The following is a 238,100-nucleotide window of genomic DNA, read 5'->3' as shown; positions in this document are numbered from 1 at the left end:
TCTCTATTAAGACAATTAAAGACCTTGTGTTTTTTTAAAAATTGATACGTTTCTATTTTTAGGGGAGATCACTGGTGGCCCATATTTAGGATTTTGGGCTTTCACTGCAGTGGCCCTGGTTCAACCCCTGGTTGGGGATGTGAGACCCCACAAGCTGTATGGTATGGAAAAAAAAAAAGATTTATTAGCTAGTACTTTTGAGATTATTAACTAGTACTTAAAATTGAAAATAATACATGGACATGATTTTTAAAAATTCAAATCAATACAAAAGGATATATAAAAATCTCAGGACTTCCCTAATGGTCCAGTGGTTCAGAATCCGGAGGCCTGGCATGCTGCGGTTCATGGGGTCACAGTCAGACACGACTGGGTGACTGAACTGAAATGAACTGAACTGAACTGAACTGCCAACGCAGGGAACCATGGGTTAGGTCCCTGGTCGGGGAACTAAGATCCTGCAAGCTGTGAGGTATGACAAAAATAAATACATACATTCAGCTGCAAGTAAGAGAAACTCCTGTTCAAACTAGTTTCATTAATAATTATATCTGACCAAATAGGAACTGGGTTTTGGAGTTGGCTGATTTAGTCATTGGAAATGGGGCAGAGACCTCTGTTCTTCTCCCTTAATCCAGCAGCTACCCCTCTTCCAACTTCTTCCCTCTCCCCTGGCAATGCTGATGCCCCGTTGGCACATTTTATTCTCTTTCTTGTTGTGAACACACAAATGAGAAATATTGTTTATGCCATTTCAAGTTGACTTTGTGATTAAAAACTATGTGCCACCTGTCATTTTCACTTTTTCAAAGAATTTCATTTGTACTACAGAAAGAAAAGGATCAGACATATTGAAATGTGCACATACCAGATATTACATATTGGAGACTATGGCTGCATTAACTTGTACCACCCGGTCAGAAATTTTTTATAGGCTGCCTGCCATGTCTGTGCATTTAAATGTGCTTGTTTTTAATGCATCATTGTTTAGGAAGGTCAGAGCTCTGTCCTGGCCTTTCAAAATTCAGGCCTGCCCATTCTTGTGCAGTTGTACAAAGGACTATACCTACATCTCTACAGTACATGCCCACCAGATTTGGTCACATATTCTAGTCTTGATAGAATGGTCAATTATGCAATAATGAGTGGAGGAATAACAAATTCAAAAGATCGAACATTTCTTGCTAATCCCCTTTCAGGTTTTTGGAATATATTTAACTGGAGAGTATCCTGAGATTGCAAGATGTTTTAAAGTTTTTAAATGTGTTATTATTTAGCTGTACCAGACAGGATTTTTCTCAAGAGTATGTAACCAAAATAAAGGAGTAAATGGACTATTGAGATCTGACAAAGACTGCAAACGTCACCCATAACTCCCAATTTCACATCTGTATCAAAATAGCTTCATTTTACCACTCACTATTTTTATGAGCCGTTGTTACAAATTAAAACTTTAACATCAGTTCAATTCAGTTCAGTCACTCAGTTGTGTACGACTGTTTGCGACACCATGGACTGCAGCATGCCAGGCCTCCCTGTCCATCACCAACTCCTGGAGTTTACTCAAACTCGTGTCCATTGAGTCGGTGATGTCATCCAACCACCTCATCCTCTGTTGTCCCCTTCTCCCGCCTTCAATCTTTCTCAGCATCACGGTCTTTTCAAATGAGTCAGCTCTTCGCATCAGGTGGCCAAAGTATTGGAGTTTCAGCTTCAACATCAGTCCTTCCAATGAACAACCAAGGACTGATCTTTAGGATGGACTGGTTGGATCTCCTTGCAGCCCAAGGGACTCTCAAGTCTTCTCCAACACCACAGTTCAAAAGCATCAATTCTTCGGCATTGAGCTTTCTTTATAGTCCAACTCGCACAATCATACATGACTACTGCGGACCTTAGTCGGCAAAGTAATGTCTCTGCTTTTTAATACACTGTCTAGGTTGGTCATAACTTTTCTTCCAAGGAGTAAGCGTCTTTTTATTTCATGGCTGCAGGCACCATCTGCAGTGATTTTGGAGCCCCTCAAAACTTTTATACTTACGCTAATAAAATGCCATTTTAATTATTTTACACTGGGATAACAAAAATTTCACTTGACAAAATAACTCTTCTGTTAAGATAGTTCATTATCACTTGCCTACCCTGGGCAATTGTTAACAGCAGATTATGTTACAAAATCAGAGTCTGAAAATTAATCCATTTTTTTTCCCTGTGAAATCCCATAGACAGAGGAGCCTGGTAGGCTACAGTCCATTGGGTTGCAAAGAGTTGGACATGACTGAACACACACAACATAAGGAAAGTGATTCAAAATATATATGGCTCCCCTGAGTTAAATTAAAATGTAATTTTCAAAGTTATACACTATAAAAAAAATTAGTTCACGTATTTAAAACTTCAAAACAGAAATGGCTATCCAACTTACATATTTTACCATATTGCCATCTAAATACATCCCTAGTGAGATGTGGTAGAAAAACAGGATTTAGAGTCAAAGGATGAATTTGAGTTCTACTAGTTAGGAAAGAAATTCCTCACTCAGATCATTACTATGATAGAACACAGTCATCTCACCAGAGTGATGTAAGTTGAATAAAAGGAATAAGTGGACAGTGCATGTGATGTAGCAAATTTTATAAAATCAGAGTTAATATTTTATTATTAGGTTATATTTCCCCATCTTGGACAAAATCATGGTCTTGGTTTCATATAAGTCCTAAACAAGTAATCAATGTAGAACTATGTTGTAGGTCTAAAACAGTTGTTATCTATATGAAGGGTCTACACTGAAATTCTTAAGCCTTTCTAAATTATTCCAGTGATGTTTTTGCTAAACAGACATAACCTCAAGTCTATACTGTTTCATCACAGTATGTCATTTTCCAGAAATGAAAGGTGACAATGATATACAGAGGCTCAAAAGACTTTCTTAAAGTTTTTAATGTATTATTTAAATTAATGATAAACTCTTACAAAGACATTTTATGATTATATCATAACAAGCAATTGTTTACTGGGACAAAGAAGATATCCTAAAAGATGAATGAATTATTATAGTTAAATATGCATAGCTTATTGACATTTTTATTAAAACAAAAAAATTAGGATATATGCACTGAATTCTAGGCATTACACCATGACTTCTGTTAACAACTGGAGTGAAACTTCCGAAACTATTATGATCTTGAATGTCTTGTTAAATGTTATAGGGCTTTTGTTTTTCTTTTAGCCACTAGATTTTTCAGGAAAAATTCACCTATTTAGGAAAAATAAAAATATATTAGTATCAATTTAAGGTATAGATTTCAGAATAATTATACTTCCATGTTTCCCTTTAAAGACGACTTCTGTATTTATTGGTGTTTCCTTCTTCTCAATTCTCAATGGCAATAATTTTCTAACCCCACAGATCCCCCACATCTTTGGCTCTTTCCTCAACCATAATGATCATTATCCTTAAAAGACCTTTTCTATCACCACAATATCTACCATTTTTCTTTCAAGTAACTCAACATATTATAAAGGGTGACCCTATCGTATCTAAGGTGCATTATTCTACTTTATGTACATTTATTCTACTTTATGTGCAGTATCTACTCCTCAGCACTGATAAAGTATTGCTGTTGGTTGGCACAGTTATTTCAGAGAGCAATTCGGCTACATTATTAGCCTACATTTGATATTTATAAAACAGAGACCTTGCTGCAGTTGAGCAAATTCATTTGATGGAATCTCTTTAGCTTATTCCCCTCTAGGGAAGCAAGAGCTCTTCACTTATAATGGGCTTGCATTCTCTCCGCACTCTTAAGATGTGCCTGTGCACTAAATTAGCTACTTGGAGGAGGGCATTTCACTTTTCAGGTCTTAAGGTACCGCTTAGTCTCTGGCTGTTACACCACGGCTCAGTGCTTAACGCCAGAGCTCAGTACTCCAGGCCCAACATTATGCGGAGTCTTAATGTTGTTGTCTAGTCACTTAGTTGTGTCTGATTCTTTTGTGACCCCATGGACTGTAGCTCACCAGATTCCTCTGTCCATGGGATTTCCTAGGCAAGAATACTGGAGTGGGCTGCCATTTCCTTCTCCAGGGGATCTTCTGAGTAGAATGCAATGACTGTGATGTGTACATAATCACCAAGAATCCCAAGGCTCATAACCTAGCCAAGTAATGGAGAGAATAATCCCTGCTGTCCCAGGCTTTATCTAAATCTGATAAGAACAGAACCGTATTATCATGTCCTAATCCATCTGAATCTAAGGCTTTGTTCTTTTACTGGTAATTTTAAAGGAATTTAAAAGTTTATAATTCACTTACTTGTAAAAGTGAGAAATTTGCCTTACCAAAAAACAAAACAAAACAAAAAAACAACAAAAACTCCTTTCAAATGATATTATTCTACTTTAACCACCCTGGAAGCTGCTATTGGTCCTATCCTTTATATATATTTTTAGCTTGCCAGCAGCACTGCTTGAAGAAGAATAATTTATAATTATTTCCAAAGTTCCCACAGTCTGTCAATCAGCGTCTGATCAAATTCTTGGGTTTTATAACCAAGATAAGCTGTTGCTAATTCATCAAAAAAGTCTTCAATTTCTTCACAGAACACACTAAATAATTAAATTAGTAAATTTTTTAAATTTACTAGTTTAAACATATCTAGGATTAGACTTCAACGTATAACAGTCATTAAAAAGATTATTAATGTATAACAGTTTGGATATATCAAAAAAATAACTAGCTGTTTATTCTTGTAATGGCCATTACCACATGACTTTCTCTCTTAAAAAGGCTTTTATTGTCACAAGTCAGCTCAAGCTATTTATCAAAATAAGAGCTGAAATTACAAAGGTAAAAAATCATATTGCAGCTAAATAAATATTGTATCATATTACACTAAAATTATGGACTAAACAGAAGCATGAACTTACCTGCTTTGTATGAAGAACGCACCAGGGGGCCACTTGCAGTATAATGAAATCCAAGTTCATTTCCTACTTTTTCCCAGTATTTGAACTTTTCAGGAGTAACGTATTCTTCAACCTAGATTTAAAGAATTCTAGATTCTAGAATTTTCCGAAATCATTTTAGTTCTATATGTAAATCTACTTGTTGGCTACTTGGTCAGAACATAATGGTAGTGAATTACAGTGAAGGGGAAACATCAATTTTGTATTACACTAGCTATTCCAATGAGGTCGATAAGAGTCAGACACGACTGAGCGACTTCACTTTCACTTTTCACTTTCATGGATTGGAGAGGGAAATGGCAACCCACTCCAGTATTCTTGCCTGGAGAATCCCAGGGACAGGGGAGCCTGGTGGGCTGCCGTCTATGGGGTTGCACAGAGTCGGAAACGACTGAAGCGACTTAGCAGCAGCAGCTATTCCAAAAGAGAAAGGATCAGTCATGCCTGTAAGATCGATCCCTAAGGATAAGACTGTGTTACTTATCTTGTATCTTCTGCTCAGCACTGTGTCTGGCACATGGACAAGTGCCAGAAAGTTTTACTCAAAAAAAGTTTTCTGAATGAATGAATAAATGTCTGATATAGAAATAGGGAGACTGGCTTTTCTTTCTTACTTCACCTCTGGCTCTCATATAATTCTAAAACAAATCACAAGACTGGTAGGAGTGATATGAATGTACTTCCCAACTCAAAAGTTTTTTTCCTATAGGTCACTTTCGTAAGACAATATTGAGGGCAGCAAATAAGTGCCAGAATAGCCGCTTTATGCAGATAATAAAATGGAACGGGAACTCAGAAATATACATGGAACATTACACTAAAAAGCAGCTTCTGAATTTTACCTATAGAAAATAAAGATTTAATTCAAACTGCCAAGAAACATTTGGCAACCTATGGTAGTTGTACCTTAAGGTGGCGCTTTGTTGGCTGCATATATTGTCCTAAAGTCAAACAGTCCACATCTGCCTCACGAAGAGCTATAGGAAGAAAAGCACACATTACATGAGCAGATTTTTTTTTTACAGTGCTATCTGTATGCATTGCTGTAAAGAGTAGCTTTTAATTATTATTTGAACTTATTACTCTTCGAACCAATAGATAACTGCAAGTTCGCCAAGGGCCTTCAGGTAAAATAAAAGCTTTTATATTTTAAAATTTAAGAAGCTCAAGAATTGCAAAGCAAACAGATTTAATAGACTAAAAGTCAAAAGCACACCATGCTATGTAACAATGCTGTAAGTAAGCACTTTCTCAAAGGCCTGGATTCATCTTAGTCATCTTTGAGCTGTCAGTGGTTGACAGAGCTCCTGGTACCTGGCTAGCACTCAAAAATTGTCTTGACTGGACAAGAAAAGCAGACAAAATCATGTTTTTAGTTGATGAAAGGGTAAGGAATAAAATGGAATGCAAATTCCACATTCTAAGCATCCTGTACATCATTCCATAAAGTTTTAAGAAAACATTCTTCCTTTCCTTTCTATGCTGCTGTTTATAACCACATCCTAAATTTTTGTTCTCACTAGCACTTTCACTGAGACTATGGAGAAAGCATACCAGGTCTTCCAAAGTGGGATTCCTGCTATCACTCAAGTTAAATGGAAAAGAGTTTTCATTTTTCAATTTCTTTACCTTTCATCGTGGCATATACTTGGTCATCATTCTCACCTAAACCCAACATAATAGATGTTTTAGAAATAACATCAGGTCGAACCTCCTTGGCATGTTTTAGTACGCGTAGAGACTGGTCAAAATTGGCCCGGGGATCACGAACTTTCCTTGAAAACAGCAGAGCTGTTGTCAGCAAGAATAACCACAAACTCAACTAAGTACATAATTATGCAAGCAAGCTGAAACACCAGGAAGGTACATTCTGGACATCACGCTGCATCATATGGGTCAATGGCAGCATTTGTGCACAAATGTCTAACTGTTACTTTGGGAAAGAAAATAAGGCTTCACTAGGCCCCCAGTTCTGTTGACTTTTCAGGCCTTTCAAGCCTGGGGCAGGGAAAATGAGAACAGAAGTCATGAATGAAGTAATTCAGTTTATGAATTACTTATTGAGAAACCAGGATTCTTCAGCCGGAGAATGAGTGGTTATAAGGGTAACTGAGAGAAGGGGGAAACATGGAAGAAAATTTCGATACTGAACAAAGAAAAAACTGTTTAACCTGAACCATTTCAGAGGACTGAAACTTCTATGTTCATTTCTTTTCTAAAGACTAAGCTGCCCTCTGCTGGTAACTCACAGCATTGACATTTCTTAGGTTTAAAAAAAAAAAAAAGCACTATTCTGGAATTTTCACTGGAAAGGATAATGTTTTTTAAATGAAAACAGAGAAACTGGCACCCACTGGTGGTGGGATCATAAGATATGACAAGGCTGGAACAGGCTGTGTGCTTGACTTCAACAGGGGACAAACCACCAAGTTTTAAATGGATAAAGGCCCAAAGGACACAGTTGCTGACGTTAAATTGCATTGATTTGAACTCTAATGTACCTTTATTCTGTGTAACTGATCTGTTGTTATGGTTGCTATTTTTAATCAGAGACCAGTTCACACAGGAGGAGAGGGAACAAATTTATGAATTTAAAAGTAACCACAATACTGATAATAAGGAAAATACTTTTTGAAAGTATTTATCCACTGAATTTAAATTATGCTCCCTAATACAGTTATGATTTAGTAGAAATGCTGGTTGTTGTTTATCATACTTCTGACACAGAATAACGTGTAGAACCTAATAAAATCACTACCAAATGCTTTACTAAAATAATGAAAATGAATGTATAATCTTGCCTGAAATTTTTTATTTTTCTGAAATACGAATAGTTATTGATACAGAATAACAATCTATAATTATTCTTAACTACTAAAATTACTAGGAAGAGTAAGAAAGCACAGTACCTACTTTTTTAAAAGAGACTTAAAATACATCTGAATGATACCATTTTTTTTCAGCATCACTTACTGTATATATTATTGTCAAATGCATTGTTATATGTCCTTTTTTAGAACTACAATCAATTGCTCTTTTGTAATATGTTTCTTTTTGAAAATTGTTCTTTGGGAAAAAAACCCAGCTCATCAGCACTTGCAATACTTTACCAAAAAAAGGAAAGAAAAAAAGATGCTAGTTATGTTTGTATGCGTATACCAAAACATATACACACATGCATAAATATGTAAGTATATAGACACTGAGATGTAAGTAACTGATATTACCAGGTGGAAATATGGATGATGTCTACACTCTTTTTGTTGTCTATATTTTCTAATATTTCTGTACTAGACATATATATATTTTTTAAAAAACACAGTTTTGTTTAAAGAGAGTTCACTTTATAAAATTACAATCTTCTCCCCTGAAAGAAAGTATAGCAGATTTGACCCTCCAAACTTCCCAACATTACTCCATACATGAAATCACCTCTGTAATTCTGGAACTGTTTCTACATTATGTGCGTATACATCTAATCCTGACAGGGCAACTTTCTCTATCGCTTTAAGATCTCCTCGGAAATCAGGGGTGAGACATTCCACAAGAATTTTTGGATTCCTATAGTGAAAAAGAGATAGGTATCACACTGAGGAAAAGAATTGACGAAACTTGCTCAAAATAGAAATCATCAGTATGCATTCAGCATCAGTTTCAGCACAGTAAGCTTCAGAATCTTGCCAAGAACAGCACCAACAGACAAATGCTTATATATGAACTGTTAAATGAAAACAGTGACAACCTAGAACATCAGATAATATATACACTGTGGTTAAAACACATCTGCTTGCAAATAATGATCAGAATAAATTTTGGGATGACATAAACTTTTAAACTTTATTAAAAGGTGTTTGAAGAAATTAAAATATTAAATATTAAATAAAAAATAACATATTTTTATGAAAGTAAATTGGGGTACCTCTTATGTGAATATAAAGTGATTGCCTTAATTTTGATTTCTTTTAAAATTCATGAATAATGCCCTCCTCTTGGTAAAATATTTCACAAGTGTTCTGGGCTTTAAAACCTGTCTTCTGAGTTGCTGAGTCATGAGCTTTGCTTAAATGAAATACAAGCTAAACATTTATCTATTTATACTATGCATTCAAGCATTAAAGTATGAACTAGGTAATAGAGCTGTTCCCTTTGATAAGCAGTAGAAATGACTGAGAAACTAATAGACTTTTTCACAAACCAAATTGCAACTTTTTTTTTTGGAGTTGTTTTATGAGAGAACAGATGTAGAAAGCACCACATTGTACCCTCTCTTGGATTCAAGAGATGTTGAAAGAACACATCCTATAGCTCACTGTTTAATTGCAAGGAGGGACGCACTGGTAGTTTGTGAAATCAGTTTTATGGGTGGAACAGCAAACTTTTTTTAAATGAACTATTAAAAAAACAAATAGAAAATATTGGGGGAATCAGGGCAAAAACATTTACTGAGTGTGCTAGGTGCCAGACTAGTTCTGAGCTATAGGAAATAAGCATAAACTCCTTTTTAAAGGCTTTTAAAATAAAATTTACATATTAATAAAATGTGAATTATGGGTAAAATCCCCAGGGCATGTCAATATCAATAAAATTTATATTATGATTACATATTTTAACAATGTGGGCGTTTATCTCATCCTAACTTCTCCTAGATGATGATTTATTCAATTCAGTCCTGGGAAGACTTTAATTTCCAGCAGATTATAAAACGAGTTTTTATAACCCCCTGCAAAAGGTTAGTAACCACTGCTTTAAGCTAACCTTAAAAAAACCTTAAATAAACCGAATTTAATATGGGTCAACAAAAGTTCCTAAATTACACAAGTAAATGCAAAAACAAGTACCTTTCCTTTAAGTAAGATACAGTCTTTGCAAAGTGCTCAGCTCCTCCATCAGGCATATCTGGAATCAAGAGAATCCACTGCTTAAGATGACATCACAGCTTAATAAGTCAATTTAAGAAGAGGTAATGATGTCTCACTAACCATCTCGATCCACAGACGTCAGGACAACATAATCCAGACCCCACTCTGCAATTGCCTTTGCAGTATTGTAGGGCTCACTGGCATCCAGTGGAGGTGGATTTCTTGCAGTCTTAACAGAACAAAATCTACAACCTCTTGTACATGTGTCACCCATCAACTAGAATAGAGATGTTACAGTTTAAATCAAATAAATGAATGACTTTGAAAAATATACTCGTAAGGGAATAAAACTGCAAGGAATGAACAAATTTTGACCCTGTTCATATGAAATTTGAAACATTCAAAGCTAAACAATATAGTTAAGGAGTACAAATATATATGGTAAAACAAGAAAGAAAAGGAAACAATAAACTCAGAATAAGGAGTAGTGTTAAGGGAAAAAGAAAGGGGATGGGATCAAGAAGGGATGAAAAACTAATGTTCTGTTTTCAAACTGGAGGTATCAGGGTATCTGCGTATTGGTAGTCTTTATAACTTACACATAGGTTATAAAAATTCTTTTATATCTACTTAATTTTAACAAAAATGATGTTAAACAAAATGTTCAATTAACCTATCAATATGCAGATCTCTGTGGAAGTTAAACAGAAGGCATAGCTCCCTCCTGTTAAACAGATGAAACAGAAACACACATAGAAAGTTAGTAACGGGATTCCCGCTGTTTCTCCAGGACACTGCTTCTGCTGCCATGGGCCACTACCATGCTCTACCCCTCGCCAAGCACAGCCACTGTGGATGTTTTGGAGCCACTGGAGTTTCAAAGCCTTACGCTAAAAAAAAAAAAAAAAAACACCAAAAAAGCCCTATGCTAGGGGTTTTGATTTGAGGCAGAAAGCAATTCTTTCCCTTTATGTTTAACTCATTCAGAAGGAACTCACTGCAGTGGTAATTAGGCCCACCATCTCACAGAATGTTACTGAAACAATGAAACCTCCAAGGAGCCACTAGGCACCAATAGTGATCATGGAGAGCAGGCAAGGGATAAAACCAAAGATTTCCATCAGGGAGTATTCAGAATAACTCCTTCTTTCAAGAATTGATGTTGCATAGAGGGAAAGTTATGACCAATCTAGATAGCATATTCAAAAGCAGAGACATTACTTTGCCAAGAAAGGTCCGTCTAGTCAAGGCTATGGTTTTTCCAGTGGTCATGTATAGATGTGAAAGTTGGACGGTGAAGAAAGCTGAGTGCCGAAGAATTGATGCTTTTGAACTGTGGTGTTGGAGAAGACTCTTGAGAGTCCCTTGGACTGCAAGGAGATCCAACCAGTCTATTCTGAAGGAGATCAGTCCTGGGATTTCTTTGGAAGAAATGATGCTAAAGCTGGAACTCCAGTACTTTGGCCACCTCATGCGAAGAGTTGACTCATTGGAAAAGATTTTGATGCTGGGAGGGATTGGGGGCAGGAGAAGGGGACGACAGAGGATGAAATGGCTGGATGGCATCACAGACTCGATGGACGTGAGTCTGAGTGAACTCCGGGAGTTGGTGATGAACAGGGAGGCCTGGCGTGCTGTGATTCATGGGGTCACAAAGAGTCGGACATGATTGAGCGACTGAACTGAACTGAACTGAACTTAGAAAAGCTCTCTGAGCCAAAGCAATCTTGAGAAAGACTAGAACTGGAGGAATCAACCTGCCTGACTTCAGGCTCTACTACAAAGCCACAGTCATCAAGACAGTACGGTACTGGCACAAAGACAGAAATATAGATCAATGGAACAAAATAGAAAGCCCAGAGATAAATCCACACACCTATGGACACCTTATCTTCGACAAAGGAGGCAAGAATATACAATGGATAGTGGTGCTGGGAAAACTGTCAACCACTTGTAGAAGAATGAAATTAGAACACTTTCTAACACCATACACAAAAATAAACTCAAAATGGATTAAAGATCTAAACGTAAGACCAGAAACTATACAACTCCTAGAGAACATAGGCAAAACACTCTGACATAAACCACAGCAGGATCCTCTATGACCCACTTCCCAGAATACTGGAAATAAAAGCAAAAATAAACAAATGGGATCTAACTAAAATTAAAAAGCTTCTGCACAACAAAGGAAACTATAAGCAAGGTGAAAAGACAGCCTTCGGAATGGGAGAAAATAATAGCAAATGAAGCAACTGACAAACAACTAATCTCAAAAGTATACAACCAACTCATGCAGCTCAATTCCAGAAAAATAAACGACCCAATCTAAATATGGGCCAAAGAACTAAATAGACATTTCTCCAAAGAAGACATACAGATGGCTAACAAACACATGAAAAGATGTTCAACATCACTCATTATCAGAGAAATGCAAATCAAGACCACAATGAGGTACCACTTCACACCAGTCAGAATGGCTGTGATCCAAAAGTTTACAAGCAATAAATGCTGGAGAGAGTGTGGAGAAAAGGGAACCCTCCTACACTGTTGGTGGGAATGCAAACTAGTACAGCCACTATGGAGAACAGTGTGGAGAGTCCTTAAAAAACTGGAAATAGAACTGCCTTATGACCCAGCAATCCGACTGCTGGGTATACACACAGAGGAAACCAGAACTGAAAGACACGTGTACCCCAGTGTTCATCACAGCATTGTTTATAATAGCCAGGACATGGAAGCAACCTAGATGTCCATCAGCAAATGAATGGATAAGAAAGCTGTGGTACATTAACACAATGGAGTACAAAGAATACATCTGAATCAGTTCTAATGAGGTGGATAAAACTGGAGCCTATTATACAGAGTGAAGTAAGCCAGAAAGAAAAACACCAATACAGTATACTAACACATATATATGGAATTTAGAAAGATGGTAACGATAGCCCTGTATGCAAGACAGCAAAAGAGACACAGATGTATAGAACAGTCTTTTGGACTCTGTGGGAGAGGGAAAGGGTGGGATGATTTGGGAGAATGGCATTGAAACATGTATAATATCATGTAAGAAATGAATTGCCAGTCTAGGTTCGATGCAAGATATAGGATGCTTGGGGCTGGTGCACTGGGATGACCCAGAGAGATGGTGTGGGGAGGGATGTGGGAGGGGGGTTCAGGACTGGGAACTCATGTACACCCGTGGCAGATCCATGTTGATGTATGGCAAAACCAATACAGTATTGTAAATTAAAATAAAGTAAAATTAAAAAAAAAAAGCAGCTACTTAAAAAGAAAAAGAAAAAGCTCTCTGGATGGCTCTGTATTATTCTAGAAGGAGCTCTATCTCACACGAATTTCCAGATTCTCATGTAAATAGTCTCTTGCTGGTATAACTCATTTATCAGACATTCCCCAGACAACTATAACTTTAAGTTAGACATAATTTAGATTTAACCCAATATTTCAATCTCTTTGTATGAATAAATACGGTAGACTGCATTGTGAATTCCATTTCTTACTCTATCATATTAAGATTGTACATTTTACCCACTGCCATGTTACTTGCAGGGCCCACCTTCTGAGGGAGGAACTTAGACCTCTATTCCCATTGATGTCTGGCTTGGCCATGTGACTTATTTTAGCCAACAGAATGACAGCAGGCATGACCAAGCATAAGCCTCAAATGAGCATGGATGCTTGGCTTGCCCTCTTGTGCTCCTTCCATCCTCTGTGATAAGAATATCCTTGGTGAGCAGCTGGTCCAAGAATAAAGCTCTGCAGAGGAGACCTAAGTCCAACCTACTTCCTGGAGTCCAGTTTAGCACACTCAAGATCAGAGGATCATGGGCTAACTGAAAGGCCCATGAGAGGGAAATATAAATTAATAGAAGAGGTAGTTCAAGGTAGCATGTAATTAATTATTATATTCTATCAGGTAGATGGAAGAATCAATAACAGACTCATTCAGAGAAAGGTGAGATTGTAACAAGCTAGATTATTCCGTCAAGTTTCGCCCCCACCACAAACTCATATGTAACAAAAAATATCATTTTTTTTTTGAGACTCAAAATGAACATTTGTAGGAAAAAGACATAAAACATTTCCTTTCGGTTTCTAGACTAAAACTCTGGAATTTGAGGGTGGCCTTACCATGATTGTGGCTGTGGCGGTAGCATGTTCTCCACCTCCCCAACACTCTCCAATATTGGGACATCGAGCTTCCTCACACACCTATGAGTAAAAGAGAACTGAATACAATCAGGTTGAAAATATCTACCAACTGAGAAATTAGTCATCAGGCATTTTATACTATCCATTTTTTATACAGTATGTTAACAAATTCACTATTTGGAAATGCTGTTAAACTGCCAAACTACACAGATATTAGGATTCTATTTTTAAATTAAAAACTATGAATGTATATGTTTTATATGTACAAATAAAAAAGTCTACAAGGGTATATGTTGAATACTTAAAGTGGTATAACAAACATTTGAGATTTCATATAGTATGTTTCACATTTAATATATCCTTTCCAACAAGCATGTACTTAATTTGTAATACAAGACAAACAAAAACTCTCATTCCCTGAATGGCAGAAAAAAAATTTTTGGTTTGTACTATTAAATAAGTGGCTAAGAAATACAATTACTTTTTGCTTCTTTTGCAGGGAAAATAACTTTTAAATCTATTTCCATTACTGAGAGTAACGTGAAAATGTCTTTACTTTCCTTGCTATTTTCAATATGTATTTTATTAATTTTCAAGTTATATATGCATAGAAAAATTATGTCTTCTGGTAAAGAGGGATACTTAACCCTTAACAGTAAGTAACAAAACTTACTGTGTGAAGATTTAAATTCCGCAAAGTGTTTTTCAGCTTATTGTAATTCTTCCCCATAGGAATCTCTGTCTTTAGCCATGGAGGTAGTCTTAACCTGCGGAAAGCCAAAATAACTATATGCTAACAAGTATGTTCCCAAATAAGCACACCGCTTTGAAGTTACTTTGATCTATTAAGATGACCAACTGGGAATCTCCCCCCTGTAATCCTGGAATGATTCTTTTAATTTCTGCCACAGGAGATAACAGAATCAAAGTTCAGTTCAGTTCAGTTCAGTCGTTCAGTCATGTCCGACTCTTTGCGACCCCATGATCGCAGCACGCCAGGCCTCCCTGTCCATCACCAACTCCCGGAGTTCACTCAGACTCGCATCCATCAAGTCAGTGATGCCATCCAGCCATCTCATCCTCTGTCGTCCCCTTCTCCTCCTGACCCCAATCCCTCCCAGCATCAGAGTCTTTTCCAATGAGTCAACTCTTCGCATGAGGTGGCCAAAGTACTGGAGTTCCAGCTTTAGCATCATTCCTTCCAGAGAAATCCCAGGGCTGATCTCCTTCAGAGTGGACTGGTTGGATCTCCTTGCAGTCCAAGGGACTCTCAAGAGTCTTCTCCAACACCACAGTTCAAAAGCATCAATTCTTCAGCGCTCAGCCTTCTTCACAGTCCAACTCTCACATCCATACATGACCACTGGAAAAACCATAGCCTTGACTAGACGGACCTTTCTTGGCAAAGTAATGTCTCTGCTTTTGAATATGCTATCTAGATTGGTCATAACTTTTCTTACAAGGAATAAGCGTCTTTTAATCTCATGGCTGCAGTCACCATCTGCAGTGATTTTGGAGCCCCCCAAAATAAAGTCTGACACTGTTTCCACTGTTTCCCATCTATTTCCCATGAAGTGACGGGACCAGATGCCATGATCTTCGTTTTCTGAATGTTGAGCTTTAAGCCAACTTTTTCACTCTCCTCTTTTACTTTCATCAAGAGGCTTTTTAGTTCCTCTTCACTTTCTGCCATAAGGGTGGTGTCATCTGCATACCTGAGGTTATTGATATTTCTCCCGGCAATCTTGATTCCAGCTTGTGCTTCTTCCAGTCCAGCGTTTCTCATGATGTACTCTGCATCGAAGTTAAATAAGCAAGGTGACAATATACAGCCTTGACGTACTCCTTTTCCTATTTGGAACCAGTCTGTTGTTCCATGTCCAGTTCTAACTGTTGCTTCCTGGCCTGCATACAGATTTCTCAAGAGGCAGGTCAGGTGGTCTGGTATTCCCATCTCTTTCAGATTTTTCCACAGTTTATTGTGTTCCACACAGTCAAAGGCTTTGGCATAGTCAATAAAGCAGAAATAGATGTTTTCTGGAACTCTCTTGCTTTTTCCATGATCCAGCGGATGTTGGCAATTTGATCTCTGGTTCCTCTGCCTTTCCTAAAACCAGCTTGAACATCAGGAAGTTCACGGTTCACGTATTACTGAAGCCTGGCTTGGAGAATTTTGAGCATTACTTTACTAGCATGTGAGATGAGTGCAATTGTGCGGTAGTTTGAGCATTCTTTGGCATTGCCTTTCTTTGGGACTGGAATGAAAACCGACCTTTTCCAGTCCTGTGGCCACTGCTGAGTTTTCCAAATTTGTTGGCATATTGAGTGCAGCACTTTCACAGCATCATCTTTCAGGATTTGAAATAGCTCAACTGGAATTCCATCACCTCCACTAGCTTTGTTTGTAGTGATGCTTTCTAAGGCCCACTTGACTTCACATTCCAAGATGTCTGGCTCTAGATGAGTGATCACACCATCGTGATTATCCGGGTTTTGAAGATCTTTTTTATACAGTCTTTCTGTGTATTCTTGCCATCTCTTCTTAATATCTTCTGCTTCTGTTAGGTCCATACCATTTCTGTCCTTTATCAAGCTCATCTTTGCATGAAATGTTCCCTTGGTATCAACTTAGATTTGCTCAAACCACTTTAGAAAACACGCATAACTGTGTCTATCAGGGCACTTTGCTCATGTCTTTGTTTTGCAAAGGCACAGAGTAATACCATCTTTAAAAAAAAAAAGGAGCTTTTGAAACATCTCATTCCCTAATGAATAATACTTACAAAAAGTTCTGTATTTGTTCAGATTAAGAAGAGACCCCACAGGTGAACTTTCTGTTCTTTGATTTTGATAGGTGTTAAATGGAAAAAAATGCAAAATTTGGAGTAAAGGCTACATATCCTCAGGTTTCCCTTGTCTTCCACCCACTTGTAGTCTAGAAGTTGCTGGGTAAAGTATCTCCCCAAACAATTTGTGCTCTGCACCAAATTCTCTTACAATTCTTTTAAACTAAGGCATGCTATCCGTGCTAGGAGAAACAAGTTAGATCATCAGCACCCAGTAACAATGAAAACCTTATCGAAGTGTAACAGACTAATATCAAGGTGACAATCTTTGCTCTCTAAAGACACTTGTTGCTGGATGGACAAAGGGAGATGGTGGTGTAGGATGGCTAAGTCCTAGCAAGGCCCTCAGAGGACAGACAGAAAAGAAAATTTCACCTATTTGCCTTTTCTATGTTAGTTATCAGTTGTTTCTAATGATTTTTAGCTAAATTTAACAAGCTGATTAAAAATGTATTTCAGGGTTTGGTTATATCTGAAAATGATGCACTATGAAGAAATGGGATGTTAAAATTACCCCAAATTTTCAATTACCTTTCTCCTTTCTGGCGTTTTAAATTTCCTTTATATTCATCCCAGGTACTCTTGTCAGCCAGATCACCAGATATAAATTCTTGAAGGTCTGGTCCACTCTGTAAAAATTCCTTTTTTTCATCTGGCAGGGAACTTACTTCTCTGACAGGGCTGCATAAATATCTTCCAAATACCTAAACAAAGGGTTCATTATGACATTTATTTAGTTTTCTGTTTAGTCACTAAGTCGTGTCTGACTCTTTTGCAACCCCATGGACTATAGTCCACCAGGCTCCTCTGTCCATGGGATTTCCCAGGCAAAAATTTATTTAGAAGAGTTAGTAATAACTTAGTTTTAACCTATTTAAATAGCTAAAAGGAAGAGTAAGCCAGAGAACTGATTCAGATATGATGTTAAACTGTTTACAAGCTCTGTGTTGAATAAGGTTAAGGAGGACCCAAAGGGAACAAAACAAACCTAAAGAAGAATAGGAATTAACTACTTCTGTCTAGATTTAAAATAGATTTGGAAACTTCTGGAACTGGCTAACAAAACATGCCACACTTTATCCGTATCAGGACTAAAAGTCAGTCATTCAAGTTTAAACTGCAATAATAGGAGAAGATGCTACAGATTTGAATTTTCTATTCCTGACGAGTCAAGGACGTTTAAATAAAATCTGAAGTAAATTATCTCTGCCTTGGGCTTTGGATAAACACATGTGTTAAAACTTAGAGGTTTAAGGTTTAACTCTGCTGATTTCAGAGAACTTTAAGTAGGGAAACCAAACTTACTATTCCAATTTTCTACGTTATATTGTGTTTGATCAAGGAAGTCACTCAACACATATTTGTTGACCAAAAGAAGCCGTCAGCTTATGGATTTGAACACACACATGGACAAGACAGCCAAAACACTATAAAACTCAAAGAGTTAAAAAAAAAAAAAAAGTGTGCCTATTAAGATGCTGCACAATTGCTACTGTTCTCGCCCAGGTCTCCCGCTCAAGCTTACAACACAGATTTGGGCTCTAATTGCCCAAACCGGTGTCTAGTACAAATCACTGACATGCAAGAAAAAAAAAAAAAAAGACCTCTCAGCGTCAGCCAGAGATACCTACAAACAAATCACTACCAGAGACTTAACTTCCTTGGGGTGTCTGAAGAATTAGACGAGATACCACACGAAAAAGGTTTAGAAGAAAACCTGGCTAGAAGTAAACATTCAGTAAATGCTGGCATTATTGGGCGCTCTAAAGGGATGGGAGCCCTCTACCCTACGCCCGCACCCTGCTCCCCCAGCCGCTCACCCGGGGGCCCACGGTGCGGACCGCGCCCCCGCAGCGTAGAGACATCTCGCTCTTTCTTTCCTAGGAAGGACGAATAATCAGTAATTCCAGGGAAAAGAGAAAAGGACAAACCGTCGCCAGATTTATGACAAGATGAACCACCCTGAACCTGTGGAACTCGCGCAGCTCCGCGATTGGCTGCTTTAGTCTAGCGGCGTCGCGCACTGATGACCCCACACGCAGACCTATACGGACTATAAGAGCGTGATGACGAAAGACGCTCTCTCTTTGCCGCATCTACTGCGAGGTGAGGTGGTTTCTGTAATCGGTGGGGTTTGGGAATCTGAAGCCATCGGCCCTGGGAAGGCCAGCGGCGCGGTTGTGGCCCTCGGGAACTCTATCGTGGTTGTCTCCCCACACAGTGACCGCCGTATGAATTTGGTTGCGCTGGAAATCGAGCCCTGTACTGGGCTTTCAGGCCTACCCCAGCTCCTCAGCCTTGCCGGGATGGCGCCGGCTTGACAGGACACCCGGGGGTGCGCTGAGCGGAGAGTTCGCCAGCTGGGCTTACAACATGCGCCTGCGAGCTGCTCCTTCCAAACAGGGCGCAGCGGGGACCGCTCTCGGTTCGGGTCCTCCCGTAGTCTTGCCGGGGCGGTCTCCGGTAGGGTGGAGCTCCGTCCGGTGGAGCTTGGTCATTAGCGGCCTTCTTCTTACCCTAGGTGCTTGTGTTTCAGAATGAAGACCATTCTCAGCAATCAGACTGTCGACATCCCAGAAAATGGTACGAGACTTGGTGTTTGCGTTTTTCTTACGTCTTTACTACATGCTCTATACCTTGTTCCGAGGCCTCACGAGTACGTTCTCTCCTAGTCGACATTAACTTGAAGGGACGGACAGTTATTGTGAAGGGCCCCAGAGGCACCCTGCGGAGGGACTTCAATCACATCAATGTAGAACTCAGTCTCCTTGGAAAGAAAAAGAAGAGGGTGAGTTTTTTGTTCGTTTTGGACACAGTTGCTTGTTTGGAAGGTTGTGATTTAAGAGTAACAAGATGGGTTGCTTTTCAAATTACGAAATTGAGATTCTGTGTTTTAGCTTCAAATTGGGCGTCTAGAATTATAGCTAGTTTCAGTGTTGTTGTTGCTTTAACAAAATTGGAAGATCAAATTCTGAACAAAGTAGATTAGAAAAACTTCCAGACCAGGGTGCAGCGGGGTAGTAATGATTCGTAATACTGTTACAAGTTTGTTTTTTTTTTCCCCTGATTGTTTTGTAAAAATCTTAGGGACGCAGCAGTGGGTCTTAAACCTGATAATTTTCCAGGATTGACGTTTAATGCAGCTTGTACCATACTTTTGTTTCTGGGTTGTCGTTCCTTTGTGAAATAGTGTACCTATAATGCATAGTAATAAAAATACTTTGAGGTGGTGTGGTTTGTTTGTTTGTTTGTTTGTTTGTTTTTTGGCAAGTCATACTTTTTAATTAGGGCAGGTACTACAATTTACAGTGATTGCTGTGAATAAATGGACTTCTTTCTAAGCCTACTTATTTCTGGAAAGAGTTTTCTAAAGTTTTTTTGTTCTGTTACAGCTCCGTGTTGACAAATGGTGGGGAAACAGAAAGGAACTGGCCACTGTTCGCACAATCTGTAGTCACGTACAGAACATGATCAAGGGTGTTACACTGGTAAGCAGATTCCTCAGACTACTTTGTCTTGGAAGGGGGAGGTTTCTCAGCTGTACTTCATGTATGCAACATATATGTTTGCTGCAGAGAATAGATTATGCATGAAATTTAGTGGCGTACTTGAGCTCTAGTGCTTGGGAAGAGGTAATGTTGGCAGATGTGTCCAATAGGCATTCCTGGGTCTTGGGATTAAGTGATACATATGTGTGTGTGTGTGTATGTGTGTGTAAAGACCAGGTAGTCTTTGATAGTCTGCTGATTTTTTTTTTTTTTTCCTACACAAATTAAGTCTCATTTTCAAGGTGCATGCTTATAGAAAAGTGGCACATGGGGTAGACTTTGGTTTCTTGTTTGATGCCTGTCACTACTACTCTTGCGGGGATAGAAAAAGGTGGATCGAATTTCTGAACTCCATGTCCATTTCCTTAAAAACATACCAGGGTAGGTTCCTTGAGTGTGGGTGCCTTTGTATCCTTAATTCTTGCTATCTGGTGTACCTTAGTAATTCAGTATGTTAGCCCCGGTGCCCAAGATGAAGGGCTTTGGGGTTCTTTATGAGAAACTTGTGTTGTTTACTGTGGGCGTGGTGGTTAAATCACTGTGGTCTCCGACTCTTTCGCAACCCTGTGAACTGTAGTCCACTACGCTCCTCTGTCCATGGGATTTCCCAGGCAGAAATACTGTAGTAGTTTGCGATTTTCCTTCCCAACCAGGGATCAAAGCCATGTTTCCTGCACTGGCAGGTGATTTCTTTACCACTGAGCCACCTGGAAAGGCATAGGCGGTAGTGAAACACTTTTCGTTAAGGTGTGCACTGCAGTCCGGCAAAGAGACAACAGAAACCGATGATTCTGTATACAGTTGTGTGGTGTGGGTGATTTTATAAAGCCTTGACATGAGTATGTGAGAACAGTTTTCAGTTTCCTTTGTCATGGAGGAGGAAGTTTTCCTCTAAAGTCTCTAGAGATTTGGTCATCCTTTTCTAGGTGCAAAGAGGGAGACAACCCTGACAAATATGTAAATATTCCTTACAAAGGGGCAGTTCCTACTTGGTTTTCAGAGAAAAACTGGGTATCCTGTTCAAATTTCTCAGCGTTACTGATAGTTTCTTTATTTAAATCTAGGGCTTCCGTTACAAGATGAGGTCGGTGTATGCCCACTTCCCCATCAACGTTGTTATTCAGGAGAATGGGTCTCTTGTGGAAATCCGAAATTTTTTGGGTGAAAAATACATACGCAGGGTTCGAATGAGGCCAGGTATGGTTCATAAGTTTTTTTTTTCTGCTTGTGAAGGCTTAAATATATTTTGGGTTAGTTATAACTAAGGCTAGATTATTTCAGACTTACCCAGTACAATTAAAGTAGAAGTGCACTTAAAATAGTTTTTCTCTGATACATAATTGATGCGTCTAACACTGAAGCAGATTTTAAAACTTAGTGCTCTTTGATTCTGCTTTTTTTTTTTTTCTATTGCATTGAGGGGGAGTGGAAGGTCTTGCACAAAGCTTGTGAGATCTTACTTCCCCACTAGGTATCAACCTGCATTGGCATCATGGAGGCTTTAACCACTGGATCAGCAGGGAAGTCCCCAAAAATGAGCTTTGAAGAATACCAAACGTATACAATGGAAATAAGAAATAAGATTGGATACAAAGCTTATTTATTTATCTGGCTGAGTCTTAGTTTTTGCTTATTTAGCTATGGGATTCTTAGTCACAACATTCAAACTCTTTAATTTGCAGCATGTGGGAACTAGTTTCCTGACCAGGGATTGAATCCAGTCCACCTGCATTGACAGCCCAGAGTGTTAGCTACTGGCCCACCAGGAAGTCCCAGGAATACAAAATTTGCCCAGATAATTCAGATTCTATTACAAAACAGATAGTTTCATTTGGTGTGTGGAATTTTAAATCAAGTAAATTGCTCCCTAATTTAAACATCTTAAGTATTCTACAATTCTTATTTTTTATCTTGACACTATTCAAATGCCCTCTTATATTTTAGGGGTTGCCTGTTCAGTATCTCAAGCCCAGAAAGATGAGTTGATTCTTGAAGGAAATGACATTGAACTTGTGTCAAATTCAGGTTTGTATGTTTACTGTGCATAATTAATGCCTATAAAGTCTTGTCTATCTAAATCCTGGAGTTGAATACCTGGTATTTGTTCATTTGGTGAGGGTTTTTTTAAATTTTGGGAATCTTAATTAAAAGCTATTAAGTACAGCATGTGATGAAATACTTGTCTTGAGTTTGGCTGATAATTGCCTTATCTTTTTCACCCTTATAGCTGCTTTGATTCAGCAAGCCACCACAGTTAAAAACAAGGATATCAGAAAATTTTTGGATGGTATCTATGTATCTGAAAAAGGAACAGTTCAGCAGGCTGATGAATAAGATCTCAGGTGGGATTTTGTAATACCTGTATAATTTTATTGCTTTAGTTGGGTCTAATTAATAAACTGTAGTTGTAGCAAAGGCAGAAAGTATGTTTTACATGATTGGGAATAAAACTTTTCTGGGTAAGAATATTGATGGAGAATTAGACTGTTTCTTTTCTTTTTTACAGTGGTCCTGCTGCAGAAACAACAAGATGGTTGTTTGGAATCAGATGGTTCTATGGACTCAGTTGTGATCCTTTAAAGAGACAATAAAAACTCTTGATTTGAGGTTTTTTCCTACTGATTTGTTATTTCAAAGTATTTGGCCAGTAAACAGTTAAGTAAATTCTAATTTGTTAATAATAACAGAAGGAATAGGAGTGGTTGATTTTGTTGTTGTTTTTAGCAAGACTTAATGGCAGAAGGGGCTTGAAGGAATACCAAGGACATTTCAGGCAAGAGGAATACGGTTATCGTGGGAAGAACTTTAGGAGATGCCCTGAAGGTATCTAATTTTACAGTGGCATAGATTTGAAGATTTGTGAGGCAAATGCCTGAGTCACAGTAACTGAAAAGGCAGCTGAGAAGTGAAACTTGTCTTAGTAAGAATTAAAAGATGGAGTTAATTTATATTTATGATAAACATCGTTGCCGTAGTCTAAGGTTCTCTCAGACCCAAATTTCAGCCACTTCTGTATCTTAGTCTGTGATAGCTTTAAAAAAACTTAAGAAACGTTCCATGTGTCATACTTCAGATACACTACTAAACAATACTGTGTTTTAACTCAGTAGGGTTGCCCCTAAACCTGCAGTCCTCCCCTATCTGATTTGTTAAAAACTGTAACTGTGTAATTTCTCAGGCAATACATTTAACTTTGTCTTACCTACTGTGTGTAGTCCATCAATAAAATCTGTGGGCTTACTAAGATCTTGGTTTAAATAAATGAAATTAATTTTCTATTCAGTTAATCATTGGTTTGATGATAACAGTTAAATTTTTAAGAAATGGGTGAAATTGTAAATACAGATTTTGCTTTTAATTATTTTGAGATGAGGTTTGGGGTAGGTGTTGGATGGGTAAGTTGTCTTCCTTTGAGTGACAGGTTAGCAGTCAGATATTTTCAGTGAAGCCTGTTGAGCTCATTCCTCATGTCCATCCTAGCATACCCTGCTCCAGTTTTTGTCCATAATGTTTATAATGTAAGATTAATAGTTTACTTTGTTGGGTATTGATTATATACTCTTTTCCTGCTAAGAGTTTTAACGTTCATGGAGGGGGGTGTGACCTTGTCTACCCTGGGATATTCCAAGTTCTAGAACAGTGTCTGGCATATAGCTGTTTGCTGAGTAATTGGTTCCCAAATTGCCAGGGAGATTCAGGTTGTGGAGATTGACTAATAGTAATGGGCCTCAAAAGATGTTTTTAAGGTATTGACAGAATTTTAAAATTGAATTTGAGGGTTGAAATTTCCAAGTGGCAGTGTTGCAGAGGGATAAAGGTGTTATTGCAGAGTGTCGGTATATAGGCAGTGGTAGCAGCAATGGGAGTATGTAACACCAGAAGTGAAGCGTGGAGACTTTAAAGGGTAACTGTTGGCAGTCTGGTTGTAGCTGAGGAGTTACTTCAATTTAATAACTTAGATGTGGTAAAGGAACGTGTAGCAGCTTCTCCCCAGGGAAGCTGTCCGTGTTTTCTGTTACCACAGATGAGCATGTAAGTGCATCCTCAGTTTTGAGGTGTATCAGTCTACATTTTCTAATGAGAAAACATACTTGGGAGTAAATTGCCCATTTGGCACACAGTTTCGGCGGATGGAGGGAGGGGGTGTTGGCAGAACCCAGTTAAAACACCATTCACATTCCACAGTCCTTAAGTTGAATATAAATAATCAGCATAACCCAGTTTATTTGGAATGAATTACATTGAGAATTAAAACATCCAGTCATAATTTACTGACCTCAATTTCCAGAGGCTCTTTAAACACCGTAATTGCGATACTTCCATATATATCAGACTTAGTGGTGAAAGGGTTGTTAAACTGAACGTGGAGAATGCAATAATATACAAAGTAAACTACATTTTAAGATGTTCAAGTTTTGAAAGGTAAAAGATCTGTCAAAAGCTGCCAACAGTTCCTGACTCTTTATGGTTTTATTTTTTAATTAAATAAACATGTATTTGGTAATGCAGGATCTGTGTTGTGGCAAAGGCTCTTTAGATGTGGTATGTGGGTTCTAGTTCCCTGACCAGGGATTGAACCCAGACCCCCTGCTTTGGGGCATGGAATCTTAACCACTGGTCCATCAGGACAATCCCCATTTATTATTTTAAAATGAATTTAAGAAAAACCTGAAAGGTATAACTGAGAATGAGCTAGATTAAAATATGTACCTAGGGACTCATGGAGCTTCCCTGGTGGCTCAGATGGTAAAGCGTCTGCCTGCGGTGCAGGAGACCCGGGTTCGATCCCTGGGTTGGGACGATCCCCTGGAGAAGGAAATGGCAACCCACTCCAGTACTCTTGCCTGGAAAATTCCATGGACTGAGGAGCCTGGTAGGCTACAGTCCATGGGATCGCAAAGAGTCGGACTCGACTGAGTGACTTCAGTTTTCAGGGACTCATGTATGATGATGGCTTAAAGACTAGTAAAATTCCCAGGTGGCAAAAAAGGACAGCATTGAATTAGGGACTTTACTATTGATACCTTCTCTTCCCTGGTGGCTCAGATGGTAAAGCATCTGCAATGCAGGAGACTCCGTGAGATCCCCTGGAGAGAAGGGAAGGGCAACCCACTAGTATTCTTGCCTGGAGAACCCCATGGATGGACCATAGAGTTGCAAAGAGTGACTAACAGTTTTCACTTTGTGGCAAGGTGACAAGTTTAAAAGATACATTAAGCACTAAATGTAAAGACTTACAAACAATACAAGATAATCAAAACAGGACAGGAAAGCAAACATCTTAATTCCAAGTCTGTTTTTAGGACTGACTATGGATTTCTTTTTCAAAACCTTGGATGTTGATGAGTTGCTCAACTGATACTCTAGGATTAAAAAACTAGTTACTATAATCATGTATAGCCTCAAGCCTGATAATCAGATGAAAGTTGCTCAGTCGTGTCCGATATTTGTGACCCTTTGGACTGTAGGTCTCCAGGCCAGAATACTGGAGTGGGTAGCTGTCCCCTTCTCCAGTGGTTCTCAGAGAAATATAAAAAATCCTTGGAAAACAAAAGCTGCTAAGGTTGGAGGAAGGATGCAGTTGGAACAAGGAGACAAAAGCATCTAAAATTTTACTATCTGAATTGGCCAGCCAGAAAGAATATTGATGTCTTAACCACTTTTGCATTTGTTTGAATTGACCAATTGTGTTATTTTTATCTTTGAAACTTAATGCTGTTATCAATTAGTATCTCAGTTATGCAGGAAGTAAGCTTTCCTTTGACTCTGGAAGTCAGACTTCCAGAGGAGTAGACAATAGTTAAATATTGACTCACCTAAGGAAAGAATGGGTATAAATGGGTTTAGATTCAGGTTTTCTTCCAACATTTAGAATACAGTGAGTGAATGTTAAGAACAGAATTCAAAAAAGTCAAACTGCAAATTCTGTTTTAAGAATTTACTTAATCCTAGCTTCAAAGGTTGCAATGTAAGAATAGTTTACTCAGGCCACCAGTACTCTGAATTGTGTCCACAGTTGGGAGGTGCCTTCTACACCTTGAGAGGTCCATATGTGCTTGTGTTAGATCAGTGAAGGACTTCAGGGTCGAGAACAAGTCTCATGGGATAAATGGTAACTTGATAACGATAATATAAAAAAATCATATCTTAGAATGTTTGCTGCATCTGTCACCTAAGATTCAGGTGAGGAATAATACCAATTTGAAGGAAGTTGCTGTACTGTGAGGTTGAATGACCTCTGTCTTCACAGGCAGTTGGATCTAGTTGAATTTAATCTTTGTCCTCTGATGTTTACATGAGTTACTAGAAATTAAATGTTACTTTTTAAAAAGTCATCTGATAAAAGAGCTCATAAAATGAGATGTTTTATAAATGCTCAATTTTAATTTCTGTTGACAAAAGCTGAGGGATTGATGTGCTTCAGAGTTTATAATTGGCTATAGACAAATGATACTTAACCCTATTTTTTTCCATTTGAGAACCACCCTGACCAAAGGGGAAAGCACCTAAAAAGTGACAGAATTTTATCACTGACAATCTCCATGTGGAATCTTAACAGAGTTGTACTTTCAAAACAATTTCTTTTATCATAAGTAGCTACTGGTATGAATAGAGGAAAACTAGAGAATAATGATAGGAAACAGCTCATCAAACACCATGAGACAACATATCAGATAATCTTCATAGGCTTACTGTCGAGGGAAACCTTTACCTTAGATCCAAGAACTGAATTCACTGATGTCAACACCTTTTAAGGGAAAATTTGAACCATACAATGGAGACCAAGATTGTCATTACCTTGGCTATCACTAAATTCTCAAGTTGTCCTTTTTCTACGATATAGGTGTATCTTCTGTAAGTTACCAGTATATGGAACTGGAGTGAATTTTTAAACTTTTCCATCCTGCAGACAGAAATAAGATCAGCTTAGCTAAAAACTCTTTTGTGACCTTTCTTTAACGGTATGTGCTGTGAGTTCTTTGCTTTCCAAATTTTTCTTCTCTTTCGCTTATGAAAAATAGTAATTGATAACAGTAGAACCAGAGTGGAGAAGAAACAACATCCAAAGAATATCAGCGGTTTCTTCTGCACAAGAAGTAAGCAGACAATACATTCTGTGTTTCTTTGAGCCTGACTGCATCTAGGACTACTGTTCTCAGAAAGGAAGCCATTGTTGCTGATCAGTTTGTTGTAAAACTGGATTGAGGATTTAGCTTTGAAATCGGGTGTGAAGAATCCAAATCTGGGTCTAGATTTTTCTTCAGTCAGTTTGAATACATAATAGCCTTTGATTTTGATTTTATCAATCAGGTATGCTGAAAAATACCAAAAATAAACATTATTAATCACATGTGAACTATTAGATATCCTTGAGAATTTAGTTTTCATTGAAAACAGTCTAAAACTCATGCTCATAAAACATTTTCATTAAAGGTTTTTTGACATTCTTTTATCAAATTTTTAAAGATTGAATTAAAACATATCTATAATCATACCAAAACACCCGCAGGAAACTCAGACTTAAGAACTGTAGCCATAAAGGTCAAAGGACTTAACTGTCAACTTGTTCACAGTGTTAACAGAAAAATTTTGCTTATTTACCTTGATTCCGGAGCTCAGACGTGAGATAACGGCCCAATAACTGCACTTAGTTTCCCCAGCCACTCACTCTGGCTCGCCTACTCAATTCTTTTATACCTTCTGTCAACAAACTTACAGCACCTCCTCTGTTGGAATCATCTTTGACTACTCTCATACACACATCCAATCCTGTTGACTACCTTCAAAACACATCCAGAACCTATCCACTTCTCACTATCTCCACTCTTAATTGGAGAAGGAAATGGCATCTCACTCCAGGACTCTTGCCTGGAAAATTCCATGGATGGAGGAACCTCGTAGGCTACAGTCCATGGGGTCCGCAAAGAGTCGGACTCGACTGAGCGACTTCACTTTCACCACTCTTAATTAACTTGACCCAGTCCACCATTATCCTTACCCAGACCAGTGCAATTCTCCCTATATCAATTCTTGCTCCTTTAGAGTGTTGTTCACAAAAGAGCAGCAATTCTTTTGGTGTGGGTTGGATCTTGTTAACCTGTTTAAAACCTAGAACCTTCCTATCCCTGAGAGTAAGCTACAAGTTTTTACGACGGCCTTTTTCTAAGCCCATAATAGACTATCATTAATGAGCCTGTTCCCCCTCATTCTTTGGTTCATATTACCTGGGAATGTCATATATTTCAAGGGAAATGGCCCTCGAACCTCACCTTTCAAAGCCTCCTGAATGTATTTCTCTAAGTAGTATTTTCGGAGCTCATCATTTTCCAGAGACTGGTCATCGATGCCACTGGCCGTGATGTAAACATCCATGTCTCCATAGTTCCTCCGGATCCACTTCAGCACCCTGCGCTCTCCCCAGGGCATCACGGCCAGGCGGGTGGGGGAGCTCAGGCAGGTGATGTCCTGCAGAAACTGGATGTCCCTGTCTGTGTCGTAGGTGCTGCCGTTCTGGCGCTCGTGCATCACGAACCTGGTGGTGAAGTGGTTCAGGGCGTAGAAGTCCGCAGTGCCCTTGACCAGCCTCCTCTCCTCCTCAGTAAACTGAGGCAGCGTGGAGCGTGCGAGCCCTTGCCTATTCTTGAAGGCGACGTACTCTCTCATGGCCAGTGGGTAGTCCCCCGTCTTGAAAAGGGGTTCTGCAAACCAGGCGATTTGGAACTGGAGGAAGCGTTCGGCCGCCTTCCAGTGCGAGTCCGCGTAGGGATTGGCGGGCTCGGCCCAATCCGAGTGCAGAGACAGCGACAGGGCCCCGCGCTGCACAGGCCTGTACTGCCGGTCGTAGAGGTGCCAGGCCAGGGCGTGGGCAATCAGCAGGTGGTGGGCTGCCCAGTAGGTGTCGTTACTAGACTGCTCGTAGATGTCACTCAGTCGGTTAGGCTCGTTGATAGTGATCCAGAGCTTCACCAGGTCCCCCAGCTCCCGGAAGCACAGGTCGGCGTAGTCCTGGAAGGCCTCGGCCGTGGACCGGTTCAGCCACCCTCCGCTGTGCAGCAGAGGCCCAGGGAGGCCTAGGTGGGTGTGGGTCGGATAGTACAGCGTGACCATTGAGGAGATGTTGAGCTTCAGCCCCTCGCTGACCACACACCTGTAGTACCTCAAAGCCTGTCTGTTAGCCATGGACAGGTTGCCAGTGGGAAGGATTGAGGGCCAGTCCAGAGCAAACCGATAGTGGGTCACTTTCATTCTTGCTAACATCTCAAGCTGTCTTTTGATGCTGACAAAATCCGTGCATTGAGCTGGCCTTGTTTTCAGCCTCACTCCTTCCACTCGATGCAACAGTCTGTTGCCCGTCACATTCCACACATACAGATGAGGATCGCTGAACTGTGGGGAGGAAGCCACCGCCTCAGGCTGTGAAAGCAAGCACATACAGGCAGGCAGAATCTTAGCATGCATCCTCTAAGAGAAGTGTGTGTTAGTCACTCAGTCATGTCCAACTCTTTTGCAACCCCATGGACTGTAGCCCCCAGGGCTGGAAGTGAGTTGCTATTTCCTCCTCCAGGGGCTCTTTCTGACCCAGGAATGGAACCTGGGTCTCCTCTATTGCATTCGGATTCTTTACTATCTGAGCCACTTCAGACCTTCAGACCAGAAAGGAAGAGCCTGATCTTATTTTGCCTCTCGCAATAGAGAAAATAAATGATGCACATGTCCTTCAGAACAACCTATGTCTTCCTGCTTTTTTCCTGTGGATGTCAGCAAAAAAGGCCTGATGGATTATCCTCCCTCCAGGCCCTTGAAATTTACCAGGGAGACAGGAAAATGTAGAGAAAGAACCACACCTAGGGCTTGGCTTGCAAAACAATTTGTCTTTCAGAAAACAGGATGTTTTCCAGTTCCTGGGTCCTAAAAACCAGGTAATATGGGGTTGGGAGTGGGGGTGTGTGTGGGGGCGGTTCTCATGTAATTCTGTTCAAATGCATCAGGAAATTGGCTTGGTTCTCAGTTAAAAGGAACCACAAAAGATGGACCTTCCAAACCTGTCACAAATTAAAGGCAAATTAGCATTCCAGTTGTGGAGGATTTCACTGAGATTAGCATTCGGGGTTAGAGGGGGCTGGTGGACCCCAGCCACAGTTCCTAAAATAGGCCAGTGGGAAGGATCAGGAAATGACCCCTTGTGTTTGCTTAATGCGGCTAACACATTCCAGTTGAAAAATCCAAGTGATGTCACACGTCCATCATTCAGTTCTCCCCTTCCCATGTGCCTGTGAGAACACAGCATTTATTCCTCCAAAGGGAGGATTCTAAACACGCTCCTTATATAAGGTAATGAAGTGTGAAAGAAGAGAACCCTAAAATAATCCCTAGAATCTCTTGAATCCATTCTCTGCCCCTCCACTAAGCAGAGAGCCCTGGACTCCTGCTCTGGTTCTGTCCCTTTAAAAGCCAGGCTTGACAACTCTGTTTAGTGACAGAGCAATCTCACCCACCTCACAGGTGTACTGTGAGAAGTCTGTGACTCTGGGCAATTGCTCTGTCAACTCTAAAGCACTCTACAAACATAAGGTACTTATGACTTGGGTTTAGTTCTCCCTGCAATTATCGCCTGTTAGGCCCTTGAGTCTAAATTAAAACAGAAAAGGGCTTAAGAAAAACAAGTTCAAGATTAATAAGAAAAAGTGAAAGTTCTGTTCTTGTTTTAATGTGCTTTTTCTTCCCATGACTGAATTTAACTGCACCTGGAAATCAATGGTAATTAGCCTTTGGTAAATATTTTCCCTCTAATTGTTTTCTCATGTGTCATCTTTCATAGTCTAATTATAAAATCATATCATTGCCCACTTGCCATCTGCCAACTAGCTATCTAGAACATTAAACGGAGAGAACATTGATCATGTGAGCATGAAGCTAAATCTGTATATAATTATTTGAGTAAAATCCTTAGCCTAGATAGCCAGTTTCAGTGTTTTGAAACCTCAGAGCATCATGGTATTGAAAGGGTATTTATTTACAAAGGGCAATCTTACAGTAAGGTAAGGTACAATGAAATGAAAATCTGTTTTACTTTTTAAAATCTCCAGAAAGCATTAGTCTTAGCAACTGTGTGATTAATCTGCTAAGAGAAATAGTTAAAGTATTGCACTCTGACCTCAGCCCCAGCTCCCAGAGCTTGGTTCTAAAGTTCTTTCTTCCACTAATAGGATCCTGGACTCCTTGGAAAAATGGCTGTTTTCAGGTCTGGTTCAGGAAAGGAATGAGGGGATCCTGGTGAATATTGCACCAGAAAAATAAGAACATACTTAAAAACTGGAAAGGAAATGTCAAAAAGACATAAAAACAGCTTGAAAGAGTCCCATATGCCAAATTTGAGATAATTTGAGCATCAAAAGTTCCAGTGAATCAGTGACAACAATGAATTATAACTGAGTTAATTCACTCATTAAACAATGTGTTTAATTCACTTAATAAATACAGAAGAAATAATCTAATTAGAAATTAGCCATTTTGCAATCTACAAAGTAAAAACTAATTCAGGCAAGGTTCATAAATCAATGTTAAGAGCATTGGTTGAATGCTGTTGAGAAATAGGATATTTATACAGTCTTAAAATATCACCATCAGATTAATTCTTAATTACAAATGGAAAAGGACCTTTCAGTTAAGAGATCTAGCAAATGCCACATCAAGAAATCTGGTGACTGCTACTTCAACTAGTGTCTCCAGTAATGAAAGAAACTGACTTTATGTGCCTCCTATGGGCTGGAAGAAGCACAAGCTGGAATCAAGATTGCCGGGAGAAATATCAATAGCCTCAGATATGCAGATGACACCACCCTTATGGCAGAAAGTGAAGAAGAACTAAAGAGCCTCTTGATGAAAGTGAAAGAGGAGAGTGGAAAAGTTGGCTTAAAGCTCAACATTCAGAAAACTAAGATCATGGCATCTAGTCCCATCATTTCATGGCAAATAGATGGGGAAACAGTGGAAACAGTGTCAGACTTTAATTTTCTGGACTCCAGAATAACTGCAGATGGTGATTGCAGCCATGAAATTAAAAGACGCTTACTCCTTGGAAGGAACGTTATAACCAACCTAGATAGCATATTAAAAACCAGAGACATTACTTTGTCAACAAAGGTCCGTCTAGTCAAGGCTATGGTTTTTCCAGTGGTCATGTATGGATGTGAGAGTTGGACTATAAAGAAAGCTGAGCGCCCAAGAATTGATGCTTTTGAACTGTGCTGTTGGAGAAGACTCTTGAGAGTCCCTTGGACTGCGAGGAGATCCAGCTAGTCCATTCTAAAGGAAATCAGTCCCGGGTGTTCATTGGTAGGACTGATTTTGAAGCTGCAACACCAATACTTTGGCCACCTGATGCGAAGAGCTGAATCATTTGAAAAGACCCTGATGCTGGGAAAGATTGAGGGCAGGAGAAGGGGACGACAGAGGATGAGATGGTTGGATGGCATCACTGACTCAATGGACATGGGTTTGGGTGGACTCCAGGAGGTGGAGATGGACAGGGAGGCCTGGCGTGCTGCAATTCATGGAGTTGCAGAGTCGGACATGACTGAGCAACTAAACTGAACTGAATATGATGTATTGGAAAATACACAACAGCATCTATGTAGTATTATTTCTAGAAACACTTAACTGAATCTAATAAAGAAACAGAAATCCATGCTTGTAGACATTTTACAAGCAACTGGGATGTCCCTGGTGGCTCAGTGGTTAAGATTTCACCTTCCAACGCAGGAGGTGTGGGTTGAGGAGCTAAGATCCCACATGCCTCCTGGTCAAAAAAAAAAAAAAAAAAACATAAAGCAGAAGCAATATTGTAACAAATATGATAAAAATTAAAAAAAGAAAAAGTCCCACATTCTACAAAGCAACTGGCCTGAACTCTTCAAAACTATCAATACCATGAGATTAGGGGGATTTCTCTCAATTAAAGAAGCTAAAGATACACATAAGGCCCAGATGCTGGGGAAGGCATAGTAGTATTTTTTAAATGTTATTTTCATTTTGTAGTCTTCCTATAGAGCCCATCTACTCTTGCCTGCCCATCATCTATTCATACAACCTTTGGCTGAGTTTTCAAAAAGCATCCAAATTTTTCTTGGTAAAGCATTTATCCTCATTCCTTAAGTGCAAGTGAAGCTGACTCCTCAGTGGGCTCCAGGTGTGAGCAAGAAGCCCAGGTCTGATTGATCACAGCATTGCTTTCCCCTGACCAAGTGATCAGCTCTTGGTCCTCAGAGCGGACTGACAGTCATAGTGTCAGTTACTGGAGAGCAGATGGGTGTTCACATGAAGCAGGAACTTGCAGGTTGGGTTATGTACAAACTGGAACTCCTGTCTCTCCTGGGGCCTGTTGTTGCTGGTTCTAGACTTTGCAAAACATAAACCTACTTGAAGTGGTAGGGAAAAGATGCCTGTGCCATGTGGAAGAGGAGAGACATACTGGGTAAGTACGTGCCTCTCCGGGGGTCACAAACTGAAGGTGAGTCACTGTGTTTATATCACTCCCTATATCTTTCTTCCTTTTATCACTCCTGGGCCTTTCCTAAAGTTTTGTTTAAATACTGATAGGGGTTGAGATTCATAACTCACGGTTTCGGCCCTTTTGTCTAGTTGTATCCCTTGCACATCTTGTTTTTCCATAAGCTTCTAGAATACAAGTACTATGAGGTCTCATAGCATAATGGTCAGAGACAGACAAATCAGGGTAGGTTGGACAAGTTATGTAACCTTTCTAAGCTTCGATTTCTTTGCCTATAATATGAACGTTTTGTGATTAAGTATACTGAATGCACATACATTCAGAAGTTAAGTGCTTGGAACATAGTAGGAGCTTCAAAAATAGTTTCAGAAAAATTATTTCAGAAAGAGCATCGTGCATCTGAGAACTTGAAAATAGCTTGCTACAGTTGTGCCACTATTTGTTACCTTAGGCAAGTCACTTTCTAGTATTAATTGACAGGCCTTACCTTCCTTAGCTATAAAATGAAAGATTTGGTATAGGCTCACCTGGGTCTAAAAGTTGACCTTTTTCATACACTACGCACTGAGCACTTACTGTGTATCTGAAACTGCTCTAGTAAGGCATCTAGCAGGCAGTAAAGCCTCAAACCTCTCCACCGTCTCGCAGAGAAAGTTTGCATTCTAGTAGGAGAAACAGGTGATCAGTAAGGAAAATGTGTAAAGCGGTTACCAGAGGATAGCAGTGAGGAAAATGAGATACTGATTGAAGGGTACAAACTTCCAGTTATAAGATGAACATGTTCTGGGGGTCTATTATACAGGATGGTGACTATAGCTAATAATATTGTATTGTATACTTGAAAGTTGCTAAGAAGATCTTAAATTTTCTTACCATAAAAAAAAGATCTTAAATTTTCTTGCCTGTGATGGTATGGAAGTGATAGCTAATGCCATAGTGGCAATGTTTTTGCAATGAAAAATGTATCAAATCAACACATTGTACACCTCAAACTTACACGATGTTGTATGTCAATTATATCTCGATAAAGCTGGAGAAAAAAGGAAAATGTGTAAAACATAGTATGGTAGATGTGATGAATGCTATATAAGAAAATAAAGCAGGAAGGGAGAATAAGCAGTGATAGTGATGAAGTTATGCTGTTTAGAGTAGAGGGAAGCCTTATTGAGAGGTTGACATTTGAGTTACATTTGAGGAAGGTGAAGAATGAGGCAAGTCAGGAGGCCCCATTGGGGTATAAAGACCTCATAAGGCAAATGACCCAAATTTATCATAAATCACTTAAATGAAGGGCCACTAGTAATTTGCTTCTGGCAAAACAAAAATCTAGGGAATTCCCTGGTGGTCCAGTGGCTAAGACTCCATGCTTTCATTGCCGAGGGTGTGGGTTCAATCCTTGGTCCGGAAACAGATTCTACATGCTACATGGTGCAGCCAACAAATTAAAAGAAAAAAACTGTAAAATTTGTTTCCTGTAATTTTGATACTACTGACAAATGGCTGTCACAAAAATGACTGGAAGATCTCTCTAGACTATATGCAACTTGAGGGCAGTATGAAAAGCTCTCAGTAAGCATGAATTCTTCCCTTCCTCTCTGTTCTTTCCCCAATGTCCCTTATAACCCCCAAGTAATCATGGTATTTGATATTATCTGACAGCTGTTTCTTAGATGTCATTGAGTAAAATGAAAGGGAATACTGTGTATTATTTGGAGTTGGTGATGGACAGGGAGGCCTGGCGTGCTGCATTTCATGGGGTCGCAAAGAGTCGGACACGACTGAGCGACTGAACTGAACTGATAGTTAAATTTGTGGAGCTTCCTAGGTGGCGCTAGTGGTAAACAGCTTGCCTGCCAATACAGGAGACAAAAGAGATGCATGTTTGATCCCTGGATCAGGGAAGAACCCCTGGAGGAGGGCATGGCAACCCACTGCAGTATTCTTGCCTGGAAAATTGCATGGACAGAGCGTGGTGGACTACAGTCCATAGGGGAGCAAAGGGTCAGACACAACTTCGTGACTTAGCATGCATGCATAGTTAGTTTGAAAGTAGCCACTTACCTTAAGGACAGATTCAGTGACACCCCAGGAGAAATCACAGGGAAACTGACCCTGCACATCTGGTGTGGACTCTTTCACAGTGAAACCATTTTCTTGAATGATCTGTTTATAGTAATGTGCTGAAGACTTGGGCTTTCTTTCTTTTTGTTTACTATTAAAATCCACATAAAATAATCCTCGGCGAGTGGTGTAAGCATCCTGCCATTCAAAGCCATCCAGGAGGGACCAGGCTGTGTAACCAAACACTTGTATTTCATCAAACTTGATTGCTGTACAGAAAGACAAAAGCAGATGTTCAGAGGCCTAAACACTCTGGTTCATGTTTAGGGCTTCACAAATGACATGCCAGGGGCAGCATATTGTGAAACCAACCTTTTGCCTAATTTTCAGGCCCATTATATCAACTAGGAATTTTATTTTATTTATTTTTTTGAATTTTATTTTTATATTTGAAAACGGGCAGTTATTTTCAACTAGAATGGTCTTCCCAAGTGAACAACACAGTTTAAAATATTCCTTGTCAGGGAACTAAGATCCCGCGTGGGGCACCACGTGGCCAAAAAATAAATACATAAAATAAAAATAAAATATTCATGAGACTTAACTTAGTGTGCAAATCTGTGTCAGAGTGCATGGTAATTTCCAGAACCCTTTGGGACCAATGCAGATGCCAGCTTTGACCAAGAGTTTCTCATTTCAAGCTTGGGTGGTTTCCCATTTTTGGACAAACTGTCTTTTATGAAACAATCCTCAGGGACTGAGACATCAGCTTTGAGAATGAACATATGTGAATGCAGATTTAAGGAGGAGACAGAAGCACAGTGATGTAAGAGAACAAGAATGACTGGGCCCAGGGGCAAGAGGGGAGAGGGCTTGCTCTATTGTGCTCCTGGGCGGGGCTCTTGGGCAGGTTTCTCGACCTCAGTTTTCTCATTAGTAAAAACAGAGGATTGAAAAAGATGAGCTTTCAGAAATTTTCTAGCTCTAAATTTAACAACATTTAGGAATTAGATAAAAATTAAATATGCAATAAAAACAACAATGGTTCAATCAAAACATGAACCTTTGTTCTTAAAAGCTTTCATTTTCTCACGGAAATGTCTCCTTTCTGCACTTTGGGGGTTTTATCACAGAATTTCTTTTCCTAAAAGGGAGAATTGATGTCAAGAGATTCTAATGAGATAAATGTTTCAACAGGCCCTGGGTCTTGTGCTTTAGTGTCATAGGGCCCTGTGAAAGGAGGAATGGTAATGCCTAGGGAGTGATACCACCTCTGCCCAGGCGCTATGGGCAGAGTTCTCTGCTCTGGAGGCCCCCATGTGCACGAGCCCTGGGGCTGGGCCTGGCACAGCTCTGTTCCATGCGATCCTCCTGCAGGTTAGAACACTAGTGTCTTGCTCTCCCTGGGGACCTTCCCTGAACACTCTCTACAGAACCGGGGATTTTTTTCTCAAAGTTTGTGACTTTTGTTTTGGCCACTCCATGCAGTTTGCCATGATCTTAATTCCCTGACCAGGGATCGAATCCATGCTTTGGCAGTGAAAGCACGAAGTCCAAACCACTGAATCCCCAGGACATTCCCTTCAAGCTTGTGACTTCTAAAGAGAGCTATAGAGTTGTAGAAAGAGCCACCGAGAATTCCTTTATATGGGAGAGAAATGGAGCCCAACTCTGTAGGGGACAGAACCATCATAATCAAAGCTCGTCTTCTGCTCCATTATTTCTTTCTTTTTTTTTTTTTTTTCCAAAGAAAGCTCCATTATTTCAATCAGCCACCTGCAGATGTCACTCCCTGAGTAATGGAAAAGGAATGAGAGGATGAGCAGGGCTTAGAGAAATATCCAGGAACAATAGAAATTGTTCAGCTTAGCCATTCACGGCTCATTCCCGGTATTCAGACTTTTCATCATCGAGTCATGTAATAGAGTAAAAGGACCACAATCAAGAAAAGCTTTCAGCATCTTAAAACTGTTGAACTTTGGACATGTCTCCTTTAGCACTGGTGGCTCACATGGTAAAAAATCTGCCTGCAATACAAGAGATCCAGGTTCAATCCCTTGGTCAGGAAGATCCCCTGGAGAAGGGAATGGCAACCCACTCCAGTACTCTTTCCTGGAGAATTCCATGGACAGAGGAGCCTGGTGGGTTACAGACCATGGGGTTGCACAGAGTTGGACACAACTGAGCGACTAACACTTTCTTTTCATTTTCCTTTAGTATTATGTTCTTTTTGAAGGAATGAAGCAGCACCTTGTTGAAAATTAGGATGTATCTACAACCTAAAATTATTCTGCTTTCAAACTCATTTATAAAGGACATGAAACTGAAAAAAAAGGGGACATGAGAGTAACATAAAATTCTGTCATCACTGCACAATAGAAAAGTCCAACAATACCAGCAACCTAGTCAAAGGTGACCTTAAATATCCTATAGCAAAAGTATTCAAAACAGTTTTTTTTTAATTGAGCTAATGTACGACCAACCTTGAAGAACCTGGTTGAGGAAGTTCTTCATCATGTAGATGGCTGTGGTATCCTCTGTTTTTACGTGACTGTCCATGAACCAGCCATTCTCAGTAATCAAGATTCGGGGATTGCCATATTCCAGTTTAATCCAGTTTAGCACATCTCTTAAATTGAGTGACACGTTTTGTCCCAGTTTAGCCATAGTGTTGGGGGGCTTGAAATTGTTGGGTCCAAAGGAAAAGGCAAAGAAGTCAGCTGTGCCCCTCACCTCATTCTTCTCTGCTTCAGAGAAACGAGGTAGAATGGAGAGCAACTGCTTTCTCATCACTTCTGGATAGTCGCCATCCCTGTGGATAGGGTTGGCAAACCACCCGAGCACGGAAACCATGGATTGCTGGCACTTGAGTATATCCATTGTATTTTCTGATCTGTTTGGTTCAATCCAATGGGATCCCAATGTGATTGACAGCTGACCCTTCTGATGTGGGCGGAAATTTCTGTTGTAGTTATGCCAAACTTTCGAATGAGCCTAGTAATAAGAAAATATTGTTAATCTTTATTGCTGTTACTCACAAGGTTGTGACTTGGCTGGTAGAAGGTATTTTCATGGATAAATTAATGAATTGCTGGGTGATGGAGGGGAAAGCTGCCAGAGAACTCTGATAACTACGGAGTCTGCACTCTGTTCACTTCCTCCGCGCTTCCAACTTAAAGGCTCCCCTGTAAGATCACCGAGGGGCAGGCAGAGAGCCCTTGTCCAAGCTCCATCTTACTTTTTCTCTCTCTGTCTCCCTTCCAGGCCTTCTTGGGGCTGCATGCAGGTGAGATACTATGTAGATTACAGGGTTTTTTCCCCTCTACATAAAAAGACTTGGAGCAGTGATCTTTCACTCTTCTACAGAATCTTTTGGCACTAAGTTAGAAATGCAGGATAACACAGCCTTTAAATTCTGTAAATGGATAATAACAGAGCTCACCTCTTATTGTAAGATTTGAATGAATTAATGTACTTTAGGAGAGTACCTGGCACAGAGTAACCTCTATATGAGCCTTAGCTATTATTACTGTTATTACAAAAGGGTGGCAGGCATGGTACAAAACAGAAAACCAGTGGAAATAGTATAGGATTTGGGGTCAGCACACTTGGGCTTCAAGTTGAAGTACAAGCTACAGTGGCCTTTGACAAGTCACTTAAACTTTCTGAAATCTCTTAGTATCTTCAGCTGTAAAATGAAGTTACAAATAATAATCCCCTTTGTAAACTTGTTTTCAGATGCAGGGCTAATGTATATATTGATTACGTAGCATAGAATAGAGCATCCAGGAGCTACTGCCTAAAGATGGATGTTATTATTGGTCCCCCTAGAGTTTACATTTCCAGTTGAGCTCACTTAAAACAGAGCCTCATGATTTGTCTCTAATCTATTTAATAGGTACTTACTGAGGGCTGACTCAATGAATGCCTGTCTTGCCTTGCCTTGAGAAGCTGAAATAAATAGCACAGGAACCTGCTCTCAGAAGCCAATGATCTCAATGGGAAAATAAGACTAAAATGTGTGAAAGAGAAATATATAGCACCACATAAAATAAAACAGTAAATTAAGCCAGTAAAGAACCATGAGGTGTGTCAGAAGGAGAACCAAAGGTTAAGGATTCCAATTAGCGGCTCTAGGCCAGTTAAAGGCTTCCGTGGTGGTTGAAACAGTAAAGAATCCACCTGCAATGTGGGATATCTGGGTTCGATCCCTAGGAAGATCCCCTAGAAGAGGGCATGGCACCCATTCCAGTATTCTTGCCTGGAGAACTCCATGCACAGAGGAGACTGGTGGGCTATAGTCCATGGGATTGCAAAGGGTCGGACACAACTGAAGCGACTAAGCACACACACAGGCAGATTAATGCCCAAGGTCTCTTTCCTGTCCTGGGAAGCCAGAACTTCCTGGGGAAATGAACACATTTTCAATAGGCTTCCCATATTTTTCTACATTTGCTTCTTTTTGTTCCCCTCTCTACAAGGATGGTGTTTTAAAAAAATTAATGCACATTTAATGTGCGTTATGTAGTCTATCGTACATCCTTATGTAGTCTATTCTCCTTTCCTCTTCTCAGCACCTGACTTGCTTGCCTCTTCTTGTCTCTTCCTAAATCTGCCAATTTCTCCTCTATTTGGGTGCTTCTAGAACAAGAGCACAAACCCTTACTGCTTCTAACCCACAAAGTCAGCTTTCAATCTGTTCCTTTGCTTTTTTTTTTTTTTTTCCTTTTGCTCACTGGAGATGTTTTATTATACTGGGTTGAATTATCCAGAAGTGCCTTTTTGTAGGTCAAAAATAATAAAATATGAACAACGATTCAATCCTAATAGATCCTGTGGACATTAAAAATGCTCCATAAAATCTTGTTAGGGTGGGGAGAGAGAAACATAAATGTAAGGGGTGAGGATTTCAAAACTGATGTCTCCTTGCTTTATGCAAGAAGAGCTAAATTAAGCAATTTCATGAAAGATTTTCTGAAGAAGGAGATGCCTCCAGCTATTACCTCTATCTACCTGTTCTTACTCAGTTTTCATTGGAAGATTCTGGGAGCACTGAGCAAGCATCCCAATGTTCCTAAAGATCCTTAAAGAATATTCTTCTCACAAAAGTTTTCAGGCTGTAACCTCCTCCCCTGCCTCCAACCTGAGGTTGCAGTTTCTGGAAGGACTTTCAGTACTGCCTGGGACAGACTCTATCTGAAGTGGTCTCAGCTGCTCCAGACTTTTCTGGGGCTGGAATCACAGCGGGTCTTAACTGCATTTTTCCTGATTTGAAACAAAAGCAGTTGTGCATTGCTAGAATTCAAAGGGAGGCATTCTTTGCTTATTCTAATCCATCACTTAATCCCTTGGTAGCCTCAGTGCTTTCATCCATAAAAGCCCCAGTGATCAGTAGTACGCCTCCTGTGGGTGGGTGTGCACCTCTGATATGTAAACTGAAAAGCATTAAACACATGTAAGATTCTGAGCCATAAACTAGCCGCCTGGCAAATATGATGTCATCAGACACTAAAGGGAAAGTGAGTTGAAATTTGTATAATGTATTAAACCAGTCCCAACAGCAATTAATCAGCTCTAATAGGAAAAAACAAGGGAGAATTTTCTTTGAAATAAATATTCTACTGCATATTTCAGTGATTAAACGAAAGATGATGTAAGTTGTGATAAAACAGACATGTATCTTTGCAGTAGTTTTCCAAGCAAGTTTTCTGGAAAAATAGATCTCTCCATATATCTAGATACACATGCTGTATTCACATTTTGTTATGCCCCAAGGTGACCTTGGTGTTTCACAGTGTCTCTTTCACCTTTGCTGCTATTTGCAGAGGCTATCAAGGTATCTAGGGTTATCTTTGCTCTGGGCTGAAGAGAGCCTCTCCATTCTCATGTGGAGAATGTGGGGGAGGTTCTTTGTGCAGTATTTATAGTTATAACTTGATCCTGTTTGCCAAGTAACCAGGTAAAAAGTATCGCTCCAAAAGAGTGAGTTTGACATAACTCTCAATGACACTGGAATATCTATGCGCGTGCTTTGGTTCAACGCTCAGAAAGGAGGTCTGCTGGGGAAACTGGACCACAGTTGGTGGGGGGAGTGCAACCTGGGCCCTGCAACCTTGCACAACCGTCATTCTGTGATTTTCCAAGGTTACCCTCTTTCTTGTACAAGGCCATCTACCTTTGGAATGATTGATTTAAGGGAGCTTCAACCTTTGTTCTTTAGATTCAGTAGCTTAAAGGAGAAGTCTGCTTTTTCTTTTTGAGGCAGATAGCAGGCAGAGACAGCCAGGGGCCCAATATCTCATTCTGCTCCCTCCTCTAATCTAACATAGAAGTTCTCTGATGCCACTGGAAGTCCAGACGCATGATAGGAAGCAAATAAGATAGCTGGACAACTTTAGAAACAAAGATGAAGAAGGGGTTAGGGTCAGGATGATGGAAAGGACACAAATGCAAGGCAGTGCTTTGGATGGCATGTATTGAAGAAACCTGGTACATCACACGTATCTGTATTTAAGGAATGCCCAATCATTGGTCAAAAATTAAATTTTCAAATCTGTGCACAGTTTTAGTCACATTTTGGCTGAAATATTTGCATGTGAACTTTAAACTTGTTTATTGTTAAAGCTATTTAATAAAGTATTAGCACCATTAAAGCAAATTTACTTTAAAACTCCACAGAGCACATTGTTTCCATATTTCTGTTTCCCTCCCAGCTTTTCAAAATATATTTCTCAGCTAAAGTCACTCTAACATTTTCCATGTTATTTTTAGTTTTCATAATAACCTTAACAGTATGAGTTGGATGAAATATGATTTCCTTAGTCATCTCCCTCTTTTGATAAAAATTAGCTTGTCTTTCCTTTCCTGTCTCCTTTCCTCCTCCCTCTCTTTTCTCTCCGTTCCTTCTTCCCTCCGTCACACCCTTTCCTCCTTCCTTTCTGCCATAAATAATGTAATGACTCTCTTTGGTCATATAGCTTTTAATTTGTTTGAATTATTTCCTTTTTTTTAAAAAATAAAAACCCAGGAATGAGCTATCTGTTTTTTGAAATGCCTTTACATATTTCCAAATTGCTTTGCATACATTTTGTCCTTCCGTGTGGCTGTTTTTCAACCATCTACTTGGAATCATTGATTGCTCTTTAGGGGGATAACTGGCAGTCAGGAATGCTATATAAGTGCTGCTCACCTACGTGGTACCACGGGGGGCAGGACCTGGATCTTGAGAGCAGGACGCCTAGGCTTTGGCACTGGCCCTGCTACTAACCAACTTTAAGGTCTTGTGTAAGTAATTTCCCTCCTAGAGGCAGTCAGGTCCCTCCTTCATCATACTAAGCTAAAAATAGACATTCCAGAGAATTACTGTGAAGATGGAACAGGTAATATACTTAAAGACCTATGAAAACCACAGAAACCTAAATTTAAAGTACTTTAAAGGAGGAAGCTGAAAATTAATTAACTTGCTGTGGAGAACAGCTTTGGGAAGTTGTATGGGCATACTAGTGTTCGCAGATGGCGCTCCCTGAACTCTCAAGGCTCCTGGCCTACAGTTTTGCCCTCATTTATTTTTGTTGCTGCTGACTGAGTTTATTCATTGTCCATTTGGGCTAGAATTAATTTCCGTTTGATTCATTTTTTCATTTACCTAGCATTTAAAAAAATTTTTTTTAATTTTTACCCAGCACTTCTTTATATTAAGTATCAAGTTTTCTATTAGTTACAATCCTGCTCTTCTAAATTATTTAATATTCATTCACTCCGCATTATTTATTGGGTGCTTAAGATGTGTCAACTTTATAGTTCATTGCTAAAAAGATTATATGACTATTATTTCTTTGAAATATATTATGTGAAAAAAATATATTATGTGATTGTTATTTTCTTATTATTTTTTGGACAATCTTGAAACTCTCTTGGAAACAATATCTTACGCTCATTATTCTTAGGAGAGAATTTAAATATTAACAAAAGTTATTACTTTTCATAAAGAAGATATTTACCCATTTTATTTCTAATGGTTTGAATTCATGTTTTGTATGGTTGGAGTAACACAGATCATGTTAAAATTCATTATTTTCCTCCTATTTTCTTTTCAATCATGATATCTTCAACTTATTCTTACAAATCATTGATTGTTATCAATTTGCATAGTGTCAGGATTTCCCCATAGAAGTCATGTAAAAACTAATATATTTGTTCCTGCAAAAAAAGGTCCTATTATTGTCATAGAATTCTAATTTCAATTATAATATTACTAGATTAAACTAATGCCTGAGCCAGAATCTAAGCAACACAAAGAAGAAAAGGTTTAGAATAAAGGCAATAATCTATTAAGTGAAGCATCTGTAGGTTTCTCCAGATATTAGGCGGGCACTTAGAAGAAATCAATATCAGTAAATTGGTACCTTATTGAAGTTCAGATTACTTGCTCAAGGAGAATATATGCATGCCAACTTTGCAGAAGGTGGAATGACATTTTAAGTTTTCTGTTATTATTAAATTGACAATAGTGATCCTGTTAGTAATATGTTCAGGCAAAAAGACTGTATCTCCAAGTATAACTGAAGCCAAAATGGCCTGGGTTGGAGACTTGAAGCCTTTCCTCAGAATTTAGAAATAAAAAGTTAAAGATAGTCAATATAGAAACCACTCTGAAAATTACAAATAATGTAATTATTACGAAAGTAAAAAGAAGACCTACCACTTTGGGGCTTGCCACAAAGGCAGACTGGCTGGAAACCTAAGGAACCTGAAACTTCAGGGCTCCTCACTGGCCTGAGTCCCCATGAGATGTCCTGGGTGGGGTGGGGAGCCAGACAGTAATTGGAAACGTTTCTAATTAAGTATTTCTGATAAATTCCTTGAAGAGACCTCAGAAAATAAGGAATCTGAATCTCTAAGACTACAATTACTACAGTAATTTGTTGTAATATTTTTCTCATTCTAAATAGATGTTTACTTTTGTACCAACACTTGTGTTTATGACTTTGTTTTGCTTTTTTTCTCCTTTATGTAAATTTCAGGCCCAGGCAACGTAGATCCACTCTTGGCCTACAGGGTTCTTAACTGTATCTATTTTGTTCACAGTTTTACAAACAGATGCTCAGGGGAGAGCCTGGCATAGAATACTTGTTGACTGAATGCCCACTATGGATCAGCTAGTTTGCTGGTGACCTGAGATACGTTGTTGATAATACAACCTCTGCAGAGCAGCTTTTATTTTTCCCATTTTAGAGAAGAAACTGAAGTTAAAGAGACTGAATAGTGATGGAGCCAGGACGTGAACCCAGGCCTCTCTGAACACTATACTAAACTATCCAGTTTTCTCTATGTCCCACCAGTTCTAAATTTTGAATCGTGGGGAAAGGCCATTTGACATGAACTACGACAGACTGTTTTAAAATTACATTTTCTTTCTGCTGCACTTGGTTATTAAAAGAACTAAATAGTCTTAGAAAGAGGGTCTCACTCTTGCCTGTTAAGAATAAAATATCTATATACGGGTCTGAAATTTAGGATCATGTAGAAAGTTCATGGAGGACCTACCAGCAAATTTGGGATTTTCAGAAAACCATGTTGTTGTCCAAGTGCCTAGTACAGCATGTGACATTTATGTGTAATTCCCCTCTTTCCTAGAACTGGCAATGTTGACATTGGATATTGTTCTCACTGCTGTCAGAGGCTAAATGAATCCCTTAGGAACCATTTTTACACTTGACTGTCTTGACTGAAGATGGTGATCTGTACACCATTGTCAATGTTAGACTGAAAGGGCAGGGGTGCTTTGGTTGCATAGCACTTAGCACAGCATCATCTTTGCACAAGTCTTAATTAAATAGTTCCTTAAAGGTGAGTGACTTTCATGATAAAATAGAAAAGTGTTTAAATTGCAGAAGCATAAAATTTATAATATAAACAGTAGTAAAAATAAACTTGTATCTAGTGCTAAACATACTGAGCTTTTCAATACACTGTCTAGGTTTGCCATAGTTTTCCTACATCACTTTGCTAACAAAGGTCCGTCTAGTCAAAGCTATGGTTTTTCCAGTAGTCATGTATGGATATGAGAGTTGGACCATAAAGAAGGCTGAGCACTAAAGAACTGATGCTTTTGGTAGTGCTGGAGAAGGCGCTTGAGAGTCCAGGGGACAGCAAGGAGATCAAACCAGTCAATCCTAAAGGAAATCAATCCCAAATATTCATTGGAAGGACTGATACTGAAGCTCCAATACTCTGGCCACCTGATGAGAAGAGCCAAATCATTGGAAGACTCTGATGCTGGGAAAGATTGAGGGCAGGAGGAGAAGAGGGCGATAGAGGATGAGATGGTTGGATGACATTATTGACTCAATGGACATGAGTTTGACCAAACTCTGTGAGATAGTGAAGGACAGGGAAGCCTGGCGTGCTGCAGTCCATGGAGTTGCAAAGAGTGGACACAACTTTGTGACTGAATAACAGACATTTGTGGTTCAGTCAATAAAGATACTAAACACTATTCTAACTACTTTCCATGTCCTATCTCATTACAGTCCTCATTTAAATCTCGAGAGGTAGGTACTATTATTATTCCCATTTTATAAGAGAGCAAGGGAAGAGAGGTTAGGTGGTTTGTTCATAAGTTAAGTTAAGCTGAGGCTGTATTGCTCCAAGTTTTGTGTTCTTACCTGCTAATTAGAGGTAGAAGATGGACTTTAGAGATCATTCGGTCTAATTCTTTAAAACTCTTTGTTACAGAAAAGATGCTGAAGCACGAGAAATAAGTAACTTGCCCAACATCTCAGTTAGTGCAAAGCTAGAATTAGAGCTAAATCCTTCAACCTCTAGGTCACTGTCATTTCTGGACATGATGCACATTAAACTATGTGCTTTCAAAACAGACATTTATATTTTAGACTCAAAGGTGATTGAACAGGCTGTGTAAATGCAAGGAGTATGTAACAGACATGGCACAAAAACGAGGGGCAGTACACTGAGAAAGACATGTGACAGGGGGTGCCAGGAACACTTTAAGAGGACTTCCCTTGCGGCTAGGCAGTAAAGAATTCACCCTCAATGCGAGAGAAGCAGATTTGATCCCTGGGTTGGGAAGATCCCCTGGAGAAGGAAATGGCAACCCACTCCAGTATTCAGGCCTGGAGAATTCCATGGACAGAGGAGCCTGATAGGCTATATTAGTCCATGGGGTCACAAAGAGTCAGACACAACTGAATGACTTTCACTTTCACTTTTCATCCAGTCTTACCAGCTGGGACATCATCTCAGTCCCCAAACAGAAAGTTCATCAGCGTTACCTCCTGTTCTGCTTAATTATTTTTTTGCCCTGAAAGAAATTATACACAACAGTAAAAGCAAGTTTAGAAAAATCATTTTTACTTCTTGCTTTCCTTCAACCCATGGCTATTATTTTATCCTTTTCTTCACACTGCATTCATTATGGTGATTAATTGCTTAAATTCAAGTCTATAAACACTTATTTAACAAAACAAGGCAGCTCTGCACAGTGACAGTATTGTAGCCAATTAAATTTATCCAAAGTGTGATCGTTGCTAATTGAAAACTTTTCCCAATATCCTGCTTAAAAACAAAACAACAAAAATGCACATATACAAATACAAAGAGAAAACAAATACAAGCCACTTTAGTACGCATTTAGAAAAAATATTAACAAGATAGCTCCTGCCTTCAGGTGACCTATGACCTCTAGTAGGAGAGAGAAGTACAGAAAGAAGTAGAAGAAAAATTAGTTAGAAATGATAACAAAATCTTAATGTAATAATATGATTCAAAGTTTTAAAGAATGTCTATATGTGTAGGCTTATATATAGAGAGAAATATATTTTGACATTGAACAAGCTGCTAGCATTATTAGTTCTGAGGTATGGATTTAGGGAGTAAGAAAAGAGAAGACTGTTCATTTTTAACTTTATGTCTTTCTGTATTGTTTAAATGTTTTGTAATAAAAATGCATTATTTTGAAATTTTAAGAAGTCAAGAGAATAGGTTGAAACATGTTTCCTGTCAGTGAATTTAATTGCTCTGTGCTATCACTTTTCACTTTCTCTGAAGTTTCAAAAGTCTCAAATTTAAAAAAAAGTGACTTAAATAAAAAGTTCTGTTCTTTTGGATTTCATTCTATATTAAAGAATGTTTAGTTTTTTTTTCACTCCAGAATAACACGTTCATATTTAAAGGTAAAACAAGGAAGCATACAATAACATGTGATTACCATGTAAAATGAACTGATAACAGTAAACCCAACCCTTTATTTAAGACTCAGTCACAGAATCTCGGGTCAAGCTATGATGCTATAGAGAATCAATGAATGGACTCCTCCAAAATACTAAAGGATCCTGGTTTTCACCAGCCTCAAGGCTCCCTCAATTTTTAGGTAGTACTATTAGATCACCCAGGAAGTCAATTTCATTACTTCTGTGATTCACTATTTATTGATTAGTAAGTTAGAAGGTTCTAGTCTATTCTCAGTGTCCCTCTGCTTTTCAGCAACAGAATCGCTGTTAATGTTCAATAATTTTAATTACTCCTTTTCTTTTAATATAAACTATTTTCTAATATGAGTTTTCTCAGTAAGATTTTTTGCATGCAATTAAATGACATATGTGTTATATTATAAACTAGTACATGTTTCCCTCAGTTCATAGTTTCATTGTATTCACTGTTTCCATTAGTTACAATATTTTTGATCTCCAGTTGGGCCTAATTTTCCATGTATGAGAGTGTTCACATCAAATCAAGCTGTTTAAATACGATCCCAATGTTATTCTCTGAACATTTATAATTACATTTATTTAAACCTGTTAATCATTCACTGAAGTATAAGTTTTTCTACTTAATGATTAGAAAAGGTAAACACTGGTCTCTTGAAGGTTTTAAAATACCAACTGTCCTCTACAAATAGTTTTTTTACTAGACTGTTCTGTCAAACAATGGTATTCTGGTTACTGAAACTCTTTGGCAATTCTTATCCAAAAGCTGTTTTAACCTTGTATTCAAATTTGATTAGAAACATTGATAAGAATACTATTTTTAACTTGCTTGATCACTATTTCCTGTATCTTGTTAGATGTGTCTTAGGTCCTAATAAAGATGAGTTGGGATTATGATATAGGTACTATGGCATTCCCTGGTGGCCTAGTAGTTAGGATTCTGGGTTTTCACTGCCATGGCAAGGGTTCAATCCCTGTTGGGAAACTGAAATCCTGCAAGCTGCTCAGTGAGGCAAAAAATATATATATATTATATATATATATACACACACATATTTGTGTGCATATAATGTTATATATATACCATGCATTAGCTAATTAAATGAATAATTATGTTAACATTTTTAAACTTTAGATGATATTGCCAAAGGCACACATATATGAGTAAACAGCACTTTAATGGGACATTAAAGTTTTGACAAGTAAAAATGAAAATCATGGGACAAATATTGAACCTCATGATTAACGCATGAGTTAGGGATAAACTGTTCATAGATTTTGTGGACAAATAAAACACATAGCTAGATTGTTTTGGTCTTTAAATAGGCAAAGTGAAGTCAAATATCTATCAAGTCTGCATCAACACAAGTGGCTGCCATGAGGTTGTAGGCTGTAAATTGGTCTTTTTTGCTGAGGCTAGGTAGCTGATTCACGTCAGCTAACTTGCTAACTTGTATTCAGACTGATGAAATTTAAATTTTGGATCTGACACTTATTGTGAGTTAAAAAAAAAGACATTTGTATAGTTGTGTAATCTCACAATTATACAAAATACAAATTTCTGTGGGTTTCAGTTTCATCAACTATAAAATGCCTATAAGAATACCTACCTGGCAGGGTTGATATAAAAATTAAATGAGATAACATATGAAAAGTGGGGAAGGAAATGGCAACCTAGTAGTTTCTGACACAATAATAGGTGTGCAATAAAATAGTTTTATCATAATAGCTATTAAGAATAGTATAATAGAACATAAAAAAAGTTATCTGTAATAATTGTGTCAAGTGCCCACTTTAAGAATTAAAACCAGTTTCTGTCCTTTATCCCATTTCTGTATTATTTTTCCTTTGTTTTGTTTTTGGTGTTAGAAGGGAAGTGGTGGAAAGTAGCAAGTTAGTTTTTTTTTAATGTTCTCATGGACAGATAAGCTTGGGCAAGTTTTTTAGCTAGCAGATTTAACAAAAATTAATTTTGATATATTGTTGTCTTGCAATCCAACTTTAACAAGGGAGCTTTTAAAAATTCCTTTTTTTTTCCTATGGAGAAAACCATTTCAGATGATCCTTGGAGGTTTTGCTTCTCTGTAACCAACACAAGCTAAAAAGTATTCCTGCTAGAAACTCCATTTTGAAATATTATGCTTAGTTTTCAAAATATTCGTGGGAGGTTGGGCTGAAGAGGTTTAAAAATGACACTTAATCTATTTAAATGTGTCTATGAAACAGGGCAGCCTTCTTGTTCAAGAAAACAGTTGCAGCCGTCTGTTGCCAAAGAAGGCTTAGCTATAAATCATGTGAATGGTGGCTTTTTCACAGCTGTTTCTGCAGTTTTGGCACTAAATTTTGGTTAGGAATTTTGACAGAACCCTTAAGAAGCGTACTATATAAAGATGACTGTTTTCTTTTCTTTTCAAAATACAAAATAATCTCTTTACTTTCTTACTTTATGTATTCTTTGCTTTTATTTTTATTTATTTTATTTTTTGCTTTTAATTGTGAAAATTGTCATAACACGTAAAGGTAGAAAGGATAGTATAATGACCCCTGAAAACACATCACTCAGTTTTAAGAGCTGTCAACATTCTGCACCTTGTTTTGAGATGGGCTTTCAATGTAAACTTTTTAACAGAAGCAGGTATACACAATGAATTTGCATGTTCTGAAAAGACAGTATGTTTATGCCAGTATCTGGTTTAGTGTGTGTGTGTGCGTCTGAAGCCACTTTTATTCAATTACAATTTTAAATCCTTTCTGGGGCAAAGTAGATTTTCCTTAAATAGGAAATAATCAATTGAATTATTTATTGAGTATCTAATACATATGCAGCCTTGTGTGACCTTCTCTGAGGGAATGACGCCAATAAATGCCAAGACAGAGTTCCTCAAAGAGGTGGAAAAATAGGGCATAAATCAAGTCGTATTCTAGGCTCAGGAACAAACTGGTGAGGCCTTGACCTCGAGTAGAGTTTCCCAACGTATCTTGTCCTGAAAGCCTCTTTCACAGTATTAAGCAATCTCTTGAGCCCCTGAGGAATTTAAAGATATCATTTCATCATTCGTGTGTGGTATGCAAGCAAGTGTTGATCTATATTTTCTTTTATGTAATTCTATTTCATTAAAGATTGTACTGAAAAGTTTATTTCAAATAAATTTAAAATATTCAGAAAATAAAATATGAATATTTAAAATACTCATACATAAAGATAAATATTGGCATTTTCCCATTTAATAATGAATAGGTTTATGTTACTAAAATTATTTTAACTACATAAGAAAATGTATTTTGTGACATATTTTTAAATGACACACTGTGTTTGGTATTAGGACTGAAAAAGTAAAAAGTGAAAGTGAAGTGACTCGTGACCGATTCTTTGCGACCCTGTGGACTGTAGCCTGCCAGGCTCCTCCATCTGTAGGATTTTCCAGGCAAGAATACTGGAGTGGGTTGCCATTTTCTTCTCCAGGGGATCTTCCCGACCCATGGATCAAACTCAGGTCTCCTGCATTGCAGGCAAAGTCTTCACCCTCTGAGCCGCAGGGAATCCCACTGAATATATACTCAAATACAGAATAAAATGTACATATTCATTATGGTTTTCCAAGGCTGGTACATTTATATCTTTTTGTATGGAATGTGATATTGGGCATAACAAAGATGAACATTTTTTTATTTTAAATGTCACATATTTAAGGATATTAGAAAACACTGGTCTTTCATATATAATAGTATATAAGATTTCCTTTCAAAATAAACTTTTTTTTCACTTTCTTTTTTTCTGGCCAATCATCTTTTGGGATTTCAGTTACCCAACCAGGGATTGAACCCCGGGCCATGGCAGTGAAAACACCAAATCCTAACCATTAGACCCCCCGGAGACTCCCCTCAAAATAAACATTTTTAAAGAAAAAATAATTAATAATGCATGTGGTACTTGGGTATACAAACGAGCCTGCAAAAAGCCACCATGAAGTAATGCTTTGTGAAACACAAAGTTATGGCATCAAAAATGGATAAATATTAATATATTTATAATATTGCTTCTATAACATTTTGTCTGAATTCTTGAATTTTACTCTTAAAAAAAGAATAAGTGTGCAAAAAGTAAGTTTATTGTTTTGTTCATAAATAAGTCTATAAGAGAAATGGGTTGGGGCAATTCTTTCAAGTATTTTACAAATAACACAGAACTAGTAGGAACAGTCTTTATTCCCACTGTGTGAAAAGCCAAACTAGATACAATCATCAATGTTACTTTCTCATTTAATATTTTTTAAAGCGTCATTTGTTATCGAAAAACATCCTGATATGCTATAAATTAGGGTCTGTGTATGGGACTTAACAAGTCTGGTGAAAATCTCCTTGAGGTGATTTTGTAAAACTGAGACAATTGTATGTCCCTCATATTGATTGCATTTCAAAGTTACTGTTCTTTATGGTTCATATCTTTAACCAGTTGACAATTTATAGCTTTAAATCAGTTGTTTTCAAGGGAGAGAAGGGGGGGAAATTGTGTATCTCCCCTCAACTCCAGGGGACATTTGGTAATGTCTGGAGACAATTTTGGTTGTAACCCTGGGGACAAACATGCCACTGTCATCTAGGGGATAGAGGCCAGGAATGCTTCTAAACTTCCTGCAAAGCACAGGACAGATCATGGAGGAAGAATTATTTGGCCCAATATGTCAACAGCACCCAGGTTAAGAAATCCTGGTACTGTGTAAACAGTACACATCTATGATGGATAATAACTTAAACCCATGAAATGATCAGAACTATCATAGAAGCTGGCAGTATTTAGTTGTGTAATAAACTGAAGGAGTTACCATCTTATGAGCAACCTCATATCCCCCACCTCCCTGTATGTTTACTCAGAGGCTCTCAAATATTTCATTTTAAGGTGGGAGAAGGGAATAAAATTCATATATTTAAATTATTTTGCATATTTGTTGATTTACAGATAGAATAAAAACATATACCATTACTGCCTTTATTAACATGAAAACTTGGCGCTTTGCTGCTCTGAGGCATGCGTGCATAGGCCAAACAGGCTAGAATCTCGTCTCTGGGATTTTAAAACCTGATTTTGGGACAGAGAACTCTTTCCTCTACAAAGGAGAGTACAGGGCAAACCCACAAGAAGAAATGAACAAGAGAGACTAAGATAAAGGGCTTGTGAGGGTGTCCTAGTTACTGGGTCCATTCATCCCTGTGATTTGGTTACAGGAAATTGCTCATTTTTGCTGAAGTCAACTTGAGTTAGGTTTCTATCTCTTGCAACCAAGAATCCTAACATAAAACATACTACTGAATAAATATAAGCAATATTTCAAGAATTAGCTAGAATGCAATGAAATACGAATTTTGAACCTGTGGTTGATTCTTCGATTACAAGGTATAAGATAGAAATCCCAAACCATTCATTCCACAGTATTAATACCTGTTGCTGCTGCTGCTAAGTCGCTTCAGTCGTGTCTGACTCTGTGCGACCCCATAGACAGCAGCCCACCAGGCTCCCCCGTCCCTGGGATTCTCCAGGCAAGAACACTGGAGTAGGTTGCCATTTCCTTCTCCAATGCATGAAAGGGAAAAGTGAAAGTGAAGTCACTCAGTCGTATCCGACTCTTAGCGACCCCATGGACTGCAGCCAACCAGACTCCTCCATCCATGGGATTTTCCAGGCAAGAGTATTGGAGTGGGTTGCCATTGCCTTCTCCATATTAATACCTAGCATGTACCTAATATTCTGTATTAGGTGCTGGAAACGTAAAACACATCAGTCTCTCCTTGCAAAGAACTCTCAGGCTAGTTGAGGGAGATGGAAAAATACCACATGAAAGGAGTGCTATGATAGAAGCAAACATGTCTTATTACGGGAGCCCTCAGGAGGGCACTAACTCTGATGAGTTGAGAACTTAGCAGTGGAGACTGCCGAAGTTGAGTCTTGGAGGACATTGGATGGATAAAGCAGGGAGTTAGAAGGGCATTCTAGCTGGATAGAGCGCTGGTAGACTTAGCACGCACACACAGAGGCTGCGTGGAGAGGAGTAAGTGAAGTCGCTCAGTCATGTCCGACTCTTTGCGACCCTATGGACTGTAGCCCACCAGGCTCCTCCATCCATGGAATTTTCCAGGCAAGAGTACTGGAGTGGGTTGTCATTTCCTTCTCGGTGGAGAGGAATGGTAGCGTAAAATTAAGACCCTCTTGGGCTTCCAGGGTGGCTCAGACAGTGAAGGATCTGCCTGTGATAGGAGAGACCTTAGTTCCATCCCTGGGTCAGGAAGATCCCCTGAAGAAGGGAACGGCTACCCACTCCAGTATTTTTGTCTGGAGAATCCCATGGACAAAGGAGCCTGGTGAGCTTCAGTTCATGGGGTCACAAAGAGTCGGCCACGACTGAGCGAGTTTCCCTTTCACAAAGCACTCCTAGTAGTGCATTATTATGGAGTGTAGAGTACTAGGGGTTAGCGTCACTGATGGGGACAGGAGTGTGGCCAGGAGGGAGGAAATGCAGGCTGGGGCTGTGTCTTAAAGATCTTGTGAAAACTTGGGACTTCATTCCTAAAACTTTGGAAAGCCACTAATGGATTTTATGCAAAGGAGTGACATGATGCTTGGTAGAAATGTCATTGTATAAACAGAGATGATAATAGGTACCTGGGAAGGTTGTAAAAATCATAGAAAATATTTAAAGCTATGATTACAGTGCTTAGAGATGGTCAAGGCCGAAGAATGCACCCTCTTTCTGTCCAAATGTTGTTAAAAACTCAGAGTGGAGGATCTATTAGTAGGTATCAGACTTAGCTTGCTCTAAGGTAATCCCCAGATATTCAATAAAATGAAATCTAGATTCCAGGTCAGTCTCAGGACTAGCTAGACCATTCAGGTTTCCTGCAAACCAGAACATTTAAGACGGAGATGGTGCTTTCAACATCATCCTGGAACTAGAAAGGCTACAAAGAGCCACTGTGAAATCTTTTCAGTATCTGAGGACTGGAGAATAAAGTGGTCTATAAATGACTTATGAATTTAGTTTTATATTAGTTTTTTTTTTAACTCAATAAATGTTCTTGGACAAAAAACTAAGCCTAAAGAAATGCTTCTTCTGGGTCACAAGTTGGCATAATAAGGGAGAAATATTTCGTTGCAACATGAAATATCAAATGAATCTTTTCTATGTTAAAGGAAGGCGAGAGAGGGGGTAAATAAGAAAATCTAGTTCACCCTGGGCTGCCAAACTATTGCGAGATTTTTCTCTGGTGCTATAAGTCATTGGGTTATGCAGTAGATTTCACTTTCTGACTGATTGCAAGAGACCCCTCATGTTACTTATGTAGGTCAGTGATTTAGAAACTTAAAGGGATAAAAGTAATTATTTGGAAAATAATTAAAATGTAATCCTTTTATTTTAAACAATAAAATTTATCTTACTATCTAATTTTGTGTTACAGACAGAGTTTATTTCAAATTAGAGGAAAATGAAAAATATCTGAAAATATAGCTTTGATAGAATAAGTTTGGAAACATTATCTATTTGTTAATTAAAACTTTTTTTCTGTGTGTTTTTATCAGATAGTTTTTAGGGCTTTAAATTAACCACTGAAACATATTCTTCATGATAATTCTAATTGTTAACATTTTTCCAGGTAGGTGACCAAAAACTTTTTAACAATTTAGAATATTTTTATTTATAAAAAGGTTAAATAAGCATATATGCACACGTGTATATTTGCATAGAAAGCTTTATAAAGACTATATGAGATACTACTAACAGTAGTTTCCTTGAGTTTGGGATTATCAGGTGCAGAGGGAGGGATAAATTTAACTTTTTCACTTTATATCTCAATTTATATGAGCATGTATTATTTTAATAATTTAAAGAACTAAATAAAAGGAATATTTTTCTAAAATATATATGCATAATCTTCATAGTTAATAGCTGTATGCTTTCTCCCCTTTGAGGTCTATTTGCCAAATCACAGTATACCCATACATTAATATTTGTTCTGTATACAAGTACAGTCAAAGGTACATAAATGACCTTGAGATTGTAGTGCAATATGTTAACTGAACTGCAAGGGCAGGTGTGACTGAGACATAGTGCAATGTACATGTACAATGATCCAAAAAGTTCAAAAAGGAAAGAAGGGTTAACAGGTATTTTTGTATGTGAAAATTTAGACATGGAGTAATTTTATGTTCCTATACATTTTTCTGTTTCTATATATTTAACATTTGATTATTAAAACATCAAATTACTTCTCCTAGCACATTATGAAACCCTACTAGTAAAGCTTTTTTCATTTTCAAAATGTAGCAGGTGTCCAGAGTAATTTATTTTTTCCACGTAAACTATTTAGATTAAAAAGTGAAGCCTGATTCTAGATATTACCCTCAATATAAGACAAAACGTGAAAATTCCTGAAAGATTGCTCTTTTAAAAATATTCTTAATATAGATATTCTGTGTTTAATAATATTGTAATTTATAAATTCCATGGTCACAACAGCTCATTTTACTCTGTAACCTTAGGCAACTTATTTAATCTCACTAAGCTTCAGTTTCCTCATCTTTAAAATGGGGATAATAAAGGACCTAGTTCATAAGGTTATTATGAGGATTAAATATGATAATACATATAATATGCTTAATGTCATTTGTGGTAAATAATAAGCTCTCAAAAAATATTAGCTATTATTTTGCTTACATTTCACTATTCTTTTAATCATTTTAGCATTTCCCAACAAAAACTCTAGGTTTTGAAATATACTCCTTTAAAACACTTAGTAGAGCATTTTCTTTCCAGTTGTTATATTACTAGTTTAATTTTAACTCCTAGAGCAAATAGTCTCATCTTTTCTGCCATGTAACACAAAATCAACTGGAATACATTTATTTCAATTCTTGCATTTAATATGTATTATCAATTAGCTAACATTTATCTACCTCATTATTGCTAAATATCACTAAGAATAGCAATATCAACAACAAATACATGTTTGAAATGGTTATGCCTTAACATTAAGTTCTGAATTGGTTGCATATGGTCAGAAAAAGGGTTTCAACAATTAAATTTATGAAGGACTGGCTTTCCACAGAATGAAAGTAAACTCATATTCTCACTTTCTGATGTATAGCTGTAGATTTAAAAATAGTTAATTTAAAAAGTGTAATATTTAAGGAAAATAATTGTGTTAATACAGTAATAAAACATGCACTACCTTAAGTATGAAATCTGAGGATAGAACTTGTGAGTTAGACTACAATTAGTTGAGCTAATTTCAGCAAAAAGTTATTTAAATGAAACATACATTTTCATACAGTTTCTTTTAAACTCCTGCTCTTTATATTCTGAAAGTATACTATGAAGTCAGCTGTACAGTACCTTGATCAGGTTGTGTCCCACGGTGTAGACAGCTGCTAAATTTCCCTTCTCTCCAGGAGCATGGATACCAGTCCCATACCCATGCCAAGCGACTAGATATGGGTTGTGAATTGTAATCCAATATTTGACACGGTCCCCAAATGTCTGGAAACAGTATGTGGCATAGTCATTGAAGAAATCTATTATGGTTTCATTTTTCCACCCCCCATATTTTTCCTGGAGAGCCAAAGGCAAATCCCAATGATATAAAGTAACTATAGGTTCAATGTTTCTAAGTACCAGAGCATTGAGAAGAGTATTGTAATACTGGAGACCTTTCACGTTGACAGCTGATACTATTCCACCTGGGAAAAGCCTTGGCCAGGAAATTGAAAATTGATAGAAAGAAACGCCTATAAAATCCAGGGCTGATAGGTCCTTTTCCAGAAAAATGTAACTGTCACTGGAACTATTCGTGGTGTTGACATTTTTAAGGTGTGATTGGATGAAGTGATCCCATATAGAAGGTCCTTTTCCGTCTGCCTTCCAATTTCCTTCCACTTGAAATGCTCCAGTCCCAACGCCCCAGAAAAAGTTTTTAGGAAAAGTGTCATAGAGAAACAGCTGACTTTCATTTACCGGACTGAAATTAGGATTTTTAGACCATATAGTTCTTCCGTCTCCAGAGAATCCAGTAACAGCTCGTAGGAGAATAAACGCTGACAGGATGACAGATCTTGGCAGTCCCCCGCTGGACATTGTTTTCCTATAGCGTATGTTTCTTTCATCGGTGCTGAAGAAAATCCATTCATTCCCTGGAGATCATGCTGCACAGCCTGGCTTCATTTGCCACTAACTGCTTGACTGTCTTATCAACGCTTCAGTATAAAAGCTTGTGATTGTAAAGCTCTGTCAATGATTAGCTTGAACTGTGAGACTTAGGATGGGTCAGGGAGAGCAACGTAATTTGAGGGAGGTGGCTCTATTGCACTCACCAGCATGTTGCCTTCTCTCTTATTATTGGAAAAATTATATGGAAATGCATCAATGACAAATAGTTCAAATGTATAACTTATATATAAATAAGGAAGGAAATGCCATAGTTTCTTTGTCGACTTTCATAGTGATGAAAATCTTTTCTGGATGTTTTGGACATTATTGAGTAAAGAGTATACCTTTTCTATTTTTGTAGGCTTTGAGTGGTAATTTTATGTTTCACATATCAGAAAAAGCAATTTTATGGACAAATAAACAGCATTCCTATATGCCAATAATAAAGAATTAGAAAACATAAGATATTATACATGCATGAAAATTATAACACATTTAAGAATAATCTTATTAACTACTGTTTATTTTAAGAACATTTAAAAAATGTATTTATAAATTAAAAAATGAAGGAAGAAATATACAGCACTTTCTGGGTGGAAACACTGAATAATTTCCAACTTAATTTATACATTTAATGCACTTTTAACCAAAGTCCTCTGATCCCAAGTTTTAGTTCAACAAAATTATTGTGGAAATTCACTTAAAGAATAAATACACAATAATTGCAAAAAAAAAAACCCACTGAAAAAGAAAATAGTGATGCTGTGTACTGCCTGTAGATATGAAAACATAAAGAAAAATTTAAGGAGCATTGTCTGGAATAAGAATAAATAGAAATAAGTATTGTACAGAACCTATAGCCTCCAAGTGACCTTGGTTATTTGGTCATTAATTAAAATTTTAAAAATTTGAAGCATCACATACTAGTGAGAGGCAGAACGGTTAATGGTTTGGCCTCTACAGTTAGACTGCCTGAGTTTAACGGTTGTGTGGCTGAGGACAAGTTTTTCAGCTTCCTGCACCTCAGTTTCTTTTCATGTACAATAAGGCATAATAATAGTATCAGCTACCTGAATTATTGTGAGATAATACATGTAAAGCACTTTGAATAGACACTGACACATAGTAAGTGCTCAATGAACATCATTCTTATTTCTATGTGAAAAGTGATGATTATTCAAAAATTGGTGCAAGGATTTAGCATAGAAGACACTAAGTTCTGGCTCCTGCCTACATGTTTACCTTCATTTCTCAACCATTAACCACACGATCTGAACCACACGCAACCGTCTTCTCTGCAGCTATAACAGCCTTTAATGAGCTCTGCACACACCCATTGCCCCTACCCCTGTGCCTTGGTCTGTGTGCTCTCTGCATAGATGTGCTCTCCCCACCTCAGTTAGCTCTGGTCTACCCGTTCTGCAAAACTTCAGTACGTCTTCTGGAAAGCCTTTCTGACTCCCCCATTGATTTTATTTTTAAAAATTATTTTGTTTATTAATTTGTTTTTGGCTGTGCTGGGTCTTTGCTGTTGCTAGGGCTTTTCTCTAGTAGAGGCGAGCAGGGACTGCCCTCCAGTTGCAGCGCACAGGCTTCTCACTGGAGTAGCTTCTTTTGGTGTGGAGCACAGGCTGTCCAGTGCACAGGCTTCAGTAGCTGTGGCGCACAGGCTTATTTGCTCTGCGGCATGTGGGATCTTCCTAGATCAGGGATTGAATCTGTACCCACCTGCATTGGCAGGTGGACTCGTCACCTCCTTATTTTATTTATTTTTAAATTTAGATTTTAAGAAGGTTTTAGTTTATTGGCCCTCTCCTGAAAAAAATCTTCAGTCACTGCAGGTAAAATCACTCCATCTGCAGAACCTACTCCACCTGTTGTCCAGGCTCCAGCTTGCTTTTTGCCAGTGTCACCATTGGCCTTACAGTCCCAGCTTCATTCTGTGCTTGCATTCCTTTGGCTGTTTTCTTGAGGTTTGCTTCTTTTCATACAGGCCACATCTTGCAAGTCTGTGTCTGGGTTCATTTTTGGGGATGTAATCTAAAGAATTGTAAATCAATTGCCTTGTCACCATAAAATTGGTTCTTAATCCAAATACCAAGATGACATCTGGTGTGGTTTTATACATTTTAGCTAGTTTTTCCTGACTTTCTGTCTTAGGCACTGCTGTGTCCCCAGGGCGAAGGACATTTGTTTCTACTGAGGCAGCAGTTTGGTCATGAACTTCCTGGTCCAGATGGTTACAGTGACATTCATGATGGAGGTTGATCCTCAGGCAGGTCAGGAGGAAAAATAGCCACTCTGATTTGATTTAAATGAATATTCTCTGTGTTCCCATGGCAGCCCATGTTTTCACTGTTACGACACTTAACATACACTACATTTATCTGTATCTTTTGTTTGACTGTAATCTCTGTCTTAAAAACAAGAGCATTACTGTTTGGTTCCCTATTGAATATCCAGGGCCTAAACTTGTGTTGAATGAAGGAATGTAGCAATGATATACTATGCATACCTCTATCACTGCATTTATCATATAATCCCAGAACTGTTTGTCTCTCTTACTAGACTGTAAGAATATCTCTTATTTAAATTTTTATCTTATCAGAGTAAATGCTTAATCATTGTCTGTTAAATGAATGGAGTTGATGCAATTAGTTCCCTATTTTAAAATTAAAATTTCCTAGGTCTAGTGAGACAAAATTGACATATAGGGCTTCCCATATGACGCAGTGGTAAAGAACCCACCTGCCAATGGAAGAGATGCAGGAGATGCAGGTTTGATCCCTGGATGGGGAAGATCCCCTGGAGGAGGAAATGGCAACCCACTCCAGTGTTCTTGCCTGGGAAATTCCATGGACAGAGGAGCCTGGTGGGATACAGTTCAAAGTGCTGCAAAGAGTCAGGTATGAGTGAGCAACTGAGCACATATGCACACAATTGATATATAACATTGTTTTAGTTTAAGGTGTACAAATAATGATTTGATATATATATATTATGAAATGATCACTAAAATTTTTTAAATGTAATAATTCAGAACCTCATAAATATATTTATTTCAAAAATATACAGCCACAGAAATTTAAGATGGTAAATTTTATGTTATGTGTATTCTACCACAATAAAAAATATGTATACATAGGGAATTTCCTGGTAGTCCAGTGGTTAGGACTCTGCACTTTCATTGCTGAGGGCTCAGGTTCAATCCTTGGTTGTGGAACTAAGATCCCATGAGCCACATGGTGCCACAGAAATCTAGAAGGAAACAGAAGTAAAAATGAAATTATATAAATATATGGTTTATAGGATGATATATATATTTGAGCATACATAATTTGTAATTAAAATATTTGAAAAAATAAAAAATTGAAAAGCTAATAACAAACTTGAAAAATGAGCAAATCTAGAAAGGTAATGGCCAACTTTTTATTATATAAGTAATTCATTGCAAATGAATAAGAAAAATAAATAAATGGGTAAACTACATGAGTAAAAAATGTATGAGAGGAAACTGTAACTGTGTAGCTAATGAAAACATTTTAATGACTGGTAATTAAAAGCACTTACAAAAATTACTATACAAATTATCAAAAATATATGTAAGTAACAAAAATCAACATTAATGAGATTGTAAGACATTGCTGATCAGAATATAAATTTGTACAATACTCATGGAAAACAATTTTTAATATATTGTGAATCTTAGATTTTATTCTATCTTTTAATCCAGTGATCTCTGATGTATAATAAATTAATTAAAAATATATAAAGTGCTGTGTGTGCAAATATTTTTGTAGCAGCATTATTTATGACAGAGGGAAATTAGAAATAATTTAAAGATTCATTCATAGGGGAATAATTACCTAAAGCATGAAATGTCCATTTGATGAAATGTTTATTATTAACATTTTCAAAGAATATGTAGTAACATTAAAATATTAAAGATAAAAAAAACTGAAAAAAATTCAGATAATAAAATGAATAATCAGTATGATTATAATGATGTAATAAAAGCTATAACCAATACTTAGAATTATAAGAAAATACCCACATTTTTGGCTTCCCTGGTTCGTTGGTCATAAATCTGCCTGCAGTGCAGGAGACATGGGTTTGATCTTTGGATCAGAAAGATCTTCTAAAGAAGGAAATGGCAACCCATTCTGGTATTCTTGCCTGGGAAATCCCATGGACAGAGAAGTGTGGTGGGTTGTAGTCCACGGGGTCGCAAGAGTCGGACATGACTTAGCAACTAAACAACAATAGCAACAACCACCCACATTTTTTACCATATTGCATTCGGTAATATATCATATCATACCATTTCTTGGTATTTCCCCAAATGAATTAAAAATTTATGTCCACACAAAAACATGCATATAAATGTTTATAGAAGCTTTATCCATAATTGCCCAAAATTGAAAGCAATGCCATTCAATAGGTGAATGGTAAACAAAGCTGTGGTAAATGGAATATTATTCAGTGATAGGAAATGAGCTATCAAGCCAGGAAAAGACATAGAGGAGCCTTAAATACACATTACTAAGTGAAAGGAATGAATCTGAAATGGCTACATACTGTATGATTCAAACTATATGATAAGCTGTAAAAAGACTATTGGTTGCCAGGTACTGGGGAGAGGAAAGCATGAATAGGTGAGGGGATTTTTAGGGCAGTGAAATAAATATTCTGGAGGCTCCTGTAATGTTGAGCCCATTAATCAAAACCTATAGAATTTACAACATAAACAGTGAATCTTACTATAGACTATAAACTTTAGTTAGTAATAATATATCAATATTAGGTTATCAATTAAAATAAATATACCACACTAAAGCAAGATGTTAAATATGGGGAAAATGTCGGGGAAAGGAGTGAAGGAATTTATGGAAACTTTGTAACTATAATTGCTCACGAAAAAGTATTAATTAAAAAATAGTTTGTTGACAAAGACTAGGTTTTGAAATGTATACTGAGCATTTTTTAAGTTAATTTGTTAAATTAACTATAGTTGATTTACAATATTGTGTTAGTTTTAGGTGTACAACTTCAGATTCTTTTCATTACAGATTATTAGACTATATTGAATATAGTTTCCTGTGCTAAAATGTAAATCTTTGTTGTTTATCTACTTTATATATAGTGGTATACAGTGATGTGTGTCCCACCCCTGTTCACTTTGGTAACCATAGGTTTGTTTTCTACGTCTCTGAGTCTGTTTCCGTTTTGTAAATAAGCTTGTTGCGTCATATTTTAGATTCTACAAATAAGTGATAGCATACGGTATGATGATCTCTAGATCCTCTTGTGTTCCTGCAAATGGTAATATTTCATTCCTTTTCATGGCAGAGTAATATTCCACTATATTACTCATTCAATTCAGTTCAGTCGCTCAGTCATGCCAACTCTTTGTGGCCCCACTGACTGCAGCACATCAGGCTTCCCTGTCCATCACCAGCTCCCAGAGCTTGCTCAAACTCATGTCTATTGAATCAGTGATGCCATCCAACCATCTCATCCTCTATCATTCCCTTCTTCTCCTGCCTTCAATCTTTCCCAGCATCAAGATCTTTTCCAATGAGTCAGTTCTTCATATCAGGTGGCCAAAGTATTGGAGCTTCAGCATCAGTCCTTCTGAAGAATATTCAGGACTGATTTTCTGTAGGATGGACTGGTTTGATCTCCTTGCAGTCCAAGGGACTCTCAAGAGTCTTCTCTAACACCACAGTTCAAAAGCATCAGTTCTTTGGTGCTCAGCTTACTTTATGGTCCAACTCTCACATCCATACATGACAACTGGAAAAAAGACTAGACTAGACGGACCTTAGTCGGCAAAGTAATGTCTTTGCCTTTTAATATGCTGTCTAGGTTGGTCATAGCTTTTCTTCCAAGGAGTAAGCGTCTTTTAATTTCATGGCTGCAGTCACAAACTGAAGTGATTTTGGAGCTCAAGAAAATAAAGTCTTTCACTGTTTCCATTTTCCCCCCATCTATTTGCCATGAAGTGATGGGACTGGATGCCATGATCTTTGTTTTTTGAATGTTGAATTTTAAGCCAGCTTTTTCACTCTCCTCTTTCACTTTCATATTACTTATATATATATATGTATATATATATATATATATATATATATACACACACACACACACACCCCACATCTTTTTTGTCCATTTATACATTTATCTGTTGATGGGCACTTAGGTTGCTTCCATGTCTTGGCATTTTTAAAGAATAAAAGGGAAAAATAGATGAATAAATTTTATGATGACAATGACTCAATACTGAATCAAAAATTTCCAAATATTTACAAAAATAGATTATGAATTTATGAAGTATTTCTCATGGCTTAGTGAATCAAGACTAGGAGCTTCTTTTTTTGTAAACAACTATCAAATATTTTTTGAATATTTTGCTCGTAAAAGGATCCATCTTAGGTGCTAGGAGAGGACTATATACATCCCTGCCCTCAAAGAGTTTACAGTTTAGTCAAGGAAAAAAAGAATAAAAAACATAAAATGTCTAAGAATTTAGATAGTGTCTGCCAAGTACCAGGTGAGTGGGGCAGATCTATACACTCTAGGAATTCTACATTCAAAGCACCACTTCATAATGCTTTGTACAAATGACAGAATTTTATAGTTGAATGGGTCTTTAGAGATCTGGATCAACCCTTTATTTGATAGATGAGGGCTTTGAGACCAAGATATTAGAAGCCAGAATTCATCATTTAATCATTCATCTATTTTCATTCAACAAATCTTTATTGAGTATCTCCTATGGTCAAGCATTTTGTTGGAGGTTGGAATTTAAAACTGAAGATGTCACAGTTTTCACTGATTCAGTTCACAGATTCAAATCTTATAGAAGCACATCTGTGCTCACTCAGTTGTGTCTGACTCTTTGCAGTCCCATGGACTATAGCCCACCAGGCTCCTCTGTCCATGGAGTTTTCCAGGCAAGAATACTTGAATGGTGTGCCACTTCCTACTCCAAGGGATCATCCCAACCCGGGGATGGAATCCACATGTCTTGCATCTCCTGCATCGGCAGCTGGCTTCTTCACCACTAGCGCCATCTGGGAAGCATTGAAGCACATAGGAGTCGTATATAATCCAGCATTGTGAGTCTGTGTGTGTGTGTACATGTGTGTGTATGTAAGTGGAAGGCTGAGTGGAGATGCCTGAAAACTCTTACTTTTTTCTTAAAAAATGAAGAATGAATGACAAGATTTAGCCAGAAGGAGGAGGGGAGGAGGGAGAAGAGCTATCCCATGTAGATGGAGGAGCATATTTAAAGTCCCAGGAATGGAAACGTTTGGCAAGTCGTTTAGGACCCCCGGGTCCTAAGAGTTAGAGGGAAATGGCAAGAAATGATTTGCAGAGATTGGCAGGGACCAGGTAATGAAGAAGTTCATGACCCATGTTGCTGGAATTTGGCCTTTACCTTGAGAGAAATAGGCAGCCATTGAAAATATTTTAAGCAAGTATGTAAGGTAGGGTAATACTGTATAGACAGACCCAGAAATACAAAGTTAAGGCCCACACAGAAGGTCATCTGCCACACATTTGTCTGAAGAAGGAGTTCCAAGTTGTCAGGTGGCTCTTTACAGTGATTCAGAGATCCAGACTGCTTATGCGTATGGTCAGTTGCCCCTAAGGCCTCGCGGGGGCCTCACCTACTGCACTCAGTTGGTGAAAGTGGAAACCTGACAAGCTTTGGCCTGGAAGTGATGTATACAGTTTCTAATACATTGCAGTGGAGAAAACTAGTCCTGTGGCCACTTCTAGAGGCAGGGTGAACTGGGCAATATTCTCTGGTGCTCTTGCATGCTCAGTCACGTCCGACTCTTTGTGACCCCATGCACTGTAGCCCGCCAGGCTCCTCTGTCCATGGAATTTTCCAGACAAGAGTCCTGGAGTGGGTTGTCATTTCCTACTTCAGGGTATCTTCCCAACCCAGAACCGAACCTGCGTCTCTTTCATCTCCAGTATTGGCAGGCAGATTCTTCACCTCTCCACCACTTCTGTCCCGACTCTACTCTCTACTCAATGCTGTGGATGGGAGAGCACACGTTTTGGTATTTAGCCAGCATCCTCTGCCACAGGGAGGGCCCTGATCAGATCTTCACTCTAGGAGAATCAGTCTGGCAGGGAGTGGGTAATACTAGAGGCATGGAGATTGGTTAAAAGGCTCGTCTGTTAATCTGAAAAATGATCTGGCTTGAACAAAACATAGTATGTAGCAGGGTAAGATGGAGAGAAAGAGATGAGTTAAAGAACTAGTTAGAAGATAATACCAACAGGCTTTGATAATCAACTGGATATTGAGACAGAGTTTAGAAGAGAAAGGAGCCAGTGGTGACCCAGGTTTCTGACTTGGGCAACTGGTTAAAAGTGAGAACACAGGATTTTGAAGAGAAGATAGTATTCTTAACATTTTGAGTTTGAGGTATGAGATATCTGGTGTCCAGTTAGCTATTTGAGACTAAAGTTTGAGGAAAGATCTTTTTCTGAAAGTATAAATGTGGGCCCTATCAGTGCGTAAACAGTGGTTGAAACTTTAGAAATAAATGGAGATGTATCACACAAGAAGTGAAAAAGTAGTTTTTTGCAAATCTTTAAAACATTTTTATTGTGATAAAATATACATGGAATTTACCATGTAACTGTTTTTAGGTGTACAGTTCAGTGGCATTAAGTACAGTCATATTGTTGTGCCACCATCACCATCCATCTCCAGACGTCTTTCATCTCCCCAAACTGAAACTCTGTACCCATTAAACAATGACTCCTCATTTCCCCCTTTCCTCAGCCCCTAGCAATCACCAATCTACTTTCTGCATCTATATGAATTTGACTTCTCCAGGTATTTCATATAAATAAAATAATACAATACTTATTCTTTTGTGTTTGACTTATTTCATTTAGCATTGTATTTTCATAATGGTTCATCCATTTGTAGCATGTGTCGGAACTTAATTCCCTTCTGAAAGTGAAAGTGAAAGTCGCTCAGTTGTGTCCAACTCTTTGTGATCCCATAGGCTGTCCATGAAATTCTCCAGGCCAGAATACCGGAGTGGGTAGCCTTTCCCTTCTCCAGGGGATCTTCCCAACCCAGGGATTCAACCCAGGTCTCCTGCATTGCAGGCAGATTCTTTACCAACTGAGCCACAAAGGAAGCCCAAGAACACAGGAGTGGGTAGCCTACCCCTTCTCCAGGGGATCTTCCCAACCCAGGAATCGAACCAAGGTCTCCCGCACTGCAGGCAGATTCTTTACCAACTGAGCTATCAGGGAAGAGGTCAAATAATATTCCATTGCATGGCTATATCACATTTTATCCATTCATTTATTGATGAACATTGGGTTGTTTCTACCTTTTGGCTGTTGTGAATAATGCTACTATGAACAGCATTATTCCCCTGGTGGCCCAGTGCCTAAGACTCTGGGCTCCCAATGCTGGGGGCCTGGGTTCAATTCCTGGTTGGGGAACTGAATTCCACATGCCACAGCAAATAATTTGCATGCTGTAACCAAAAAGATCCCGTATGCTGCAACTAAGACCCAGCAAGCTAAATAAATGGATATTTAAAATAAATAAATAAATTTATTAGAGTCCCTGCTTTCAATTCTTTGGACTATACACACAAAAGGAGAACTGCTGGATCACATGGCCCTTCTATGTTAAATTTTTTGAGGGATTTCCATACTGTTTGCCACAGTCTCAATTTTTGCTGCACATCAAACTCACCTCTTAAGTTTTAAAAAATACATGTGCTCAAGTCTCCATCCCCTGGAGACTGATTCAGTATATCTGAATAGACACCTGACTTCTGTTTCTTTTTAGAATTCATATTCTTTAAGATACTAGAAACAAATTAATAAGGTTGGTTTTAAAAGAGAATAAAAGAATATGGAGCAAAAAGTTGAAGTCCTCACTTAATATTTGGAGTGTATCCTTACACACACACATACACACACACATACACACACGAGCCTGGCAAGCTACAGTCCATAGGGTCACAAAGAGTCAGACACAACCGAAGTGGCTTAGCATGCATGCATGCTAATTATATATAAAGCATTAAATCCCTTGCCGGATATATATGTTGCAAATACTTTCTCCCAACAATTTCTCTCTTAACTCTTTTAAAAAACAGCTTTATTGAGATATAATCTCCATACCATGCAATCATCCACTAAAGATATACAGTTCTATAGTTTTTAGGGTATTCAGAGTTGGGCAACCATCTCCACAATCAATTTCAGAATATTACTGAACTCTGCTTTAATATATTTACATGTGAAAATGGTTTTCACTTTCTGTAATCAAATTATTAATTTCCTTTTGGGTTTCTGGGCTAGGGAAGCAGTCCCCAGTCCAAAATTATAAAGGTATTCTCATATATTTTTAGTACTTTTGTAATTTTGCTTTTCATGTATGATTTTCTTAAAATTAATTTTTATTTTTATAAACGGACTCATTTGAAAAAACCGTGATGCTGGGAAAGATTGAAGGAGGAGAAGGGGATGACAGAAGATGAGATGGTTGGATGGCATCATTGACTCAATGGACATAAGTTTGAGTAAACTCTGGGAGTTGGTGAAAGGGAGGCCTGGCATGCTGCAGTCCCTGGGGTCGCAAAGAGTCGGATATGACTGAGCGACTGAACTGAACTACTCCCCTGTCCCCTCCCCTACTTTCAACTCTGTAGCTGTTCTTCTAGAATTTGTATATTACCACATTTGAACCTTGCATAATAGTCAGGTATGGTTGTTATCCTTCAGTTCATTAATTTTAGACTATTGATACCCTTCCACAGTAGATAAAGATTTTGGTTTCTTATGTCACCATTTTTTGTTGGTTAAAAATTTTTACTTTTTTGGTAAAATTGATACATTACATTATTTTTTACACAAATATTATTCATTGCTGAGTATTGTAGTATACTATGATTATGTTCTCTCTCTTCCTTTTTGTTTTTATTACAGTTTAATAATTGCTTTGCTTTTCACTTGCTTAGTTGTCTGTAGCTATCGTCAAATTCCCACACCTACCAATAGCTCTTGGTTCCGAGGTCGATCTCTATTATTAGTTTCAATCCTTTTTCTCAGATTACTCCTCCCGAAGACCTTTGTTCCCCTCCATCTACTGATGCTCTGGGCCTGTTCCTTTCTGCCTATTTGTCATTTTGGGACTTCTCTTTGCTGACAACTTAGGAATTCCTTTACCTTTTCATGGTTTCAATTCCATTATATGAATCTCGTTCTTTCATTTTTCCTGGTTTATTCCCTCCTGTCCTGGAGTGAATGCCCCAGTAGCTTTGCTCAGAGGGCACAGTGATGACAGCCCGTGATCTGCCTGTCTCCTGCATGACAACTGCTACAGTCCAGACTGCACGCCCTCTCACTACACCTGGGGCACAGCTGCCACCTGGGGGCTCCTCGCTCTCTCTTTTCCAGTGCAAATGGTAGGATGCCATCAGTTGAGACACAGGTTTATGAGGGAAGATCAGGAGTTTAGTTTTGGACAGATTAACTTTGATATATCTATTAGTGGAGATGTGAAGTTGGAAAATGGATATAGAAGTCTGAAGTTTATAGGAAAATTCAGCAGCTGATAGAAAATTGGAAATGTCAGTATTCATGTAGTATGTTAGGCTATGAGATTGGATAAAATTACCAGGCAGTGAGCACAGAGCAAGCCCTAGAGCAATCAAATATTAAAAGGAAAGGAAAATTAGGAGCAATGAACATAAGAATCTGAGGAGTGGCTGTTGAGGAAGAAAGAAAACCAGGAGACCAGATGTCCTTGAAACCAAGTAAAGGAAGTGTTTCATTAAGAAATTATTCTCATGAAGAAATGCTTTGCTGAAATCATAGAGATTTAAGATATAAGGTTATCGATAATTTATTAATTATATTCCCAAGTTTTTTTTAAAACAGAGGATGCTTCTTAAAAATGTTATTAAGCTTCATAGCCATGTTACCTGGACATGTATACAAATACTTGGACATAAATACAAATTTTCTGATTTCTTTGCTGTGACTATTTCTTTCATCCCAAGTCTAAAGACATCTCAGACTTAACATATTCAAAAAACAAAGTCTTGCTTCCTATCTTCGACAGTCCTGTGTGTTTCATGGTACAACTATCCACTTTAGGGTCTTCTTTTTTTAATAGAAAAAAGTTATAGGAAAGTGGCTAAAAGAGTACAGAGAGTTCACACACATCTTTCATTCAGTTCTGCTTCATGTTAACTTACATAATCACTTGCAATGATCAAAATGGGGATACTATGCTATGCTACTATTTACTAAACTACATATCTTATTAAAATTTAACCTATTTCCTCCTAATCTCCTTTTTGTCCATTATTCCACATTGCATTTATTTACTGTGTAATTTTAGTCCTCTCCAATCTGTGACAGTTTCTCCATCTTTCTTTGTTTTTCATGACCTTGAAAGACTGTTGCTGAATCCTGGTTAGTTAATTTATAGAAGGTCTTTCAGTTTTGGTCTGTCTGATATTTTCTCATGATCAGATTTAGATTATGCGCACAAGTAGAAGAAGGTTAAAGAGGTGAAATTCAACTTTTGTAATGGGTTTCAACATATGGTAATGTTCAGTCCAGTTCAGTTCAGTTCAGTCACTCAGTTGTGTCCGACTCTTTGCGACCCCATGAATCGCAGCACGCCAGGCCTCCCTGTCCATCACCAACTCCCGGAGTTCACTCAGACTCACGTCCATTGAGCCAGTGATGCCATCCAGCCATCTCATCCTCTGTTGTCCCCTTCTCCTCCTGTCCCCCATCCCTCCCAGCATCAGAGTCTTTTCCAATGAGTCAACTCTTCGCATGAGGTGGCCAAAGTACTGGAGCTTCAGCTTTAGCATCATTCCTTCCAAAGAAATCCCAGGGCTGATCTCCTTCAGAATGGACTGGTTGGATCTCCTTGCAGTCCAAGGGACTCTCAAGAGTCTTCTCCAACACCACAGTTCAAAAGCATCAATTTTTCGGCACTCAGCGTTCTTCACAGTCCAACTCTCACATCCATACATGACCATAGGAAAAACCATAGCCTTGATTAGACAGACCTTAGTCGGCAAAGTAATGTCTCTGCTTTAGGTTTTGAAAATAATATTTTTTAGATCAAGCTAAACATCTCAAAAATGTCTAGGAAATCCCAGGTGTTAGAGATATGCTATGTAGTGTTAATTCAGAGCTAATGATAATATTTATGTAAAGATCAAACCAGGTGTAATATTTAGAAACATAGAGTACAAACCACTTGACTTTCTCTTAAAGCAAAGTTAACTCTATAGGAACTAGCAGTTTAAATAGATATCTTAAAATTATTGTTAATATTCTTTCTGTGGCAATGAATCAGACTTCATCTGACTAAGATTTTGCTGTATATTTTACGAAAGATGTAAATTTATTGGAATTCCTTTTTCATGTGTCTTTTCTATTCAGCTTGTGTTCATTTACAAGATATTTTTCACCCTCTAGTATACACTACTCTGTATAAACAGTGAGTACATTCAATTCTACTTAAACTGCACATTGAGACTTCCCTGGAAGTTCAAAAATATTTTCATTGCAAACTTTGTTGAAATATGCACAACAATTCTGGGTGTATCTTATCATAGAAACTCAGATTCTCAAGAGTCTTAAACTTCTATAATATCCAAGTATGTGATCATTCTTTAGTGTGCATGTGGGCATGCTAAGTCACTTCAGTCGTGTCTGACTGTTTGCAACACTAGGATCGTAGCTCACCAGGCTTCTCTGTCCATAGAGGTTCTCCAGGCAAGAATACTGGAGTGGGTTCCATGCCCTCCTCCAGGGGATCTTCCCAACCCAGGGACTGAACCTGCATCTCTTAAGTTTCCTGCATTAGTAGGCAGGTTCTTTACCAGTAGCACCACCTGGGAACCCCTATATCTGGTAATTTCCTTTATTTGTTGTATGATTATTATATATCCTCACATTATTCCCATGAAACAACAAAAGTTCTAGAACTACTTTGATTTGTAGGACTTGGAGAATGAAAGGCTATCTTAATTGTAAAATCTACTCTCACTACAAAATATGGTTCACATTCCCGTTGTTCTGTCTATAAACAACTTTAACATTGCCAATGCATATTTTATTTTTTTTTTTTTTGCCCCACGTGGCATGCAGGATCTTAGTTCCCCCACTAGGGATCAAACCGGTGCCTGCTACAGTGAAAGCACGGAGTCTTAACAACTGGACCTCCAGGGAAGTCCTGCAGATGAATATTTTAGGGATTTAATTCATAATTTGAGATACATTTTATTTATATAATCAAATATATATGCCAGAAGTAAAATTATATGCTTTTTGTTAAATTTACTATTTTAAATGCAACTTTCTGCTAACGTAAGGGAAGATATTGATTTATTAATGGAACAAACTTTTTTTATTATTTGTAAGATATTATCAGGCAAGTTTATATAAATTTGGATTACTCAAGCATAATCACATTAAGAAGATATCATCCAAGAATTAAGATAAATGACCTAGTTACTACCTAATTTCCTAAGTTAGAATATGTCCACTTTAATGGTGACAGATTATGACTTAATGATTATGTTCATAAATGGATTATAAGGTCAACATCACCGATCTGGATCTCTGCAGGCATCACAAACCTAGAAAAGGACAAGCTGCCTATCGGACGGCTTTCTACAAGGAAAATGTTCCAATAAATCCTAGCAAAGCAGGACGTGCTAATGTTTATCCAGAGGGCAGAAAGTCACATTTGTTGTTGCACAGTGAAAACTCGATTGATTTCTGCTGACTTATAAATGTCTAAGTGAAAGACAATGTAACTATTGTGCTTTTGAAAAGCATTTCTGAGTGACTCTAAAGGTTATATCTTATTACATAGATGATTTAACTAAGACACAGACATTAACACTAATTTAGATTGCCTTTGCAATTGTTTTTCACTTATGTATGGCAGTAGATAGTAAGATTATAAAGGTTAACCAAAATTCAAGTTATGCACTTCCTAACTAATACATAGCTTTTGATTCATTTTCAAGAGGGCAATGGAGGTTTCCCAGGTGGTGGCAGTGGTAAAGAATCTTCCTGCCAATGGAGGAGGCATAGGAGGTGTGGACATAGAAGGCTCAAGAGACACAGGTTCGATCCTTGGGTCAGGAAGATCCCCTGGAGTAGGAAGTGGCAACCTGCTCCAGTATTCTTGCCTGGAAAATTCCATCAACAGTGGAGCCTGGCAGGCTCCAGTCCACGGAGTCACAAAGAGTCAGACATGACCGAGTATTCACATACATTATGGAAAGAGAGCCAATTTTTATTCTCATAATCCAAACTATTCACAGATTTAGAAATATATTAACAGAGATGTTACTGTCAATATTCTTACTTTTGAAGTAAAGAGTTCTCCATGGAATGTCAGCAATTCTTCTACAGGTGATATATCCCTAAATGGAAGAGGGAAAGAGAGCCCTACCTTTCACAAAACTGACTTTCTCTACAAAGCTTTCCTTGAAGCTTTTTCTTTTAAGAACTAAGACAAGGCCAGTCAGTATCAGATGATCACATCCAATATATAATATATCCCTTAAAATGGGTCTTCTCTGTGATATGTCTCAAACCATTATTAAAAGCAAAGAATTTTTAAAAAATATTTTAGGCTTCTAGATAGATACCCCTAATTCTGGAAACTGCAGCATTGATCTAATTGCTATATTATCTGTTACTGGTGTTATTCTACCAGTTAATTATTAGTCTTATTTATTCATCAGCTAGTTTTAGAAACATTTATACTAAGAAGAGCTCAACTAAGGAAAGCATGACCAAGGAAAACATGAGGAAATAGTTTTGGTGAAAATACCTTCAAGAAAACATTAGCCAATCTGTGTTGGCTAATGTTTTACATCAGTGATAAATGACTTTTCTGGGCCTCTCTAGAAAAACTGTCTAAAAATCACTAGCCCTAGTTCGTTGTATACTTTTTTGCGCACTCTCAGTTTCCTGGAGATGCATTATTATAGTCTTTCAGTTAATAGTGAGAGATGGGAGTAGTTATGACCTATTGTCATTTTATTTTCATTGTTGAAGAAAGACCACATAGAGATGGAAGGTGCACACAGGCTGGCCTTTTGCTTGGAAAAAATTCAAACTATTATAGAATAGTGCCCTGTAAGGGTTAAAATCCAGATGCAGCTATCATGGAGAAGTAAACTTAACAGGGAACTCTGCTGCTCTCCTATAGACACATTTTAAAAAAATCACATTTGATCATCTTTTTAGCACTTTTCAGATTTCTCTACCATGCAAAACAAATGTATATCATATTTTGCCACAAAACACTTAGCAATTTCTTTTTTTGGTCATAAAATACAAAGGTGGCTCAGTTGGTAAAGAATACACCTGCCGTGCAGGAGATCCAGGCTCAATTCCTGGATGGGGAAGGAAATGGCAACCCAGTTCAGTATTCTTGCCTGGGAAATCCCATGGACAGAGGAGCCTGGTGGGTTATAGTCTGCGCAGTGGCAAAGAGCTGGACACGTCTTAGCAACTAAACCACCAACCAAGAATAATAGGATCGTAGCACTCTTTAGGCTTCAAATCTTATGATTTCTTTATAGCACTTACCCATATCTAAAAGTACAGATTTTATTTTTGTCTACTTATTTTTATCATTTCCTCAAAAATAGACTTCAGAAAAGCTGGGACTGTCTGTCTTGTTTGCTATGGTTTCCCAGCATGTACATAAAATGTGCTGACACACAGTAGATGCTCAATAAATATTTGTTGAATGATGCATCAGTAAAAAAAGCACCACAGTGGAGAAAATAAGCCTGAGTATTTTGTTCCTGCTTATTTTTTGGTTATCTTTTGGTTTCTTTAAAACATTGCTGTTCTGGTTATCTATTATTTTACAACAAACTACCCTAAACTTAGTACCCTAAAAGAACAATCATTTTATTATGCTCACATTACTGTTGGTCAGAGAATTTAAGCAAGACTTGACTAGGTGGTTTTTCTGCTCCACATAGTGTTGATGGGGTCATTTAGTGGAATTCCACCAGCAGCTGGTATGGTGTGTTGAAGATGGTTTCACTGATAAGCCTGTTAGCTGGTGGAGACGGTTGTAAGCCTGGACTCAACTGGCCCTCCTCCTGCTTTACATGGTGGCTCAAAGTTCCAACAGAGCAAGATGGGAGCTGCTGGTCCTCTAAAAGCTTTATTAGGAAGCTTTACTTGGAACCGTCATAGCATCATTTCCACTATATTCTTTGGTCAAATCTGTCACAGGCCAGTCCATGTTTGGGGAGGAGCATTAAATATATATAGCCATTTCAAATCTGGTACATTTCTGAGATAGGATAGTTCCAAGTAAATGTTCCTAAAGAAAACAATCCAACAAATTCAGTTCAGTATCTTTCTAGTAGTTAGTCTTTTGATTTAAATCTTGCCTAAGTTCAAGGAGGGCTTCCCTGGTGGCTCAGACGGTAAACTGTCTGCCCGCAATGCGGGAGACCCGGGTTTGATCCCTGGGTCGGGAAGATGCCCTGGAGAAGGCAATGGCAATCCACTCTGGCACTCTTGCCTGGAAAATCCCATGGACAGAGGAGCCTGATAGGCTACAGTCCATGGGGTTGCAAAGAGTCAGACACGACTGAGCAACTTCACTCACTTCACTTTAAGTTCAAGGAAGGCTTCAAAATACTAAAAAAGAAATGCAAAAGTTTAAACTTGTATAATGTAAAAGATATGTAAATGTTTTAATATATATCTTATTTGCTTGGGCCTCTCTGGTCGCTCGGCTGGTAAAGAATCTGCCTGCAATGCAAGAGACCTGGGTTTGATCCCCGGGAGAAGGGAACAGCTACCCACTCCAGTATTCTGGCTTGGAGAATTCCATGGACTGTATGTCCATGGAATCACAAAGAGTCAGACATGACTGAGCGGCTTTCACTTATTTGCTTATTTACAACACAATGAACACTATAAATTGGTTTAGGTTCTCTGAAGTTACACGCAAAATCTTTTGTGATGTGTCTGCCATGTACATTTTTCTGGGGAGTAGTTTTTTTTATTGATTTCTCAACAGATTTGATTCCCTTCCTCCCCAATCAAGTATTTCCCTAAGCAAAACTGTGGAGTAGGTATGTTCATTTTTGGAACTATCTCTCTTGATATCACCTAGCTTTGTATAATATAATAATAGCTGATTTAAAAAAATTATTCACTTATCCAGGAAAAGTTTCATAATAACCCTATGAAGAACACAGAACTATTATCATTGTTTAACAGTTGAGGAAACTGAGGCATAGCGACTTGCCCATGGTTACACAATTAGCATGTGGCAGGGCTAGGAATCCTGGCATATTGGCATCAGAGGGTCCAATGCACTGAGGCCCTGTTCATGAGAGTAGTTTACTCCTTTGTAAATTGTGGATGATAATAGTAGCCAGTGTCACTGTAGGTATCAGATGAGTTAAAGTGGGATAGTCCATAGCTGCTTGCCTGGCACATATTATGCTGTGCAGTTAATAAATAGGAGCTCTCTGTGCTTGCATGCTCAGCTGCTTAAGTCCTGTCTGACTCTTTGTGACCCTGTAGACTATAGCCCTCCAAGCTTTTCTGTCCATGAGGATTCCCAGGCAAGAATACTGGAGGGGATTGCCATGCTCTCCTCCAGGGGGTCTTCCTGACCCAGGGATTGAACCCAAGTCTCTTATGTCTCCTGCATTGGCAGGCAGGTTCTTTACCACTAGCCCCATCTTGGCTCAGAGGTTAAAGCATCTGCCTGCAATGCGGGAGACCCGGGTTCAATCCCTGGGTCGGGAAGATCCCCTGGAGAAGGAAATGGCAATCCACTCCAGTATTCTTGCCTGGAGAATCTCATGGATGGAGAAGCCTAGTAGGTTACAGTCCACCAGTCGCAAAGAGTTGGACACTACTGAGCGACTTCACCACCCACCTTAACCTCTGTTTCATTCCTGAAGGCTTTGCTATCTTTCATTGCAGAGATACTGGGTGTGATAAAATGCAAGGTGGAACAAGGGGTGGGTGAGGGTGGATAAGGATTTGAAAGTCTAGGGCCAAACCTGGAGATACTGCTCTTCCCATTAAACTACTTAAGGTCTCAAGTTTTCTCTTAAAATTGTATGCAAATGTCACATTCTATTCTAAAATGCCATTGCTTATCTATTAATATAAAACTTGTTTACTCCAAAGCTTTTGGGATCATCGTTTTTCTAGGGAGATGTACCTCATTTATGCCTTGGCTTCCAACACAGTTCTTTGACATACTCAGCAGCAGCTGAGGTAGGTTTGGGAATTTGGAGGCCTAGATTCCCAATTAGGGCCCCTAGCTTGTTTGGGATCCACTCCAGTGTTCTTGCCTGGAGAATCCCAGGGACGGGGAAGCCTGGTGGGCTGCTGTCTACGGGGGTGGCAGAGAGTCGGACATGACTGAAGCGACTTAGCAGCAGTAGCAGCTTGTTTGGGCGTTATATTATTCATTTATAAAATGGAGTGGGTGGTAATGACTATTTTATCAAAATCTTTTTTGTTCTGGAATTATACAGTATAAAATTGTCCTAAAAGTGTTTTCAAACTGTGGGTCTCCACTTAAAAGTAGGCGAACAAAACCAACTGGATTGGTCAAACATTTAAAAGATCAGGGGAAATACTGTTTGGTGAAATTTTAATTTCGGAATAGATGTTAAAATGTAATTTGTGAAACATACACCCAAAATGTTTGCCTTACTGCGGCTGGTAATAGAAACATTTTTTAAAAAATATAAACATTTTAAAGCCACTAAGAAGGGCAATGAAACCTCCAAACGTGCTCGCCCTCGGAGGACATCCATCTCGAGACCTCCCCAATTGAGGGCCTCTACCAAAAGTCGAAGGCGCAAAACAAGGCTCGGGCCACGGTCCCGCCACTCCTTGCGACGCCAGCGTCCAGGCTGTCTCAAGGGCCGCACCTGGGCTCACGTAGCGCCTCCCGCCTCCCGCCGGGACCCAAAGGAAGCTGCGCGCCTCCTGACGTCATCACCGGGCGCCGCTGCCTCGACCTCCTTCCACTTCGCGGGAGAAGTTGTTGGCGCGAATGGATCCCGAGTCCCGGTAACGGATCCCCCAGCCGGCCGGGCCTGCTTGCTCGCGCGTTCATCCGTGGGCTGCAATGGTGAGCACCTGGGAAAGGCTTTGCGGCTGGGGGGCTGGGGAGAGTTCGCAGGCAGGGCGTGGACCTGGCTCTCCTGGCATGGAAGGTCTGGGAGGACCGGGATGCGTGGCTCCGGAAGGGAACGAAGGCACGAAAGGGGCTACAAGCTGGGCTCCGGGCTCACAGCTTTCCTTCCACTGCGGGCTTCAGCTTTCGGCCGCAGCCAGCGCGCAGCGCTCTTGGTGCTGCGCGGCAGCTTCACGTTTTCCCACTGTTGGGGGAAGGGAGGAAGGAAAGGAGTAATGAGGTGATTTGGGGGGCTCAGGAGTAAAGTTGCTTTTCCTGTTAAGTGTTGCTTCCAACCTCGGTTTGAGTCCTGCCGAACGCGTTGATTTCAAGCTTTGAGTGTCAGAGAAGAAGAGTCGAACAAACTTCATTTCTGATGAACAAGTTTCAGGCCTTCAACTTTCGTCTTTAACAGCACCGCGAAATACTCTCATGAATAAGTTTCTCAGCCTTCAGTTTTCGTACTTTCCTCATTAGCAGCTCCGCGAAGTGCTCATCAGCCGTTTTGCGATCGAGGGCACGGGGAGGATGTTTTATTTTGTTCAGATGAGTTCATAGAAATTAAAGGGATAATACGGTTTACAGGAGAGAGGGCAAACCTGGGAGGAGCAGCTGTAGTGCATTTGACAGCTGTCATCACTTGTCACCTGATATTAAAAATAATCTTAAACAAACCCTCAGTGCCTAATCTGCATAAACCATATAAAGAGTGAAATAATTATGCAGCCGTCAAAACAAAACATTCATGCTAGAATGGCAGTAGATACTAGTGTGTGTTTGAAATATTTTAATGTAAAGGACAGTTTATTGTGCTGCATTAAGCTGGAGTCTACTTAATAATCAGACATTTTTTTCAGTCATTTTATTTTCAATCAGCATATTTGTCACAGTGTCCACATTCTGGGCTGTGTGTGTGTAATTTTATGCCAGATTGGGAAACCTTACAGCCCTTTGTGTTTCTTCTCAGAGAAGGATGAAATAATGATAACAGCATAATAGCCAGCTTGTAGCAAGTATTTTTTTTTTTTTTTGGAAGGTAGCAAGTATCTTCAGGTGGCTATGTGGGCTGTTTGTATTACATGTCTTTTCTGATTTAAACCTCACAGCAATCCAGTTTTAAAGATGGTAAAGGGGGCCTTTAGAGTTTAAAACACTTTGTGATGTAACTAATAAATGGTTGAACTAGAATTAAAACCTAGGTTTTTCAGACCACCACATTATGCCACCCCCCTAAAATGACTGTAATTAGTAATTACATTTTGGACTTAAGGCACTGCATAGTAATTGTGGAAAATTCTTAAGACTTGGAGTCTTGAAGGTAAGAGTGAGGCGATGTTTTGGTATTGCTCTGCCATTTAATGATGAAGTGGTTTTTGAACAAGTAAATAGCCTAATTTTAACCTTCTTAAATTATGTTTCCTTAACTGTAGAAAGGGAGAAATATAGCTGCCTTGAGTGATTGTCTTGAAGGTTAAACAAAATAATAAATGTAAAGCTTCTGTTCTGGTCCCTGGCTTGTGGTAGGAAACATACAACTACACAACTAATGATCTCTATTTCTCAGGAAGGATTGTGTGGAACGTTAAAGAGTTTAAGGGGCATCAGAGATACCTTTGATGTTGTCAGTTATGGAGAACGATAGCTTATGTAGTCAACTTTTGATCATTCAGGTACTTTACATAATTGGTTCTTCTTAGTACTCCTGTTCAGGGTGCAGATGAAAAATAAAGCCCTTCTCAAAAAGAGTGAGAGTCAAAGGGATCGGTTTTGCTGTTTGTAAAGGGAAAAGATTCTATAAAGAACATAGCAAGTTTGGATTTTATTGGTGTTTAGTTCTCTCTTTAGTACAAAAAAGAGCAGATCCTAGACCAAAATTCTGTTCAACCTATGTTTATTAGACACCTGCACATAAGTTATATGGTATAGTAGTTTGTGACTTTTGTTTGGCTCTCAGCTGTCCCTTTGATAATGTGGTGAATGGTATGCAAGTTTGCTGCCCACAGAAATATGTAAGGACATACATACACCACTTAAGGGGATTCACATATCTTCTGAGGCCCTTCGATAGATGTAAGGTTAGCAACTCTTGCCCTGGGAGCTGCATCTTTTTCTTAAATCTTTTCCAATTAAAAGTTATCAAAGGTGTAAAATATTGTGTATCTACAAAATGGAATACTGTGCAACCATCAAAAAGAGAAATCTGTGTGCCCTGATACGGAACAGTTGCCAAAATAATTAAGTGAAGAAAGATACAGACAGTATGTAAAATATGCTGCCAGTTTATTGTAGAAAAGGAGAGAAAAGAATATATACATATTTGCTTGAAGATGGGAAGGCTACACAAGGCACTGATAACATCTGTTGCCTTCAAAGATTGGGAAATGTGTGTCTGAGAGGCAGGGTAGGAGGGAGACATTTTACCGTTTTGAATTTTTGAACCATGTGAATATAATGTCTATTAAAGGAATTGAAAATAAATAGAATAAAAAGTAGCCATGTAAGTGATTTGGATTGCTGCTGCTGCTGCTAAGTCGCTTCAGTCGTGTCCGACTCTGTGCAACCCCATAGACGGCAGCCCACCAGGCTCCTCTGCCCATGGGATTTTCCAGGCAAGAGTACTGGAGTGGGGTGCCATTGCCTTCTCCTCGATTGCTATGAGGACTTAATTATTTGCTTAAAACATTAATGAAACTTGAGAGATGCCATTTAAAAAAACGTGCCCTGGTGGCTCAGAGGTTAAAGCGTCTGCCTGCAATGTGGGAGACCTGGGTTTGATCCCTAGGTCGGGAAGATCCCCTGGAGAAGGAAATGGCAACCCACTGCAGTATTCTTGCCTGGAGAATCCCATGGACGGAGGAGCCTGGAGGGCTACAGTCCACCGGGTCGCAAAGAGTCCACACGACTTCACTTTCACTTTCAACATATTTAATTCATTGACTGCCATAGTTATTTATTGAAAATATGCAGAAGTTTGAATTAAACAGGCATGAGACTTGAGGGATGAGAGAGAGGTCAGAATGCATCTAAGCTGCTGCTTTGCCACATTCTAGGGGAGACCTTTCACACTGAAGTTTACTGCATGAATGCTTCCCTGGAGCAATGTTGTCACCGTTTTGTATTAATAATATAACTTTTGCCATTTGTACTAGTACTTGACCTATAAGACTCTTATTTCCTTTCCAGGCTCATCTGTCTGTTCTTTGAGTGTGTTAAGCTAGTTCTGTCTCAGCTTTTATTTTTGTTATTTTCTCTCCTTGGGATACTCTTCCTCCTCTTGGAATACTCTGCCTTTTTCTCACTCATTCAAGTGTCAGTCATCACTTCCTCAGAGCTTTCCGCGTCATATCTAAGAAACCCATTACCTAATCCAGGGTCATGCTTCTGTTGTCTTCTGACAGTTTTATAATTTTAGCTCTTAACATTTAGGACTTTGATCCATTTTGAGTTAATTTTTGTATATGGTGTGAAGTAGGGGGCCCAAGGTTTTTTTTTTGCATGCGGGTCTCCAGTTGTTTCTGCACCACTTGCAAAGTATTCTTTTCCCACTGAATTGTCTTGGCTCCCTTGTCAAAAATCAGTTTACCATAAGTGTGAAGGTTTCTTTCTGGACACTGAATTCTATTCCATCGATCTGTGTGTCTTCCCTAAAGCCAGTAATGCACTTATTTTATTACTGTAGCTTTGTGGTACATTTTTACATTGGGAGGTGTAAGTCCTTCAACTTAGACCTTTTTCAAGATTGTTTTGCTTGTTCTGGATCCCTTGAATTTCTAAAATATGAATTTTAGAATCAGCAAAGAAGCCAGCTAGGATTTTGTTAGGGATTGTATTGAATCTGTAAATCAATTTGGAAAGTATTGCCATCCTAACAACATAATATCTTCTGATCCATGATATCGGCTACCTTTTCATTTGTTTGTGTCTTCTTTAATTTCTAAATAATATTTTATAGTTTTCAGAGTATGGATTTAACACTTTTGTTAAATTTATTTGTAAGTATTTGGTTCTTATTGATGATGCTATTTTGTTCTTATTAATGATGTTATAGATGGAATTGTTAATTTCATTTCTGGTTTGTTCTTTTGAAAAGTAGAGAAATACAGTTGGTTTTAATATATTGATCTTGTATCATGCAACCTTGTAGAACTCATTTAAGTTAGTTCTAACAGTTTTTCATTTTAGTAAATTCCTTAGGATTTTCTTTATTTAAGATCATTTCAGCTGCAAATAAAAATAATCTTACTTCTTTCTGCCCAATCTTGTATGCCTTTTATAATTTAGCTTTGCCTAATGGCTTTGTTTTTTTTTAAAAACCAGAGTGTTGAATAAGAGTGGTGAGAATGGATCTCTCTCCTAAACTTAGGGCATTACATTCCAACAGCTTACCTGTCGTTTTTAAAGTATAAGCTTTTAATATAATTTAAAATTATTAAATTTCATTTGTCTATTCTGTGCTGCTGTTAATATACACTTTTAGTCAGATATATCATTTTGCATTTAACTGTTTTTCAGGCTAAAGATTTTTGCATTTGGATAGATTTTGTGAAGTGTGTTGGTGATAATCAGTTTCTGCTTGTGGATTTGGTGGATGAATTAAACATAGTAATCAAAAATATTTGTATTTCTTTACTTTCAAATTCATGGGAAATAGATGGGGAAACAGTGGAAACAGTGTCAGACTTTATTTTTTTGGGCTCCAAAATCACTGCGGATGGTGCCTGCAGCCATGAAATGAAAAGATGCTTACTCCTTGGAAGAAAAGTTATGACCAACCTAGATAGCATATTCAAAAGCAGAGACATTACTTTTCCAATAAAGATCTGTCTAGTCAAAGGTATGGTTTTTCCAGTGGTCATGTATGGATGTGAGAGTTGGACTGTGAAGAAAGCTGAGCACTGAAGAATTGATGCTTTTGAACTGTGGTGTTGGAGAAGACTTGAGAGTCCCTTGGACTGCAAGGAGATCCAACCAGTCCATTCTGAAGGAGATCAGCCCTGGGATTTCCTTGGAGGGAATGATGCTGAAGCTGAAACTCCAGTACTTTGGTCACCTCATGCGAAGAGTTGACTCATTGGAAAAGACTCTGACAGTGGGAAGGATTGGGGGCAGGAGGAGAAGGGGATGACAGGATGAGATGGCTGGATGGCATCACTGACTCGATGGACGCGAGTCTGAGTGAACTCCGGGAGTTGGTGATGGACAGGGAGGCCTAGCGTGCTGCGACTCATGGGGTCGCAATGAGTCGGACACGACTGAGCAACTGAACTGACTGATTTTCAAATTAGAGAAGTAAAGCCAACCCCACAGAGCACTGCAGTGCTTATTTTGCATAAAATCCTGTACTCTTCAAAGTGAGTGAACACAGTGGTATGATACGGTTTCTCTTTGCATTTTTGGTAGGCAGATATAGCTTGTTTGCTCGTTGAGCCCATGTACAGTGGAAAAGTTACTAGCTGTTTGGTTATACTTCAAAGTAAATATGTATCAGCTTTTGTACTTTGATCTTTTAAAGTTAAAAGGTCATTAGGATAGCTTCCTTTGTGCAGGTTTAGGAGTATTTATTGCAAAGGTTTTTTTTCCCCACCTCTAACTCTACTAATAGATTTGTAATTAGCAGATTTGGAAACTTCTAAAAAATTAATAATTTTTTTTTTGAGTGCTGGTCTGGTACTTTGTCTTGACTTATGTCAGTTCAGGTCAGTTGCTCAGTCGTGTCTGATTCTTTGTGACGCCATGAACCGCACCATGCCAGGCCTCCCTGTCCATCACCAACTCCCGGAGTCCACCCAAACCCATGTCCATTGAGTCGATGAAGCCATCCAACCATCTTATCCTCTGTTGTCCCCTTCTCCTCCTGCCCTCAATCTTTCAGGGTCTTTTCCAGTGAGTCAGCTCTTTGCATCAGGTGGCCAAAGAATTGGAGTTTCAGCTTCAACATCAGTCCTTCCAATGAACACCCAGGACTGAATTCCTTTAGGATGGACTGGTTGGATCTCCTTGCAGTCCAAGGGGCTCTCAAGAGTCTTCTCCAACACCACAGTTCAAAAGCATCAATTCTTCGGTGCTCAGCTTTCTTCACAGTCCAGCTCTCACATCCATACATGACCACTGGAAAAACCATAGCCTTGACTAGATGGACCTTTGTTGACAAAGTAATGTCTTTGCTTTTAATATGCTATCTAGATTGGTCATAACTTTCCTTCCAGTGTAAATGTATATTAAAATTGCATTTGGGCTGCCTGATAGGTGATGCTTTTCTTTGATAGTGTTGTAGAATTGTTAGTTACACCTTAGGGTAGGAGAGTGCAACAGATCTTTCCCTTTTGCTTACATTTATGTGACTCAGCTGGTGAAAAATCTGCCTGCAATGTGGGCGACCTGGGTTCCATCCCTGAATTGGGAAGATCCCCTGGAGAAGGGAAAGGCTACCCACTCCAGTATTCTGGCCTGGAGAATTCCAAGGGGTCACAAAGAGTCAGACACGACTGAACAACTTTCACTTCACTTCAAGAACGTCTTATATTTTAAAACTTTTACTAGAAAATGTCTTGTTGGCATTTTCAGTTTTTTCATCTATGAATTAAAGAATGTTATAGACTTTGTTATGTGGATTAAATTCGTTTTTTAAAGTGTTTAAATCATTGTCTGGCACAGAGTAAGTCCTATTTAAGGGTTTGTTAAAAAAGTAAATAGGGACTTTCTTGGCGGTCCAGTGGTTCAGAACCTGCCTTCCAACGAAGGGGACGCAGGTTCGACTGCTGGTCCTTGAACTGGGATCCCGCATGTTGCAACTAAGCCCTGGTGCTGCAGCTGCTGAGCCCACACGTTCTGGAGCCCACAAGCCACAACTTGAGGGCCTGCATGCTGCAAAGAAGAGCCCATGATGGAAGATCCCCCCTGCAGCAACAGAGATCCTGTGTGCCCCAATTAAGACCCAACACAGCCAAATAGATAAATAAATGTTTTTTAATTAAGTAAATGAAGCCCTAAATCAGGGCATTGGCAATAGAAACAGAAGAAGGAAGACAGCAGTAGTCAGGAGATTCTTAGATAGTTTGGTGAGGTGGAGGGTCAGAAGGAGGAAAAACAGTGCCCATTTTTCTGTTTTGAGTGAATGCTTATGCTGTGCATTGAGGTGGGAAAGAGAGAGAAACAAGTACCCCCAAAATATGAGCTTGGTTTTGGATGTTATGAGCTGGAGGCATCTTTGGGGCATTTGGATAGAGGTGAGATCCAACCAGTCCATTCTGAAGGAGATCAGCCCTGGGATTTCTTTGGAAGGAATGATGCTAAAGCTGAAACTCCAGTACTTTGGCCACCTCATGCGAAGAGTTAACTCATTGGAAAAGACTGATACTGGGAGGGATTGAGGGCAGGAGGAGAAGGGGACGACAGAGGATGAGATGCCTGGATGGCATCACGGACTCGATGGATGTGAGTCTGAGTGAACTCCGGGAGTTGGTGATGGACAGGGAGGCCTGGTGTGCTGCGATTCACGGGGTCACAAAGAGTTGGACACGACTGAGCAACTGAACTGAACTGAAGATGACAGACTGTTTGGCTACATGGATACGGAGCTCAGAGGTCTGGAGTAGAGACAAGATTTAGGAGGCTCAGGTGGCTCAGTGGTAAAGAATCCACCTGCTAAGCAGGAGACGCGGGTTCGATCCCTGAGTCTCCTGAAGATCTCCTGAAGAAGAAAATGACAACCCACTCCAGTGTTCTTGCCTGGAAGGTTCCATGGACAGAGGAGCCTGGCGGGCTTTAGTCCGTGAAGCCTCCAAGAGTGGGTCACGACTGAGCGACTAAACAGCAGCAGCAGCAGCAGCAGCAGCAGCAGCAGCCGCAGCAGCCGCAGCAGCCGCAGCGTGCTTCTAAGAGGTACCTGATTTTGAGATGGATGTAAGTTAGCTTATGCAGTGTGAGTATGTGAATCAGAAGTTTTTAACTGAAGGTCCATGGAGAGCCATTAATAGGCTTTAGAGAAAAGCTGTGAAGAAGAGTATTATACTAAAAGTGAAAGTATTTTGTTTTTTGTAGCCACAATACTGTAATATGACAAGAGTACCATATGATAGAAGAGTCAACTTGAATAATTTTCCTGGGAAATAATACACAATAATGTTAATTTAATACCTGCTTAAAATTCCTTAAAACAAAGAGCAGTAGATAAAGTCATGCCCACAAATTAATCTCAAAGTTTATTTTAATAAGCAATCTTTAAAAAAAAAATCTACCATCAGTTTCATTTTACACAGTTAAGAACCTCTCTTTCTGAGCCCAGGTGTGAAGGTCAGTGACTTTAGAAATAACCACTCATGTGTTTAACCATTATTAATTAAGCATCTGCTAATCTGAGGTGCTGGCCCTGTACTTGAGATACAGAGGTGAGTAGGATAGACAAGCTTCCTGTATGGAATTTATAGCAATGTGTTCAAACTCAGATTTCTATGACTATCAAAAGTATCTCCTACTAATCATTTTGGGACCCATTTCAGGTCTTAGTCCTGTCCTTGAGGCTGTCTGTATTAGGTGCTCCTGGTGCTTTTACAGTTTTGTGATTAGCTCTGTCTTAGCACTGTTTTGTATTTAATTCTTCATATACTAATTTGTCTCCCAGGTAACTTTATGAGGTCTTTTTCCTGTTTGTGTCCTAAGTCCCTGGCATGGTGCCTATCCGTAATCACATAAGGATCAAATGTATCAGGAATAATAAGGGAAAGGCCATATTGCTAGTGATGGAGTGTGGCTGCTTTTGCTTAGATCCTGAGAGTTATCAGGATCTATCAGGGCTTCCTTGATAGCTCAGTTGGTAAAGAATCTGCCTGCAATGCAGGAGACTCCAGTTTGATTCCTGGGTTGGGAAGATCCGCTGGAGAAGGGATGGGCCACCCATTCCAGTATCCTTGGGCTTCCCTTGTGGCTCAGCTGGTAAAGAATCACCTGCAGTATGGGAGATCTGGGTTCAATCCCTGGGTTGGGAAGATCCCCTGGAGAAGGGAAAGGCTACCCACTCCAGTATTCTGGCCTGGAGAATTCCATGGACTGTATAGTCCATGGGGTCGCAAAGAGTTGGACATGACTGAGTGACTTTCACTTAGAATTATGGTAAAACTATGAGGGGGCAGTCGTGGTCAAGTAGAGAGAGAACTATGAAAGGAATTTGGAGTCAGAGGACCAGGTCGCAATCTGGTGTGCCATCTCTAATCCCCACAAGAATCTTGTGAGGCAAGTGGCATTATGAGGAAACAGAGGGCCAGAAAAGTTAAGTAATTCATCCCAAGTGCCCGGTGCATGTGTGCTGAGTTGCTTCAGTTGTGTCTGACTCTTTGTAGCCCACCTAAGTGTAGTCCTCTGTCCTTGGGACTCTCCAGGCAAGAATACCAGAGTGGGTTTCCATGCCTTCCTTCAGGGGGTCTTCCTGACCCAGGATCGAACCCATGTCTCTTACATCTCCTGCATTGGCAGGCAGGTTCTTTACCACTGGTGCCACCTGGGAAGACCCCAAGTGTCTAGTGAAAGTGAAAGTCGCTCAGTCGTGCGACCCCATGGACTATACAGTCCATGGAATTCTCCAGGTCAGAATACTGGAGTGGGTAGCCTTTCCCTTCTCCAGGGGATCTTCCCAACCCAGGATCGAACCCAGGTCTCCTGCATTGTGGCCAGATTCTTTTACCAGCTGAGCCACAAGGGACACCCAAGAATACTGGAGTGGGTAGCCTATCCCTTCTCCAGTGGATCTTCCCCACCCAGGAATCGAACTGGGGTCTCCTCCATTACAGGTGAATTCTTTACCAACTGAGCTACCCGGGAAGCCCAAGTGTCTAATAGTAAGTGGCAAAACTGACTAAAAGCTTATGTTTGTCAGACTTAATTCTACTTATTTATCTATAAAATGAAGATAAATCATTCTGTTTGCCTTTATACCTCATAGAGTCGTCAAAAGAGATAAATCCGTGTCCAGTAGCTGTAAATAGAAGTGTGAAAAACTTGTTGCTATTAGCTGTCTGTGCTAAAATCTGTTTTAATGTTTATGTGATTTTTGCCTAAATCTTTTGCTTTATTTGAACTGTCATGTTCAATTAATAACTATTTAAAAAGAAAATAAGAGTTAATTACCACTCTTTTGGTTTCGCCAAATAAAACCGTTTCTTTTACCATTTCTTTTAGAAGTGAAATCCTGGGACAAAGGGTATGCACATTTAAAATTTTGATAAGTGTTGTTGGATTGTCTTGGAAAGGTTATACCAATTTTTACTGTTATTAGCAGAATAGTGTGTGAGAATCTGTTTCCCCACACCTTTGACATACCTGGGCATTACGAATCTTTTAACACTTAAAAAAATAATAAAGTTCTAATTTATCTATTATTTGTCCGGTTGAGCATCTTTTATTATTTGGTTATTTGCATTTCTTCTATAATTTATCTACTGGTAACTTTTATCCATTTTTTTCTACTGGATTACCTTTTATTGATTTGTAGGAGCCCTCATATAATGTGTGGTAGATATTTTCACGTTAGTTATTTTTTAACTGTTTATGATATCTTTTATTTTTATGTAGTCAAATTTTTCTTTCTTAATGGGTAGTTTCTAGTCTTGATGTTCTGCTTGGAAGGACTTCCCTTTGCTAAGATTATAAAAATAAATTTAAAAACATGTTCCTTTTTCTACTCATATACTGAGCAAGAATTGTTCTGTAAGAGTGATGTTTAGATCCATTATTTGGGAATTTGATTAGTCACTAGTGTTATTCTTTATTTCATGAAATCTTTAAAGACCTGGAATACCAGGTAGGGACTGTTGATAAAGAATAAGGTAAAGTCATGGTATAAATTAAAGTCAAATTGGTGACCTTTTTATCTTAGATGTTTATACACCAGATGGCTGCTCACTTTGGAGGTAACTCCTAAAAAAAGTGTGAGTAGAATGACTTTCACTCCAATGAAAATTCTTTTTCAAAAGTTTAGATTTTTAGTAGATACTGAGTTAGGATCAGGATGCTGTAATTTAATTGTTCTGCTGCCGTCAGAGTGTAACGGCATGAGGAGTGGGAAAGTAGGGGAGAATACAGGGAAAGGAAAGGGGTTGTGAATAGGAAGAATTACTTAGGAAGAAAAGGTTGCAAAAATGCTTAGGATTGGCAGGGTGGTACAGACAGAAGTCAGAGAGCTTAACGTTACCAATAGTTCCATTTCCTGAATTATGTTTTGTTTTCTTTCTCTTTGTGGTTTTAAGTATTTGTGTTTCCATCACAGATGGAAAACCACCACTGGCTTTAAGCTGATTGTTAATGTTCAGTATTGAACTGTGGTGCATGTGTGCTCTGTGTGTGCATTTGAAAAATCACACTATTTGAAGACTCACTTGGTAATTTCAAAAGTGAAACTCCAATGTGAAACTCTCATTTCCTCCAGAGGCAATAAAGTAAGTAGTTGTCCCCCTCAAATTCAATTCTTTGCAAATTATACGGAAGACTGTGGCTTTCTGGCTTTCTTTATTATCTAGTTTTTCTTTAGCAACTGACACAAATGTCTCAGTTTCATAGCTAAGGTACCATTTTGCAAACAATATATCTTAGATTTTATTAGGATGGATTTGTGACTTTTTTATATTGGGAAATTTACAGAAGAGGGTATAAAACCAGGGAAGTCTGTAACCTTTCAAAAATATTTAACATGTCTGTGTACCTCGTTTATCTGTTTTCTTTATTGGCTTAACCACAAAGCTATGTGTTTCTGTGTTTGCAGAACACACTTATTTGGGATTTTTGACATTTTAAGAGTGTGACAGTTACCGCCAGGATTGAGGAAAAACATTGTTACCTTGTTACACTTGACAAAGTACTTTTAACAGGTATTTTCCTCATTACAGTAAAGAGAGAGAACTTGGAACAGGCAAAAAAAAATTGAAGACTCAGGATTATAAGCATTGAGGATAGGAATAGGGAAAATAGTTCAACTCCCTCTTTGAACCCAGTTCTTTGAAATTCAGATCCTAAATTCTCATATTCTGTGTTGCTTATACCCTTCCTTGCCTGTGAGTAGAGATGTGGAGATGTTTCAGTGATATGCAGGGTTAATAGTGCATAAATGAGGGAGAAGGGAAGCTTTTTACTGAGTCAGAATTGTGATAGATGCATAATTAATCCTCATAAAGTGTAGGGAGTATTCGACTCACTTTACTGATGAGAAAACAGATTAAAAGTCAAGGTAATACCTTGGTCCACTGGAAAGTGCTAGAGCAGAGATTCATGCCAGGGATTTCTTACTCTAAGGTCTATTGCCTTTTCTCTACACCACAGTGTATTCAGAGCTTAAATCTAAAAGTCCGTCCTAAAGAACATTAGTGCTGAATATCCATCGAAAGGAGTGATGTTGAAACTGAACCTCCAATACTTTGGCCACCTGATGCGAAGAACTGACTCATTTGAAAAGACCCTGATTCTGGGAAAGATTGAAGGCAGGAGGAGAAGAGGACGACAGAGGATGAGATGGTTGGATGGCATCACCGACTCAATGGACATGAGTTTAAGTAAACTCCTGGAGTTGGTGATGGACAGGGAGGCCTGGTGTGCTGTAGTCCATGGGGTTGCAAAGAGTCAAAGAGACTGAATTGAACTGAAAATCTAAAAGCGTAGGAAGAATATGTATCATAAGAAAGATGAGTGATATTAATTATAAGTTACATTGCAAATGTTTTAGTAGGATTAATTTGACAGAGTAATTGAAGGAAGTATAATCAAAATTTTTCCTTTGGAATTTGGAAAAATCATGTAAAGGGAAATAATTTAAAAGTTCTTAGTTATTAAGGTCTTAAATGATCAGGGTTGTAAGAGTTATTCTTCTCTCAAACTGGAGTATAAATTCCATAGGCAAGGATTATGTTCTTCAACTCTTTGTCTTTTCCCCTAGTGTGTCTATGATGATGGGATATGTGCAGGCATAATCAATAAATGCTTGTTACTTGCCTCTTCTAACTGTGCTGTTTTTAGCAAAAATTTCCTTTATTTTTGCCCTGTTTTTGGCCAGATTCTGAGGATTAAAATTACTCTTCATTAGGCACATTATTATTATTTTTGAATCTTTTTGCCTGTGCTGCTCAGCTTGTAGGATCTTAGTTCTCCAACCAGGGATTGAACCTGGTTGAACGGGGCCTTAGCAGTAAAAGCTCGGAGTCCTTAACCACTGGACCATCAGGGAATTCCCTAGACTCATTTTTTTAACTCAGGTAATCTTATCAGTTAATTTTTGCATCTAAAAAGGATGCTGCTGCACACTTGGAACTATATCATTGTGAAGACATGATTGAGAGTGCACCAGTGTGTATGTAGAGTTGTTCCTTTTTACAATTGAAATTAGAATTTTGTGCAGTTAATGTTTGTTTATGAATCTCCTTTTTTGCTTCTAGGATATTCGAAAATTCTTTGGGGTTATACCAAGTGGAAAGAAACTTGTAAGTGAAACAGTAAAGAAGAATGAGAAAACAAAGTCTGCTGAAGAAAGTTTAAAAGCAAAGAAAGGAATAAAGGAAATCAAGGTCAGTTTTCCAGATGCAGTGTTGAATTGTATAAAATAAACTCAGTTCTGAGATTTGATATATTGAGAGCCTTATGTAAATATAAATTTCGACGTATTTAGCAGATAATAAGGTCTTACTTATTTCTAGTTAATATGTCTTACTGTGTCTATAGTTTGGTATTTTCGTTAACTGTTTTAACGAAAACTTAACCAAAGTTTGCTCATAAAGATATAAGCTCCAGTATTGGGCTTCTCGTGAAGCAAGGCTTTGGAGGAAAGCTTTATTCTTTTTCCTATCCTCCTTGGGCTTCAGAGAATTTAAGATATAATATCACTATGATAAGCAGGCAGTGGTGCCAGTAGTGTATTTGAGTTAATATTGTTCCTCTGTGTGTAAAATGTGAGAATTTTGCAGCTCTACAGGTAGGTTTACTACTACCCCACCCTTTATGCCATAATTGGCATATGAATTATATCTATATATGTTAATACTCCACATTCAATATAATAATTATTGCTCTAAACCAACGTTATTTTAAAGGAATTAACAAAGGAAAATTGCTTTGTGACTACATATGGTGATGGATGTTAACTAGACTTATGGTCATTTTATAATATATGTAAATATTGAATCATCATGCTGTACACCTGAAACTAATATAATGTTACATGTCAATTATATCTCAGTAAAAACTTCCTTTGTAAATAAGGTAAAAATAATTTTAAACAATATTTTAAAAACATGTAAGAGTAAAATTACAAATGCATGTAATTAAACTGTCATTAAAATACCAATAAATTATAATTTAAACACATAAATTAACTTTTTTTATTTCCTAGGTGAGACTAAAATAAAAATCTCAGTCTTCTGCTGTCAAAAAAAAAAAACAGGAAGATTGATCTTTTGTACTTAACCATATATTGGCCACTTCTGGTGTTTTCCTTTCTTATCAAAGATCTGAATTTCCATCTACTATAATTTTCTTTAATTAATATATTTATTTATTTAATTATATAAATGCACCCAGTCTTAGTTCCAGCACACAGGATCCTTTCGATCTTTGTTGGCAGCATGCAGAATCTTTAGTTGCGGCATGCAAATTCTTAGTTACTGCATGTAAAATCTAGTTCTCTGAGCAAGAATTGAACCCAGACCCGCTGCATTGGGAGCATGAAGTCTTAGCCACTGGACCACCTGGGAAGTCCCTTATACCATTTTCTGTAAATCTGAAGAATTTTCTTAAGCATTTCTTGTAGAATAGGCCTATTGGCAGTGAATTCTATAAGTTTTTGTTTATCTAAAAATGTCTTTATTCTGTCTCCATTCTCGATGTTTTTGCTGGATATAGAGTTTTGGACTGATGGTTTTTGTTTCAGCACTGTAAAGGTGTTCCATTCCTTTTTTTTGGTCTCCATTTTTTTCTGGTGAGATGTTAGCAGTCATTTATATTGTTTTCTCTTGTATGTGTGTATTTTCTCATGCTGCTTTAAAAGACATTATCTTTGAGTTTCAGCCTTGCCCATGGTGTACTTGGGTGTAGTTTTCTTTTTTTTTTTTACTACTGTTTAGGGTTTCTGAGCTTCTGAGTCTGTGAATTTATATATTTTTTTGAATTTGGTAATTTTTTACCATTATTTCTTCAAATATATTTCTGCTTTACTCTCTCCTCTTCTTATAGGAGAAGAGTCCTTATATATATATACACACACATACACGCATATGCCCACACACACATATATGTATATATATTAGAATTATGGAATTGCACTACAGATAATTGAGGCTTGTTGTTTAGTCCCTCAGTCGTGTCTGACTCCGTGATCCCATGGACTGTAGCATGCCAGGCTTCCCTGTCCTTCACTCCCATAGTTTGCACAAACTCATGTCCATTGAGTCAGTGATGCCATCTAACCATCTCATCCTCTGTCATCCCATTCTCCTCCCACCTTCAGTCTTTCCCAGCATCAGGGTCTTTTCAGATGAGTTAGTTCTTCACATTAGGTAGCCAAAGTATTGGAGTTTCAGCTTCAATATCAGTCCTTCCAATGAATACCCAGGACTGATCTCCTTTAGGATGGACAGGTTGGATCTCAGTGCAGTCCAACGGACTCTCAAGAGCCTTTCCAACACCACAGTTCAAAAGCATCTATTCTTCAGTGCTCAGCTTTCTTTATAGTTCAACTCTCACACCCATACATGACCACTGGAAAAACCATAGCCTTGACTAGATGAACCTTTGTTGACAAAGTAATGTCTCTGCTTTTTAATATGCTGTCTACGTTGGTCATAACTTTCTTTCCAAGGAGTAACCGTCTTTTAATTTCACGGCTGCAGTCACCATCTGCAGTGATTTTGGAGCCCCAAAAAATAAAGTATGCCCCTGTTTCCACTGTTTCCCCATCTATTTGCCATGAAGTGATGGGACCAGATGCCATGATCTTAGTTTTCTGAATGTTGAGCTTTAAGCCAGCTTTTTCACTCTCCTCTTTCACTTTCATCAAGAGGCTCTTTAGTTCTTCTTCACTTTCTGCCGTAAGGGTGGTGTCATCTGCATATCTGAGGTTATTGCTATTTCTCCTGGCAGTCTTGATTCCAGCTTGTGCTTTATCCAGCCCAGCATTTCTCATAATGTACTCTGCATATAAGTTAAATAAGCAGGGTGACAATATACAGCCTTGACGTATTCTTTTTCCTATTTGGAACCAGTCTGTTGTTCCATGTCCAGTTCTAACTGTTGCTTCCTGACCTGCATACAGATTTCTCAAGAGGCAGGTCAGGTGGTCTGGTATGCGCCTCTCTTTCAGAGTTTTCCACAGTTTATTGTGATCCGCACAGTCAAAGTCTTTGGCATAGTCAATAAAGCAGAAATAGATGTTTTTCTGGAACTCTCTTGCTTTTTCTATGATCCAGCGGATGTTGGCAATTTGATCTCTGGTTCCTCTGCTTTTTCTAAAACAAGCTTGGACATCTGGAAGTTCACGGTTCACGTATTGCTGAAGCCTGGCTTGGAGAATTTTGAGCATTACTTTACTAGCCTGTGAGATGAGTGCAGTTGTGTGGTATTCTTTGGCATTGGGATGAAAACTGACCTTTTCCAGTCCCGTGGCCACTGCTGAGTTTTTCAAATTTGTTGTCATATTGAGTGCAGCACTTTCACAGCATCATTGTTCAGGATTTGAAACAGCTCAACTGGAATTCCATCACCTCCGCTAGCTTTGTTTGAAGTAATGCTTTCTAAGGCCCACTTGACTTCACATTCCAGGATGTCTGGCTCTAGGTGAGTGATCACACCATGGTGATTATCTGGGTTGTGAAGATCTTTTTTGTATAGTTCTTCTGTGTATTCTTGCCACCTCTTCTTAATATCTTTTGTTTCTGTTAGGTCCCTACCATTTCTGTCCTTTATTGAGCCCATCTTTGCATGAAATGTTCCCTTGGTATCTCTAATTTTCATGAAGAGATCTCTAGTCTTTCCCATTCTGTTGTTTTCCTCTATTTCTTTGCATTGATCCCTGAGGAAGGCTTTCTTGTCTCTCCTTGCTAGTCTTTGGAACTCTACATTCAAATGGGTATATCTTTCCTTTTCTCCTTTGCTTTTCACTTCCCTTCTTTTCACAGCTATTTGTAAGGCCTCCTCAGACAGCCATTTTACTTTTTTGCATTTCTTTTTCTTGGGGATGGTCTTGACCCTGTCTCCTGTACAATGTCACGAACCTCCGTCCATAGTTCATCAGGCACTCTGTCTGTCAGATCCAGTCCCTTAAATCTATTTCTCACTTCTATTGTATAGTCATAAGGGATTTGACTTAGGTCATACCTGAATGGTCTAGTGGTTTTCTCCACTTTCTTTAATTTCAGTCTGAATTTGGTAATAAGGAGTTCATGATCGGAGCCACAGTCAACTCCCGGTCTTGTTTTTGCTGACTGTATAGAGCTTCTCCATCTTTGGCTGCAAAGAATATAATCAATCTGATTTCGGTGTTGACCATCTGGTGATGTCCATGTGTAGAGTCTTCTCTTCTGTTGTTGGAAGACGGTGTTTGCTATGACCAGTACGTTCTCTTGGCAGAACTCTTATTAGCCTTTGCCCTGCTTCATTCTGTATTCCAAGGCCAAATTTGCCTGTTACTCCAGGTGTTTCTTGACTTTCTACTTTTGCATTCCAGTCCCCTGTAATGAAAAGGACATCTTTTAATTGACATATATCACCTGTTTGTTTGAGGTATATAGCATGATAGTTTGATTTACACATATTATAAAATGATTATCACTCTGGGTTCAGTTAGCATCCATCATCTTATATACATACAGTGAAAGGAAGAAAAGTTTTTTCCTTGTGTTAAGAACTCTTGGGATCTGCTGTCCTAAATTTTCCTGTGTAGCATACAGCAGTGTTAACTACAGTCGTCATGTTGTACATCACATTCCTAGCACTTTATCTTAAACTGGAAGTTTTTACCTTTTGACCACCTTCCTCCAGGTCCTCCTTCCCCCCACCCTCTGCCTCTGGTAACCATAGATCTGATCTCTTTTTTTATGAGTTCATGCTTTTTTATTTTTTGCTTTTGATTCTATGTACAGTGAGATAAACAGTATGTGTCTTTCTCTGATTTATTTCACATAGTTAAATGCCTTCGAGGTCCCTCCACGTTGTTAGAAATGGTAGGATACCCTTATTTTTTATGGCTGAGTAATATTCATATATTCACAACTTCTTTATCCATTCATCCATTGACTGACACTTGGGTTGTTTCTGTGTCTTGGCTTTTGTAAGTAATGCTGCTATGAACATGTGGGTGCAGATAACTTTTCAAGTTAGTGTTTTTTCTTCCTTTGAATATATTCTCAGAAGTGGAATTGCTAGTCATGTGGTAGTTAGTTCTATTTTTAGTTTTTTGAAAAACCTCCATACTGTTTTTCATAGTGGCTGTTCCAATTTACAGTTCCACCAGCAGTGCACAAGTGTTCCCTCTTATCCACATCCACACCAGCATTTGTGATCTCTTTATCTTTTTGATGATGCGTCTGGCCTAGTCTTTAGGGTTTCTCAGATGGTACTCTAGTGGTAAAGAACCCGTGTGCCAATGCACACAGAGACCTGAGAGATGCGGGTTCGATCTCTGGGTTGGAAAAATCCCCGGAGAATGAAATGGCAACCCACTCCAGTATTCTTGCTTGGAAAATCCACATGGACAGAGGAGTCTGGCCGGCTACAGTCCATAAGGTCGCAAAGAGTCAGACAGGACTGAAGCGACTTAGCAGCAGCAGTAGGAATAGGCCAGTGTGTGTGTGCATGCTACGTCACTTCAGTCGTGTCCAACTCTGTGCGACCCCACAGATGGCAACGCACCAGGCTCCCCCGTCCCTGGGATTCTCCAGGCAAGAACACTGGAGTGGGTTGCCATTTCCTTCTCCAATGCATGAAAGTGAAAAGTGAAAGTGAATTTGCTCAGTTGTGTCCGACTCTGCACAACCCCACAGACGGCAGCCTACCAGGCTCCTCCGTCCATGGGATTTTGCAGGCAAGAGTGCTAGAGTGGGGTGCATTGCCTTCTCCATTCTTTAGCCTAATTAGGGCATTATTGACATTTGGGGTGAGATAATTCATTGTTCTGTGCATTGTAGAACGTTTAATAGCATCCCGTATGTACCCATTATATACCTGTAACACCCCCACCCCAGTATGAAAAGTGAAAATGTTTCCTGTAGGGGCAGGGTTTCTCTGGTTGTGAACTATTGAGCTCAAGTCTAACAAGGAAAAAATAGGTAAGTTATATAGGCTTCCTTGTATTCTAACTATACTGTGATGTTTATAGGTAAATAATTCTCGTACAGAAGATGAAATCAAGCCAAAGCCGTCAAACAAGAAAAAGAGGATCATCTATGATTCGGGTAATATTTCTTTTCAGGAGTTTTCAAGTTTAAAAATTTTCATTTTGTATCCGTTAGAGCTGATGTTCTGTGTAATGTTAATAGGTGCTGTGAGAAGAGGGCTCTGTGTTCAAGAAAAGTTGAAAACAACTTTTATTATACTACAGGATTTATCAGAGCTGAAATATGTTAATAAAGTTTTGTTCTGTAGAGATGTGGTATATATGGCGTGTCTGAAACTTACTTTGAATATGCTAAAGTATTTGTATTAATTTCTCTTTCAGCTGAGGTTCTTGGAAACTGAATTTGAAAAAGAGTGCCATAAAATGTTGCTTTACAAAGATCTAAAACTTCATTTTTGTCCTTTTGATTTGGTCCTTTTTTATTGCAGTTAAAAAGGAAAAATGGTAAAAGTTTTAGATTTTGATTTTTTTGGAGAAGATCTATCCAGTATGAATTCTTAAAATTAAGAATGTAACCTAAGGAAGCAGTTATAGATTATCAGGATTTTGACAGTGATAGCAAAGGTTCTAAAAGTACCTGAATGTTTATTGTGAGTCTTTTACTGCCGTATATAATAAAGAATTTGAAATAAGTACATATCCCTATTCCCCAGAAGTTTCCATCTTTTGGGACAGTGGAAATATAACTGATACATTTTTAGAACTGTATGAGACAGGATTTATAAAAGCATGGTGAGAGGAAGAGGAAGGACACTGAAATTTCTGAAACTCCTGTTTTGTACCAGACATATACTAGGTATTTGTACTTTGTCTTGATTTGTATTTAAGTGCTCTGGGTGATTAGACTGTGGTAGACAGAATAATGGCCCCTAAAGATGCCCACGCCATGGTTACTAGAACCTTGTGACTATGTTCGGTTGTAAGGCGAAAGAGGTGACATTAAATTTATAGGTGACCTTAATGTAGGGAGATTATCTGGATGGGCCCAGTGTAGTCACAAAGAAGAGGAAGGCAGAAGAAGAGGTTTAGAAATTGACTGTGGAAGGAGGTCAGAAAACTGGAGAGATGGCTGTGTGAGAAGGACTTGGCCTAATGCTGCAGTCTTTGAAGATGGAGGAAGGGAGGGGGCTATGAGCTAAGGAATGCTGGCAGTCACTAGAAACTGGAAAAGGCAAGGAAATGGATTCTTCTGTATAGTATCCAGAAAGGATCACAGCAGTCCTGATGCTTGATTTTAGTCCAGAGACCCAAGTTGGATTTCTGACCTCCAGAACTGGGAATAATGCATTTGTGTTGTTTTAAGCGAGTAAGTTTGTGCTGTGTTACCGCAGCAGTAGAAAGGCTTAACCACTGGGTAGTGATAATCTATCAGAATTTAAAAAAGAGATTTGTTTGGAAAAGAATCTTGAGGAATTGATTAATAATAATCACTTCAAAGTAATTCCTGGTAGTCTAGTGGTTAGGACTTGGTGCTTTCACTGCTGTGGGCTCAGGTTCGATCCTTGATTAAGCTAAGATCCCACAGGCTGTGTTTCATGGCAAAAAAAATAAAAGCAAACTATATGGGGGTAGGGTGGGAGGGAGGTCCAAGAAGATGTATGAATATGGCTGGTTCACTTGTGTTAGCAGAAACTAACACAGTGTTATAAAGCAATGATATATTCCAATAAAAGAAATAAAAGCACACTATATTAATACTATTTCTTTTCAAAGTTTTTATTTTCCTCTTGTATTCAGATTCAGAATCAGAGGAAACAGTACAGGTAAAAAATGCCAAAAAGCGACCAGAAAAATTGCCACTGTCTTCTAAACCTGCTAAAATCCAACAGCGGGATCCTGTTACCTACATTTCAGAAACAGGTAAGGGCACTAAATGTGTTTGTTTTCGAGAGAAGTGCACTGTGTATTGTGTTCTTGAGCTTCTCTTGGTAGCTAAATGTATCTCCTTCACTTTCAACTGAACTTCAGTTGCCTTTTTCTCTGTGTAGAATTGTCCTTACCAGGGGAAGGCTGTAATTATCTTTGGCATTTCCTGTGAGTTGAGGGCCAATAACAGGATAGTTGTTTCTTGGAATTTTTTTTTTAAGTGCTCTATATCAAACCATACATGTTGATACTTTGTCTTGAGCCATATATTAAACTATTATTGGATTGTTTAAAAACTTTGGTGTTTTATTTTACCTTTTTAAGTCATAACAATCTGAAGTATATAATGACTATGCAAATTTGTGCCTTCTAATCTATAATCTTGTGACTTGAATTCCTTATATTCTCTGGTGACCCTAAAGATTTAATAGTGGCTTTAAAAATATGCTTGTTTTTGTGTTTATATTTATTTGATCTATTTTGAGTGGTCCAAAAATAAGACATTTATAAATGTACACTAATTTTAAGATGTCATAGTATAAATAATGTCATAGTATATAAATAATTGCAGTATTCTTTTGTAGTGAAAGGCCCTGAATTACATTGTCATCTTAGGGAAAAAAAAACTTAGGGTGGATTTGTTATAAAGTCATTTTGATCTGAACATTGTTAACTCCTAGAGGAGACTGTCTTCAAATTCACGGAGCCTATTGAATCAGTTTCTAATAAAAATGCTTGGGGGCCATGAGAGCATCTGGTATATCTCACTGGTTTGTTCGTCTTGAAGAAAACCTCTGACAGCATTATTTTTAGCACTCAGTTACTTGTGTTGCTGGTGAAGTGACTACACCTGTTTTGAAGAGATAGGGTAAAAACCGCATAATTGTTTTGGGACAGCATGTTGCAACTTGCATTCACGAGGCTCTTACTGATTGTCTTTTCCATCCTGATTGCTAGGTGCTGGGGATATAAAGGTAGGAGTATAGACTCCTAAGTACTGTAGGAATTGCCTGAGGCTGCAGTATGCACTAGTTAGAGAGAGAGCTTAATGGAGAGGGTAGGATTTGGTCTAATCCTTGAAGGATGAGCAGGTGATGGAGGGACAGAATATGTCTGGTTGTTGTTTAATCTCTCAGTTGTTTCTGACTTTTGCTACCCAATGGACTGTAGCCTGTCATGCTCCTCTGCCCAAGAGATTTCCCAGATAAGAATACTGGAGTGGATTGCCATTCTCTTCTCGAGGGGAATCTTCCTGACCCAGGGGTCAAACCCACGTCTCCTGCATTGGCAGGCAGATTTTTTACCACTGAGCCACCAGGGAAGCCCGTCTGGTTAATAGGATGGGATTATTTAAGATACAGCATCCAGCACGAGGCTTGATATGTTCGTAGGACCCCAGAGAGACTGCTTGCCCACATGATGAGAAATAATGAGTGGTATATGAGGCCAATTTAGGGAAGACTTTGAAAGCTAGATGGAAGAATTTAGTTTAACATACAGGGAAAATGGAAAACTAATAACTGAGGAGGCTGAGACTCTTAGAGTAATCTATGAGTGAAGTAATAAATATTTTAAAGAGGTAGCAATAGTAAGGGACTGATCTATAAACATTTGAGACGTGAGTTATAGATTAGGTTTTTGGATTACCTGTGGTTCAGCCATGCTGTCTATGATTTACTATTAGGATAATTGGAAAGTTGATGTTATTATCCTGCTTATGTTTAATTTTTTTTATTTTCTAGCATGAGCTTTATTGAGATAGAATTCACATACCCTACAATTCACCTTTCATGTTTTAGTGTTACTGGAATTTTATTATTTATTACATGTTTGAGCTGGTACTTGAGAGCATGAAGGTACCCATGGTAGATAAATTGGTCAGTAAGTAGGGAATGAAACAGGAAAGAAGTCCTTGTGTTATAGAAAGAAGCTGAAAGAAGCCCTGCCTGGGGGGATACATCCTTGGTTCCTATCTAACTCTAAAGGGCTAAAGGTCAGTGACTCTGCCTCCCTTTCTGTAAAGCAGAAACTCTTAATTGAATAGGACAGTTGGGACAACTTAACAGGGTGATGCACATGAGAGGGCCAGACCCAGTGCCTGAAACATAAATAGCCTGCTGTCAAAAGGGAAAACTAAAAACAAAAGAAGCCCACAGATGAGATTTGCAGGCTCTCTGAAACATTTGCATATTTAATAAAGTTGTTCAAATACCAAAGGGAAAATCTAAGTGGCATGAGCATATTTCTATAACATTTTTTGTAAGCTGAGATGTTTCTTCATTATGACTTGTGGCAGGTTGACTTTTGAACCTGGTTCGTTGCTAAATATCTGCTCAGGCAAATGCAGTCTTCCATTAAAGGGCCCCCTCTTAACATCTAGCCACCTTTGTCAAGTTTTAAATATGTGGGAGAGATACTAAAACCAGTTAAGGTGATAGGTTTATTATGTAACTGAAGGTGGTGTGATCAGGCTTTTCAGTGACACTCTGAAAACGTCAAAGTTGGCAGACAGTAATGGCCTTCAACCGGGGATCAAGGCTATCCTTATCTTGTGATTTTTAGAGGTCAGACAGTTTAAGCTCTGGTCACAGATTTTTTTTAACATGGGACTGTTTACTTCAGACCAGGTATTTTTGAATGTTATTTTCTAAGGAGATAACTGACATCTGAAAATTTTATGACCATTAGACAGTATTTATGTCATTCTGCCAAGGGTATGTGCGTGTGAAAGTGAACGTTGTCTCCTGGTTTTATCAAAGAATCTTGGGGTACAACGTATCCATTTAATACGATGCTATTATATAGTTTTCTGCTTTTTCTTAGAATTGAGATATAGGAAAGAAGCTAACTTTTTTTGCCTATTTTATCTTTTCATATTTTTTTATACCTTCGAATGATAGGTGAATAGGAGAAAGATAAGCCCTTTTCCTTCCCTTCATAAAAGAGAATGAGACTGTTAAAAAGAAGTCTGCAATAAAAATTAGCATAATGAGATCAGAAATAAATGAGTTTGTAAAACAGAAAAGTGCAGCTTGAAATAAATTTGAAATTTCTTGACCACAAAATAATCTTTTTATTCATTTTTAAAGCTAAATCTATAATTATGAATAAATAAATTATAAATATAAACATTTATCATAAGTTTAAATAAAATGTGTGGTAATAGTTTACAAATAAAAATTCTGACCTAAAATTGTTTTTATTTTATTCTTTTTGGAGTTTGGAGCTTCTTGTGGAGAATTATATTATTCAGTTTTAATAACCTATTAATTCCTAAAGAAATGATTTTGCTTTACTATTCCATATTTTATCTTTTATAAATCAACTTTTTTTTTTTTTCCTGACAGTATAGCATGTATAGTGATTAAGAGCATGAGCTCTTGAGTTAAACCTCCTACTGCCTGGGTTAAACCTTCATTTACCTTCCCTATGTCCTAGTTTCCTTGTTTGTAAAATGAGGGTATTACTAGTGCCAGCATCAGGGGCTTTTGTGCTTGATCAAATGAGATAATGCTTGACAAGCACTCAAAGTAGGGTCTGGTACATATGAAATGGTTAGTAAGTATTAACTGTTATTCTTATATTTTGACTTGATTGTTTACCTACATCTGCCTTTAAAGATTATGCTAAAGACATTTGCTTTTGCTTAGGTATTTAGGGCTTCTTTTGATTATATAACTATGCTTTAGAAATTTAGAAATTGTATTTGACCCACTTATGTTATAGATGCTCTCTGACCAATGTAGGATCATGTGTCTATGGAGCACTTGAAATGTGATTAGTCCAAATGGAAAAGGTGGTATGTGTGAAGTATAGATTTCAAAGACTTAAAAAAAAGATAAATTATCTTATTAATAATTTTTTAGCATCAGTTACATGTTGAAATCATCTGAATATTTTTGGATAGATGAAATATATTGTTAAAGTTAATTTCATCTGTTCCTTTCTACTTTTTATTCTTTCTACTTTTTAAAATGTGGATCACATTTTATTTTGGTTGCATAGTGCTTTATAATCAATGAGAAATATATTTAGGAAATAACAGTACTTTAGAAAATAACCTACTTAACCTACTTCAGGTGCTTTTGTTTGTACTATCATATGAGTCTTTAGGCTATATTATTATACACATCTTTAGGCTTATCATTTAGCTCCATGACATACTTTTCATCATCACTTTGACTAAACTTATCTTCTATTACTTACTGATTTCTAAAGTACTTTAACTACATTAGTTTCCCAGATTACAGGAAAGGGAAAAAATTCTTTATACTATACGTATCTTCATAGCAACTGTTGACTGTAGTGGGATGTTTTTGAAGGTTGGTAAAAATCCAAAGTACTGGGTAAATATATTTACTTTTAGCTGTTTAATGAAGTGAGAGACCTTGAGTTTTGTTTGGTAAAAGATGACCTTTTATTATGCAATTTCATCAGGAGCTGTGGGTGTTTGCTTGAAAATAGTGAGGGTTTTCCATGTCTTGAGAATTGTTTATGACTGGTAATTAAAAAAAAATAAATTTTTAAATTGAAGTGTAGTTGATTTGCAATGTTGTGTTAGTTATAGGTGTACTGCAAAGTGAATCAGTTATGCATATGCACATATCTACTCTTTTCTAGATTCTTCTCCCATATAGGTTATTACAGAGTATTGAGTAGAGTTCCTTGTGCTATACGATAGGCCCTTATTTGTTATTTATTTTATATATAGTAGTATGTATGTGTCAATGCCAATCTTCCAGTTTATCCCCCCTTCCTCCTCTAGTAACCGTAAGTTTGTTTTCTCTGTCTGTGACTCTTCCTGTTTTGTAAATAAGTTCATTTCTTTTCTTTTTTAGGTTCCACATATACGCAATATCATGATATTTGTTTTTCTCTGTCTGACATACTTCATTCAGTATGACAGTTGCTAGGTCTACCCGTGTTGCTACAAGTGGCATTATTTCATTCTTTTTCATGACCGAGTAATATTCCATTGTATATATGCACCACACATTCTTTATCTGCTCCTCTGTTGGTGGACATTTAGGTTGCTTCCATGTCTTGGTTTTTGCATAGTACTACAGTGAATATTGGGGTGCATGTCCCTTTTGGAATTAAGATTTTCTCAGGTATATGCCCAGGAGTGGGACTGCTGAATCATATAGTAGTTCTATACTTAGTTTTTTGTATCAGTTTACATTCCTAGCAACAGTGTGGAAGACGTCCCTTTTCTTTACACTCTCTCCAGCATTTATTGTTTGTAGACTTTCTGTTAACGGTCATTCTGACCTGTGTGAGGTGATATCTTGTTATATTGTAGGTTTGATTTGTATTTCTCTAATAACTAGTGATGTTGAACATGTTTTCATATAATTTTTAGCCATTTGTATGTCTTTTTTGGAAAAATGTCTATTTAGATCTGCCCATTTTTTGATTGGGTTTGGGTTGTTTTTTTTTTTAATTGAGCTGCATGAACTGTTTGTATATTTTGGAGATTTAATCCTTTGTTGGTTTGTTTGCAAATATTTTCTCCCATTCTGTGTTTTTATGACTGGTAATTTTTAGTGAGCACATAATTTCAGAGGCAAGTGCTCTTACAGCTGTAATTATTTGGGGAACATTAAGTGGGAAAAAATTGGGAATGTGGTGTTCTCCAGATTTACCAGGCAGTATCCATGACTTGGGGAAATAGCAGTAGAAAATATTACTGGAGATGTATGTGCTAATTTTTAATGACCTATAACTTTGTATACCGGATAAATGGAAATGGATTTTATATAGGATAGAGACCTTCTCTTAGACTTTTCAGGGAAACCCAGCATGATTGAGACAGAATTTCTTTGAAGTGAGAGGAAACTTAAGAATTATATTTCTTTCATTATACTTGTTCAAAAACTAATATTGATTTGTGCACCAAGACTATAAAAGAAACTAGGTTTAGGTTTTAGAGGATGAGTATTTACATTAATATTATTTAAAATTATCTAAGTAACACATTCTCACTGAAAAAGAATTAATTCAAATATAAAACATTCCATTCCTTCATCCATCCCTTTGCCTGACATTGCTATATAAATTTAAACTATATAATATGAAAGAAAGAAAGTGAAGTCACTCAGTTGTGTCTGACTCTTGCGACCCTATGAACTATAGCCCCCCATGTTTCTCAGTCTGTGGGATTTTTCAGGCAAGAATACGGGAGTGGGTTGCCATTTCCTTCTTGAGGGGATCTTTCCCACCCAGGAATTGAACTCAGGTCTCCCACATTGCAGGCAGACTCTTGACCATCTGAGCACCAGGGGACAGATAAAAAATATATATATATAAAATATATATGTACGTATATACCCAAGTGTATATGTATTTGAGAGCAGCATCTTGTAACATTTCTGTAGCTTGGTTGTTCATAGTTTAATGTCTCCCTCCCTTCCTCCTTTCTTATTGCCTTTTCTCTCCTCCTTCCCTCCCCACCTGCCCCAGCCTCTCTTTCTTTCAATACAGAAAGATCTGTATCTCATTCTTTTAAACTTCTGCATTTAATTTAATAGTATGCATTTACTTTTTCTCATCCTCTTATTTTGGATATTGGATTATTATATGAATATCCTTGTTTATGCTTCATTGTGAGAGAACATATCTAACTATCAACAAGTGGGCAGTTCACAATGAAGAATATGATCACTTAAGAGAGAGTAGTGGGACTTCCTTGGTGGTCCAGGGGCTAAAACTCTGTGCTACTAATGCGGGAGGCCTGGGTTCGACCCCTGGTCTGGAACTAGATCCACATGCTCAGACGTAGTGCAGCCAAATAAATAAAATTTGTTTAAAAATAGCTTTTCTTAAGATTTAGTGGTATTCATTTTTAAGGATGTAGTTCATCCACCTATATTATGAAGGATAGAATGGGGCTTCTACTCTTTGATTCTTAGGTCCAGAAAAGGAACTTTACATTTATTTTCATTAAATTTTTTTCGGAAGCTCTTGACATTTTTATCTTGATTCCAGGCTTTTGTATTCTGATTCTATCATCTATTTTTAAAATTTTAAGTTTGAATACTTTTATTGAACAATATTAAATTCTTTGGACTCCTCTGGTGGTCCAGTGGCTAAGACTCCACACTCACAATGCAGGGGGCTGGGGTTTGATTCCTGATCTGTGAACTAGATCCCACATGCTGCAGCTGAGAGTTCACATGCTGCACCTAAAGATCCCATATATCCTAAGACCTGGTGCAGCCAAGTAAATATTTTAACAATGTTAAATTCTCACTAATTTATTTATTTAACAAATGTGATGGTTCACCATATATGCCCAGCCGTGTACTGGACAATCTATAAAACAGGTAAGAGAATAAAGTTCTGTCCTATTTTCAAGGGGTTATAAACTATCAGGTTATCTCTTTTAAATACTATAGATTATAATATAAGGAAACAATTAACAGTGATAGAAATACCTTCCAAGGATATTTGGGCATGAGAGAAATCGCTTTTATTTTGGAGGTTCAGGAAGCATTCCCTGGGAGAGAGATTCAATTTGTAAACTTTCATAGATTTACTTAAACTAGATTACTGCCACCTAGTATTGTGTTATACCTTGTATTTTCTTAATTACAGCATCATCTGTGTAGGAATCTCTTACTCTACTTGAAACCCCTGTGTCCACAGTGAGAGGCAGGGGGAGTCCGATCATAATAATGTTAACATATGTTTTGTCTCGTATGGTATTGTAAATTTTTTTCAAAGCAGTGTTTTACAGACTTCATGAACAGAATAACATTATATGGCTTGTGTTTTCTATCTGTCTCATTGATCTTTAAAACTACCTTATATTCAGGGCTGACTTACCTTAGGAAAACTTACTTTTGAAAGAATCAACTTTCAAACCATTACACAAACCTTCACTGTGGATGAATTCTGTAGTTCTTTGGATGTCCCCATCCACTTTTTTTTTCATATCTTCCAATTTGATGAACCTATCTGTGTACATTTTCTGGATCGTTAGTAAAATGCAGGAGATACAGGTTCGATCCCTGACTCAAGAAGATCCCCTGGAGTAGGAAATGGCAACCCTCTCTCATAATCTTACCTGGAGAATCCCATGGATAGAGGAGCCTGGTGGGCTGTAGTCCATGGGCCCAAAAAGCTGGTCATTACTGAGTGACTGAGCGCACGTGTGTACACACACAAAGAAACCTTTTTCAAAATGGACATGATCCATTATCAGCCCCCTGGATACAGATGTTCAGTTTCTTTTGAATAGCTGTTCAATTACTTACGAATTTCAGAAACCACTGTCACTTATCTTGTATTTCTCCATTTTGCCATAAATCAGTACTTCTTAATCAAGGGTGATTTTGCCTCCCAGGGGAACTTTGGCTTATCTCGAGTGCTATTTTTGGTCATCACAACTGGTGGATCCTGTAGCATCCAGTTGGTAGAGGCCAGAGACGTTATTAAACATCCTACAATGCAAAATGTCAATAATGCAGAGGTTAAAAACCCTGCCGTGGCCTATCAGAAGACAGTTTTGGTAGATTCTTTGTTGAAATCCAGACATCCCTGTTTCTAGTATTCTTCTCATCTACTAGTCCTATAACTCAAGGAATAAATGATGGCTTAGGCCAGTGCAGTGTAATGTCAGTGAATTCTCTGCTTCTATTAAATACTTTCTCTAAGGTTTTTAATTGAAATATGGTTGATCTGCAATGCTGTGTTAATTTCTGCTGTACAGCAAAGTAATTCGGTTATACATATATGTACATTCTTTTTCATATTTTTTTCCATCACAGTATATTGATTATAGTTCCCTGTGCTATACAGTAGGACCTTGTTGCTTATCCATTCTGTCTATCATAGTTTGCATCTGCTAACCCCAAACTCCCACTGAAGCCCTCTCCACCTCTGTCCCCTTTGGCAACCAGAAGTTTATTCTCTGTAAGTCTGTTTCTGTTCCGTAGATAAGTTCATTTGTGTCTGTATTTTAGATTCCACATGTAGGTTGTATCGTACAGTATTTGTCTTTTTCTTTCTGACTTCACTTAGTATGCTACTCTGTAGTTGCGGCCATATGGCTGCAGATGGCATTATTGTATTCTTTTTTCAGGCTGAGTAGTATTCCATTGTATATATGTGCCACATTGCCTTTATCCATTCATCTGTCAGTGGGCGTTTAGGTTGTTTCCATGTCTTGGCTGTTGTGCATAGTGCTGCTTTGAGCATTGGGTAGGGATGGGGGTGTGAACATATCTTTTTGAATTGTAATTTTGTCTGGATATATGCCCAGGAGTGAGATTGCTGGGTCATGTGGTAGTTCTGGCTTTTTAGTTTTTTGAGTAACCTCAATACTATTTTCCATATTGGCTGCACCAGCTCACATTCCTACCACAGTGTACAAGCGTCCCCTTTTCTCCACCCGCTCTCCAGTATTTGTTACTCGTGGACTTTTTAATGATGGCCATTCTGACTCGTGTGAGGTGGTACCTCATTGTAGTTTTGATTTGCATTTTTGTAATAATTCAGTGTTGAGCACCTTTTCATGTGCCTGTTGTTTTAGTTGCCAAGTTGTGTCCAACTCTTTTGTGACCCCATGGACTATAGAGCCTGCCAGGCTCCTCTGTCCATGGGATTTCCCAGGCAAGAGTACTAGAGTCAGCTGCCATTTGCTTCTCCAGGGGATCTTCCCAGTTCAGGTATTGGACCTGCGTCTCCTGCATTCACAGGTGGATTCTTTACCACTGAGCCACCAGGAAAGCCTGCATGTGCCTGTTTGCCATCTGTAAATACTCTCGTTTTGAACTATTCTTGATATTGATGCATAGAATTGTTACAAAACCTTTCTGGTTCTATTGTAGTTGGGAATTTGCCTTTCTCGTTTTGAAATTAGGACTCTACTTCTCTTTAATCTTTAGAGACTTCTTCCATTTTATATCATGATTCACAGGTTGCTGATACCCTTTAGCAATTTTTATTCACAGATTTATTTTGACTAAAGCATCATTATAAGAGCTAGATGCTTTTTAAAAAATATAAATTTATTTATTTTAATTGGAGGCTAATTACTTTACAATATTGTATAGATGCTTTCTTAAAATATTTTTTGCCTACTTTGCCCTTCATTCCTCTTTCAGTATTTGACCTAAAAAAATTTGGTGGCATATGGAGAGGGAGAATTTAAAAGGACATATGAATAGTGAAGCACTAGCGTATCTGGAATGATTATTTGTGTGAAGCATCTCTGAAAATGAACAGACTGTTGTTTGTTATCGTGACGTGTATTTTGTTGTCAGGCACTTGTGAAACTGAGAGAGACACAGGATTATATTCCAAAATGCTAAGTAGGATTATGTTATGAAAATGTCAGTAAGTACTAATAAAACAATATACAGGTGATTTATGCTTAGTTGTTACACCGAAACCACAGTCGTTCCGTTCTCTCATGTGCAGGGATTTGGAATGTGAATGGAAGTGGGGAATTGCGTTGCTGAACCACTCCCTTAACACTTCTGGTCAGTCAGGTTTCCTTCTGTAACTGGTTTCATGCCTTAGAAGCTCTGGAAAATGCACCTGTGGCCAGTTGTCCAAGCCTTCCCTCCCCTAACTCCAAACCTCCTTTTTCTTTTCCTGAGAGATGCAGTGGAGATGGAGGAAGGAGGCGAGTAAGTAGTAGAGTATTCCACTTTCTTCTCCTGTGTTGTGCTTTCTTAGAAATTGAAACCAGCTGGTATTTTCCATGGACTGTTATTCCTGCTGTGGTGAGGACTCTGTGGTAGATAACATCACAGCACAAGTCAGTGCTTTTATCTCTTGAGGATAAATATCATTGCTTACCTACCTCACTATATACCTCATGGATTATTAAATATTTTTATTCTTAAAATATAATTGACTCCATTTGATTGTAAGAGGATTTATTAGTAAAGAATCATAATATCTTTAATTTCTTGATTAAAGATGATCAGTCTCAGTTTTATTTCATTATACTGAGAGCTATTTGATTCACCACAGAATATCTGATTCTCACACTCCTTAAGTTTTGCAGAGGTGGTATGTGTAATTTCTCTTCTATCCACTTAATTGACAGATATTTATTGAGGATTTGAAATATGCATGAACCTTTCTCTTTGTCTATAACCAGAGTTACAGTTGGGATTTTTGACTCACGGAGGTATTAAAAAAGAACTTAATAGAAAAAAAGCTCTAAAGACTCAGATTCCCTTTTTAGCTTTTGACTTGTTGCAAAATAAATTATTTTAAATCTCTGTAACCAGATTCTCTAGCATGGTCTCCATTAATTTGGTTTCTATGTGTTTCACACTGAAGGAAAAAAAATCAGAATCCCAAACTCTGAGCAGTAGGAACATCAGAATTAGATTTTTTTAGAGAGCTGCACATTATTTTCTTGCTCTTTCATTTGTTACCCTTTTAAATAAATGAATGTATCTGACTCAGAGTGGGAAAGCAATCTTCTTTTCTAGGCAGTTCCTCTGCTGTGTGTTGGATAATGCTAGTTTATGTGGTGACTGTTGCCGTGTTTGAGGTTATGCTGTATATAAATAAAAATAAATGGTGTTTTTAAAAGGAGTCAAATATCCTGGGGGGAGATTCTGAGTGTTCAATTGCCAAATTTTCAAGTAGGTCGCAGAAATTTGACTTAGATTTATCTATCACTACTTTATTATAAGTTTCTGGGAAGAAGAGAACACAATTTTGCCTTTGGCTTCTGACAAGGCAGAACAAATTTAGGTTCATTAGAAAACAAGAATAAATGTTAAAAAAGGAAAACAAGCATAACTTTATTTGGCATGTTTCATCCCTATACACTGTGTAGAATTGTAAAATACTTACTTTACGTGAGGTTGGTTATAACACCACCTGTTAAATGATGGTCTTTGTCAAGCAGCTAGTTGCATTGTTCTAATCCCTAGCCTTTTTTGCCTTCTGGAACTTCATAATATTTTGGTACAGCTTTTGAAATATCTAGGAGGAGTCTGGTGGGCCGCTGTCCATGGGGTTGCACAGAGTTGGACACGACTGAAGCCACTTAGCATGCATGCATGCATTGGAGAAGGAAATGGCAACCCACTCCAGTATTCTTGCCTGGAGAATCCTAGGGATGGGGGTGCCTGGTGGGCTGCCGTCTATGGGGTCGCACAGAGTTGGACACGACTGAAGCGACTTAGCAGCAGCAGCAGCAGGGCCAAAAGAGTTTTAGGGGGTTTCCTAGGTGGCATTAGTGGTAAAGAGTCCACCTGGCAATGCAGGAGATGGAAGAGGTGCAAGTTCAATCCCTGGATCGGGAAGATGCCGTGGAATAGGAAATGGCGCTCCACTTCAGTATTCTTGCCTGGACAATCCCATGGACGGAGGAGCCTGGTGGGCTACAGTCCATGGGGTCGCAAAGAGCTGGGCAAGACTGAGCACGTGAGCACAAAGGGACCTTAAGCTGGCTAGTTCAGAAGTCATCAGGTAGAGAGAGCAGGACTGCTGCTTTGTTCAGGTTTCCTGGTGTTATCAAGGCAAGGTGACAGCATGCTCTCGGATATGCCTGTGACTTTTTCAGTGTTTACCTTGATGAAATCCTCTCTGAGAAACACAGGGTCATGAATTTGCGTTTGGTGTTAGTTTTCCCCACATAACTATAAAGACTACGGAGAAGTGCACAAATCACAAGGCACTAAATAAGTATTAAACATTAATTTTTTTTTCTTCTTGCATAACTGTATTTCACTAGAATTGCTCCTGCTTTCCAAGTGCCTGAAGAACCATTTTTTTTTTGGTGTGGCTAGTAGAGAAAAAGGAACTTTGATACAATTTCTTCTTAGTACAATGGAAACATACTTGATATTTCATGCAGAATATTTATTTTTTTCTTGAGAATTACAAAATGTTTATAAAATTATGTTTGTGTTTAGGTATAATATATTTTTGGAATCTATAGCTTGAAGATATTTTAAATTTTAAATCCATGTATTCTAAGCCAAAATTTCAGAGTAGGACTCTTATTACCCTCCACCATTGTAAAGAGATCTCTGGTAGAGAAGGCTGTGAAAAGAAACTATTTTAGGAATGATGTTTAAGGCTAACTTAAAAGAACAAAGTGATACATTTTTGGTTTTCCATGAACCTATTATGTGATCGGGCTTTCCTGGTGGATCAGACGGTAAAAAAAATTTACCTGCTATGCAGGAGACCCAAGTTTGATCCCTGGGTCCGGTAGATCCCCTGGAGAAGGGAATGGTATTTTTACCTGGAGAATTCCATGGACAGAGGAGCCTGGCAGGCAAGCTACAGTCCATGGGGTCCCAGAGATTCAGAGACAACTGAGCAACTAACACTTTCACTTTCATTATATGATTAGATCACAATTTATATAGCCCTTCCAGTTTTAAATACTTTTGTTGCTTACATTTTTATGTTGTCAATAGTGTGATGAATATATTTGTATATAAATATTTATCAGCACCACTGATTATCTCTAAGAATTACTATGCTAAATGTTATGAACTTCTTTGCCAAATTGCTTTCTAGAAAAGTTGCGCTAGTTTACACTTTCATAGTTAGTGTTTATATTAGTACATACTTATCACATTCTCACCAGTACTGAGTATGGAAGCTACAAAATCTATGTGACCATCCACAGATTCTTAGAATTATAGACAGGAAATCTGAAGAGTTTGTCTGGTCCAACATTTTGTGGAGGAGGATAGTGCATCTCAGATAATTAAAATAAGTTGAAGTCAGGTTAGAATTTTGGTTTTCTGGATTTCTGATTCAGTATTGTTTTTACCAGAGAATACTGCTTTATTACTTATTGAATGTTTATTATAGCATGATGAGTTGCTATACTGAGCAGTTTGATTTTTAAAAATCTAATCTTCCTACTAACTCAAATGGTGAGTTGTTTGAAACTGTTTTACCATTTATAGGGAAGAGGAGCTAAAGAAGAGAATGAGAGCAGTCTTCAAATGCTGAATGTGAGAAAAGGAAAATAGGTAGAATTCACAGGGAAATATTTTGGCTTAATATAAGGAAGATCTTTCCTAAAGAGTACAGTAGTGCTATTCACTAAAGAAAGAGGAGGCTGCGTTGAGTTTCACTGTTCTATTTTGGAAGTATTTAAGCCCAGTCTGTGTTTGCCAGGAATGTGGAAAACACATTCAATACATGTGGAGTCCATGTATTGAATAAGAAAACTAGTTGACTAAAGGTAATGGATTCTAAAGAATGTGGTAGAGAACCTGGCATGAAGTTAAATGCCCAATAATGATAGCTAGTATAAATTTTTATTCCATCATATATTAGATAGAAAGATACCATGTAGTCCCTGAAGCCAGTGACAGAATAAGCAGAGATGTTAATAAGTAATGAAAGAAGTAGCAAAGAAAAATGGAGGGAGAAGCTAAAGCCAAACCTTTCTGTCTCAGAAAGCCAAAGGGACAGAGAGTTTCTAGGAGATAGTCGATTTGTTGTAAATATCAGATGTAGGTTAAAAAGAAAGACAAATGTAACATAAAGATGAAAAACATACGATGGAAGAAATTCAAACCACCCATAATCCCCTGTCTAGACATAAAAGTTGCTAACATTTTATTCTTTTCAGATCTTTGAACATGAATTTAAAAGCGTAAATGCATAGATTTAGGTATATCACTAAACACCTTATGTCTCTCTTATCACATAAACATAAGCATATCTTGATGTCAGTAAATATGTATATGCATTGTAATTTTCTATTGGAGCATAGAATCCATTACAGGATTGAACATAATAGTAGATATTCTGGTAATTTGTTTTCCCACTTTATAAACAATGTTCACTTGCCTCTGTCTTTGGTGCCACTTCATAGTTGAGGCTGTCTTTTTTGCCTCAACTGTATTCATCTTTAATTTAGTTACTATTTTTGGCTGCCCTGGGTCTTTGTTGCTGCACGAGCTGTCTCTCTTTGCGGTGAGCACGGGCTCCTCTCTAGTTGCGATGCGTGGGCCGCTTATTGTGGTGGCTTCTCTTGTGGCAGAGCACGGGCTCTAGAGCGTGGGCTCAGAAGCTATAGCACATAGACTTAATTGCTCTTTGGCATGGGGAGTCTTCCCCGGCCAGTGATGAAACCCGTCTGCCTTCCATTGGCAGGTGGATTCTTAACCAGTGGACTAGGGAAGTTCCAGTCCCTTAATTTTTTTTCATCTTTTCTTACCCTCTTGCAGTCTATTCTTTATACTTTTGAATGGATAAATGCCATTTCAAGCATTTTTGTACATACATCTTTGTATGTATGTTTCTTTTTGTTTGTTTATTTGTTTTTTGGCTGCAGCATGTGGGATCTTAGTTCCCTAACTGGAAGTGACCCCAAGGCCCCTGCAGTGAAAGCATAGCATCGAAACCACTGGATCCCCAGGGAAGTCAGTTTTGTTTTTAGACTAATTAATTAGAGGTGGAATTGCTGGGTCTGACTAATGGGTATGCATAGTTGAGATTTTGATATATATTGCAGGTTTGCCCCCCATAAAGGTTTTTTAAAGTTTGCTATTTTTAAATACCAGAAGATCCTTTTGCATATATGAAGGTCCCATTCCCTATACACTTGCCAACAATCTTTTTAATCTGATAGTCTTAGAAATTCTTGATCTCACTAAATTTCATACTAGCCTGTTAACCTGTGAATATTTATGAGATTGCTAGAGAAAGGGTTAAGCTAGGGATTGCAAATATCGCTAATACCGTTGTTTCCTTTTCTGAGGTAGCAGTGGATGATCTTGTCTGAATTAATTCCTTAAGGACAGTTGTTATATACAAATGAAGTTCTTGAGTGAAGGGGGAAGAACTATAACAGAAAAACATAGTGGTTGACTTGATCCATTCAGTTCTAAGATTTTCTGTCATACTGCTTGTACACATGGGTGGATGTAGTGGAAATTAAATATTACTGCCTTTGACATTTTTAAAGTGAGGGAAAAACTAGTAGAGGACTGTCATTTTGTAAAGACAGTTTAGTTTATTTTTCTCCATTAAAGGAGTCCTTCCTCCCCAAAAGTACAGTTGTTGAACTTAAACCAAGTAAAAATTATAAAATTTAATAAGCTCTCAGATATGATTGGAAGTCATATATACTAGCTATGCTCTTAATTTCGCACTTATGGCCTAAGGAGATGTATTGGATGTTCACACCTAGGAGCTTCCAGGTTTGTTGTTTTCTTATTTTTATTAAAGCCAGATATCAGCAGTTTTGTTTTAATCTTCTTTTAGGGGCATTTTGTGCAGTTTGTTTTGGCTGGTAAGGTAGAGTAGTTGCTGAACACCGACAGTTTGCCTGTGCTGCACCTTAATTGAGTGTAGGGATTTAAAATTGACAAACAATAAATTATAAAAAAAGTTGGACTTCTATAACAATTCATTTTGTTGTTATCTTAGAAGGAGAGAAGTTTCAGATTATATTCTCTGTGGTTACTAGGACTGCTGTGGGTGATTTGCGTGGCTGTTGTACCTACGTGGAATGGGGTATAATGTCACCTAGACTTTGCAGAACTGTCTGAATACAATGGCAGGGAAAGTGAAGGACTGATTGTCATGTAGGGAGAACAGATACATGAGAGACTGAATTTAGTCTGTTGACTCTTGTCAACACATGGTTAAACTGAAATCTGGTAAGTGTATCAAACCTTGCATGTGCTTAGAAGGATTGATACGAATTTTTAATTTAATCTTGAAGGTAGGTTGGCTATAGTTGAAGCTAAGTAAAACAAGTATGTTTTAATTAAAATCGTTGGTTGCAGGTTAAGAAGAAAACCTAGCTTGTTGTGAGCAAAATGGAATTTATTAGGTCATTATTGAGTCTCATTGAATGTAAGAATAAACCTTTAGCACCTTAGTTTAAACATGCGAGTTCAGCAAAATGATTAAGGGTAAGATTGGGTCCACCTTGTTCAAGTGCCCATTCCTTGTCCAGTTTGTGATGGCACAGAATATGTGCGTGTGTACTAAGCTGCTTTAGTTGTGTCTGACTCTTTGTGACCCTATGGATTGTAGCCCACCAGGCTCCTCTGTCCATGGGATTCTCCAGGCAAGAATACTGGAGTGGGTTGCCATGCCTTCCTCCAGGGGATCTTCCCGACCCAGGGATTGAACCCAAGTCTGGTATTCTTCTGCATTGGCAGGCAGGTTCTTTACCACTAGCGCCACCTGGGAAGCCCCATGGAATACGGAACCATGTAATAAATATATCTGTGGTTATAGGAGGCCATTGGGACGTCAAGTGGGGTGTAAGTCCTTCGGGAAAGTGGACTTGTAGCGAGCTGAATGGGCATTCTCTGAGATGTCTGTTATATTTCTGCTTTATATAGTGGATTACTTTTTATGTTTAGTACTCAGAAACCTTTAAGAGTAATTTATGCATTGTTTATAGTTTCATTTTAATATAAATAAATAGAGAATAAGACTAAATCCTTTTTGATTTTTATATATCTTAGGCACTTTTTATGTTTGAGATGGCAGCACCTAGGAATAGCCTGGTTCCTGCCGCATAACACTCTTAGCAAATACTAGTGGTTGAGTGAGTACTAGAGAGGAAGCAGGGCTCATTCGTAGGTGGCCGTGAATAACAAACTTAGAGAGTGAACACGCGCTCCTCTGGAGTGACCTAGAGACTGCTTTTTAGATTTTTCTTTTCATTGGATTTCTTTTTTTTTATTAGGCCAAAAGCCTTTTATCTTGTGAATCACTGAACCAAACAAAAAGAGTTTACTGAGGTCCTTTTGAGGTGCATTTTTGGGGTCTCTAGTTATGTATCGTCACGTGTGCTTGTAAAGACTTTTAAAGCCAGATGTTCGATGTAAGCATTTTAGAAACAGAAAATGTAACACAGCAAAGTGTTTAAAGTCTTCAGTGGTTAGATATTGCTAGATATTCCGCCTTCAAAGTGTAGCTGTACTCTGCTTCTCACCACCTCTGCAGCTACCACCCTAATCCAGGCCTGCAGCGTTTCCTCTGTAACTGTGCAGAACAGCTTCCTAAATGGGCTCCCTGCATTTACTTTTATCCCTTGATATTGTGTAACCAAAAGACATGACTTAACTTGGACTACTCACAGCTCTGCTGAAAATTCTCCATATGGCATAGGAACCTGGAATGTTAGGTCCATGAATCAAAGTAAATTGGATGTGGTCAAGCAGGAGATGGCAAGAGTGAACATTGACATTTTAGGAATCAGTGAACTAAAAATGGATAGGAATGGGCAAATTTAATTCAGATGACCGTTATATCTACTACTGTGGGCAAGAATCCCTTAGAAGAAATGGAGTAGTCCTCAAGTCATCAGAGGAGTCCAAAATGCAGTACTTGGGTGCAATCTCGAAAGACAGAATGATCTCAGTTCTAAGTCAAACCATTCAGCATCACAGTAATCCCAAGTGTATGTCCCAGCCACTAATGCTGAAGAAATTAAAGTCGAACAGTTCTGTAAAGACCGACAACACCTTCTAGAACTAACACCAAAAAAAGTTGTCCTTTTCATCATAAGGGGTTGGAATGCAAAGGTAGGAAGTCAAGAGTTACCTGGGTAACAGTCAAGTTTGGCCTTGGAGTGCAGAATGAAGCAGGGCAGAGGTTAGCAGAATTTTGCTAAGAGAACGCACTGTTCATAGCAAACACCCTCTTCCAACAACATGAGAGACGACTTTACACGGGGACATCACCAGATGGTCAGTACTGAAATCGGATTGTTCATACTACCCTGTCTAAAAGAGAACCCTTCATCCACTCTCAATCTTTCGTTCTGTTTTACTTTTCTTCATAGCACTTATAGCTTGACAGCATATGTTTGTATCTGTTTCCTCTTCTAGGCGCCAAGCTCTATAGGGGCAGGAACTTTGTCTTTTTAAAAAAATTTATTTATTTTTAACTGAAGAATAATTGCGTGGAATTTTGTCTATCTTATTGGCTCCTGTATCCTCAGTGCCTTGCACATAGTGGACACTCAGTGCCTTGCACATAGTGGACACTCAGTAAATATTTGTTGGCTATGTGAATAAATGTACATGTTTATGTACTCTGGGTAGTCAGTGGGGATAGGGTGTATTACAGACATAGCACTGGTAAATGTGAGGGTAACTGTTGAATTTAGGAGAGAGGAAGAAAAAAAGTCATTAGCATCCCATAGCATGTGTATATTTTTTAGAAAGTTGGTGGAAATGGTTGTCTTTGTAGTTAGAATTGATGTTTTATCAAACCACATTTGGTTATGTTTCGTTCAAGATGAAGATGATGACTTTGTGTGTAAGAAGACAGCCTCTAAATTAAAAGAAAATGGAGGATCTACAAATAGTTATTTTGGAGCATCAAACATGAAAAAGAATGAGGAAAACACTAAGACCAAGAATAAGCCTTTGTCACCAATAAAACTTACCCCCACATCAGTGCTTGATTATTTTGGAACTGGAAGCATCCAAAGATCAGATAAGAAGATGGTGGCAAGCAGAAGAAAAGAGGTGAGTGTTCTCCATGCAGGCAAGAACGTTCAGGATTTGTCCCTGTTCACTGTTGTTAATAAGAAGTGACGTGAATTTTATAAATAGATCAACATTTTATTGATGAAGATAGTTTTCCTCTGGGTAAAATGTGTGGATGCTGTTTTGGAGCATGAAGAAATTGGCATATCACACATTGAAGCTTCTAATATTTGAAAGTGGGAAAAGATCATTTAAATCATGAGAATAAATTATAATTCTTCATGTTTAAATACTCAGAATGTAAACTAATTTTACCGTTAACCTCAGCTAGACAAAACTGGCCAATATAATTGTTCCCAAGTGAGGTCATGAATACATAACTTAGAATAGAGCCCACCCATTCTGTACATTTGACCTTTCAGGCTGATGGTTGGATTTATTTTTTTTTGGACACTTAGGAAACAGAAATACAGATAAATAAAGTAGTTCCCTGCATGGAAACCTGGCACATGGTGTGTGTGTGTGTGTGTGTGTTGATTTCATTAGTGCCTCCATAAGATGATGTAATTTCTCTCACTGTTGGTTTGCCACTGTTCTGGGCTATTTCTGAAGTCAAGACAGATAAGATTTTGGGGATATTTCTTTTGAATATTTCAATAGAATACGTGAGAATCATCTGTCTGTAGGATATTTGCTCATTAGGAAATTGAATGTGACCATGGAGTAGATGTGAACACGATTTTTTGGCTGATGCTGCATTGAGACTGTATTTATCTCTCATTGGTGTATTGGGTTAGCCAAAAAGTTCGTTTGGGTTTTTCCATATGGTTTTACAGAAAACCCAAACGAACTTGTTGGCCAACCCAGTATTTATTCATCTACGTTTAAGAAAAAGTACCTTACTTTGAACTTAAGGTTTATGCTGTTCTTGCTTGATTTTCTTTGAAATGTAGCCTTCACAAAATGCAGATGATTCCAGATTAAATGATGAAGCCATCGCCAAGCAATTGCAGCTTGATGAAGATGCAGAGGTATTGGCATTTTCATTAGATAATCGTAATCATTGGAGTTGTCACTTATTGTTTAGCCTCCTCAGGCAGACAATTAGAGTAGTCTTATTCTGAATTGAGCCTCATTCTAAGAGTTATATGTAAAATAAGTTAAGATCTAAAGCTATATGAAAACCTAAGTTTATATAAAAGATAAATGATGAGAGCAGAGGATAATTGTTTAAAGATTTATTATTAGATTTCTTTGAATAGAAGCTTCCTTTAGTATAATTAAAATAATTTAACTTGGTCATATATCTCTTTTCACTATGGACCATCTCAGCTACTTCTGTGGCCTTATGTAGTATGCATGTGTTAGTGATCCCTAAATCTACCTTCATTCAGAGTATTGTTTGTAGTAAACCTGTTCCACTCATTTAATAAGTGTTTACTGAGCACTTACTGTGGCACACTTCTAGGTGTTAAGGCTACTGCAGTTAAAAAAAAATAATGTCAGGTCATTATAAATGCTATGAGGACAAGTAAAGGGATAGCTGCTTTTGGGGGCAATCAATGGGGTTATTTAAATAAGAGGTTAGGAAACCCCTCTGAGGGAGTGACATTGGAGCATAAAATTAAGTGATAAGCTTCCCTCCACTTGGAGAAAGATTTCCTCTAAACAGAGAGAAAAGCAGGTGCAAGCCTCCTAAGGTAGAAATATTTGAACTTTATGACTTTGAAAGAAAGAGCAGCAAATATTGTTAAGTCATGACTGGTCTTTGGTACCTACCAGAAGGACTTGGGATGGAAAGAAGTCTGGATTTTAGTCTCTGTGAGATGAGAAACCATTGGAGTACTGAATAGAGAAATGACATGACTTGATGGATCTTAAAAGAAAATTATTCTGGCTGTTATGAAGGTAATAAACCATGATGGGGTAAAATCAGATCAGTTTGGAGACTGTTAGAGTGGGGTGAGGGGGCAAGAGACAGTGTTGGCTTGTACCAGGGTGGTGGTAATGGAAGAGGTGGTGAGAAGTGGTCACAATCTGTATGTGCTTTTTGAAGATATAACCTTCAAGTTGTTGCTGATAGATTGAATGTAAGGTATGAGAGAAAGAGAAGATTCAAAGATAACTCCATGTTTTTTTGGCTTGAGCAACTAAGTGAACGGTGTTGTCGTTTATTAAGACTGAGCAGTGGTACAGGGAAGTCAAGAAATCTGTTTTGCTCAGAAATGCCTAATAGGCTTCCAAATGGAGATGCAGAGTGGGTAGTTTGGTAGAGGAATCTGGAGCTCAGGGGAGAGGTCTAAGCTGAAGATACTTATTTGGGATCAGTAGCATTTGAATGGTATTAAGACCAGTGTAACTAGATGAGATCACGGAGAGGATGTAAACAGGAAAGAAGTGTCAGAATTGAGCTCTGGGGCACTGTTAACAATGAGAGGTCAGGAAGAGGAGGGGGATCAAGCAGAGGAGATTTACCGAAGTGGCTAGGGAAGTGGAGCAATCAGGAAAGCTTGGTATTTTGTGGAAGCCAAGTGAAGAAGGTTATTTCAAGGACAAGTGTTCATCTCTGTCAGAGGCTCCAGACCTTGGTGCCTGTTGTTTGAACCCTCTTCCTATTTATTAGCTTAAATGTCGCTTTCTTATACTCCCTAAACTATGTTAGAAACCCCTTCTGTGTACTTTGCTGAACCCTGTATCTGCTGTTAACATTTAAGTGTCTTCTTAAATTGCTATTTAAATGTCTTCCTGTATGTCGACTTTAAACTCTACCTACCAGGGGTGTTTATGTCACAGCTGTCATACGTTAGTGCCCGTTTTAGTGCTTGGCAAGGAAGAGGCTCTTGATAACAGTTGTTATGGGAGAACAGTATTCCAGTCTTCTGCAGCGTATGTTGCTGTTCACGTTTTATTGATTTGGCAGTTTATAGTTTGTGTTTTCAAAAATCTTTTTCCATCTTACTGTCTATACTGAATTTTATAAACTGCATACAGGTATCCATGTGACTCAGGGTAGCACACATGGCCTAGGTAAAACTGTGGGGTGAGTTTTAGGGACCTGACTTCTTATCTGTCCCAAATACTGAAGGCTTACCCTATCCTTTCCAAACCAGGTGTGGTGCTTTGTATCACAATCCTCTATTTTCCCATTTCTGTCACATTCTTTCAGAATCTTGTTTGGGTAATTTATTAGTCTGTGAAGGACTTTCAGGGTGTTAATGACTGACTGATGCTGTCCTTCTTAATTATCCCTCTAAGAGCTTCTATTTTCCTCCCCTCCCCTTCACTTTCACCTTTTTGTTTATTCATTTAGTGAATGTGTGCCCAGAATCTAACTTGCAAGTCAGTATGTTAAACACTGTCTGCTATGATAAATATTGTATTAAAATATAAGACTTTTGATCACATAATACCATAATTACCAATAATGAATTTCTAATGGAAGTATTTAAATTTCTTCTAAAACAACTAGAATCCTGTTTACTAGAAGTGTACTACTACATAGTATGAAATTTTAGAAAAATGATGTAGAGTTCAACCAGAATCCTTGCAGGACCACTGGAAGTTTAGAGTTTGGAGGAACTTTATATGATAAAGTTTGTTTTTGTTTATTTTTTTAGAAATTAGATGTGTAGTTCAGTTATGGTAAAGAATTGCTAGGCAACAGAGAGCATACTGATGTGCACCTGTCTGGCTTGCTTATAGTTCTGTGTAGCTTGAGTTAATTCATTTTATAAACAAGAGGAGGCTTGGTTACCGAGTTCTTACCAGGTTTATACGAGTTTGCAAATCTTTTCTTTTGGATTGGTTTTGAGGTCCTTTCCTTTGTTTGAATAAGGTATTGTATTAGGCCATTTTATCAGGGAGCATAAATTTATAATGAGAAATATAATCTGTTTCTATACATTCTCTTCCAGAAGAGTTCCATTTAACTGAAAGTAAAAATAGTAATATTTGGAAATAACAGTGGGGTAACTAGAATGACTGTGTGTTATATTAGCATGTTAGGAAAACTTCTGGTATAATGACTTTTCAGAAGTTAAAACAGAGAAATTACTACTGTGTTGTATACCTTAAACTAATATAAAATTGTTAAGTCTGCTATACTTCAATTAAAAAAGAACAGATACATTTGAGTTGGTAATTGAAAATAGAAGTTTGATGATATTAGTGATAGTTGCATTGTATGTATCTTACTGTCATGTGCAAAGAAACTATATAATTTTCTTGATTTATTCAGTTTTTTGTGCCCTCCACCCAGGCTATTGCTTTTTGTGTTAGGATAATGATTCTTTTCTGAGCCCTTCTTAGAGTTTAGAATAAATAGAAATGAGAGATCTGTAAGTATTGCATTGGGACCATTAAGAGGAAGCTAAAGACTTGGATCTTTATGCTCAGATCCATCTATCTTGCCTGCAAAATTAGCAGTATATGTTCTGCAATCTAATTTGACTTAGCAAAGCAAACCTGTGACACTTCTAAGTGAAAAAATGTCATAGTTACTTTCTAGAAAATGTTTTTCCAGTTTCTTTTAAGTATCACGAACTGAACATTTTAAAGCTTTTTATTTATGAAAAGAAAAAAAAGCAACTCACTGTGTTGACACTTTACAGCTGGAGAGACAACTGCATGAAGATGAAGAGTTTGCTAGAACGTTAGCCATGTTGGATGAAGAACCCAAGACCAAAAAGGTAGTGTTTTACCGGGCTGTTTGCACTCTGAATATACAATACAGATCAGTGTTTGAGATACAACCATGAATAACTCTTCTGGAGAGATGCTTAAAATTATTTCAGTTAACGAAAATGCTTTTGGGGAAGCTCATTGAGAAACTTATTCTTCCTAAAGGAAGATTAATAGGACCAAAGCTAATCAGAACCCTTCTTCACAAAAAAACAAATTGTAACTTTGACTTACTGTCTGTCCCAAAGAGGTTCTTATGTACTTGTTCAGAGAATAACACTGATAAATAAAGATTCCAATGGAATCTAAAGTTTAATAACTATAATATTAATTACTGTCTTTTTAAAAGCATAATTTGTTGTTTGTAGCTAGCTAACTTTAAGATCTGTATAGGACAGTCTCAAATAGTGAGTATTTTGGGGAATCTCTGAAAGCATCAAGATTTTTTTCCTTAAGCACTTGATCTCCAAAAAATTAGCCTTATTTCTATTGAATCACACTCTGTTAATATTGTCAGTATCAATCTGACCGTTTAAAGAGATTTTACAGCGGGCAGATGTAAGGCAGTATAGGGAATGGTGAAGACTTTGTCATTAGAAAAGCCTTATTATTTCATCTAAAGACATTCAAATTGAAAGTACTGCATCATACACCCCAGTTGTGACCTTTCTGCAAAATGGAGTTTTGAAGAGCAGTGGAGAGAATGGACATTTTTTTCTCTTTTGAGAAAGTACTCTGTTTTTCTTTTGAGCTTTAGATTGTTGTTAGTCTTTTGGGTTAGATTTTAGTTTTTAACTGCATGATGCTAATAGTTTGAGAATTGAGATGAAAGCAGCAGAAACAAGGCTTTCATTTTCAGAGTCACAAGTGGGGAACAACTGGGGTAGTTTTTTTTAGGTCTGTTTTTATACTGTTTCATCTGTTTCCTCATCTGTAAAATTGAAGGTAATTAAACATGTTTCATCTGCCCCAGAAATTTTATGTAAGAATGAATGAAAATTTATTGCATTGTTTTGCCACTTTGGAAGATGACCCTTAATCTTTGGTTGATTTTAACAACATACTTTGTGGTAAAAGTTTTCCTGTTGTCGCATTTGACACTTTTTTACATTTTCTTAGGCTGAAAAGGCTGCAGAAGAGAGAGAGACGTTTTCATCTGTACAAGTCAATTTACGTAAAGCAGAGAAACCTAAATATCCTCATAAAGGTAAAACTAGCAGAACAAAGTAAGCCGGAACATTTATCTTTATAGAAGAAACTTCATGTAACCTTTTGTTTAAACATTTGTTCAATAATTGCCTGGCATTCTTTTTTAAAAACTAATTTATTTATTTTAATTGGAGGATAATTACTTTACAATATTGTGATGGTTTTGCTATACATCAGTATAAATTGGCCTTAGGTATACACGTGTCTCCTCCATCCTGAACCACCTCCCAACCTCCCTCTCCACCCCATCCCTCTAGGTTGTCACAGAGCAGCTGTGTGACAGGTGCCTGTCACATGGTGATGGGTTTGGGTGCCCTGCTTCATATATCAAACTTGCACTGGTTATCTGTTTTACATACGGTAATGTATGTTTCAGTGCTATTCTCTCAAATCATCCCACCCTTGCCTTCTCTCACTGAGTCCAAAAGTCTCTTCTTTACATCTGTGTTTCCTTTGCTGCCTTGTACATAGGATCATTGGTACCATCTTCTAGATTGTATACAGTTAATATACAGTATTTGTCTTTCTCTCTCTGACTTCCTTCACTCTGTAAGTAATTGCCTGGTGTTCTTAGGTTGACATTATTTCATAGTACTGGAGCATGTTCTACTTAGATGCTTGGCAAACCGTGTGGATGTTAGCTGGTACAGAATGCCTGTCTGCTCTGTAATTGTTGTTTGGGTTCATGTTAATTTCCAAGTGTAGCGCAAGTGTGTGGACTTCAATACATGAAGACAAAAGGCTCGATGTTTCAAGCTCGTGTAGTTGAATCGTCATTGCCCAGGTCATCTGAAGCTCTTCTGCTAGTTGTAGGTTTTAGCTAGTTGTAGGTTTTAGTTTTTTTTAAGTGGTCCTGATATCTAACCATGTGCTAGTGGTTAGATGCTAATAGATGGCCTTCATCTTACAAGTATTAATGTAGCTGTTCATATAATTTTAGTCTTGAAATCCCAGGATTCTTTCAGACTTTATTACAAACAGAATTCTTATATGACAGGATATTCTAATTAGTAACTTTTCTCTGTGAATTTCGGATCATTGAAGTTTATCTGTGGAATAAAGTCCATGTTCTCAGATGTAGTTTACCATCTCATTTCAATTAATGAATAATTTATAGTTAAAAAGGCAGATCTCTTACTTTGAACTGGTTACACAAAGAAATAATATACAAATATTTAATTTTTAAAAAAATATTTTGTATAAACTTAACTAAAATTTTAATGTGAATGTTATGAAGTCACCATATGACATTATGTCCTACTAAGATTATTCTGTTGAAAAATGAAAAAATAGTCTTGATATTGGGTATCATTTTGCAAAAACAACATTTATAATCCTTTCTTTCTTCCTCATAAAAACAGAACAATTTTCAGATGAAAGAAAGAACTTCAGCCCTAAGAAGCAAACTAAGTGTGAAGGTTTAAGAGAATCCCAGCAACGTTCCAGGTCATCAGCTCATAAAACAGGAGAAACTTCTCCAAAAGCCAGTTCTAAGCTGGCACTTTTGAAAAAAAAAGAAGAGAGTTCTAATAAAGAAACAGAGTCTATGGCCTCAAAAAGAAAAGAAAATGTTATTGAGTTTAAAGAGACAAGAACTCCTAAGAAAATCAAAAGTTCTCCAGCTAAAAAAGAGGTAGACATTTTCGAAAAGGGTATCATTGCAGGGGCTGTGTGTTGATCTGGTTTGTTTTCAAGTTTTGTCTCTAACTTTATAAGGCATTATAGTATCTTAAAGATACTCTCTTATTTAAAGATGCTGTTGCAGAATATAGGTTATGTTAATAATATAGCTAAATAAGCCAGTATGTATTGAGGGTTAATGTGTATCAGACACTGTGCTCATACAGGTGATAAGTCATGTAATCTTCACCACAAGAGATATTTACTTTTATTAACTTTTGAAGATGATAAAACAGGCTGAAAGGGTTTAAGTAGCTTTCCCAAGATCATCTGGTGAGTACTTGGCAGAGTCATTTTGAACTCAGGTCCTCTAAGGCCAGTAAAAAGTAATATAATATTGTGGCTCTGAACATGGACTCTGGAGCCAATTTTGGATCATAGTCCTACCACTGGGCAGATATGTGACCTGGGTCTGGTTACTTCGCCTCTCTCTGCTTTGGTTTCTTCATTTGTAGAATTGGGATAATAATGGTATGCAATGAGATAATGTGTGTAACCGCTTGGAACAGTGCCTGGTACATAGTACATGCTATATAAATTTTGGCTATTATTGTTATTAAAATAACTTATTTGGATTTGTCCTAAATGTATGCCTTTTTGCTGTTGTTTAACAGTGTTGAGATACTGAAGTCATTTTCAGAGGGATAAACAGTGAAGTAATGCAGAATGATTTTTAGAAGTTTTTTTGTTTTCATATATATTTGAGAATTTTTTCTTAGTGTCTCCAGTTTGAAACCCCCTTATTAGGATCATGAGAGAAGCTACTGTTCGTTCAAGCCTCTTTGGCACTTGGAGTTAAAAGCAGAATATTATCTATGTTAAGTGCTCATCACCATTATTTTTTAGTAAAAAACTGAAATACTGATGATTTCTAGATGCTTTTGTTTTTGGTCAGTGCTAATAAATACGCTTAAGGGAACAATTAACTTTTTGGTCTCAGATTTTTCTTCACAAAGTACTTAGCTGGAGAATGAATATTTTTCTTCAGACTCATTAAACATGTTCAGTTTACAGACGCTTGTCTATTTTTATTAAAGCAGAATAATTTTAAAATGATACTGTTGCTATTCACCTTATTTTTCAAAGTTGGAATAGAAATGACTCAAAGAACTTAAGTAGTTTTGAGAACATGAAAGTCTGTTTTATAAATTCAGTCTATCTCAGTCAAATAATTTTGACTTCACAAATGAATGTGCTTCAGATTTCTTTTATAATTTGTTTATAATTCAGTCATTTTTTCACAGAATTATTGTTATAAATGATTTTCCCATTTTGGCATGCATTGTACTTTCCTATGACACTGGTTAAATATGATTTCCTAGGGCATGTGGTCTGGGCAGGTATATTTCAACAAGCTTCTCAGATGAAATGGTTGCACACCACCATTTGAGAACCACTGATAAAAAGTAGGATTAGAGTCTAGGATTAGCCTATAGCCTATGGCACAATTAACTCAAAACCAAAGCAACTTATTTTCTTTTGTTGATTAAATCATTTGTTTGTATAAAAGTGGTATTTTGTCTACTCGCAGAGGACTTTGAGGTGGCGTACAAGTTAAAAATAATGTAAAATTAGGAAGTAGAAAAAATGACAGAGATCCTTCTTGTAGTGATTCTTAATTATCTAAGATGTTCTTCCCCCAAATATACACATGCTGGTTATACCGCCTATCTCGCCTATCTCTGGATCAAAAACTTGGAGTGCATCCAGGGATTAGAGTTTAAAAGATTTCCCCAGTATTTTCTGAGACACACCCATGGTCAGATCCCTTGAGAGAAACAGAATAGGGGACATTAGACCCAGAAGGTAGAGTGGTGGCATACAGAATGTGTCTGCTTTTTGGAGTATAGCTTACCCCTCATTTGAGCCAGGTGTTTATATAAAGCCATTGATTCTCAGACTGTAGTGCTTATTTCCCCAGGGGTACAGTTCAGTTCAGTTCAGTCGCTCAGTCGTTTCCGACTCTTTGCCACCCCATGAACTGCAGCATGCCAGGCCTCCCTGTCCATCACCAACTCCCAGAGTTCACCCAAACTCAAGTCCATTGAGTCGGTGATGCCATTCAGCCATCTCATCCTCTGTCGTCCCCTTCTCTTCCTGCCCCCAATCCCTCCCAGCATCAGAGTCTTCTCCAATGAGTCAGCTCTTCGCATGAGGTGGCCAAAGTATTGGAGTTTCAGCTTTAGCATCAGTCCTTCCAAAGAACACCTAGGACTGATCTCCTTTAGAATGGACTGGTTGGATCTCCTTGCAATCCAAGGGACTCTCAAGAGTCTTCTCCAACACCACAGTTGAAAAGCATCAATTCTTCGGTGCTCAGCTTTCTTCACAGTCCAACTTTCACATCCATACATGACCACAGGAAAAACCGTAGCTGTACAGGGGATAAGTTATTTTAAGGGTATTCAGAGCCATTGGCTAAAAATAGTATATTTTCTTCTGTGATCGTTTACTTGGGAAAAAATTAATTTTTCCACTGAAATATACATGACATATTATGGAATGGAATTTAAAATTCACATGGGTTTTTGAAATAACATCTTTTTGTTTTGTGGCTTGGGGCTAGCAGCTTGGCTTGTACGCTCAGTCTACCCTGAGGTTTGTGCCTTTAGAGAGAGTTGAAGGGTTTAAGAAGGGCTAATGACAGGGCTGTTTGTAAGCCGCATGTGTAGGATGGGGCGTACCTCCGTGGTTGAAAATGTTAGTATCAGGATTAAGCACTGAAGTGACTTAGTGTTTATTTATTGATAGGTGTTTTTATTTATTTTTTGATATGTATTTTTAATTTTGTAAGAATTTTGCATGACTTTATTCAGTTTTCTTTCTGTCTCCTCAAAGTCTATAAGTCCTGATGATGCTGAAAAGAGACGCACTAATTATCAAGCTTACCGAAGCTACTTAAATCGAGAAGGTCCCAAAGCTCTGGGCTCCAAAGAAATACCAAAGGTAAGAATACTGAGAGGATGTTTCAAGGCCTCTGGTCTATGGGTCCATGTATGTATTCACTATGACTGCAGTAGCAGAGAATTAATAATTAAAAATGAACAGGGCTTCCCTGGTGGCTCAGTGGTAAAGAATCTGCCTGCCAATGCAGGAGACATGGGTTCGACCCCTGGTCCAGGCAGATCCCGCGTGCTGTGGAATAGCTAAGCACGTGCGCTGCAGCTACTGAGCCTGTGCCCTAGAGCCCAAAACCGCAACTGCTGAGGCCGTGTGCTGCAGCTGCTGACGCCCGCGTGCCCTCGAGCCAGCACTGTGCAACAGGAGGAGCCACTGCAGCGAGAAGCCCTCACGCTGCAAGGAGAGAGTAGCCCCCGCTCACCACTAGAAGAAGCCCACACAGCAACAGACCCAGCACGGCCGGAAGTAAATAGATAAGGACAGGAAAACATGAGTCACCATCTTTGCAGGTTAGGGAGTGGCATACGGCAGTCACAAGACTAATGCTTTTTGCCTTCATGGTACTTAATTATTATAATTGTGATATGTGCCATAAGGGAAAAAGCAGAGATTCTTTTAGGGAATCTGGTCCTTAAGTGGAGTTGTGGGTAGGGGAACAGTATGACCAGATTTGCATTTCAGGCTGAGCACTCTTGGCTGCTAAATACAGAGTACAGTGGAGGGAGCGGGGAATAAATACAGGCAGATCAATTAGGAGAGATGGTGAGAAATGATAAAGACTTGTCTAGGGTAGTAGCAGTGACCAGGCTGAGAAGTGAAGTAGCTTCAGTGAAAAAGGAAAATCTCTAGGACGTGGTGGTAATTGGGAGTGGGAACCGAGAAATAATGAGCATGTGGTGATTTCCTCGTTACTGGCGTGAGCATCTGTGGGTGGATACTGATGCTGCTGGAGGCAGAGCAGATTTGGGGAGATGACAGTGAGTTCATTGTGACCGTGCTGTGCTTTAGATGTATGCAAGGTAGCCACGTGGAAATATTCAGTGGACAGGAGGACTGGCGCTCAGAACAGAAGTCACAATGGGATGCAAAAGATTGGGCATTATTGGCATGTAGAAAATGTTTGAAGGACTTGATGTCACCTGGCAAACAAGGACAGAATGAAAAGAGACCTTGGACCTAGCTTCCTCATGAAGTGGAGGAGGGTGAACCCCAAAAACAGACTGAGGAGCAGCAGCCACAGATTCCAGAGAGAAACCTGGTTAAGGTGGTATCACAGTAGCAAACGGAGAAGAGAGTTTTAAAAAAACATTGAGGAGGCTGAAAATTGTCCACTGCGTTTAGTGATGTGAATGACCCTTAGGGATCTTAGCAAAAGTTTTATAGAATGATGGAGGCAGAACCTGGTGGAAGTGGGTTGAAGAGAGAGTGGGAGGAGATGAAATGGAGGCAGCATAAGTAGATGATGTTGGCTGTGAAGGGGAGAGGAGAGAGAGGACTTCTAGCTACAAACAGGAGGCGGCTTTCGGGGGAAAATGTGAGCATCTTTAGGGTTGTTGTTCACTCGCTCAGTCACATCTGATTCTTTTGCGGCCCCGTGGGCTGTAGCCTGCCAGGTTCCTCTGTCCACGGGATTGCCCAGGCAAGAACACTGGAGCACTGTTGCCGTTTCCTACTCCAGGAGATCTTCCCAGACCAGGGATTGAACTGTCATCTCTGTAATTGGCAGGCAGGTTCATTACCATTGAGTCAGATGCTTAAAGCATGTTGTTTTTTTTTTGATGATGGAATTGATCTACCAGAAAGGGAGAGATTGAAGATATCCCAGAAAGAGAAGGATAATCAAAGGTACTGTGAGGTTTCTGAGAATGTAGAAGGGCAGGGGATTCAGATCACAGATGGAGGTGTAGTTCTCATAATAAAGAGGGGCAGAGGATGAGCCAGAAGGGGCTAGAGGGCTGTGTAGGAGGCTGGAGGAAGATGCCAGGCTTGCCTCCTGTATGAAAGATAAAAAAGCTTCTGCTTGAGAGGACTTGAGCCAAAGCGGTGTTCTTAGGGGGTCGCCAGGTTTCGGTGAAAGCAAGGCCATGGAGGGAATATTGGAGAAGAGGTTGAGAATGTTGGGTGGTTTGCTGGTCCTGCAATGAGAGTTTGAGAATGAAAGAGTGTGGTAGGGAGATCCACAAGGTCGTTTAAATCCTAGAGTCATAGGGACCTTGAGATGTTGTTAGTCAAACCTCTTCTCTCCAAACAGACTTACTACACTCCCCCTACCCTCCCAACAACAATTCTTCACCTGGATGGTAAAGGATTGAGCTTGTATTGGGGCAGTCTTTGAATTTTGCTTAGCTGCTTCTTTGCAAGCATGTTTTAAGTCTATGTTGATCTCAATCCTCTTTTCAAAAGTAATAAGTAACTTGGAATGACTTATATATTTTTCCTTTTGCTTGGGGTTATACCATATTGAGCCATTGTGAAAGTAAAAAAAATCTGTACCTGTACACAGTTCCAATTAAGATTAAATGTCTTTCCATCTAGCCTTCTTTTGCCGAGTGTCTTTTGTCTTATCAGATTAACTTTTCAATCAAGAGATGGTGTGATAGGGTAAGAGCTCAAACCTGTGTAGTTTCTTTCAGAATTGAAACTTTTTTTTAGCAGAAGCAAGATATTCTGTAGGTGCATTACATCTGGTTGCTTACTTAAAGTTATACAAGTTAACCAGTAGTTTAAATATTTTTTAAACAATGAGGATAGTATGAATGGATAACTTTAATAAGGTTTCCTAACCATACTGAACATACATTTTTTGTTGCTGGTTTTATAAGCTTGTTAAATGTTAACCTACATAAGAATTTCTCAGGATTTAATTTCCGTTTCTGCGTATTCATTCACTGTAAATTTCCTGCACATTTTTTCATGCTGAGATTATTTATGATGTCAAATGAGAAAAATCAACTTCCTGCAGTTTTGATGCCAAATATTTCTTTGGAAAGCTACCATGTAATTTCCTCTCTGCTTGAACATTTTGGTTTTTAGGGAGCTGAAAATTGCTTGGAAGGCCTTACGTTTGTAATCACAGGAGTGCTGGAGTCCATTGAACGAGATGAGGCCAAGTCTCTAATTGAGCGTTATGGGGGAAAAGTGACGGGAAATGTCAGCAAGAAAACAAACTACCTGGTCATGGGTCGTGATAGTGGCCAATCCAAGAGTGACAAGGTGGGTAGTGCTGTGTTCTCAGCACAGTGAAATAGCCTGCTTGCCTTGGCAGGCTCTGTGACCATACGTAGTAATGTCCTGTACACAGAGGGAAGTGAAGAGAAAAAATGGAAAAGTAATTTCTTCTCTATGTTATTTCTTCTCCACAGAAGTGTTGTTTGGCTTTGACCCGGGATTTCGGTTTTCCAGTTGAAGGCACAGTTCCTATTTACTTGGCTTTCTTAGTGTAGTATTCTAGCCAAAAATCTTTTTTTGAAGGTAGAAGCAAAAGCAGTTTTCCTCCTCTTCTAGTCCTAAGTATTCCTATTTATGCTGCTGTGGACTCCATCTTGAGTTTTTTAATTGGTAACTCTCTTTTATACTTAGTTCCAACAATAGAATACCTGAGTAACTGTGGTTTTGACAGATAGCTGCTTATTTCCTTACCTTATTGAGGATTCCAGAGGTAGGCCGTTGCTGGGGGTGGTTCAGCCCCTTGGTGATGTAGCTGGACTTAGTTCTGTCCTTCACTCCTGTCTTCATGCATGTTGCCTTGTGTTGCAAGCTGGCCGCTGCTCTCAAGTTCACATTCAAGGCAGGAAAGAGGGAGCAGTGGCAAGATGTTACACTAGGTGTAGCTGACCTCATAAGAGATTTCCTGGAAATACCTCCTATAGAATTCCACTGAAGTCTCATTGGCCACAGCTGTCCTGTGGCCATTCAGAGTGATAGAGTTTGGGGAAGATGAAGAGTCTTCTGATTCTTAGACCAGTCATAAGTCATCCCTTGGAGATGAACACACTGGAGTTCCGTTAGCAGGGGAGACGGTGGAGGAGAAGGTCTGCCAGCCAGTTGTGCCTGGAAGAGGGTGTGAAGAGCTGGACTTAGGCCCTAGAGGCATTGACCTTTTCAGGGTAGAAAGAAAGGGAAAGCAGTCTACAAAAGGGGCAGTGTGATACCCCAGGTGCCAACCCACCATTCTTAGAGGAGGTTCTGTTATTTTCTTTTTAACGATGCTTTCTCATGCATACTGTTGTAAACAATATTCCAGTGTTACCTAGTTTACAAATGTGGTTTTTCACCTTCTGACAAGCCTGAGAATCATATTTTTTTATAGAAAGTAATGGTTTCAATGATTTGAATTTTAAATTAATAGGCAGCAGCCTTGGGAACAAATATTATTGATGAAGATGGCCTGTTGAATCTGATTCGAACCATGCCAGGCAAGAAGTCCAAGTATGAAATAGCTGCTGAAGCTGAGGTTTGTATAAAATGAACTTGACTTATTTATGTTGATGTATAGACCTTTCCTGTTTCATAGAGACATTTTTTGGGTGAATACAGGCCTGTGGGCTAAAAAATTAACTTTTCCTCCTACTGCAGATGAACTTCCTTATTTCCTTTTGAGTAGGTGGACTCAGCTGTAGGCTGTTGTCCTTGATGTATTTCTTTAATTTTCTCAAAGGAGTATGAGGAGGAAGAGGGGACCATACATTGTACTACCCATATCTATTAATTACTGATTAAACTGTCCATCTTTTCCTTTTTCTTACAGTAAAACTGTGCAGAGCTTCTTGATTAAGAATTCTTTGAAGGTTATATCATAGATATCGGCATGATAAAATCATTTGCATTTAGAACTATATCGGGACTTTTTCAGTTGTGATAGAAACCAAGCCCATGTTACCTTAGCAAGAAAGGGAACCATTTTGACTCACATAAGTAAACTCTGACAAGTCTGATGTAGGGACTGCTGGGTCTGCAGACTGCCGTGCTTCTAGTACTCTTTCCGTTTCTGTCTCTCTGCTGCTCCTAGTGTTAGCTGCCTTCATTTCCACTGTATACATGTCCGTGTGTGGGACACAGGGGTGCCAGCAGCCCAAGTGTTCTGTCCCCAGCTCTGTCACCCAAGTGGTGAGGTGGTCTTCCAATTTATTCCACTTAGAAAAGTCTTGGGGAATGATCTGGATTGCCCCGCCATCCATGTCCCCTAGTGTTCACAACTTACATAACATAGTGCAGTTCTGAACACCAGGAGATGACCACTGATGCTAAACGTGTTCCCTTCACATTTGGCCCCATCGTCCTCAGGATCTCACACTGCCTTGCGTTGTGTCTTCTTAGTCTCCTCCCGTCTGTGAGAGTTCTGCAAGTCTTTCCTCTGTCTCCTTATGGCCTTGATTTGATGAGTGCTAGTCAGTTGATTTGTAGAATGTCTCTCAATTTGGGCTGTTGGTCTTTTCTCATGGTGAGATTGAGGTTATGCATTTTGGGCAAGATGACCATATACGTGATACTGTGTCCCCCTCAGGGCATCAGATCAGCTGTGCATGATGTTGACATGTCTTATTATTGGTGGTGGTAGCCTTCATTACTTAGTTCATATGATTTCTGCCTTGTTTTTCCACTAGTGAAGTGACAGTTTTTCCTTTTATAGTTGATTAATGTCTTGGGGAGATACTTTAATACAATGCTAGTACCTTGCTTTTTGTCAAATTTCCCACTAATTTTAGTTCTCATAGATGATAAAATTCACCTGTCTTAAAATGTATGTTAGTGGATATTCACAGGATTGTGCAACTGTCGCTGCTGTCTATTCCAGAACAGTTGCATCACCTCCCACAAAAACTGATCCATTATCAGTCACTCTTCATACCCACCCCTTGGTGACCGCTACTCTATTCTGAACATTCCGTATAAAGCGAGGCATGTACCATGTGGCCCTCTTATCTTTTTCTACCTCGCGCCTTGCTTTCAAAGTTCAGCTATATTGAAGCATAATTGGTGCTCCTCTCCTTTTTATTGGTGATTAGTTATTTCATTGTGTGGATATACCACGTTTTATTTGTTCATCATCTGTTGGCCAAAAGTGGTTGTTTCCACTTTTTGGCTATAATATTTGTATATATAAAATATAATAATGATGCTATGAACATTTGTGTAAATGTTTTTGTGGAGGAATAAAATATTAATGTCACAAAGCAAAAATTCTTGATCCTTTTTTTTCAACTAATTTTATAATACTTGATTGCTTTCAAAAAGCTCTTTTCATTTTTTTTAACTCTCATTTTTAAAATTGGATGTGGATGCTTTTGGTGTGTTTTTCATTTTTTCAAAATAAGTTTGGAACATAGAGATTTCCACAGACAGCAGAGTCCATTGTGAGAAGACAGACCCAGGCTGCTCACCTGGGCACCTCAGCCTGCCCTCTAGAGTACATTTAGCAGGACAGAAATTCTGTGTATCTCATCAGGTTTCTTTTTTCCTCCAATTTTTAAGATGAAGAAAGAAAAATCCAAATTGGAAAGAACACCCCAAAAAAATGACCAAGGAAAAAGAAAAAGTAGTCCAACTAAGAAGGAATCAGAATCTAAAAAGTGCAAACTGACTCCCAAAAGGGAAAGCTCTATAAAGTCACTAAAAAAGGAAGCAAGTGTGTCTCAGAGAGGCCTGGACTTCAAGGAGCAGGCGGCTGAGGAGGCAGATGGTGACAGCCGGGCTAGGAATTTGGCTGATGACAGCAGAGAAAGCAAAGTGGAAAGTTTGCTCTGGGTGGATAAGTATAAGCCAACCTCGCTCAAGACCATAATTGGACAGCAAGGTGACCAGAGCTGTGCCAACAAACTCCTGCGCTGGCTCCAAAACTGGCACAAGAGTCCATCCGAAGATAAGAAACACGGTGATTTTACAGCTTCATTCATTCTTGTGTGTGTCTGTCACCATGTCGTTGCTCAGGAACACATATGTTAGGAAGTGTAATAGTTGGTTATTGATTCTCAGCAGCATTTATTAAGAGCCTGCTCTGAGCCTCGGTGTCATACTAGACCCCAAAAGTGCTGTTGTGAACAAAGCACGGTCCCCTTTAAGGATCTTCCAGTCAGTGAGGGAGACGTAGATAAACCAGCAATTAAAATGTACTGTGCTAAGTACTGTTACAGGGTTAAGTGTAGGGCACTCAGGGGTTGGAAGAGTGTGGACAGGGATTCCCATCCCTAGAGGAAGGGATAGCTAAGACAAGACTTAGAAACTCAAGAGGAGTTAGTTAGCTTGGTGAAGGGAGGGGAGTGTCAGGTGGGAGAGCACACGTGGACCAAGGTCTGCGACATGTGAGAGCAAGACCCCCTAGAGGGCCAGAGAGACTCGGGGGGAAACGTGCGAGTAAAAAGCTGAGGCATGCTGCAGAGTAGGCAGCCTAAGAACCCCAGCAGCATGTTTGCTTTTGCTAGGCATGGAAAATGAATGGTCATATATATATATATATGTCCACATATGTATTTAATGTCCAAAGTATGTATTATTGGAACTGAAGTTTCTAATCACAAATGCTAGTAGTCTTGAATTCCAGCCACAACCCTAGGGGATATTTTGTGAGAAATAGAAAGGAGAAATTTAGTGAGCATCGTAGTGAATTTCCAAAGTGATGGCTGGGTTATTCGCAGCAAGGTTGTCACTAGACATTGGTCAACAGTGCCAATTTATTTTATTTATAATATTTAATAAATAATATAATTTTGATGATAGAGTTAAACTGACCCCTTTTCTCTGTCAAAACCAAATAAAATGTGGTGTAAGTGCTTTATGTGCCTAAAGAAGAGATTTTAAGGCTTCAGGCGAGCTGTAGTCCCTTTCCCCATGCCTGAGGTAGGCTTAACCATCTCTCTCTCTCAGTCCTTGTGTACGTACTGAGCACCTATTATGTTCCAGGCCCCCATGATAAGGAGAGGAGTTGAGCTGGGCAGGACAGTTGCGGACGCAACATCTTCAATTCATTCTTTTTGTGGCCATTCTTGTTACTATTTATTAAGACATGCCAGGCTCTGTGCTCAGCTTGTCCATCCTCACAGCTTCCCCTCCAGGCACATCGCTGTTGTTCCCCTCATTTTACAAAGGAGGAAACAGACAGGGGTTAAATCACCTGCAGCTCTCCCAAAACCCAGGTAGTCTGCTCAATGACCTATGCTTTTGTAGGAAAGGAAGCTCATAAAATTAATGTTTGTTTTGAAGTTTTTTTATTTGAGTGAAGATGAGGTAGGGAGTAGAATTTCACTAAATGCTCAGGAAAGTTGCTTAAACTTTGCAAAAAAAAAATATTTTGCAGATTTTCAGTGAAACTGGAGGACTGCTCTTGATGCTAACTTAATGCACAGTTATTCCTGTCATTCCTACATTTCTGTTAGGTCATAGAGGTTAACATTCTGGAATTTCTTTTTCCCTAGCAGCAAAGTTTGGTAAATTTGCTGGCAAAGATGATGGGTCCAGTTTTAAAGCAGCACTGCTCTCAGGTCCTCCTGGTGTTGGCAAAACAACCACAGCTTCTCTGGTTTGTCAGGTGGGTATTCTGTCATTACTTTTCTAAATTCTAACCTCTGCAGTTTGCTTTGGTTCTGAGCCTATTTGTCATTTTCAGCCTTTTAAAAATATTGGTAATTATAATAATAGGTGATATTTGCTTGTGTGCCAGGCCGTGTGCAGATAAGCCCTTGGGTGCATAATCTTATAGATAATATGTCTTACAGACTGTTACAGATATCTTATATGCCCCGTAGGAAAAACTCTGTGTACTGAGTATATGTACTCTTGCCATTGCCATGTGACAGATGAAACAGATTTGTAGAGGAGGGTGGTGGCAAACTGTGAACCCAGACAGTCTGACTCTTCACCACTGTGGGATCCTGCCTTTGGTCTTGTCTCTACGGTTGCCACACCTCTGGACAGTGAGAGCGTGAGGCAGTGGAGCAAACCAGGACTCTTGTATCAGAATGTGTGCTAAGTCACTTCAGTCATGTCCAACTCCTTGTGACCCCATGGACTGTAGCCCGCCAGGCCTCTCTGTCCATGGCATTCTCCCGGCAAGAATACCGGAGTGGGTTGCCGTTTCCTTCTCCAGATCTTCCTGACCCAGGGATTGAACCCAGATCTCCTATGGCTCCTGCGTTGCAGGCAGATTCTTTACCGCTCAGTCGCCAGGGGAGTCCAGATGTTTCAGGATGGTGTGAAACAATGCATGAAGTAGTATCAGGAAAGTTAAATGAGAGATTTTAAATTTACTTTATTGCTGGATTTCCCAACCCTTTTCCCAGAGGTTGATGTTTTTGTTTAGTACTTTTTATTATAGACCAGACCATAAATTTTTAGCTTGTGAATAACTATATATTTTCTACTCTATTATTTAACATTTAAAAACAAAAACAAAAAATGTTTTCCCTAGTCTTTACAATTGTGAAAATGACGCCCTTTTCCCCCTTTATTATCATCATTACTTTTTTGTGGAATTAATGGTTTTACATAATGCCTTAACATAATGATCCCTTTTGGGAAATAAGCCCAAGTGAGTTGATTTTTCACAATTTGAGAGGGAGATTATATATTGGGATAATTTGACACAGAACAATTTATAGTTTATCTTGAGTCAGTGTTTACTTTTTGTTATCTTAATGTACTTTTTCATATCTTAATTCTGTATCTGGTCTTGAAATTTTGGGGTAGTTATATTTAATTCTTTTGGGGACTTTAAGAAGCGAACTTAGTAAAATTGCTTGTTCAGATATGCTCCTCCAGATTAGTTATATGTAGCAGTTGAGGTTTTAAGACCATACTTGCGTGTGTATTTATGTGTTGTATTATGTATGTATATGATATTTTTAAAAAATATCTATTATAGTTAATCTCATTATCTATTAGTGTTCACTGTATCATTTTACCCATGGTTACTTATGTGACTTTTCTAGCCTCTTTCTTAATTGCTTTGTTTCTGTGGGGAGAGTTTATAATTTGCATTGTGATGGCAATGTTTTCCAACGTTTTGATTAGGAATTGGGGTATAGCTATGTGGAACTGAATGCAAGTGACACTCGGAGTAAGAACAGTTTGAAGGAGATTGTTGCTGAGTCACTGAATAATACCAGCATCAAAGGCTTTTATTCAAGTATGTGGGTTTCTTTTTTTCTTGGCAGAGGGGTTGGGGGGAGGTTATGTAAGAAAAATGGGTTCGTTTCAGTGTTCAATAACATTACTATGATTGAACATTACTATGTGCCAAGCACCCTGTTAGATCCTGGGGTTACTGAGAGAAGGACATAACCCTGAGAGGCAGTAGTTAACTGTTTCTTGTTTAGGTCTTAGTGGTTTCTGAGAGTGTGATTAAAAACATGTACGTGGACATAATTACGCAGATTTTAGAGGATTCAAGAGTGAATCCTGTGAAGAAAGTTAATAAATAACTAACAAAGTGTGATGAGTGAGGAAATAGAGGCCTGTAGATGAGGGAATGGTTCTATCTGGGACACTGGGGAAAGCTACCATGAAAGGGTGACATTTGTTCAAAGGGCCTTGAACAATGAGAAGGAGAATAGTTTGCAGGAGGAAAAGATTGTTTCAGGCCAAGGCAGTAGAGGAGGACACGAGACACAGTATAAAAGTGCCGCTGTTTCCAGTTGTAGCTAGTGGTCTGGTGTGGCCAGAGTTTATGGGGAAAATAGGGTACTCAAGTTACAGACCATGCTGTGTATTTAGAATCTGTGGTATTTTGCATGGTCACTGAGTGGTAGAGATGATTGTTAAAAAGAGTTTGCTCAGAAATGTCACACATAATGATTATCGGGAATGTAAATTGGTGCAACTCTGGAGAGCAATCTGACAGCATTTCTTGAAGTTATTTAATAAATTATACATACCCTTAACCCAGAAATTCTGATTCCTGGAATTTAGCAACTGTTATACTTATATATATGCAAAATGATACATCCATGTAGGGATCTTCATTTCATACAATTCATAATAGCAAAAGATTGAAGGATCTTCATATTACATCAGTGAAAAGTGATTGATTTTTGATGTGTGTGTAAAATGGAATATTACAGCCTTTAAAAAATGAGGTGTTCTGTATCTATAGATAAGTAACAGAATACGAAAATATATTAAGTGGTAAAACCAAGGTGTGTGTGTATATTTTAAAAATAGAAATTCCATTTATTTTTTTGGCCATGCCATGTGACATGCGAGATTATAGTTCCCTGACCAGGGATCAGACCCACGCCTTTTGCAATAGAAGTGCTGAGTCTTAACCCCTGGACCGTCAGGGAAGTCCTGAAGGTGTATATTTTTATGTACACGTTTTTAACGTGTAGGATATCTCTTAAGGGGTATGTCCCTGAGTTTGTTTACGTCATTTGCCTCTAGAGAGAGAAACTGCATACCCTAGCGGACAGAGGTGGGAGAGAATTTCACTGCTTACTCTTGTGCCTTTTGAATTTTGTATCATGTATCTATGTTATTTATATATATGTGTATATAGTTGTTTTTTTTTTTTTAAAGCAGCAGTGTTTGAGCAACAATTTTTCTTTTTGTGTCCCATCCCATTGCTTCCCACCATGGGTCAGGTGGAACAGTCCATTCAGTAGGCACGAGGCATGCTCTCATCATGGATGAAGTAGATGGCATGGCTGGCAATGAGGACAGGGGAGGAATTCAGGTAATGAAAGACTGTATTTCTGTAGTGGTACTGTTAATTTTTAGGTTTTAAAAAAAATTTGAAGAGCTAATTATAATTACGGCAATTAAGACATGTTGCTGAGGAGGTTTTAAAACCTAAAATACATACATTTTGTGATTTTTTTTTTTAACAAATTATATATATGTTGCAAATTTGCTTTTTAGGAATTAATTGGCCTGATAAAACATACAAAAATTCCCATTATTTGTATGTGCAATGATAGAAACCATCCCAAGATTCGCTCTTTGGTTCATTATTGTTTTGATCTTCGTTTTCAAAGACCTCGGGTTGAACAGATTAAGGTATGATAATTGGAATTTTTTCTCCATCATACTGTCCTGTATATTTTTGGGTCAGTTTTTTAAAGTACCTGATAAATACTTTAAAATATCTGATTATGTGAATTAAAAAAAAAAATCATTGAAGGTTCATTCTCCCTTGTCAATTTCAGGGTGCGATGATGTCTATTGCATTTAAAGAGGGTCTAAAGATCCCCCCTCCAGCTATGAATGAAATAATTTTGGGAGCTAATCAAGATATCAGACAGGTAAATTAAATATATGTTATATAGCTGTTGACAGTTCTTTTGAACTGATGCCTTTAGTGTTTTGGGGATAGGGAGTGGCAGTGTTTTCCTATCTTGACGGTATCTTGCTTGTGATTCTTTTAGGTTTTACACAATCTGAATATGTGGTGTGCACGAAATAAGGCACTAACCTATGACCAGGCCAAGGCTGATTCTCATAGAGCCAAAAAGGATGTCAAACTGGTAAAATGAATTTCCATTTCCTGCTTTCTTAGCCAAAGCATTTCTTCTCCTATCAGTATTAATCTAATGGAAATAGTTATTATAGTTCATAGAGACATCTATACAACCTATGGATATTTATAGTAAACAAATATAGATATAGCTGCTAATAGCTTTTCCAGAGTCCCTTGTGTGTGGGCTTCAGGTTTTGAATGGTTTTGAAACTTCAGAATAATCTTGTTTCAAATGGTTTATAGTTGACCTCTCTGAGACTAGAGGTCTATATAAATTGAGATTTCCTAGGTATGTCCTGTCCCCAGACTTGTGTATAGTGTCCCCTACTGTCAACGTCCCCTACCAGAGTGTTACATTTGTTATAACTGATGAACCTACACTGACATATCATTATCACCCAAAGTCCATAGTTTAACATTAGGGTTTGCTCTTGGTTTTATACATCCTGTGAGATTTGACAATGTGTAATGGCTTGTATCCACCATTGTAGTATTGCACAGAATACTTTGACTGCCCTAAAAATCCTCTTTGCTTTGCCTCTTCATCCCTCACTTCTTCCAACCCCTGGCAACCACTAGTCTTTTTACCGTTTCTGTAGTTCAGGTTTTTCAGAATGTCAGACGACTGGAACCATATAGTGTCACCTTTTCAGACTGGCTCCTTTGACTTAGTATCCATTTAAGGCTTCTCCATATCCTCTCATGGCTTTATAACTCTTTTTCCTTCGGTGCTGAATGGTAGTACAGTGTTTGGATATACCATAGTTTATCCACTCATTCACCTGTTGAAGGACGTCTTGGTTACTTCCGGGTTTTGGCAGTTTTGAATAAAACTTCTGTAAGCATTCATGTGCAGGTTATTTTGTGTTTTCAGTTCATTTAGGTAAATATCAAGGAGCACACTTGCTGGATGGGATGATAAAGAGTTTTGTAAGGTCTGTCTTCCAAAGTGCCTGTAACATCTTGCATTCCTACCAGCAATGAAATGGAGTTTCTGTTGCCCCACATCTTAGCCTGCGTTTGGTGGTGTCAGTGTTTTGGATATCGGCTGTTCAACTAGCTATGTCCCTCTCTCTTTTAGGGCCCGTTTGATGTTGCCCGGAAAGTGTTTGTAACTGGAGAAGAGACTGCTCATATGTCACTTATGGACAAGTCAGATCTCTTCTTCCATGATTATTCAATAGCACCCCTCTTTGTCCAGGAGAACTACATACATGTGAAGCCCGTAGCTGCAGGGTGAGTGTTCAGAGGTAGCGAGGAGTTAGGATCAGCACCCTGGCAGCCCTATGAAGGCCAGGTATCCTGGGAGGGAGGGTGTGGAGTGTGAACAGTGGTGTAACTCAGACTGGTGTATTCCTGCAGGGGTGACATGAAAAAGCACTTGATGCTTTTAAGCAGAGCAGCAGACAGCATATGTGATGGTGATCTAGTGGACCGTCAAATCCGGAATAAGCAAAACTGGAGTCTTCTGCCCACACAGGTAAGCATAGGGCTCCCCTTAAAGTGTAGACTCTGCTTTAGTTAGAACAAAAATAGCTTTTAGCTCCTGTAATTATTTGAATACCAGATAAACATTTAAACTCTTAATGGCAAAAATAGTCTTTTATAAAGTATCCCGTGGGCACTATTCTGTTTCTTAATCTAGCCTTATTTTTCAATGTTTTTATATAAATGGACATATGGAATAGGAAAGTTAGATTTTGGTCATAACGGAGAAGGCAATGGCACCCCACTCCAGTACTCTTGCCTGGAAAATCCCATGGATGGAGGAGCCTGGTAGGCTGCAGTCCATGGGGTTGAGAAGAGTCAGACACGACTGACCGACTTCACTTCCACTTTTCACTTTCATGCATTGGAGAAGGAAATGGCAACCCACTCCAGTGTTCTTGCCTGGAGAATCCCAGGGACGGGGAGCCTGGTGGGGTGCCGTCTGTGGGGTCGCACAGAGTCGGACACGACTGAAGTGACTTAGCAGCAGCAAGATGTGAATCTAGTTTCATTTGCTTTCTTTTATCTTAAGAATCCATTTCTTTCTTGTCATTCTTGGCTTTCCCACGTTGTTACTAAGTAGCTTATTCTTAAAGAAATGCAGGGCAGATCTATAGCCACTTTTCTGATACGTGAATTCTGATCTTCTTTAATTTCCTTGCTACAGAGGCAGTTTTATATTGATTACTTTATCTAGGTTGATATCTTTTACTCAAACAGAATTTTGCAAACTTTCATCGTTAAGACTGTTATTTGCTCTTGAGTTTTGCATATGTAGTTATGGACCTGAGTAACAAGCAAGGGACTGCTGGAAGGTCTACTCTTCTTTTAAAGATACCTTTTTATTTTGTTTTAGAAGTGTTCATTTTTCTCTGTACCTAATAATTCATTATACCTGTGAGGATTTATCCTAAAGAAATAATGCTAAACACAGCAAGAACTTAATGTGCAAAAATACTCCCTAAAGCATTAATTCTGATAGTAAGAAATGGGAGAAAATCTCTATGGTCAGCAATAGGAGTCTGATTAATTATGGTAAATCCTCTTGATGGTATGTTCATGCAGCCTTTAAAATTATAAAGATGATCTAATATAAAGAACACTAATGCCAGAAAATTGTTAAAGCAGGGTAGAAAATTTATGTATAATTCCAGCCTTAAAAAAGTTAAAAACTGTGGCTATAAAAGATAACCAAGGATGCCTATAAAAAAAGAACTTTCCTCAAGTGCTGGTTTACTTATTTCTCTATTAGATTTTCCATGCTTTGATTGACCTGGGTCTATCAATATATTTTTCTTAAGACAGTCGTATCCCTCTTAAAATATTTTCTGTGACATTGACCTGAAGTAACTGGTGTGTTGAGATCAGCTGGCTGAGGAGGCTAGGTCGGTGAGATGACCTCTGAGGCCATAACATGTTTTGGTCCAAGGCATTTACAGCAATTAGTTGTTTTCTCAAGTCGAAGCTTCCCATATCAGCAAATCAGAGACAGAGGGAAAGGGCTTGACTGTCTTGGAATTGGGCACGGGGGATAGTGTTGCCTCTTTCCAGAGACTGCTTAGAAGCCAGCGGCTGCTAAAGAAGCAACTTAGTACTGGATTTAACTTGTGGACTGCAATTAATTTTTTTTTTAGGCCATTTATGCCAGTGTTCTTCCTGGAGAGTTAATGAGGGGGTACATGACCCAGTTTCCCACCTTCCCAAGTTGGTTGGGGAAATACTCATCTATGGGCAAACACGATCGTACTGTTCAGGACCTGGCTCTGCATATGAGTCTCAGGTAAGCAGTATTACTCCATGCTCAACATTTTAAAATCAGGGTAGTATATTTAGCCTTTATCTAATAACGACAGCATGAGTCACAAAGATTTGTGTTTTAGTTTTGATTTTATTACTAATTAGATAAATGATCATGGATAAGTTCATGGCCCTGAGTTTTATTATCTATAATTAGTGTAACACTTGCTTTATTACTTAAAAGGATACTTTGGAAAATAAAGCCAGATGGTAGATGTGCCATAATGTTAAGTTCTAAAACTATATAAATTTGAGGTAGTGCTATTATTTGTTGTTATTGTGAGTATGTCTATTACCAGGAAGCATACATAATGTCTTGGTCTCCAGAATACTTAATAGGAGAAAGAGAACTATTTAAATAGATGAACTACTTTTTGCCTCCTATGCTAATAGTAAACTGACCTGGTCATTTGGGGAAGGGGATATAGTTTAGCATATTACAGAAGGTAGGTACTCAGATAATTGAAAACCAGTCTCTTTAGAGGAGTTTAAGAAGTTCAAAAATTCTTATTTGGTAAAATTTACAGTTTAGAAACGTAGAAAATGTATGTACACACAGATATTAGGTGAACTTTCAGTTCAGTCGCTCAGTTGTGTCCGACTCTTTGTAACCCCATGAACTCCAGCATGCCAGGCCTCCCTGTCCATCACCAACTCCCAGAGTTCACCCAAACCCATGTCCATCGAGTTGGTGGTGCCATCCAGCCATCTCATCCTCGGTCGTCTCCTCCTCCTCCTGCCCCCAATCTCTCCCAGCATCAGAGTCTTTTCCAATGAGTCAACTCTTCGCATGAGGTGGCCAAAGTATTGGAGTTTCAGCTTTAGTGTCAGTCCTTCCAAAGAACACCCAGGACTGATCTCCTTCAGAATGGACTGGTTGGATCTCCTTGCAGTCTAAGGGACTCTCAAGAGTCTTCTCCAACACCACAGTTCAAAAGCATCAATTCTTTGGCTCTCAGCTTTCTTCACAGTCCAACTCTCACATCCATACATGACCACTGGAAAAACCATAGCCTTGACTAGACGGACCTTTAGGGATTCATTTTTAACCACGAAGTACTACTTGAATAATTGTATTTTCCTTTCTGGTCCCTGAAGAGAATATTAGTCTACTGTTAACTTTTATCTAAAACTGAACCAAGATGCGCCTTTCTTTTGTCCCTATAGAATTCTACTTCCTACTGTGTTCCCTCTTCATAGCCTGTGGTATGGGGTTTGTTTGTTTGTTTGTTTGTTTTTGCCACCCCTGTATTAGTTTTCTATTGCTGCTGTAACAAATTACCAAAACTTAATGTTTTAACATGAATTTATTCTCATCTTGAGATGGTAAGGTTATCCTGGATTATCGGGATAGGCCCAATGTAATTGTAAGTGGTTTTTTTTACCCCCCCAAAAAAAAGAGTGGTGAGGGAAGGCAGCAGTTAGGCAGAGATCTGAAGATGCAGCTTTTCCTCTGCTGACTTGAAGATGGAAGAAGGGACTGTGAGCCAAGAGACGTAGGTGGCCTCCAGAAGTGGGAAAGGGCTCTTTCCCCAGCTCTTCTTTTTTTTTTTTCAGCTCTTATTAATAAAGCTGAAGGCCTGCATCTCAGCTCTTTTCCTGTTCTCTGCCCATTGCTTTTTAAAGGTGAAGCATCACTTTGCCCAGGTGTCCCTCTCTGATGCTTCCACTGTATTTGTGTAGATACACTAATGTGTATCCATTGCCCTAGTGGTGTAAGTGCTAAGCTTTCCCTACTCCAGCTATTAATTAGTGAGCATTCCTCTGAGCTTTACTAAAAGTGGATTAAATTCTAGCTAACTGTGAGCTGGTGGTAGTTTGCCAGTGACTACATTTGTATCTCTTTTGTTTCAAGAACTTACTCCAGCAAAAGGACGGTAAACATGGATTATCTGTCACATCTAAGGGATGCACTTGTACAGCCCTTGGCCTCACAAGGGATAGAAGGAGTACAGGATGTTGTTGCTCTCATGGATGCATATTATTTGATGAAAGATGACTTCGAGAATATTATGGAAATTAGCAACTGGGGAGGCAGACCTAGTCCGTTTTCTAAACTGGATCCCAAGGTAAACTATGTACTCCACTGGTTCTCCAACAGTTTATAATTACCATATAGAGGGAATATTTCAGAAATGTTTTAGATGCTTTCAAAAGTTTAATTTTTTTTTCGTAAATGCTTTTTGCTTATGGTCTGCACTTTCCAAAGATACTATTTGAGTACAATATTTGACTGTGTAATTTATAGTTTTATCTTTGCTTTATGCTAAATGGGAAAGCATGATGTGAAATCTGAGGGGCCAATGTATTAATAAATTATTCTTTATAAGGATGGGCAGATGAGCCTGGGGGGGGGGTAGCAGACACACAGACTTTTTATAATGAGCATGAAAAAACTAAAGTGACATGAATTTGTGATATCTAAGACCTCACCTGGTGCCTTATTTGGTGCTGTTCTGGAAGTTATATTTTCTGTGACTTGCCTTCTCTAGAACTTTGACCTGACTATGGGAATGACTATTAGGTAAATTCTCACGAGACATCCATTGTTAGAATTTTTGCACTAATTCAGCAGTTAGGTTTAGAAGCTTGAAGTTAAGACTTTTCAAGTTACCTAGTGTTTTGAAATAACCTGTTTTTGTGGGAAATGTAATTTATTTCTGTAGTAATTAAAGGCCACCTTTAGTCTGTACTTCATTGTAAATCTTTTTTGATTTGTTGGTTTACTGATCAACTTTGTCACTTTGTAGAACTGCAGAGAGCACTGAATAGAAAAAAATGACTTAAAATGATTATTAGAAATCTGCCTAATGTTCCCAAATACTGATTTTTAAAAAAATTTATTAAAGATAGTTGATTTACAGTTTTTTAAAAAAATACATTTATTTGGCTGTGCCAAGTCTTCATTGCGGCACATGGGATCTGGTTCCCTGACCAGGGGTTGACTCTCGGCCCCGTGCACTGGGAGTACAGAGTCTTAGTCACTGGACCACCAGGGAAGCCCCTGATATACAGTGTTTGATTCTTACTTTTTGTCATGGGCTCTATTAAGAATGTCATGAAACATATGGAACTTCTCCATAGAAAAATGCATAGAGATAGACTTAACATGTACATGCATGCATATTTTACAAACAATTTCAAGGGGTTCCTAGGGTCTTTCAAGGCCTCTAGGCCTATAGAGTTTAAAAGGGTTGTTTGACACTTGAAGTTTTAAAAACCTTCCTCTATTCCTTTTGTGTAGGTGAAAGCAGCCTTCACAAGAGCTTACAATAAAGAAGTCCACCTTACTCCGTATTCACTCCAGGCAGTAAAGACACACAGACATAGCACAGGCCCATCACTGGATTCTGAATACAGTGAAGAGTTAAATGAAGATGACTCTCAATCTGATGAGAAAGACCAGGACACTTTGGAAACTGATGCTATGATCAAGGTACTATTTTAATATACTAGTAGGAGAAGCCACGATACTCCCTCAAAATAGCTTACCTTGTATGTAACTTGCCTTTTGAAATGATTCAGAGCCTGTTTAGCAAGTAGCAGAGGAAGCTGAGAAAGTTTTTTTGTTCATCACAGTTCCAAGGGTAAAGAAAGTATAGATTTTATAAACAGCTGCTTATAAGGGTGTAGGAGCCTGATAGCAAGAAAATAGGCCATCATATTGATGGTCATATTCTCTGTTGGAGAAAGGACTGTTTTGGGTTTTTTTTTTTCCGCTCTTGGTGTGTGCTTTACCCACAGACACATTTTCACAGCATAATTAAGAAAAGCATTTTTAATGAAACTATTCCTCCCTTCTGTTGTTTTTTTGCTATAGCTATTGAACTGCCTATAGAAACTTCTCAGAGCAAAACATCCTCATCTTTTCCTAGGAAAGATGAAAATCATTTATGGTGTCGGTCCACTGTTTACCATGGGCCAAGGCAAAGGAAATCTAGTTTGTATCCTCTTCTGTCCTTGGTGTGGGTGCGTTTATCATTCGTGCCCCTCGATTCTGTTTTGTATGTGTAGGGGTGGGGATAGTGGCCTCTCCAGTGTGGCTCTCACTAGTCTTGTCTAGACATACCACTCCTTCCCCTGCTCAGACTGTGCATTTGGATCTCTACTCTGAAACTGAAAGAAAAGATAATTCTTCACGAAAGCATTACTATGTGTGTAAATTATCTCTTGCTTGTTTTGTCTTTCCCTAAGTATATCTATACCTGAAGTCTAAGAAACTGCATATTGGGGAACATATTCTAGTTCTAGAGGCTAAATAGCTTTTCAGTAGTTTAAAGGCCACACACCTAGCCAGTTGTTAGTAAGCTCATCAAGGGTAGCCACAGCTCAGGATATAGGTGTTTGCAGCCTTGTTTCTTTATTAAGTTGCCAATAAAGATTTGATTTATTGTAGAGATCAACTTGGCCATACACACAAATGCTAACTATTCTGTGCATCTTTCCCTCCCAACAGAAAAAGACAAAATCTTCAAAGCCTTCAAAATCAGAAAAAGATAAGGAGTCCAGAAAAGGAAAAGGAAAAAGTTCAAAGAAATGAAACTCTTTCACTGTTGACAGCTACTTTTTGCTTACCCTGCTGACCAGTCTCAGCTGGTCTTAGAGAATATCTTGTTTTTCCAAAGGAACCATGTTTTAGTGTAATGGGAGAACCTCATGGTCTCATTGCAAATAAACGGTGGTACAGCTAGAAGGATGTAACTGGTAGGCTGATGTACACCTCTTATAGAGGTTATTAGGACTGTGTAGGTCCTCCACTGTCCCCTGTCAGTCTAACAAGATTGTACTTCAAAATGACTGTATAATCAGAATTAGAAACTGCGTGTGGGCTTTGGAGTCAGATTTTTAGTCGAGAGGAATATGTCTGGGAACAGAGGTAGTGAGGCGGCTTTTGTAGGCTTGCGAGTTTGTCCTGATGGCCAGTGTGGGACCAGTCCCGATTTTTAAAAGCATTGTTACTAGAACGTGGTGAACTTCTGTAAATGAACCATAATACAAAGTAATCACCACCTAGAACTGGGTTTTCTTTGTATATTGTCAAATATCTTGCAAAATATAAACTAGGAATAAAAATGTTTCACAGGCTACATGTACAGATTCTTAAGATTGTTATCTTGTACAATAAAATATTATGTTGGTATATTTTTCCTTACTAATTTGCAAATGATTGGATACAAAAGCTAACTATATTCCTACTAACCTCTTGTGTAAAACATGTAACTTTTGCAGTTGAAGAGTCAAACTCTCATTCCAAACATTGTTCCCCTGTGAAAGTCAACCACACACACCTCTGCTGTGAACAGAATTTCATGGAGAGGTCTCTTTGTTTTTACTAGCGGGTATTGTGGCTGCAAAAGGATTGTCAGACATTCCTAACCTTCCAGAGTTTCAGCTCATCAGGTTCAAACCAGAAAGGCCTAGGCTGGCTCAGACTTTTATCTTCCTCTGGTTTCGGACAAAATGAACACAGGCTTTTGTTGACTCTGTCCTTGGGAGAGCCAGTTCTGTCCTCACAGGCTCCACAAACCCTGCTGGGATTTTAGATTGTACCTGCAGCTGCACTTGTTGAGGAGCCTTGAGGCTGTGGAACCAGCCTGGAGTTTGGGTGTCTAGCGATTATTTAATCTTGTCAGTAAATGCTCAGAGGTATGTGCTACTTCTGTGAGGTATGTGTTAAAAGGAATGTAAAATCTGGAATCTGTTCCCAGCCTTTAGGGAACTGATTGATTGTCTCTCTCACCTCTATAACAAGATTAAGTCTTGAGACATTTAAAATGTATTTACCAGTGTGAAAAACGTCTTCCATGTAGATTAAGTTCATTATGGGAATAAAATGTTTCCTTAAGCCTTTGCCTACTGAGCCATGTCCCTTTTTTTGTTAAAGCCCTGTTTGAAACTTCTGCTTCAGTGAAGATTTCCTTGATTGATGCCTGCCTCACCTCACCAGTGGGGTGAGCATAAATTTCTTAAGCATATTCTTCTATCACTTTTGGATATGCAAGTTGTATCTGTTAACTTGCTCTGTGCTCCCCGGGAAAAAGACTATAATTGTAATCTCCTTGCACCCAGGTCAGCAGGTTGTGTCCTTTACTTGTTCAATATGATTTGGAGCAACCAGCAAATCCTTATTGGAGCCCCTGGAGGCCACACATCATCCTTGCAGCACACTTTCTTTTTTTGAAATCCACGGAATCTTGGCTATTTGGTAGTCTGTAAGAAACTGCTAGTTTATTACTACTTCTACTACTTTACCCTTCATCTTTTAAGTTTTGTCAGTCTTTTATTTGCAGCATTATTGGGCCTCTTGAAGTTATTAACAAGGAGTATACTGGTGTATGTATTGGGAAGAGTATCTTCCTAAATAAGTTTTGGTACAATTATGTTCATTAGTGAATGTCTAAGCCTCTTATGGGTAGGTTTAATGATAATGACTTGTATCACTTAGTAAGTAAGGCCAAGGCCTCTAGCCAGCCTTTGGGAGGAAAAAAGAGATTATAAAGTTGGAGGTATTCATATGGATACCTGGTGCCATAAAACGTCATTGGCACTTTGGTTTCTACCCTAGGCACCTAGGTACCTCTGTAATGCTCAGGATGCTGGTGGCTACCCTGTAAAATTGTATCATCTGATACATTCAGAGTTAGGCTACATGACCTTGTCTCTGCTCAGACTTTGGTACTTTGGTTTTGGATGGCAAGGAAGTATATACTCACCTGTATAGTATGGGGGGTACTATACTATGGGGAAGGAACCCTCAGGGCCACCTTGGGGAAGATACTGAATAACGTACATCTACAGCCTATGTCAAATGATTTAACTTTTGACAGCAATTCTGTACTACATAGTATAATGGCTCAGGAAACATAAGCTTATAGTTTCACTCATTCTTTCAAATATTGATTTTACTGATTTTTGATGTTTTTATTCTAGGATTGATTCTGCTAAATAGCCTTGATTTGTGTAAGCCTCTCACTTTAAACTTTTTAACACTGTTAACATCTGTGCTGTCTAAACTTCAGTGTTTCAAAGCTACTTGATTTCTTTTTCTGTCTTTAAATACAGGAAAACATTACAAATATTTAGTAAGTTTATTTTAAAGGGGATATTTCAAAATATAAAAGATATCAAAAAGCTGAATATTTACAATTATGTTATAGGTTACAATTATGTTATAGGTTACTATTAACAGTACAGAGTATTGAATATGTAAGACTCAGAAGAGGAAATATACAAAGTATAAAAAATAGCATGTTATATATCACTGTCACTCTACAGAAGTTCAAAGTAGTGACCTGGAGATGTGACTTTATTTTTTATGTATCCAGAAAGAACCATCCTTAATCTGCCAGGGGCAGAAACACAGCCTCTTGTGGAAAAACGTTGTCTTCTCAGGATCATTATACCTAAAAAGGCCAAAAAAAACCCCAAAAACCTCATATGCTTTTATAAGGGTTTCAAATAATAAACTGGCATTCAGTAATGAAGCTAAGCATGGTAAAGATATTTTGCTCATTTCTGGATTGTGAAGCAGGATCACTACATGTAGGTGAGAAATTTTCAGTCTGTAATTAGTACTGAGTTTCAGTCTTGGCCTTTCAGTTGACTAAAATTGTATGGGCAGGTTGTTGAACCTCGTTATAAAATAAGGATGATGTTAACAACAGCCACCTTACTGAGAAGAATGAGGAAATGCAAAGTTAGTGCTCAGCGACTCAACCCAAAGAGACCCATGCCAAGACACATTACAGTTAAACTGCCAGAAGTTAAAGACAAGGAAAGAATCTTAAAAGCAGCAAAAGATAACTTGTTATGTACAAGGGAACCTCCTCCTCCCCATAAGAATGTCAGCAGATTTTTCAGGAGAAGCTTTGACAACATCAGGCCATTCTCTGCTAGCCTGTAAAGTGCTGAAAGAATAAAACTGCCTGTCAAGAACAGTTTTTCTGGCAAAGCCACCCTTCAGAACTAAAGGAGAGAGAAAGAATTTTCCAGACAAGGAAAAGCTAGAGGTTCATCACCACTAGACTGGCCTTACAGAAATGTTAAAGGGACTTCTTTAAGCTGAAATGCAAGGGCACTACTTAATAATAGGGAGATATATGAAATTGTAAATCTCAATGGTAAAAGTAAATACAAATTCAGACTAATGAAAGGTACTTATAACTAGTGTGAAAGTTAAACAAGAGTAAAAATAACTAATAATGTTTTATGATATCCATAAAGTGAATAAACTATGTATATAAACTATTCTATAGATATCCTTCTCATAATGCAAAGGCTTTCTAACTACAGTAATTTGTTAATGATACATAAGGTTCAGTTGCTCGGTCGTGTCTGACTCTTTGCGACCCTATGAACCGCAGCATGCCAGGCCTCCCTGTCCATTACCAACTCCCGGAGTTCACTCAAACCCATGTCCATTGAGTCAGTGATGCCATCCAACCATCTCATCCTCTGTCGTCTCCTTCTCCTCCTGCCCTCAATCTTTCCCAGCATCAGGTGGCCAAAGTATTGGAGTTTCAGCTTCAACATCAGTCCTTCCAGTGAACACCCAGGACTGATCTCCTTTAGCATGGATTGGTTGGATCTCCTTGCAGTCCAAGGGACTCTCAAGAGTCAAAGATGTAAACTGTGATGTCAGAAACAGTGTGGATAAGGAGAGTAAAAATGCATTTGAACTTAAGTTGTTATCAGCTTCAAATAGACTATTGCATTTTACGTCAGTCTTCTTATGGTATCCACTCCAGGGTTCTTGCCTGGAGAGTCCCAGGGACGGGGGAGCCTGGTGGGCTGCCGTCTATGGAGTCGCACAGAGTCGGACACGACTGAAGCGACTTAGCAGCAGCAGCATGATATCCACAAAGCAAAACCTATAGTAGACAAAAGAATCTAAGCATACAACTACAGAAAACTGTCAAGTCACAAAAGGAGAGAAAGGAGCAAGAACAAAGGAATAACAGCCAGAAAACAAAATGGTAGTAAGTCCGTATCTATCAGTAACTATTTAACTATAAATTCTCTGATCAAAAGAGAATAGATTAAAACCAAGATCCATCTGTAGGCAGCCTACTAGACTCCACTCTAAGGACACACAGACTGGAATGGAAAAAGATAGGGAAATCGAAAGAAACCTGGAATAGCTATAGTTAGACACAATAGACTTGAAAACAAAGACTGTAATAAAGGACAAAGAAGGCCATTATATACTGATAAAGGGATCAGTCCACAAGAGGATATAACATTTGTAAATATAAAGCAAATATTAACATATCTCAAGGAAGAAGGAGCAATATCATAATGGTAGGGGACTTCACTCCCCCACTTTCATCAGTGAATAAATCTGCCTTTGACAGAAAATTAGTGAGTAAACATTGGTCTTAAATGATGTGTTTCACCAGATAGACTAAACAAGCATAAGTGGACAGATCACATGTCAGGCCACAAAACAAGTCTTAAATTTAGAAGACTGAAATCACATCAAACATCTTTTCTGACCACAGAAATACAAAACTAGAAATCAACTTCAAGAAAACTGGAAAATTTACAAATATGTAGAAATTAAAACATACCACTCAGCAACCACTGAGGTCACAGAGGAAATCAAGAAGAAAAAAAATCTTGAAAATGGCAATATTGTTGACCCTCCATATCTATGGGTTCTGTATTCACAGATCCAACCAATCATGGATCAAAAAAATTCAGGAGAAGTACCAAAAAGTTCCAAAAGGCAAAATGTGAATTTGCCACATGCTGACAGCTTTTTATATAGCATTTACATTGTATTCAGTTATATAAGTAATCTACGACTTCACTTTCACTTTTCACTTTCATGCATTAGAGAAGGAAATGGCAACCCACTCCAGTGTTCTTGCCTGGAGAATCCCAGGGACGGAGGAGCCTGGTGGGCTGTCATCTATGGGGGTTGCACAGAGTTGGACACAACGGAAGTGACTTAGCAGCAGCAGAGGTGATTTAAAGTGTATGGGAAGATGTGTATAGGTTTTATGCAAATACTACACCATTGTAAATAAGGGGCTTGAGCATCCGTGGATGTTGGTATCCACTAGGGGTCCTAGAACCAATCCCCCACGAATACTGAGGGACAACTCTACAGCAAACCAAACACAACAAAAACAAAAACACTTCACTTCTGAAAAGAAACTCAACAATAAATACCTACATTAAGGAAAAAGAATGATCTCAAATAGCCTAACTTTCCACCTTAAGAACCTAGAAAATGAACAAGCTAAGCCCAAAGTTAGTGGAAGGAAATTTCAGAGCAGAAATAAATGAAATGGAGACTAAAAAGACAATAGGAAAGTTCAATGAAACTAATAGCTGTTTTTTGTTTCTCAAAAGATAATAAACCTTTAGCTAGACTCACCAAGAAAAAAAGGGGACTCAGAAATGAAGGAAGGGATATGATATTCAACAACATGGAAATACAAAAGATTGTAAGAGACTTATATGAAACACTATAAGGCCAGCAAAATGCACAACTTAGAAGAAATGGATAAATTCCTAGAAACACACAACCTTATAAGACTGAATCGTGAGGAAATTAAAAAAATAGGCCAATTACTGTAAAGGAGATTGAATCAGTAATTTAAAAAATCTAGGACTAGATGGCTTCACTGGTGAATTCTACCAAGTATTTAAAGAATTACCTTCTCAAACTTTTTCAAACTCATTTGATACCAAAACCAGACAAGGAAACTACAAAAAAGAAAATTACAGGCCAGTGTCTCTGAACATAGTTGCAAAAGCCCTCAACAAAATATATGTGGTGTATATCTTGTGTATATACATATACAAAAGAAGGCAATACTGCTGTTTGCAACAACACGGATGGACCTTGAGGGCATTATGCTAAATGAAATAAGAGACAGGTACCTGTACTATCTACTTATGAAAAGTGAAAGTGAAGTTGCTCGGTCGTGTCTCTTTGGGATCCCATGGACGGTAGCCCACCAGGCTCCTCTGTCCAAGGGATTTTCCAGGCAAGAATACTGGAGTGGGTTGCCATTTCTTTCTCCAGGGGATCTTCCCAACTCAGAGATTGAACCTGGGTCTCCTGCATTGCAGGCAGACTCTCTACTGTCTGAGCTACCAGGGAATCCCCATCTTACTTATATGTGTAGTTAAAAAAACCCCACTGAACTCACAGATGCAGAACAGTTTGTTGGTTGTCAGAGGCCCAGGAATGAACGTGGCTGAAAGGTATAAAATTCTGGTTACAAATAAACCCCAGGTATGTAGTGTACAGCGTGGTGATTATAAGTTAACAATACTATATATCTGGAAGTTGCTAAGAGAGTAGATATTAAAAGTTCTCAAAAAAACCCTGTTAACTGTGTGTAGTGATGGGTGTTAATTACTGTGGTAATCATTTCCTAATATAAACACAAAATCATTATGTTGTATGCCTAATACTAACACAAGATGATTAATTATACCTCAAAAAGTTGAGATATTAAATACATATTAGGATGCTAAATATGTGATAATATGTTATGTAGCAACAGAAAAATAAATGGATCCCAATCATAATTTGAGCAAGCTTTTAAAACAGAATCTGACAAGCTGATTCTAAAATTTTATAGAGAAATGGAAAGAAAAGAGTAGTCAAAACAATCTTGGAAAAGATGACAAAGTTGTAGGATACACAATACCTGGCTCTAAGATATATTATAAAGTCACAGTAATCAAGACAGTGTAGTATAAAAATATGGGACATACATACTGAAAACCCAACTGATTTTCAATAAAGGCATGCAAGCAGTTCAATGAGGAAAGACTTTTCAACAAATGCTGTTGGAAGAGTAGATATCTACTTGAGGCGGAAAGAAATCTCAATCCCTACCTCACACTGTAAACAAAAATAACTTCAGGATGGATCACAGACCTAACATAGGCGAATATGCACCTGACTTCCAAGTAGGAAAATATTTTCTTAGACACAGACAGTCATAACAATAAGATAAATTGCTAAGATATAGTTCATCAAAATCTTCCGCTCATCAGAAGACCACTAAATATATGTATAACTGATTCACTTTGCTGTACACCTGAAACTGATACAACATTGTAAACCAACTCAGATAATACATAAATTAAGAAAAAGAATTGGGAAGCCACAGTGGGAGAAAATATCTGCAAAATAAATTTGATGAAGACATCTAGGACATAACAAATAAAGAACTTATATAATAAGACAATCATCTGGTAATAACAGGAAAGGAACAGCCTTTTCAACAAATGGTGCTGACATATCTGGCCATCCACATGCAGAAGAAGGAATTGGGGTCCCTACCACACATCATACACAAAAATAGACTGAAGACATAAATACAAGAGCAATAACTATAAAACTCTTAGAAGGAAATGTAACTGTAAAACCTTTGTGATCCAGGATTAAGCAATGGCTTCTTAGACATAACACCAAGCAACCAAAGGAAAAAAAAAACAGATAAATTGGACTTCATCAAAATAAAAACTTGAGTACATTAAAGGATACTATCTAGAAGATATCTACAAATAAGAATATATTAAGGATTCTTATAATTCAATGAAAAGATGAAATACCCAGTTAAAAAATGGGCAAATGATTTGAACAGTTCTCTAAAGAAGATATACAAGTGGCCAACAAGCCCATGAAAAGATGCTCAACATTAGTATCATTAGGGAAATGCAAATCAAACCACAGTGAGATACCACTTCACACCTACTAGGATGCCTGTAATCAAGAAGGCAGACAGTAACAGGAGTTGGTGAGGATGAGGGGAAACTAGAACTCTTTATGGTGCTGGCGGGAATATGAGAGACTGCAGGTGCTGTAGAGGAAGCAGTTTGGAGTCCAAGGAACAGCGAAAGGCCAGTGGGGCTGCAATAAGTAGAGGAAGAGGCTGGGGCCTCTGTGTTTTCACTTGCAATCAAAAGCTCCACCTGTGGAAGGGAGCCAGCTACACTGGAGGTGGACTGAAAGGACCTGACCATGGACTGGGTGACTGGGGGTTTCCAGGTTTCCATCCTGATCAGCTGGTTGGATGGAGCTGCAGTTTACTGAGGGAGTAAAGGAATGCAAGAACAGGTTTTGTGAAAACCGAGAAGAGCTTTTGGCAGGGGCTTTTGGCTTCCCAGATAGAGACTGCATTTCCCCGCCTCCCCTGCAGTGTGTGTAGCCACATGAATAGGTTCTTCCCAGTGGAGAGTGGAAGGGTTATGTGCTGCTTCTATGCAACAAAAATGAAACTTGGAAGGAAAAATGGGAATTTTTCAGGTCTCTGGAAACAAAAATTTTTACAATTACTCTCCTGAGTTACAAACTAAAACAATCTCCATTTTAACAGCTAGCTATAGTTTTAATGAACTGGTTAAAAAGAAACCCATGTGACTTGATAAAATACACTCCGGTTGGAATCCATGATGCTGTTCGGTCAAATAACCTTTGTCACCATGGAGACTGTACAACCTGCATTTTAGTTTGTTGTTCAAATCTGACAGGTTCCATGATGCACAAAAAGGAACCAACGGCAGAACACACTGTAAAGCTGTGTCTGCCCTGTGGATCCCGTGCCCTGAGAAGGTGAGTGGATGACCTGGTACTTACTCGCACATGCCGCTCATTGCTCCACTTCTGTCCGCAGGTACTGTGTACAGTCAGAGGTTTTTTTCAGTTGATCCAAGCTTAATCTTTCTGAACACATAGGACATGTGCTTTCAGTGCTTAACATGCTGTTTGGGGAGGGAAAGGCAGAGTAGATTAAATATATAATATTCCTTTACCTTTGCATTATTGTGATACGAAAAACTGTTCCTTTCTATGTCTTAGTACACGTTCATCACACAACTTAAGAATTAGGAACATTCAGTCTTATGCAGTAGTCCCTTTAAGGAAAATGTTCTCAGAAGTCATAGAAGATTCTCCCAAGAAGACAATTTGAGTCTTTAGAGATTTTTAGGAAATGAACAAATAAAGAGACCTCAGTAGAAACTGGCTGAATAAAAGGTCTATTTTTTGATAATAAGTCTGTATGACTAAGTGAAATGATACAACTTACACCTTGAATTCTGAGTACAGAGCAGGGAAGTCACAATGTGGACACACCGTCCAATCATCCTTCAACATATGTCGACCCTGGAAACAGTACATTGAAGAGTAAACCTCATCTTTGTTCAAATTTCCCATGTTACTCAATTACAATACATGGTTACAGTTAAAAGCCAAACCTCTAAATCATGATATAATAATAATGATAGGTAGGTAATTGATTAAGAAGAAGAGATGACATCAAAAGGACTAAAGCCAGATTTTATCAAATTTGTGTATAAAAGAATCATCTTCAGTATTGTGACATTACCTAAATTTATTTTCATTTAAAATAAAGCTTATGTTAGTCTAGTGATGAACAAACATTTTAATATTTTCTAATAATAGGTCTTAGTTTTAAATAGATGAGGACAACAGTGGAAACAGTGGCTGGCTTTATTTTCTGGGCTCCAAAATCACTGCAGATGGTGATTGCAGCCATGAAATTAAAAGACGCTTACTCCTGGGAAGAAAAGTTATGACCAACCTAGACAGCATATTAAAAAGCAGAGATATTACTTTGTCAACAAAGGTCCATCTAGTCAGGGCTATGGTTTTCCAGTGGTCATGTATGGATGTAAGAATTGGACTATAAAGAAAGCTGAGTGCCCAAGAATTGAGGCTTTTGAACTGTGGTGTTGGAGAAGACTCTAGAGAGTCCCTTGGACTGCAAGGAGATCCAACCAGTCAATCCTAAAGGAGATCAGTCCTAGGTGTTCATTGGTAGGACTGATTTTGAAGCTGAAACTCCAATACTTTGGCCACCTAATGCAAAGAGCTGACTCATTTGAAAAGACCCTGATGCTGGGTAAGATTGAGGGCAGGAGGAGAGGAGGACTACAGAGGATGAGATGGTTGGATGGCATCACCGACTCATTGGACATAGTTTTAGGTGGACTCCAGGAGTTGGGTGATGGACAGGGAGGCCTGGCATGCTGCAGTTCATGCGGTCACAAAGAGTTGGACATGACTGAGCGACTGAACTGAACTGAATAATAGGTCTTAATATTAAAGTTTATAGTAAAAATCACCACTTAAGTGCTACAGCATGCCAGGTATTGAATTAAGACTTCATATTCATTCTCTGGTCAACCTGCAGTTCATCTCAATAGACGAGAGATTATGATGGAGGGACCTAGTGAGGTAAAAGGCAAAGCGCACCAAGTTATACAGCCAGTATGTGGCAGAAAGAGGATCTAAGCCCAGGACCATCTGATCTCCAACTCTGGGCTCTCCTGCTCTGCAGGGGCTCATACTTAAGTTATTATATGCCTTGAATACAACTTTCAGCTTTGTTGATCATGCAATTATATGCTAAATGTTGCAGGAAATTTGAGAGGTAAGATTATTTCGGAAGCAAAGAATGTGTTAACACATCAAGTATTCAAGCGGGCTATAGATTATATATATGTAAAGAAAGGGAAATGATAAAGAAACTTACTGTTGCAATGCAATATGGGATGTTATTTTTACACCCAGGACAGAGGAGTTCACACTCTGGGAGGAGAAATTCGCAGAAGGGACATGGGGTTGTGGCCTCTTCTGTCTCGGATGTATCAGGTCTCCTGTGAGGAAGAGTCACATGAATGCACCTGTTTCTTCATAATCAGGTCCTGAGACTAGAGATACAAGCTAGAGACTATGGGCCCATGAGCCAGCATAATCAGGTCCTGAGACTAGATACACAAGCTAGAGACTATGGGCCCATGCGCCAGCCCGAGGAGGAGCAAGAGGAATGAGCGTGGTTCAGACCGTTGCATTCCACGGGCGGCCTCTGGTGGGGGTGGGTAGAGGCCACAGCACAGTATGTGCAGAAAGCATGCCTGGGTCTGGCTGTACCCTGTCTCCCAGATCACTGGAGCAGTGAGCCCGCTACTTCGCTCTGTGTTCTGAAGTGGTAAAGGCTGTCTAGGGCTGTGCAACACAACTTTCCGTGCTGGCGGCTATGTTCGAATTGTGTGCTCACCAATATGGTAGCTAGGAGCCACATACAGCTATGAGTGCTTGGAATGTGGGTAGTGTGAGAAACTTTTACATTTTATTCACTTTTCAACGTAAATAGCCCTATGTCCAGTGGCTACCACAGCAGACCTCACAGCTATAGAGCACTCGTGTGGGGCGAGATCCAGTGCCTCCCCAAACTGGCACCAGGCTGGTGTGGCATGAACCTGGGGGTCTATGCCTTAGCATTTTCTCCCCACTTCATTTCCCACGCTGGCAGGCATGCTCGGTCCTGATGATTTGGCCTGAAGCGCCTTAGGCTTATCGGGAGCGGTCCATGTAGCCCATCCAGGTGAGAGTTGTGTGCCGTGAGCCCAGCTAGCAGTCAGCGGTACCTGGTTTCCCTTTGCCGCTACGGGCGCAGCCGTCGCGCTTGGCTGACATGGGGGTTCTGGGTCAGCAGGCAAGTACACCCGAGTTCCCTGGCCAAAATGGGACTAACAGGCGCCCCAAATGTCATCACTGTGGCCCCAGAATTACCACGTGATTGCAACTACCTTCTTTTGTAAAGTTGAGCGCTACGTTCCCTGAGTTTCCCTACAGAGAGTCAGATCACTGTACTGCTTTCTGAAGCGGGGCTGTGACTTGTGTGCCTTTGGAGCTACACAGGCTTTGGAAATGAACTCTCTTGGCAATAGGCTGTGTAATTACCAAGTTGTTTACACTGAGAAGCATTCACTCTTTGTCCTTCCGTGGCCGACAGTGTTTGCTGTCTACCTAACAGCCATCCTGGCCAGCAGAGCTTTGTTTTTACTCAGAAATATGCATCGCAGCTAGAAGGAGCCACGCAGCAGAGGACTAGCCAGTAAGAGGTAAACGCAATGTCTTTCCTAACTAACAAGGCAAAAACCTTCTCGTCTTTGGATTTCCCTACTTCTTTCTTGCTGCCTTGAACAGGGTACGTGATGTCAGACAACCACAGCTGTGCAGCTGTGAGGCGGGAACTTTTTTTGTCCTTGGTGATAAGCAGGACAGAGGTACCAGCCTGGGACTGCAACACCTTGTGTATGAGTCAAACAAATCCTGACTTATTCAGGTCGTCGCTGGGTTTCCTGCTCCTGATAGCTGAGTACAATCCTAATTGTTATCCCCAATCTGTGTTCTTATTCAGTCCACACATTAGTAGCTGTGTTCTGAAAAATATACTTGTGATCAGACAGTAGGAATGGTTGTCCCCACATACCTGACCATCGCCTCGATCTTCTTTTTGTATTTGGCGTCTATCTTGTTGCGGTACTCGGGCCTCATCAGCATGGCTGCGAAACTGAAGGCCGAGTTCTTCAGGCCGGCCCTGTGACACTCGATCACAGTGGATGTCAGGATGGGTACGATGTCTGCAAAGCAAATGGAGGAGCACTGGCATGATGCCAGGATCGCCTCTCTCAATCTGCCATTACTGGCAAAGAACCTGTGATGGACTGTTTGAGGAGGAAAGGGCACAGCGGTGGAATCGGGTGTCTTTCCTCTGGTGAGACTGTGTTTTGCTGTTAACACGGGGCCCCACACTCCCTTGAGGTAACCTTTGGCATGTTTCCTTTCCTGCCTCGAAGATAAAAGTTCTGCATTTGACAGGACAGCTGATGAATGAGTGGGGAGATTAACAACTTTATGCACTAACCTGAGTGCACTGGTTTCTTCAGGACAGATACCTAGAAGTCGATTTATTGGGTCAAATAGCATAACTTAAAAAATACACACATAAACTTGCACTCACTCAGTGCAAATTGTCAAACTGCTTTCTGGACAGACAATGTTTGTTCCCACCAGCAATCAGCAGAGTGCCTGTCTAGCACACCCTTTGCCAGCCACATACAGTTATTTCGTCTTTTTCATGTAACAAAAATGAACTCATTTAAAGAACGGGGTGAACTGTGACCTGTGAGCTAAATCTGGCCCTCTGTTTTTGTATGGTCCATGGGCTTTTACATTTTTAAATGGTTGGAAAAAAATCAAAAGAATAATAATTTGTGACGTGAAAGTTATAGGAAGTTCAGATTTTAGTATGCAAAAGAATGAAGTTCTGTTGGAACACAGCTGTGCTCATTTACGTGCGGTTCAGGCCAAAATGGCAGAGACTGGCCCACAAAGCCCCAAGCCTTCGATATCTGATGCTTTATAGAAAAAATTGACCCTGTCATAGAATGTGACAAAATCTAATCATGGAAAAATGTTATAACGACATGTCTTAGAATACTGGGACCTCTTTCAGAGGCAGGGACCTACAGTGGTTGAGAACACAGAGTAAGACTTATTAGCTGACGGTATGATCGTGGGCACGTGCCACCTCACTTCTTTAACCCAAGTTTGCTTATCTATAAAGTAGAGAAAATAGGACACGTGTGCAAACTGGAGCCTGGTAACCTGAAAAAGACCTGCTTGAACCTGGAGCTTGGATTTTGGGAGAGTTCCCACCATTTCCAGGGCAGGGAATGAATGGTTCCCTGTGCCTGCCCTCGGTACAAACAATGGCGTTTATACTGAGCATCTGCTTTCTGGGAGCCAAGGCTGGGTACCTGCTCATCAGGGGGTACCTATGTGGCCAGCCCCCCATGCTCACCCCTGGGCACTGAGTCACGTACACCCTGGTAGACACGCTACGTGTTGCCTGGAGGCTCTGAGTGTGTCCAGTGTGACAGCACAGGGGGCGCTTGGGTGCTGGCACCTGACCCCCAGGCCCTGCCCCTCACCTTTTCCCTTTCCTGGTTTTGCTTCGTATCCTTTCCTCATAATAAATCTGAACCTTAGCACTACTCTGTGCTGAGTTATATGAGTCCTCCTCGTGAATGATCAAACCTGGGGGTGGTCTTGGGAATGCCGGTTACACCTCTTCATGGGGTGGCTGTGAGGATGAAATGACTCACTACGTGTAGAGAAGAGAGGCTGGCAGAGTTAGCGAGGCTGGATCTTAACCATGCTACACTCAGGCAGAAATGGGGACAACTGGCTCCTCTCAGGACTCACGTGATGGAAATTTGCTGATGTTGTTGGCCACCCGGATGAGCAAACGTGCTCCTTTCATATGATCTCCATTCTTCACGTGAATCTGAAATAAGTGACACATTAGACTCTTAGAGTCTTTTAACACTAACTCAGTATACTCCAATTAACAATTTTTTAAAAACCCACTAATTCACCTTTTATTCTCCCAAATAAACAGCTCAGTTGTGTTCCTGAACAGGGCGGTCAGGAGATTCTTGCAGTCTTACTCTCATGTCACTCACTTGAGGTGTCTCCTTATTTCTTCCGGCAGCTGCTGCCTGGCCTCACGGCCTTGCCAGCCTCACCCTACTCTACACTCTGCTTTTCACTTTGCTCTAGATCACTCAACATCTTTTACTGGCCTTTGTTGGGGAGCTTGAGTAACAATAACAACTTTACCAACTTGCTGTGAGACCTGAAGTCTGAGTTAGTGAGGCAGGAGGAGAGGGGATGGGCTGTTTCGAGAAGAGGGTGCTACCTGTGAGAGGCAAAGGGGCAACGATGGCTGGAGAGCCTGAGGTTAGGTAAGCATGAGTGGGGTGTGTGATGCAAGGAGGTGGTCCTCTTAGGATGACATGAGGCTGGGGAGTTGGCAGGGCCAGACCACCATGTTGCTGCTGTTGTCCAGGTGAGAGGAGGCGGCCCTGAGAGGGTGGGGAGTGGGGATGGAGAGAAGCAGACAGACGGGGAGTCGGAAGTGGTGCTATTTGGTGAGAAGGCGAAGGGTGAGTACAGAGTAACTCCCAGCTGTAACATCCATCAGGTCTGAGCAGATGGATGATGGTGTAATTAACTGAGCATTGCAACATAATTAATAAATATTAACTGAACCTGAAGCCGCCTTCCACTGACTCCCTGGGCCTCAGACTGCCCAGATCAGCCATCCATGTGCAGAGGTCCCAGGCTGTCCTTCAGCCGGAGTTCCTGTCCCAGCTGTGGGAGGAAGCAGCCACCAACGCCAAGTCTCCCATTTCCCCTGAAACATGGATGGCTTTCTCCAACCCTTTGTGTCAAAGAGGCCTGCGACACTTTTATATCAGTGCTTACTTGATAAGGTCTAATAGTTTCCCTTTTGAATGCCAGATGCAGTTAAAAATCTTGAATATATCTGGTGCTGGGATAAAGGAGTATAGAGGAGGGGAAAAGTTACATGGGTGTTCTTCAGTGGTGGGGAGGGCGGGGGAGGACATCTGGTCCGGGGGAAGTGATGGGCCCACTCTTAGAGCCAGAGGAAAAGAAGACTCAAGAGCCATCCCCGTGGTTTTTGGTGGGAGAAAGCCCTGTCCTGGAGGGCTTCTAACAGGAACCCGTAATTTTTGTTCCCATCTTCCACCAACTTGTTTCTGTCCTCCCCTCCATGCCCAAAGGCTCCATTTTGCTGGATTCTGTGCCTCAGCACATTGGCGCTGCCACTCATGTCTAAGCCTAGAAAGCCCTCCTTCCCCATTTCTAGTCATTTCTGTACAAGAGCCCTCCTGTGGCTCAAGAGGAAAAGTACTCCTGGTGGCTGCACGTTGGAATTCTCAGATTTCCCTTACAATAGGAACTGTAGACCTGTGGGGGTTTCCCTGGTGGCTCAGACACTAGGTAAAGAATCCACCTGTAATGCTGGAGACTGGGGTTCGATCCCTGGGTTGGGAAGATCCCCCGGAGAAGAGAATGGCAACGCACCTCAGTATTCTTGCCTGGAGAATTCCATGGCAGAGGAGCCTGGCGGGCTATGGTCCAAGGGGTTGCAAAGAGCTGGACGTGACTGAAGCACAGCACAGAAGATGTGTGGGACCTAAACTGGCAGCCACTAGTCGCATGCAGCTACAGTACAAACTAAGATTATAACAATTCAAAATTTAGTTTGTCAGCTGCATTACGTGTAATTCAGGTGCTCCATAGCCAGGCTAGTGGATATAGGACACATCTATCACTGCAGAAGTTCTATTAGGCAGTGCTGTTATAGGTCATAATTCGTATCTAAGTCATTCATAACATGACTGCTATAACATAGGAAGCTTCCAAACTGAATACACTCTTGTGGACTGGCCTGAAAACCAACTTAGCATTAAAATGGGAAGACGTACTTTGACATAAATCAAAATTTGGACAAGTACGTAAGTTGGAGCCTACCTGTATTTTTACAAAGATGTGTGCATATAAAATGTATATATACACACACATACGTTATATAAACTGTACATAGAAGTTTTTCAGGTTTGCATATTCTGTTTTTACTAAAAATCACTAATTAAACACAGACAACTGGACATAAATATATTCTTAATAAAAAAAAAAGAAAGGCTGCTGTTTAGTTGTTATGTCCAACTCTTTTGCGACCCTATGGACCGTAGCCTGCCAGGCTCCTCTGTCCATGGGATTTTCAGGCAAGAATACTGGAGTGGGTTGCCACTTCCTTCTCCAGGGTACGTTCCTGACCCTAGGATCGAAACCACGTCTCCTGCATTGGCAGGTGGGTTCTTTACCACTGAGCCACTTGGGAGGTGCCCCCAAAATGGTGCACACAAGTATTTTAGAAGCATGGAGGATATAGTGTACAACAGTGTTAACAGCTTATATCTGATGATGGATTTAAAGGGGGAAAATTATTTTTCATTATATTCTCTAAATTTTCTCGGTGTTATTTTATATTCAGATGAAAACGAAATAGTATTAAAGCACAGTGGAATTGTATAAAATTCATTACCCTAAAATTAATAAACTAGGAAACTGGTTAAACAAAAATGTTTTTAGTAAATCTTTTTTTGGACCAAGCAACACATTTATCTGCTTCAAAGGCAAGACAATATAAAAAAATATTCTATATGGAGGGACCTGTTCTCCCTCTTCTCCCTTGACTGGGTTTAGCGCTAGGCTGCGCCTCTGCCTCGATCCCTTTAGGAAACTATTTTTCCTAATTTAAAAAAAAAAATGTATTTCTAATTTTACTTGGGACGAATATCTGTATTTTTTTTTTTTCTGCCTTTTTGTACACAAAAGGCAGCATATTATATAGTTATCCTGTATCTTGCGTCTTCAGCTAACAATATAGAGATCTGGGAGATGGCTCCAACCCAGTGGAGGGGTGCCCAGCTTATGTCCCACGTCACCCAAAGGCCTCACCCTCACTAGTATGTAACTGTGCAGAATCATGAGGTTGGTGGCCATCTCAGAGGGAATCTTGATCTTCTGAGATTTAAGTTCTGCATACATGCTGAAGAGAACGTCATGTGCATTCCGATAGTTTCCTTGAAAAGAGGTGGTAAACAACATTACTGCAAAGGATGAAATCTGAGGACTTTCTGTGGACCACCATTTAACAGGTGGATTTTGTCAAATCGTCTTATTAAGTTATTAATAAAGAATGATTTACTTAATTCCATGTTTTCTGGAGCATGCTTCTACTACTTTTCTGGGGAGTAAACCATGGCTTTGGGGGACCCACCTGCAGACTGCTCTTCCCTGGCGATGATGACGGCGGTCCGGGCGGCTTCCCGATACTGCTTCAGGGCCATGTACAAGCGGAACAGGTACTTGGCATCCTGACATACAAGCCATTAGAGAAACATCACATTCTGCATTAGCTATGAGGGAAAATACCTAAAATTTTGCATTTTCATTTAGGATCACATTTACTTTCTAGTTAAGTAAAAGTGTCAGTCACTCAGTTGGGCCCGACTCTTTGCGACCCCATGGACTGCAGCCCACCAGACTCCTTTGTCCATGGGATTTTCCAGGCAAGAATACGGGAGTGGATTGCCATTCTCTTCTCCAGGGGATTTTCCTGACCCAGGGATCGAACCTGGGTCTCCTGCTCTGCAGGCAGATTCTTTACTGACTGAGCTACCAGGGAAGCCCTTCACTTTCCAGTGGCTGAGTGTTAAAATTGTTTTTTAAAAACCCAATAAAGAGGGCCTTTCCTGGCGGTCAAGTAGTTAAGACTCCATACTTCCACTGTGGGCAGGGGTGGTGCATGGGTTCCATCCCTGGTTGGGAACTGAGATTCTGCATGCCGCACAGTGTGGCCAAAAAAAAAAAAAACAACCCCAAAATAATTTAGCTTGTGTTAAGAGGCCATTTTTTAAAAACAACCTTTTCTTTTTGTTTTTAAAGAGTCAACAAATATTTATTTATTATGTATTTATTCAGAGTTTAATATGTGCCAGGCAGTGTTCTAAGTACTTGAGAAATAACAGCTCTATTAAATCCTCATACCCTCCCTGGGAGGAAGGTGTGATTATGTACTGAAACAAAGCACCTCTTCCAAGCCAGGATCTGAACCAGCGTCAGAGTCTGTGCTCCTAACCCTAGTCCATAGAGTTCTCTCTCGTGTGCTTCAGATGGAAAGGTATGCTGAGACAATGTACCAACTTCACAAAATTTCAAAAATTTTTACACCTATAAACATTTTTTGAGCCCATTTTCCACTCCTATTTTAACTCTAAACAATTTCACATACTTGATACTGGTTTTCTGATTATTAGAAGTGGATATAAGGTGAGGGGGTTCGGCAAGTTTAACCTGTGCCCTCTGGCAGGTTCCCTGGGCCTCCCTGGGTCTCAGTGTCTTTATATCTATAAAACATAGGAAATGGACTCGGGGATCAGGATGGCCAATCCTCTCCAGGTACAACTTTCAGCACCTTGTATCCAAATCAGTTACAGTTGACCCCTGAACAAAGATGGGGTTAGGGTGCTGACATCCACAGAGCTGAAAAATCAGCGTGTAGCTTACAGTCAGCCTTCTGTATCTGTAGTTCCTCCGTATCCGGGACTTAACTGACTTGGGATCATGTAGTACCACAGTATTAACTGTTGAAAATAATCTATGCAAGTGGATACACAGTCCATACCCATATTGTTCAGGGGTCAACTGTACTCAAGTTCCTCACAAGCAGACTGATTCCCTTAAACACCACAGCAAAAGGGAAAAAAAAGGCTCTGGGGCAGCATTCTCAAAGGAGTCTGTCCTTATCAGGACTGAGAGAAGACCAACTTCTGCACAAAATCCAAGAAAGTCACCTATTTTGAAAACATGTTCTTAATGATATCCACTTTATTTTTGGTGAGTTACTTTTATAGTAAATAAGATTTTTATTAACTCATGATTTTAATAGTCGTTTTTCAAAGTTCTAAGAATAAATAAAACTCTACCATGTGTGAGAAAAATGGTGGGTGGTGAGAACTGTTACCCAGGAGGGTGTGGCATCACAGGGAGTGATGCCAATTTCCAAGAGTGAATGCACACAATATCTACAACGCAGGATCTGTCCAGATGATCTAAGGCTGCATACAGAGAGAAAAGTTCGTACATCTATGACGCAAAAGCGATATTAGATAAAAACAGTGGATGCACGTGTGCTCAGTAGCTTCAGCTGTGTCTGACTCTTTTACGACCCCGTGGCTGTAGTCTTCCAGGCTCCAAAACAGGGCGGATAAAAGTAAAAGCACAACTAGGATACTTAAGAATCCCAGTGGAGAAAACACTTGAGTACCTTGGGCATGCCATCACTCTCTCCCATAAGATGGTCTATCAGTTGACTGGTCAGCAGTTCATCTTTGGCCTGACCAACCTGTTTAGGAAAAGAAAGAAACAGTAAGTTCAGCATCTTAAACCTAGGAAGGGAATGGAGAGGAAGGACAAAAAGTCATCTGCTGAGGAGGCAGAATTTAAAAAGTGTAAAAAACACCTATAGTCAAGTGCCTGAACCATGATGTAAGCTCAGGGTCTCTGTTGTCATTCATTGGTGGGTGCATGCTAAGTCGCTTCGGTCGTGTCCAATTCTTTGCAACCCCACGGACTGCAGCCTGCCAGGCTTCTCTGTCCATGGGATTCTCCAGGCAAGAATACTAGAGTGGGCTGCCGTGCCCTCCTTCCAGGGATCTTCCCAACCCAGGGATTGAACCCGCGTCTCATGTCTACCTACATTAACAGGCAGGTTCTTTACCACTAGCACCACCTGGGAAGCCTGTCATTCATTTGTAAAGTCTCCATGAATAAAAATCCATCCTTAGAAGCTCTAGCTTTTATAAGTTGCTGTATCAAAATACTGTAGTATTATTTTTACACACAGAATGTACTCCTTGGATGTTTCAATAAACACTTTCTTAGGATGAGTGATTATGACATGGAAAGGATGCCATCTTGAGCACAGGAACTGGGCCATTCACAACAACGCACCCCTAAACGCTCACCTCCAGCAGCTCCCTGAAGACACATGCTCACTCGTGGTTACTCGTAATCTACAGTAGAAATGAAAGTATGGCCAAGGGATCCCAGAAGTGGGCGGGCAGCTTGAAGTGTGGGTTGGAGTTCTGGAGAGGACCTGGCCTGGAGATCCAGATTTCAGAGTCTGCTCCATAAAGCTCAGAGTTAAATCACTGCTAGGTTGGGCAGTGATGATCAAGAAAATCATTTACCAAATTGGAGAATGGAAATATATTAGTTTTAGTTAGTAGGAATAATTATTGACAAGATCTGGAGGCGTAAGAGTCTTGCGTCTATAAAAAAAAAGAGGTGAGTCAAGAGCCCGACTGGAGCTCAACCAATGAGCAGGAAGGAGTCCTGCCCTCCTGTCACAGCAGTGATGTGGTGAGAAAAGCGACTGGAAAAGGAAGGAAACTCATTAGGGACAGAGCAACAAGAGGCCTAGCTCACCACAGCTCCGGGAAAGTGCAAGACGTTCAGAAGCTCTCTGTGCAGCAGAGGGAAACTGTGAGCACAGAAGGGGTCTTGGTGAACCTTCATGAACCTGTGGTGGGGGATGGGGGCACAGGCTCTAGGGCTGCCGAATTTCCACACACTCCACTGCCTGTGGTCCTCACTGCAAGAAAGCTAAGCTTTGACCAATGTGCTGTCTCTGCTCTGCCCACGGCTGTAAGGAAGGATGGAAAGGTAGAGCTCATCAACTTCAAGGCTTTCGGGCATGGCTTTGGGTGAATAAACCTGTACAAAGAAATGGTTAAAGCATAGGGCTTTGGAGTCAGTCTGCCTGAGGTCAAAAGGTCACCTGTGAGATCCAAAGCAGGTCACTCTCAGGACCTCAAAGGAGATACATATAATACCTAACTCACAGAATTGTTGTAAGGATTAAATATGTTCATACACAAGTAAGCAAGTGCCAGATAGTGTTGCCAGAGAGAGCAAACAGCAGCAAAAAAATGTGATGCCTAGTTAAGCTTGAATTTCAGAGAGTTGAGCACATCCGAAACACTACTATAAGTGAGGAGAGAAGAGATGCAGCCGCTCAGAATCAAAATTAAAAGAAGCATGGCGCCATGGTGCTGCGGATGCTCCCACTGAAGGGCGGGGGAGCCAGAGAAGAAGGCTGAGAAGGTCCATCTGAGGGGTAACTGGAGAGCCAAGCGAAGCAGTGTGCCAAGGGAGTAGAAAAGTTCAAGAAAGATACAGTGTAAGAGTATAAAATGCTACCATAGCATGGAGTAGGGTGCAGGCTGAGAAGAGACGTCTGTATTTAGCAAGAAAGAGATCAGTGGCAACCCTTCCGAGGAGGCTATGATTGGTGAAGGCAAAACCTGACTGCAAAGAGGGAAGCATGCCCCCAACAAAGCTAACGGACGCCGTGCAGTCCCATCTTTCCCATCTGTACTGTGGGTCCACGCTGGTAATGACTCCTAACCTGGGGTCTGTGACAGCCCCCCTCCACCAACACAAACACCAAGAAGGTATTTCAGAACCCTGAGGGGTCGAGGGTGCGGGTGGGTGAACTATGAACATTTTAAAGATGTTCTCAAAGGATTAAGGGCTGTGCCTTCTGGTTGAGAATCAGCAGATACAAACACACAGGTTGTGAGAAAATGCATGTCATGAGTAAAGGTGATTCTTTTTTCAGGGGAGGGTTCTCAAGGTGGAAAGGAGAAGAGGGATGGGGAGGAAACTAACATCACCTACACAGTACTTTCAGAACTGGGGCCAATATGTGTTCATTCCAGTGAATATTAATTGAGTGTCCACAATGTGCTAAACACCACAAAGAGATGGGCCTTTCGCTTAGAGGGACTATTAATTTGAAGAGGGTTAACTGTAGCAGTGACGTTCAAAGTATTCACAGGATTCCAAGGAGGCTTAATTTACATCCAGAGAACAGTTCAGGAGGCATGTGAAGTGGGTCCTGCCTGTTGGGTAGGAGGCAAGGTTGCAGGGAGGAGGGTGTCCCAGGTGTGGGTAACAGCAAGAGCAGAGGAACAAAGGGATGGGAGCCCTCAACTACTCAGGGGAAAGTGGCCAGTTGGGCTGTAGCACAGAGCACCAACCTAGGACTGTGATCAGGCAGTCTGGTTGGGAAGAAGACTTGGGTTTTGGTCTTAGCTCAATTCCTCTGTCTTTAGGTTGGTTTTATCATCTTCTGGGACCTTGGTTTCCTTGTCAGTAAATGGAGATTAGGTTGGATCATTTCCAGGGATATCTAAGATTCTTTTAGGAGTCTGCAAGTCAGGAAGAGAGCCCTCAGCAGGAATCAAATAAGCAGGTCCCTTGATCTTAGGGTTCTCAGCCTCCAGGACTGAGTGAGAGAGAAATGTCTGTTGTTTAAGCCACTTGGTCTGTGGTATTTTGTTACGGCAGCCTGAACTACGACTTGGGCCTGCTAATGTGATGATATAACAAGTACATGGCATTGGGACTTCCCTGGAGTCTTAACTCCAGGCTCTCAATACAGGGGGCCCAGGCTGGATTCCTGGTCAGAGAACTAGATCCCACACGCCACAACAAAGAGTTTGTGTGCCACAACTAAAAAAGATCCTGTGTGCTGCAACTAAAACCTGGTGCACCCAAATACATAAATAAATTTGTTTTCTAAAACAAGTCCATGGCATCATCTATGAAGCAGTTTCAAAAAAAAAAAAAATTAAATCTATATCTAATGAAATACCTAGATTAAATACCTAGTTAGTTGGAGGTGCAGGAGGTAGAGAAACAAATTACACCACAAGGATGCAATCAGCTAAATCTAAATGTCAGGAATTCCTCAGCACAAATAACCCATTTTCTTAACAAACAAGTGACAAGGGGGTAAAGAGAGAGGGGAGGGGGGAAAAAAGCAGAAGGGAGAAGAAAGAAGGGGGAAGGAAGAAGAGGAGGAAGAAAAGAGAAAAGGAGCCAGAAGGAGGGAGAAAGGGAGACGGGGGAAGAACAATCTTTTGATAGAAGAGATTTAAGGCCCATGTAAACTAACTGCAATGCAAGGACCTTGTTTGGATATGATGTGAAATAACCAACTGAAAGGCACTCATGCAACATTGGGGAAATTTGAACTCTAGCTACATGTTTGAAAATATCAAGAGATTATTGTTGGAGAAATTGGAACTTTAATACATTGGTGCTGGGATGTAAAATGGCGTAGCTGCTTTGGGAAACAGTTGGCAGTTCCTCAAAATGTTAAATGTAGACTTAACGTATGGCCTAGCAATTCTACTATTAGGTATATTCCCAAGAGAAATGAAAACATGTGTCCACATAAAACCTTGTACACAAATGGTCACAGCAGCATTGTTCATAATAGACCCCAAGAGGAAGCAACCCAACGTGTAACCACTGGTGAATAAAGACAAGGATACAGCATTCAGTGAGACATTATTCTGCCCTTAAGAAGGATAATATATCAATACGCGTTACAACAATGCTTCTATCTGATGAAAAGACTAGTATCCAGAATATATAATACAACTGTACAAACCAGTAAGAATGAGATGATACCATTAACAATTAGAAAAAAAGATTGGAATAGAACTTTTTAAGATAGGACATTCAAATAGTCAACAACCTTGAAAAAAATGCTCGATATGGTTCTTCTTTAGAAAAGTGAAATTAAGACCATCATGAGATACCTCTACCTATCTATCAGCATAGTAGCAATGAAACAGATCAGTGCTGGTGAAGATGAGGAGCAACTACATTCTTTTACATCGTTGGTAGAGTGAAACTGATACACCTAGTGTGAAAAAAGTGTTTGGCAGTACCTACTATTGCTGACTGCCGCCATGAAATTAAAAGACACTTGCTCCTTGGAAGAAAGGCTATGACAAACCTAGACGGTGTATTAAAAAGCAGAGCTATCACTTTGGCGACAAAGGTCTGTATAGTCAAAGCTCTGGTTTTTCCATTAGTCATGTACAGCTGTGAGAGTGGGACTATAAAGAAGGATGAGTGCCAAAGAATTTGAACTGTGGTATTAGAAAAGACTCTTGTTAAGTCCCTTGGATAGCAAGGAGATCCAACCAGTCCATCCTAAAGAAAACCAGCCCTGAGTATTCATTGGAAGGACTGATGCTGAAGCTCCAATACTCTGGCCACCTGATGTGAAGAGCTGTCTTACTAGAGAAGACCCTGATTCTGGAAAGGACTGAGGGCAGGAGAAGGGGGAAACAGAGGATGAGATGGTTGGATGGCATCACTGACTCAATGGACATAAGTTTGAGCAAACTCCAGGAGATAGTAAAGGACAGGGAAGCCTCGTGTGCTACAGTCCGCGGGGTCACAAAGAGTCAGCCACAACAGGGCGACTGAACTACACAACTATTGCTGAAGATATATATATGTATTCTGTAAGCTAATAATTCTACTCCTGGATACATAGCCAATAAAACTGAGTGCTTATATCCACACAAGGATATGAACAGCATTATGGCAACTTAATTCATAATATGCCCAAACTGAGACAACCTAAATGTCCATTAATAGAACAGTGGGTAAAGAAACTGTGATAGGCACATGGTGGAACACTACACAGCAATGAACTACTGACACGTGATAACACAGCTGCCTTTGCAGACTTACTATTGACTGAAAGAAACTGGATACGAAAGGAAACATATGGGCTCTGTAGTACAGAATCTGCCTGCAAGTGCAGGAGACACGGGTTTGATCTCCAGTCTGGAAAGATCCCATCTGCAGTGGAGCAACTAAGCCCGTGCGCCACAACTATTGAGCCCGTGCTCTTCTAGAGCCCAGGAACCGCAACCGCTGAAGCCTGCCTGCCCTAGAGACCGTGCTGTGCAACAAAGGAAGCCACTGCAATTGGAAGCCCGCGCGCCACAACTACTGAGCAGCTCCCACTCACGACAACTAGCAAAAGGCCCACGTAGTCTGAAGACACAGAGCAGCCAAAAAAAAAAAAAAGATTGTGTGTATGATTTTATTTACATGAAATTCATAAACATGTAAAACTATAACAACGGAAGTCTGAATTGTGGTTACCCTTGTTGGGAGGCAAGGACGTCCCTGGTGGCTCAGATGGTAAAGAATCTGCCTGCAATGTGGGAGACTCGGGTTCGATCCCTGGGTCTGGAAGATCCCATGGAGAAGGGAATGGCAACCCACTCCAGTGTTCTTGCCTGGAGAATCCCGTGGACAGAGGAGCCTGGCGGGCTCCATGGGGTTGCAAAGAGTCGGACACAACTGATTGACTAACGTTTCTTTTCTCTCTTGTTGGGGAGCATGGATTGGGAGGCAGCACGAGTGGGCCTTCTGGGGAGCTTGAGCCAGGTGGGGGTTACACAGGTGTATATATCTGAAAAAACTAACTGAATTGTATATTTAAGATTTTGGCATTTTACTGGATGCAAATTACATCTAAAAGAAAATCCAAATGTTTTTATCTTTCAGAGATAATTTTTCTATTCACAAATGAAATGGTATTTGTGATTTTTGTGATATTTGTGATTTGCTTTAAAATAATACAGGGAAAGAGGGTGGGGGTAGGAATAAAATATGATGGGCCATGTGTTAGCTGTTGAAATGAGATGATGGGTACCTGGGAATTTGTTATACTGTTAGGCCTATTTTTGTAAATGTTTGGAAATTTCAAAAAGTTTTTATTTTTTTCCCCATATTTAACAAATTAACTTTAATAAATAGTCAGGGTAAGTTATTTATTTTGTGCATGAAGAGATGGAGATGGAGAGAATTTAATTAACCTCCTTGAACTGCTCAAACTAAAAAGTAACAAATGGAACTAATATTTGCATTTTGACTTGAAATCTAGTGTTCTTTAAAAAGTTACCATTCTTGAAAATTTCATTACAGAGTTTACTTACAGTTTCAATGGCCATTTCTATTGCTGCATTATCTTCTGAGCTTGGACATTTCAGGAAGTGTTTAAGTGCCTGAAAGGAGAATTGTATAATAATTAAAAAAATTTCAGACTGCTTTCACAATAGGAAACACAAAGCTTTCACACACACACAGTAATCGCAGTTTGCGAAAGTATCTTCATCTCAGCCAGGAGCTTGCACCATGTTGGGTCATGTAACACATACTTAAAAGGCTGAGTGTAGTTTAAAAAGTAGAAAGATCCAGTCTGAAGAATCTAGTTTTGATTTTGAATGAAATAAGAATGAAAAATGTGCCCTCTTCAGCTAGGAAGATGCAATTATTTTCCTTGATTCGTTCAGCAAATCATTTACTGACAATCTGCTGCTCTGAATATGAGGCTGTGCTAGATGCTAAGGAAAATACCAGTTAAGGGGATTCTGCAGCTTGTCTGTTTGTATCATGTACAGTCTCACTGGGGGGATCTATGTGATGTGATGATAATACAGAGAGTCAATCTTTTTTTTAAGTTTTTGTTTTTTTTTTTTTTTGATGTGGACCACTTCTAAAGTCTTAGCTGAATTTGTTACAATGCTGTTTCTGTTTCTCTCTTTTTTCCCAATGTTTTGGTTTTTGGCCACAAGGCATGGATCTTAGCTTCCTGATCAGGGATCCAACCCACACCCTCTGCAATGGAAGGTGAAGTCTTAACCACTGGATCACCAGGGAAATCTCCAAAACCAATTATTTTAAACCACGGTTATCTAATTCCTAAACACCATACCACCACAACTATGAAGACATTTATGGCTATAAAGGCTTCAGAGACAAATGGGCAGTATTTTCTTTCCGATTTATTTATACACAGTATGTCCTTGCTGGTTATCTATTTAAATTTTTTAAATACAGCAGTGTATGCAAGTCAGTACTAAACTGACAAATGAATAGTATTGCCAGTTGGTTTTACGGCTGGTGTGAGGAAGAAAGGATGTTCTTGAGGGTATCACAGAGGAAAAGGACTTGAAGATGAGCAGGTCTGTGGTAGGTGGGGAAGAGGGCAGAGAGAAGCCCAGTGGAGAGCAAGGATGGGAAAGGCTAATGGGATCGTAGGACTCTTCACTGGAAAAAGCTAGATGCCACTCTGTGAGGTTCAGGCTGGTTGATCAGTCGTGGAAAATCCAGCGAAGGAATTTAGACTCAAGAACTAAAGGGCCAGAACAGCAAATTGGTGGTCTGAAGGAAGGCCAAGTTCACACACAGACATGTTTCTTTGGTCAGAGAGATGTTATACAAATATCCGGGCCTATATTTTAACACTGACCCAGACTTATGTTTATGAAAAATCCTATGATCTGAAACTAGTAGGCCCAAACTCCTGAATGGCAACACATTTTTGAGAGTGAGTAGCAGCCATTTCCTTCATACGAGGTGCCATCCAGCAGTCCCGGCCCTTCACTCACTGAATGCAAGCCTTACTCCACAGCTTCGCTTGTTTACGTCCCTTGCTTAAACACCGTAACTCTGCTTTAGGGGTCCTTTGGCAGTCAAAGTCAGTACCACTTGGGGAACAAAACGAAGAATGATTTAGAGAGAGAGAAGGTAAAAACAAGGAAAACAGGAAACAAGCTAAAGTGAGGTGACCCGGGTCTGGATTATGTGGATGGTGGTAAGAACAAAAAAGAGAGAGAGCTGTGAGAGAGGTTACGAAGGCAGCTGTGAAAGAGGTGACCGGGTGTGGGAGAGAGTGGAAGATGTCAAGGTTGACTTTCAGATTTCAAAGCTGGGTGTCTAGGAGCATACTATATTGTAACACATTTCCCCTAACCATTCCTGTGGAGTCCAAAGTGTGTTCTTCACAAATACTCACTCGTGAATACTGGCCACACAGCAAGAAGAATTTTCCAGCCTGAAAATGTCTTTTTTCTCCTTCAAAATATAAGGCTATGCTTTGATAGTCCTCATTAGTGGTATCTTCAGAACCTACAACAGAAATCAGAAATTCATTGAGTAAAATATCTGAGCATAATCTGTTTACTTCTCATTGCTAATTCAAAAACAAGATCTAAAAACAGGTGATCTAAGAAGAGGCAATTAAAATCTCTTAACAGCAAATATTATTATCACTGTCTTTTTCATCACAAAACACATTCACCATAACAACCTCACAGATCAACTGTTCCACCTTCTTTTCTCTCTAAACAGCAATCAGGAGAGGAAGCTAGGAGGCTTTGTGAGAAGCTAGGTTATGGTTTGACATTACCCTTAGGGGCTTTTATCTTTCTTTAAAAGTTTCAATCTCATTTGCTAAAACAACAGGAACAATCCAGGATTTCCCTAGGGTTTCAAAACAACTGGGTCCATCTCCTTTCTCGGTTTCTCCGATGCCTGGTTTAAACAATAGTCTGTGTGTATTTGTCAGACAGGGAAGAGGATACTCAAGTGGATAATGGATGCTATTAAAGATAATTCCTGTTTTTCCTTTTTTACTGTTGTTCTTTTAGTTTGAGGCTTAAACATATTAAGCACAGAAGACCCCAAAGCTGCTGGAGTTCCAATTCATTGTTTACATTCATTTTACATTTACTCACAGGAGTTGGAGGCCCAATAGGGCACCAGAGTATGAACAGCCCTGTATCTCCAGACCAAGCTAGATTTAGAGTTTATAAAAGAAGAGAGTAAAGAAAGATGAAGGAGAGTGTGTGTTATGTTTGGGGACTGGAGGACCTGTGTATTTCTGTGTATGTATCGGATAAGCCACATCCTTATGAAATTAGAGAAACTTAAATGCTTTAGTGCAATGATGACTTGTAATGTTAGCATAGAAATGTCATCGGCCATGTTAAACATTCATAATTATAATGTGACTTTCATCTGTACTTTCTTTTTTTCTTTAACTCTTTATATTTCCAATTATCTGAATGACTTCTGAAGATATTACAAGATGCTTTTACCTATTATTTCCCTTAAAGACTGAAACAAAATTTTCTTATGAATCCTACCATCATTTCTTATGGTCATTTTCCGAATTTTAAAACATGAAATAACATAAAAGGACAAATATTATAATTCCACTTATATAAGGTGCCATGAATAGTCAAATTCATACAGACTGACAGCAGAACAGTGTTGCCAGGCTGGGCGGTGAGGGGAATGGGAGCCACTGTTTAATGGGTAGAGTTTAGGATGGTGAAAAAGTTCTGGAGACAGATGTGGCGATGGTTGTACAACAGTGTAAACGTACTTCACACAACCAAACTGTGCACTTAAAAATTATTAAAATGGCAAATTTATGTTTTGTATATTTTACCACAGTAAAAACAAGAGAGAAAAATCACACCACAAATAATGTTATATATGGCCCATGAAGTGAAAAATCTGAGTTATTTCAGTAAGTTTTAAGAATAATTACAAACAGGGGAAGATAACCTATAAGCTGGTATTCTCAGAATATAAAATTTTCTTTCAGACTTTCAAAATTTTTAAAAACCACGTCCTATATTCTTAATTTACAACTCAATTTTTAAATTTTATGAACACAATTACTTTTTCAAAAGTCATTCTGCATTTCCTATTACTTTTGTTTTGGAACCTTCCTTTACCACTGGTTAATAGGCAGGAGAATTTGGGAAATCAGGCCTCCCGTGGAAGTTACCTGAAACACCATAATTTTTCAAAGTGGTCTTACAATTCCGTCTCACCTTGAAGGTGACAGTAGGGGTCTTGAAACCTAACATGTAACATACAGTTGTATGTGTGTCTGTGCACAATGGAATGGTGTGTGTGCATGTGCGTGCGGACGTAGCCAATCTGATTATTAGACCAGATAAAATCTTTAAGAGAAACTGGGGAAAACAATGGTATTTACCAATAATGTCTGCATAGATTTCCATTTTGTTGTGTTGCTGAGCCAGTGTGAAAGCTTCGTTATTACATTTGGATATAACAAGAAATTGGATGGCAGATCCGTAGTCACCAAGCTGTAGAAAAAATCTAAAGCAAAGAGTACTTTAATTAGCTTGACTCATTTAAAAGAAGTCTGTCATTCACAAAATAAAATCTTTTTCAAGCCAGAGAAACCATTCCAAAGTAAAAACATATTGGGTAAACTGTAGTTCTATACCATATGTTTATATTCGGTAAACATACTCTCGTATGTCGACCATAACAAACAGCCTTTGAATTTAAACACCTAGAAGATATAATTTTGAAAAGAAAGAATAAATATTCCATTTGAAATGATTTTTGTTGACAAGGGGAAGTGGAGGCTGTCTTTAAAGGCTGGTTTTTGGAAGTCCAAAAATAACGCATTACATCACCTGGCTACCATCTTGGCTCCTTCCAGGGACTGGGTCTCTCTGACAATACTGACAGCCTTTTCTGGATTGTTGAGGTGGTCCAGGTAGATGCGGATCACACTGTTCCACTGTTTTGCGTTCTCATAAGCCACAACAGCTTCTTTGTATCTATAAGAGATATTTAGTTCAAACAAACTTTCTCAACCCTGTCATATTTGGGAGAAAAATGTCAATAAATGCTTGGGACATTGTTTTTTTTCTTTTTAATTGATGGTGGCTGCTCACTTTTCTTGTAGTTCTTTTTTATCAGAAAGAATACCATGAACCATTTCATTAAAATATGCTGTTTTTAGAGGTTTGATAAACTAACAATAAAATACCAATAATGAACTGTGTTTTCTCATCTGAATCACATATATACAATTTTTTATATTTTACTGTTTTGTTAAACTGGAAAGATTATAACAGTAATACAGGCTTATTTTAGCAAACAGAAAATCAGGAATTTTTCACAATTACAGATACAATTTAACAGTAACCTATAAAATCATTGTGTATTGACCTCTAGATGGAGCTCAAGACTTCTGTTCAGTCTCCATGAGCTCTCTAGCTCTTTCCATTTTAACAAGACATTTAGTGTGTATCTCTTAAGGTTACTTTTCTAAAAGTAGAAGGAAGTAACCTTTAAAAATCTCTTAATACATATTGCTAAATAACCTTCTAAAGACTTTAGAAATTTACAGTCCTATTAGTCATGCATAACAAGTGCTTTTTGACAATATGGTTATTAGTTTAAAATAAATCTTTTCCCAAGATAAGTTAAAATGATATGCTGTTGCTTTAATTTAATTACCATTAGTGAGATGGAACTTTTTTGTGTTTGTATAAAATATAATTTCATAACTGTATTTCCTCCTCTGGCACTCCTTCTTGTCTTAGCCCATTTCCTCCCAGTGCATTTGAGTTTCTTATATTAAGTTCCAGAAAATCTTTGTCTATTTAAAGTACCAACAATCTGTTGTTATACTGTAATCCTGTTTTTCAGCTTAAACAGAACAGCCATGAAATTCATGTTTCTTCACTTTTCTTTGCCTCTGTAAGTTATCCTCCTTAATAAAATGACTATTGTCTAATTTCATTTTCATGCCATAATTATATCAAAATTTCAACTTCTAGTATTTAACCTTCAAATAAAAATGAGATTGTAGTCCACATATAAATACATAAAGGACTGGATGAACTATATAAAGTATGGGGAAAACTTAATAGCCTGGCACTTCAAGCCAGGTGAGGGTAAAGATGTTTTCTGTTTTTGCCTTTCTTAAAGGTTGCAGATATCAACGAATACTTTATAAAACATCCTTTTAGATTTGTGTAAAATTGAGACATTGCACAAACCTTCCATCTGCTTCTTTAGCTTTGGCATACTGCAAGTGAATCTTTGGAGAAGAAACATGAGGCAGAAGCTCACCAACCTTTGCCCTAGAAACGCAGGTCGAGGAGAATAATGTCAGCACTGCATTTGCTCCAAAAGTAGCTTCCTACAATCAGATGTTAATTTTTTGGATTCAAGAAACAGTTATCATGATCTTAAAAAAATCTTGGCCCCTACAGTGAAAAGATTTAATTGCTTTTTCTCAGGCCGCTGACCCCGCCAGCCCACCCTCTGTGGGAAAATGAAGGCTAATTCATTGACTCTTTGTAGATAATAGAGGTTTTTTATTCTAGTAATTTATCTGATCAGGTTATTTCCCCATATTAAACCAAGAAAATGTGCTGTTCTTTGGAAAAAGAACTATTAAGATGAACTAATCTATAAAGAAAAACAGGCGACGGAGGGAAGGCCCAGACAGAGGCAATAGCTGCGCAGTTGGGAGGATGAGCAAGAAAACCAGAGGGGAGGCCGTTGACACACACTCATTTCCACACCTGCTCAGAACACACTTTACAGCAGATTCTTACCAGTTCTTACAGCGGATGTACACAGATGCTGCTTTGTCATAGTAGAGACCTTTTTCATACAGTTGAGCTGCTTCTGAAAATTGCTAAAATAGTATGAGATTATCAAATACTAGTTTAATTGTGTATGAGACCTCATAAATATGTATTCCCAGGAAACGCTACCTTCATGTTCTCCAGGATGGCTCCACAGTCTCTCTTAAGGACCCTGCTGGGGTGCTTGAGGGCTTGGTTGACCCCTCGGCGGATGTCTCCCATTCTTATGGACATCTGGGCCACGCCAGCCAGGCACACCTCATCGTGTTCCTGAAATTAGAAGGCAAATAACTAACAAATCACACCCTAGCTTAAAATGATGTATTTTATTTTTGTTTATTTCTTAAAAGCTTTTTATTTTGTATTGGGATATAGCCGATTAACAATGTTGTGGTACCTTCAGGTGAACAGCAAAGAGACTCAGCCATACACATACGTGTATCCATTCTCCCCGAAAGTCCCCTCCCATCCAGGCTGCCACATAACATTGGGCAGAGTTCCGCATGCTATACAGGAGATTCCCACTGGTTATCCATTTTAAGTATAGCAGTGTGTACATGTCTGTCCCAAACTCCCTAACTATCCTGTCCCCCCAGTCTTTCCCCGGGCAACCATAAGTTCATTCTCTGTGAGTCTCTTTCTGTCTTCTAAGTTAAGTTCATTTGTAAAGATGATATATTTTAGCCAAACAATTTAAATCTAAAATGAGCCTAAAGGTTATGGTTTACTTTCAATAGTCTTTGCTGGCAAATCTAAAGATTCTGAAATAATACTGAATCTCTTTTTTTTTTTAAAATCATCTGTTACAAAGTCATATTCTCTTCTTTAGAAGTCTAGATCTTTTCTGCTCAAGGCCAAATTTTTACTGCACCTTTGTCATAATACCTTGCATATCTTTGTAGTCTTCTTGGTATAAAATTTTATGTGAGAGGAAATAACACTGGGTACATAGCTATGCTATGAATAAAATTAAGAGAAAAAACATTTATCAAATTAAAGATTTCTCTACTAGGCATGATGAAACATAAAACCTATACTTATTTGTGACAGAGGATCTGAGTTTTATGTTTTATTTAATTTTAAATAACTTAAATGGCCCCACGTGGTTAGTGGTGACTGTATTTAATAATACAGTTAAGAATGAACTAAAATAGATGCAGTCAAACAAAGAAATTGTCAAAACTCCAAGAGATAAATGAGCAAAGGATTTAATTAGGCAATTCATATTAATTTAAAAAACATACAATTGGCCAATAAATAAATAAAACACACTTGGCTTCACTAATAATCAAACACACAAAAAATAAAATTAAATACAAATGCTGATCAAACTGGTAGAGATTGGTAGTGTAGAGAATATGGGGGAAATGAACACTTTCATGCACAGCTGGATGAAATTACCACAAGTTCTTTTGAAGAGCAATCTCGTAGTTTAAAGAATTGAAAGCACACATTTTATGATGTAGAAATCCCACTTGTAAGAATATAACCTGCAGAAATACTATCTTAAGTAGCTAAGATACATATATTAATACTAGGCAGAATATTCACCACAGTGTATTTGATAGAAACAAACCCCCAAATAATTATAATTATCGATAAAGGACAGAAATGGTATGGACCTAACAGAAGCAGAAGATATTAAGAAGCAAGAATACACAGAAGAACTATATAAAAAAGATCTTTACGACCCAGATAATCATGATGGTGTGATCACTCATCTAGAGCCAGACATCCTGGAATGTGAAGTCAAGTGGGCCTTAGAAAACATCACTACAAACAAAGCTAGTGGAGGTGATGGAATTCCAGTGGAGCTATTTCAAATCCTGAAAGATGATGCTGTGAAAGTGCTGCACTCAATATGCCAACAAATTTGGAAAACTCAGCAGTGGCCACAGGACTGGAAAAGGTCAGTTTTCATTCCAATCCCAAAGAAAGGCAATGCCAAAGAATGCTCACACTACCGCACAATCGCACTCATCTCACACGCTAGTAAAGTAATGCTCAAAATTCTCCAAGCCAGGCTTCAGTAATACGTGAACCGTGAACTTCCTGATGTTCAAGCTGGTTTTAGAAAAGGCAGAGGAACCAGAGATGAAATTGCCAACATCCGCTGGATCATGGAAAAAGCAAGAGAGTTCCAGAAAAACATCTATTTCTGCTTTATTGACTATGCCAAAGCCTTTGTGCATCACAATAAACTGTGGAAAATTCTGAAAGAGATGGGAATACCAGAGGACCTGACCTCCCTCTTGAGAAACCTATATGCAGGTCAGGAAGCAACAGTTAGAACTGGACATGGAACAACAGACTGGTTCCAAATAGGAAAAGGAGTACGTCAAGGCTGTATATTGTCACCCTGCTTATTTAACTTCTATGCAGAGTACATTGTGAGAAATGCTGGGCTTGAAGAAGCACAAGCTGGAATCAAAATTGCCAGGAGAAATATCAATAACTTCAGATATGCAGATGACAGCACCCTATAGCAGGAAGTGAAGAGGAACTAAACAGCCTCTTGATGAAAGTAAAAGAGGAGAGTGAAAAAGTTGGCTTAAAGCTCAACATTCAGAAAACGAAGATCATGGCATCTGGTCCCATCACTTCATGGGAAATAGATGGGGAAACAGTAGAAACAGTGTCAGACTTTATTTCTTTAGGCTCTACAATCACTGCAGATGGTGACTGCAGCCATGAAATTAAAAGATGCTTACTCCTTGGAAGAAAAGTTATGACTAACCTAGAGAGCATATTGAAAAGCAGAGACATTACTTTGCCAACAAAGGTCTGTCTAGTCAAGGCTATGGTTTTTCCAGTGGTCATGTATGGATGTGAGAGTTGGAATGTGAAGAAAGCTGAGCGCCGAAGAATTGATGCTTTTGAACTGTGGTGTTGGAGAAGACTCTTAAGAGTCTCTTGGACTGCAAGGAGAGCCAACTAGTCCATTCTGAAGATCAGTCCTGGGATTTCTTTGGAGGGAATGATGCTGAAGCTGAAATTCCAGTACTTTGGCCACCTCATGTGAAGAGTTGACTCACCGGAAAAGACTCTGATGCTGGGAAGGACTGGGGGCAGGAGAAGGGGACTACAGAGGATGAGATGGCTGGATGGCATCACTGACTCGATGGACGTTTACTCTGAGTGAACTCCGGGAGTTGGTGATGGACAGGGAGGACTGGCGTGCTGAGATTCATGGGGTCGCAAAGAGTCGGACATGACTGAGCGACTGAACTGAACTGAACTGATAGTTATTTGAATTCAACAAGGGAGTGGATGAAAAAAACCATGATACATCCAAACTAATCAAAGTTTAGAAGCTCTTAAAAAATTAAATTGTTCATATGTATTGACTTGGAAAGACCATAAGGCAAAATGCTGTTTTTCTTTTACAGAACAGATTCTCAGTTGATCTTTGCTGAGAGAATGGAAGTGAATGATTTCATTTTTAGTAAAATTGCCTATTGTATACATATCTATATGCTTAGAAGAGATTCTGGATGGAAATATATAAGATCATGACCAGTAGTCATCATTAAGGATTGGGTTTGGAGGAGAGAATGTTGAACTCTCACTTTGGAAGGTTAACAGACTTTGGTGATTTTTCAAATTGACTATAATGACATTGTTATCACTTTTGTAATAAAAGGCTAGATATAAAACAGAAAATAAAAAGATTTTCAATCTTGATCTCACCTAACAAAAATATAAATTTTTATTACAAAATTTAGCTTCTTGAGTTAAATTCTGAGATGGTCTGGGACAAGATAATGGACTGGAATGGTGAGTAAAGTATATGCTTACCAGGTTAATCATACAAGATACAGCATGACTGATAAAATGGCAGAAAAACCTTTATGGACTGGGAATTCACTTTCAAAGCAGTTACTGAAACATATTAAGAGTGAAACGAAAAGCCTTATGAAAATAATAGCTAGCCTGGAAGTGGAAAGGGATACAAATTTTACTCCCAACCTCAACAAAAAGCTCATATTTAGGGTGCAATGGAAAACAAAGCTTTTTCAGACAGATAAAAATATTACCAATGTCAGTTTTTAAGAGGTCAAAGTGTTTTAAAATGATTTAACAATGTCCTTGCAAAGTTGTTAATAAACTGAAAAAAAAAAGGCTCACCTGCTTCATACTAAATAAATACAATGCAAATAAGATTATTTCTTACAGGAAACTAACAACAAACTCAAAGATAACTATGCATATCTTATCTTTATTCAAGGTTACCTTATTATCACCTGTTATTCCTTTCTCATAATGAGCCAAAGCATTTACATAATCACCTCTGGAAAAAAAAGAGTGAATTTTAATTCACATTTAAGTATCTTGTTTACATATACAAGATTTGAAACATAATCTGTCACTGAGTTGCTTAAGCACATGAAAGATGTGATACACAATGTTTATGCATGCATTCTTTGAAATGCAGGCCATTATTTTGCTACTTTTTTTTTTTTTACTTTATTTTACAATACTGTATTGGTTTTGCCATACATTGACATGAATCCACCATGGGTGTACATACGTTCCCAAACATGAACCCCCTCCCACCTCCCTCCCCAATTCGTTTCTTACATGCTAGTATACATGTTTCAATGCCATTCTCCCAAATCATCCCACCCTCTCCCTCTCCCTCAGAGTCTAAAAGTCTGCTCTATACATCTGTGTCTCTTTTACTGTCTCGCATACAGGGTCATCACTGCCATCTTTCTAAATTCCATATATATGTGTTAGTATACTGTATTGGTGTTTTTCTTTCTGGCTTACTTCACTCTGTATAATCGGCTCCAGTTTCATCCATCTCATTAGAACTGATTCAAATGTATTCTTTTTAATGGCTGAGTAATACTCCATTGTGTATATGTACCGCAGCTTTCCTATCCATTCATCTGCTGATGGACATCTAGGTTGTTTCCATGTCCTGGCTATTATAAACAGTGCTGCGATGAACATTGGGGTACATGTGTCTCTTTCAATTCTAGTTTCCTTGGTATGTATGCCCAGCAGTGGGATTGCTGGGTCATAAGGCAGTTCTATTTGCAATTTTTTAAGGAATGTCCATACTGTTCTCCATAGTGGCTGTACTAGTTTGCATTCCCACCAACAGTGTAAGAGGGTTCCCTTTTCTCCACACCCTCTCCAGCATTTATTGCTTACAGACTTTTGGATTGCAGACATTCTGACTGGTGTGAAGTGGTACCTCATTGTGGTTTTGATTTGCATTTCTTTAATAATGAGTGATGTTCAGCATCTTTTCGTGTGTTTGTTAGCCATCCGTATGTCTTCTTTGGAGAAATGTCTATTTAGTTCTTTGGCCCATTTTTTGATTGGGTCGTTTATTTTCTGGAATTGAGCTGCATAAGTTGCTTGTATATTTTTGAGATTAAAGATCTAAATGTAAGACCAGAAACTATAAAACTCCTAGAGAACATAGGCAAAACACTCTCCAACATAAATCACAGCAGGATCCTCTATGATCCACCCCCCAGAATTCTGGAAATAAAAGCAAAAATAAACAAATGGGATCTAATTAAAATTAAAAGCTTCTGCACAACAAAGGAAACTATAAGCAAGGTGAAAAGATAGTCTTCTGAATGGGAGAAAATAATAGTAAATCAAGCAACTGACAACTAACCTCAAAAATATACAAGCAACTTATTTTGCTACTTTAAAAGTAAGTATTAAGCTAAATTATGCTAAGAGTGTAAGGTACTAACTTTGTACTATGCTAGGCATTTTGGGGAGCTACATTAAAATTTTGGGGTCACTCTTGTTTAATTATCTCCTTTGGGGTTCTAAGGGACTTCCCTAGTAACTCAGTTGGTAAAGAATCTGCCTGCAATGCAGAAGGCCCGTGTTCAATCCCTGGGTAGGGGAAGATGCCCTGGAAAAGGGAACGGCAACCCACTCCAGTACTCTTGCTTGGAGAATTTCATGGACAGAGGATGTGGTGGACTACAGTCCATGGGATTGCAAAGAGTTGGACACAACCGTATGACAAACTCTCCTTTCCTCCTTTCCTTTGGGGTTCTAAAGACAATCATGAGACCATAAAAAGCAATGTTTGGTTTTTTTTTTCCACAAATACCCAGTATTTATAAGTGCAATATGTATTGAGAGAATCTGTGTAGAAATTAAGGAAAATACTGGGGATGACAGTATTAAGGGCCCTGATTCTTATTCTGATAAACAGTATCATGTTGTTTGTTTAGTCACTAAGACGTGTCCGACTCTGCAACCCCATGGACTGTAGCCTGCCAGGCTCCTCTGTCCACGGGATTTGCCAGGCAGGAATACTGAAGTGGGTTGCCATTCTCTTCTCCAGGGGATCTTTCTGACCCAAGGATTGAACTCTTGTCTCCTGTCTCCTGCATTGGTAGGCAGATTCTTTACCACTGAGACAGCAGGGAATATAAATGATACCACTCCCTCTTCCCATGACGGATGCTTATATGGATCTGCATATCTAGAAACCATATTTATTACCTCAGTTCATTCTTACTGCTTGGAACAGAATGGATCAGTGATTGCTTAGTATCCATCTGGAGATCCATTGTCCTTTAAGAAACCATCTCCTCCAGAATAAATTAATCAGCTCTGAAAAGTCAGCTTAGACCAGTCAACCTCCCTCAGCTTCACTCAATTTCCTCATCTGTTGGTTACAAGGAATTTGTTGGACAGCCCAGAGCTTCACAGTCAGCAGTGTTCCTACGTGGGAGTTTCTAATGCTGCTGTGCTATGCTTAGTTGTGTCTGACTCTTTGCAACCCTATGAACTGTAGCCCACCAGGCCCCTCTGTCCATGGGGATTCTCCAGGCAAGAATACTGGAGGGGGCTGCCATGTACTCTCCAGGGGATCTTCCCAACCCAGCGATTGAACCCAGGTCTCCCACACTGCAGGCGGATTCTTTACCATCTGAGCCACCAGGGAAGCCCCAAATACTGAAGTGGGTAGACTATCCCTTCTCCAGGAGATCTTCCTGATCCAGGAATCAAACCAGGGTCTCCTGCATTGCAGGTGGATTCTTTACCAGCTGAACTACCCAGGAAGCCCAGGAATTTCCAATATTTGGACCCAATTACATCAACACAGATAGAGATGTCTCTTGATGGTTCCTCCTTCAGGAACCTGAGGTTTCCCTTGAGCAAGTCCAATTAAGAGATGCTAGAGGAGATGAGCCCTGGGATTTCTTTGGAAGGAATGATGCTGAAGCTGAAACTCCAGTACTTTGGCCACCTCATGTGAAGAGTTGACTCATTGGACAAGACTCTGATGCTGAGAGGGATTGGGGGCAGGGGGAAAAGGGGGCGACAGAGGATGAGATGGCTGGATGGCATCACCGACTCGATGGACATGAGTCTGAGTGAACTCCAGGAGTTGGTGATGGACAGGGAGGCCTGGCATGCTGCGATTCATGGGGTCGCAAAGAGTCAGATACGACTGAGCGACCGAACTGAACTGAAACTGAGACTTGGGAACACTTACTTTTTTTTTTATGGTATTTTAGTTCATGTTATTTATTTTGGAACTCTCATGTGGCCCTAGCTCATGATTCTAATGTCAGACTGGAGAGCTAATCCTTCCCACAGATGTCAGATGGGTCCTTCTTTGATCTAATCAATGTCTTGGATGTGGAATGAAAAAGACTGTTGGAACTGAGCAGAGGCCCAGGGCTTTAGAATCAAACTCAGCAGCTGGTGGGACTCCTCTGGTGGTCCAGTGGCTAAGACATCACACTCTCAATGCAGGGGTCCTGGGTGCAATCCCTCCCTGGTCAGGAAACTAGATCCCACATGCCATAACTAAGAGGTCACATGCTACAAATAAGACCTGGTGCAGCCAAACAAATAAATATTTTTTAAAAATCAGCACCTGGTAGCCACTGGGGTATTGGACAGTGATGAGCTATACCTAATTAGTTGTGATTATCACAAGAGTAAGTCTCCTGATTTGGGTGTTGGGGTGCATACCTAGATCAGGACCCAGGAGTCAGCATAGAAACAGCAGTGAAAACTATGGAAACTGGTGGCTTCACAGTCACATGTTGAGCAAAAACGGTTAAAAAAGTATCAATAACATCAGACTTTCAACTGGCTCAGCTCACCTGACTATGATGAGACAGTTTTTGAGGGTTTGCTACAAAGACTTTGATTCTCCCGAAAGGAGGAACAAGGGAAGTTTTCTGGATAGTTCCAGAGCTTCCTCAAGTGCTTGTGCTCTGACAGGAGAGGGTGGGTCATCTCCCAGTACAGTGACCCTCTTCTCTTTACTCTCAGCCCCAGTCATTCACAGGACAGAGATGCAGGGCCAGGGCACTGGGCCTCCTCTCTTGAGTTATGCACTAAGATTCCTGTTTGTTCTTTTCAACATATTGGATTAACTCTAAGGGACAGATTAAGATTGACTATGAAGAAATAAAATCTCCAGAAAGCTTTTATTTGCAAAATGGGAACTTTTAAATAAGGTATCCTGGTTAGAAATGAAAGAGTACTTTTTGACAGAGTAATTTCTACAACTATTATCTGTCAATATTCTCAATGACTATAAAGTCTATATGAAAATAAAATGGAACTACATAAAAATGATTTTTAATGTTAGAACCATATTTTCTTTGTTCAAGAAGCAGTGTTTTTCCCATTTTATAATTTTTGAAAATGGAATATATCCTATAATAAATTGTCCAGTTATGGTGTAGTTGTCATTGCAACTACATATACCTGCAAACTTGTATCTGTCAATAAATGATTCAGTTCTTGTCTCTGCAGGCATCTGCATTAGTGACATTAACCACAGCTGAATGCGAGCCTAAAATTGGATCCTGAAATCCCTCTAAAATTACGCTTTTAGGCAGGACTGAAGTAAAAAAGTATAGTCTGTCAATTAAGACTACTGACAGTTAACACTGTCTAGCAATTAAGACGGAGAAGGCAATGGCAACCCACTCCAGTACTCATGCCTGGAAAATGCCATGGATGGAGGAGCCTGGTAGGCTGCAGTCCATGAGGTCGCTAAGAGTCAGACACGACTGAGTGACTACACTTTCGTTTTTCACTTTCATGCACTGGAGAAGGAAATAGCAACCCACTCCAGTATTCTTGCCTGGAGAATCCCAGGGACGGGGGAGCCTGGTGGGCTGCAGTCTATAGGGTCGCACAGAGTCGGACACAGCTGAAGCAACTTAGCAGCAGCAGCAATTAAGAACACTAGAAATTTCTAAATCTCTCAGAACAGATTATGGTATTTTCAAAGGCAGGCGAGATCTGTGAAGCATATTCATCATGCATCAGCAGGGCTTATTACTCAAGCACTGCAGCTTCACCTTGAAAAGCTTCTGGCTTGATTTGCAACACGAACTGATGAATTTTTATCCGTGTGCAATTCAATCTTAAAAAGCAGAAGTACAAGTTGAAGCAAATAGAGTTGTAGAACAAAGCCTGTATCTTTCACCAGGCCTTGAATTCACACTGCAAATCCTCAAAGTGTTCAAAGAGGTCAAGGTCATGATCGTAAATTAAGAAAAGCAGAGTCACCTTGACACTATGTATAACTGTTGTTGGCCAAATGTGTTTCAAAACAATATTTCTCAATTCAAAACAATTCTAAATATGGAAAAGACTTAGACCCAAACTGAGATTTTGATGCTGAAAGGGAGTGGATAGATACGCGGATAAGACATCATTAGTTAAAATAAAGCATTTTTGGATGTATAATTAATATGGTTTTTTTCTACCTAAGAAGCCACTATTAAATCCATGGATTTAATTATTAAATCAATGGCCTTATAATGAATAGCAGTTTAGAACTGAAGATATTCAATAATTAGATACTGACTGAAACATATAAAGATGAGGACTTACGTGAATTCAAGCTGAATAGCATATTCTTTTGATATAAACGGTATTTGGTCTGGGGCTAAACGTTTTGCCAGCTGCAGAGCACTGTCCCAGTGCTGCAAATCCCTTCTCATCTATTAGAAAGAGAAAGATATTAATTTCAAATGGCAAATTATTCTGCACAGTTACCATATAGTGCTGGTTTTAATAAAAGTGATTACATTCCCTGGTGGCTCAATGGACCACTGCCAATGCAGGGGACATGGGTTTGGTCTGGGAAGATCCTAAGTGGTGTGCCACAACTACTGAGCCTGTGCTCAAGAGCTGGTGACCCACAACTACTGAGCCTGTGCCTTCCAGGGCCTGTGGCTATTACAGTGGTTCATGGCCCTCCAAAACTCAATCCTAAACAAAATCTTATTCTCTTTAGTATTTAATTTGTCTCAATAGGAAAAGGGCTTCCCTGGTGGCTCAGAGGTTAAAGTGTCTGCCTCCAATGCGGGAGACCCGGGTTTGATCCCTGGGTCAGGAAGATCCCCTGGAGAAGGAAATGGTAACCCACTCCAGTATTCTTGCCTGGAGAATCCCATGGATGGAAAAGCCTGGTAGGCTACAGTCCATGGAGTCACAAAGAGTCAGACATGACTGAGTGACTTCACTTTCACTAGGAAAAAATTAAATTGAATTAAAATTAATTCAATCAACTAAATTAAAACTAGTATTTCTTCTCAGAGGGGAGATGATAAAAAAAAGTTGAGAAATACTTTACTATAGGAATCAATCTTATTTTCTGAGAAAATCTGAACCTGTATCATGAGATGAATAGTAGCAAACATAAATAAAATGTGAACATGTCTCTCTCTCTGACTCCTGAGGTCTTTTATCTGTGTCTGGGGCACAATTTCACAATTCCAAAATTGTATGTAATTATTTTATATTGTTAGGTTAATCATGTTCCCATTATGGCTTGAAATTGTAATTATCTTTCATTTTTTGCTGGCTATTGATTGCAAAAACTGAGAAACATCTTTTTACTATTGTGATTATGTAACTATTACTCACTTAATACCATTGTATTATGATTGGTCAACAGAAAAATTACAGAATTCTGTATCACCAAAACTACCATTTAATAGAAAAACCTGTAATCACTTTTTAAAATTCATATGCATATCAGAATCATCTTGGAATTTTTTTGAAAAATACAAATACAAATGCCCAGGGATTGCCTTTTTTTTTTTTGCTAGAGCTCCAGTTTCTAATGAATAGCCATGTTATGGGAGAATGCCACTGAAACATGTATAATATCATCTGTGAAACGAATTGCCAGTCCAGGTTTGATGCATGATACAGGATGCTCGGGGCTGGTGCACTGGGATGACCCAGAGGGATGGGATGGGGAGGGAGGTGGGAGGGGGGTTCAGGATGGGGAACATATGTACACTCATGGCGGATTCAAGTGAATGTATGGCAAAACCAACACAATACTGTAAAGCGAAATAAAGTAATTAATCAAAAAAAGATAAAAATAAAAATAAAAACACCTGGACTATATGAGGATCTTTCATTTTTATCTATTTTGTTTCATTATTTCTTTCTATTTCATATTCAGTGCTCCCATTTCATTTTGTTTATGTTTTCCAATTTTCCATCTTTTCTTTTTTTGGATGTTCTTTCTCAAGTCTTTATCAAGAACAGTAGAAAAGCTTTTGTAAACATATATATATTTTTAAAAACTTATGAATTTTTGCCTAACTAAAAAATTAATGACATTTTGATTCCACTTGTTTTTCTTAGTATGAATAGAATGCTAGATTTCCAAATTTAAAAAAACAGATATGCAACAAGCACAAAGGTTTACCGTATAGCACAGGGAACAGTATGATGTAATAACCTATACTGGAAAATAATTTCAGAAATAATGTGTATATGTATAACTGAATCACAGACACAAAAAAGAATCCTACTTTTTGAAATTCAGTTTTTCTAAATGTCCTATGGACATCTAATAACATATGAGATACAAAATTTTAAATATATTTGTGTAGGATATGATTAGGACTTCCCAGGTGGCACTAGTAGTAAGGAACCCACCTGCCAATGCAGGAGATATGAGAGATGTGGGTTCGACCCCTGGGTCTGGAAGATCCCCTGCAGGAGGGCATAACAACCCACTCCAGTATTCTTGCCTGGAGAATCCCATGGACAGAGGAGCCTGGTGGGTGCAGTCCAGTGGGTCACAAAGAGATGGACATGACTGCAGTGACTTAGCATACAAGCACACAGGATATGATTAACATAAATTAATTAAATATAAATCTATTATATTTAAATTATTAATGACATCATTCAAGATGCTCCTATTCTTTCTGCACTTGATAAAATGGTCTCAGAGAAATGTTAATATGTCTCACTATGATTATATATTGCTTGTTTTCCCTTTTATTTCTTCTGATTTTTGCTTTATGTCTTTTCTTTGTTGTTAAGTGTCTAATGGTTTATGGTATCTTCTTTGTGAACTGTTCCTTTTATCATTAAAATATTCATCTTTGTTTCATTTAAAATAAATAATAATAAAAAACTAACCATAAAAGAGTAAACCATTAATCTTCTGGAGTTCATTCCTCACTTTATTCACCCTTTGTACAGAATTAACAATGGCTAACATTTTGCAAGTGATATCTGCTACTCTAAGACATTAGCCTATTTACTTTCCACAACTAGGCCTTTTATAATGAGCTGTTCCTGCGCCCATTTTAGGGATCCAGAACTGAGGCAAAGAGAGGCTAGTTTTGCACACACAGTCTCACTGTTAGTGTGCGGCAGGGCTGAGCAGTAGGACTTTGCCTCCAAAGTTTTTACTTAGCTAACCTGTCAGCCTTCAAAGTGCGGTTAAAGGAACAATGGGGTGCAGTCACCGCTTCCCACTGTGAAGCCATCAGCTTAAATCCTTTACGAAGCCAGGAGCACGTGACAAGTGTCCACAGCTAACGCGGAAGGGCGAGGATGACATCTCTGCCCTCACCCAGGGAAGCCCTGTTCCTACTCCAGCACATACCAATCCAAGATCTGAAAATTTCTCAGGGTGTCCCCAGTCCTCTCAAATAATACTGTGAGTGCATGCGTGCTAAGTCACTTCAGTCACGTCTGATTCTTTGCAAGCCCATGGACTGTACCCCGCCAGGCCGCTTTGTCCATGGGGTTCTCCATGCATGAATACTGAAGTGGGTTGCCACTTCCTACTCCAGGGGATCTTCCTGACCCAAGGATCGGCCCCACATCTCTTTCATCTGCTGTACTGGCAGGCGGGTTGTCTACCACTAATGCCACCTGGGAAGCCAATAACACTGGAAAACCATCTAATTTTTTTCTTAACATTCAGTCCACTTAAAATTTAAAAATGGAATTTGCTATAGAACAATTTGAAAAAGAGAAGTCATGAAATCAATAGCAAATGTGCTTTCTCTATGTGGCTGTGGAAATGTTGGCTGAAGTGGAACAATGTTAGTGACGACAGCTACCATCTGTGTCTTTACAGTCAAGCTGGCGCCGTTCCCAAAGATCTAATCTCATTCTTACATCTTTACAGCAACCCTATGGGCTACATATTATTATCCCTCCTTTAAATGGGATCTAGGGCACTGAGACATGGAATAACTTGTCCAAGGGCACACAGAGGTGGGATTTGAAACCAGTCACGCCCAACTCTAAAGTCCACATTCTTAACTGCTCTTCTACACAGCCACAGTGCTCTCCTACCTCGTGTGGCCCTGGGTCCTTCATTCTGTTCTGGTCCTTCCCTCATAATGCTCACCTCTGGGAAACTAGTGATGATACATAAGCCTATCCCTCTTCACACACAAGAGAACGTCACACAGTAAATGATAAATGTGCCTCAGGTTTCCCATTTGGAAAATAGAGAAAATAATAGTATTATCTCACAGGAGTGTTGTGAGGGTTGAATGAATTAAAATATTTATGTCAACACTTAGAAAAGTACCTGGTACACGTAAGCACTCAATAAATGATGTCTGTTTTCATTTGTATGTGTTTTTGTAAGTTACAGAATCTGTTCTCTTTGGATACGCTCTGACTCTAAATTATTTGGTAATGTTACAATACCATGCCTTTTACTGCTCCATAGAACACAGAGTGAAAATACTTCTAAGGTTAATGAATACTCAGGGGTTCTTAAAGCTGAAGTCTGAGTTCAAGGAGGGGGAAGGCATGTGGTGCCTGGTGCTGAGAGATGTTAACTCTTTAAAAGAGGTCAGAGCCTCTTTGTGCGTTCTTTCCCTCATCTGCTGCCTTACCTCAAGGGCGGCAACAGGGCAGCTGGATGCCAGGTACAGGTCCTGAGCCAGGTTGAAGTCATTGCTGAACATGGCAAGATGTCCTGCCAGAAGATTGTAGTCCTCTATTCCCTATAAATAAAAACAGTTTTAATGAGAAGAAACTCAAGGGTTTAATTTTTATTTAAGGACTGTGCTTAGGAAGAAGTGGTAGTATCTATCAGTTTTTGAGCTAGGTAAGACTAACTGCAGAAATTTAAATGCTTGACTCAGTATCATTTAAATGCTAATCTGATAATTCCCATAAGATGTTGTTTACCTTTATTTGTTCCAAGGACATCACCATGCCAACGTTTCCAATAGTCCGATAAACACGGATTGCAAACTCCACTTCCATGTGGTGTAGACAGGCTCTGGCCAGTTCATTCCAGGCAGTCTGATCATTGAGAATCTTGCACAGTTCCCAGGCATCAGAAAACCTGGCATTTGAATATATAAGCATAATCAAGGAGCTCTATTTGTTTCCTACTAGGCAGTTTTTCCCAGGGACAGGGAAGCCTCATGGGCTGCCGTCTATGGGGTCACACAGAGTCGGACACGACTGAAGCGACTTAGCAGCAGCAGCAGGCAGTTTTTAGACTGTATGTAATTTAATGTTATGCCTTAGATAAATTTTGCAAAAATATTTTTCAATCTTTAATCATTTCCAAGTTATAAAAGAACTACATAAACTTTTCTTCCTTTTTTGTATAGATGTTTTTTCCTGAATTTATTGAATTAATCTGAGTCTACGCTGTGTAACCACCCTCCCTCATCAGTAACTAATTCTACTCATTTGTTTTTTGGTTTACTTGACACACATATGAAGATTATTTCTGCTGTCATATAAGTCTAATAACATTAGTATTCTATTCCTATAAGCTGGGAAATTTAAGATAGGTCGGCCCACTATGGCCTGCAGCTTCCTGCTTTGGGAAATACAGTGTGAGTGAAAGACGGCCACTAGCCCACCTACCCTTTATGGCCTGTCTGGGCTGCTCTTACTCCAACAACCAACCTGGGTAGTTGTGATGGACCCTATAGCCCTTAAAGCCTGAAATACCATTTTGACCATAACAGAAAAAGCTTACTGACTTCTGGTTTAAAACTTAACCACAAATGTCAATGAGACTTTTTGTGGGACTCCTATATTAATGAATATGTCATCCTCCCCATCTAGTCATCAATCTAGTTTCCACCCAACACACACACACTGAGCACTGCTATGTGCCAGGATCAGTGCGTGGAACCAAGATGTAAGGATCAAAGGTAGTCACTGTCCTTAGGTGGTCACACTTGGGGAAGGCAGAAGAGACAGGTGAGTAACAGAGGACTACGACACAGCACGGCAGAGGTACCAGAGTGCCTGTAATATGTGCATCTTTGTGCTTAGTGCTTTGCATAAATTATCTCACTAGATCACCCTGACAACCCTATTCCCTATATATTATTATTATTTCTTCTTTATAAAGGAGGAAAGTGAGGCTTAGAGGCCTTAAAAAACCAGCCTAGTGGTAAGAGACAATGTGCTCTAAACCACTCTGCACACCAGATCCTGGCTCTGAGGCAACACATGAGAAAGGCCTCAATCTACACTGCCAGTGGTCAGGAGCTTCAGGGAAGGCTTCCTGGAGGAGCGGGCCCTGCTGAATGGCAGAGAATGAGGCGTTACTACCTACACAGACAGGGAAGGGCAGTCTATGATGCGAAAGCAGCACATGCCAAGGCAGGAAATCATGAAACATTATTGAATTCAAGCAGTCAGTGGACAGAGAGCACTGGAGGAGTCGGGGCAGGTGAGGCTGGTATTAAATCAGCAAGAGCTGAGCATGTCAGGCTGAGGTCCCCGAAAAATAGGGGTCTCTTCCTAAAGCCAGTGGGAAGTCACTGAGGATCAGACTCACATTTTCCAAAGTGTGTGGAGAATACATTGTCTTGAGGCTACCTGGAGAGAGAGCCGTCAGGGTCGCTCTGCTACACATTACTCCATTGGAAGGCCGGAGTTAAGGTGGGGGAATAGTGGAGGAGAAAAAGACCTGGGTGTGTGTGGGTGTGTATGCATGCGTGGGTGTGTATGCGTGGGTGTGGGTGTGTGCTGTAGGGCATGTGCACAACGTGATTTGGGCAGGGGGAGAAAAGGAGGCTGGGAAAGATGATGGTGCGAGTTTGAGGAACTCGTGGACTCCCAGCTACACAGGACTGGGAGGCAGTGGTGATACAGGTTTAAGTCAAGGATGCATATTCTGGAGTTAATCTCATATATAAGGTATTGAAACCACCTTTGAGGAGATTCATTCTGGAAGAATAACTAGAGTGAGAAGATAAGAAAGGAGCCCAAAGGACCCTGAGGAAGAGCAACATTTACACAAAGGAATTCACAGTCACCCTAAGAGGTGAGAGGAAAAAGCAGGGATAGCTCAGAAAGTAAAGCGTCCACCTACAATGCAGGAGACCCAGGTTCGATCTCTGGGTCGGGAAGATCCCCTGGAGAAGGAAATGGCAACCCACTCCAGTACTCTTGCCTGGAGAATCCCATGGAAGGAGGAGCCTGGTGGGCTACAGCCCATGGGGTCACAAAGAGTCGGACATGACTGAGCGACTTCACTCACTTGAGGAGATTCACTCTGGAAGAATAATTAGAGTGAAAAGAGAAGAAAGAAGCCCAAGGGACCCTGAGGAAGAGCAACATTTACACAGAGGAATTCACTGTGGTCCTAAGAGGTGAGAGGAAAAAGCAGGGGAAAAAAAATCTCAAGTAAGATAAAATTAAACTTTGTTATGATGAAATTAAGGGAGTGTTGAAATAATTACATTTATTAGAATTTCACAATAACTGCTATTTGGGAGATTAGAAACCCTTTTTGTTCTGATGGGCTTTTCCCATAGTACAAAACCCCTTCCTTTAGAATTTACATATATTTTCAAATCGATCATATCTGAGCTTCATGATAATCCCGTGAAGTAAATGAGGTAAATCCTATTATCTCCATCTTTTTTTTTTTTGGTCATGCTGTGTGGCATGTGCGACCTTAGTTTCCCAACCAGTGATCAAACCTGTGCTCCCTGCATTGGAAGAGTATAGTCTTATTAATCACTGGATGGCCAGGGAATTCCTTTCCATCTATTTTCACAAGATTTGACCTTTAAAATCACAAAAGGAAATGAGAAGCTCCACAAGAAGTGTTTAAGCCATACCTTTTTAGCATTAAAGTCTGTGTCAGCACCTGCCTCAGTTCATGAGGCCCCACGTCTTTTAAAGTGTCGAGGAAGCGGTGAGTGCTAAGATAGATGTTGTTTATTTTTCCACTCTGGGTTTGGCAGGTCAACTCTCCATTATATAACAGCAAAGGTTTATGAGAGAAAGGAACTTTGGTGCCACCAGCCAGAATGACCTTGGATCCTATATTATAAAACAGACACCTTAATGTTGAAAACTAATAGCACACACATTAAAAAAAGAATGTTTTAATTTTAGTACAATGGAAATGTAATTCTCAACAAACATACAAAAAAGTGATTAAGTACCTTGGATAGTGTCCTTGTGAAAGACATACGTGTATACCTTATCGTCATCGTAGGCGATAAATACACCTTTATCCATTGGCCAGTTTTCCCAAAGAACACCTTTAATGGTTGGCGAAAAATCTGGAATCTCATAGGTAGCATCATTAACCTAAAAATTAAGGATTTACAGATTTTACCCAAATCTGCACTTAAACCATTATCATTTGCCTTTGTAGGATGGAGCTTGTCTGCAGTCTTAGCTGGTAAAGCTTACCAACTCATATTCAACTCATCAACATCCCAAGATAAATGAAGAAAAGTTTCTTTTCCCCTTTCTATACTAAGCATGGCTTTAAAAAAAACTGTAGTTACATGCAAAGTCAAGGGTTTTATCTAAAATTTGGTGAATTTGCAGGAAAAACTACAAGTCTGGACACAAAACTTCAGGTTAAGAAAAAAAGTTGAAGTTGCTCAGAATGATAACAGAAATATTAACTATGAACACACTTGTGCTTAGAAAATTTTCAATAATATTGGGTACAGAAATGCTCCAACTAGAGAATAAACAAATAATTCATACATGATTTGAGATCTAAATAAATTCCACTTGATACATTTTATTTAAAAACATGCATTCCGACAATGTATTCCAACAAACTGTAATTATAGTAATATAAGCTATTAAAAAAAATCAACCCATATATTCCTATAAACTCAGGCAGATAGGTTTATATATATATCCTGAAAGGAAATCTCTACAAGATTGAATTTCCTTATTAAGCAGGGGGAACTCAAGGTCATCTTTACATTCAGGTCATTTTTCCTCATTTATTTTGTAACTGAGAAATGGGTTGGAAAGAACTAGAATATTAGGAATTTTGAATAAATAATCCAGGCACTTCTGCTGAAACCTGTTACACATTTGTCAAAGACAGAAAAGAAAAGAAATAAAGAGAAGACAAAAAGAAAAAGGGAGGAAGGAAGTTTTACTATCTAGGAGAGTATATCGTGAAATGAGAGCTATCTTCAGGGAATGTGTCTTCACTGTGGTAGAGCTAAGACACCTGGGAACAGTTACTAAGGTTCAGTCCAAGCACAGCTGTAGGCTGTGAACTATGAACAAAAATATACTAATTGGATATTAAAAAAAAATCCAAGTATAGTAAGTGAGATAAAACCACAATATTTCCTTTTTTCTAAATTAAGCCTTGTAAAAGTTAAGGATGTTTAAAAATAAGAGTAACTAAATCTAAAAATCTTAATCAACCCTGACTATTCACTGGAAGACTGACGCTGAAGCTCCAATACTTTGGCCACCTGATGTGAAGAACTGACTCACTGGAAAACACCCTGATGCTGGGAAAGAGTGGAGGCAGGAGCAGAAGAGAGTTGACAAGAGGATGAGATGGCTGGATGGCATCACCAACTCAAAGGACAAGACTTTGAGCAAGCTCCTCCAAGATAAAAGCTTCCTTTATCTTGGACATGAGATAGTCAAGGACTGGGAAGCCTGGTATGCTGCAATCCATGGGATCGCAAAGAATCAGACCCAACTGAATGACTGAACAACAATAAAAAATGTCTAAAAATGGATTCATCTGTTTTTAAATCACCTGATTAAAAAAAATCTTTCCTTAGTGTTCAGGATCTTTAAGAGAAGAGGAAAATCAACTGAGGCGGGCAGAAGGGACAGGGAACAGTCCTTGCTCTCTGAAGCTATTCCATTTCTAGAGAAAACTCATGTTATCTGAAGATACACTGTAGTACTGTGCCATAAATAAGGTTAAAATGATACAGAATAAGGACTGTTCTTTCCATTAAAAAGTCTAAGAGTTTTCAACACTTAAAAATTACAAATAATGTAAAAAGTTTTCTAGATGAAAAGTCATGAAAACAAATCACAAATATACCACAAACATAATAACAAAGTACCATAATTCTCCGCGTTAAGAGAAAGTGATCTTATATATGAAATATATTTTAAAAACACTTTTTTCATATGTTGCCATTTTAAAAAATAACTATTTGAAAACTTTTCTAGACTTACTGGACAGTAGACATATCCATCACTTTTTTCATCAATGAAAACTAATCTGGTCCCATTTGGGTCAGGAAAAATCTTTTTCACACTGACGGGATGTCGATAATCATTAACAAACTGCCAGTCTTCAATGTAGAAATACTGAATGACACCAGTCTAAAAAAATCCAGTCATAGAAATGAAAGGTTGTCAAGAAAATACTGACTTTTCAGCATTTATGTTAAGCGTATTTCCTAATTTGAAAAAAATAAGTCATATTTTTGATCAAGGAAGAGTCTAAAAATAATATTTACTAGATAAGCAAAGTACAGATCCAAGAAAGTAAGCTAAATGAGTATGTACATCTGAGTCAACAGTCTATTATTAGTTCTAACATCCTTAGTCATATTAAGGCTTAACTGATTTTCAGATTTTCCACTTGTAAGAAATACTCTTATTGGTTAAGAGTAACTTTCAAGTCATATTATTTAAAATATTTTTGCTGTTAGCAAATTAGAAAATTAAGTTTAAAATAAACAAAAACCCACAAGATACAGTCATAGTTCTCTAACAACAATGAACACGTAGACATCAAAATTTAAAAATATACCATTTAAACTCACTCAAAAAAATGAAATACTTAGGTGTAAATTTAACAAAGCATGCATAGGACTTGTGTGTTAAAAACTAAAAATCACTAAGGAAAGAATCCAAGAATATTTAAATAAATGGAGAGGTATACTGTGTTCATGGATTGGTGTCAGAATAAAGATGTTATTTCTCCTGAACTGATAGACAAGTTTTTTTGTAGATACAGACAAGATTATTCTAAAATTTACATGGCCCTGCAAAGGAACTAGAATAGGTAAAACAGTTGTGGAAAAAAAAAAAAGGGAAAATCAGTCTTTTTTTCTTTTTTCAATAGCTACAGTGATCATTGTGTAGCACTGGTGGAGGGACAGACACAGAGACCACTGGAATAGACTAGAAAAGCCAGATTGTTATCAGGGATTAAGGTAGAGGCAAGAAGAAAGTGGGTGTGGAGATAAATGCAACATGAAGGATCCTGGTGGAGACAGAATTGTTCTATGTCTTGCCTGTTAATGTCAATACCCTGGTTGTGATATGTAATATAATGTTACCATTGGGAGAAACTAGCAAAAGGATTTACAGGATCTCTCTGTATTATTTCTTATACCTGCAGGTGAGTCTACAATGATCCCAAAATAGAAAGTTTAATTAAAATAAAAACACATGTTAACATCTTACATTTCTATTCAGGCCAAGATGGTGTGACTGGACTTAATTTGCCCACCCAAAAGAACCAAAAATAACAGACAAAATACATGAAATATGATTTTCAAGATACTGGAATAAGGCAACATAGGATAATGGTCTCTTGGAGATGGGAAACAAGCTAACTCCTGTGATTGCTCCAGTTTTTGCCTTGGGAGAGTCTTCAAGCCATGGCAAAGCGGGGGAACATGCAGGTGGAGGGCGACTCCCTGAGCTGCGGAGACTGAGCTGAGGATCCAGTGGGGCAGAAGGGAGGTGGCCAGACTTGCAGGGTATAACACCAGAGAGGAGAGAGATGCACTGAGAGAGCACTGAAGATCTTCAGAGGGTCCACCCTGAGTCTTCAGCAGAGTTTGATCACTGCACACTTAGAAAATTGTCAAAGCCAGGGAGAAGAACCATCCAAAGGCATTAGAGGAAACAGTGACTGGCACTCACAGAGAATTGGGAACAGTGACTGTTTCCAACTGGCAGATTAGAAAACGTAATTCACAGGAAGTGTGTTCACAAGAGAGTTCCAGAAAAACATCTATTTCTGCTTTCTTGACTATGCCAAAGCCTTTGACTGTGTGGATCACAATAAACTGGAAAATTCTGAAAGAGATGGGAATACCAGACCACCTAACCTGCCTCTTGAGAAATCTGTATGCAGGTCAGGAAGCAACAGTTAGAACTGGACATGAACAACAGACTGGTTCCAAATAGGAAAAGGAGTACGTCAAGGCTGTATATTGTCACCCTGCTTATTTAACTTATATGCAGAGTACATCATGAGAAACACTGGACTGGAAGAAGCACAAGCTGGAATCAAGATTACTGGGAGAAATATCAATAACCTCATTATGCAGATGACACCACCCTTATGGCAGAAAGTGAAGAGGAACTCAGAAGCCTCTTGATGAAAGTGAAAGAGGAGAGTGAAAAAGATAAGCATATATAAACATATATATATAAGCATATATATATATATATATATATATATATACACACATACACATATAGCTTCCCTGCTTATTTTATAGAGTTAATGAGATAAAATAAGTGAGATCAGGGCTTTATAAATTGTTGTGTGTTATACAAACGTACTATTAATTTATTTACTACTTATTTACCATATCACCACTGCTTTATCTGATACATGAGACCTACCTTACTTGTGTATATAAGCTCAAAAACTGATTTTGGGTCAAATTTAAATTTAAAAAGTCTCTCTTCTGGCAATAAGCATGTTTTTAAATATGCTCTTTAAAAAAAACAATGTGAGAAAACAGAACCTTTGAAACAGTGATTAATTGCCTTTCTAATGAAGGACAGGGAAGCCTGGTGTGCTGCAGTCCATGGGGGAGTCAGACATGGCTGAGCAACTGAACAATAGCAACAAATGTGGAAACAATGCCTTTGTTTTTAAACCAATTTAGTGAATTCTTCTAGAGGCTACGCAAGGTAACAGGTATGATATGTTTTGAGAAATCTTTAAAAGGTTTTACAAATATAAATGCTATTACTAAACTATGCTTTATGTATATGTGGCTAATGTAACATCTAAGAGTACAGGGTGTTGGTGGTTCAAATGACCAAAAGGTTGAAGTGGGATTCTCAATATTCAATTAATTTTAATTAAATGCCTGCTAAATGTAGACATTGGATAGCTAAAGTCGAATGAGGTGTCTTACATTTGTCATCAAATTAAATCCTGAAAGCATCAAGATAAGGAAAATGAGACTGGTAAGTGTCAAGCAGCAAGTAAGAGGACTAGTATTTGAGCCCAGATTGTCCAGACTCCAAAGTCTGTCCTTTTCATTGTGCCATCAAAGTTGCTTATAGTTACAAAAGCACTTGATAATAGCAAATCACACCAAAATGCTCTACATACATATATAATAATTTTTTGCACATATAATGCTTCCCAGGTGGCTCAGTGGTAAAGATTCTGCCTGCCAATGCAGGAGGCGTGGGTTTGATTCCTGGTTTGGGAAGAGCCCCTGGAGGGGGAAATGGCAACCCACTCTAGTATTATTGCCTGGATAATCCCAAAGACAGAAGAAAACTACAGTCCATGGGGTTGCAAAGAGTTGGATACAAGTGAGTAACTGAGCATATATGCATGTATGTGCATATAATATCTATATAACATATATATATACACACACGTATATAATAAATTACAAGGTAAAAATGAGAAATTTTCCCACGTTCTATATTACAGAAGACAACACGTACATCTGTGCCATAGATGAGGAAATCACCAGTTAAGGCATGACATAAAATACGGCACTTATCATCCACTGCTGGGAAAAGTCGCGTCTCACGTTCTTCTTGAGCATCCAACATTTCACTTTCTATCTAAAACAAAGAATAATAGTGGCTCATAGACTTAACTGAATAAATCTGGTTTGCAATATCTAGGGGGTAATGGGAGTCTTTTTCTTAAATTCAACTAAATATTTAGGCTCACCAGATAAACCACTTTACTCAGAAAGGTATCAGGCAGGAACCCAGCTTGCCAGCAAGGCAATTAAATATCCCTTTTAACGAGTTTCCCTGGTGGCTCAGATGGTAAAGAATCTGGCTGCAATGCAGCAGCCTGGGTTTGACCCCTGGGTTGGGAAGATCCCCTGGAGAAGGGAATGGCTACCCACTCCAGTATTTCTTGTCTGGAGAATTCCATGGACAGAGGAGCCCGATGGGCTACAGTTCAAGGGGGTGCAAAGAGTCAGACAGGACTGAGCGACTGAAACTTTCACTTTCTTTAACGGTAATAGTCTTTGCAGTAGCCTCTGCAGTTGTCTTATAGCTAATCTCTTTGGCTTCCCAGAAGTAAAGAGCCAAGAAATACATGCGGGAAGTGTCCTGGTTGAGAAGCCTCATATTTCAAGGGCCAACATCTCTTGAACAACTCATGGAGCATAGTTTCAAGATCCCCACCAGTGACAGGACCAAACACATGGGTCAGTCCATTCCAGGAAGCCAGACCTATGGCATTCCCATCAGTTTTTACAACTTACTTATAGTTCCTTCTAGATGCACTTTAAATGGCCATTTTCACATAAGCCATGTTATGAGCAGCACAGCTGAAACGTTGTTGGGTTTCTTGGGAACAGAGTTAAAGGGTTAACTGAGGGTTAATCTCATGAGGTTACTCTCATGACAAACTCAAAAGAGTTTTGTCAGTCCTTTATTACATACAGCTTTCTAGCTAGTCTGTACATGGTTGCTTCTTGACCAAAGTTCTTGATTATGAAACACTAGGCTATTCATTGTCACCACTGACCTAAGCAGGCCATGGGACACCAAAAATACTTACCAGATGTAATTGGACTTTGCCTTCAAAAAGTGCAGACGCATAGTCAGAATAAAGGCAAACACTGGCTACTGTCCCCAGATATTCCACATCTTTCAATTTTTTAACAGCTGTAGTAATCAAAACAAAAACAAACACAATAAAATATAAACAAAATGATCTAATCTAATGATCTGCAAATAAGTTTTAAATGTGTGCCTTTGAAAGAATATTCTGAACCTGAAAGTTTAATTTTAGCCATTCTAAAGAAAATCTTAGTTGCCATATAAATTTGCCTTTAGGAATTTCATAGTGGTTCACAAGAAACAAAGTAATAAAAAATAAAGTCACTTGCAAAATAACCAAAAATTAAACCTTAGTGATAAGAAGCTTAATGGACCATCTGAGGATAATTCTCAGGCTGGCTCTGTTCCTGAGGGACATCTGAACTCCTGTGGGAAAGAGGAGGAGGAGGAGGAGGAGAAGAAAAAGTTAGGCTCCCTTTAGATGTCAGTGGTTATTCAAGCATACAGTGGGAGGGGTAGGGAATTAACATTTATGATGCTGTGAAAGTGCTGCACTCAATATGCCAGCAAATTTGGAAAACTCAGCAGTGGCCACAGGACTGGAAAAGGTCAGTTTTCATTCCAATCCCAAAGAAAGGCAATGCCAAGGAATGCTCAAACCACCGCACAATTGCACTCATCTCACATGCTAGTAAAGTAATGCTCAAAATTCTCCAAGCCACACTTCAGCAATACGTGAACCATGAACTCCCTGATGTTCAAGCTGGTTTTTGAAAAGGCAGAGGAACTAGAGATCAAATTGCCAACATCCGCTGGATCATGGAAAAAGCAAGAGAGTTCCAGGAAAACATCTCTTTCTGCTTTATTGACTATGCCAAAGCCTTTGACTGTGTGGATCACAATAAACTGTGGAAAATTCTTCAAGAGATGGGAATACCAGACCCTAACCTGCCTCTTGAGAAATCTGTATGCAGGTCAGGAAGCAACAGTTAGAACTGGACATGGAACAACAGACTGGTTCCAAATAGGAAAAGGTGTACGTCAAGGCTGTATATTGTTATCCTGCTTATTTAACTTATATGCACAGTACATCATGAGAAACACTGGACTGGAAGAAACACAAGCTGGAATCAAGACTGTCGGGAGAAATCTCAATAACCTCAGATATGCAGATGACACCACCCTTACGGCAGAAAGTGAAGAGGAGCTAAAATGCCTCCTGATGAAAGTGAAAGAGGAGAGTGAAAAAGCTGGCTTAAAGCTCAACATCCAGAAAACAAAGATCATGGCATCCGGTCCCATCACTTCATGGGAAATAGATGGGGAAACAGTAGAAATGGTGTCAGACTTTATGTTTTTGGGCTCCTAAATCACTGCAGATGGTGACGGCAGCCATGAAATTAAAAGAAGAAAAGTTATGACCAACCTAGATAGTATATTCAAAAGCAGAGACATTACTTTGCTGACTAAGGTCCGTCTAGTCAAGGCTATGGTTTTTCCAGTAGTCATGTATGGATGTGAGAGTTGGACTGTGAAGAAGACTGAATGCTGAAGAATTGATGCTTTTGAACTGTGGTGTTGGAGAAGACTCCTGAGGGTCTCCTGGATTGCAAGGAGATCCAACCAGTCCATTCTGAAGGAGATCAGCCCTGGGATTTCTTTGGAAGGAATGATGCTAAAGCTGAAGCTCCAGTACTTTGGCCACCTCATGTGAAGAGTTGACTCATTGGAAAAGACTCTGATGCTGGGAGGGATTGGGGGCAGGAGGAGAAGGGGATGACCGAGGATGAGATGGCTGGAAGGCATCACGGACTCGATGGACGCGAGTCTGAGTGAACTCCAGGAGATGGTGATGGACAGGGAGGCCTGGCATGCTGTGATTCATGGGGTCGCAAAGAGTCGGACACGACTGAGCGACAGAACTGACTGAACTGAAGTACCTACCAGACCAACAGGTGCCTAAGAAAGACCAGGCGCAAAAGTAGATCACATATTTTATTCCATGTAATTTTTCTCATAACCCTTTACAAGTAGAAGAATCTTCATTTTCCAGATGAGGAAACCAAGGCTCAGAGGGGTTAAGAATTTGTCTACAGTCACCCAGCTAAAAGGGGCAGAAGGGAATTTGAACCCAGGGCCCAATTCTAAAGAACACAATCTGCTCAGGATACCACAGTGTCTTCACAGCAAAGATAAAGAACAAAACCTTTCCCAAAACTATGCAAAATTTTTAGAAGATTCACAAAAAACCATTTAAGCTAAGAAAGAGATGTCTGAAGAAAAAGAAAGATTTGGTCTTAAAAGAAACTACTAGTGCTTCCCAAACAAACAGACAGACAAAAAAGCAAATTATATGTTAGATAAGAAAACAACTGGATTTAGACTTGCCATTCTCGCCAAGGACATAAAACCAAGCTCGATTATTCATTCCCACAGCCAGGTGATAAAGTCCCACTGCTACAAAGTTGGGCTCCACGGCGACAGAAACTGTGATTGGCAGTTCCTATAACAGAAAAAAAGGAGCAGTAGTGAATCAACTGTCAACACTGTGTTAATTTTATTGACAAGTGAAGAGAACACTGTTTTCGTACTCCTTCAACAGGGTTGGCTACGGTGACTTCAAGGAGGGAGGTGAGGTATGCAATCCTGGTACTGCAGGCGTCTCCAAGGATGGGGAGCTTGGTCAGGAACACGTGCAGCGAGCCCCTCTGGGTGGACAGTGCCAGCAGCTGGCCATCATCTGTCCAGGACAAGGTGCCCAGCCCTGAAATGACGGAGCACATGAAGGATTATTTAAAAACAGATATGCTGTTACAAGAAACCAAGCACACTAAATATCTTCACTTAAGCTACCAGAGGCATAAAAATCTTCAAAGTTTTAAAAAAAATAGTGGACATAGCTTTTACTTAGACTAGGAGATTCATCATGGATTGGCTTATGAGCATGAGCCCCGATGCATTCAACACTGGCTCAAAGGGAAATATATCAGAATTCAGATTCTGCAACTGGATTTGGGATAAAACACAACAGAAATCTTTGAGTCAAAGTATATTCACATCCTCCTAGTCAAGAAGTTTTTTTGGTTTTTAGTCACTGAGTCATTTCCAACTCTTTTGTGACCCCATGCACTGTAGCCAGCCAGGTTCCTCTGTCCATGAGATTTCACAGGCAAGAGTAATGGAGTGGGTTGTCCCAGATTGAATCTGCGCCTCCTGCAATGGCAGGTGGATTCTTTACCACCGAGCCAACTGCGAAGCCCAGTCAAGGAGTATGACCCAACATAATTACTAATAAAGAGGCTACTTGAGGGAATTCTAGTGAAAGGTGTAAATTTGCTTCCTCCTACAATGAATGCAAACCATACGTTAACAAACACATTACTCTCTTACTAAAATGATCAAACTCCAACTTGCTTCAGAAAAATCAATACCTTTATGTTCATCATCCAGGCTGACTATAGCATACATGTCTCTTAGTTCTGCCAAGTCATGGATTTTAATGCTGAAAAATAAAAAAATATGTATATATATATTTTAAATATGAGCACTAAGTTAAATTCAAGCAATTATAAGCTATGGAACAGGTCAGTGTTCTCCAAAAAGGGATGTACAGGAGGATCTATAGGGTTAAGGAAGAAAATATTAAACTTTCCATATTTAATTATATTTTCTTTAAAATTTTTGTTTGTTGATAGGGGGTGGGAGTGGGGCCCAGCTTAGTTCTTTGATCTACAGTCAGGAACAAGGAGGCTGAAGATCCTGAGGAAAAGTTTGAGTCAGAAAACTTTCCCCTGAGCAGTACTGATTGTTGTAAAATGAAGCAGGTTTCTCTTTGCAACGTGTCCTCCCCTCCTCTCCCCCCATCCACTGCTCTAAGAGTTCCTTCCTACAAAAATAAGTGAGGTATAAAAGAAAGATTTGGAAAGGCCTAGGTGGAAAGCTCTGAAAAGTAGAGGTATAATGTTACTTCAAAGGGTTATTGTGAAGGGTAAGTAGGCTTATGCAAGTGAAACCTGTGTAGCATGATGTTGGGACCTAATAGTGGTATTTCTTTCTTCCTGTCTCCCTTGCTCTCTCCTTCCTTTGTCCCTTCTCCACCCTCCCAGTGCTTCTTCTTCATATATTTTCCATTTTCATTTAATTAAAATTTTTATATAATTGTAGGTCCACACGTGACTGTGAAATAAGAGAGAGAACAAAGAGCCCAGAAGTAAATCCGTACACCTATAGTCAATTACTCTTCAACAAAGGAGGCAAGAATACACAATGGGAAAAAGACAGTCTCTTCAGCAAGTGGTGCTGGAGAAGTTGGACAGCTGCACGTAGATCAGATGTTAGAGCACATCCTCAAAAGGGTGATGTGCACCCTTTTGTGCACACCACACACAAAAATAAACTCAAAATGGCTTAAAGACAAATCTAAGACAAGATAGTATAAAACTCTTAGAAGGGAACATCGGCAAAACATTCTCTGACATAAATCATATCAATGTTTTCTTAGGTCAGTCTAGCAAGGCAATAGAAATAAAAGTGAAAATAAACAGATGGGATTTAATCAAACTTAACAAGATTTGGCACAGCAAAGGAGACCATTAAAAAAAAAAAACCAACAACAAAAACGAAAAGAACTTACAGAATGGGAGAAAGTATTTGCAAATGATGCGACAGACAAGGGCTTAATCTCCAAAATATATACACAGCTCATACAGCTCAACAAAAAAACCAAACAACCCAACTGAAAAATGAGCAGAAGACTTTAATAGACATTTTTCCAAAGACAACATACAGATGGCCAGTAGGCACATAAAAATGTACCCTCGACTGAGTTGCTTCCTATGTTCCAAGTCGTCAAATTTCTGAGTATAAAGTTGTTTGTAGTACTGCTTTGTTAGCGGTTTTCAGATCTGTAGTGAAACTTCTATTTCACTCATGATATTGGTGAACTGTATTCTATTTTTGTCATCCTTGCTAGAGATTTATCAATTTTCCCCTCAAACCCCTGGCTTTTAAATTTTTTCCCTGTTTTCAATTTCTGCTCTTTGTTACTTTCTTCCTTCTGCTCTGGGCTTGTTTTGCTCTTTCTAGTTTTTTGAGATAGGAACTTAGATAATTGATTAGATGTCTTTTCTCTTTCCTCTATATCAATTTAGTACTATAATTTTTCTTCTCAGCACTGTTTTAGCCGCCTGAAATAGATATTGCTATGTACATCTATTGAAGACTGAAGACAGGAGCAGAAGGGGACAACAGAGAATGAGATGGTTGGATGGCATCACCAGCTCAATGGATGTGAGTTTGAGCAAGCTCTGGGAGATGGTGAAGAATAGGGAAGCCTGGCATGCATGGGGTCACAAAGAGTTGGACACTACTGAGTGACTGAACAACAAATGTACATTTCCATTTTCACTCAGTTCTATGTATTTTCTAGTTTACTTTTAGATTTACTCTTTGACCCGTGAATTGTTTGGAAGTAGGCTAATGTCTAAGTACACAGAGAATTTCCTGTTGTTACCAATTTCAAGTATGATTACATGATGGCTTAACACATTTTATATGATTTCAATTTGTTGAGGTTTGTTTCACACTCCAGGATATGGTCTACACTGGTGAATGCTCCATGGGTGTCTGGAAAAAATGTGTACTCTGTTGTTGCTGGGTGGAGTGTTCTGTAGATGTCTGCTAGGTCTAGTTGGTTTATAGTGTTATCAAAGTCTGTTGAGAGTTTAACTAAGTTACACCATGATACAGCTGCCCTGGCATCTATTTTGTTTGGCCAAGTGGCCTGCAGTGATCTTAAATGAAATGAACACTAGTCCCTTTATGCACATGCATGCCCTCTTCATAGCAGCCCACGGTCATAAAAAAATATAAGTTCTTGATGTGATTTCACCAGTAGCCTTTGTGACCAACACCTTCACTTTATCTACTGTTAGTTTCCGTTTCTATTGCCTTCCTTTTATTTTTGACATTCCAAGTTTCATTCTGTCATCTGTTATCGCCTATCTGAAGAACCTCCTTCAGTAGTTCTTTTAGAGGAGGCCCACTGGCAGTAAATTCTCTTCATTTTCCTTCATCTGAGAATGTTTATTTCACCTTCATTACTGATTGCTATTTTTACTGGATATAGATGGATGTTTGGTTGACGATTCTTTTCTCTCAGCAATTTAACAGTGTTATGAGTTTCCTCCTGGTCACTACGGTTTATGGTGAGAAATCTGCTGTCATTCAAAATGTTCTCTTTCAAACCTTTTCTTTGCCTTTAGCTTTTAGCAGTTTAACCATGATGAGTCTGGGCCTAGATTTCTTTGGATTTATCCTTTTGGGGGTTTGCTGAGCTTGTATAATATATAGTTTGTCTTTTGTCAAACATGAGATGCTTCCAACCTTTATTTTTGAGATTTTAATGACACAAATGTTGGACATTTTGGTAGTTTCAAGGTCTCTGAGGCTGTTTTTTTAAAAAATCTTTTCCTGTGTGTTCAGAATGGGTATTTCTATTGATCTATCTTTAAGTTCACCAACTCTTTTACTGTGATTTCTATTCTGATATTACATACACTGTATTAATTTTATTTTTTCAGTTCTAGAATTGCCATTTGGTTCTTCTTTATAGGTTCCATTTTTTCCCCCCCTGAGGTTATGTTTCAGTCTGTTTTGAGAATGCTGTTACCTTTTGCAACATTTTTATAATAGCTGCTACATGCATCACCTCAGCACTGGGGTCCTTTGATTGTCTTTTCTCAAGTCAGTCAAAATTTTCCTGATTCTTCATGTGTCAAGCAAATTGGGGTTATATTCTGGACAGTTTGACAATTATGTTATGAGACTCTGTCTTGTTTAAATCCCACGGAAGAAGTTAAATTTTTTTTTAAGGAGGCAATTGGCCCAGTTGGGTTAGGGCCACACATTTCGACCAGCCTTCTGTGGGCTATGATTTCAATGTCTGTTCCACTTCCAAACCCTTGGCAGTGGTATTCAGGTATGTCCTTGTATGGTCCACTCAGTGGCCAGTACAGGACCTGGGCTATGGTCTATCCCTTAGTTCAGTTCTCAAAGTCTTTGTCAGGCATGTAGGATATGATACACACACAAAGCTCAGAGATGAACCTGGGACTACATAAGTATCTTTGTAGGATTACTTTCCAGAGTTCCTCCTTCTCTAGGACCTCCCAGGTATATCAGAATATACCTGGACTTCCCCTTGTTGGTCTTCCAGCACAAAAGCTGGGCTCTAGTTATTCTCCTTTGGTCTTCCTACAACTGCACCGTTAGCCAAGCAGTGAAAGGACAGAGAGAAAAATAAACAGCGGGGGTATGCCCCATCTTCCTGGGACCACAGTTCCCCCAACTGGAGAGGAAGGTTAGCTTCCTTCAGGGTTTCAGGTGCCTGTGGGTCCTTGCTGTCACTGCCATGGTGGGCCGCTTGATGGCTAGGGCATGAAAGAACAAAGAAGGGGGGGGAAAAAGAGAAAATTGAGGGATTTCCCCAACTTAGTCAGAGTGTTAGGAGTTCTCTTTACTGAAAGTTGAGCCAGAACTAAAGGGCTTCTTTCAGAGCTCTGTCTGTCTCTGCTCCAGTGCTTACGTCCAGGTCTCAGGCTGCCTTGAGTCCTGGCTGAGACCAGAAGACACACAGGAGACTCACCGCTGGCTCAGTGGTACTTCAAATGTGGGCTTTCCTCTCCAATCTGCCTGCTACTATTTACTTTTCAGAATCCTTACATAGCTGTTTCATGAGTTCTCTTCAGGTTTTACGGCTGTATTTGGTGAGAGAGACAGGGTCAAGGGTACTTACTCCCTGTTACCCAGAAGTGCTCATTTTATTTTTATGACTGATTTTAAAGTATACTCCATTTTAGGTTTTGTATCCGGTACACATTTAGTATTTTAGGTTTTACCCTGAGTGTTCAAGGCAAAGGTAAAGGTATTTTAGAAATTTTCAATTGCAAACATGTTCTAATACTGCAAGTATGGTGGGTAGATGAACATTAGTTAACAACATCTTGTTGAATCTCTTGACTATTCCTTAAATAAGCTTTCCTAGGAATATGTGAATATAACTTACCAGTTATCACCACACGTAGCAGCTTTGTTAAGGGTCTGTGATACTGCAATACTGGTTAGATTGTCTTTATGGTCATGAGCCTGAAATATCTCTTGACCAATCTCTCGAATATGAGTGGAAATGACCACAAAATTTCCACGAGAAAAACCAATCATGATGTAGCCATCACCGTACCTACAGCAACAAAGGCAGTAATATAGTAAAAGGAAGATTAATTGTCATTTGCAATACAGTAATAAAAAAGTACCTTAACTTTAAGGAAACAGAGAATATCATTTATCAAGGGTCTATTTGCCAGATAACATGCTAGGTAGTTTCACACGTTAAGTCTCAGACTGCAATCCAGAAAATGTCACATAGAGGAGTGAAAATGCTACAGACGAAAAGGAAACACATTATAATTAGTAAGGAAAAACTCTGTGTATTGTGCTTCTGTACATACCAACTGTAGCAGACAATGTTGCCATAGTGTTGCTGAAACTCCATATCAACTGGGTTATCTGGTTCATTCAGATTAAAAAGAAACAAAGTTTTCTTGCCAACCACTACACTTATCTGCCAAAAATAGGAATTATGAGAGGAATGTTCAGTACTTCATGAAAAGACTAATAAGCAAATTCAAATAGCATAAACCTAATTTAGAAAAAGAACTGAGCCAAATTTAGTGTTAAATGTTATAAATTAATCAGGAAACAACATGACTAACTCAAAACATTTGTACCATTTTCCTAAAATGTAGTCTGGGAAGGATCCTTGGGTTTACACATACCCAATATACTCTTGGAAGTATACTAAAATAGCTCAATGGAGTAACTTTTTAAAATTCTCTGTACCTCTAATAAGAGTACCGTGCAGTACAAGCAGGTAACTGTGACACAGTTCCATTGGAATTAAACTCACATTCAGAGTATAGCAACTCTTCTACCCTAAGGCCATCTGATTTTGACTCTGAACCACGTGGGACTACCTGTCCACACCTGTGTGGATAATCTAGCTCAGCTTTTTATATCATCACTTCTTCCATCACTGCAGGGCACTGGTCAATGTGGCTAGACTAGTATCCCTGTTACTCACAGGCCAATACTAAACTGTAATTCTCAGCTGAGAGTGTAACTGTATTGAGACAGAAGAGCACATTACCAATTTGGGCTCACTAAGGGTAATGGATATTTATATATATAAACAGAAACACTTTGGTATATTTCCTTGCTTTGAAGATGCTATTGGTTATGAGTCATTGTCAATATAACATCTTTTTAAGAAATAAAGAAAAACATTACTTCATTAAATATATTCTGGTTGATTGTGAAAACCATCTGGACTTCAGAATGTTAAAATGTGGCATGGAAAATAATTCTAAGGTGTTAAAAAAATAAAACTAGTAATTTCTGGCATTCTGGTCCCCATATCTGATAAGAATGAAAAAATCTGAAAGATGCAGAAATCAATACTCTTGTTTTTCAAGGCGCCCCCACTGTTTTTGCTACCATACGGAGAGCAACAACAGAGCTACAGGACGCTGTCTTCAATTGTTTTGATGTTAGGTGGCAGCAGAAACAACCTTTAGGCCTGAGAAACTGGGGTCTATGTCGGTTTAATAAGAGATGCACCATGATTTTCTAATGGAGATTTTGAACCATTCCAGAAAAGGAGACAGTATACCCTACAAAATTACCAAAATAATTTGGGCCTGGATTTAGAACACTTACTGTGCTTTCAGCAACGGAGGTTCGGTCATTAGTCTTCATCATGGAAAATTGCATGTCACTAGGCTCCGATCTCACTGGTATCTGTGGAGATGAACATAGTATCACCATGAATAAACCCCACATCCAAATTCCATTAACAAAACAGGGAACTTGCTTTCATTTCTGAATACGTTGGACTGAATAACCTGAAAATCCCACTGCTACAAAGTTCTAGAAATTCAGGATAAAACTGAACATGTATCTTATTAAATGGCTAAGATAAGCCTGAAAGAAGGTAAGGAAGATTTCTGTGGCCCATAGGCAAAGATCAAACTGAAAAGCAAAGTGAGTGCAGGAACTGATGCTGCAGATACCTGGCTGATAAAGAGAGATGATAATGAACCCATTTGACTCGAGCTTTTCAAGTCAGTTTCCCTCCTATACTCATTGTGGTCTAAGGTCCAAAGTTATACTCTGAGTGGTCTAGAAACTCCCTGCAGTGTTCAGCAAAAACAAATCTAAAGCCTCTTCCAAGGCTGCAAACAACTTCCTATAGTAGGTGAGCTCCCAATTCAAAATGAGAAAATTCACAAGCAATGTACCAAGAGCAAGGGTCAGCAGATCTAAAAAGAACAAAATTATCAGAAAAAGATCATAAAATACTTTTTAAATGATTACAAACATAAAAAGACTCATAAATAGAAGAAAAGACAACACTTTCTTTAAAAGTCCAAGCAGGTTTTAAAAAAGAACTACAAAGTACTTTCCACCAATAAAAATTAGGGTCATTACAATGGGAAGGACTGACGGGATAGAAGATTAGATGTATTTGAAGAATAAGTGAACTGATTTGTGGGAAATTATCCTGAAGATTGCACAGAGTGACAAAAAGAAACTATTGAAGAGAGATTAAGAGACATCAGATGGTCAAACATATGTCTAACAGTTGCTGCAGAAAGAGAAGAGCAAGGGCAAGAGGCAAATTTCAAGTAGACAATGACTAAGAATTTTTCAGAACTGACGAATGACAGCAATCTTCAGATTTAGGAAGCAAGACAAGCAGGATAAGTGAAAAATAAATCCACAGGAGTAACGATGGAGTGCTCTGCAGAATAGCCAAGTATAAGCAATTCGGAGAAAATACCAGATGAAACAATACTTACAATGTATGCTTTGTTTACTAAATTACAACTTTAGTATGTCATATTCTGGAAGCATAATTCTTGGGATTAAAAATGGGAGATAGTTATCTTGTATGTAAATAACAGCTCAGTGGTAGAGGCTTCCTGGGATGTTATATGCGGAACAGTATTCTAAGGTCATGTCTTGATTTCAGTGAAGAAAAAAATGCCAGTTTCTACTGATGATGTCTGGTATGGACACAAGAGCAGGGCCTGTAGTATTAGAATTCTAGAGGATACCAATACAGATTGATGAAAATTACAAGGTTTCTAGAAACTATTTTTACAGCAATGCCTTCCCTAAGAATCACTGGAATCACGCTGAGTTACTTCTACCTCACTTTCAAAGCTTTCCAGATATAAGAACCAACCTTCTTCTTCAGACTTCTGCAAATTCTCAAAGCCCAAATTTTCAGTCATTCCAGTCTTGAACGAGCCATAGTAAGTTTTTCCTCTTATCTTTGTTCTGTTCTGCTTGGAGTGAATGACAAAAGTCTTCCAATATCCTCTATAACAAGTTTTAGCAGGGCACATGGTCACCTAGGGAGACTAAATTAGCAGCTTCCATGGCAGCACTTAGGTTTGACCATATGACTAGGTTTGTGTGATATGAATGGCAGTAATGACTGCATCTCCCAGATCAGGTAGCTTACAATTTCTTGCACTCCACTTCTCTTTTTCCTTTCCCTGGGGCTGAAATGCAGATGTGGTGCTAATGAGGACAAAATACCCTAATAAATGGCAAAACATTAAGATGGAAGGAAGGGTGGGGAAGGAGAGAAGGGGGACTTTACACAACCTGGAGAAGCAGAGATACACAGATGACCTGCTTACCTCTGTTGTATGATAAAATGAAAGAGGAAAAAGCCACCCGAACTACGGTATTCTTAAGAGTCCTTGTCATTTTGGGTCTCTGTTAAAATAGTTTAGCCTTCACCCTTGACTGATTTAGATCTTCTCTCTTACAAATTCACAATCCAACATTCATTTATCTCCTCTATCTCACAAATGGTACAGGGTCTGTAGGCTATATCACACATTTGACAATCATATAAGGCTACATGTGTTTTATCATGATTAGTTTTCTCTTCCTGAGAGAAGGGGGCCTATGGCAGGCATCCTCTAGAATGGTCCACAATGGTCCTCGCCTCCTGGTTTTTATGCCTTAGTGCAATTGCCACCCAGACCCTGAGTATGTGCTGAGCCTAGTGACTCACTCCTAGAGAACAGAATATGGCAAAAATAATTCTGAGATCAGGTTATTTATTAAGAGGTTATGGCTTAAGTCTTGAATGACTATTCTCATTCTCTTGCCAGTGGCTTTGTTGTGAGATATGCTATGGATAGATACATGTGACTATAAAATGAGGCAGGCTTCCAGTCAATAGTGAGAGGAGCTAAGCCCTGAGCCTAACAGCCTGCATTTCAACAACCGCATGAGCTTGGAAATAGACTTGTCCCTAGTCAAGACTTCAGATAAGACTGCAGTCCAGACTGCTAAAATGACCGCAGCCTTGTGAGACCCTGGGGCAGAAGCACTCAGCTTAGCTGTGTCTGGACTACTCACCCACAAAAATGGCAAAGCAGCATCTGTTATTTTAAACTGCTAAGTTTCAGGGGTAATTTGTTATGCAGCAATAAATAGCTAATGAAGGACCTATTAATGTAAAACTAGCAGTATTCAAAGAATGTGTCAGTCACTATTGCTCTAGAAATACTAAATAAACCATCAGCCAAGTCATCCGAATTGAAATTTTGCCACTGGTAAGATTATATAGCTATGGGTAATACATATTCCCTTAATCATGGGAAATTTGAACAGCAGTAAAATTTAATCCTAAAATTAAATTTAATTAGGATTAGTTTGGAACCAATTTAACATATCAGCTAAAGGAGTAGGCTTCAGAATCAGGCAGATCTGGCTGAGTCCAGTGGTTAAGATTTACATTATAAATACCCATATAAAATAAGAGATATTCACAAATATAATGGTTGATTATAACCACAGAGCTGATAATCCAAGCTAACACTAGCCAACGGGAAGTGTACAAAGGAGGAAATTTGGACAAAGTATTTGTATTAAAAGAAAAATGTCCTAGTACATAAAAAGAAAAAACTTGATGTTTAGAATATGAAGTTATTGTAAACATCTCTCATAGAGATTTTAAAATTTTATAGGTCAGTTTGATAGACAAACTTTATTTTGGAGGAAAATCTGAACACAGCAAGTCAAAGAGATGTTACTGTATTACCTGTCTTATTGTGTCACCTTCCTGATTACTAACTGTAATCATTTTATCTTCACCACCTAAAGCAAGCATGTTTTCTGCATTCCAGCATCCACATGTGATTCTCTTAGTATGTTTTCCTGCAAAAGAGATGATTTTTGTACATATTGATTTCTCAAAAAAAATTTTTTTACAAAATCTGTGATGGTAATTTCAAAGTTAGATAATATACTATGGAAGTTAAACAAACAAGGAATTTAAAATCTCAAAGCAGTTTAGTGTCTAAGCAGCCTTATTTAAAACAGTTTATAACAAGTTTTAAATCAAGATAATTGTATATAAGGGCAATCCTATTTTCCAGCTTTTTATGTGAATATGAGCATAGGTCCTAACTTAAAAAGATATCCCACCCCTCGGCAAGTTTGTTTGTTTAACCATATAACAAGACCTATCACAGTAATGTCTTAAAAGAAGTAAATCTCAAAGCACTGAAGTTATCTTTATTATATTCAGCTTTATGATGTGGGAGACCCTTGGCATAAGCCAAATCAACATCACAATTTTGATTATTTGTATATAACTAAAAGACATACAGTAATTCGTAACAATATTGAGGTACAAATTTGAATGCACTTTAGTGAGAGTTATGTTAAGAACTGAGTCATTTAGCTAGTGAAGGATATTAGAGAGCCACTAAGTAACAGAATGCTTTTTAATGAAGCAATCTAGTCAGTGCAAAAACTACATTTTGGGGTGGAAATTACATGACTTGACACCAGGTATTCGTTAAAGGTCCTAGAATAGATAAATACTCAAGAGCCTCAAGGTTAAGTATACAGTTTCTGGAGGCAGGCTGCCTATTTTGAGTAAGCGGCTCCACTACTTATCACAAATCCTTGGGTAAGTTAATGTTTCTATTCCTTAGTTACACTATCCAAAAACTGGGGATAATAGTAGAAGCTATCTCACAGGGTTGGGGATCAAATGAGCTAAAGCACTTAGAAGAGTGCCAGCCATACAGGAAATGCTATATAAGTGTTAGCTATTTTAGCTGTTATTGAGACAGAGATCATGCTTATTTTATTCCTTGTACCCCTTATTGAACCTAATACAGTATCTCTGCAGAAAGCAGGCTCTAAATAAATAGTTATTAAGTCAGTAGACCCTGAAGCAAGAGTGTGTCCAGTGTGTTAGAGGCTCAGCTAGGAGAACAGTGTGGCGGGAGGCCAGGAAGTAGAGAAAGGTAACTAAGAGATGAAATCACAGTTTTCAAGGGCCAGGTCACAGAGGGCTTGGCTTGACATTGTAAGGATTCTGACTTTGATCTTGGGTGACATGAAGAGCCACTGGAGAGTTCTGAGCAGAAGGTTCACTCGGGCTTCTGAGTTGAGAATATTATTATAGCAGGGCAAGAGTTGAAGCAGGGAGACCAGTTAAGAGATTGCAGAGATGCAGAAGATGTCTGAGCTCCACACCATGGTGGTGGTGGTTCTGGCAGAGGTGATGAGACCAGTTGATTCTGGACATATTTGGAGGTAGATCTTGTCAGATTTTCTGGCACATTTGGTATAGAGGGTATGAGGAAGATAAGAGTCAGGATAACAGTAAGATTTGGCTTAAACGTCCAAGAGGATGAAAAGATACCAACGATGAGAGGGAACAGCTGCACGGTTTGGTGATATCAAATCTGAAGTATTTACTAGAAATTTCACTGGAGCTCTTGAGTAAGCAATTGCTTGCATGAGTCTAGAGTCTGGAAGAGACAAACATGGGACTACAGAGGTAACATTTCAAACCGGAGACCAGAGCACAAAAATGAAGGGAACATTCAGAGAAGAGACTGGAATATAGGAAATTTTGCTGATCATAGATTAAGAGATTTAGGTAGTGCAATGGAACTGGAGTGTCCAAAGTAACAGGTATTAGAAGGGATAAAGGAGTACATTAAGAGAGGTGGAAAGATGCCAAGGACAAACTTCACCCTACACTCAGGACAGAGAGAAGAAAATCTATCCTTTTCTTCCAGTGCTCAGAACTCAGGTTAGTCTTAACATCAGCGACAACAGTTAACATTTTCGTGTGCTTACTTAACAGTGTTCTGGGCAGGTATTGACTCATTTAATTAATATTAACTTACAGGAATATACCACAGTTACTGAAATGTGAATCATGTTATTGGGAAACTGGCAATATTAAGTAAACTGTGGTCAATGAAATTCATGCATATTAGAATCATGCAAAGTGAGGATTGCCTGTATCTAACCCAGTTCTAGGAAAGAAATCAGAGCAAGATGTAACAAGGGAACAGATATTTAGTTACTGTAAAAACCACCTGCTGATTGTGCATTTGTGCAGCTGCTTCTGGAAGTGAAATGCCTTGGTTTTAGAAAAGTAAATTATTTCAGAGGAGAAAAAAGCACACCTACAAATCACAACAAACTCTGAAAGAGGCAGTGAAAGGGCCTAACGTGTACAACTAACCTGAATATTTTCAGGTCTATTTTACACAGTTAATAAATTAGACTGAATTAGAATCAATATTCATATTAAACACAAAGATCACATATAAAATCATGTACATATGAACAAATAATGACACAAAATAATCATGTTTTGACATGATTCTTATTACCTCAAGTGTTAAGCTATCTAAGGACTGTAAGTTAACTGGTAGGACATGCCTATAAATGAAGTGGGATACAGAAAATGCCTACTGAAGTCAATTAATTTACATGGTGAAAGCTGATTTTTTAGTTCAATTTTTCAAATGGATCAATGATGTAACTGTACAGCTAGAGTGCTAAAAATACCCATATGAAAGATATACATATATGTGAAAATAATTTGAAATGAATAAGTGTCTTTACCTGAAAAGCACTTTCTCAAGTATTCTGTGGGCACTATTATCTCCAGCATTTAACTCTTCCATTAGCAGATTATACTGGCCACTTATATGTAATTAAGCCTACCCATTTCACCCCCTCACCAGCATGATGTTACAACAATTGAAAAAAATCAATACTATTTCCTTCAGGTAGTCAGATGCTAAGTGCTTAGAGGCTGGGGGAATCAAAGAGGCTGAATCAAGAAGGTCAAAGAAGGAATAAATACACATACCCTCCAGTCATATACCCTGAGGTAAAAATAACTCCTAGTTCACTCCCAGATTAAATTAGTGACTGGAGAGAGTGAGGGGTCAGAATTAGGAATATGGATATACTATGCCCAAGAAGTGGCCAAATGTTTTAGCCCATCTACTAACGTGTTGATAGGCACATGAGCTACTCCATACCAGAGGCATAATCTGGGTGAGAAAGGGACAGATGGAAATCATGCTGTTAATGTACTGGTGTCCAGAGGCACAGGCTCACTCACCTTACCACAACCTGTTCTATGTAACCTGGGAAGTTCTTAGTAGGTAGTGAAGATGGATCTTCTAGTTAGACAGAGGTATGGCTTGACAAGGGAAGTCAATTTTAAACTACAAAATTTCCCCTGCAATATCAGGGAAACCTGAGGTGATAAAATTTACATTTATGTTAAAGCATCCCAAATATTTAGCAGTGTTTCCAGCTGTAACCTACCAATGACAGGAATCTTTCGAGATGTCTGATGATTATAAATTAGCAAATTTCCTTTAACAGTTCCAACGGCCAGGAAACTTCCAAATTTTGACCAAAGAAGGAAAGACAATTGATCCCTGTAACATTAAGATATAAATTACTAAACAATTTACAACCACAACCTCCTAAGCAGTCCTTTTAAAAAGTGCTTTGTGAATTTCATGAATAACTGTAATACCCACTTAGAAGCTGAAGTATAAAATTACAATTTTAATGATTTAGGACAAAGAGTAAGTGCTAAAGGTATTTTGAGACACTATAAAATGATCTTAAGTCAGTGAGACCTAAAATACAAATGTATAATGAATAAAAGGCTTCAACTCAGTCATGATGGAATCTCAAATTTCAGGAGATGACTAATGATAAGATAGTTATTAATCTGTCTACTAATTATTGTTGTAACTCTAATTGGCGTAAAAATCTTAATGGATAACATCTTAAGCTTTTAACAAGTCTAAAAATGTGATATAATAAACTGAAAAAATTATTGGGAATTCATGATTTGAAAAAGGATATAGATTTTCCAGCTCTGTCACTATTAAGGGTATCTCAGAAGGAGGTTTGGGCTTCCCTGGTGGCTCAGATGGTAAAGAATCCACCTGCAATGTGAGAGACCCGGGTTGGAAGATCCCTGGGAGGAGGAATGGCAACCCAATCCAGTATCCTTGCCTGGAGTGCCGGGGTCCAGCCCCGGTGGATCCAGGGAATTCCAAGTGGGGATGGCATTGGCGAGGAGAACTTATTTATTTATTAATATAGAAATATAAGATTAGATTAGGAAGAAATAGTGTAGTAGGAAAATTAAGTGGAGAAAGAAGGCTGAATAACTTGGTTTACGTGGGAAGCCAATAAAATTCCAGACAAGGAGTTTGCACCATCTATGTTAGGCCACTGGCGTCCTCTTGCATATTGGGGGGTGCCCCACCTTGGGCTCCCCTTCGCATGGATCTTAAAAGCCGGGACAAGTAAGTAGCCATGGTGAGCCTCCACGCCCCAGATGGGAATTCAGCCAGAAATTAGAGAGGAGACACGGGGAAACCAGTCCAGCGACTGGCCCTCTCCTCTATTGTTCAGAAGGCCTTTTATACTTTTGATAAAACATGGAGATCAATGGGTAACACAAGGTTATGCAGCGTTAGCAGCCCAGACTCTTACCAAAACCAGGCTTTTCCCTCTGCATACCTAATTGTATACGCAAGTCTTAGGTGATTTATATCATCTTCTGGCCAAAAAGGCCAATTAACATTTCACAGCTTTTTTTTCTGATAAGGGTTTGTCAACCAGAAGACTTATTTGTGTTGATCTTCCCAAAGTCTGGTGCCACTCTCAGAAAGCACTAAATAAAGTTACATTCTTACATAGCAAGGACACAAGAGGAGTGCAGTGATATATAACAAAGAAAAGTAATTAACTCAAAAGTCTAGTGTTGCTAACATCAAAACTACTATATATCTTTTCCATATCCCGTTTACATTGATTAACATCCTCCCAGGTGCCTAAAAGATAAAGAATATGGAGGCCTGGTGGCAATCATTGAGTCAACAGTGAAAACCCATCACCGATATGATTTTTAGCTCTTAGAAAAGGTTCTGTATCTTAAGATGCTTTAAGCTCTGTGCCTCTCGCGGTTGGGGGGCTGTAAGCAATTTACAAGCTGTAAGAGGTCCAGGGGAACCTGTTAGGAAAGCTAGAGAGTTATCAGAGGGGGTTTGAGCTGAAACATCCCTTTCAAATGCAGAAGACTAAAGCCCTGATTTGACTTTTTCCAGAGAATATTAGAAGAGTGGAAAAGCAGGCAGATTCTTATTTTTGGGGGGGTGGATGCTCAGGAAATTCCAGGGGGAAAACCTGAGGTCTGATTAGCCTTGCCATCAGAGCTCTGCCGCATGACCTTGTCACGGGTGGAATTCCTCACGCTGGCTCCCGGCACTGGAGAACTGCATGAACAGATAAGCCTGACAGGCTACAGCCCATGGGGTCACAAAGAGTTGGACACAACTGAGCAATTAACACTTTCACTTTCTTGAATGGAAGCACAGACTGTATAAAATCCTTCTGAAAAGTGACGTATGGAAGTGTAAAAGGACAGAGCAAGAAGTGGAGGTTCTCAGATCTAGTAAGGCTTGATGTTGGTCAGACACTATTGCCTGCGGATGCATTTCTTGTGTGTCACTTTGGAGGGTCAAGGGAACCTGCACTAGGGGGCTGTTTTGACCTGCTCTGTTATTCCTTGATAAGTAAGTCGGAAAAGTAAAGTCTAATCTTATGGTAGATGTGTGATCTCTTCCTGCACTTATAGGCCACATGATGCTATGAGGCAGATATTATTACTAGACTCATTTTACATATATGAAGAAACTGAGGCTCAAGCAGGGGTTAAGCAACTTGTTCAAGGTCAAAATTGCAGTTTCAGTTGTAAATACTGACAAGTTTTTCTTTTCCATATGGCAAACAGTTTCTATTTTAGCAGAGATCTATAATTTATTCTGTCTGCCCAGGATTTCTTCCGCTTGTGAACTGCCCCACCCTTACCCCAATCTTCATGAGTAGGATTATCAACCCTATGGCCCTGCCTACCCTTTTCAAAGACCTTTTAAAGAACTGAGAGGATACTGGTGATGTAATAGTGGCATGCCCTTTTCTCTGGCATAACTTGCTGTGAAGAATGGTAGAAGCTGATACCTGTCAGTAGCCATTAAAAGAGTCTAAATATATATAGGATGGATAAATGACTTGGACCTATTGTATAGCACAGGGAATAATATTCAATATCATGTGATAAACCACAATGAAAAAGAATATGAAAAAGAAAGTATATATATGTATAACTGAATCACTTTACTGCACAGCAGAAATTAACACAATATTATAAATCAACTATACTTCAACAGAATTAAAAAAGAGAGAGAGTCTGCCTTAGAAGAAGTCAATACAGAGAAAGAAAGAGCTGTGAGATGTCTAGACTGCATCATTACAACCCCTAGATCCAGTCATGCCTGTAGTCATCCTATTTCCAGATTTTCCCATAAATCTTTTCTCTCTTCTTTGGACCTTTTAGTCTATTCCATTGAAAGCAACTTTTTAAGAAGCTCTTTATACTTTAGAATGATACTGTATTCTAATTAATTGGGCAAAATTAATAGGATTATATATAACAATTTTAAAAGAAATGAATTTTTCTCTTTTATAAGAAAATAACTCATCAGGGCATATTTATAATGAATGTAGTAAGACCTTTTTAGCATCAAAGCTGCAGATAGTATTTCTAAGTGAAGGTTTAAAACATAAAAAAAGTTATTCTTACCTCAAGCCACTCTCTAACTGACTGGTTTTGTTCGTGTTGGCATCCCATAGATAAATGCAACTGGATTTCTCAGCAATCACTGCTAAAATATCTCCATTCTTGTCCCAATCCATAGCAACACAGTTCCTTTTTTCAAAAAGAGAACAAAACAATCACTACACATTTTTTTTAAAGTAGGGGAAAGAAATTTAAACACTTAACCATTTGTGATTTTTGTCTATAGCAAGTCTAATCAATTTTTAAAATCATAAACTTTCTAAAGTAAGAAACAGAACTCCACATACACTGCCTGGATAACACTAACACCAATTTTGTTGTTGAGAGGATGGAAACATTTTGAATTCTATTTTAAATATCATTTTCACATACTATATTAAATACAATTATATCTAATAGGTTAATAGATTTTCTTGACACCTGTAAAGAGCTGAGCTCTTGTGGTAAAATACTCTAGAAAGGAATCACGTCTGCAATCAAAAGGAAATTTGTGTGATCAACTTTTGAAAGGTTGTTTCAGATGCACAGAGGGAAAAAGAAGGTACTGATAAGTGAACTATCTAGACAAGCTGTGTATTAAACAGAGCAAGGTTGGTTAGATGTAGGATTGCAAACAGTAAGAAAGACTGAATTCTGAAATACATAGTAAGAAAAGTTATTTTCATTTCATATCTTAATATTGAATAGGATAAGAAGAGTAATTTAAGGTAATAAAATAGTTATAAATAGGAAATGCTCTATTTAATAAGTTTCTTACTGTTTAAAATTACTCCAAATGTTTATTATAATTTAAGAACTTCCCTGGAGATTAACCTTTTCTTCCTTTTGATTCTGTTTTTCATTTGGAGACTGTTTTTGGGCACCAGCCCAGTGGTCCCCAACCTTTTTGGCCTTCTGTGGAAGACAATTTTTCCATGGACTCAGGGTTGGGAGATGGATTCTGGATAATTCCAGTGCATTACATTTACTGTGCACTTTATTCCTATTATTATTACATCAGCTCTAGCTCAGATCTCAGACTTTGAGGGCCCCTGAAGCAACACTCAGCTTTCCATTTGAGACCTGGGAATCACTTCAGTTATTTTATTCTTCAAACTGTTAAAATATGTTTTGGGATCTTATATTTTCTATAGTATTTTCACAGATTTTGAGAGGTATGGAAGAGGGAGGTTTTCAAATTCTTAATAAAATCATTAAAGACAACATATAATAGCATTTTGTTTATCTGGTGATCTTTTGTCAGTCCAATTGAGCTATGTTGAATACAGCAAAGAGCTCAGAAGCAAAAAAATAAGGACATTGCATAACCAAAAGCGATGTTGCAGAGATTATGTAATAAAGCTCACACAACTTAATCAAAGAAGTTTTTGACTAAGTGCCTTTCACTTTATTTTAAACATAATTATAACTAGCTTGCCCTCTGTTCCCCAGAATATAGAAACCAGAAGCAACAATTAAGAAAGCAATACGAAATGCTAAAATGGTGGCATTAGGTGGGTGTGAGATAAGAAGAGCCACTTAATTTGCAAAGATGGTGGCTGATAAACTACAGAAGGCTGATGTGAATTTCAAAAGCCTGGCTGCTTAAGACCACTTAGGTCTTATGCAAACATCATCATAGTCACTAAGACTATGGGTAAGATAACTAATACAGGTAATGATCACACTGAATTATTAAAAATGCTTATGTTATGCTTACTGTAATCTAGAATGACTTCCTTAAAAAGGATAAAAAAAGTGTAGAAAGTAACTATTTCCCAATTTATATTAGAGAGGAAATACTACATCAGTAAGGGCTTACCTGCAAATATATACACTAAGGCTTGTTTATAATTAAATAAGAATTCTTTCACAGAGACTCATTTACAATTCTGCCTTAAAGCTTATCTGTCAATGAATGTATTAAACTCTTAATTCATATGCTACATACCTATTTCATTAACTGCTTATAGTACACAAAACTAAATCTCTTTGGAAATGGAGAAAGCAAAAGAAGAGACACAGGTTAGACATAGGTTATAAAATTCTACTTGATTATAAGTTTTAAGACAGTGCTTTTTTATCTTTTAGGCCACAAAGTTTGAAAAATTTTTTGATCTACCTCTGCACTTACCCAGATAAGTTGATTTCACTTCTTTTTTGACCATGGCGATCAAAGATTTTCACAATATGATCAGCTCTAAAACGAATTAGAACAAAAAGATATGATTTAAATTTTACTTCTTATGTATCCAAAGAGTTTTCTTATACATTCAAGTGATTTCTATATTTTCTCATGATAGTTTCATAATTTGTATGTAAAAAGTTATCACTAGGGAAAAGGTTCTATGAATTGTGATATTAATGGAAATGAATATATTACTTATCTCACCATGCAACCATCATTCAAGAATTTCTACTGAACAGATGGTGTGGTTTGGTGGGCATACAACCATGTGGAGTCAGGATGATTTACTAACAATCAGTGTTATCTTACCCTGTTACTGCAAGATAGTTTCCTGATGTTTTCTGCCAGGTAAACTGTATTGGTGTGCCAAGCCAAGTCTTTTCTAGTAGTGAGAAAACACGCTAAAAAAGCACAACATAATTTTTATATTTTAAAACATTCAATTAACAGTTGGTCAGAAAAGATGTCAAAACATAATAATGAAAACAGTAGGATCCAGGATGGTGAAGGCTTATGCTAGAGTTTACCTCAAAGAAATCAACAATGTAACAAATAAAATGACCAATTAACCAACCAACCAACCAAATGACCATAATCTGGCTGGTCAAGTACAGACCTCAACATACACAGGAGCATTTACTATAAAACTTTATGCTTTTGAATGTTTCTAAATGTTAATTTTATAAAAATTTATGATTTAGTGTTTTATAACTATTAAAAATTTAAAAAATTTAAACTTGAATTTGTAAAAGTCACTCAGTCGTGTCCGACTCTTTGCAACTCCACGGACTACAATCCATGGGGATTCTCCAGGCCAGAATACTGGAGCGGGTAGCCTATCCTTTCTCTAGCGGATCTTCCCCACCCAAGGACTGAACCCAGGTCTCTTGCATTGCAGGTGGATTCTTGACCAACTGAGCTATCAGGGAACTTAGCTAATTATTAATAGCATGGATTTGGGGAGATTAAATTTAATAAAGTTGCTATTAAAAAACCTTAACCATGACAGAAATACAAAATATCTATACCTCCTTAAAATGTATTTTTTCTCCTTTCTCCATTCGATACACTTTATCGTTAAGTGTTTAATTTGGCTATTGGGTGGATAATTTTTCAACTGAAAAATCATTCTTTTCACTTAGACAACAAAGAACTGTGTATACAATATGGAGGGCTTCCCAGGTGGCTCAGTGATAAAGAATCTGCCTGCAATGCAGGAAACCCAGGTTCGATCCCTGGGTCGGGAAGATCCCCTGGAGGAAATGGCAGCCCTCTCAGGTATTCTTGCCTGGAGAAACCCATGGACAGAGGAGCCTGGAGAGGGTTCAAGTCCTTTAAGTTCCAAAGGGTCAAATACCACTGAGCACATCTGATATAGAAGCCACGAACCACATGTGTACTTGGAATTTTATTGAGGACTTGAAATACAGGTAGTCCAAATTTAGATGTTCAAAGACAATACAGCTATATATGACAAACCAACAGCAAACATTATCCTGAAAAATTGAAAGCGTTTCCCCTAAAGTCAGGAACAAGACAAGGGTGCCCACTTTCACCACTACTATTCAACATAGTTTTGGCCACAGCAATCAGAGCAGAAAAAGAAATAAAAGGGATACAAATTGGAAAAGAAGTAAAACTCTCACTGTTTGCAGATGACATGATCCTCTATATAGAAAACCCTAAAGACTACACCAGAAAATTACTAGAGCTTATCAATGAATACAGTAAAGTTGCAGGATATAAAATCAACAAACAGAAATCCCTTGCATTCCTATACACTAATAATGAGAAAATAGAAAGAGAAATTAAGGAAACAGTCCCATTCACCACTGCAATGAAAATACTTAGGAATATATCTACCTAAAGAAACAAAAGACTTATATATAGAAAACTATAAAACACTCACCGGGGAAAGAAATCAAAGAGGACACTAATAGATGGAGAAATATACCGTGTTCATGGATTGGAAGAATCAATATAGTGAAAATGAGTATATTACCCAAAGCAATCTATAGATTCAATGCAATCCCTATCAAGCTACCAATGGTATTTGTCACAGAGCTAGAACAAATAAATTTCACAATGTGTATAGAATACAGAAAACCTCGAATAGCCAAAGCAATCTTGAGAAAGAAGAATGGAACTGGAGGAATCAACTTGCCTGACTTCAGGCTCTACTACAAAGCCACAGTCATCAAGACAGTATGGTACTGGCACAAAGACAGAAATATAGATCAATGGAACAAAATAGAAAGCCCAGAGATAAATCCACGCACCTATGGACACCTTATCTTTGACAAAGGAGGCAAGAATATACAATGGAGAAAAGACAATCTCTTTAACAAGTGGTGCTGGGAAAACTGGTCAACCACTTGTAAAAGAATGAAACTAGAACACTTTCTAACACCATACACAAAAATAAACTCAAAATGGATTAAAGATCTAAACGTAAGACCAGAAACTATAAAACTCCTAGAGGAGAACATAGGCAAAACACTCTCCGACATAAATCACAGCAGGATCCTCTATGACCCACCTCCCAGAATATTGGGAATAAAAGCAAAAATAAACAAATGGGACCTAATTAAAATTAAAAGCTTCTGCACAACAAAGGAAACTATAAGCAAGGCGAAAAGACAGCCTTCAGAATGGGAGGAAATAACAGCAAATGAAGCAACTGACAAACAACTAATCTCAAAAATATACAAGCAACTCCTGCAGCTCAATTCCAGAAAAATAAATGACCCAATCAAAAAATAGGCCAAAGAACTAAATAGACATTTCTCCGAAGAAGACATACAGATGGCTAACAAACACATGAAAAGATGCTCAACATCACTCATTATCAGAGAAATGCAAATCAAAACCACAATGAGGTACCATTTCACGCCAGTCAGAATGGCTGCGATCCAAAAGTTTACAAGCAATAAATGCTGGAGAGGGTGTGGAGAAAAGAGAACTCTCTTATACTATTGGTGGGAATGCAAACTAGTACAGCCACTATGGAGAACAGTTTTGAGATTCCTTTAAAAACTGAAAATAGAACTGCCAGATGACCCAGCAATCCCACTGCTGGGCATACACACTGAGGAAACCAGAATTGAAAGAGACAACATGTACCCCAATGTTCATCGCAGCACTCTTTATAATAGCCAGGACATGGAAGCAACCTAGATGTCCATCAGCAGATGAATGGATAGGAAAGCTGTGGTACATATACACAATGGAGTATTACTCAGCCATTAAAAAGAATACATTTGAATCAGTTCTAATGAGGTGGATGAAACTGGAGCCTATTATACAGAGTGAAGTAAGCCAGAAAGAAAAACACCAATATACTATACTAACACATATATATGGAATTTAGAAAGATGGTAATGATAACCCTGCATGCGAGACAGCAAAAGAGATACAGATGCACAGAAGTCTTTTGGACTCTGTGAGAGAGGGCGAGGGTGGGATGATTTGGGAGAATGGCACTGAAACATGTATATTATCATATGTGAAATGAATCACCAGTCCAGGTTCTATGCATGATACAGGATGCTCAGGGTTGGTGCACTGGGATGACCCAGAGGGATGGTATGGGGAGGGAGGGGGGGGGAGGGGGGTTCAGGATGGGGAACACGTGTACCCCTGTGGTGGATTCATGTCAATGTATGGCAAAACCAATACAGTACTGTAAAGCAATTAGCCTCCAATTAAAATTAATAAATTTATATTAAAAAAAACAAAGACAATACAGGAAAGAAGGCAAACTATCTTTACTGATAATTTTTCATACTGAGTCCATGTTGAAATGATAATGTTTTGGATATACTGGGTAAAACAAAATATATTATGAAAGGTAACCTTACCTGTTTCTTTTTTTTTTTTTTAATTTTAAAATCTTTAATTCTTACATGCGTTCCCAAACATGAACCCCCTCCCACCTCCCTCCCCATAACATCTCTCTAGGTCATGTGGCTACTAAATATTTTAAAGTACATTGGCTTACATTATATTTATATTAAACAGTGTTGATACAAAACATCTAGGACCATAAGAGTTTGAATGAATGAATTTACATTTTAACATTAGGTTAAATTAAAAATTAAACAATGATGCCTATATTGAGGCAAGTGAAGTTTAGATACAATTGCAGGTGGTGTGACAGTCTCAATGGTAACACAAAACTCTTCCAATGGTCTAAATTTTATACCAATCACCGGCAATTACTACGTTAAAAAGATGATCAAATCCACCTCTACTGAAAACAGAGGTGCCTATAATCACAGGTGCATCCAAGTTGTGTGGAGCAAGGACACCCTTTAAAAAAAAAAAGCATAAAAGCATTTTACTTTTGCGATTTTATGACCACATTGCCCTGGAACCCCTATATGCAAGTGAGGGTGCCCTAAATTTGAATGTCACTAGCTTCTTGGTAGATCTCCTCTGGTTGTGATTTTACATACTATTTTTCTTCGAAGGAGGTCAACAGGTGCTCTATACACATACAACACCCCATAAAAGGGTGCTAGCTTCACAACCAGAAAACGAACCCTTAGACTTTGCTTTTTTTTTTCTTTCGATCTTTTTTTTTTCAATCTTTATTTTTTAATACAATTGTTTTTTGGCCACCCACATGGCTTGTGGGATCCTAGTTCCCTAACCAGGTAACTAACCTGGGCCCTTGACAGTGAAAGAAAGGAATATCACCAGGGAACTCCAGATTTTGCTTTTCACTTATTAGCTGTAGGGCTTAAAGCAGGTCTATTAAATGGCCTCAGGCACAGAATTCTCAACTGTAAACCAGGAATAACAATATCTCCTTACACTGATGGTTTAGTCCTTAAGTCGTGTAGGACTTTTGCGACCCCATGGACAGAGGATCCTGGCAGGCTACAGTCCATGGGATTCTCCAGGCAAGAATACTGGAGTGGGCTGCCATTTCCTTCTCCACGGGATCTTCCCAACCCAGGAATCGAATGCAGGTATCCCGCACTGTAGGCATTTTCTTTACCAACTGAGCTACAAGTATTTCGTAAATGGCGAAGAGCTTTAGAAATGTGAATTAAGATTACAGGTCAACTCCAATTTCCACTATAGCCACGAAAATGTACAAAACAATGAAAAAAATTAAGCTTTCCATTTCTATGCCAGATCAGGGCCTGTGTGTGGTGGGGGGGGGGGCGGTGGGGAGGTGGGGTGTTGGGGAGTAGGGGGCACTAGGAGCGGGGCGGGGGTGCTGTTTGGTAAGGCGATGGGTGAATGAGCTGTAGCCAGTGACCCGGGAATGGGGTTCATAAGAAGCCCAATCCTAAAAACGGTGCATGCAAAGGATGACGCTCTAGAGATTGAGACCCGTGCATGCAGATTTCCCCGTGAATAATATACACCGTCAGCAGATGATCTGTAAATTGCGCCAGTCACAGCCAATACAATTTGAGATTCTTTCGGAGCTTTTCACTCATTTTAAGGAGCTGAAGAGCTGCGAGGCTTGCCAGGTGTTTAGCTGCAAGAAATGAGGCAGCTCCTGACACTCGAACGAGCCAACTTCACAAGGATCCTCCAAACGCTTTTTTCCCCAAACTCGTTCTGCCCGCCGTGTGAATTGGGGCGAATTCGGAGTCTCTTCAGATCCAGTCTGCTCATTTCCAGCAGTGGAGGGGTGGCCAAAACGCACCAACTCCGTCCGCGGTCCCAGAAATGAGAGGCCTCCCTCCCCGCCGTCTCTTCAATTTTCCTTCCTTTGCCCTTATTTCTTCAACTTCGCCTCTGCTCTCCCGGGTCACCCCGCTCCCTTCCCCATTTCTCAAGCACTCGGGAGAAGGAAGGAAGGTCACAAGCCTCTATCCTCAAAGTGACTCTCGGAGAGTTTAAGGGACTGGCCAGTGGTCGCATCTTCCCGCACCCCCGGGTTTGTAAGTTATTTACCTTCATCTCAAAAGATCCAGCAGCCGCGCGATCTAACAAGTGCGCAAGCGCACCCGGTCTTCATCAAGAAAGCCACCGCGTTCCCGTCACCCAGGAGACCGCGCGAGCAATAACCAATCAGCGGGCGCCAGCTGAAGGGCGGTGCCCCCAAACAACCACGGAGGGAGTGGGCGGGAGGCGGGGACTTGAGTCACGTGATGCCAGCGAAGCAAGGCCCTGAGTAGTTGAACGTCGTGAGGCGTTGCTGAGCTTTGGCTTTCTACTTGGGCCCTGATTGGATGACACCGGAGAGTTCTGTGAGATGTGGAAGCCGCCGGCGTAAACTTAGGCCCTGACTACAAAGAAATCAGTGGTGGCGAGTAGAGTCGCTGAGAACTTCAAGGAGCTGAGTGTTGTATAAGAAGAGGCGGGAGTTGATTTCTGGGGCAGTACTCTTACACAGTTCACGCAAAGAGCTCACACTGCAGCTGTTCAAAGGATATTCAATTTGGAGGCTGATTTTGGCTGGGAATATGTTTGTGTCTTCAGATATTTAAATTTGGCTGCAAGACCCACACATTTAATCGGAGATGTCTTAAATAGGTGATTGGGTGAAGGAGAAAAAGGTTAGACAAGTAGAAATTCGGAAATTGTTTTTGTATTGATAATAATTAAAACAGAGTGAATGGGACTTATTAGATTTAGGGAATGTTAAGAGGGAGAAACTTAATTTTAGGGGCTGAGAATTAAACTGACAGAAGGCCAGTTAACAGGAGAAAAGCTTACGAATTTGTATGTATTATGTTTAGCCGATATGGGAGAATTAAATTAGTTAAAAAGAGAAAAGAAACATGAAGTCTCACATCAATGTATTAATTAGGGTGCTATAGTTCTCTCTAGTTTTTGTCCCTGTGTATACGAGTTTTACTTTGTGTTTATAATTATGATATATGTGTATTTGACACAGTTATTTAGGTCAAATAATAAAGCACATTTTTTAGAGTGGTTAGTACTGTTAGGTAGCAAGTTAGGCATGTGCAACAAGGAGTGGCCTAGCCAAAAAGGATGCAAGCTGATCTCTAAAACCCCTCCCAGACACACTCAGGAAAATTCACAGATGCTATAGAAATAACCACAGAGACTTTTCTAACTCCTGCACATGTGCCCTAGGCACACAGTGCGTACAACCTAACCACAGGGGCTTCCTCAAGTAACCTTAGGCAACTAGGAGCCAATTAAGGGTTCATAAATATTACACGCACACACATATATATCTGATTATAACAGACTGAATTATGGGAAGACATGCACAACAGAGCCTGCTGTTACATAACTTGCAGGTGCCAATTGACCTTGAGTGTATGCCTATTTGCATTCCCTTTCTTGATTGGTGGTGGGTACAAGGCCTACTTTGTACAGGGCACAACCAAAAGGAAGAGACAGGAAGTATAAAAAGGGAGAGGCCAAGAGGGATCATTATGACCATGGCCTACTCCCATGTCTTGGGAGTGTCTGTCGAATAAAAAGATCTGCCTGCTTGTACTGTAACTTTTCTGTCTTTTTAAACAAGGAAGAGAAATAAACTGACCTGATAGTACTGAGTAATAGAGCATACAATCCTAATAAAAGAGGTTTTAATTTTCCCCTACTAAGTAGAAAGCATCATTAGGAACAAGGCTAGTGGAGGTGACGGAATTCCAGTTGAGCTGTTTCAAATCCTGGAAGATGACGCTGTGAAAGTGCTGCACTCAATATGCCAGCAAATTTGGAAAACTCAGCAGTGGCCACAGGACTGGAAAAGGTCAGTTTTCATTCCAATCCCAAAGAAAGGCAATGCCAAAGAATGCTCAAACTACCGCACAATTGCACTCATCTCACATACTAGTGAAGTAATGCTCAAAATTCTCCAAGCCAGGCTTCAGCAATACATGAACCATGAACTCCCTGATGTTCAAGCTGGTTTTCAAAAAGGCAGAGGAACCAGAGATCAAATTGCCAACATCCACTGGATCATGGAAAAAGCAAGAGAGTTCCAGAAAAACATCTATTTCTGCTTTATTGACTATGCCACACAGACTGGTTCCAAATAGGAAAAGGAGTATGTCAAGGCTGTATATTGTCACACTGCTTATTTAACTTATATGCAGAGTACATCATGAGAAATGCTGGACTGGAAGAAACACAAGCTGGAATTAAGATTGCCGTGAGAAATATCAGATATGCAGATGACACCACCCTTATGGCAGAAAATGAAGAGGAGCTAAAAGCCTCTTGATGAAAGTAAAAGAGGAGAGTGAAAAAGTTGGCTTAAAGCTCAACATTCAGAAAATGAAGATCATGGCATCCGGTCCCATCACTTCATGGGAAATAGATGGGGAAACAGTAGAAACAGTGTCAGACTTTATTTTGGGGGCTCCAAAATCACTGCGGATGGTGACTGCGGCCATGAAATTAAAAGATGTTTACTCCTTGGAAGAAAAGTTATGACCAACCTAGATAGTATATTCAAAAGCAGAGACATTACTTTGCTGACTAAGGTCCATCTAGTCAAGGCTATGGTTTTTCCTGTGGTCATGTATGGATGTGAGAGTTGGACTGTGAAGAAGGCTGAGCGCTGAAGAATTGATGTGTTTGAACTGTGGTGTTGGAGAAGCCTCTTGAGAGTTCCTTGGACTGCAAGGAGATCCAACCAGTCCATTCTGAAGGAGATCAGTCCTGGGTGTTCTTTGGAAGGAATGATGCTAAAGCTGAAACTCCAGTACTTTGGCCACTTCGTGCGAAGAGCTGACTCAT

General features: G+C 38.9%; 5 protein-coding genes and 1 non-coding gene across 18 annotated transcripts; 3 read left to right on the top strand and 3 right to left on the bottom strand.

Moving 5' to 3' along the window:
- Positions 1-2,922: 2,922 nt before the first annotated feature.
- Positions 2,923-18,950, bottom strand: LIAS (lipoic acid synthetase). 5 transcript variants are annotated; one of them, XM_042251318.1, is made up of 11 exons: positions 18,771-18,950; positions 17,371-17,543; positions 14,667-14,760; positions 13,973-14,053; positions 9,947-10,103; positions 9,806-9,863; positions 8,400-8,528; positions 6,597-6,742; positions 5,874-5,944; positions 4,929-5,040; positions 2,923-3,256 (listed from the first exon to the last, which is right to left on the bottom strand). In XM_042251318.1, exons 1-11 carry the CDS (start codon positions 18,933-18,935, stop codon positions 3,204-3,206), a joined length of 1,239 nt encoding a protein of 412 aa, XP_042107252.1. In that variant the 5' UTR covers positions 18,936-18,950; the 3' UTR covers positions 2,923-3,203. The 5 variants fall into 5 exon arrangements, with proteins under 5 accessions (XP_042107252.1, XP_004009824.1, XP_042107253.1 ...); XM_004009775.5 differs by having other exon boundaries at positions 18,660-18,818; XM_042251319.1 differs by lacking the exon at positions 8,400-8,528.
- On the top strand, positions 18,918-23,674 carry RPL9 (ribosomal protein L9). The gene is made up of 8 exons (XM_004009774.5): positions 18,918-18,945; positions 19,361-19,422; positions 19,512-19,627; positions 20,232-20,327; positions 21,452-21,584; positions 22,332-22,412; positions 22,615-22,729; positions 22,894-23,674. Exons 2-7 carry the CDS (start codon positions 19,377-19,379, stop codon positions 22,719-22,721), a joined length of 579 nt encoding a protein of 192 aa, XP_004009823.1. The 5' UTR covers positions 18,918-18,945; positions 19,361-19,376; the 3' UTR covers positions 22,722-22,729; positions 22,894-23,674.
- Positions 23,675-24,580: 906 nt separating this feature from the next.
- Positions 24,581-58,409, bottom strand: KLB (klotho beta). The gene is made up of 5 exons (XM_004010055.6): positions 57,569-58,409; positions 38,442-38,952; positions 35,959-36,227; positions 28,658-29,801; positions 24,581-27,703 (listed from the first exon to the last, which is right to left on the bottom strand). The coding sequence occupies exons 1-5, from the start codon at positions 58,304-58,306 to the stop codon at positions 27,315-27,317; spliced, it is 3,051 nt and encodes a 1,016-aa protein (XP_004010104.4). The 5' UTR covers positions 58,307-58,409; the 3' UTR covers positions 24,581-27,314.
- On the top strand, positions 25,116-25,187 carry TRNAR-GCG (transfer RNA arginine (anticodon GCG)). Its single transcript has one exon. It is a non-coding gene; the product is annotated as a tRNA-Arg (tRNA).
- A 20,035-nt stretch (positions 58,410-78,444) lies between the features above and the next one.
- RFC1 (replication factor C subunit 1) lies at positions 78,445-151,315 on the top strand. 2 transcript variants are annotated; one of them, XM_027970935.3, is made up of 25 exons: positions 78,445-78,581; positions 92,036-92,164; positions 97,963-98,038; positions 99,718-99,840; positions 119,071-119,303; positions 120,218-120,295; positions 123,875-123,952; positions 125,064-125,151; positions 126,515-126,786; positions 129,672-129,779; positions 132,768-132,947; positions 134,083-134,187; positions 136,206-136,605; positions 138,146-138,255; positions 139,737-139,851; positions 141,305-141,396; positions 141,582-141,719; positions 141,869-141,964; positions 142,088-142,186; positions 143,261-143,415; positions 143,542-143,659; positions 145,302-145,447; positions 147,320-147,533; positions 148,709-148,900; positions 149,921-151,315. In XM_027970935.3, the coding sequence occupies exons 1-25, from the start codon at positions 78,579-78,581 to the stop codon at positions 150,002-150,004; spliced, it is 3,432 nt and encodes a 1,143-aa protein (XP_027826736.1). In that variant the 5' UTR covers positions 78,445-78,578; the 3' UTR covers positions 150,005-151,315. The 2 variants fall into 2 exon arrangements, with proteins under 2 accessions (XP_027826736.1, XP_027826735.1); XM_027970934.3 differs by having other exon boundaries at positions 138,143-138,255.
- On the bottom strand, positions 127,841-235,371 carry WDR19 (WD repeat domain 19). Of its 8 annotated transcripts, XR_009601023.1 has the most exons (38): positions 235,329-235,371; positions 229,719-229,810; positions 229,356-229,421; positions 227,246-227,371; positions 223,903-224,018; positions 220,343-220,458; positions 216,931-217,011; positions 215,664-215,776; positions 215,222-215,395; positions 210,588-210,658; positions 209,748-209,920; positions 209,545-209,659; positions 207,155-207,261; positions 206,071-206,193; positions 202,582-202,731; positions 200,556-200,703; positions 200,226-200,430; positions 197,311-197,470; positions 197,013-197,123; positions 192,724-192,833; positions 187,093-187,150; positions 182,989-183,129; positions 182,827-182,909; positions 182,263-182,346; positions 180,886-181,032; positions 180,435-180,559; positions 178,437-178,549; positions 176,575-176,643; positions 170,016-170,093; positions 167,967-168,063; positions 167,645-167,769; positions 164,516-164,597; positions 162,738-162,888; positions 160,995-161,118; positions 159,525-159,601; positions 159,074-159,198; positions 133,374-133,784; positions 127,841-129,207 (listed from the first exon to the last, which is right to left on the bottom strand). XR_009601023.1 is itself a non-coding variant. In XM_060416976.1 (37 exons), exons 1-36 carry the CDS (start codon positions 235,332-235,334, stop codon positions 159,087-159,089), a joined length of 4,029 nt encoding a protein of 1,342 aa, XP_060272959.1. In that variant the 5' UTR covers positions 235,335-235,371; the 3' UTR covers positions 127,841-129,207; positions 159,074-159,086. The 8 variants fall into 8 exon arrangements, 7 of the variants coding, with proteins under 7 accessions (XP_060272959.1, XP_060272960.1, XP_012035200.1 ...); XM_060416976.1 differs by lacking the exon at positions 133,374-133,784; XM_060416977.1 differs by lacking the exon at positions 127,841-129,207 and having other exon boundaries at positions 132,166-133,784.
- Between the last annotated feature and the right edge of the window lie 2,729 nt (positions 235,372-238,100).

Source organism: Ovis aries, chromosome 6 (genome assembly GCF_016772045.2).
Source record: "Ovis aries strain OAR_USU_Benz2616 breed Rambouillet chromosome 6, ARS-UI_Ramb_v3.0, whole genome shotgun sequence".
NCBI lineage: Eukaryota > Metazoa > Chordata > Mammalia > Artiodactyla > Bovidae > Ovis > Ovis aries.
This window is presented reverse-complemented; position numbering and strand designations above follow the sequence as displayed.

Bases quoted from the DNA above. Each gene is read 5' to 3' on its own strand.
- KLB (XM_004010055.6), bottom strand. From the start codon at position 58,306: ATGTCCAGCGGGGGACTGCCAAGATCTGTCATCCTGTCAGCGTTTATT. The intron at 38,953-57,568 runs GTACTGTACAGC...TCTTATTACTAG, and splicing joins TGGGACACAACCTGATCAAG to GCTCATTCGAAAGTTTGGCA. The intron at 27,704-28,657 runs GTGAGGTTCGAG...GGTATTTTTCAG, and splicing joins CATTCAGGAGGCTTTGAAAG to CATACCTGATTGATAAAATC.
- RFC1 (XM_027970934.3), top strand. The intron at 120,296-123,874 runs GTATTGGCATTT...GACACTTTACAG, and splicing joins AGCTTGATGAAGATGCAGAG to CTGGAGAGACAACTGCATGA. The intron at 138,256-139,736 runs GTGGGTATTCTG...CGTTTTGATTAG, and splicing joins CAGCTTCTCTGGTTTGTCAG to GAATTGGGGTATAGCTATGT.
- WDR19 (XM_060416976.1), bottom strand. The intron at 215,777-216,930 runs GTAAGTGTTCTA...TATTTTTGGCAG, and splicing joins CCTCCGTTGCTGAAAGCACA to ATAAGTGTAGTGGTTGGCAA. The intron at 215,396-215,663 runs GTATGTACAGAA...TTGTTGCTGTAG, and splicing joins AACATTGTCTGCTACAGTTG to GTACGGTGATGGCTACATCA.
- RPL9 (XM_004009774.5), top strand. From the start codon at position 19,377: ATGAAGACCATTCTCAGCAATCAGACTGTCGACATCCCAGAAAATG. The intron at 19,423-19,511 runs GTACGAGACTTG...GTTCTCTCCTAG, and splicing joins TGTCGACATCCCAGAAAATG to TCGACATTAACTTGAAGGGA. The intron at 21,585-22,331 runs GTATGGTTCATA...CTTATATTTTAG, and splicing joins CAGGGTTCGAATGAGGCCAG to GGGTTGCCTGTTCAGTATCT.
- LIAS (XM_042251318.1), bottom strand. From the start codon at position 18,935: ATGCGGCAAAGAGAGAGCGTCTTTCGTCATCACGCTCTTATAGTCCGT. The intron at 9,864-9,946 runs GTTAGTGAGACA...TCTTGATTCCAG, and splicing joins GACGTCTGTGGATCGAGATG to ATATGCCTGATGGAGGAGCT. The intron at 6,743-8,399 runs GTGATTTCATGT...GCTGTTTTCAAG, and splicing joins ACAGTTCCAGAATTACAGAG to GAAAGTTCGTGATCCCCGGG.